At 38.7% G+C, this 288,358-nt stretch overlaps 2 protein-coding genes and 1 long non-coding RNA gene across 11 annotated transcripts; 2 read left to right on the forward strand and 1 right to left on the reverse strand.

Moving 5' to 3' along the window:
- Window positions 1–14,754: 14,754 nt before the first annotated feature.
- On the forward strand, window positions 14,755–32,269 carry SERINC1 (serine incorporator 1). Its single transcript, XM_066547073.1, has 10 exons — window positions 14,755–14,885; window positions 20,510–20,671; window positions 22,153–22,346; window positions 25,154–25,233; window positions 25,421–25,558; window positions 26,817–26,986; window positions 27,095–27,185; window positions 28,491–28,632; window positions 28,739–28,969; window positions 30,723–32,269. Exons 1-10 carry the CDS (start codon window positions 14,847–14,849, stop codon window positions 30,859–30,861), a joined length of 1,386 nt encoding a protein of 461 aa, XP_066403170.1. The 5' UTR covers window positions 14,755–14,846; the 3' UTR covers window positions 30,862–32,269.
- Window positions 32,270–32,962: 693 nt separating this feature from the next.
- Window positions 32,963–47,986, reverse strand: HSF2 (heat shock transcription factor 2). 8 transcript variants are annotated; one of them, XM_066547069.1, is made up of 14 exons: window positions 47,765–47,986; window positions 44,439–44,547; window positions 44,107–44,234; window positions 42,583–42,707; window positions 40,557–40,632; window positions 39,342–39,403; window positions 39,143–39,227; window positions 38,148–38,317; window positions 36,746–36,858; window positions 36,580–36,655; window positions 35,881–35,986; window positions 34,937–34,996; window positions 34,254–34,338; window positions 32,963–33,898 (listed from the first exon to the last, which is right to left on the reverse strand). In XM_066547069.1, exons 1-14 carry the CDS (start codon window positions 47,924–47,926, stop codon window positions 33,609–33,611), a joined length of 1,647 nt encoding a protein of 548 aa, XP_066403166.1. In that variant the 5' UTR covers window positions 47,927–47,986; the 3' UTR covers window positions 32,963–33,608. The 8 variants fall into 8 exon arrangements, with proteins under 8 accessions (XP_066403166.1, XP_066403163.1, XP_066403162.1 ...); XM_066547066.1 differs by having other exon boundaries at window positions 34,272–34,338; window positions 36,580–36,858; XM_066547065.1 differs by having other exon boundaries at window positions 36,580–36,858.
- Window positions 47,987–53,633: 5,647 nt separating this feature from the next.
- Window positions 53,634–183,221, forward strand: LOC136553996 (uncharacterized). Of its 2 annotated transcripts, XR_010783265.1 has the most exons (5): window positions 53,634–53,742; window positions 67,207–67,313; window positions 117,411–117,500; window positions 179,577–179,752; window positions 183,043–183,221. It is a non-coding gene; the product is annotated as an uncharacterized lncRNA (long non-coding RNA). The 2 variants fall into 2 exon arrangements; XR_010783264.1 differs by lacking the exon at window positions 117,411–117,500.
- Window positions 183,222–288,358: the final 105,137 nt, after the last annotated feature.

Below are 288,358 nucleotides of genomic sequence, written 5' to 3' on the forward strand. Positions count from 1 at the left end.
GGTGTGAAGCATGGCCACGTTCAGGAGATGCATTTGAGAGGGGCTGTAAAACACCTGCCATTCGGAATCTGCGTTTACAAAGTCAGACATAACTTTGGTGAATCTGATGCCTGGGGGGATTAATGGGCAAGACATGCAGCTCTGCATGCTGCAGCAGCTGCCATGAAATCACGATACTGCTGTTCGATGTTAGCTTCTAAAAATTACAGAAGCACTTGTAACAAATACAGTTGTTCATAAATCCCTGGAATAGCCTGCTGGGTGAAAAGTTCATTAAAAGTCACATTCAATTAACAAATGACTGTCACAGCCAGATGTGTATATCCTGAGGTACAGTTTAATATATGTCAGACACAGGCAAAATGACAGGCTAAATGATGATTAATGCTTAACTGACAATTTCACAAAGCATCACACTAAGTAAAGAAATGCCTCTGAAATCAACAGCCTAATTTACACAGCGTCAGCTAACTCGGGTGAAAGCATGAAATAAGGAAAAATAGATTATATCCAAAAAAAGAAGGAGAAATGCAATGTGCTTGCAGTCATTCCCCAGTCTATCTTTCTGTTTCACCCAGCTGGGGATGAAACATTTCCCTTTCAGGTCAATAATTAGACAAAGATTTTGTTTAAAGTAATGAATCAAAGCAACAGAGCTGTAAGTACATTTCCCAAAAGACAAAAAAGGCAAGGTAGGGTGTCAAATGTTACTGGACTTCTGAAGAGAAGCAGCATCACACAGAGGCTCAGAAGACCCAAAGTGGATATGTTCATGAGCCTTTCCAGAGCTTTGTGAAACATCCTCCAGGCCTGACACATATTATTGTGATGTTACAACAGAAAGACAGGCAGCTGAGACTGTGCTTTCATTATCTGAATGTGCTGGTAACAACACCGAGTTAAGGATTTCTTCTGCCTACTTCACAGATGGTCACTTTTAGCTCCATGAAAAGGTGCATCACTTCCCACAAATGGCTGTGGGCTCATGCTGGATCCAGGAGCAGCAAATGGAGCATATAGGGTGGGCCACAGGCATTAGTGAATATTGCCAGAGGGTTATCAGGAAAGCATGGTCTCCATTTAAGCTTTGCAACCATCAACATCAACATGTGCTTAATTGTGTGGGTCAAGACCTGGGCTGATTTGGCAGAGCTGTGTGTCACCAGCTAGAGTGTGTTCACACGTGGTTCTGCTGGGGTGGTGTCTAGTTTATGCATCATCATTTAGAGAGAAGACACTGACTCCTTTTGTCACACAGATCCAAGTTCCTAGTGCAACTGAAGCAGTGTAGAAAGGTTGCCAGGCCATTACCTATGCCCTAATAGCTTAGCAGCATGAGGCACAGAAAAGGCACAATGCAGGCACTAGAAAATTGCTGTCTGTTAGCTTTATAGCAGTGAGAAAAACAATCAAAATTGTTCTTGTTTTGTGAAATAGTTTCCTAACCATCTCTAGTGTTCACGATTTTGTCTTGTCTATTCAGTGACCCCTGAACTTCTGGTGACAGAAATTACATAGCAAGTTAGTTCAGTTGGAAGATTCACACAGTTCCTGATCTCTGGGGTTAGAAGACATTTACTTGTGTGGCTGTCTGGAAGGTGTTTCTTTACAACTAAGGTCAGTTCTGTCTTTCAGAGCTGCTAACACTGGCTGCTGCAGTAATGTCAGAAACTGTATGAATTCCTGGGCTGAATTTTTCACTTTTTCTGAGCTATCTGTCCTCTGCACACCATAGCAGATAGACAAAAGGATCATATGGGATGGGGATATGAACCAGTCCCAGGTAGAAATGTTGGGAAATTTTCCTACCAGGAGCAGTTTTCTCAGATGCCCAGAATAAGCTGTAGTTACTGGGAGAAAGTGCTAAAAAGGCAGTAAACTGAGAAAAAAAAATAAGAGAAAGAAAAATAGTTGCATATGAAGACTAATTTTCAGTTTTCACAGTCTACAAGGTTCCTCTTGTTCATTTGTTTATGTCATAGATATACAGGCTGCAGTGACATCTCTGAGGTCTTCTCATGCTATTTTTAATCTACTTGATACTTCTGTAAGTGTTTTACAATATTATTGTCTCAGATTTTTTGGGGTTTTTTTAAGTAAAACAAATAATAAATTCTCTTTCAGCTATAAATGCCCAGCTCTGGGAATTGGCTTAGGAGAACTGCTTCTTTCAGATGGCAGTCCCAGCTAAACATGTGGCGTGTTAAGGTACTCAGCTTACCTTGGTTGTCTGGACAAAGCCAGGCTGATCCTCAGATTTCTGTTAAGTAGTGAGCAGTGTGTAAAGGATCTGGAGCTTTTAAAGGGACAGGAACAGGACTCTCAGTGGTTGCAACAGCTGGAAGAGCCAACAAGCACCGAGATGCATCAGTGACAAATGAAACACGAATCAGTAGACAGACAAAAGACAAAAGAAACAGCATTGGGGAAAATTAAGAGCATGTCATCACAAGGTGATTGGAAAACTGATATTACAGGCTTCTAAGCCCATCACTAGCCATTAATTTGGTGTTAGCTGTCATTTAAATTTAGTATCTGAGTAATCTGGACTAAAAAGTTCCAGTTATAGAAGACACTAAATGCAAGTAATTTGGACTAAAATAAATCAGACAATAGAGTGGACTTGAATCTGAGTTTCCACTTCAGATGTAAGGATCATTATGTTAAGAATGATGTAAGCAGTAATAAGCTTGCTTTTTGTCTTCCTGGGAGGTACTGATTTCATGGCTGGTTGAGAGAAGTCTCCAGGGAGAGAACACGTGGATACTGAGATACTGAAAAGCAAAAAAATAAATTGCCAAGAGGGGTGAAAGGACTTTTTGTCTTAGAAAAAAAAAAAGAAAAAAAAAAAAGGACAAGAGAAGATGTTTCATGAAAGAACCTCTCAGAATGAATCAGCTCCTTGGAGTGCATCAAGTTAGCTTTACAAAACAGACTGTTTCTATGTATTCAGCATTCAGGAACCTTCAGTGATTCAGTGAATTAATTTCTTTCAGGAAGTTTCTCAGAAGTGCCTCACCAACATTACTGGAGAATTAATCTTTATAATTCAGTTGTCAAGCAGTGTGACTGATCACCTGTAGTCTAATTCTTGCTCCCTCATTAAATGGTCTGTGTTTCAAAAATACATTTTCCCGTAAAAAAGTCATGACCTAGTCACAAAATTAATCTCAACTTTAAGCAGTCTTGAAGATCAAAGTTCTTAACTTTGTGTTTATTAGTCTCAGGAAGTGAACATGTCTAGGGCATAGACAATGGATTTGAAGATACAGGCTGACCCTCTAAAATAACCTTGTATAAGATTATCCAGGGTCTTGTAAGATGGGAGTATTAATAAACCAGAAAATATTTAAGATTTTTAAGAGAATGATGGATTTGGAGGTCCAAAATATCATACCAGGTAATGAGGCTGTAGGGAAAGAGATTAAGGATGAAAATACCTGAGATTTGATCAGTTCTGAGGTAGGCAGTTTGAGCTAGAATCTATCCAACAGAAAAACCATCAGTGGAGGGTTGGGGAGAGATAAGAAGTTTTAGAAATCAGAACAGAGATATGTCTCCCTTGGTGGTAATTAAAATGGGAACCTTTCCAACCAAAACTACCAAAACAGTTACAAGAAGAAATCATATTCATTGCCCTTATGCAGAGCCACTAAACAGGCCTATCTCCAATTTATTCATACATTATTGGGCTGCCAGAGCAGCACCTCCATTCACAGACTCTCCAGGATGGTGAGAACAGCTGCAGTGATTCACACAAAAGTTTGATGACTACAGAAATCGTGCATGCGGTCTTTCCGTAACTCAGACTTACAATGAAGTTCCTTCCTGCCACAATAATTTAGCAACAGTAAAGGGCTTGGTTTCTGTAGAATGCTAAATTTTCAAATCATCACTATATAGGGGACACACAGCCTGAGGGTTTTTTCCACTTTCATAATCCCTGAAAGACACATTTCCTCTAATTGTCCACTAGAAAATATTATTTCCTTTTCAGATTTGTAGACATACCATGGGACAGTTTACAATGTGCAGAGATGGCTGGAGCTCTACATTAAGTAACCATATTATTTGAGGGGCTGTCACTAAAAAGTTCATTTGCTATATTGTCTAGAGTTTATGCAATGTTTACTCACTTGAATGTGCTTTTAAATTTAATAGAGCTGCTACTATAATTAAGTCTTCACATAGAGGACAGACAATGTGGTTCTTGCTACATGAGAAATGCTAAATATAGACTTCTATATTTTTTCTGGTTTGGTTTCATGCAAGAGAACCGAGAATTTCCTCTGCTGCACTACAGATGTGAAATATGCAGCAAAAAGATGTTTCCCAATCAGAAAAACAGACACTTTTTTTCAGTGTGTGTGTTTTGTGGGGTGTTTTGGGTTTTTTTTTAGTTTAGTTAATTTAGAACAATACAACTTGATCATGACAGAATAATGTCTGGAATCAGAATGTGAAACTAACAAAAGGAAAAAATGCTTTTCATTGAAACACTGAAACGGAGTGAAAAAAAAATAATTTCCAAACTTTAGTCTTAATTAGCACCTATGAAAGTACAGCCCCACATCCAAAGCAAAAGTATGACAACATCTTATTCCGAAAAACCTAAATGGCAAGATATAACTTCCACAGGGGTTTTCACCATTTTAAGGATCTTCTAAGGATGCTTAAATGCACATGAACCTCTTAATTATTTTGCTCTTAAGCATTAACTGGGTAACCAGGTAATGTCATAGATATCAGGAGCAAAAAGGAAAAAATATGGTACCAAACATAAACAGTTTGAAGGTGAAACTACCTTAGACGTGGTTGTTCCAATGCACATTTTTATTGTAGACAGTTCTCCTTCAAATTCATTATATTCTTATTTCATCTAGGTTTTCTTTCTCTCCTAGATCACACAGTGCAAATTGAGGAGGCGTTGCTGCCTTAAGACTCCCTTCCACAAAATCCCCATGAGATGGTCACAGATGTGCCAGTGTAGGAGTACAATGGATCTATAGTTAACTCCCTTTTTTTCACTCCCTGGAGCATGAAAGTTTCTGGGCCTGATCTTTTCCCTTTCCTGCAGTCACCTTTAAAAGCCCCACTTGTTCTGCTAATGGCACATCTAGTCTTGACATGAGAATGACAGAGTGATCCACAAAATGGTGCCAGCCTTCCCAGCTCTTTTGCACTTTCTATCTCTTGTGCTTTCTTTAGGAAATGTGCATAAAGACTTGTATAAACATGAGTTCCAGCATTTATACTGTTGCATATGAAAATACCTGCTACTACATGGAATGCTAGGAATGTTACCTGGTGATCAGGATAGCATCTGTCACTAGCAAAGCTGACAAGGATAAAAACATAACACTGTAAATTCAATTTATAGGCATGGTATAATGGAAAATATTCATTATGGGTTTTACATATTCCTTTTGCACTAATGTCTGTGTTTTATATGCAAAGATATATGCTGCATATTTATAGGCCCAAACTACATCACACATATTTGGACACCAGACTGTGCCTGCTCAGATGTGCAAATCCAGATTCATCCCATCCCCATCCCTGAAAGTGTTCAATGCTAGGCCAGATGGAGCTCTGAGCAATCGGGTCTACTGAAAGGTATCCCTGTCCATGGCAAGGAGGTCAGGACTAGAGGATATTTACGGTCTCTTCCAGCTCAAAGCGTTCCATGATTCACTCCAATTCACTGATCGTGGCCTTGTAGGCCGCTCTCCACTTTCATTCTCTATCATCTGTGTTAGGATATACAGACAGGAAAGAGATTGTCTGCCTCCTGAAACATGTCTCCAGTCCTGAAACTTGGGGTCCCGTCACCAATAGCCCAAAGCCCTCTGCCCCAAGTCTCCATCTTTAAATCAATAAGAAAAACACTGGTGGGTTAACCACCATCTGCTCACTGACCATGTAGGGTGGGGGAGCTTGGGGAACCAGATGTTTATCTCAGGCACATAATTTAAGAAAGCACTGGGAAAGCTTTAGAGTTGCCTTCTATTTGGTATATTGCAAGAGATAGATGAGGTCATCCCTGGGCTTGTAATTTACCCAAGATGATGGACACTGGATAGTGTCCTTTAATCCAGCACCACCTTGACCACTACTCTTGGACCTTTCTCTTTCACCATCCTCACTGTCCTAAAACTGTACCTGACCTCCTTCAGGCCTGTTATATCATCTGCCTCACTTGCCACAATGCTGTCACAGGTTTTACCACTTCAGAAAGAAGACAAATTCTATTTTATTCTTTTTCTTGGAGCACTGAAATTTAAGTCTGCCTCTGTTGTTGGGTAGCTTGGAGCTGGCTCTTCTAACCTCAATTTCAAGTGGGTAGGCAAGAACATTTTTATCCTCAAGCTCTGGTTCACTGCTCAGAGCTGGCAGAAAATCTCACTGCCTTTTTTACTGGATCTTGCATGCCCACCTGAAATAGGTTTGTTGCAAGGAGATAGGCCGTTTCTGTCTTGGCTAAAGTCCTAGAGTCAAAATTAGGAGTTAATCTAGTTCAGCATTTGGATGGTTCATGTCAGGATAGGTGTGAAAACAGTATGGCTGCTTGTGGCAAGACAAAAGAGAGTGCAAAGAGGAACTGGCAGAGAGTCTCTATTTAAAGAAGAAAATTACTGAGAGTCCTGTGTTTCTCATTACAAACTTCCACATGCTGTGTACTGAACCAGATGTGTGCAACAAAACCTTGCTGTGCTTGGGTAATCTCACAGACACAGAGAGGAAATCAGTGCTGAGCATATTCCAAAGCAGTCTCAGAAATACCAATGCTTCTGAATGCTTCCTCTAGCCAATGGCTTTTCCATCATTGCTACAAAGTGACTGCTCCAATACCACTACTCCAGTGCAGAACACCACAAATTATGAAATTCAGATTTAGCTGATTTAAACACTGTTCCAGAAACCAACCTGTCAAGCCAGAGAAGAAAAATGGCAGAAGTATGTTTTTGTTGACCAGTGTGTGTTTTTTTTCTTTCATGGTATTAAATCAGTTTAACTTTGATTTCTGCAAAATAACTAAGTTGTCCATCATCACAAATAAGCAAGTGTTGAAAGAGAATTTTGGATCTAAACATTCTCTCAAGGGTTTTTTTTATCTTTGAATTAGGGACTCCAAATTAGGCATGATTGGCCAGAGTGATCTGCTAGCAGGAGGTCCAGAGAACCAGACAGTTCAGCTGAAGTTAACAGGACTGCAGAGGAATTTTTAACATATTAATTTATATTACTGAAAACATTGATTCTTCTTCTCCCTGTTTAAAAACTGATTCCATATGAAGTCGAAGTATTCTGAAAATAAACTCTGATTTACTTCCTTGAATGTTCCTTGATCAATATATCCATGGTGTGTTTTACTATTAGGCTATATTTGCACACAGGCAATTTGTTCCACTCCAAAAAATAGCAGCAAACTGTTGTTGCTGCCAAGAGATCATAGCGACAGCTTAACAGATTGAGAGAGCAATTTGCCCATTTGGTACACAGACATAAATCTTTACACCTAACAGCTTTGTTTTAGGGCCAAGACTGCTTGCTCCTACACCTGAACCTGCCACCAACACATGTATGGTTGCGCTGGGAGAGAAGCGGCAGTGAGGGAGAACGCTTGGATTTACAAATATTGACTTGAAGAGTGTTGCTTTCTCTTAAGTGAGTTTACACAGATGCAGAGCTCATGCTGTCATCCAAACGTTTTATATTCAGTCCTCCAGTGCTTGTGGCTGTGTGAGCTATACATGTCCAAATTCCAGCTTCGCCTTCCCCACACAAGTGCAGCTCTTTGGTTGAAGGATTATGGTCAACTTGTGCCCTTGACTGGTCTCTCAGGATTCTGCAGAGAAGGGATCTTGGTACAACTTAGCAAACTGCAGGTACCATGTTCCTTTCTCCAAAATCTTCTAAAAACAAGAGCAATGACAGATTTCAGCACTGCCCCCCCACAATATGCTCAGAGGGCTGGAGCACCTCTCCTAAAGACAGGCTGAGAGAGCTGGGCTTGCTCAGCCCAGAGAAGAGAAAGCATCAAGGAGACCTAATGAGGTCTTTCAGTACTTAAAGGAAGCTTATAAAAAGAAGGGAGAGGGACTTTTTATATGGGCAGATAATGACAGGACAAAGGGCAATGGTTTTAAATGGAAAGGCAGCAGTTTTAGGTTAGATGTTAGGAAGAAATTCTTTACTCAGAAGGTGGTGTGGCACCTAAACAGGCTGCCCAGAGAAGCTGTGGATGCCCATTCCCTGGAAGTTTTCAAGGCCAGGTTGGATGGGGCTTTGAGCAATCTGTCTAGTGGAAGCTGTCACTCCCCATGGTAGGGGGCTTGGAACTAGATGATCTTTAAGGTCCCTTCCAACCCCGACCTTCCTATGATTCTATGTGAAAATTATTGCTCTATTTTTGACTAAAATTATTAAGTTACAAAAGGAAGAGTCCTTTTATCATTAAAAAAAAACCTACAACTTGGTGCACAGTAAGACACTTAGCTAAGAGTTCAGTACTAGGTCAGGGTAAGTATCCTCTTGCCCAGCATTATGTCCCTGAATAAGACCAATAGCAAATGCTTCAGGAAAGAGTGTAGCTGAAGGACAAGCAGGTGGTGACAGCCTTGCCATCCCAGTTCCAGCAATTACCATTTTAAGGATTTTCTGAATAGAGATTGGAGCTGGACAATTATGCTTAATAGCCCTCAATGGATCTTGCTAGTAGCTATTAATCGTAAAGGGAGCCTCTTTTGTCATTTTGTGACTGATTAGTTGCTTTTAAAGCCCTTAGTGAGGACCTTGTGTAAGGCTTTTTTAGAAATCTAGGTAACTGCAGAAGCCAAATCACCCTTATTCATACATTCACTAACTTTTTGAAATAATGCTATTAGGTTTCTGCAGCATGTGTTCCCAAGGGTCTAAGCCGTGCAGGTGCCTCCAGAGCCTTTGTGGCACTACATTTGTTGCTCCCTGTTTTCTGGGACAACTCCCACAGCCAGTTAAATAACAGCTAGTGGTTCCACATGCTCACATTTTAATTTGTTCAAAATAGCTGGTAAGCTGCATCTGATCCCACCAATGTTATTAATATCTTCAAAATCAGCCACAGTGCCCAAAGTATCAGTCCTAACAGCAGAATGATCCCTAAGTTCCTGCTTTCTTGTTCCAGCTAAATGCTTTTATGGAGCAAATACTAAAATCCTATGTCTTTAGTTCCTCATGATTACCTTTTAAGAAGATCAGAATCTCTGTATTGCCGCTCCTGACTGGCAAACTTTATTCTTAGCCAAAACTTGTAATTGAGGGTAATGTCTTCACTGCCTCTAAGAATGAAAGAAAGGTCATTGATAAAACACACCACTAACAGCTGGTGTGAATCAATGTAGCTTCAATAATATCCCTGCAGATATATAAAAATAAATAAAAATATTATCTTCTCTTTAAATACATAAATGTTCCCCAGTGGTTCTGCTGGCTGACTGGCTGGTTGGACAGACGAATGGATGTATTTTAAGGGTTATTAAAAAAAAAAAAAACTTATATCAGTAATCAACTGGCTTCAGATCTTGGCCACCTGGGCACACACTGGCTCATGCTCAGCTGACTGTCAACCAGCATCCCCAGGTCCTTTTCCACCAGGCAGTTTTCCAGCCACTCTTCCCCCAAGCTGTAGCGCCATTTGGGGTTGTGACCCAGGTGTGGAACCCAACACTTTGTTTTATTGAACCTCATCCCATTGGATGTGGCCCATCGATCCAGCCTGTCCAGATCCCTCTGCAGAGCCCTCCTGCCCTGCACCAGATCAAGATTCCCACCCAGCTGTGTCACCTGCAAACTAAGTGAGGGACTACTCAATCCCCTCATCCCTATCGTTGATGAAGGTATTAAACAGGACTGGCCTGTTATAGATGGATAATGAGATGATTGGCTCTTGCAATTAAAAGATAACTATTGTATGAATATTAAGAAAAGCTTTAGTGATGTATAGTTATGTTATTGTAGTTTAGATGTCCTCTGTTCTCCCCATAGTTCCCTCTCCCCTCCCTGTATTGTTGTCTAGGTCACATATAAAGAAGGTGTGCACGTGTGTCCCTTACCTGGGGCAGTTGGGAATGGAAAAGCTTGTTGCTTAGGGGGTGTGTGGCATGGCAACACCTGATCTCCAATCAAGAAAGCAGTCTCCACAGATAAATGGCAAAGAAGAGCTGACTGACAGACTTTGGGAAGGGCCAGAGCTGGCTGATACAACCCCTAGGGGTATAAAAGACTGAGCATCCATCTTGAAGATGAACTGGCTGTGTGGTATGTACAAGGGGCAGCTCCCAGCTGCCTTATGTAGTCCTTTGTTGTATTTTTGTTAAGATTTAATAAGCCTTTTTCAATTTTTAAAGTGAGCAGTTGTTTCTTACAGGCTCCAGCCATGAGCTGGGGGGACACCACTCGTGGCCAGCCTCCCTCCAAGCTCGTGCTGAAGGCTGCCTGCAGCACAGCCACTGTGAGGATTCTCTCTGGAGACTGGAACCTGCCTAATGCCCTGCCAGCCAGGCATCCTCAGGTACTCTCAGGCAGCTCACCTGCCTGAACCTCCCAATACAGAAGGCAGGGTGATTCTGAAGAATACAGATGGATTCTAAATTCTTGCTGGCTGATGAAAAATAAGGGTAATAAATCATTCCTTGATGAATTCTATTTGTTTCTTTAGACTTATGCCCAGGATAAGCAATGCAAACACAAAGCTTCTCATGGCTGGACCAGTAAGGAAGGTGGAATTAGACTGAAAGTTGTCAGTATTGGGTTTTAAAGGCATCCATCACACTCTGTTACAATGCTAGCAGCAGTCTCCAAAATGCCAATTATTTAGAAACCCTGAACCATGCTATTCTATACAAATTGAATGGGGCTGATTTTATTACAAATATTTCTGTCTTTTCCAATTAAGAATGTAGCATTATATAGTGATGTGAGACTGTCTTGTTAATTTACCCTCGGAGTGCATTTATTCCAGTCACACAATAACAGTAACAGAGTAGAAATTAGTTTTCCTCTCTCACTTGCAATGATTGTGATGGGCCTTAACAGGAACGTTAAGAACAATCTTGACCCAAGCTGCATCTAATCTTCTGCTGCTATAAATGGAGTGACAGCAGTTTGCACAATCTGATGATATTTTGTTCTTTGCTTCATGGCAGTAGCTGTATAAAACAATTTCAGATTATCCACTCTTTTCTAAAGAAGGATTAAATCCATACATATTTACAAAAAAAAAAAAAAGTTGTTACTCAATTTCTACTCAGTAATGTATTTTTCAGGATGATAAAACATCATTTTAGAAGCATACCTGATAATGCTTTACCATTTAAATCCATTTCATTGTTTGATTTTGATCTACATAAACAGGTTTTAGAAGAAAAAAATTACAAAATCCACAACGTTGTAAGAGGGAGATAAAGAGGAACATTTATTCTATACTCCTATCTATTTGAATCTATTAGATTTATATCTAGGTCAGTCCTTGAATAATATAGCCTCTGAATTCCATTAACTTTCTGATAGCTGTATTACAAGTCTTTGCACAGTCTATCAGAAATAAGAATTTTATTCTTTCGTGTTCCACTTCTCTCTCACAATAGAGATCAAAACCTGGGTATTACAATCTGTTGTCACAGACATTATTTCAATATTACTTTTCATTTAGAGGACAAAGAGGGGAAAAAAAGGGAGGGTTTTGTAGATTTCCCTTAAAAATTACATAAATTAAGTGAAATGTAGAATCGTACTGCGTACACAGATTCATTCCAGAAAATACACCCCCGTAGAGTATTTTTCTGTGAACATTGTTGAGATAAAAACACATCTTCACATTGCCGATTTCCATTTGAACGCTGCCAGGAGAGATTTCAATTCTTTAAGTTGCACTGCCCTCTAGGGGAAAGGATCTTCAGCTGTCGCTCCGCGATAACAAAACCACCCTGGCCTTTCTCCTTCAGTTTTCAAGGCTGAACACTTTGCTTCCTCCAAATGCTACGCTGATGCTTGGTATGAACTCGGCATGAGTAGCACAAAGATGAGCTTTGTACAGTACAGCCATGTTTTATTTGCATTTTTATTCCCTTACATGTTCTATTTGTGTGTGTGATGCCTTGCCCGAAGCATAAACCTGTTTAAGTAGTGAATCTTGCCCTGTCGAGCTCACCCTTCCTCTCAGTGGTCTGGGGACACAGACTCGGGGGGACAAAATGGTTACCAGGGTATTTCTGCTGGAGGTTAAATCTTGTGTGGCCATGTTTGGGATGCTCCACAAGGCAGCTCTGGGCTCTCTGCAGATCTGGTGTGCACTGAAGGAGCTGATCACGGTTGCTTGTGCAGACCATGAAACTGAAAGGTGGTCTCTAGTTTGGAAAAACTATCATATTCCAACAAACAGCTGACAAACAGGCAGGTTTTAGTAAGAAGCTCCCAAATACAAACAAGGAAAAAAAAACCCTTTTCTGCTATTTGAGTCCTGGTATTTTCTAAAAAAGAAATAATCAGACAGATAGCCAAATAATGGACAACTATGATTATCATATTCAAATTCAAAAGGGTCACAGGGAATCGAAATATCACACTGGGGAAGCCATCTAGGACATACATCTGGGTATAATGAATTCCATCCCCCTTCCAATGAAGTAAAACATGGAACCAACATTATGTTGGTATTTCACAATATAATTTAATGCTGTCAGGCAACTGTATGGCTTGAAAATGGAATACAATTCCAGAAGAGAAATTCCTATAGCAGATCTTTTCTCTTTTACAATTTCTTAGAAAAGATGTGTATTGAAGGAGGAGCAGGATGTAGTTCAGTGAAGCGTACATAATGCTTCAGTATCTTTCCATAGTGGATACTCCAAATAAGATAGCAGAAGTAATGACTGAATCAGAGAACAATGATTGGATTTAGTATTTGGAAAAAAAAATAGATCAGTTTGGTATAGAGAGAAATAGGCTGCCATGGCTATCAGAAATTCTTGTAAGGAAAAAGAGCACACTGTGAAAATTGTGGGAATACTGAAGCAGAAAAAAATCAGTAACTAATGACAACTCATCTTTGAAGAAGATTAAAGGTTCCACAAAGGAGAGGGAAAGGACATTATGCATTCATCACATGAAGCAAGCTGCAATGTTAGCTGTGAGCTGATGCTGTGCCTCCAGCACCTTGTGGCTACCGCGGTGGTGTTATGTGGGAGATGAACACAGCACACTTCACTGGCTCAAATCAGTGCACAAACAAAAGTGAACATTAAGAATTACTGTTCTGGATCTACTGGCTGAAGTAAAGATAGTCCAAAATTTGTCAATGTCCACTTATTCTGTGTACTTACCTTTCAAACAAATAGCTATAACAATTTTATTAATTATTCCCACTTTTTCCTCACTAGACAATTGCAGCCTTAAACCTTCAGCCTGCAAAAATTCCTTCTCAGCCTTTTCATGTTTGATTTTGAAAATAGGATTGCCTTTAAAATCAATTAAAAGTGACAGATTTAGCAACATCCACAGATAAATCAAATCTGAGCTCAGCATATAGTAGTGTAATAAATGCACATTAGTAAGAAGGGAAAATTGTAAGAGACAAAAATGTTCTTAACTTGTAAAGCAATGTATACTTCTAAAAATTTAAAAATCCAATTTCTTTAGGTATCCTTCTTAAGTGTCTAGTTTTGGATCTTAAGATTTTTTACAAATGAAAGAGTTGTACTGAGATGGTATCCTTGGTATTATAATACCCTTATTATTAAATATTCTTAATAAATATAAGTATATATTATAATGTTTGTATTATTAAATATATAAGTAAATTTTCTGGTCCTCTGCTGATTGTTTTTAAAAGATTTTTAGGCCCTACTTTTTCTTTCAGGACTATTTTCTTTTTTTGTGGGCCTTTTCCCTCTTTTGGGGCTGTGCTCATCTAGTGTGATTAGTTGGTAATTTCCATACAGTCTACATAACCCCAGCTAACATCTGTGCACACAGAGGGTGAGGGTCTGCACCTGGCAAGGGGTCTTTGTGACCTGTGGGACTATTAGTATTGTAATGGATATAGTTCAGCTATAGGACGCATGGACATTAAATATTTTGCCAAGTTAATAATGTATCCATAGACGTGCATCAACACCTTGATTTATTACATCCTCAAAGTTTGTTAGCTCCTAGGTGTCCTTGGCTATCTGTTTTACTGACATACAACATTTTGCTTTACTACATCCAGTTCGCTGTACCTTGATTTGCTACATCCACAGCTGACAACTAACAAGCTTTAGGCTTTAACTCCCTTGACTGAAGGATGCTGGCTGCTGCTGTTCCCCTGGCTGGATCTCCTTTCCTTATTACTGACAGAACAAGAGGACACAGTCTCTCTCTCAAAGCTACATCAGGGAAGGTATAGGTCGGATATTAGGAAGCAAGTTTTCACCGAAAGAAGAATTAAGTACTGGAATGCTCTTCCCAGGGAAGTGGTAGAATCACCATCTCTGGATGTGTTTAAAAAAAGACTGGACATGGCACTAGGTACTATAGTCTGGTTGAGGTGTTAGGGCATAGGTTGGACTTGATGATCTTAGAGGTCTCTTCCAACCTCATTATTCTGTGATTCTGTGATTCTGTGATTATTAGGCCTGAGGCGTACAGAGCCCCGATCCCCAAGAACACCCCGGCCCCACAGACTCCCGGCGCATTCCCGTGCCAGGCCGGCAGTGACGTGCCCGCGCCGTCAGGCGGCCGGAAGCGCCGCTGGCAGCAGTAAACAACGGCGTCGGGAGCCGCCGCTTCCATCTTGGAGGAGCCCGAGCCCGAGCCCACCGGGGACCATGGGGAGCGTCCTGGGCCTCTGCTCCATGGCGAGCTGGGTAAGGTGAACGCGGACGGCGCGGGGGTCCCTCCTTGCCTTTCCCTGCCCGCCGCAGGCTCGGAGCCGGCGGCCGGTCCTTTCCCCCCCCCTCCTTCCTTCCCTCCCTCCGCACCCGGGCCTCGTCCGCCGCCTCCCCACGCCTGTGCCACCCAGGGCGGCTGCGGCGCTGCTTTCCCTCCTGCTCCCGCGGCACGGGGAGGCTGGCGGGCCCCTGCCCGGCCCCATCCGAGCTCTGTCCGCCCCAGTGGCCGCGGCCCCGCTCCGCCGGGCAGGGCTCTCTCCCCGCCGCGCTGGAGGGGGCGGGCCCCGCCGTGGTCCCTCTCGGGCTGCTCCCGGGATCCCCAGGGATCCGTCGGAGCCGTTTGGCCGGTGCTGTGGGGAGCTTCGTCCTTAACCCAGACAGGCCGGCCTGTCGAGCTGCTGGGCGCCGCTTAATCCGCGTTGCTGTGCGGGAGGTGCCGCGGTGTCCGCTGAAATCACCTCTCCCCGAATCTCTAAAGAGACCGGTCAAATGCTTTGAACTCAGCGTTTCTTTCGGGAAAAACAAAACCCGCACGTTTCCCCGATTCTAATATTTGTATTTAATGCCTCTTTCTTACGGCTTTGTCTGTAGCAGCTCCACCCTTTGTAGCATCTTTGTCTCGCCGAGCCATCCTTTCCTGGCGGCACAGTAATCCGTGGTAATGTGTCACCACGTCAGTCAGGTGATTTTTGTTCATGGGAAGCAGTAGATTGAGATGGCATTAAGACTCTTGGCACGATGCAGGAAAGCGAAGAAGTTGGTAAAGAGTTCAGCTGAGACACTGCTTTTTTATCAATAAGGGATATCAATAAGGGATATCAATAAGGCATATGTCTTTCCAAGTCTAGTCCCTGTCTATATTGACACAGTCAAGTGGTTTGTGAGTTTTTAGATGTTTGCAGTAAGAATGTCACTGGGATTGTGAAAATCTGAATTTTTAATACCAAAAATAATTGTACCATGCATGAATCAAATTAAATTACTTATTATTAGAGCATTCGTGCACACACTTCTAGTGATATAACAAGACCTCATATTTATCCAGGCTCCTACATCTGAATGTATTGGTTTGGGCTCTTCTAGTACAGAGTGACCTTTAATTAAGAGAGATGATCCATAATCCCCTAATCTCATGTACAAATTATATGAAATTATCATAGAATTGGAAAATCTGCATAAATTAACCTCCAGGCTGATATGCCTGTAAATAATCAACTAGAACACTGATAATATCCTTTTAACTAATTACTGTCAGGGTTCATTTTGCTCTCATTAACATTTTAAATACTACTTAATGGTTTAGCCAGTTAGGCTTGAATTACTAACTGGATATAGTTAACAGTATTATTTTTAATTATTGTTAAATACTTCATGACATTGTGACTATAGACTTTATTTCAAATACTTGAGTTAATATATACTGCATTTTCAAGTTCATAAACAGCCTTTCTGACAACTGGGTGGTGTTTGTATTGTTTGAAGAACCCCTATCTACTTGTTCTTGATTGTTTTTCTGCAGAGAAATTCAGCCTGTTAGATAAAATGATTTCCATGAGATCATAATCTTAAATCAGATTTACTGTGACTAGTTAACCCCTGTCCCTTCCTTTAAAGTGCCCAAACAAATCAGGGTGAGTAGATTTTGTTGGTATTATTTTTTGCTTTCCCCTGGTGCCTTTATAGGGGTCATTTTCTTTCCACATTTAAAACCACAGCTAATCAGCACTTGAAGCTTGTACAGCAGTTCTGAGCAGGAGAATCTGTCCACGCTGCTCTCTAGGGATATGTCAGTACAAACTCAGTTTGTGGCTCTGAGAAGGAAGCACCCAGTGAGGGTGAGGGAGCCGCAGGACCAGATGCAGTGGGGTTGGTGTGGTGCGGGCTGTGGCACGGCCGGCAAAGCTGCCCTGCCCCTGGGGACGCTGCTGTCACTGCTGCTCCTCCGCAGGGCCGCGTGTTGTGCTGTGCAGAGCCGCTCTGCTCAGGCCTCCTGCCGTGCTTGTGTCTCCTGTGCTTTTGTGCTGTGCTGCTGCTGTGTGTGACTGCTCTGTGCTCCCCTGTGCTGATGAGGGAGTGCTTCACGTTAGCATTTTTAAGAGCAAGGGGAGCCTGTCAGAGATGAGGTTGAGGCCAAAGCCATAAGAGCAGAGCCATCTCAGCAAAAGTCTTCTGCTCCTGACAGCCTAGGTTGGTAAGGCAGCACTGTTTTCCCTCTGCTGTGTCTTGCCTCTATTGTTCTTTCTCTGAAACAGCTGAGCTGCTGTTTTGCTCTTTTAATATTCTCTGTCAAGGCAAAGATCTTGATTAATTCAGTGTCTATAAGCTTAAGAGTAGGGATGATGTAGCTAAACCTTGACTAGGCACATCAAGGGCTTAGTGTTTTTACAAATAATTAATTCAATATATAATCAATTAGTCTTTACTCCAGTAGGAAGATTATGGTTAATATTAAAAACTTGTTCTGTGTGCATCAAGGGCAGTAAAGTTTGTCCTTCCATGATTTTGTGGGGTTTTTTGTCTCCTCTCTCCTTCAGTATACATCTTGTTAACGTGTTCCTCATGCAGTTTCCACTGCCCTGGGGAATGAAATGACTCGTTGCTCAGGCATGAATTAACTTGTATGCCCTGCTGGCTGATCCCAGAATAGGTGTGTGGGTTTGTCTTTTCTTATTTTGCCTTAGTAAACACCATTGAGCTGCTTATTTTTCCTCAAAAATGTAAAGGGATATGAGTTGGTAGGTAAGTAAAGTTTCTGGAAGGCAATAGATTTTATTCAGTTGTGTCTGAGTAACTTTTGTCTAAGCTTCCTTATGGAAACAAATGAAAAAAATACTTGTGGAGTAACTTTTTGTCTGCATCTGTGACTAAGCTGAGTCACACTGGGGAGTTGAGCTTTGATCTCCATGGTAGTATCTTGCTGTGTGTACTACTGAAATTTTTGTGGGAAGCGTGCTTTAAATTTAGGAAGAAAGTGGCAGGAACTCACCTTGTCTCCTCTGCTGATAAGCTGAATTCCATGGGCTGAATGTTCCTTGGTTCCTGTTCTTTGTGAAGTCTGTAACAAGTAGTTTTGCTGTTAGTATACTGCTATTTTGTTGGAATGGTATGTATCTTATTCTCTTTTGCCAAAGGAAGAGAGAATTGGACTGTAATATGATTCCTTGTGTAAGGAGCCAGCTTGTATGAATAGTGTCATGTATCAACAGGTGTCTCTTGTTCAGAGGTGGATGTGCATGAGCTGTTTAGGGGCAAAACGTTTTAAAAGCTGGTCTTGGAGCTCAGACACTCCAGTGAGGTGTATGGCCTCTCTTGAGGCACATTGTTTCCCAGTGAGGTGGAGACAATCATCTTCATTTCAACTACTGCAAGTCTCTCCTGTCTGTAGAAGCATTCATGCTTGTGCTTCCACTGAGGCAAAGAGCAAGTTGCTTGAATTATTTAGGTATGTAGCAAACATTGGGATTCCTTACAGAAGTGAATTTTTGTAACCAGTGCTTCTGTTCCCATGTTTTCTGCAGCAGATGAGCTTAATTATATATTCTATTCTGCCAAACTCAACCATTTATTCAAAAGTATGTTTAGAAATATTAATGCAGACAGAATTAGTTCAAGAAAGTAGTTTTTTGAACAGAGAAGTGAGATATTTTTCACTGGAAAGGTTATTTGTGTTTGTAGGAAATAGTGTAAGGACAGTAGTACTGTAAAATTCTGATGCATTTGAAGACTATTTGCCATACATTTCCTGCTTACGAAGCGTAGATGTAGTGTAGTTGCTTGCAGTCGTAGAGCAGCCTCAAAGGTCCACCTACTCCATCTTTTATGAAGAGGAGGGCCTGAGTGGGAGGATGTGCTACCCTGTCCAGTTGCATCTTGAACACCTCCAGTGATGGAGACTCTACCATATCCTCAGGGAGGTTGTTGCAGGGACTGGTTGCTCTCAGTCTAAAAAATTTCTTTATTACATTGAAATGATACCTCCTATAATCAATGCTTTCAAATTATTTGTGCTGCACTGAGTGGAGGAGAAGGTAAAAAGGGGCAATATAATAACTATTACATCCCAAAATACTTACAATGAGAATCTGCCTAGTTTCAGTGGTTTAGCAGACAAATGTAATGGTGAAGTTTGCCAATTTAAAGATGATTCTGTAGCGTAGTGGAGTGAAGATTGTTGGCTCCTTGGGAAGGAACATGTACCAAAAAGAATACAGGGAAGTTATTTAAAAGACAAAGTTTGTGGGTTCGGTGTGTGAGTCTGGTTGAAACTGTAGGAATGATAATCGGCCTTGTCCAGAGGGCTTCTCTGGAGTGTTGTGGCAGTCTGTCTGCTTTTCCCGGCAACCCCTGGGGCTCTTCCGGTAGCAGTGGACTGCTGGCATTTTTGGTTGTCATATGATTAAACTGCTGAGAACTCCTTCTGACACATGCCTGTCATACTGGGTGACTGGAATGTCCTGGTCATGTGGCCCTCTAACTACTGCTGTCCTTCGGTGACTGAGTGTCTCTCATACAGTGGTGGACACCTGTGGCTTTTGTCCCATGGTGGAGTTGTCCCTGGATGTGTGCTGGGGGAGAAGCTGGGTTTTAACCCTGTTCTGTATCTTTCTGTGTCATGGTTTGTTGTAGCTCAGAGAAGCCAGTCATCACACATTCTGATTGTAACTTTCCTCCTTTGGCTAATGTTTACTTGTGGGACCTTGCCTTTCTTTTACATCCCAAATTGTCACACTGCACGTGGCAGAGAATTGTTCCCTGCTTCCCAGCCTTTTCCTGGTGAAACAGCTCCCTTTTTTTCTTCCCACAATTTTCTATGTGAGAATTAAACACAGGTAAATTTTGTCTGTTTGGTTTTCCCCCCTTGTAGTATTACAACTGTACCGCATTCCCCATGATACTGGTATCAGTATCATACAGTATTGATATCAAATATCAACTTTTGCTGTTGATATTTGGTATCAATAAGACATGTTCTGCATATTTGCTCTGTTCTTACTGTTTGTAACTTTTACATTTCATAAGTTAATTTTGCAGACTAACAGAATCATGTGATCTGTGAGTAACTGCTAATATGAAATAGTTTGCAACCTAAGATTTAATCTCTATCACCTGTTTTTTTGTGTTTTGGAAATATTTGTGGCCCCAATGAGGATTTTATCCCAGCTGTGCCAGGTGCTGAGAGTGTACCTACATAACAGTTGTGTTGTATCTTTTTCCTGTGGTGTGTTTGTTTAGTCTCTGCAGCTGTGGAAGGGAGGATGTAGTTGCTAACAAAAGCATTCCTTGCATGTCATTTGGCTGAAATGAAATAAAACTCAAGAGAACAAATGAGCCTGAATCCAGTCTTTATTTCTTCTGAATGGCTAAATGATTACTTCTAATCATTGAAAAGTATTAGAAATCACTAATTTCACCATGCAGCGGCGCATTGGGAAGCGCTGTTGTTTGGTGGCTGTGTAGCACGTAACTTAGTCTGCACCAATGGTGGGGTGCACAGGATGAGTAATTTTCCATCATATCTGATGATCTGCGCAGCCTGATTAAATATTGAAATCTAGTAATCCAAAGCTTCTTAAATAATTCATGTTCTGTCTTTTTGTCAGATACCATGCTTGTGTGGAAGTGCCCCGTGCCTGCTTTGCCGATGCTGCCCCAGTGGAAACAACTCCACCATAACTCGGCTGATTTATGCCTTCTTTCTGCTTCTTGGCGTGAGCGTCGCCTGTGTGATGCTAATACCAGGCATGGAAGAGCAGCTGAAGAAGGTCAGGTTATTTATTGCTAGCATTTTTGGGAGAACAAATGTCACAAATAATAGTAATTGACATCTTGAAAAGCGTGGGTTTTATTTGGAAATATGTCATTTTACTACCAGCTGTGCTTCACAGTCACTATTAATTTGTTTGTGAGTCAAAGAAGTTGTGGGAAGATCCCTCTATAAATGAAAAGCACTCTTTTGAAGTAAAGCCTCTTCTTTAAGTGCTCAGAGCAGAAAAAATAAAATTTTGCATCAAACAAGAAAATTTATATATGTGTAGTTCCAAATTAAGTATTATTGAGATGCTTGTATTTATGGCACTTAATTGATTTTTATTGTGGTTGTGGTTAAAAAAAATAACTGCACCCTAAGATCCTTCTAGTTTTGTCATGCTGTACTAGTTAAAATTCTGTTTTAAAGTCTGCAGTGTGTAACAAAAATATTTTTCACTCATCATAGTAGCCTGTTTTCCACCCAGGGAATTAGGAAGACTTTGTAGGATCTTACAGTTTATTAGCTATATGAAGATGCAATATAAAACTGGAGAATGGTAATGTGAGTTCAGTAGAGCTTACAGGTTCCCTGAACTTGGGTTGCATGTACTTCAGTTCTGTTTTGCAGTCTTAAGTTTTTTTCAGTAGATAGTAGCTTTGGTTAGGCATGATTTTCATGGTTTTCCTCCCAAATTATTCATCTGTAAATGTGTATTGTAGGTTTGTATAGTTACCACTTTAGAGCTTCAGTGAGAGCCATGTTAGTCACCTAGGAAAGAAAATTACAGCCTTCTGGAGTATGATTTGACTTCTGAAAGATATTGCTCATATCCTGGTAGTGACTGGAGAGAATGTTCTCGGCTGTTTCATGTGGAAATTACAGATACACCTAATTGATAGGGAGGGTACTTTCTTTGGGAAAGGCTGTGTCTGTTTTAAAGAGATGTAAGCAGGCTGCCACTTCCTAGCTATGTCATAAGCCTGATAGTAACTGTCAAGTCAAATCTACAAGTTCACAGATCTTTAATTATCTCTTGATTCAGATCAGCAAGGGAAAACTGCATTTCTTTGAGAAGTTCTGAAATTACTAATAACATAAAAAACCTGTTAATAAGATCCCTGTCCCACTCATGGAAACATTCAAGGTCAGGTGGGATGGGGCCTCAAGCAACTTGATGTAGTTGAAGATGTCCTGCCCATGGCAGAGGGGTTAGTCTAGGTGAGCTTTAAAGGTCTTCTCCAACTCAAACTATTTTATAGAAAGATTTATTTTATTTTATCCTGCCTATGCAGGTTTTTTTTTTTCCTTGCATGTGTTTGATATTCTAGTTGGACTGCAGCTAATGATGCAATCCTTCAATATCATATTTTCTAACAGTGTTAATAGTTACATAATGTTACAATATTAATAAATTGATTATTGGAAATGTATTAATATTCATTTACTGACAGGAAGTCATTTAATGATGACTGATGTGTCTTGTATTTATCACAGATTCCTGGATTTTGTGATGGAGGGTTGGGAACAAGTATTCCTGGTGTGCAGGGCCATGTGAACTGTGATGTGCTGGTTGGCTACAAGGCTGTGTACCGCGTGTGCTTTGGCATGGCCATGTTCTTCCTTCTCTTCTCCTTGCTGATGATCAAAGTGAAGAGCAGCAATGACCCCAGAGCAGCAGTGCACAATGGGTAAGATGCAGAAATGAGTGCTGAGATGAGTTAGTGATTAATTTTTGTTTCATTCCACAGAGATTTTTTCAAGAAATAAAAATATTTAGGAGCCTCATCTGAATTATATTCCTCTTAACTTTGAAGTTTGTAAGAACTTTTTTTCTTTTCTGAACAGTTTTGTTTTAAAGGTTATAGCAGTTACACATATATATCGATATAGATGTATAAAACATATCTTTTCTCTTTCTGCTATCTTCTCAGTTGCCCCTCTGCAAAAAGAAATGAATTATGTATCTAGTTTCTGAGCTTCCCAGTGAATTTTTATTTGTATTTCATTTTAGTTAAGATTATCAGATGGAAAAATATAGTGGAAATTCAGCTTATGTATTGACACAAGCGGTAGTTTTCATCCAAGTTCTGCCCATGTGTAATGTAGCTCCTTGAACCAGGAAAATGTAAATATTTGTGAGAGGACATGATGCAGAAAAGCCTAAAACCATTTGTGGTGCCTAATCTTGGTGGTCACAGTGATTGCTTAGACTACTGCTTTTTAGAGGTGACCGTATTTAACAGAACCTATGAACAGCTAAGCCAAAAATTATATTTTATATTCAGTATAGTAAGATTAAACATGTCTAACATAAAAAGAGGAAAAGCTTCAAATTATTTCTGTAGGGGAAAATAATTAAGACTGAGAAGAATATTGCTTTGTTTACTTCTGGGTTTTTTTGGAAAAGAAAGAGTACATATTAAGATACATTAGCAAGAGTAACTCAGTTCAGCCTTTCCCTCCACCCTGCTTTGTTCAGGAGAACATGCTTGTTGCAAGCAAAAAGAAAGTGGTTCAGCTACATTTGGTATCAGAGCTCTGTTGTTTTTTGGTTCTTTTTCAGAAAAAGGCACATGGTGATTTTTCATAATGAGGAATGTTCTTTTACCTAAATTTTTTCTAAAGTGTTTGGGATCTTCTTGATAACCTTATTTGGAGTTGTGCTCTCCAATACAAATTTAGGTACTGTTTATGCAACCCACAGCAGTATGCTCTTCTTAGCCAATCTAACATCAGCACTAGGATAAAAGGAAAAATTTAACTGTTGCTGGTAAAATATTTAATAACGTTACTGTCAATACTTCTGTAATAACTCGTTGCTTCAATAATATGCATTACAGTGAGCTTTATGAAAAGCATTATGGCTTTTAATTTTTGAAATTGTCTGTATGTTCAGTAATATTTTGAGATGTAATCTTTTTGTCAGTAAATTGAAATATTCAGAATATTAAGTTTTTGCATATATGTGTACTAACTTTTTCATGCTTGCATGCAAGTTAAGCTCAATAATACAATTTGGTGCCAATGTTCACCTTCTCTGCTTTATTAATGCAAGTCAGAATGGTTTCTTGCCTCAGGTTTGTGATGACAATAGAAAAAAATCAATTATATCTACAAGATAATTGCTAGCTTGTACAGAATGCACAGCAGCTTTAGGTATTATTTCAGATGACTATTGTTTTCAATTGTAGAACGGGGTAGAGCAGTAAGATCCATCAAAAAAGTCTAGAATTAGAGATTAAATATATATGAACTTGAACACATTTCTATTTCTATTATTGAGAATGACATTGATTAAAATACTGGATTCTAAAACTACTTTTAGTGGGGTTTGTATTGCACTGTAAATGTTACAACTTAATTCAACTTTCAGACTGGATTTTGTCACCTCTTTATATCCCAGGGAGTTAGTCCATTTTGTTCTGTATTCTACACTCCTGTCATCTCACATAGTTCCTCTCCACACAACTGGAATTTGTTCTTCTGGTATCCATCACTTGATTGTAACAGCCAGCAGGAGAGATTAAACTTGCTTAAAGTATGGGAATAAATGGGAAGGGATAGAAAACTTGAAAAACTGACAAGTGGTTGACATTGTGGGGGTGTGGTACATATCTTTGTGGTGTTATATTCAGTTTTGAAGTGCATGTAGATGGCATCATGCCTGTTTTTGGAGCTGCCTGTCACTGGGATCAGAAAAAATAGTCTTTACCTCTTTACAGTTTTGTTGGCATAACAGTTTGAAGTTCTCTATGCAGGGTATATTTATACAGTTAGTGTTTGGGGTGAGTTTGTTGTATCTTTGGTGAAGGATATTCCCATGTATGCTTTCTGAAAACATCTGATCTCTTTTGATGGTCTGTGAGTTCATGTCTTTTACTGGAAGAAAAATTCCAATGACACTGCCCTGAAGCAGGGACTTGGAACTTGCTTGTGTCTTTTCTGTGCAGGATAAATGATTTGCTTTTGTTTTTGTGGTAAATCCTCATCAGCTCAGTAGGCCTAAAGAATCTGAAGTTGGATGGGAAGAATCTAGACTTTTGTATATTTCTCTCACGTAGGAAGTGAGCCAAGACTGGTAGGGAGCTCCAGCATAATATTTTATGTCATTGTAGGCATCAATGCGATCTTTGATATTAAAAGTACAAAGAGATTTTTTAACCCATTTTTCTGATATGCAGACAAACCAACAGTCTCACTGCTCTGGTTTAAAACATTCTTAGGAAGAAAAAAAGCAGCTCACAGTTGGCCTAATTTGGAATTCACAAGTGAGAGGATACCTCTGGAAAATGTGTCAAACTCTGTGTCAGTCTAGCACAGGTTAAGCATAATTTTTTAGAGAGCAAAAATTTTGGGCAGATAAAATTTTTATCCTGCTTCAATTGAGGCAAGTTAAGAATGAGCAAATTAAAAAAAAAAACAACTCTTAAAGATGTGTATTTTATATATGAATTAGACCAGACTTAACAGTTGCCTTATTTTTATTTCCCTTTAGATTCTGGTTCTTTAAATTTGCGACAGCGCTTGCAATTAGTGTTGGAGCTTTCTTCATCCCAGAGGGACCATTTACAACTGGTGAGGGAATGTTGTCTTCCTCTGTATCATGGTGCAATCATACTTAGTTTTAAATAAAGTAAGTGCATGCTGATGTCATACAGTTTTAATTGTAGCTGTGTAACTGTAGTGCTTCTATGTGTTTAGGGACACTGTGATGGGGGTAAACCTATGGTTCTTAAATGATTTTGTTTTACTTCTCTTCTAGTGTGGTTTTATGTAGGTATGGCTGGAGCATTCTGCTTTATTCTTATTCAGCTGGTCTTGCTTATTGACTTTGCCCATTCCTGGAATGAATCTTGGGTTGAGAAAATGGAGGAAGGAAACTCAAGATGCTGGTATGCAGGTATGGAGGGACTATACTACAGTCAAGTTTTAACTTTAATTTAATGTGCATTGTGTTAAATAAGTTACTCACTGAATAGTTCATTTCACCAATGCAGAAAGGGCTGCTTCATGCAGGAGTGTCATTTTCTCAGGTGTGTAGTTCAGCTCCATTGATGTCCTTTTGTTGTCAAGTTAAATAAGGGGAAGCAGGGAGAGATGCAGCAGCCTCTGAGTAATAAGATCTGTTCCCTGGGTGCAAGGCATGAGTTTCAGAGAATCACAGAATGGGTGAGGTTGGAAGGGACCACAGCAGCTCATCTGATGCAGCCTCCCAGCTCAAGCAGGGTCATCCTGGAGCACACATGGCACAGGATTGTGTCCAGATGGTTCTTGAATATCTCCAGTGAGGGAGACTCTTCAGCCTCTCTGGGCAATCTATTCCAGGGTGCAGTCATACAAAGTAAAGAAGTTCTTCCTCATGTTCAGGTGGAGCTTTCTGTGCATCATAGTATCAGAAAAGTGGCAACTGCAGCTTTTTGGGTTTTTCTTGTTTTGTTTTTTGGGTCGGTTTGGGGTTTTTTTTTGTTGGGGTTCTTTGGTTTTGGGTTTTTTGTTTGTTTGTTTTGGGATGTTTGGTTTTTTTTTTTAGTCATAGCTTTTGCTAGCCCTTCAGTGCTGATTAAAACCAAAGTAACTTGCTATTGCATCATGTTGAGTAGAATCATCTCAAACAATTGTTTTTTCTGGTTGCCAGTTAATCATTCTTTGAAGGTATATGCTGAGTGAAAGGTCAAGGTAGTGAAGGAGGGTAAAGTCATCTCACTGGAGAAATGTTATTTTAATAAAGTGTTTCAGATTTTATAATTTAGGTGTTTCAGAAGACAGTATGGCCTGTCTTAATTCAGTGGCTGCTTCTCTATTTAGTGTTTTTTCTAAGATGTAATTTGGCAATGAGATTTTGTGTTAGCCTCTGAAGCTGAAGTATTTCTTCAGTTTCTTTTTTTAAGCTGTTAGCCAAAGTGTGTCCAGTACAGCTATCTATGTTCCTTTATCCTCCTTGCTCTTCCTGGTTGCTGTTAGGGCACTGGAGAATCAAGCATGGACTCAGGATTCCCATGTATTGTTTCTTCACAGGCTATTTGAGAACTTCTTTTACATTTCAGTGCCCAGAATTCTCATTGTATATTGTATCCCACACTTGATAATCATGCAGTATTATTCCAATCATAGTAGTCTCTGTTATTAACCAGTTTAACTATGGTTTTGTTTCTTCACAGCTCTCCTCTCAGCTACAGCTGTCAACTATCTGCTGTCTCTGGTAGCTATTGTCTTGTTTTATGTTTATTACACTCATCCAGAAGGTTGTTCTGAAAACAAGACATTCATCAGTGTTAATATGCTCCTGTGCATTGGTGCTTCTGTAATGTCAATTCTGCCAAGAATTCAGGTACGATTTTGATTCTGTTACCTCCTGTATTATCACAATAATCACAATATCATTGTGCCTGCAACTTTTGATTGCCTAACTTCCCTGTTCTGTGACTCCTTTGTCTAGGAATCTCAGCCAAGATCTGGTTTGCTGCAGTCTTCAGTGATCACAATTTACACAATGTATTTGACTTGGTCAGCCATGACCAATGAGCCAGGTAAGTGTAGTAACAATGTAGAGCATTTTGGGTAACCGGTTCAGCAGCAAATTGTACTTCACTTCTTGCAGGGCAGCATTAGAGCAGGGTAACAGAATGTGCATATGGAAGGGCTCAGCTACATGTACTGCTAGGAGCCCACTCTCCTGAGGGATAGGAAGGGATGGGCAGCAGGGAGGGAGGGCAGGGTCTGTGTGGCGGGTCTGGGCAAGCTCCCTTGAGGGGGAGAGGGAAGCAGAGTGCCACTTCTTCCTTCTTCTGGGAGGTGCTCACCTTTTCCTCCCCCCAAAAGCCACGCTCCCAGCAACAATGTGGGATGTATAAAATAGCAGCATGGCCTTGCCCACACATCTCTGAGTTCCCCCCCCCCCTCTGCAACCAGCATGCTAAAATCATGTCTTTTCCCCCTGCTTGTATGGCATGTAATTTCTGCTCTTTACTGGCAGAACTGCAGTATTCTAAAGCTTAGATTTTGCAAATCAGTGCAACTCCCCTGAGGACTCTAAGAGTTTCGTCTCTCTACCAAGTTTCATGTTTCTTAGGTGACCAAGATGCTACTAATTATATTTTTCCAAACTGAGGATTTATAAACAAGTATTAATAAATGTTGTCAATGTTTATTGTGACTGGAAACAGTTGAATGTCTCTAAAAATAAACAAGTGCAGAAATTATGATGATTAAAATAAATCACCAGATATTGATTTTAGTGGTTTTAATTGGATCTCTGACCCTTTTGTCTTAGCTGTGGACAATCTTCTGTGCTTCTGTGTCATGGAATACATGAGTCATCTAATTCAGGCAGTGATTATGGGAAAATAAGATTGTCTACTACTTTCAGCTGTTTCATCAGTGTTACCTGTGGATGCTGTGGGTTGGGAACCACTCATAATAAAAAACTGACTTACTGGCGTTGTTTTCCATTTCTGGGATGGCTTGGGTACCCCATCTGTAGAATATGTTTGTTAAACCTGTTTTCTAGCAGTAGAGTTTCTGAAGCTTATTATACAGAAATTTCTGTTTTGTTGCATCTAATGATGTCAGATGGAATAGTAAAGCAGTTGATGCATATCTTACATAAGTTCAGAATCCTTTTATCTGCTCAAAGACATAGATTTTTATGCCATATACTGTCATTTCCCTGCTCTAGAGAGATTCAGTAGGCTAAAATTAAATTCAAATTTCACTTAAAGACTGTCACAGTCACGACGTTCCTTTCTATTTCTGTGCATTCAGCATGGAAATGTGCTATTAAATACTTGTCCTGTTCTTGTTTTATATAAGCTCTAATGCAATTTCCCTCACAGACAGGCGCTGTAACCCCAGTCTGCTGAGCATCATTGGTTACAACAGCACCACCATTCCGACCCAAGGTCAGGTAGTGCAGTGGTGGGACGCGCAAGGGATTGTAGGATTGGTTTTGTTTCTGCTGTGTGTTCTCTATTCAAGGTAAGAGTCCTTCAAAAAATACATTAATTTGTATCACTTCTTATTGTTGGATACGAAATTGTATTTATTTGGGTATCTGTACTATATCCTTTCCTGTCATATCCAGCATCCGGACATCCAACAACAGCCAAGTTAACAAGCTGATGCTGACCAGTGATGAATCAACACTGATAGAGGATGGAATGCCCAGGAGTGATGGCTCCCTTGATGATGGAGATGATGTTCACCGAGCTATAGATAATGAGAGGGATGGAGTTACTTACAGTTACTCCTTCTTCCACTTCATGCTTTTCCTGGCATCACTGTATATCATGATGACACTTACCAACTGGTACAGGTATTTATGTTTGATTAGATGTGCTGATAATGAGCATACAAGAGGCCGTCTCTTGCTGGACAAGGAGGCACAAGTTGCATGCTCTGGAATGTAGGTGTTGAGTGAGACTTCTCAAGGGAAGTGTATCTGAAAACTAGCCAACCTTGTTCACAAGTGCCTGCCATATTTTCTAGGATGATTCTTGTTATTCACTGGACTGCTGAAATACATCCTGCTAAAGTGAACAGGATAAAGTCCTAAATTATATAACAATTAAAAATTAGTAAACACTTGGCCCATGTCTAGTACAGAGAGCTAGAAAAAGGACATGTTATATCAACAGGTCAAGGGGAAGATGTTTCTTCCCATCTCCTCAAGTTCTGGAGCTTCCCAATATGAGAGAGACATGGGCATATACTAGAGAGAGTCCACGAAGGGCCACAAAGATGATTAAGGGACTGGAGCATATGTGATATGAGGAGAAGCTGAGAGAGCTGGGACTGTTCAGCTTGGAGGAGGCCCAAGGGGTGTCTCACCAATGTGTATAAAACACCTGAAGGAGGTGTGCGAAGAGGATGGAGACAGGACTTCTGAGTGGTGCCCAGTGACACGGCCAGAGGCAAAAGGCACAAACTGAGACACATGTGGTTCCCTGTGAACATCAGGAAACATTTTTCCATTGCTAGGGTGACTGAGCACTGGTGCAGGTTGCCAGGGGAAGTTGTGGAGTTTCCATTCTTGGAGGCACTCCAAAGCTGTCTGAGGCAGCTGGATTTAGGTGTCCCCGCTGGAACAGTGGAGCTGGACTTGAGAACTTTCAGTGGTCTCGTCCAACCACAGCCATTCTCTGACAGGGCTTAGTGGAAGGAAATGATGTCTGATCCTTGGAAAAAATCCTAACAACAAAATAGTCCTCCTGTGTGTGAACTGTTGCTAACAGCTAGATCAGATGTTCTTCAGAATTAAAAAATACAGCTTAAGGTCTCTTGTTGCATGGCAAAGAACAATTTGTATCGAAAAAGCAACACTAAAAGGTACTTCCTTCAGAAATAACTCTTAATAGATGGTCCTGCTGTGAAATTGATTTGTGGCCCTACTTGGGTCCAATATGACATTAAGATGATCAGTTTCTCTAGGTGGTATGTTGCCCTGTTCTTCTAAAGTTCTTCTAAGCCTTCTGATGTTTACATTTTTGTAATGGAGTTTCTCACACGCTTTTCTTGTAAATAATGATTGTTTTGCATTCCTTTCTGGAGGGAGGAGAGAATTGATGGACTGTTGGTTTGACCAGTATGGTTGGAGAGGTGGCAGTTTCATCCTCCAATCCATGGTCACTTTTGGAATTCTATAAATAACAAGGTCGGGGAAATAAATGCTCTGTTTTTTGCCTTGGACATCTCAGCATGTGAGTGTCGTTCGTGTCATGTTGTGACCGTGGTGTCCTTTGGCAAGACAAAATACATTTTTTTTGTCTCTAAGTGCTATCCATTTACTGCCTTTCTGCAGATTTGTTAGAGATTCCTTGTAATTCTGCTTTTTGGCAGCTTCTCATACTGAGTATTTTTTGTGCTGTTGTTTTTCCACCTCCTGTGACATCTACATACAAGTGGTGTTCTTGTACAGACTGGTGTGAACTGCCTGGGAGAAGGGTCCTTTGATGTGTGAATTGAGAATGATCTCCTGTGAAAACAGTGTTGAAGGGTGGCTTAGAACACAAGTATGTTATATTGAAAAAAACTGCAAATGATCCTTTTTTCTTTTCCTTGGTTCACAGTCCGGATTCTTCCTATGAGACAATGACCAGCAAGTGGCCGTCGGTGTGGGTGAAGATCTCTTCCAGCTGGATTGGCATCGTGCTGTATGTGTGGACTCTGGTGGCTCCGCTGGTTCTCACCAACCGCGACTTTGACTGAGCTGTGCTGCTCTGGAGGGAGGCTGTGCTAGCGCCACGCGTCTCTGAAACAAACAGTATTCCGGGTAGTAGTGCGGGTGTAAATACATGTGTGTGTGCTGTCCAGGTAGTATTCCCTGCTTTGTCCTGCATGATCACCTTGAATCATGTCTTGTCATTTCAGTAAATGACTTTTTCTAGCTGAGCTCAGTGGTAATTGCTGTAACGATGGTTTTCAGAGGATTACTCCTACTTTGAGTGCTTTGGGAGCACAAGATGTAAGATTGAGAGCTTTTGGAAGTATGTTTTTTTCCCCTCAATTGCATTAAATGGTTGTAGGAAAAGAAGTGCAAGTGTTAATTAGGGTAATTAAACAGTGCTAGGTCAGGCTTTGCAAGTGAAGAAGGATCTGCCTTTGATGATCCCTGTTGCCTTGATTCCAAAGTAAGCCTTGAGAAGTGTTGTTAGACTCAAAGGAGCACGTGTGGGTTCACTGGATGTCTTGCAGCACTTAAGACACTACCAGCCTGACTTTTCCCATGCCGAGGGCAGCAGTACCTTCAGCACAGATGTGAGGGGGAAAACTTGCACCTGGAGCTGCAGAGGAGCCAGTCCAGTGTGTCCCATTGCACACAGGACAGGCACCCTGGGGAGAATACCCTGGTATCAGAAGCATGTTTTTAAGGCACCTGTTTACAATGTGCATCTACATAGTATTACTGGTTTTTTAAGTAGTTCAAGTAGCATAGCTGTGCTGTAATTTATTGCTGTTTTGTGTGCCACTTTCTTGGCTAAGCTACAATCATGAAGTTTGCAAGGAGCTGAGTGGTAAAAGCTGTGTAAGCCCTTTGGAGGAATTGAGTATTGTGATTAAAAACAAAAAAAAGTGGAGAAAAAGAAGCACCGAAGTTACAATAACTAAAGGAGGAGGTTTGCATTTACTGAGGCTTCAACTGAAGGGTTTCCTAAAATATTTGGGGCTCTGAATCTTGAAATCTTTTACTGTATTAGGTATTTTGCTTGTTGTCCATTGCCAGAGATGGACTTGAGCCTAGAAAGTCTAAATCTAGGCATAGTTCCTGTGCAGTTATGAAATCTTAAAATGCTTTTGTGCTTGCTGCTTTGTAACTGAAGTACATAAGCTGCATAATTTCTCTGTTACTTGCTACAACTTGAGCCTAGAGCAGCCTGACTGGGAGTGACCCTGGAGCCTGCAGCAGTCATGCTCATCCCTTTCTGTGGTGTTTGTAACTGTGACTTCCTGTTGCTATTCTCTAAGCTTTTATTTTAATTCTGCACCTGAACACTGACATTTACTGCAAAAAATCTGACATGTCAAGTCAAACTTGAGACAGTAATGGAAAGATTAGTAAAGGCTTGTAATAATTTGGAATATGTTGTTACCTTATTAATAAATAAATTTGGATGAAGATGTCCCATGACTTTTGATGTCTCATGCTGCTGCCAGATGTGGCTATTGCAAGGGTTTGTGTAACCTTCTCATCCTCTCTTCTGTTCTGAGAACAACCAACAGTGCTGCAGAGCACACCTGTGAGTCCCTGGCTCTTCTTTTAGGAGGTCACGTGTAACCGCCCGGGTGAAGTTCTCTGACAGTCCTATGCCCTTGGCAGCCATGTCCCAGTAAACACTTTGTAAACACTAACATGCTTTGCACCTGGAACTGCATTCTTGCTTTATCAACTGCTGCCACCTCACTGGATTACACCTGTTTAAATTCGGGTAAAACATGTGAACACTGCTTCTACTGAGTCCTGTAACAAAGTTCCTGAGCCCTGTAGCAAAGAACAAATCGCTGAATTCAGAAAATTAGCAGACTGCTCTGTCTATGGATTCAGCTCCTTGTACAAGTGGCCAGATTACTCCCTTGGAAAAAAACCTTGGATCCACTGCCAGAGCTGGGGAATGTGGTTTTTGTGTTGTATGTATGAAGTTAATGAAACCCAGTTTTCTTTCTTCTTTTGGAGGCTTATCAATAAACCTGTCAAGCTACTTTCCAGGAACTGCACAGCAGACCTTGCACAGCTACTATGATAGGAAAACAAGGTACTGTTAAATCCACAACCACCTGGCACACAGAATAAGAGACAAACTTTTGACAAGTATCACACTTAAGTAACATTTATTTTGTCAGCATAGATGGTCCAAGTTAAAAGTACTCATGCAGTCATGGGGCCTGGCAGCTGTCAACAACTTTTCCCCAGTTTGTGCTATATGTGAGCACTTCCACTGAAGTGAAAGTAAGGCAGAACCAAGATTTAGCAAGGTACAGGCACTTTGTTCCCAGTTGAAGCAGGGAAAAAAAAAGCCTACATCAGGTCCTGGTCCCCCCACCCCAAAAAAGCCTCATGTGTGTTAAACAAAATGTAAAAAATGAAAACCCCAAAATACAGAAAAACTCAGTGTTCCCTAACCATACACTACTAGTTTATGTCATCATATGTAAGACAAGTATAAGAAACCATAAACCAAAGCTCACTATTGACAAGTGTTGGTTACTTGCAGTACGCGCAATGTGGGCAACACCAAGTGTTCACAGCAGTGCAGCAGGAGCCGGGCTCAGCAGTGCCAGCTGTGCCTGGTGGCTTGTCTAACTCCATAGCTAAACAACTGCTTGTATAAGACAGGAAAGGTACTTCAGATTCCACATATCTGGTTACATAAAACAGTGATGTACAAAAAACTCTCATACCAAACAATATTCTAAATAAATAGTTCATCTTCATGACTATATACAGAGCCTCCCTCACATCAGTTATCCAAGAAGGACATATCTGTGTCCATGGGTGCTGGGGCAAGTTCGCACAGGTAGAACAGCGTGGCCTCGCTCGCCTCTGCCTCCGTCAGTGGCTCCAGACGCACCAGTTTGCTCTGGGTGGGCTGCGGATCCAGGCTGCTCTCCAGGAGCTCATCCCCTTCCAGGGATTTTTCAACAGTGGAAAGAGTTTCAGCTGTGAAGCCCCCACTCTCAACAGCAGAGCCTGGGTTCCCATCGAGGAATGCAAGGAGTGGAAAAGCAGTGTAGTGTATCAGCTGCTTATCTGTGGGGAAAAAAAATTCCCAGAATATCAATTCATGTGCCTTTCTACATGCAGAAGGAAAAAAAAATCCAACCCACAGTATTTTTTTAAAGAATAATTATAAAAAAAGATAGGTGTTTGTGTTTTGAAAGAATTGTTACGTTCATGCATAACATTATTAGTGCAGATTCACCTGCAAAACATCAGTTTCTCTGCATCTAGTGCAGAGACAAAAATCTAAAAAGCAAATATACTAAGTATTGTGTTTTGGTTATTTATCAGCATAACATAAAATCAGATAAGGAGCAAATAACTGAGATGGCTTTTAGAGTAATGTTCAACTGTGGAAATGTTCCAATAGATGACTACAACTAACCTGATCTGGGCTTAGTACCTTGCGTTTCCTGTGAAGCTGCTGGACCAGCATTATTCTTGTTAGCTTCTTTTCCCTTTGTCTCCACCTGGGAACAAAAGCAAACTTTTAAAATACACTTTTCAACTTGTTCCAATGCCACTGGAGAACAGCTGAACGACTATGACAAATATTATTTCTTTATTTGTAATAAGATGCAGTGGCATAATCAGTATTACCCACACTAACATACCTTGGCTGAAAAAACATGAAATGGAAACACAGGCTACACAAAGCAAGAACCAAAACTAATGCTTTAAATGAACTGGACAAATTCAAAGCGCTACATCTTTGCTTCACTGCTTATTACTGGTTTCTCTTCCCACCAGAAATACAGATGAAACCATTCTGATAGAAGTGCATACCATGTTTGCAAATAAAAAAATCTCGGAGATACAAAAGTCAAGAGACTGGTATAATGTACAGGTAATGCAAGTTTTAAAGGGCACTGCTAATTAATTCAGGTGCTTTTTACTTTGCTGTTTAAAGCCCAACAGGATGAACTCAGCTGCAGTCTTCCTATTCTCATGCAAGTCTTAAAAGCCAGAGCACAAAGTGCCATGATTCCAGTAAAGAGAACAGCAAAAGATGAGTGAATTTTGCATCTCTCACTAGTGCATATGTTGAGCAATGGATTTAAGACTTACTTTGGTATTAGTGATATGATCATGATCTGTGGGATTCATCTGCACAGAACTTGTAAAAAGCTGAATAAGACAAAAGACATCCAAGTTTTAGGTATCTCAGTGTTGCTATTAAAAATACAAGACCATTGCTTCTGTATGTGTGAGAAAAACCCCTGTACTTAGTCCACCCTCTATGAGGACTGAAGACTATGTGGAATTCCATGAACCCTGATCACAAAAGAAACAACTGTATGGCATCTAACATGGTTTGCTGCAGTCTTAAAACACCAATTTCTACTGACACTGCTGCATGGATAATTCTGTCTGCAAGATGGATGAAATTGCAAGTGACACCAAGCTGGAAGGAGCCATCAGTAAATGGAGAGCAGAGGTGCTTTTAAGAGGGATCTCAGTGAAGTGGGAGAGGGGCCAAGAGCACTCCAGCAGGTTCAGCAGCCACATGTCACCAGGACCCAGTAACCTCATGCACTGGGGCTCAGGTTAGGCTTAAGGAACAAATGGACAGGGAGCAGCACTTCAGAGGGGACATGTGAGTCATGGCAGACAACACCCTGCTACCAGCCAGCAACGTGGTCTTGCAACAGGGAGGAAGGTTCTTTTTAACCCCAGTTCATTGAGAAGACCAAAGATAATGTGCTGGGTTATTTCCGAGCAAGAGTATTAATTAATTGACTTGACATCCAAGTTCACATCACAACAAATATCAGCATTATTTCATTAAGAAAGCCACTGTTCAGTAAGAAACTTAAGCATTCACTTGAGCAGTGGTGTAGCTTTAAGACTTATACCAGTGCTCCAGAAACTCATAAAAATTTATAACTTTGCTTTGTAAAGGGAAGGAAAAAAAGATCATTTGTGATTTAAATCCATATTAAACAGTAACAATACACACAAATGTTTCCTATAGCCTATTATGAAAATACTTAATTTTAAGTCAAAATTACATCAACCAGGAGATCTGGATCTATGCTGAACTGTCGTCCTGACAACATAGCCTGGAAGTCCTCTAAACTGCAGTCGATACTGTCCAGATAATCCAGAAGTTCAACTCTAGAAAGCAAACAGTATTTTATTGCTGTATCCCTTAATAAAGTAAGAGAAATCCTTAAGTAAGCTTTACACAGATGTACTACATGCATCTAAAAATCTTTACCAGACCTAGAATGAACTAAGTCTTTCACAAGAAATGACCTCTGGAAAAATGAAGACTTTTAGCCTCTTTAGAAGAGAACCCAAGTCAGCAGACAGGTGCTCTGGAATAGGTATCACAGAAATCATGTCAACATAACATGACATATTAGCAGAGATGTCAACATATTACATGACATTAGCAGAGATGCAATTGTTGCATAGCCCTAATGGGTCTAATCCACCTGCAGGAATGACAAAAATAAATCCTGATGATTTCAACAATCTCCACAACATTACACTGCCAGATTAAACATCTCAACTCACTCACTTAACAATTAAAATCAGAGGTCGCATCTTAAAATACTTAAAATAGAAGAATCTTCAGAAACTGGCTGGAATATCAGTAGCCTGTAAGTCTAAAGTTCTCAGTAGAAACTGCTTTTCAGTTCTTTTTACTTCAGTCAAATAATCAGTTCTAATACTAGAAAAAAACAAAAGACCAGACTACTTACTTTCCAAGAAGATTTATATTCTGTGAAATTACTCCATTTTCATTGAGTATGGAATCCATCACAGAGACTGGGTCTTCTGCAGTTAAAGTTGACTGGTTATTCAGCTGTACAGCACTTGACATGAGTGGGCTTGTGCTGTCACTGACATGGCTGGCTGGATCATTACCTGGGACAGCAACTGATTCAGTGTTTTTATCCCCTTGAATTACAGGGGCATATTCATCTTCATTATCATCTTCCACAATTACAATATCAGGAGAATGGTAGCTACAGCTACAGCTGTAATGTGAGATAAATTAATTACAGCATTTCATACACATTTAAATGGGTATTATTCCACAGGTTTAGTTACCTCTCACTTTAGTCAAGCTACTATCCGGAAATAAATTTTTCTACTGCTTTTTAATACTAAACACAAGATAGATGAAATAGATGAAATATCTGTCTTCCATTGATACAGTTCTGTAATGATCAATACAATTAATGCAGCTCAGTTAGCAGACACTCTTGTGCCACACTACAGTAACCAACTGCTAAAGAGCTATAGGAACACTGACACTTTTGTCATTAGAACCACTATAAGCTTGCATATAAATGTGAAGTATGTACCAAATCATACAAGGCCACCAAGACAGACAAGACAGTATATATTTTGCCTATTTCCTGTTGAACAGCATCAACTCTGGAGCACCCACAACAAAGCATCCCAGTCAACAGGTTTGTAGTTAACCTTATTATGCATACCAGGAACAAAACCTGAAAACCAAGAGCGAGCCTCAAATGATTTGCTTTCATGCCTATTCTGGTTCTTAACCCTTAAGAAGCTGTTAGTTATGCTGCCTCTCTATCACAGCCTTTTTTCATGAAGCTTTTCTATCAGAGAATGCATTCTCAGGCGTCAGCTGAGCAAGAACAATAGTGCCAATTCAAGTATAAGCTACAAATATTAGGGTTTTTTCCTTGAGGCATAATACAGGCCCTATCAGTCCAATGCTACTCAAGAAGAGAGTTGCATCTAAATCCTTGAACAGAGTTTCAATTTGCTTGTGGCTGAAAGAAGGAGAACTTCTGTAGCACTGGAGTACAGACAGGAAGGAACACAATTACAAAAAACAACTGGACTGTAAAAAACCCAGAACCCTGAAATTAACTGGCTTAATGCAAGGACCACACCAAAACCTGACATACACCACATGTAAATTTTTCTCCACAAAAACCTGGAAAAACAAGGGAAGTCATTCCTATCTGTATACACAACCAAAAAGTAAAGAAGACTTCTCTTACTCTGGCTTTAGTATATTTAACAATTATGCAATAATACAGATTGCTTTCACCAGTTTCTATCCTCCTGATATTAAAACTCCAACAGCCAATTAACTATTTTAGAACAAATCCAGAGGTCAATAAGTCAAAAGCTAGTGTGAATTCACAGATGAAGTTTCTGTATGTGCAGGAGTGCTGAATAATTCTAACCACTTCACTAAAAAAAAATCTAAGACATCTGAATTAGTGCATGTTATACAACACTGAAAGTCATTTATCAACACAAACATGTTGAGACTTCTTACTTGGAAGAATCTGAAGTGGTATCTTCACTTGTTTCTGGTGTAACAGGAAGATTTTCTTCATCAGCCATGGGATGTTCTTCCTCACCCACATCCTCAGTGACATCATAAATCACAATGTCATCTGAAATCTGTTCCCTTTGTTTTAAGCCCTCATTTCTGTTGAGAGGTACCTGAGAATTATTTTTAAAATAGTCAGGGCAGAGGAACAATGAGCTTCAGCATTTTGACAGTTATCACTGTATATTAAAATGCTTCACATCTAATGAAGTCTAAGAGCTTTTCTACACCTTGGAGATTACAAGCTGTTTGTATAGATCTATGTTTAATAGAAAAAGCTATACAAGTAAATAAACATGCTGGAGAATAACAGCTACAGGAAAAAGAATTGGTAAATACTACAGGAGTAGAAATAAAATTATACTAGCAGTGTCAGATATTAGAACTAAAAATATTAAAACAGTGACTGCTGTTTAAACAGTACTTTGTTATAAAGCTAATTCTAGTGCCACCCTACAGAACTTGTTTTAACAATTTCCTCACCAATTACTATTTGGACAGCTGAAAACAACTTTCAGTGGTGTGACTCATTCAAATGTAACAGGAACATGACATGATTTTGCTGGGCTGGATACTGCCTTGCAGAGCAGCACACTGGGCCCTTGTCCCTGTATGGGGCCAGGGATGCCACATTCCCTAGATAACAATGCAACATTATACGTGCTATTTCTAATAGCACCACTCTTAAAAGCAAACTGCTTTCAGCACCATCATGTATTTAATACAGAGATAACTGGTTTATACATGCTTATGTTGGAAAGTGAATGGTGATTATCAACCCCTTCAGATTCTGAAAGTAAACAACAAGGCCTATCACCTGTACAAGGTGACAGCTCTCAGTACACAGCTGTGTTATAGTCTCCATATGACAATGAATTTGATCCATGTGCCCACCTGCATTCCATCCAAACAGAGAGTACCCATAATAGAAAACTTACATGGTGGCTACTGTCAGCTGGTTCTTTCACAATTTTCTGAAATACATTCGACTTTGTAGGTCCATTAGTGTTCAGAAGTAGAGGCCTACATCAGAAAGAGCAAAGTAAGACGACCATTTCAAACCCACCTCTTTGGTAATTAGTCAACAAGGCTTGTCAGTTTATCAAGTGGACAGAAAGTGTCCAAGACCATATTTACCTTTTACGTTTTAGGCTCACTAGTTGGTTGTTCTGCACCAAGGTAACAATGAATTGTACAATCTGTAAGGGAGAGAACACTACTGTTGGTTGCTTTACTTTGTAACCGTTTGTCATAAGTACCAAGGCATCTTATAGCAAAAGACACCAGTAATAAAACCTATACATAAACAGCAAAACACTTTGTTTGCATAATAACTTTTATACAAAGCTGTTCAGAAAACCTAAAAATCAAGGTATAAACCAGTGCTGATAATCCCTAAATAGTTACTCAATTGTTAAAGACTTTTCACATAGCAGGTGATAACAGCCAGCTTTTATACAACATCATACAAGACACAGAAAGACATGCAGCAACTCAAATGATTAAAAGAATTCTAATTAGCAATGACAAAAGGCATATAGGGATGTGGACCATATACATGACCTGAATCTGTAAATACTGGTTCTGGTGAAAGATGTTTTTGACAGATTCAGAAAAAAAAATTACATGTACAATTAACAGTATTCATCAGCTGTCATTCCTTCTGAATGTTAGCCTTCCTTCTCTTATGCTTTAAATCTAAGGCTTTAAAGTATGTATCTGGCTTGAAGAAACTGGGAAAAAAGTCACTAAGTCTCTGCTACAAGGCTACTTGCAGTGATGCCGTGATATGTTAAAAAAATAGATCTATAAGCTCTACACATTTATATCAGTTTTAGCTGATCATAAATCTAACTGTTAAATAATCTAAGTTAACATATTATCAATAGGTTCCATTCAATTATTTATTCCTCTGGTAACTAGGAATATACAGTCAACAGGTCAGTTAAGTGGGGCAGTAGTGAACTTCCAATACAAAATCTTGAAATTCTTGCAGTGAGCAAGTTACTCCCAAGCAGCTGACAGAGAATTAGACATCTGATTCCCAAAGTAATAAAAAAATGGATGGACCATATTAAGGTTAATGTAATAACAGATGTAGGATGTTCTTGAGCCTCTTTCTTTGAAAATGTTCACAAGACTTTGGCCTTATTTTCTGTTTATGCAATAAAATACCCTGAATGTTTTTATTAGTAGGGTTTGTTCATCAGATCCCACCCTGCTGTTTTTTCTATTAAAGAGAGATCTGACATTATAAAAAGCTGAGTGAGGGCAAAGCCAGATAACATGGCAAAGCATTCCTGCTTCAGAAGCACTCACTCAAGCACACACAACACTTGAATGAAGCCTTACCTTTCGAATAACTTGCTGCTGTTGCAAGTGTTTTGTTCTCAGTTCTGACACTTCCCTCCAAAGGGATTCATTCTCTCTGTTTAAAAATGATGATTTAAAAGTCACACTAAAACTAGTATTTAATTATTGTTAAAGATCAGTTGGCTTCATTAAAACACTTTCAAATGTGTTTCTAGATTGGGGGTTGGAGTGGGAGTGTCACACAGGCACCAAGCAGCCTTGGAAAGTAACTGTGAAACAAAGACCCAAACACAACAAATTCTGCTTTAAAGGAAAAAAAACCCCAAAATTCCCAAATTTGGCAATAATCATTGCCCATACATTCAGCATTTAAATATTAACCATCAGCATTTAACAGTTACCTCCATTAGCTGCAGTAAACAGGCATGTTAGGTGATCAAAATAACAGGAGCATGTCAGAGGTAGCAGTTTTCACAAACCACTGCTTTGAGAAACCTTGGTTCTTCCAGTACTCACAGGACTCCAATTACTGAGACAGTGTAAAAACTGTCCTTTTTGCTTCCACAGTGTTAAGAGGTAGATAATGAGTACCAAAAGCTTCAGTGAATATGGGTAGACGACATACCACCCTCCTCTCTTTTGTAGTTTAATTTTCAACACAAAGAAGCAAACTGCACTGGTATATGGGGTTTTAGGAAACCTTAAACTAAGTTTTCAGAAACAGCAGCTCATATGCAGTGTGATGAAGGGTACTACTCCCTCCTCAAAGTGCTCATATGTCCAACATACAATTTAAGAGTACAGTTCCATCACAAAATTAACAGCAGAAGTGAGGGACTCTGAACTTTCTCAGCTTTTTCACTAGCTTTCTCAACATGTTTTGTAGGACCAGGTCTTCTGATTTAGCTCCAGTTTCTACTTCATTCACTTTAAACTGATGAGATGACAATATGGATGTCAAAGATCAACCCCTATGTTCTCATCTCTACTAACTGTCAGTTAATTAGCAGCTGGCTGTCATTTCGGTCAAAGCCAGCCCAGCTCTGGGCAGCAGTTTGGACCTGATGGCTTTCTGAGGTTCCTTTCAACCCAAATTCATCCAGGATTTCAAAAGGGCAAATATAATTTTTACTCTAGACTGGCCAGATTCTAACAAAGACTATGCCCTAAGCAAAAGAAGTTTGCTGCTAAATATTCTACCACTCAAGTCACTAGAACTGAAGTCTAGAAATGAGAGAATTTACTTCTTAAAACCTGAACTAATTGGTGATCTCTGCCACAGAGGTACACCGTCATGAAACCATCTTCTAGAAGAAGAAATAGAAACTACTCTGAGTTTCTACTGAGATGATGAGACTTACAGTGCATGACCTCATGCTTATGTATCTAGTCTGTATCTACATATTCTAAAGGATTAAGTAATTTGTGACACATATCTCACTGTTGAGAATAAATCATAATTTCTAAGCAGGCAGTAATGAAATTCTACAAGAACTCTATTTACATTTGGATTTTCAATTCTGTTTCTTTGTCAATAAGCTAACTAATGAATTTCCAAATTAGATTTTCTAAACACTTTTTCATGGGTATTAACACTTCCACAATTTTTAACAGTGAGGCATAAGGACAAAAACAACAGGAAAATAAAAACAATGAGCATAGACATCAATTGTCCTACAAAAGTATTATATGCAAGCTGCACAAACCAAACTCTGCCTCAAAACAAATACAGTAGCCATTTCAAACTTGAAGACAAAAACCGCATACTTTATACTAAGAACTGATTTAAATATTCAGATTCAGCATCTATATGGAACTATTATTAAAGGTGTTATCTAATTGCCTACTACTTGACAGGTCTGCAAACACCAACATTGCCTGTAACTTTTAATAATATCAAAAAGTTCAATTTTAAAGCAATTTTTCTATGGAAGTTTATGTTCCTAAAGCAATAACTGAAATGAGGCAACCAGAAATCAAGAGACACCTAGAAATATGTCTTCGTCCAATATCTAGTATCACAATTACTCAGCATCAAGGATCAGATACTGATGAAGCAACTTACCTCTTCAAAAGAGACAACTGAGATTCAATAGTCGTTTGCTTAATTTGCACCTTTTGAGCACTGCATATTATTTTAGAGAGATCTTCCTGACGGATCTTGTTTTCTTCAGGTCTCGAAGAAGAAACCTTTAAAAGATTAGAATCCAGAAACAACACTTCCCTTAACTCATGCTAAATTATTATTCTCTTTTGGTGATGAAGTATATTTTCTTACTAATGTTAACAAAATATACACTTAATTTAATAATAAACCAAGCATCCAAAAAAAAAACCCCAAACCAGAAACACAGCTGTTACCACATTAGCTTTAGTTGTTACAAATATTTGTGTACACTCCTGACTCTTCAGGCATTTTCCCAAGTGCTCTACTTCATCATAACTGCATCACAATAACCTGGTGATAACCAGTACATCAATCACCCTGTGCTGGTTTTGGCTGGCATGGGGTAATTTTCTTCATAGCAGCAAACACGGGGCTCTGTTTTGGACTTGTGCAGTTGTGCTGCAGTGCTGGCAATACAGAGATGTTTTTGTTACTGCTGAGCTATGCTTATACATGGAGTCAAGGGCTCTTCTGCTTCTCACCTCACTCCACCAGCCAGTTGGCTGGGGCTGCACAAAAAATTGAGAGGGCACACACACAGCTGGGAGAGTTATCCCCACCTCACCAAAGGAGCATTCCCTACCATATGGTGTCATGCTTAGCACCTAAAACTGAGGAAAAGAAGAAGGAAGTGGAAGGGATGTTCAGAATGATGGCATTTGTCTTCCCAAGTCACCATTACATGCGATGGGGCCCTGCTTTCCTGGGGATGGCTGAACACCTGCCTGCCCATGGGGAGTAGTAAATGAATTCCCAGTTTGGCTTTGCTTGTGTGTGTGTAGTTTTTGCTTTATTTATTAAACTGCCTTCATCTCCACCCATGAGTCTTCTCACTTTTACTCTCCCAATTCACTTCCACATCCTGACATGGGGGTAGTGAGCAAGTAGCTGTGTGGGGCTGAGCTGTTGTCTGGAGTTAACCATGACATCCAGTTTCATTTGCCATATTTCTATTTGCTATCTATAGGCACTTGACTCAGTAACAGCAGAGCACATTTCAGAAGCATAATGAATGTGTTTATATGTTTGCCCCATTCTCTTGGGTGTACAAGTCTAATGCTTACAGTAGCTTTATTCTGAAACAAGCTACATAAACAAGTAGTTTCTTACATTGATGATGGTAAAGTCAAAGTACGCTCTGCACTTCTAATACTCATTTGCAAATTGTCATATTACATAACTCACACTTTTTTGCCACCTGTTAAAACTTTACTACAATGACAGCAAAGTAGATAAAAAGAGCCTTGTCAAATCCCCCAAAATATCTTTACAAGCTCAAGATATAAATGAAAGCAGGGAAGTTTGTTTCCATAAAGTCTGAACTTATTTGCACTCACAATCCTGCATTAAAATTTGACATGAACTTGGCTATTTATCAATACTGAACAGTACAGGTTTTCCACACACTGGATTTTCACTAACCTTCCTTTTAATGTGTTCCAGCAAGTCCTCCCGGCCCTGCCTAAAATATGCATGCCGAAACTCTACTGGACCGTCTCGCTCCAGTTTGACAATTCCAGAATCAACATGGACAACTTTACGGAAGCCATCTTTAAAAAAAAACAAAAGAAAAATCTCAAAACCCACATTAAGAAATTCAAAATATGCTGTCCCCACTATCTTGTTATCAATTTTGAGAATAAGCAGTATCCTAGTTGTAGAGAACATAAAGCACCTGCTCAAAGGAAATGATAATTTAACTTTTGTGTACAGGATTTAGAACTGTGCTAGAATGCAAAAATCCAGGAACTTACACATGTTTAACTGTCTGACAAAGCTTGCCATGTTGTTATGCTTGAAGTACTTGGGAAGAATCTCTTTTGCAAATCTCTGTTCATCCAACACCAAGAAACTCTTTCCATTCTAAAATGAGAGAGACACATTAAGCCACTTAAAAACCATAGCAGAAAACACACTGGGCTTTTAGAATTAATCACCAGATTGGAATGTTTCCTTTGTGCACGCAGTACATTACTGATCTGCTTGCCTACAATTTTCCAAAACAAAAAGGGTACAAACCTTGCAGTTGCAAAGCAACTGAGTACTATCAATTTACATCATTACCTGTATCTGAAGGCAAACATCTCTACTGTTACACACTGCTTGAAGATATGAAATAATCGTTTACCAGCAATGATCACAGTTTCACTACAGGACAATACTCTCAATTTTGAATGCAGTTTTGAAGCCCTGGTAAGGAATCTTAACAAAGAACCTGAGCAAGGAAAAAATACCAACAACCAGCTGACAGTCCCATCTGCTTTTCAGTGTAAAACCATGATTGGTTTGATAGGATCTGTAGAGCAGATGAAGCTGTCAAAGAGGTGAGGGTGTCCACTGGGTTATGGAGTTACCAAAAAGGTAGTCACCTAAAGCAAGATTCCCCTTCTGGAATGCCAGTTGTGAGGGAAGACTGATCTTTTATTTAATCCACAGGCTTTAACTAAAATAGAAGGATCAGATCTTTGTTCTTCAATGACTGCACTCCATTTAAACTACAGGACAAGTAAATGGCAGAATGCAAATTACCTACTTCAAAATGGTCTAGGTTTTGTCTACACATCCACAATACTCTCACTCTGTAGTTAATAAAAAGTCTTATCTTTAACAAATGTCAACACTTTTCCTGCATCTTCTTAAGAGGCCTTTTTAGTTTAGTGAGTCACTTCTATTATCCTCAAATGCCAGCAGCTCTGTGATCCCAAGAAGCTTAAAGAACCAGATGTAAGACCATATGAAGGTCCTTGTCCTTGTTTCAGCTAGGATAGAATTAATTTTTTTCTTAGTAGCTGGTAGAGTGCTGAGTTTTGGATTCAGTGAGAGAATAATGTTGATAGTACGGTGAAGTTTTAGTTGTTGCTGAGTAGCGCTTACCCTAAGTCAAGGTCTTTTCAGCTTCCCAAGCACTGCCAGCAAGCAGGCACACATGAAGCTGGGAGGGTGCATGGCCAGGGCAGCTGACCCAAACTAGGCAAAGGGATATTCCATACCAGAGAACATCATGCCCAATATATAAACTGGGGAGTTATCCAGCAGGAGGGCCAACTCCTGTTCTCGGATGGGCTGGGTACTGGCCTGCAGGTGGTCAGCAACTGTATTGGGCATTTGTTTCTCTTGTGTTTTCTTTCTGTTGTATTACTGTTATCACATACTTTACTTTATTTCAGTGTTAAATGGTTATCTCAACCCACGAGTTTTACTTTCTCTACCAGGGGGTGGGGAAGTGAGCAAGTGGCTGAGCTGTACTTAGTTACCAGTGGGGTTAAACCCCAACAGCTTGTTCCAGCAAATCAGCAGGGAGCATCAGAAACAGGATGTTACAAATGGCTCTCCACTGGATGACTTAGGCCTTAACACTGAGAGGAAGGTAGGGAGATTAAAACTTCCCCTAATGCCTACCTACCTCCTGCTGAGAACCAATCAGTGGAAGAAAAAGGGGAAGCAAAAGAAATGCAAGAACAGACTATTTTAGCCAATGCTGTGTGTTAAATTCATAAACTGAAGGTGCTGAACCAAGTGGCACTACCGTGACCTGTGACACCAAGAGACAACTTCCATGTGATGCCTCACTTTATCAGCACCTTGACATTGTCCAGGCCTAGCACATGAAAAATGTGGGAAACACATCCACAAGCTCTTGTTGCCCTGACAGTCATTTACAGCAAAGCTGCACAGACATTAAGCCTGTAAGCTTCACTACACAGCTAAATACGATTATTCCAAGTGCTTCATTCGGTACTCCTCACCCATATCACAAGCAATCCCAATACCTCCTCACACAGGAACTGCTGGTTGTTAACAGTATCAACTGTGATGGGTGAACCTTCCCCTCTAGAAAACAGCTTTGCAGAATCTCAATTATTTTTACTGTTTTTAATTTAAAAAATAACACAAGGATACCTACACATGTATTGGTACATTTACTTTAAATAAACATTAAAATAGATTTGAAAATACTCCATTAAAAGCATAAGGCAGCAAAACCAGCATTTTTTAATGTAGACAATATCAATCTTCATAAAGCCTTTAGTATCTTTCTTCCAAAAAAAAAAAGAAACCCCAAAAATCACAAAAAAATCCCATCCTAAAACAAAACAAAATGAAAAAAAAAAAAAAAAGAAAGAAAAGCTGCCATAATCTCCTGAGGCCTCCTGCTTCACTCCTTGGGAAGTCTTGGCTGAAGGTATTGGTAAATCATTTTCGGTAATATCTAGATCATTTAAAATAAGAAGCTCTCTATTGAGTTTAACTCAATACCACTTGAAGATATTGATACGATTTGAGAACAAGATTTTATTGAAAACAGCATATAGGGAAAAAATGAAGCAGTTACTATTAAAATATGTGCTTAGAACTGTCAATGATGCTCACAGGATCAACTTGCCAGCCCTTCATTGCCCTGTGAGAAAACTGGCGCCCAATTCGACTTCCCCCGTGGCCCATCCCCTTCCCGCCACCCCAGCAGGTGGACACCGAGCCCGGGAAGCCCCCGGCCATACCACACGTGGCCGCCCCCCAGAGCCCCTGCGGGATCCGGCCCCGCGGGCAGCACACAGGAAACAGCACCGGGCCTGAGCACGCCGCTCTTCCCATCCTCCGGAGCTCTGCCGCAGCCCCGGCTAACAGAGGGCGAGCCCCGTTCCCGCGGTGGGAAATTTCGCAGATCCACGTTCCCCGCACGCCGGCTCCTTAACCGCACGGCAAAATCCTCCGGCTCCCGGGCCCCTTCCCACCCCCACGGGCGCCCGAACCTGCTCAGTCAGAGCCGCCAGACAGACACCCCCACCCTCCGCAGCTGTGCTGGGGACGCGCCCCCAGGGCGGGCACCGCAGCTCCTACTCCACAGTTAAAAAACAAGGGAGAGGCTGAGGGCTGAGGCGAGCCGGCCTCTGCCGAGCAGCTCAGGCCAGCTCAGCCCGGCCCGAGCTCAACCAAGCCATGTGGCCGTGCCCTGATTTTCCGTCCTCCCCACGGGCACACCGAGGCCCCAGCAGGCCCCGATGCCCGGCGGAGCGAAGCGCAGGGTGATGGCGGGGGCTCCGCCACACGCGGACGGGTGGGGGGGGGTGGGGCGGCCGACCTGGCTCCAGGTGATGAGCTGGTTGCTGGGGGTCTCGCCCAGCAGGGCCCACAGCTTGCTGAGGAAGGCCGGGACCCCCGGGCTGGCGAAGGGAGGCGACGGCTGCTGGGGAGGCTGCGGGGGCGGCGGTGCCGGCGGCTGCTGCTGCTGTTGCTGCTTCATTGTCGCTCGGGAGCCTCCGGGGCCTCGGTCCGGCAGGGAGCACAAGCAGACCGGCCTAGCCCCGCCCCTCGCCCCCACCCCGCATGCGCGGCGGCCCCGCAGCTCGCGCGCGTGCCGGCCCCGCCCCTTCCCCCTGCGCCTTACATAACGTCCCCACGTGTGCCGCCCTCACGTGTCACAACAGCGCCGGCACGGGGGGAACGGGGCCAATAGCGGCGCGCCTCGCAGCGGGGGGGCGGGGCGGCGGCGCGCGGGCGCACGTTCCCGGCGGGGCAGCGGCGCGTGGCGAGGGGCGGGCGGCTGAGGAGGCGGGCGGTGAGTGGCAGCGGTCCCGGTCCGGCTCCCGGGGAACGGCGGGCGAGTGCCCCAAGCGGGCCTTGTACGGCCTTATCCCAGCCTGGCGTTTCCGAACCGCCTGGGAGAAAGGTGAAGAGTAGCTAGTCAGCTCTAAAACATGAGTACACAGGCCTATGCACAACAGGAACGTGCAAACCAACTCTCCCCAAAAGCATCTCAGGCAGGCCCTAAGCAGACCCCTCTGCAAGGCAACTTGTGTTTAGACTTCAGACTTATCAGCTGCTGAAACTGAGAAAAGAAACTGGGTATCTTCAAGGAAAACAGACTAATGAATGGTGAAATACACTAATTTTTTTTTTTTTTATACACTACCAAGTATTTTGCAAAACTTAATCACATATTAACTGTAGATAGTTTTTAAGAAGTTGTTCTATTGAACTAAAATTAGTATTTTCACAACAAACCTTCATTGACTGGTAGTATTACTAATATTTTTGTGGAAATTTCTCAAAAAATTCTCAGAGAATCTCGGTGAGTTTTATCTGCTTCAGCTTACAAAGAAAACGAAGCACAATGGCAAAGGGAAGATAACAGAACCTTTAGCAGGGTAGGTGGCAAGAAAATGAAGTTCAATATTTCTGTTTCAAGCTGTGTATCACACAGCTTCCGTTTTGTCATCATTAACAGCCTTCCACAGCCTGTAACAAACCCTTTGACTGACATTCACTAGCTCATTCCTGAAAGAAGTCACAGTTGCTAACTTTATGGCTCAGCTTTTCAGGGACAGTATTTGGAATGAGAAAAGTTAATGCCTTTTGAATTTAAACACAAATTTACAGTAATTTTCCAAGTAATTTTTCATCCTGACCTGCATGTGCAGCAAGCTCTCACCAGATTCCATTTATCCAGATACAAATGCTAGATAAGCAGAGAGAAGAAAATGGTTGTGACTTAATCTGGACTCAGTATTGCTCTGCATCTTATATTTCTTGTTTACAACTTCCATCTGAAAAGAGAAGTTGATTTGCAGAATTGTTGGACAGTATTTCAAAAGGTAAACCCCTATATTGAGGTCTTTGGCTGAGACAGAAGTGGAACCACGCACTTAATTTTTTTTCATTTCCCTAGTAGATTGAACATCACCATGGTGAAAAAGACTGCTGTGTAACTTGATTTCCAGTGTCTTACAGTTGAGGCAAGTCTTTAAAACTTTCTTTCTAAACCTCAGTTTAGGAAAAAAGTTTTCTTCTGAAGCCTCAAGGCTTGAGAACTGGAAGTTATTTATTAATACTTAACATAAAATGTTAGCAATGTACAACTCAAGTAAGGCTTCCATTAGGTTTTTATTTTACTGTCTTATGAAGTCTGAACACTAGGTACTTGTTTGTCCCTGTTCATAAAGCTTTTGGTCACATTATCTTACAATCCAGCCATTTTAAAACTCACTAGTCTTTAATCTGGGGCTAGTTGACTTCCCAGTATCTTCATAAGCAGTCTGTAATCTTTTTCCACACTGCAGTAAATTTTTCCTCCAGCTAGCTTGCAGAAATCTGGTAATTATCAGCTCTGAGACAGGTCAAGCTATTTAAATCTTCCATGATGCAGTTCTCACCCTCCCCTCGCCAGAAAAACATTGCACTTTAAAACCTCTCAGGTACTGTGAAATGTTGGGAATTCAGATCTCTTCCCATATCTCTGAACTAACCCCTCAAGCTCCAGCAGATTCTGTTCCTCCTGAGCCTCATTCCCTCCTCCCCTGGGCCCAGAGATCCCCCAAATGTCAGAGTTCCAACTAAGACCTAGTGCTCAGGGACTAAGGGAACACTGCCAACAGGAAGCATCTGATTTCCAGCGCTTTTTTTTCCACAGCTTTCATGGAGAGGCTACATAGTTAGCAGCACCTCAAATCTGGGCAGGAGGCCAAAGAATAAAGTTAGATAGCTGTTCCTATCACTGTTTGTTTTGACATCCCAGATGCCTAAAAATCACATCCATCACTGGTTTCTTCCTCTCATGCTCGAGCAGCAGGCAGCCCCACAGCACTCCCATACTCTTATAGGAACTTTGACCACTAATAGTCCAGTTTTGATGTGCTTTAAGAAAAATAATTTGGGATGGGGACTCTGTTCCACAGCACATTTACAAGTAGGGGTCGCAAGGCAGCCCTCATGTAACAATACTTTTCTGATATGAACTTAATCTATCTTCTCTGACTTCCTATTTTATTCCCCTACAATGGGATATGCAGCAGGGGTCAACAGCCCTGCTTGTGCTGTTGGTCTGGCTCTTCTAAGTCTGAAGTGCAGTCTCTGTGAACTCCAGTTACAACAGACCCTGACTAAAGCCTGAGTCAGCTCCCCAAGGGATACCAGTCTGCAGATTTTCCTTAAGACAAACAGCATGATGCAAAACAAGAAACTTAAAATGACAGAGGAGAGACAAAGGCAGGGGGACAGATTTCAAGGCAATACTCTCCTGTTTTTGCTACCACTGTTTGTCCTGCCTGAATGGCCAGCATTTGAAGGTTATCTTTATTGATTCACTGTATTGATCCCTATGAAAGCGAGGGACAAATCAAGACACTGAGCTTGCACAAATGTTACCCCTGGAACAAGCACAGGCAGCCAGCCACAAGTAGGCCATCCTGGATCAAACACTGCAGAGCACCTCATAGCCAAATTTTATGCAAGCCTTCCACCTTTAAAAATTATTACACTACTTAAATAACTAAAAGTGTTCCTGGAAGTCCCAGCTCTACACCTACTAGGATCTCCTTGAATCAAAAGGAGATTCAAGGCCCTAAGAGGCCTAACTTTAAATTAATCCTCCTTGAACCAAGGATGGTCTGAGATATCTGTATTTGTAATGAAACCAGCTAGAGTAGGCAAGCTAGATGACATTTCAGAGAGCATCTATAGAGATTAATGTCATGGTTTAGGGCAAATTTAGGAGGAAACCTCCAAATGAGGTACCTCCAGAAAGCAAACCCAAGCAGGCTCTCCCCCAAGTGGTTGGGAAAAAAATTTCCTTGCAGAAAAGTGGAAAAAACTTTTTATTTAACAAGAAAAGTATGCACAAGCATAAAAATTAATAATATTAAAAAATAAAACCTCTCTTTGTTCTGAAGAGATGAGAAATTCAGCAAGTCGTTGTCGTAGGCTGTAGCTCAGCTTGCTCAGTCTCTCATCAGTCCCTCCTGCACTGGAAAAAGCCACGTCCCAGGCCCCAGTGGGCCACAAGTGTGAGCTGCTGGTGCTCCTATGGGTTTTCAGTCCAGAGCAGGTTTGAACAGTTCCAAGAAAAAGAAAAAACATAGTCCAGGGAACTTCACTGCCTCAGCTAGCTAAAAAACACTAACTGAAAAACAAAGGAGAGCTTTCTCCTGCTGTCCATCCATGCTGCAGACAACACAGTCCAGGAGAGAAAAATGCTGAAGCTCTCTATGTTTTGAAAACAACTGCCTCAGACATTCCACTGCTTCTCCTTCTCCCCCCACTTCACTCTCAGATCTAGTTTTAAAGGTGCAAAACTTATTTCTGGGCTAAACAGAAGAATGGGCATACAAGTCAGTATCATAAAGTCACCCTAAGACAATTATTCTTCCAAAGTAATATCTATTCAGTTAGCGATATGCCATCCTTGTGCATCTGATTCAAGTGACACTCAGTGTTTTGGATGGCTGAGTGATTAATTTTCCTTCTTAGGCCCTGCAGGAAGAACAGATGGCACAGTCAGCACACCAGACATTTAACAGACAGTGATAAAACAAAGGCTGGCATCAAGTTTCAAAATTAGGTTTTGATAACTGATCCCCACAGTATATTTAAAATTAAGCTATGATAACTGAAACCATCTTCCATTCATGATCAATGGCTTTTCTTTCTTGAAAGGAAAATTCAGACCTACATTCATATTGACTACAAACTGTTAAAGACAGCTTGCTTTGCAAAAAGCACAGAAATGGTATCCATTTCTTATTTGCTTATGTATGAGGAATACTTGAAAGAGACTTTTCCAATTAGACAAGATCTTCCATACACCTTGAAAATGCTTGGTGTTTGGTAAAGACTGTTTTCTCATAATATGAGGAAAAGTTACAAACTTGGAAAAGGTATATTTTAAACAAGCTATAGCATTGTTTAGTTGAAATAGCATTCAATTAAACTTACTATTCTTTAAAAAATTCCAGATTTAAAATGCCTGAAGCCATAAAAAACCTATCTTAAAAAAAGGAGGCAAAAAATATCTGAGTTGAAACCCATTTCTTAACCTGCTAACAATGAGTTCAGGCCAGATTAACTTTGTAGAAGATGCTGAAAATCAGGTAATCTTTATATTGAAGCTTTCAAAAATATGGTAGATTTGTAAAAAAGAGGGAAGGGGGTTTCATGGGCTGTACACCTGGGAGAAAACTTCATTGAAGTTTTAGAGCAGCTTGCTGGGACCACGTCTTAGTAATTATGGAAGTTCAATGGTAAGAAAAAAACCCAAAGTATTTGTGTTCATTTGGTCATCGAAATGTAACAGTTTTACTCTAAAATGAAAAGTAGATACAAAAACCTATTAGCACAATTTTCTGTGCTTCAAAGAAGATTTTGTTACATAGAAGTTCAGAACATTGTGACAATGAAGGCTCATAAATCAGAGCAAAGCATGAAAAGAAACTTTCATCTCGCCGGAAGCTAGTTTAAAACCACATACTACATGCACGATTTACTTATTCTAAGGCCTCTATTTCACGCAATTTCACATTCCAAACATTAGGACCTCCATATAATAACTGTTCTATCAGCTCAATTCCAGAGCATGGCAAAGCTTTCTTCAAAGCAGAATTGCATTGTTTTGCAGGTCCCTTGCATTGGTTTATTCTTATCAAAAGCACAGTGTAAATTCTTTGCAAAGTACCAGTGAGCAACCCTAACCATATATTTGACACAGAAAAGTAACAATGTTCTCATTAAGCTTTAAAATTAACATTATTTTCAATATTAAATTAGATTAGTCTGCTCTCAAAGCCATTCACAGATATGATTTGAATGGATAAAAAACACCTGCTCTGTGGGTGTGGAGTCTGTCATATCATGTCTCCCCATGCTAATCTCCATTTAAAAACTCTCTTCAGCCTGTTTAAACCCTAAAACACCGAGACTGAAAACAAAACAAACCAAACTGGCTAATTTCAGTGTAATTTACCTGAATCTGAATAGGTGGAACTGTAATATCCTATGTCTGTACCTGATCTACTGTTCTCATTGTTTGTTCAGGCTCCCATAAGTTTTTATGAAGAGAAAAAAATTACTTGATTTCCAGAAACATGCCCAAATTTACTAGTTTTCCTGTATTGTCAGAGATACTAGAAAAAAGCAATGATTTACTGAAGTTTCCACAGGATTTTGCTATTTCCTTTCCAGCTGGGTTAAAAGTACTGCTGAAGCAGCCACGCACCAGAGTTGAGTGGACAGCTGGTGACTGAAAGGCTATCTATGCTGTAACTGCAATTGCAGCTGTCATCACCTTTGGTAAGTTAGTCAAATGTAAGCCCTTATTGAATGTGCCTCAATGTTGTCTGCTGTGCTAGGCCGCTTATTCTTCCCCACACAAATTGACCATTAAGTTGAGAACCTCCTGCAACTGGTAGTTTTCTGTATTATGCAGACGTAAGAGCTCAACACAGAGCATCTTGACTTCACGGTTCTGGCAGATTCTGGCTGTGGTTTACACATATTTGGTGCCTTATCCTGGAATTTTAATGTAGTCTCAACACTGTCTCTTTCTCCTCTCCCCTGCTCTAGATAAGAGCTACAGTCATAGCACATCTATGGGTATGGGCTAATACATCTTTTGGGGACATAACAAATAAATTAATATTCATTTGACTTCACTCTTCATCATTAGGGTCTGTCCTTCAGTGCTGGGGTACAAGTGTCAGGTGTTCTTAGAGCACCTTATGATTGTAGTCATAATTTGCTGTATGAGCAAAGCACTTGAAAATTAGAAAACCATGGAATCATTTAGGTTGGAAAAGATCTGTAAGATCATCAGCTCCTGCCATCAACCTAACAGTGCCAAGTGCACCACTAAAACACGTCCCTAAGCACCATGCTACTTGTCTTTTAAAAATCTCCAGGGATGAGGACTCCACCACTTCCCTGGGCAGCCTGTTACAATGCTTGACCACCTTTTCAGTGAAGAAATTTTCCCTAATATCTGATCTAAACCTCCCCTGATGCAACTTGAGGTCATTTCCTCTTGTCCCTTTGCTTATTACTTGGGAAAAGAGACTGACCTCCACCTGGCTATACCATCCCTTCAGGCAGTTGTGGATAGTGATAAGATCTCCTCTGAGTCTCCTTTTCTCCAGGCTAAACAATCCCAGCTGCTCTTCATATGACTTGTCCAGACCCTTCACCAGCTCAATTTCCCTTCTCAGGACATGCTCCAGCACCTCAATATTTTCTTGTAGTGAGAGGCCCAAAACTGGACACAGGACTCAAGGTGTGTCCTTATCAGTCCCGAGTACAGAGGGGCAGTCACTGCTCTGGTCTTGCTGGCCACATTATTTCTTTCACAATCATGACATTACTGGCAAGTATTATGAACCAGAATCTGTACTCTGAAAGCTGTATCCTATGTTCTTCTTTTACCAAGCCAGTAACGCACAGTAGGACATTCCACTTGCACATTTACTAGTTACATTCAAATAATCTGTCTTTTAAAGAAACAAAGGTTTTTCTCCATGTTATTGTTAAGACACTGCTACTCTTAACTTCAACTAAGTGCCGCTCCTTCACAGAGAGAACACTGCAAGAATCCTAAGAACATGAAAGGCTCTACTTCAATAGCAATTTCTCCCTGCTCTGTCTTCCCTTACAATGCAGTGTAATTCAATGCTTTTCACTCCCTTACTGCTGTGCTACCTCCCACACTAGGTTGCAATAACTATTAGATCAAGGTAAATTGGATTAAAAAATACACACACAAAAATAATTCTTTAGACACCTGGGGGGAGTGAGCTTTTATCCTGTATCAGTTCTATAGTCCAGTTCAAGTAATTCAGATCCAAAAGCAGTTGCAGCATCCCAGCCAAAACAATGTCCTAGCACTGGAAGTGAAGAGCTAAGAAGCTTGAGTTAGGGCACACTATACCTTGGGATTCTCTCCACCCAGCAAAGGATTTATGAAGAGAGGCGAAGCACAATAAAAGCCAATTAAAGACAATTCTATTTTCAAGTACTTAAAGTACTTGGAAACAGATCCTGACTAAAGGAGATCTCAGGCTTAGTAACTTTATTATACAGACTAATGCCTTTTCACAACTATTCAGCAGACTACTCAAAATCCAGCTAGCTAAAAAAATAAGCAAAAACAGTTGAAAATTTTATTATTACTGCTGTAAAAGCTGCATTTTAAAGATAATAATGAAAATGCTAAAACTAAATTTCCTTTCCTGTGTGCATTTCTGTTGAAGCCTGTAGTAGATACTGTGGAAGTAAAATGAAAGCATTGTTTGTGTAATAGTCTTAACATTACCCTGAAAGCAAAACCAAAACACAAATCTACTCAAACATGCAGCCATAGTAACCATCAGCAAAATCTCAGGAAAGCATAGTTTCGTTATTCCTATAGACCTGAAATTTTGAATTAAATTTTAAAATAAATACAAATTTAAAAATTTCTGTTAGATCTGTGGAGTTTCTTTGAAACAGGGGAGAAAATATATGACCATAGCAGATTACAACTATGGCTGGTTGAAAAGAGTAAAATCACTTGTATATGCAGTTGCCAGGTGGTCATGAAGTGCAGAGCTCCCCTTTGGAAGGCTTCAAGACAGCAAAGGCCACAAATGCAACTTACTCTAACTACAGTTTGCAGAATGGCTTTCTATGAAGTATTTTCTTACTCTCGTTGTGAGGAAGGGTATTTCTACTTAACATCCACAGGACATCATACATCATGTGTATGAGATCAGTACCCCCTGCTCCTGACCCTACATTACATGGCTGGCATAACCAATGCCATTCTATAAGCCAAGCAGCTGCTCTCTGTAACCAAGCAGGTAATGTATTTGTTCACTTTCCCTCATTATCAGGCCCTGAAGGTCCTATGAACCAAGCAGACAAACCAAAGAGATTTCTTCTTCCCCTCCCAACCCGCCTCAAGGTTGCTGGGTGCCAGGATAATTACTCCCTTGCCTGCCAGCCCTGGAGGCCCCAGGCACCCAGCCAGGGAGGTGCTGTTGTTGACCCTGAGGGAAGCCTAACAGCACACAGAGCTGTAATTGTAAGTTAGGTTGTATTATAAATGCTGTATTAGGATACTTCTTAATTGGAGTACCTTCATTCTCCTTCTAGAAATCCAATGCCATTCTAGCAATAAATTCTTTGATATACTAATTTTAATAGTTTGCTAAGAAAATAAGCTTTAATTGCTACTACAGGTTATCATCATGATCATCCTTCTGCCTAAGATCCCTAAAAGAACCTGTCTGTCCCCTTAGCATTGGGTGACACGGGTATAAATATCTCAGGACTGAATACATGAATTCAGTCTGTGTGTATGTCATATATATATATATATATCTACCAAGCAGTGGGAATGCCCAGTTCTTAATGGAGTCTTCTCTGCCTGGACTAGACACCTTTCTTCAGACTCCAGGGGACCACAGACCAATCACATCCTGTACCACATACACTTTCTACAAGTTCAGCACCTTGCCCCAAATGCCAGCGTCGGAAGTGAACAAAGCGTTCCATACTATCAGTCTCAGAAGTTACCAAGGTCATTGTTTCTACTATAGCTCAGACAGCTCAGTTCCCCTGGAAAATACTGTTTTTACTACCAGTGTAGAATAAAACAAAGGACAACAAGACATTCCTCTCTTCTCTGAAAGATGAAGCAGCACTCTGGAAAAGCTGCTGTCACCTCAGTAATACACCAGTCCCCATCCTGCTCCAAGCTGCCAAATCAATTATGGCAACAGCTGAGCTTTCCACATTTAGGGCGTGTTAGTTGTAGTACTCCAGTTTCTGACTCATCCTCACTGACAGGACAGCTGGAGAGGTTAAAGACATCTGACAAAGGCATTTTGAGTCACCCCACTATCTAAAGGATAAAATCAGCATGATTTGAATCAAGAGTCTAACCCTTTAAATACTCATTTGAGATAACTCATGTAAGCCATCATTGCTATACTTATTAACTAGCACAAGGATTTGAAGAAAAGGCTGCATCATAGAAGAAAATAATATCAAATCAGTGAAGTAAGTGAACATGCTTTTTCAAAAAAGCTTGGCTAACCCACCAAGATTTGGATACTGACATGCCAGATATGACATATTATGCGCAGGTATTTAAGCCTCATTTTCCTGAGCATTCTTACAGGGAAGATCCAAATGTGGATGCAATGCTCATTTGAGTGTTGAAGGGTCCTAACACAGTATTTGCTGTGGTGATACAGATAAAGTAGCATCAGTTCTGCTGGTTCCTTCTTTCTTGATGTAATCTAGGTTTGTGCCAGTGACATGGTGCTCTGCTCATCCCTGAGTGGCTGTTGATGAGAACAATACCAGTGCAAAGCTGTTTATACTGACTTAAACACATATAGAATTCTCATTTCAAAACCTTTTCTACCATGAGGGAAAAGGAACTGTGTTAGAAGACACCAATACTAAATACCTAAGTATTATTACATTGAAGACTGTGGGTGTATGCAGCTCTATTTAGATACTGGTCTGGATCTGGTAAAGAATACAGAGATATTGCATTGAATCAATTACTCAAGACTTTTTTTAAAGCCATGCATAGGCATTGTCAGACACCACAAATTTAACTACAGTGTTACTGAATTAAGCATGTCATACACTGACAACAAAAGTTTGGGTTTTTTTCAAGGAAGAATAAAATGTTTTGTTGCTGCATAAACAAGTAAAGGACCAATTCTTAATTTATAGTTTAAAGGTTTATGGCAAGAGTCAGAGGCTGACATACACGGTATATGCCTGGCCAGTTCTGTGTACTATTTTATCTCTTTTCTAAAGGGAAAGCTTCCTAGGGCAAGCTGTCAAAGCATTGGTAAAAATGGAAAGAGCCATTACATCTAGCCCTACCACCTGTTTTCTTTTTCCACTGTGGGATCACAAGATCTATGACTTGCTTAAAAGTAGTTTAAGTTCAAGGCTCCACCAGTGGAAGCATTACTTGTGAAGTATGCTCAGAAATCCTTGGGAGCCCGCTGCAAAATCTGCAGTTTGTGAACTGCAGGCAGCTGTAAATTTGTTGGTATTTTTAGATCAATAATTACTGAGGTAAAGCAAGAAGTAGCAACCTCTGCTGCTTTGTAAATATACAATGCTTTATATCACGACATCCCAAAAGAACAGTGCTGTTTTGGATGAAGATTATCAAGTGAAAATCACCCACCTCTCAGAAAATATAACTTGCTAGCTGAACAGGAATATATCCTCTTTTAGGCTTCTTAATTTCTTAGTGTCTTGGAAAACACATTCAGATTCTCCCCAAGTCTGAGACATTTCACAGACATTATGCCTGCCCTAATCAGAAATAAACTTTTGCTCTTTGCTTTCCACAAACCACAAGTCATTTTAGCAGAAACAAAAATGTCCCCCACAGACATTATCAACAACTGTCACAAATGCTGATTTTAGATTAAAAGCTTCTAAATAAGATTTTTATTAAAAATAGAGGTTGGTTGATTTTGTAGTAGTAGTGGAATGTGTTTGGGCAAAATGAACCACAAAATTTTATGATTGATTTTTATTGTTAATGACTTCACACAACAGTATCTTAGCATCATCATTTGATGTAGTCTAAAAACATTTATAGGCAGATGAACTGTAAGGAATGTGACCAAGGAAAAAAAAGCCAGCTCATGCTGTAGGATGGAACAGATAGTTCTAGCATACTAAAAATAAAAAGAAAGCATTAACTCATCATGTGCTGTGCAACCCCAAATTATTTAGAAGTGTTCCAATAAAAGGTAACCATTATAAAAGTTTAGAACCTATTAAAAAAAAGCAACCAAAAGTGACTGAAGCCAGCCACATGTCTCCTTGCATAAAATAAGCAGAAGTTTTAACTAACAATTTAGTTTCTTTGATTTTATGCACACATTAGGATAACATTCATCCAGTTATGGAGTTTTTCTTGGTAACATGATTAGTAACCATGCCAGACAGGAGTTGAAATGCAAGTGATGAGCAAATTTTGGGTTGTACACAGCCCACAGCTGTGTTTTTCTTAAATGACTGACTTGTTTTGCACATCAGCTGTAGTAACTTCAATTTTAACCCCTGTGTTCATATTACTGTGCTGATGCACATTCTCTCTCAAACTGTATGAGCAAAGCTGTAAAAAAGGAGAGTTCTTCACTAAAGCAAAGGATCCTATCAGCAAGTCAAATTGTTTGATATCACAGAATCATGTCATTTCAACTATATGTTAATTTTCAGCATTTTTGGAAGTCACAAGCAACATGGGCGCCTCTGTGTGCATACACAGTAAACAGTCAACAAACAAATAATTTTCCCCTAACTTTACACTGAAAATAGGAACCAGATCTGGATTATTTCTTAGAATGTTTCAGCTAATGATCTTGCAATTGGAGGGAAGCCTAAGGAGACTTAGGAGAGGTAAATCTTTTAAACAACAGAAATGCTTCCAACCACAACAGAGTAGACAAATTCTGCTAACTCTAGCAGGGAAGTTGGTGAAATAATTTAATGACACCACAACCTTCTGCAAATCTTGATCTAGTTTTCACTTTGCTTATAAAGTGCTGGCTGTTTCACATACCCTGCAGCAGAGATGTGAAATCAGTTAGTTATACTCTGATTTCCTCAGAATTGGCAGCAAGCTTCTCAATCTCAGCCTTCGTGAAGTGCTCACTTGTACTATTTGGGTAAGCAGCTCCAAGAGCATACAGACTGCAAGCACTACATTTTCTTAAACTTTTGTTCTGTTCTCTTGGAGTCAAAACACAGTGGTTTGCCTATCAACTTATTTGGTCTTTTGATTCTAGCAAAGAAGTTAAAGCATGGCTACAAAATAGGACACATTTGCTCAACAACTTCTGAACACCAGCCCACCAGAAAGCATGGAGGAAAATTTATCCATGTAAAAAAAAAGCTTCATTAAATTACCATTCTACAAGATAACCTGACATCAGTAAAAACATATGCCAAAGATTAAAACACTCTTAAGCATATTCTAGACAGGCAGTTTTAAACCAAAAGACACCTGGTTCAAATTTGTCGGATTTTGCCTGGCACGTCTCAAGTATTACCTGAGCTGTCTGAAAGAACAGCAGTTGATTCAAAACAGCAAGAGCTTCATGTCTTTGTTTTGTTCAAGGAGGTGTATCTCATTAGCATGTCAGATGGTAGTTCCAGAGTCCACAATGTACGTTCATTCTAGCATACCCATATGCTGAATACTACTCAAATTCCCTTTTAAGAGCCTAACTAGAATACCTGTTCTTAACAGAGAAGTTGCACTAACAACTGGCACGTGCACTCCTTGGGTAGGGAGCCAAAAAAGCCCATTCCCACTTCAGACCAGCACTGAACCCAAGCTGCCATTCCGAGGCCTTTACTTTTGTACATGGCAGAACTCCACACTCAACAGCAAGAACTGAAATGCATCTGTCTCATGACTCACTTGGAGCAACTGTTTGACCACAACAACTTACAGTGACTGAACACACTGTCCTCATCACTGCCCATTTCTGCCTTAACTCCACTTACAACAAAAACAGAAAACCCAAGCAAACAAAAAACCCCAAAATTCACTTTTCAACTCATAACTTACCAAATAAAAACAAGTAATACCCTGAGAACCAGCAGGTCTGTAAGGAAAGAGTCTCCACAGAACCAGAAAAATGTTAGTGTTTCTCACCCTTGTTCTGTCGCCAGAAGGGACTCTTCCCAGCCTCCTTGTATCTTACTAAAACTTGCAAAAGCTCTATTTCTTGTTCTTATTCATGAATAAAAAGGACAGGTAGGGTTATGGAGCAGCACACTATTCTTAGCTATCTCATTACTCTTTTTCCACATTCAAACATATGTAATATCAACTGATCCTTCCCAACGCACCCTCCTGCCCCACAGAATACTCGTCCTTTCTCCTACTACTAATTTTCCCCTTTTTAGTGCAAAATCAGTTAACTCAAACCAGCTGTGATCACAAGCTCAAAAATGCTGAACTAGCTGTCATGAATCAGGGCAACTTCAGCCACAGCTGAAGGCAAACAGGATACAAGAAGGAAGGACATTAGTTGAGCTTGGTTACAGAAAAGCTCTCTCCTCCTTGTTACACAATGCTAAACTTCAAGATCAAGCTAAGCTTCCTTGCTTAGCTAGATCTCAAAATTCTGGAACTGTTTTCCTCCTAAAATTAAATACACTGCTCTTACTCTTTAGCTGTCCTTTTCTGTGTTTGAGATGTGTCTGCTCCAACTCTTCATTTATCAAGACCACCAACTCCAGCTTCAACTTTGGCTCTGCTTCCTGTCCCATGACATTAATTTTCCGAACTCTGAAAGGAAAAAAAAAGGCATCTCAGTGGTTGTTTTTAGGCAAAAACCCCCTCAAACAGAAACAAACAAAAAAATCCCAGCCCCAAACTTTTCCCTGTACAAGGCTGCATTTTTCTTTGAAACAATTAAATCTTTATTCTGTGTAAAGCAAAATAAAAATAAAATTTATAACTGTATGGCCCTATTTAATTTATGTTGCAAGGAATTATTGAAGTTTAGCTTAGATTATACAAGAAATGGGAGGAAGACACTGCTACAGTCACAAACAGAAATTACAATATTGAATAACCTCTAAAATGGCCTTGGTTCAGCACTGCTTAGGGACAACAGAGAGGGTAGATCTTCTTTGAATGACAGAATCAAGTAGGTTGGAAAAGACTTTGGATACCATCAAGTCCAGCCTATGACCTAATACCACCTTATCAACGAAACCATGGCACTAAGTGCCATATCCATTCTTTTCTTAAACAGCTTCAGGGACGGTGACTCTACCACCTCCCTGGCAGCTCATTCCAGTAGGAGGTTTGCTCTTAAGTGTAGGTATTACAGAGCATATGAGGGCTTTGAACTTCAGTCATTAATAACACAGATGAGTTGATCAACATCAACAAGGATCAAGAATGGGCTTCCTAACACTGTATTTCCAAATTCAGAAATTTGATTCATTGAATTTACCAAAATCCCTTTTTCAGAGAAAGGTAAATTTTCTGACATTTTCATCTTCATCTCTACATTTAACAATATAATTTTTGTCATCAGGGTTGTTTAGTGCTTTTACATGGTCCTCTCATGACTGCAGCTCTAATGCCACCAATTAATTTTTCTGCTCTTTCAGTAGGGCATACTATTTTTATACAGTCCCTCAAAAACCCTCTCCTCTCTGAAGACTCCAAACCCCATTTCTTTCAATATTTTAGTTGTATCAGGAGTTTAAAATAAATAAATCTTTTAAAATTGATTTTTTCTATTCCCAAAAAAGGATCTGGCACTTTAAAGTTCAGTAGGGAAATGAGTGTTCCCAAGTGAAAATCCAAAGGATTTAAAAAAAAAAAAGTACTCATTTAATTTAAAATTTTACCCGTGCTTGCTGAATTACAGCCCCTTACAACTAGCATGTAAAAGATTAAACTCAAGTTACATAACATTCTTGCTCAATAGTTCAGATATTAAGTAGCACAGCAAGACTTTATGTAGGATACCTTTCAGGAAGTGAATATTTTCCAGATGAGTCTAATAATAAAGATTACTCCTCAATTTCCAAATACTGAGATTACTGTGCTAACAGTATAGTGTGACTACTAAAACATTTTGTTAAACTTTGAGATTCTTTGTCTCAAGACTGAACAAATGCCAATTCAACACTTCATAATATTAACTTGAAGGTTTAAAAATAAACACATTTTCAAGAACAGCAAGTTAGAATGACCATGTGTAGGTAGTAAGAATTACTGTCATATGTGGCATATTTTCACAATGCCATGAAGAATATGCTTTTTTCAATCAGATATTTGACCCTGAAAAATATATAGCAGAACACATGAGAACTCTTCCAGTTAAGCACCTGGTTTTTCCTTTTAATTTAAACACCCACACCCCTTAACACTGAGACTACCCAAAAACTGCATTGGTACTATACAGAATGGAGTGAGAGCACTCTTACAGGGAGGTCACAAAAGTTACTTCATATTTTTCAGTGTATACACTCCTTGTTGTTTTCATATTATTTAGATCCCCATTGGCCATAAGAAAAACAAACACTGCAAAAACTCCATTAGCTGCATCAGTATTAAGTGATGATAGTTATTACTAACCCAAAAAGCTAATGAGAGTTAGAGCCTAGGGACAAATGAAAAACCTCTGAGAGGAAGAATTCCTTCCTCAACATCTTTAGGCAGGATCAAGTAGAACTGACTGTATGAATTAACTACTATGTTAATTGTAACATCTATCCATAAGCTGTGAATTCAAATGCAGACTGAGTGAGCTGGAGGCATGACAGCACAAATTTGTGTTGAACATCACCAGTTACTCTAAAGAGGAGCTGTAGGTTCTTGGGGTTTGTGATAGAACAGTTACTGGCTGAGAATACAGGGAAAACAAAGAAACAAACAAAACAAATTTTATGGGAATAGAGACCAGTAGTTTTCAACTTCTATCTCAAGGATACGGATTAATTACTTTTAAGGGACCTGCAAAAGACATCTGGTAAAAACCAAATCTAAATCTATTAATATTACAAGTGCTGTATGTGTATGTTCTTACCTACCACTTTCATGACCAGTGACACTAATTGAGAAAATGGCATGAATCTGTGTCAGGGGAGGTTTAGGCTGGATATCAGGAAAAGGTTTTTTACCCAGAGGCTGGTTGGGCACTTGAGGGCTCCCCAAAAAGGTGGTCACAGCATCAGGCTGACAGAGTTCAAGAAGTGTTTGGACAACACTCTTAGGCGTGTGGTTGACTCTTGGGGTTCCTGTGCAGGGCCAGGAGTTGGACTCAATGATCCTGATGGGTTCTTTCCAACTCCACATATTGTAAGATAACAAATTTTTCAGGAGTTCCTTTCAGAAATAGTCTTGAAACAGATTTAGACATAGAATTCAAACAAATGGTTTGGAAAAAAGTGTCTCTCATTTAAAAGCACTTGTGCAGAATTATAAAATTTAAGTCACTCAAATAGCTATGAAGCAAAAGGACTAAAACCCCGCTAGCCACACATTTAGATTACTTGACTATCAAGAGATGAAATTTCCTAAATTGGATCTGAAAAAACAGACTGAAATTTTAAGAGGAACCCATAGGAGATACTATAGTAGAGATACAGACAATGCAGAACACCTGGCCAAATGTTTTCAGAAAGTGAAAGTTTCACTATTGCTTTCATTTAACGGTTTTGTTTGTTTGTTTGGTTTTGTGTCAGGCCAAGAGTTGGACCATAAGATTGTAATGTGAGGGGTTTTTTTTGGAGGGGGCGGGGAGGAGGGAATGTGATCTGGAGAACAGACCACTTGCCACTCCAGTTAGTAAAAGTAATTTTTCCTATATCAGTTGAACTCCAGATGTTCATTCATAATGAAGCTAAGCAACATGTGAGTTATTGTTTTCAATAAGACAAAAACCTCAGAATCATGAGGTGGCATTAACTATATTAAATTCCTCTGTCCTAACATTAAGAATACTGTAACTTCCAAACCAACAAAAGAGGTATGAATCAGAAGAGTACTGATACCCAGGCAAGGATAGATAAGGTAAGGATAACCTACTAGCAACTGACCAAAATTCATTTAATATATAATTTTCAAGAGCCATAATAAAAGCCAAAATAAAAGCCTTGGAGAAGGCTACAGCTGGAGGTTTATATATTACTTATGAGAGTATTGTAATTTCAATAACATCGAAAACACAGAGATCTGACTTCAGATAATCATTAGAAGACTTGAGGAATGGTTGCACATTTTAATAGAAAAGTAAATGCACACAGTTTATGAAAATGTATATTTTTGGGCACTATGGCTACATTTTCCGCTCTTACAAAAATCAGTTTTCTCAATAACTAATTAGATCACAGTTAAAAAACCCCAAAAACTTACATAATGAACAGCCGTGTGCCTTAAATTGCCTGCAAAAAAAAAAAATACTGCTAATGAAGCAGAGGTACTACAGGGATTGTTGACAGTATGAAAACCACCAAAGCAAAGGTGTCTTGCTGGCTCCCTCCTCTTGATCATTTTAACTGCCCAGACAGGTATGTCATATTGATATATCTTATATACAAACACATTTATAAGATAAGGAAAGACATTAAATATTTAACCTGAAATACCTCAGAATAATCAGGTATAAGTAAAGAATTCTGAAGAGAAGCAATATTAACCTCCACAATATTTTACCTGTTTAAGCCAAAACTTGTCTTGGAAATCCATACAGCTGGCAAACACAGGTGGACACCAGTATGCTCCTCTGTGTCAGAAGTACTTAAGTAAGCTGAACATAATGACACAATTTTAAACCATAGGAAGTTTTATGTTTCAGCATCACTCTGGAGCTATGGTTACTCACTGCCTCAACAGAGCTATTGATGCCTCATTGTTTCTGCATTAAGATCAATAATTTCCTTTCAAAGGGCTCTTTTTCCCTTGAAAGTTCAAGGGAAATATTTCAGTGGATCTTAAAAAAAGCCTAGCATTTACAGAAGAAAAGATGAAGGGAGATTGGAATGTTGTAAGCAACATTAAACTCTTTAAAACAATCATGCTCCTGTAAAGCCTATTTACATGAAAACAGAGATCTGTGGAGATAAAACAGGGCAAGTAAAGAGACCATTACTGACACATTCTAACACTTCATTAGTTAAACTGCTTTTAAGTGTAATCGTTATCTCAAACAGGAAATAATCCTGCATAAAGTAGACCTTGTAAAGAAGTTTCTAATATCCCTCACTCAGTAACTGGAAGGCAACAATAAATGTTGTCCCATGAAGCATTGTACTGCTGATGCACACAAATTAGTTTTAAAGCAAACATGACATGGTGATAGATTACACCTGCTTATACCTGAAACATGGATGACCTTTAGGTTCCCAGAGTTATAAATCTGGGTTTCACTTACTAAAAACGTGCTCTAAATTGATGGTGAAACACGCCAGAGGCACTGCAAAGCAAAATTTTCCACTTTAATTTAGACACATTTTGTTTCCCAATTTAATTACAATTCACATTGATTAAAAAGAACTTTACATCTCAAGTATAAAACCCCCTAGACCTGAAAAGAAAGGTGCATATGGCAAACAAGAGAGGAGGGAAATGGTGTGATTACATAGAAAAGCATGCTGTTCAGACTTGATAATGGTTACCATGTTGCTGTACATTTAGACCGTGAAAGCTCCAAGTCAGGCAGTGTTTCTATGGAGAGGTAATTCCTTTTATTAGATTAACTAATGTAGCTGGAAAAAAACCCTGATGAACGTCTGGGCACATAAGCCTTCTGAGGTCACCATGTGACCAAAAGCTTGTGTGACAGCCTGTCCCATTATAAACCAGTGTAATAAAAGACAACTACCTCCCTCCACAAACCTCAGCTGATATATATCATTTTACCACACTTAGTCTCTGCAAAGAGATGATAGTGAAAAATCAGGATACTGGTTTAGCAAGATTCATGTACTTTCATAATGCAGAATCTCTCAAGACTGTTACAGCACTTCATCAAAATGTCATGCACAGCAAAAAATCTAGGCCAAAAAAAAAAGCCTTGATATATCAGAAAGCATTACATTTTTGGGAACTCCCTAGATTGAGAAAGCAGCACCCTTACACTCTTATGTTAATTTTGTACTGTGGAAAAAGGCAGCAGGAAGAAATAGAATCCCTGGGGACAGGGAAGAACTTCATTATTGTAATGGTGTTTAATAAAAGAAATTTTTGTATTACAGAAGCTGTTTCTCTTAGAAACCATGAAGATGCGTGGGAGAGGAAGTTGGCTAACAATCATCATGAACAGATGATTCACCTGAAGAAGCAGAAATTATGTACATCCAAGGTACTGACACTGACTGTCTCCTGAATTAGCTTTAAAGATCAACTCTTCAGGAAAGTGTTCAAAAGCTGTGAAAAGGTCTCAGTGAGGTACCAGCTCTCAGCTGGCTCCTTGGCTTTCACTACTAGGGGTTCTCCAAGAATAAAAGTTGTAGAAGAACATGCTATACAGTTTAGATTCCCTGATTTTTTTACAAGGTGTTAAAGTCTGCTTAAGAAATGTATTCTCATAAATCAGTTGCACATCAGACTTAACTGAGTAACTGCAACAGGCATAAGGCACTCCAGGCATGCTACATTTTAGCCACCTTCAGGCATCTCAAAAGATGACATCTAAGCTAATGAATCTGGATTCAGGGAGCCTTGAACATCTAAAAAGTAATTTATTGCATACTGGAAGAAGGTGACTTTAGAGATCTAATTTCAAGTTAGAGTTCTTTAGTTTAGTAGTTAGACTATTTCTTGTCTACCATGCTTGATATCTGGTCACAAAAAAAGTTATTACTAAGTTGGTTAGTATTGGGATCCTAGAGATGTTATTTAGGAACGTGGTTCAACATTGCTAAAAAAGGGCAGTGCTTTACATAAATTAGCTGCAGTGGCCCAGCCTATGAAATGCAGTACACAGTAAGCTGTTAGCTACCACATTTCATTAGCAAATCTGTCCAATCCCATTAAGCAGACCCCTGTGGCAATCAACAGTGGTGCAGTTTTATGGTGGGATCGTTTTCCAGAGAAAAATTGGAATTACTGTTTTCCAGCAGTACTCAAACATACAAGGATTTTGACTGTTGAGGATGATGGTAGAGAAAACAAGTAACCTCCCACCTATAAACCAAGAAAGAATGCACATGCTCAGCTCTGAGAAATACCTACTTTAGAAGGCTTTAACATACTGTTTTAATGATCAAACTCTGGAATCAATTACATTGTGCTTTCCTTGAACCTGATGAACTAACACCTTGTCAATCTCCTCTAGATCATGCCTACCATTTTCTATGCAGGATAAAAGTCCCTAAAACAACCAAAGTGGTTGTTCCCACTGAATAAAAGCAGTCCCTAAAACAACCAAAATGATAGTTCCCATTGATTAAAAATAGTGGGAAAGAGACTAAACAAATGCTTAACAACTTACTTTAGTCAGTATCTTGTATTGTATTGAGGACAGCTAAATGAAGTAACACATAGACTCCCAAGCCTCAGAAGGTAAAAAAGCCAAGTTTATTAAAAACCACACACTTTTTTAGACAATTATGATACAGGTGGGCCTGGTCTTCAGTCAATATCCCTCACACCACTGGCTAATTGGACACACCACCCTTTTGTAAACATCCTTATGAGAAAACACCACCAGCTGCAAAGATTAGGAATTGTTTTAATTCCTTCTCTGAAATTTCCCAAAGCTTCACAGAACAATGCTTGGGAAAGTTTATCTGACTTTCTTCTCTGTCCAGCTCTCAGCATCCACAACATCTCCCTCACTTTCTCAAATGGTTCATGGAAAGGAAAGCACGTATCTGTGGCCAGTGTCCCCCACTGTGATTAGCCTAACAGCATTTTGTAAGTCAAGCCACTGAAGCAGTCCAGCTGGAGGACGATGGTCCTTCTCGGGCGTCCTGGCCAGCTATCCAGCACCGCTAGCAGTACGGAGGCACTATCCCAAGCTCTGTGGTTTGGGACAGCACCTAAGGCAAACACTCTGTGCTATGACAGCAGCGTGACCTTGTGGTAGGACGTGGCTTGGCTTATGGCTACAGTCAGCAGAAACAAGAAGAAAGCGCTCGCCAGCTGTGGTGAACCCAGATTTATTGGGTCCCAGGTGAACCAACAGCCGAAGAGGGAGGGGTTGCAACAGCTTATAAGGAGGGAGGGACACAGGGGAGGAGTTAGTCCTTGGACAAATAGAGTTTTAGAGGGGAGTGGGATACAAAAGATTGACATAGGGAGAACACCAATGGAGATAACTTGAGGGTGGGGCCCTGGCCCCGGAGCTCTGCTGGAAGTTTCTAGAGAGTTCTAGAGAGAAGGGTGGGAGCATCGAGTGACGGACAGGGCACCAGGGAGGGATTTGAGAAAGGGTACATTGATCTCCAAAGCAACTGGGGAGGAGTTGGGATAACTGGCAGCACAAGGGAGGGAAGGGAGAACCAGGGCAGAACCATTACATGATAGGGGGAAACAGAACAGTCCAGCTTATAGAGACACAACACAACAAGCCACCATTCTCTGTGTCTGAACAGAGAATTCATTCCCTCCCCCCTCCCCCATTATCAGGTTCCAAAGGTCCAGTGAACCAAGCAGACAAAGCAAAGAGATTTCTTTTTGACCCTCCTGACCGTCTCAAGGTTGCTGAGCACCATGACAATTGCTGCCTCCCCTGCCAGCCCTGGAGGCCCCAGGCACCCAGCCAGGGATGTGCTGTTGTTGACTCTGAGGGAAGCCTAACAGCCCACAGAGCTGTCTGTAAAATCAGCAGATTCTAAGTGGAGAACTTGGACCCAAACTGCTGCTGGACTGAGAGACTCAACACCTCCCCATGACTAGAGGTTTGAGGGAGTCACTGTATTCTTGTATATGAATGTGAGTCTAGATTATGATTGTTATATTGATATAGCAAACCACATATTAAGACCTGACTTGACCTGCAGAGAGTCCAGGTGAATAGAAATTGTAAAATTAATTGCATTGCAAGTGTTGTATTATGGAGTTATAAATTGTACTACACTGATTCTGCTTCTAGAAATCCTGTGCCTTACTAACTGTAAATTCCATTCTATACTAATCCTAGTAGACTGTGAAGAAAATAAAGTTTTAATTGTAACTACAGGTTAGTGTTATCATTGTTATGCCCAGGATCCTTAGAAGAACCTGTCTGTCCCCTTTGTGTCATATGACAGAACAGAAATCAAATGAGCTTGAAGAACCAGAACAAACAAGTTTGTGCACTTCTAACATTCACATTAACTAAAATGAGGTCTTTAAATTCCAAAATAAGAACACTGTTTATACAGCTCTTTAGACACAGCAGTTAGATTTGCATGAACTGTCAGCATTTCAGGGTCAGACACAAATTGTGCCTTCCAAGACAGCAATTTGTGCCTTTGAGCCTTTACATTTTTAACTGAAGATAATGTGTTAGGTGGCTCACCATGAAAAGTTTTTTTGTACCACAGTGCCAACAGAGGACTACAGAGGCTGTAGCCACAGTGTGCAACCAGAAAATCTTCATAGTAGCAATACTGACACTCTCCAGCAACACCCATAAAGGCCTCTTATATCTTACAATATGAATATGACTGACCAAGAATCCAAGGCTAGAAGATATCTGTATCTGATCTGTGAGATCGGATGCTCTAAGACCAAGCAGATGTGTAATATTTCAAACCAAGGAACAAACTAAAGCTATTATTACCTAGAAGTAATAATAATAGTAATAATTGAAGTTACTTTTCTTTTTATTTTTCACAGCAAATTTTCCTGACCTTTATTGAAAAAGGTGTTGCTGCTTTCCAGAACCATATTGCTCTTGCTTAGCAAAGCCCCATATTGTATATGTACATATTGTATACAATATGTACTCATATTGTATAAATTGTTGAAAGTAATTTAAAAGTAATGAAAAACACAAAGTTTAAGGTAAATGGCATGTCTTTGTGTGCAAATAAAAAGGGAAAAAAGAAAACAGTTAAGACTTGCATCAGCCAGGAGAATAGTACATTCAGCTGCTGAAACTGGACACAGATGTGGCCAAAGTTTTGACCTTTTATGAAAAAGAAAAAAACAAAACAGACTGAAGTTTTTCTCCAGAATATGACTAGGAGGTAGGGAGAGAGAGAAGGAGAGAAAGAAATCTCCCTTTGGAATCTGAAGGTCCTTTTCAAATATTCTAAAGTTCTAAATGGCAATTGAGGTATCCACATTTTGACAAAGACCCAGAGTGAAAAAACCCAAACACCTCCCACTCACCACAAAAACCTGTCCCCACTAAAGCCTTTGGCCTATGTTCTTCACTTCTGTACAAAGATAGCACCTGGATTCTCAGTCCAAGTAAATTGCATTATGGATCCTGATACCCCTGAGGAACTACTTTAAACACAGTCTCTAATACATAAAAGTTCTTCAGCATAAGACTAAAAACTCAGTGCTTTGAAAAGAATGACACACCTTTACTCCAGCCAAGGACCCCAAACTGAACAACTGAAGAACTGAAAAGGACAGAGTTCACAGCAAAGAAAACTTACAGAATGTTATTTGGGAGCAGAAAACAGTTAGAGGAGAAAGTTAACAAAGGAACTGAAAGATGAACATATGACAATTGTACTCTGCCAAAATCAGAAGGGCTTCTGTTACATAATGTAAACATAAACATGTACATGCATTCTTTTTCCTCTCCCAGAATCTTATCTTTTAGTCAGTACAAAGTCCTTTTCAATTTATTTTAAACTTTTTATATCTGTTTCTGAATTCTGCTGCTGAATTACCAAGCATAACATATAAAATATTTTTTACCTGTTAAGCTAAGATAAATGCAAAAATTAAGGTCAGAAGTAGTCAAGTGACAAAACACCCAAGAAAAACCAGCAACAATGAAAAAAAACCCCAACATCAAAACCCAAAGACAAAAACTTTTTTGCTGTCTTAGGGTAAATAAAAGTATTTACAAAACTTGTCACAATATTTGGAACTGTTTTCTTGCATTAGGATGTGACAGACTGGTTGCTCAGACAATTTATGCAAAAAGAAAATAGAATCACAGCAGGTTCTTCAAATGTATCTATAAAATGTTAGTACAACATTTTTACTGTGTTGACTTGCAGCTTACATGTGTATGACATGCTCCTAAGTTTTACTGTAACCAACAAAGAGAAACTAGGTATGAAAACTAATGTGAAAGAACACTGTGAGAAGTTACCATAAAAAGATGTTTCAATCTTGTAAGAGGAGAACCAAAGTAGGAACAGATTCAGCAGATCAATAAGACCTCATTGAATACAAAGTAACCTGTAACACATGAATAAATTAGACAGTACACATGATGTCCTGTAAGTGGAAACGGTGCATTTTTCTGCAGAAAAAATAAAAGGAACAGTCTTTTTACTGACAGGTTAACAACACAAGCCTTTAGACCAAAGCAAGTACTTTTTGTCCCAAGGGTATGTAAGGCTTTAAGGCAAGCCTTTAAGTACTGGGCTTTGAAGCTGTAAAGATTAATCCTGCCTGTGCAGCTAATAATTGTCCTCTGTGCCTGGGCTCTGACATACTACATTGGACAAGACAATCAAGCAAATATACCTACAGTAAAGCTGATAGAAATGTGACTAAGACAAACCAATGTATTTATTATGGTAACAGTCTTTTATAAACTCCAAAATGCCAGATTTCAGCATGTAGGGGCTTAATCTTTGCGCAGGAAAATAATGAGACCCAACTCAGAGGAACAGAGGATGCAGAGTAATTAGTTCGGTAAAGGCTAACCTATATAGAAGATAGAACAGAAGATAGATTCTTAGTAACTCTTCATTACTAGCAATTATTTGAAATAACCAAAGTAATGTAACATTTTAAATAATAGTAATCAGTTTTTAAAATCGAGCTAATTTTGTGTTTTCATTCTTGCTCTGTACTTGTCAGAAAGCTTAGCATGTCTTTCAAAACCTTATATTGCCTTTCCTGCCAGTGGAATGGCTGAGCTAGTAAAACAAATGGCCAGAATGGCACACTGCTAATCTAACAATTTGGGCCTTATATTTGAGATCTGGTTTAATAAACATATTCTGTTTTCAGCCTTTTGAGTCGAAAGAACAGCTTTAGGTTTATACAGTTTAGTTTCTTAAAAAAAAGCCAACCCAGAAAAACAAAAACCCAAATCAAAAACCAAAAAACAACCATTCAATCCAGTATCTGTCCATACAATTGCATTCAATTTTTCATTCCTATCTCTTGCCTTAGAAGACAAAAGGCAAACTAATTCTCACCTTTTCAATGTGAAAGTTAAATTACTAGACTGTGCTTTCAGTCTTCTTGACATTATAATCCAATTCTGGATGATTACTTCCACCTTGATGTAGTACTCTGATTGAGAATGATAGTGTAGAAGCACTGAGTGCTTTGGCTACTATCTTTTCACCTAAGAACACACAGAGTCCTTAGCTATTTTAGAAAACGGTATGTTGTTTAAAAAGAATCATCAATGTGACATCATTACTCAAATGGACCGAAAGGTAATCAGTAGCCTCAAAAAGACTGTAATTTTCCCATATTAATGAATTTTGTTCTCTTAATACTGTTTCAAAAGCAGAATAAAATTGACAAGAAAAATTGGCATACATCTTTCCCAAAGTGTTTGTGAGACTCAGTCAGAATCACTAAGTCTTTACCAGGAGCACTCTGTGATGCCTTGAAGTCACTGACATGATATGAATCAAGAAAAAGACAGTAGGAAAAGTATATCTGAGCCTTAAGGAGGTGCTGATGGTGGCTGAGCTTACTTGAAAGACAGATCTGATCAACTGTGTTCAAAATTACGTATACTAAGACTGCAGTTTTAGTACAATTTGTTAATTTGTTTAAAACAGAACAATTTGTGGGGTTTGGCTGTCATTGCTGTGGAGAATTTTTCCATTCAAATTATATGAAAAGAAATCTGAGTTATTTTCTTTCTAGGTCTCTTTATTTCAAGGCAGAAGATAAAAGCAAACAAAAATTCCTCTTTTTGTGATTACAAATATCATGTTTGGTGAAGATGTTGGAGTACAATTTTATATATGAAATAGCCCCCAAAACAACTGGCCCAAGGGAGCCTCCTTAAACTAAAGAGATATGACATAAAGGCAGTTTCAAATGAAAGTCTTTTTGGTTAAGAGAAAGACGTATTCAGGTTAGTCTTTCTAAGACTAAAAGTAAGCGTGTTTTTTACGTGTGCCTCTAGGTGGTGCTAACGCTATTCCAGTGGTTAAAACCACAGTTTTGGGAAACATTTCAAGCACCAGCAAAAGACTTCTGCCCCCAGCTTTTGAGTAGAGGGAAGTGCATCAATACAAGAGAGCGCATATTGATGATTTGCAACTAAGGAGAATACCCACAATTAATTTCTGATAAATGTGTTTAAATAATTTAAAGTTCTTGTTAGAACCCGCAGAAGCTTATTGTTTCAGAAATGGAGTTAAAAGCCCTTCTTTCAGCAAATGTCAAAATAAAGAGCTGCAGCATGCTGGATATTAGTTTGCTTGCTATTTGGAGCAGCATCTTACACAAGCACTAATCTAATGACTGAGTTCATGTTTATACCATATTACAGCTTGCATTTTGGTTTTGCCTGAAAGTAGGATAGAGTAATTCTCATGTTGTAGGATCTGTGGCACTAGAGTCACAGCTCTGTCTACCAACATTTTTAAGGCCTTTGAGAAACCAAGCCCTTGTAAGCCTTTAAGTATTTCGGTGAAAAAGCAAAGTAAAACTTTCTTTTTCTTCTTTTTGGAAGAGATTTGTGCAGAGTATGCAGAAAATTAAGAAGCCTTTTATGCCTGCAGTAACACAGACTCTGTTCTTTCATACTAAATAAGACATGATTATTCATTCAGACATGTTTCCTTTGGACTGTACTGTAAAATTTCTACATAGTTCAGGATACTTTTTTGTCCTCCTGCCTCATTCACACATACTTCCCTTGGCAGCCTAGGATACTTGGCATTCTGATGCTTACTTAATGGCTTTTGGATACCAAAATTGGGAACTCGCTTCTGAGTCACTGTTGTTGACTGATAATTTTCTTTTTTAGCATTACAGTTTCCAGTTGAGGCGCATTACATTTTCCAGTTGAGGCAAGGTTCAGAGATAGGTTGTCCTGTAACTCACCTCCATGCTTTATTAAATTAAAAGGAAATCTATTCAAAGCAGTGTCTCATTTGTGAGATGTAGGTGGGCTGCACAGCCTGGTGAGAGAGGAGACAGCTGGGTGGCAGCGATGTGCCTTAAACTCACCCCAGTCCAGTGCCAGCCAGGAAATGCTTTGTGCTTGGGGCCGTGCCTGGTGGAGTGCAGCATGAACAGGCTGTGAACTCACTGCCTTCCTGCCACACATCTGTTTCAGGTCAGGTCACAAAATGACCTTATGGATTCACCAGGGAGCTTGGCAGTGCAGTGTTGTCAGGGGAAGTTTTGATTTCATTGTATACAATATAGTAAAATTCCACAAATTTCTCCAAATTTAATCAATAAGGTTTATTTAACCATGGGTAACCAACTCTGTTGACCTACAAATTGCATGTGTGTTTGTATGACTGAAAACAAAAGACATGAACCAAATAAAGTTCAGAGAAACTCTGTGAATGTGTTTCTGGGCAAAATAAGAAATTTCTCATTTTCCTGAAGCCCCAGGATGGGGTGGGTGCAGGCAGGGGATGTTGGCATGCTTATGGTCGGCAGCTGAGGCCACTCCAGGAGTAATGTTTGTCTAATTTCCTACAGCAGATGATTCCTGTGATTTCATGAATACTGAATAGACAATGAAGCAAAATTATTATAAGCAGAAGAACAAGTATTTAATTTTGCTGTGGTGGGGCTCATTCGCTGAAACTTGCCTTTCCTTTGCTTTTCTTGACTCCATTATTTTCAAAAGTACCTTGTCCTAGGGCATCCCATCCATTCCACCAAACATTTGTCATCCATTAGGAATCTCTTTTGGATTAGATGTTGTGCACTGTTGGAACAACAGTAGGACTCAAGAACAGACAGTGCCTTGAAGGGTTGATCCTTTAATTTGTAGTGCAACACAGACATGTGCAATCAGCATGGGTCTGAGTGTGGTGAGCTAACCACATAGGTAATAAAAATTACTCACTCCTTATGGGTAATTAACCTGCTAATTATTCACAAAACATTTTGCTCTGTGGCAGTCTTGTAGGTTGACAGGAATCACCCAAGCTGAAAGAAACCTTTAAAAAATTTTTTTACCATTGCCTCACTTCATGTCAAATCAAATCATCTCTCAGAAGAACATTTTTGTATATACAATGAGGTAATAGTGAAAAAAGAAACTCCCTCCTTCCACATGAATGCCAGTTGTCATTTCAAGTAACCAGAGATACCCATCTATGTGAGGAATAAAGGGATATAAAGAATGTGCCTTTGAAGACCCTTTACCTGTTTCTATTTCAGATTTTAGTATTTGGATAAATTTTAGATAAGGTCTCTTTTAGATAGGTCTCTTAGTTAATGTCTCTTTTAGAAACTTAATTGTGATTCTAACCTTTTATTCCTCAACATTTATTTTTTTCTGTTGTTAAATGAGTTTCTTAATGTTTGTATTTTCTCTAAACTTATTTTGCTCATAATATTCTACAAAGTGTAACCTGTATGCCTTCTATCAGTGCATTCTTAGTACAAAAATGATGATGAGTACCTGAATCTTCTATATAATAAACAAGGTAAGTATAGAGCTGCGCCAAATATTGTGAGCTACACCGTGTTCCTGGGTGTGGGATCTTTGAGGCTATTTGGGCAGTCAGGTCCTGTTTTCTCAGGACTTCAGACCATGGTGGAGACAGCTGCTTGCAGTGGCACTGGGCTTGCTGGGGCTTCATTTTATCCTTCATCTCAAGAGGAGAGAGACTTCTGTCCATCACAACCATCTCCTTTCTCCTCTCTGCTGGGATACAAACACTCCCAAAACCAAAGCTCCCTGGTAGCTTTCTTTTTTGAACTAAGGATACTCTAACCCACCAGACCTTTTCTGTTACTTTCCCAGAATTGCCATGTTTTCTCCCTACACTGCTGCAATATGTTGCACTTTCTCTAGTCCTGTTGCAGCATTTTAAAAGCAAGAAGGAGTGGTGATACTATGAGCTATTTTGAAACCCCCAACTTTAGGTTTATAAAGTAGATAGCATTATTATCTCAAATATGACAGTGTTTGACAAATAGCTGTGCTCTGAAAAACTCCATTCTTTCCCTTAAATGACAGATTGTGAATATCTCTGAAGGTTTCTAGACACTTAAATGGTGTATGCACTGTAGCTAAGCTATAAGGATAACACAAAGGCTCCTTTCCAAAAGGGCGGGTGGAAGACAAGGCAAAAGCCTTTTAAGATTTGTTAGTTCATACTAAACCATTTGTCCATCATTCTTTTGTTGCCTTTGAAAACAGCTATTGTTCTGATGTGCAGGAGTAGTGGCACTCATATCATAATGCCCTTGATCAGTTGTGAGTTGCAGTGAATTGTCAAGCACAGGGAGAAAAAACATCTTTCAAGACTCTGCTCTGTGCTCATTACATTTCTTGTGGCAGTGTAAAAAGCACTAAAATTAGACAAAGTATCCTGAATTCATTGGAAGTACGTGCCTGCCTTATAGTGTTTTGGTATATCAGGCAAGTGATGGGGATCGTATTAAATATGGGTTTGTTACAGTCATGCTGATTGAGTGGCAATTGCCTTTTATGAAAACATATTTTTTAAAGTGCTTTCCTTTATCCTAGATTTTTAATTGCTCTTCAATTAGTGATTGCCTTGAAAATTTCAGAATTATCACCTCTATGCTTTCTTCTTTTTGCCAAAAGAATTTCCATATATGAGATGGAACTGCATTTTAACTCTCATTTTGATCCTGTCATTCAGGTATTTTGTATATTTGTTTTTATGCTGTGCTTTGCTTTTTGTATTATGCATTCAGGTAGGAAAAGGATTTTGGATTACTGTTTTCATAAATAAATAGGGAAGGGGCTAATGAAATAACTGATGTTTACCATTCCCTACTGGGTTTCAGCATTAAGAATGTAGAGATTCACAATAGAAATGTTAAGACTGACAGGAATGAGAGTGTCTGTATATAAAAGTACCAGTAAAATTAATTTTAAAAAACCCCAAAAATCAAGAAGAAGGAATAAGAGAATGGCACATGTCGATGGCATCCAGATTAGCAACTGGTAAGTACATTTATTTCCATATTCTCAAGACATTGCAGGAAGGAAAATAAAGGACAGGGTGAGATAAAGGACATGCTACACGGAAATGGAATCCAAAGCATAAGGAGAAAATCATCAGTGTCACCTTATGACTTACAGGAGTGCTACTTGGTGGAAAAGGCAAAATACCAGCATTCCTGTCAAGCCCTAACAGGCACAAAAGGTAAATCAGGGAACAAGCACATGCTTGATTTGTGATATCACCTAAGACAGATGATATCACAAATAGCCAGTGTCCCTTGTCTTGTCACTGAAGTGTCCCTAGCCAGACTGTTTGAAATGAGAATGGGGGTGTGGGAGAATCCATGTGAGTGAAATCAAATTTGTTTCTGTTACCATTGGTTATTATAAAATTGTATGCTGAGCTTTTTGCGACAAGAGTATTGCAAAAAGCCTAACTATTTTGTGGCTGTGCTCAGATCTATAGATATCCAAGAGGTAAATGAAGAACAGAAAGTATTATGCACAGTTATTTTTTTGTTAATTTTCTCTACATACAATGTGAGCTTTGTAAACACTGGTGTAAACTTTTCAGCTACTTTCTGTGTTAGAAACAAGTTATCCCAGAATATTACATTACCTATAGGATGGTGCTAAAGCAAAATACAGGTTGGGATCCAAACGTATAAAAGATCTTTTTACTTCATATTTGGTAAGGGTTTTCAAGCCTAATCCATTCAGTTTCACTTAATTTCTTTGATTGTATCTTTGCTTATATTCGTGTCACAAAGATGATAAAAAATACGTAAATTGTATTTTCACCATTTAGCATGCCAGAAACTGAAGGTGAAGCTCAACAGCAGTTTATAAGTGAGTCTATCAAAGACTTCACAAGGAGTCAAAGAGCCAAGTCAGCTGATAGCTTATATATACCTGGACTAGTCTGTCATGCACTTCATCCTAGACATGCTTTTCACCCTGCTGCTAAAGGAGTGCAAAATTTTCTGGAAAACATTACCACAGTTCTGCTTGAGTAAATTGGGGTCATAGAAGATTTGTTTGTTGTATAGACTACTTTGAGAACTTTGAAGGAGTTGTTGCCAGTAGGAGTTTGCAATTGCCAAGTGTGCTGGGTGCTATTTTATTGAATTGCCAGATTATGAGAAAAAAGTCACACCAATGGTCTCACCATTCTTTCATTTATGCACTATTTGACACAGAGTAAATAGGCAGGATGGGAAAGCTGGAAATTAATTTCTGCAGAGAAGCAATGGTTTTGTTTTGTTGGTTTGTTTCCTTTTTGTTATTTTCTTCCCTCCTTCAAAACACAGATGAAACTAAAAGATACCAATTTGGAATGCTCTGGGTTATATCTTGCTAGGTGGATGGCCAATTACTGTGAATGAGTGTTTTCAGAGATGGAAAACATTTCATCTTTTATTGAGGCCAAAATGTGGTCTTCATTTGATCTTCTTAATGGCATCTGACAATGAAGTTTAAAACGCAATATAGAGATAAAATGCCAAGCACAACCGTATTACAGTGCATCTACTGCCTTCTCTGTTGAATTCATAACAGCTAAAATTTTCTTTCCTTTTGTTTGGAGGAGTGATATTACCTTCAGAGCAGTCATGCTGCTTTCATGATTTATGACTTCTGTACTGTGTAATGGTGATTCTTACCAGAGTTCAGGAAGTTTAGTGGAACTCTGCAGAAGAGTAGAAAACAGAAGAGGTTAAAAGAATAATCAAAGGATTTACTATCTGACCTTTTTAGCGTAGCTTGTAGTACTTCAGTTTTTATTTCTTGCATCATTACTTGTGATGGAGTGAAATATTGGATGACCTAGGAGTTAATATTTATTTGTACTATGGGGGAAACCAATGTTATATTACTGCTAATTTTTACAGCACATATATATACACCTGCCTTAGTTGCTCACCCCTTGCGGAGGATGGAGCCGAGTAAATACTTCGAGTGCAAGTCATCTGATTTATTTCAGATACAAGACTTTTGGAAGTAATGGGGTATAAGTAGAAGGCACACTGCTCAGTATTTACTCAGCCTTGAGGTTTGTTGCCCACAGCATAATCTCTATGGCAGTCATCTTCCCAAAGAAAAGGAGATTGCTGTCAGAGGTGCCCAATGACATTTCAAATGCCCGATGGAATCCCTGAAGGCTTTGCCCATGTGGAACAAATCCTACAGAATGCTGTCCTGTACAGGCAACTGAGGCCAAGTGGGATACATTAGGACCTGTAAAATGACCCTAGAGAATAAACTAATCATTTTCTGTTTATTTCAGTTTATTCTGCTTTTGAAAGATTTGCTATATTTTACCTCACCCTGTCTTCTAATTTTGTTAGCTTCCCTAACTAAGAGTGTTTTCTACTTCTCATTTTTCTTATTGCTCTGCTCTACACTTGTCTAGTTGTTCTTAATCTTCCTTGAATTTTGATCAACAGATACATTTTATAGAAAATCTCTTGATGTTGGATGGAACAGAAGGATCCCTTTGTAAATCTTGCAATCTGTAATCCTAAATAGAAATCTAATGTATCTTTTTTTTAAAATTTATTATAACAACAGCATGAAGTTATTAACTTGTGTTTCACTTGTTATCCTTTATAGCTTTCCAATCAGCTCCCACAGAACTGTGATGTTTTCAGCAGCTTATAATTCTGTTTCAAATAAATTATTTTATAAAATGTTTCATACCTGAATAACGCTTTCTTTTCTATGTATTTCTGTATTGGGAAACGCAGATGAGAAAGACAGATATTTACTTTTCCTGAACAAAATAGTTTTTTTGATCTAACATGATTTCAATCCCTTCTAGTTTAGTGTTGCCAGTGTTTTTATTTAGTGTACTCTGTATAATATCCCTGAGGTGGCTAATATGAATACTGAACATATTGCATGCCGGGAAGACCCTTACAGAACTTTAGAATTTATTTGGTAGGAACAAGTAGGCAATAGATGCTTTGCTAAAGTCAGTTATTACATTGCCCTAGAAGAAAGATAGAATGGTTTAAAGCAATGCATTCTTGAAAAATTCCCAGTCTCCTCTTTTTCTTCTGCATAGTAATTTTAATTTTCTTCATTTTTTTTTCTTTTTATTTTTTGTATCTGAAACAGAACAGAAGTTCTGTCAACTCAAACCGTTATCTTCTTTTAACGAGTGGCACAGTTTTTCATTTCTAAGGCCTCTGATGCCTCCCCCTTCTTTCAGGAGTTCTCAGGAATAAGTGCTGATATGGTGGCATCTTGGAAGCAACTCTACAAGGTCAAGCAGATTTGAAGACATCTAGCTTATGTGATCATAATTTCAAGGCTATTCTCCCCATCCCCTTTTCTTCCTTTTTCTTGTACTGGGAATTGCTGGCTTTGTTATTTCTCATCTTATATACCAGACCTGCTGATCTGTGGTGTCTTTGATCTGATGATGGACACTTCATTGGGAGTCAGTCTAAAGTGGTTTTACTAAACTTGATATTTTCTGCTTACAGTTGGAGTAAATAATATTACCTTTACATTCTTCTGTTTTCAGACCTTTTCTTTCTTTCTGTTACCTGGATAAGGAGACTCCCTTGCTAGTTGGGCAATGTTCAGCTCCCAAAACAGACAGTATTCATTCAATAAATCCTGATTCCTGGAAGGCAGAAAACTCTTTTCCTTCAGGCTCCTTATAGACAAACACAAATAAGAAGTTAGCCTGAAATGTTTAAGTTTTTAACTGGAGTTACTGAAGGACAATTGGGGAAATTTGTTTTACCTCAGAAATGCAGCCTGTTTATATGTGTGTAGAGTTGGCCTCAGCACTTGGCCAAGGAACCCCACAGCCATTCGCTGCTGGCAGCAGGACAGGGGGAAAACAAGAGTGAGAACACTGTTGGTCAAAATATAGGCAAGGAAATAATTTACAACTTAATCTAAGCATTTCTGTATTGGGAAACACAGATGAGAAAGACAGATAATTAAAACATCCTTTTTCAACACCCAGGCTAACAGACTCCTGAAAGGTCACAGCATCCATTTCATGTCATCATACTTGTTTGCGCTGTTCTGAAAAACTCTACATGGAATTTTTGGGAGACCAAAAACTTCTGTTTCTTCTCAGTTCTGAAGTGCTGTGATTGCCATCTCTTTAGGGGTGACAGCTGTGGCTGCACTGGTCAAAATTGAGAGAAGAAGTAACTCATAATGCAAAAAGTGATGATCACAATATTCAGGGAGAAAAGGGTGAGAGGAGAGGGTTATATTGCCTGTAAAGACAACAGACTGTTAAACATTAAAAAGGGGAAAACCTGTGTAAGATGATCACTAAAGTCTGTGGAGAAGCACAGATAGACTCATCCAGGAATAGAGAATGTGGTCTCTGACTGTCAGAGTCTGGAAGCTCTGGAATAACCTGCTAGGACTAGTAACACAGACCAAAACATAAACTGCTTCAGATGGAATTTCTGAAAAGAATGACATGGCAGGGTGTGATAGCAGATGTTTGGTTCCTAGGCTTCCTTTCCCAGCTTTGTCTTTTATTGGCTTAAAAAATGAGGAGTTAAACGAGCATTCCATGTTTTTTTTTTCCCCTCCACAAAATGGGGTTTTCATATTCATTAAATATAAGTAACTGTCTAGATAACTCCTTTCCAATGCAAGTTTCTTTTCTTGATTTTCAGTCCTGTCATCACAATCTTCCAGGTTTTCATAATGAGCAGCTGTTGCATTTTTGGCTGTAACTTTTGTGCAGAAAGTTTCTTCAAACTTAACGACTCTATGATGATTTTATCATAATGCAAGCTGCTGACCTCTGCTTGGCATTGGCAATGAATCCCTGAATGGCATTTAATGTAGGAAAAGTTTATTAAAAAAACCTGCTAGTTACTTGTTATACTGGCCATCACACTTCAAAAGGGATTGATATATCTGTAGTCAATCCTTTCAAGTAGACTGGACTAAACCTGGACATTGTAAATAATGGGGACTGTTTTTCTGCTGATGTTGAGAGGACAATTTCCAGTGGAGATTAGAAGCAAGAAAAAAATTAACATAGAAGTCTTTGAATAGCTATAGGTCATACATGAATAAATTGTATTTTGGTTGCTGTTGTCATAGCTGAAAAAGTGGAAAAAACCTAAAGTTCCTGCAGATTCGACCATTAATTTCTCAGACCCATAAAAGGTAAATTATACTATCCAGTTACCAGACACTGGGTATAGCTGCACTGAGGAAATGGCCAGCATGCTGATAAATTAATTATACTAATTTCTTGCACTACAGGTAGCTCAGATTGGAAAAATGCATTTGAATTTATCCCAAGTTCAACGTACATGTGTTTAGGGCAAAAGCAATGAGAACTTAAAGGCTGATAAATTAGGTTTCATATATCCCAGAGCAATATTGACCAACAGCAGCTACATTCCTAAGTGAATTTTTGTTATAAAGTTTAGTTTCAGTGTAGACCCTCAAAATAGAAACATTGTATGGATATTAAATTCATTCTGGACACACTTTTATGCTGCATAGTTTTGCTTTAAAGCACAGGCCATAATTCAGTTAATTTTGTAGTTATATGACCTTTCCATATCCCTTTTGTTTAGTTGCCTGCCTTCTTCCAGGCCAAATGGACTGCATTTCAGTGATGATTTTTTTTCTCATTTGAAAAAGAAAATAAGCCAAAAGAAACCAAAAGAAACCAAGCCCAAAACATTTTGGGTTCATTCATGCTGAGAAACATTGTAAATATGAAAGTGCTTTCATGACAGCTAGTTGGCTGTGACAAGAAGCTAAACAAAAACATTTGAATACAAAATATTGTCAGTGACATAATTTCCTCTCAGTATTTTTTTGAAAGATTTTGGAAAAAACCTAATTTTTGTGGTCAGTTATATGCTTTTATTTTAAGTCTAACTGGATACAGAATTGTGCAACAGAAGTCCTTCTGTCTGATTCTACCCAGACCTTGGCAGCAATAACCTTTCTGCTTACCAATTTTCAGTGGGACAGAATACCCAGTGAATTGAAAACTAAATAATGCACCTATCTACTAAGCACAATGGATTATCAATAAATAAAATAAAGTAAAACTCCTTCCTGGGAAAATTATGGAAAACATTGAGTGTGATTGGCATTTCTTCACCCCTGTCTGCTCACTGATTTCAATGGAGATGAGCAGAGCAGAATGTGCAGTAGCCTAACTTACGATGTGTCACTCCTTCATCCATGAAAATGTAATATACGGACTTCCTCCAATGGTGCCCTATATTGCTCCTTCCTTCTTTTCCTGACTGCTCTAATTATCCAATACATAGTGGTTTTCATCCTTCCCATGTTAGCACTAACCCATAATAAATTACATCCCTCAGAATAATGTGGATTCACAATGTTTTTTCAGTTGTCCTGGACCTTCCTCGGAGCTGTGTTGCAAACCTTTCTCCCAGAGTAACCTCCAAACACCATTCAATTTATAATCAAGAAAAACTAGCATAGCTTCTTCTCCCTGTGATCTTGATGCTCTGGTCTCTCCAGCATCCTCTCATAGAACTTCCTCTCCTCTTTCCAAAGGATTTCCAGCCATTTGGTTCTGGTCTCTGTATTCCTCCACATGACTATCACTCTTACCCTGGCTTATGGTTACCACTGTAGACAAAGACAACCTCCACCCCCTAAGTGTCGCTACTCAGAGCAAAGAGATAAAGAGATTGCTCTCCATTTTATATTCCTTGGCTGTGGGCAGCTGGGCTCAATGGGGCAAACAGAGCTCTGGGCATAGCTCTTGGTTCAATTTTGTCCTACCTCATAGAGGGATAAAAGCTGAAGGGAAGAAGCTGAGTGGACAATCAACCTGTTTATATCCTTCCCACAACAGGTTAAAACTGACAAATCTATCCCTTGGGTGATAGATACCGCTTTGAATAAAGCAGGCACACCTTGACTTTGGATCTTTTCCTGAGCCCTCTTTAGATCATTGCCAATTTAAATGTCATATGGAACAAAAGTCATATTTGGGACCATGGTGTGAAATCTTTTTTTTTCAAGATGACTTATTTTTGGGAGAAAGGTGTTGAGGATAATGATGGTAATGCTTATCTTTATGAATTAGTAGCTTCATTTTCAGAAAAACAAAATTAAGATCCCAGAGAGGCCCAGCACATTGCTGGATCTTGATTGCCAAGCCCACAACCCAACTCAAACATCACACCCAGCAAGTCTGGTCATTGGAGTGAAGAATTTCACTGGGAGAGGAACAGCATCTTCTTGCCTTTAACTTCCTCCACTGAGCTTCTGGGATGGCTTTCACTGTTTTTGAAGGGCCAGGTTTAGGACACCAGCCATAAATAGCCATAGAAAGAAAATGTGCTTGATCAATTTTTTTTTTTTTTTTACATGCGTTTTAGGTTTTTTTCTAAAACTAAAAGTGACAACCCAGACTCTCAGGGCAGTGAGCTGCTATGTAGCAGCAGCAGCAGGAGCAGCCATATTTTAAAGAACGTTAGGGAAAAACAGTAAGGCTGAGATTTCTTCCTATAGGCACTCTTGTTCCCTGTCACCTTCTGTTTCTTCTTATATAAGGATTGTCTGATCTTCATCCTGAAGTGTTCGTGCTTTTATTAAGGTTTTATGCTGGCAGATCTCAAGAGTTATTGGATAACTCAGCAAGACATATGTACAGTTAATTAGAAATGAATGTGATATTACATCAAAAGGCTTCAACTGTTAAGTTTTAAATGGTTATAATTAACTTGCTCTTTGATTCTGAGCTGGAATGACTAAAGAGACAATGAAGGTCAATTTCCGTTCACTTGAAAAAATAAAAAAATAGAATAGCCACTAATTTAAAAAGCCCAAGCCCTTCAATTGTGAAGCTGTTCATTTATGCTGTACTGCCTTGATGTGAAGGCAAGGCAATGAAAATCCTCTTAATAGGCACTCCTGTTATCCTTTATTATAAAAATACAGAGTCCAGTTCATTTGATATGGGAAAGAAAGACGAGAGTCTGGTCAATGTTACTTAGTCAGCTTTGTGCATATTTAGATTTGAATTTAGGTTTCCCAAGTTAAGCTGTTGCTCTTTAAGAAATCCTTTTTCAAATAAAGATCCGTAATAAACTTTCAGAATTTGCAAGTATATCTAGAGATAATGGATTAATTTTATTAAAATTATTGCTGTTCAGTACATAAAAACATGACTATTTTATTATCTAAATAAATATGTAAACTAGTTTTTAAGTATTTATGTAAGATTGGAACCCCTCCACCCTCAAAACCCTCTTCACCAGACCCTACATGCATAAAATTCAATTATTTCCATTAGGTAAAGCAGGATGCCAGGCCTTTCGAGTTTTTCTCTCCATCTCTTTTGGATATATTTATTCTCAGAGAAGTAGCTACCTTGGTTTGAGATTTGCTTACTGCTTTGTTGAATCCTGAGGGGATGCCATTAGTTCCTTTGGCATCACATGGAAAGGGCAAACACAATGCATAATCACATCATTAGGACAAATACAAACACAATTATCCCTCAACAGTGCAGCAGAAGGAAAGTACAGTGCAAACACAAAAGTCCTGACTGAGTGCTTATCAAAGTGAGTGGTTGGCTTTGGCTCTGGCAGAAGCAGCTTGGCTGTGCAACTTTCTTATTTACTCTTCTTCTCCCACTAGTGCAGCAGCAGAGTACCTCTGTGGGTGGCAGTCACACTGAAACCAGCAGCACAGGCTGATTGACTGCCTGTGCCACAAAATATTTTTAAGACTGTGTCCTTTAAAACAGCACTGATAAAATTTGTTTATTCTGCAACAGAAAATGTCTGCACTTGTGCCATTACTGTCAAAAGTAAAAATGAAGAGCATGGAGCCTGTAACTTCTGGCCTGTCCCAAACCCTACATCCCATGGTACAGATTTCCCTGTATATAGAGCTTCTTGCCAGCTAGGATCATGAGGTACTTGGAGAATTCTAGTTCCAGCCTTGTGTTGGATTTTGATGACCAGATTTCCCAGGGCTTGAGAGAGGGAGTTTTGGGAGAAAAACCACTGCAGCCCCAAACCCTTCCCAAGAGAGGAAACATCCAAGTATGGGTTTTTTTTGTCATGGCTTTTGGTATTGTGGAAAGGTGGCTCTGGATACAGAAGTTCATAAAAAGCTATGTTGGTATAACATTAAGATCTAGAAATATTTTTGAAAGTACATTATTAAAATTTGCTGCTAAAAAATGTTAAAGGACATGGAGTGAGACCATACAGCATCATAGGACAGTAAATAAACAGTGCTACTGTGAAGGAAACAAAGTTTTAGGAAAATGGAATACTGCGGTTTTCCAAACATCTGTGCAATGGGATATTTTATGACCACTAAGAAAAATTGCTTCAGTGCAATACTGTGTCCGTCGGGCAACACCAGGCCCTGGCTTGTACAGCATGTGTTTTGTTTATCTCAAATGTACGGAAAGAATGTTGCTGGTGATTTCAGTTATGTTTCCTGTGATGATCCCATTCCAGTTTTGAGATTAGACAAGGAAGAAATCTGACCTAATTCATCAAACCATAGGTTTTTATAACTTCTTTAGCTAGAATTCTCTCAATTCTTAAAACTGAGATCATTGCACCTACATTGCAATTAAGATGCCTTTATTTGGCTATTTTGTATATACAACCTGAGATTTATAGCTAGATCCTTATTTAGATATCCACTTTGTATCTCAGAATTCAGCAATGGGAAACTTGAATATTCAGTGCTGTTAATGCTGAACCTTTTCTGCATTCAGATCTGAGTCTGAGTGAGAACTCACTAACACCAGCCAAGTCTGACACCACAGAGCTGAAGCTGAAAAGATATGTTAAATATCTGAGCATTCCCTTGATTCTCACAGGAGTGTGACTTTTGAGAGCAGACGAGACTGAGGGCTCCCCAGCAGTGGATCTGGAGTAAAGCTTTGATTTTCAGCTATGTGGCATCAAATTCACTTTGCAGTTCTGGGTTTGTGGCACATGACTCAGTAGGAAACAAAGCTCTCTGACTGGATGGGCAGCAAGCCTGGAGTAACTCCTGAGAGAATATCTTGAGAAATAGGGAGCATTAATAGGCAAGTAGATTTACTCTGGGAATAAATGTTTGTCTTTTTTTTTTTTCCTTTTTACTCACTCCACAGAAGTTTATTTCTAGGAAAATGCTTTGCAGTACTTGGCAGGTGAGAATGGCCCTTAGGAAATCTATCATCTGATTGTGGTGGCCACAAGTGAGTTTACATGTTTTCCTAGGAGAATCAGGGCTGGAAGGGGAAGGCTTTAAGCAGCATATTTGCATGCTTAACAGAGGGATAAGGGAGAATATTTGCAAGAGTTTCTTTATCAGCCTCATCATATTATACTCTTTCTACTTCACTGAGGAAGTCTCTTCTCACACGGAAGCTGGGGTTTTAAAAAAGTTAAAAAACAAATTAAGTAAGGCCTGTATTTAGTTTATCAAGCAAAACAACTTAAGAAGCTGAGAATTGACTAAGTTAACATCTTAATTAAAAAAATTTAACTAGTTGAAGATTTTAACTTTGCACACCATTTCTCCCCCTTTTTGTAAAAAGGTCGAAGTTCATAGAGCATCCTTTTGAATTTTTGTCATGCTTTTTGTGTATATGGTGTTTGTGTGTGTTTATTAATTTTAAAATGTAAATATCTGTGAATATTGAAAGTGGTAAAGAACTGTTCATAATTTATATTTATTTAAAGTCACTTACTTTCTTTTTAGTTGAGTACATTGTAAAAGATTTTATTTCAAAATTTGTTTCAATACACTTAAATCTGAGGTAGCTGAAAATGATACAGTGGATTATATAGTGCCTAGTATATAGTCAGCTGGTGCTCTTTAGACAACACATATTTCAGAAGAATAAATGAAATAAACTGTTTGAACTTGTACCCCTGTTACAAAAAATAATTTGGATTGTAAACTGTGCTGTAATTTAAAAATCAAATTAATTTCTTAATATCTCTGCTTCTTGTGCACCTCTTTGCATTCATCACTGCATTTACTGGACAGTAATTGTAAAATGCATGGGTTTTTTCTAACTTTAGTCATAAATGTATAGCATACTAAATAGAAAAGGCTTTTTACATTTATTTTGTATAATGAAGGCTGTGGCTATAAAGTTCATATACAGAACTCACTATCTACAATAAAGTAGAGAACAAGGTAAGAGCTAAACTCTCTACCTTAAGATCAAATTCTCTTTAGGTTTATTTCTAAATGATATAAAACAAAGAGATAAGCCTTGTGTAAACTGAAATGAGATTTTGCATAACTTTTTTTTGGTATCAGTTTAAATGAAATGCAAACCTTAAATAAAAGCATATAACTTTCCATCTAGACAGCTTTTGGCTGACAGTTTGGCTGCCTAATATGCTAGTAGATATTTACTACTTTTGTCATTGCTGTCCTTAATTTGTAGCATACTGTGTAAATGAAATTTATATTTACATATCATATAAATAACATTTGTGGTCTAGCATGGCATATACAAAGCAATATGCATGCTAAAATAGATTACCCATGTGCAGGTAATTGCAAGAAGGTGCAACAGATATATCGTTGTGTGTCATTGTAATTAAAGATAGGATTGCAATGCAATAGTAAAAAAGAGTAAAGATATATATTCAACCTTGATTTTGTATTATGTATTCAGTTATGTCCTCTTAATACTCTCTAGGAACTGGAATCTGTTAAAGATAATTCATTTAAGCAAGTTGTTAATCTCATAAAATGCTGTGGGTACAATTTTTACAAGTCTTCTTTGCAAGCAAAAGCTTATTTTGAGGAAGATGATGGCTTAAAAAATTCTTTAACTACTGCAATTATATATCTCCACACCATGCCAGAACTCCATAGTTTCAGGTTGGGAATGATCATTCAGTGTTTCTGTGATTGTATTAATAAATAAATTTTACTTGTTCGTTTTTTTTATGTAGAATTAATTTTCTCTAGGTAGGACTTTACTCTTTTGCAGTGTTTTTATCTTGTTTCCCAAGCCAAGGATAGAAATCTTGAAAAAACGACAATGATAAAGTGGCTCTTTCCCTTAGAGATTATCAAGTACAGCACTATTTTTTCCTAAGGACTAGATTAATCTGCTTAACGCATAGAGAATTGCAGGTAGAATTATGAAATTAATTGGGATCAATTATCACACTAACATTGCAGCAGAAAGATTAAAGGACAAATGAACAGAATGTCTTGGCTGCCCTTTTTATATTTCTCTTAACAGTTTCATATTTTCTAGTAACCTGGAGTAAGAGGAAAAAAAAAAAAAAGGAAGAAAATCCTCCATCTTATTGTGAAATAGCTGTGATGATAGTTTCACTTGCTGCGATGCTTTTTAGCTGTTCACAGTTCATGACCTTTAGTAAATCTGAACTATAAGATAATGCAAAGATGAAAAATTGATTTAGTTTTCATTAGATGAAAAACATGGTGAGACAGATATAAGTTCTATAATATTGGTCACTTTCATTAAACATCCCTCTGTTAAAAAAAAAAAAAAAGGAGGAAATCAGTAAATCTTTTTTCTGCTCCTCTGAAAAATGTTTGGACAGCAAACTGTCTCTACGGTGGAGAGAGAGTTTTCTGTGGGAGTTTTGGCAGTCTGTGGTTTGTGTCACTCCTCTCAGCAGAGCCAAGTTTAGATGCTCTCTGAGCTGAAAAGTCCATTCTGGAGTTGTAGAGCATCATTCTGTTCTGAGAAGCTCCCCAGAACAGAAAAAGGGATGATATTCATTCACCCAGACCCAGTTGCTGTCCTACACCTATGCTGTCCTTGCATATCATTGCTTTCTTCCCATGGCTTCACTCATCCTTTGCATGCATGGGGAAGACCTGAAGAGAAAACAGGAGAGCCTGGTCTCTTCTAGGGGTGCATCTGGTGAAGGGAACATGAATATTTATAACACTGAACCTAAATAACTCATGATGAAGAAGCCCTAATGCATGTACAGCCTGCAGAACAATGCCAATAATGTCCCTCTTTGTTATTATCATTTTACCTTTGAGTAATCAGGTGTTTTTTTAATATTTAATTAGGTGTCCAGATGCTGTTAGATGTCTATTAATGCCATTTTCATTGTAATTTTGTGGTGTGTAGTTCAGCAAAGGAAAAATTGGCAGTTAATTTTACTATTGATGCAACCGCTAGAGTTGTCAATTACCCATCAGATAAAACTTTGTTGCCAGGAGAATTTTGCTAGACTAGATGTCAGTGACAGACAGGTGCTGTGTGTGCATGTGTAGAACGTACCATTGAAATATTTCAGCTACCAGGAGCTGCTGGTGCAGTTGGATGGCCAGAAGCTGGAACTTGAGCCAGAGCCTCATGGTGGGATTCCTGGGGGTAAATTATTTCAAACTCGGCAAAGACACATGTGATCTCAAAATACCTTCTCAGAGCTGTGAGTGTTATCAGTCAGTACCAGAAGGAGAACTCAGGAATTTTTACAAAGACAAGAAGCACAATCCTTATGAGCAGTGGGCCAAGATGACACACTTTTGGTGACCCAAGTAAAACAAGAACAAAGGCTCAGATCAAAACCCATGAACAAAGGAAACAAAAAGCTATACCCTACCCAGATATTCATTGTTAGGTCATAAAACTGCTGAGTAATAATGTTCTTAATGATTTTGAACAAGTATTTCCTCTTTAGCAGAAATTTTTTGGGGGAAGTAAAGGATTTTCCCAGTTGGTTCATTCAGCAAGAGAAGGGAAGTTATGGCTGTGTAGACGCACTGAGTAAATCTGCACAAGGACATTACCTGATTTAAATGCAAAATGGGAAAAAAAATTGTAGAGAAGACACAAGAAAAAAAACCAAACTGATTGGATTAGGCAAAAGCCTGATTAAAAAGAAGTGGAGCACAAAACTGACTGGGACAGGCTAAGAATTGAGGAGAAAGGGCAAGTAAGATCACAATTGAGGCATATTTTGGAAAAAGATTATGGAAAGATATCTGTAACTGGAAGTCTGAAGTCTGTCAAATGACGTTCAGACCAGAAGAATTTAGCAAAGGAGGGGGACTGGGAAAAGGCACATTTCTTGGAACAAGGTGACAGAACAAGGCTTAGAGCCAGAGAGGATGAGGCTCCCTTGTTGAAGAGACAGGGGTAAGGAGACCTGAGAAAACTGGAGCAGTAATGACAAGGATGCTCCAGATTATGCCTTGAGGAGCTGGTTAGTGGCAGATGTCTGTGTGGAAGAGCAAGAGGTTCCAACCCAGAAAAAGGCACATGTGGATCTGATTATGGGGCTGCACGCTGGAATTTGAGCTGGTTTCTTTTTGGGTTTTGTTTCTGGTGTGTTGTTTTTCTTTTCTTTTAATCTGGCACATTACATAAAAATAAACTGTCAAAAAGCATTATGGAAGTTGCAGTTTCCGCTAGCTCAGGGGTCTCTGGAGCATGAGTCTCTGTAACACGAGTCTCAGTGGCACAGTCCCTGTACCAAGGGACTGCTAAGGCTTTCCCAAGACAGCAGTTTGTGTCATTACTTGCTGCTGAATGGGTCCCAGGAACCAAGGAAAACCATGGCTATCACTTTTGCATGGATATACAGACACTGTACATGTATATACAGACATAGGTACACGTGCATATGTATATGTGTGTGTACATGTATATATGCAGAAAGGGGAAATGTGCGATGATACAGCTAACACAGTTTTTCAATTTCCCTCATATATAATGGCATAAAGATGTTTTCACTTGTTCAGATTAAGGACCTGTCTTTTGTATCAAGAAGCATCTGCTCTTTGACCGTGGCTGTAGCAGATGGCTATGGAAGAATAATCATCTCTACAGCCATTTTATTTTGTTATGTCTCCCTCCTTCACAGTTTTCAGTTTCCAGTGATCTATGGCTCAGAGATTTCCTGTGCCAGAGGTGATATCTTAGTGTTTAATAGCCCTTGATGGATTTTTCCTCCCACCCACAATATCCCCTGGCAATGAATTTCAGTTTTATATTGTGTGTGAGAAAAGATCTGCCTTTACTTGTTTGTACCAGCTGCTTGATATTTATTAGTTCCTGTCATATGAGGCACCCTGAAAAATTGTTCTCTGTTGACTATCTTGCTGCCACGCTTAAGGATTATTTAGATGCTTCTCATTTTTCTGTCTCCATCACCTCATTTACAGGATGAAAAGACCAAGTCAGTGACCTGCTTGGTATACTTTGATTGTGCTAGCCACACTTTTCTGGGAGATCCTATCATTTGACTCAGAAATAAAAAAATAATTACACTTGAATTAGATTAGGTAGCCTAAACCCACCAATAAATACTTTAAGTTCTGCCCCAAAATCCTTTTTTTGAGTATATACCATGATGATAGCAAAACATGATTGGAGTATTCAAAACAATTTGCAAACTTTTTACAAAGCTTATTCACTATGTCTTTGCTAGGGTGATTCTACATATAAAAATGTGAAGGTTATCATATGTCCTCCTCCTTCTTCCCTTCATAAACCTCAGAATAATTCAGTAATATTTGAAAATGTGACAGCTTACAGGTTAGATATAAGAAACTTTGTTGGTCCAACACAAAAAACTCCTGAATGTTTCTTTACAAGTGGGCTAAGCCTTTCTTAGCAAAAAGCTAATATTTTAAGTTATGGCTATATTGAGTACAGAAAAAAATACTGTCATTGTTATGGGAAAAATCTAGTATTTTTAGACTTTACTTACATGAAGGCATAGATTTCATAATGGAAAGAAAGGATAAAATATTCCTAGCACCAGTTTGATTATATTAATTCATTTTTTGATGTATTCATTTTGGTGTTCACACTGTCTTTGTTAAACTGTGTATTTGATTTTTCCAGCCACAATTTTACTTAATTGTACAGGGTTGGCTGGTAGTAGTCTCATAAACACTTGGAAAACTGGAAGACTTTATGGGTATGGATAATTTTGGAGATAAAGACATCAATAAAAGAAGGGGAGACTACTATGATTATATCCCAGGAAAATAATAATAATCCTGCAAATACTGTGTATCTGTGGCTTTCCCATAAGATTTAGCACTGGTAATGCTGCCAGGATTTAAAAAAAAGAAGTGTTTTCACTAACTTAGAATCACAACACCTTCCTTTAGCATGCCGGTCAAATACTTTCCTCCCTTTGCTTTGAGGCAGTCCACTATTCTCTAGAGAATGGCAAATCACAGCTATTACGTGTGATTTGAGCCTTGCCCCATGGACCTTGCTTTCATTGAAATATCACTGTGGTAATTTTAAAAAGTAACAGTAATGGTAAAAGGTCAGTGCATTAACTCTTGTAAAAAGTTGTCATTTGTCCTGTGTGTGTCAATTATAGTCTGCGGTAATTTTATTTTCAAATAGAAAGAAGGCAACGTGTCCTATGAAAGTGTTAAGTCACTGGTGCCCCTCTTCATTTTCCTGTCAATAGACAAGGGGATGAAGAAAAACAACTTCACTGGAGCAGTTTGTCACCAGCAAAGTGTCTTCCACAGCTTGGCTCTGAGGACATGCTCAGAGGAAGGGCCCAGCAGGCAGCAATCTGAGACATGCTGGGTTTAGAGAGAAGGTACTCAACACACTGAGCAGCCAAGCCTGGAAACAATCTGTGAAGGTTCTTGTACTGTTCCTTGAGCAGGTGTGTTGATAAACCCTACAATACCTCTAAACTGCCTGCAATCTAGTCCACTTTTAAAAGCACTGGAAATGCTTTAAAGTGGACTGCTGGAAATGCTTAAATGCTTAGTGCTCTAGACCAATCACAGCAAAAACACTAAAAATGTTTAAGAATTAATTCTGATAGGGAAACAAATCAAATTACGTTTTTCTTTATGTGTTCTGCCTACTGATCTGGTATTCTGAGCAGTTGTGTAACATTGAAAGAGGCTCTATAAATATTTCTAACTTACTTGATAACTAGATGATTTTTTTTTTTCCTGAGAAATTACTGCTTCATGTCTCTTTCTATATGTAAGTACACTTTCCAGCTAAGTGCTTGTCAGGTATTCTTGGTGATAGCACTTGTGGGATTAGACTGCTTTGTGGAAATTTCCTCTAGCTTAATTCCGATTTGCTTAGTCTCTGGCACATGAAACTAAAATAAGATACCTATATGCATACACCACTTATTTGGTTAAGTTATTTAATATTTTGGTTTCTATATGAATTAAAATCACATAGGATTTTTTCTATGTAGCAGGTAACAACTGCCAGCAAAATATGGTTTACTGTAAAGTACAGGGTGCTTTATGTTCTTTCTGCACTTATAGTACAGGCAGACAGAATTGAGTTATCATCCCACAGCAAAAAGGGGCATGCTTTCCCTAGGGTAAGTTTTACTACATCACAAGAAAACCACCCTTCTTCCTAGGCTGTTAATTCTTGTTGAAGCCTGGCATGCCATTACAAGATTAATTTATAATCATTCTGGGACATGCATAAGGCAAGATGCCAATATATAATTAGATGGATTTCATTCTCTGTCATCATGAGCTTTACTTGGTAAAAATGCCTGCTTCCAAGACAGATAAGGAACTCCTGACTAAGCAGAGTAGAGCACCACCTAATCCCACTTCCCATCCTTGGTGTACACTAGTCCATTTTCAGTGAGACGTGGACAAAGAGGATTGCAGCTCAGAAGTTGGTCTGTTACAAAGCTGAATGGTTTTGCTTAACTTGACTGTATTATCTCCTTATGACCTTCATTTGAAAAAACTCTGCAGTTTGGTTCATCTTCAATTAGCATCTGATAAAGGTTGCACCTCCCCAGAATGTGCTGATATACAAGAGCAGTAATTTTGTCTGCCTGAATGAAATCAAACCACTGTGTTTGTGTGACTCCAGATTTGGAGCTAAATGGGGCTGAAGGGCAAAGAGGATTAAGCATAGCAAAGGAGGAAATCTTAAAGGACAGGTCTAGCAGCCATGAAGCTTTGGGGAAAAGTTTGGTTTTGTGCTTAACAGAGAAGGTGAACCACAGGAAGAAGTGTGTTTGGGAGGCATGTCCAACATATGTAATTTTTTATTTTTTAATTTGTAGCGGGATAAGAGTGTCACTAATTCTGTTGTACTGTTTGCCTCTGTCTTAAGCAGAATAAGCTGTCCACAACACTGATTTGTTTGTATATGTTCATCTTGTGTGTGAGTTCCTGGGCAGGGTTAATTGGGAATAATTAGGCCACCTATCGTTCTGACTTCCCATACAATTTAATTAGGTTTTCTTTTTTCTTGTACGTCAGAAGCCCTTTATGGTCTAAGTCCTTTGATGCAAGAAAAAAAAAATCTGTGATTGCTAAGGCACACTTTGGAATTTCCTAGTCTGTTCCTTCCAGCAGTGCAATTTTATCCCATTTACTGACAAAGGGTCTTTAGCCTGGGTTTGAGCAGCTACACAGCACAGAGCTATATTTGTGTGTAGCCATTACTGTTCTCAAATCTTTTAGTGTTAGGTGTCAATAAATGGGTTTTAATCCTGGCACCATTCCTACCTTTGAGCCCAACAGACCAGAAATTTGGAGAAAAGTCTTTGCTTTAATTAACATTTCAGAGTCACCTGGTGTGTGTCCAGACTTTGTCTTGGTTATTTTTGTGATGTCTCAGAAGTGCAGAGGTTGAGGTCTGTGCAGACATCTGTGAGGTTGGTTATTGGCTACTCAGAGGAGGTCGAGGTACAGAGCATTATCAGGTACTGCACACCTGCAGCTTCTCTGGGAGGGCAGACTGGATGGAAAATGGGACAAAATGGGTTTTTTAGTACAGCAGACACGTCAGCTGTACTAGAAAACATCTGCAATGGTTCTTTGTTCAAGTGAAGAGCATTTACTACTCCTTGTGGGAGCTGATCATCAGGGAGGAAGTTCTTCATCATAAAGGGCACTCTGAAAAGATTCTTGAATATGCTGTAGTTGATTTTCAGGGTGGTTCTTAGAGGCCCATGTTAGCCTAATACTATTCTTCTGAAGTTTATAAAAAGCATATTCAGTGACTGGGCCAACATGATATATTGATTTTGTTCATGTGTTTCTGTTTATGTGACTGACGCCGGGATTGTGGTGATATAGTGCCAAAGACTGTTAATCTTCTGGTATCCTTTTTATTCTTGTTCCCTCATGTTAGATCCTAGCTGTAGATATAGCTGGAAAATGGCTGTCAGAATGGAATAGGATAGGGAGTTGCTGGAAAGGAGCCATTGATGTGCCTTGTTACAGATTCAGAACAAAAGCTTTCAAAGAGCATTCATCCAGCATTCCTGCAACCACAGTGTGTGGCACTCCTAATACTGTTTGGAAGAAGGCATCAGGCCCACCTACTTCACTTTTTAAACTGACTGTAAGGAAATGAAACAAGCGGAGGTTACTTTTAAGTTTTCCTGGATGGAATCAAAATAAAAAAGTACCTTTTGCAAAGTACTTTTTTGTAAGAGCAATTAAAACTCATTACGTCAAACAAAGCACAATGAGGAGTAAAAGATCTGTTAATTTTTCAGTGATTTGATTAATTTTTTGTACGAAACTGAAATAAAACTGAGAATTCACTTAGAAAGTCAAGGCATTTAATTGTTAAAAAAGTTAACCATTAAAACAATCATGAAATGCACATATCTGTGAAGGACTCTGATTCTAATTACTGTGTGTATAGCTCCAGCTCTGAGAGTGTGAGATAAATTCAGGTGAAAACAGTGGCTCTGACTGGAGTGTTTTGATCCAGGTGTAAAAAGGCATCTAGAGTTATCATCTGTATGTTTCCTTGCTGATGCCTCTCACAGGGATGAGACTGCTGTCTTAGAATGCTGTATGACTGCAGCCTCAGGTAAATTACAATTTAGTTACTAATTTTTTGGTTTGTTGATCAATGTCATTGATCTAGAACGTGCTTTCAGTAACTATTTATATTTACTGGGTTGGTAGACATATGCTCATATATGCACATATGACATATGTTCTGTTCAGCTAAGATAATATCAATCTGTAATTAATACACTGACTTATTTATTTATAAAAAATAAATCCTGTTCCTTTCAGTGTTAATATTCACTCTTTGCTCTGAAATTTCATGAGTAATTTCATAAATCTTATGTTAAAGTGTGCTCTCAGAAAGCAAACAGCAAGGAAAAATTTAAACTCTTTCCTAAATTATGCTCTTTAGATAATACTGTAGTTAAAATTTTTTTGTGGAATGACTGGATGATGTTGAAGGACTCACATGAAGGAAACACATACATGTTTCATACAGCAGTTTGGTTATTTCTGTTGTTTGGTTGTTTCATTACACATGTGGCAGAACGCAGCTCCAATCTCCTTCCAAAGTAATATATTTGGGACTTTGGAAAGCTCCTGGGAGTTGTGATTTCACTATGTGAATGGATACAGCTGGCTATGTGGCTGAAGGTCTGTTTTTTTCACACTTCATGAAATGATACATCTATAATGTACCCAAATTCTCAGTGTCACCTCTGCTCATGGTGGCCGTGGAGGCGCTGTTACCGACGGGAGACTGGAATATGCTTGTCACTACTTGTAACTCCTTTTAACTACTGCACCTAAAAACTGCTTCCGGCTTTTTACTGACAAGATCTTCAGGAGCTGTGGCCCTGGGGAAGGTGCTGTAATTGACGGCTTTTCTCCTTATATTTGGAATATTTCTATAAGCAAAATAAAAAATTACATCTCCAAGCTGAGTGAAGACACTTCTGCAGTGTCTGGTATGGCACATGCTGTTTCTAATACCTGCATTGTGACAGAATAGCCAGCTTGGAGTGAGTGGTTCTGAAATCTGTTTAAGAATCAATAAATATTCCTACATTCAGATTAATGGACTGGATCTTTTTTCCTTACTCTAAAACTGCTTTCATCTCCACAAGGAGTATTTTCCAATAAATAGGTTTGATGTATGAATACTATGGCAATATGGTGGAAAATGTGTCAGAATATATGACAACAAACTCAGATTCTGCAAACTGATAGGCTTTTATTATTGTTTACTTTAGGAAACTTCCCATAAAAAGACAGTCAATGCTTTGTTTTGTTTTGCTTTTACTGTAAGAATGGATAAGGGACAGAGGGCAGAGCTTGGCTTCCATGTAGTGGAGCTCTTTTTCTACCTCCTGTGTGAGAGAGAGGCAGGGCCAGTTCTAGATAGAGGTAAAGGAGTCATCACCTATGACAGCAAGCTCTTGACAAAATGGTTCTGGATCCCTAATTCAGCTTATCTGTGTTAGAGACAGGGAGGAACAAGTTTCCTGGTGTCAGACAGTGTGACAGAATGTGTCAAAAGGCAGGTACTTATGGAAACATCTATTATTCTCCAGCCAGGAACAGTAGGATCACAAGCTCAGTTTCCCAGAGTTCCCTGACAAACCTGTCTCACCTCTCACCTGCCAAGGCTGGAGGTACTATTCCAAGCAACTCAGTTTCAGCTGATAAGGTTCAGTTTTTGATAAGAAACTCTGAAAAGATAACTTTGGATGATCTTTGGCTTCTCAAGTTGGATGTGGTATGAGCATGAGCATATATCTCATAGGAGTAGAAAAAAATGGAAAGGTTCTGTTCATGAATAATTCTTATATATCTGCCTTATAAATGCAGGCAAAAGAAGTTCACTGGGTATGGGCAACATGAACTACTAGTCTACTGATAAAATACTTTTCACAATGCATTTTTTATAGCCAACATATCTGTATTCCATCCGTAGTCATCACAATGCATTAATTTCAAAAATCTATGTGTGTAAAGACATAAAAACTGCCGTCTGAAAGCTGCCTATAAAGTGACTAGAATGCATGGTTTTTCCGTCAGAATGTGTCCATTAAAATATTTTTTCCAGAAGAATTCTGCAGAAAATGAAATTTTAAAAATGGGTGTTGAGACTGTATTTCAAAAATTTTTCTTTTTTTTTTTGTTAAAAAAAGGAATCTCTGTCTTTCAAGTTGTTTATAGTAAAACTTCTAAAAGAATTTTCTAAGCACTGAAAAAGTTGACCCTAGACCCAAGTCTTTCCCTTTTCCACTTGCATGATTTTGAATGCAGCATGTTTCATACATAGTTCAGGTGCACATCCAGGACATCTCTGTTTTTACAAATGGAAGAAATATGTAAAGTCCTATTCAGCAAAGACTGTGGGGGCACTATGGGGATGTAGTGGCATTCCCAGCCTCCCAACCTAATCTGGCAGTTCCCTTTGGAACCATTACCCTGTCCCATTTGTGAGCTAGTCCAGGAGTTCCTTCTCTTCTCCACTTCAAAGGGTGTGGGATGTGTCTTGTGGCTCTCAGGTAGGCAAAGATTTTGTTATATGCTCACTCAGCTTTCTTTAAAATATTTTAGAGATAATGATAACAACTGAGCTGCACAGTTACTGGCCTTGGAGTAAAAGGGTTTTTTTGGTACATGGGTTGTTCTGAACCTCACTTTACATATGAAATAAGCTTTGTTGAATCCTAATGCACACATTTGGTTGAGACAGCTCAAGATATTAGCAGAAATGCTGAACTGAGAAACTCAAGACTCACAATTTTTGCTTTGTTTTTCTTCAGACAGGGAGAGAAAACTGCAGAAGCCATCCTCTTTCCTTCAGCTGACAGCAAAATGCATATTTCTTGATTGTGTGGAAAGGATATATATTGGTATGGTTGACGAATAATTTTATCTTCACTTGAGAGGGGATTCATACTCACACAGATTTCTTCTTGTTATGTAATTATGGAAATGAGCCCAAAGGATGCTTAATAAATTACTAAATACCAGGGCTGAAATTGTGGTAATAAGAGCACAATATTCCTACTAAGTGCGCACAGTCAGAGTGAAGTGCTCATATTCATCAGTTATAAACACGTGCTCTAGAGCACGACATCGCTGCACATTTTTGCATTTGGAGAAAGCAATTCCTTCATGTCCAAAATCAAAGATATAACAGAAGGAACTGTTCCTAAACTGCACACCTGGCATTACATGGCTTCATTTTTTGGAAATCATTGCAATAACTTGCTAATTATTTCCTGCGGCGAGAAGGGTGTCAGTCCATTTATTTACAATGGAGATAGAAGTTTTAGTTTTCACAAAAAATCTTTTGTACATTACCCACCCTTATAGCCTTGTCTGCAAGTTTCCAGTCCATAGTTATGAATTTATTTCAGTCTACATCTGCTTATATATTTGTAAAAAGGTTATGTTGAAGGATTTTTTATTAGGAAATTACTTAAGAAAATAAGGCTTAATAAGGATTTCCAGATCCTAAAGATGTCTAGGTGCTATCAGATATTTAAGCTTTATGCCCGCATTGAGTAAATTCTGTAAAAGACCTAGAACTAATGAAGAGGTAGCTTCCAAAATGATCCAGTAAATATTTAGAGATCATTCCCATGTTTTGTACTGAGCCTCCTCTGCTGCAAATACACTGCCAGCAGTGTTGCAGCAAGCAAGTTCAAAATTAGCCTCTGTCCATAAATATGGGCAGGATGTATTCTTGAGTGGAAATCTCCCCAAAGACTGATCATAAACTATGTTAAGGATACTTAGAAGTAAAATTCCCACTTCTGTCCCAGCAAGTGAGTAGAAGGTTTAGATGATGGAATTTGCTTCCTATATTCTGTTACACAAGAATAATGTGATTACATCTTAGTAGAAATTGTGAGTGCCATGGGAACTATTTTAAATCAGATTTTACATGTTGAGGTTACTGAATGGAAAGCTATTTTATGCTATCTAAAGCCGAACAGTGATCCTTCCTAATTTTGTGTTCAGTCATTTTGCTAGGTACAATTATGTGCTGGTGAGCTACCACAGTTTTAAATGAAATGCCTTGATACTTTTATAGAATTTCCCAGATTATCAAAAGTTAATGGTAAGTGAACAATTTAGGCATTTGCAATTGTTCACTGTTAAACTGACTTCTGGCCTAGACACAGAAACTAAAATTACTCAGATTTACTCAGGTTTAACACCCTATATTATGCCTGCAGGAAATGATAAGCTACTGTGGAATTATTCAAGATGTGGGGTAATCTTTAAGCAAAAATACAGGAACAGGTTGGTTTTTTTTTTTTAAAGCTTAGTTCAAAGAGTATGCAGGCATATAATTTGGGGATGCAATGCAATTACCAGAAATAATTTAAAATGGGTTACTTCACTTGACTATGACTCTTTGAAGAATAAATAGTAATTGTTTTAAGTGCATAATTACTTTAATATTGGCTCCTTTCAGCAAGTTGCAGACTTCTAGGTTAAGCTCTAAGTCCTGTGCATCTGTCCACTCAAATTCTGTTTATTCTTCAGGCTGTCATAGTTCCATTATTAAACCCCTTGAAGCCCTTTGAAGTGTTTCTGCACATAAAAAGACTGGTGCAGACTCCCATGCAGCCTGATCTTTGCCATGCTAACTTTTTTCAGCATAACTGAAGTTTGAGAACAAATTAAAGTCATCATTAAGAAACCTTGCTAACAAGAAATACTGCCTTCTATAAATGTATTTGTGTCCATGTAAAAATGGGGTTTTTTGCAAGGCTTTTCTCATGCAGCTGCAGGTATATTTCTGATTTTCAGAAGGAAAACCAGTATTGGAACTTGGCTGTGTTTCTTTGGAAGGCAGAGGCTGTGCTGAGCCACACAACAGTGTGCTTTGATCTTACAGCTAAGTACCATGCTGTGACCCTGCAGGAAAACAGTGCTTGGGATTGAGGCAGCAGGTCCTTTTTGGGCAGTGCTGTGAGTACCATCTTGTGGACTCTGAGCTCCTGACCGCCTGTGACATCATCTGAGCTCATCTAAACCACTGATGACTTCATTTTTGCCTGATTTGTGCAGGTTGACAGCCATACTTTCTGCTGCCCTCAACCTCAAGAGAGACTTGTCTGGGCTAATATACCAGAGGGTATACAGAAATCCCACCTCTGTGCAAATACTTAGCAAAGTAAATATAGTCAGAGGCTTCCTTCAGTTTGCTGTATGCCCTCTCTACTTTTCAGAATCTCATCTTAAGATGGCTCTGTAAGCCTCTTTTGAGTGATAAGCTGTTGAGGTCCTAACTCCAGTGGAGTCACATTGACACGGAGCTGGCAGAGAAGGGCAGTGAAATCTCAAAGCTGAGAGAAAAGGCATTCTCATGAGTATTTCCAAGTTTCTTCTGGATCCCTAAAAACCATACAAATACCAGAGGATTTTAGGTAGTTCCTCTGAGGTGAGGGGAAAAAGAAAAGACAGCTTTTCCCATAGTTTATTTGGGAGAAAATTCCCTTTACATTTTTCTTCTCCTTGATCACGCTCATGTAATTTATATCCATTAAGAAATCCATGCTGGTTTTCTAATGAGCATTAAAACATGTTGAGCTCCATGTGTTAGCCCAAATCTGACCTGAACAACTAATTTCTAGTTTCCTGCAATTCTCCTGCTCATTTCTATTGTCTTTTACTTCAACAGAAAGTGGCAATACACAGAACCTACATGTGCTTTTTCTAAAACATTTTCTAAGCCTTTATTTCTAAGAAAAGAGCATTTTGAGGGATAACTACTAGTAAATAACTACAACTAAAGTAGTAGTTATTAAGCTTTCGAGGAAGCATGGTCACCATTTACTCTGCTCTTTTCCTTACAACTCAAGGGTGAATGTTGAAAGTAAATAAGTATTATTAGCACGTCATCAACACCTCTATTGTTTCTTGCCTTTTCCTTGCCTGCCCGTTTCTCGGAGCGAGTTTTCCTCTAACTCTCCGTTTGGTCCGAAGGTGGCAGCATCTTACTTCCGTAGAAAGTTTCAGGCTCGTTTGACTGCGCCGTGGCTTGATCCTGATGCTGTGTAGTTTCTGAACATCAGACACACCTTTTAGCAAAGCAAATGAAGACATTTTCTGTGCTTGCTTTCTGAAGAAAAAAGCTTTCAGTGTGAGATACAGTGTCCCCAGAAAGACTGCTAGTTGTCCACAGATAACTGGCAATGTATGGCAGTAAAAGTAGAGTCACTGAATATTTTGCTATTTGCATTTTAATGCTGTGGCAATGCTGTTCCAGAAGCCCTCTAAGAGCAGCTGTCACTCGTCCCTGGCAGTGTTGTGGCATGCCTGCTGTGAAAAACCCTGGGGGTGGGATGGTCTTTTGGGGTCTACTTTCAGCTGCACCATACCCCCCAAAGCTCTCTGAGTTTGGCTGCTCAGCCTGGGGGTCTCTATGTGCCCCCATTGCCCTGGAAAAAGCAGCCTAGACCAGTTACCTAGGCCAGTCATCCTTGGGTAAAGAGCTATCAATTTTGGGAGCTTCTGTTTGAAGATGGTTTTGTGGTCGTACTGGGGACTGAGACAACACTGGCTCCCAGCCCTGTCATAAACTTTCCTTGTGAATCCAGCTGCTTCCTTCAGGTCTGGGTGCCCCACTTGCCCACTTTGGAGGAGAGATAACAGCAGGGTGACTCCACACCTTTTTTCTGCCCTACCATCTTAGGCTGGAGACTCTGGGGAGAGGAAGCATCTTCCTGTCATTTGGCCAGAGGCTAGCACTGGGACAGGAGCAAGGTTCCCCATCCGGACAGAGAAGGGCTGTCATTATCACTGAAACATAAATAATGATGCAACATCCACTTATCACCAGTACAGCCCTGACTGCAGCTTTCCACTAAGTAGGAGGCAGGGAGGAGGGAGGGGAAGTTTGCACAGCTGTGTGGTGCATGCAGGCTGTGCACCGGGGAGAAGCTAGGTTGCTAATGGTTTCTCAACCACTCTGGTAATTCTGTGTCTGTAACAGTCCAACAGTAAATGAAATAGTTTCTCTAGCTGCAATACGTGTTCCTGCTTTTTCTGATCTTTAAAAAAAAGTCTCTGCTTCCCATCCCCTCCCCCATCAAAATGGCACCATTGAAGACCTTTGCAATGGTTGAATATATCTAAACAATATCTGCACTGGTCATGCCAGCTCAACAAGGTTGAAGCACACACAGCTTATGCTTCAAGCTCTGAGTGCAGAAGGAGAGAAAGTGGAGAATGTTTTGTGCCTCTGACCTCTCAAGTGTCATCTTCTTAGCAGCTCAGATCACTCTTCGAAATTATTCTATTACTCATCTGGCTCCTTGACATCTGCTTTATCATTTCCTGTCCAGGCAGTAATCCAAGTAACCAAAATAAATATTTTTTTTTGAAGCAGAACACCTTTTCTGTAAGCTTGCAGAGATGACAAACCACAGTAAATATTCCTGATTGTGTGAAGCTCCATCTTTGCAACTCGAAAATCCAGCTGAGGGAAGGGAGTGTTTATAAGAAACAGTTCTTTGCTGAGCTAAGAGTTTGTGTCATACCACGTGTATTCCTAGCAGTGACATCAGTGGCAATGTCACTGATAGGAATATGCCACTGATTCCCACTCACCATTCTAAATTTGGATTGCACCTTTCGGATCAATAAAGACAAGTATGAGAGGATCCATAGTTTATCTTGATCATCTAAATTACTTGGGTGGTAAAGAATTGAAGCACACTGTCATTGTAACTCAAACTACAGACAGTCAGAACATAAACTACACTGGTAATTTTTACAATGCTGTGACAATAACACTAGCTGAGGTCTGCTCTGTTGAGAGAGGGCCTATTGCTGATCTCATTTGCTGGGACAAGTATAAATTCATTACTTCACTGGAGTTACTTGGAATATCAGTGAGCTCAGAATTTGGCTGGCTATCCATTGCTGATTTCTGAAGCATGGTTTTACAGCATTAGCTTCTTATTCTAAAAATCTAGGACTGTGGCTAAGCTCTCCACCCCCACTTTGCACTACCTTTTAGTAACATGACCCACAGATTACCTGTTGAAACTACTAGAAAAGATTATATTTCTTCAGCAGCGTGAGGAAGTCCCAGAAGTGCTTTGAGTCACAGAAATTATCCATTGCAATCACGAGTGACCATACAATGGGCCTTTTGCTTGTGCAGAGCAGTCCTGGAGACATACAGCCTTTCCTTTTGTAGACCTTCAAACACTTTATGAAGGCAGTTAAGCATTATAACTACACATCCAAGACCTATTTAAATACCAATAGGTCACAGTAAATTGAGATTATGAAGTATAGTAACACATACTACTGGTGGCTGAATGCAAGACTGCTCATGATACACCTGATGGATATGCCAGTAAGTCTCACTACAATTTGACAGCTTATAGCTGTAAAAGCACACAGCAAATTAGATTCAGCCACAGTCATGGGTGTGGAAATTGCAGTCAATATTATCTGTTACAACCGTGGCATATCTTCTAATGGGGATCCAGCAGGCATTGAGTGTTTAAATTTAACACAGTGTAGTGTTAGTCTTGATGATAATTAACCTTTTTAATTTTTTTAATGTGAGTTCAGATATAGGTTAGCACAGGAAAAAAAGGTCTTTGATAAACTGGAAGAAATTTCTGGAGATTTCCCTGGCAACATGCAATTGACAGTGCCTTGTGCCCGCTATTTTACGTGAACAGTTCAAGAGGGGAAGGCCATTTAGGCTTTTTATTGGAAGGATGAAAACTGATTCTGTTTGTTCCCTGTGCTTTTATAGTATGTGGCTTCAGCTTGCCCCCAAATAAAGGGGTTAGTTTTTCAGACGGGCAACTATTTACAGAGTAATCATGGCACATGTGAAAATGATGACAGACAAACCACAGGCAATCAGGGACTGATCTGGCTCACTTAATAATGAAAAAAGTTTTGATGATTCTGTAAACCTCCAAGATATATGGCACATTTTGAGGTTTTTATTCCTGACCCTCAGCACCAACTCTCTTCCTGCTAGCTACAGAAATCCACTGTTCTCAGTGCGTGAATGCAGCTTCTCTTGCTCACAGACTCATGGGATAGCTCTGTGGTCCAGTGCTCCCAGCCAGCAGCAGTCAGCAGAAATGGTTAATGTGGTTGCATTGCTCAGCACTACATTTCAGCAGAGCTTGTTTGTTGTGTTAAGTGTGGCTGCAGTGGTGCTCATGTTACATGGCACATGGTAGCCTTGGTTTGTGTGACTAACTTGGTCTTGTTTTTTATGTTCAGCTCAGGACAATAGACGCAATCAGTGGGAGGGTGCCCAGTGAGACATGCTTAGTGGAGACAGAGAATAATTTAACTAATGTTGAATTAAAAACTAGATATATTTCTATCTAAATGTGTATCTAAGTTTATGTGCATATGTATTGAAGGTAGTTTTACAAGGGGAAGAAAAGTTCAGTCTTTTTTTTTTGATACCTCTGATTTTGGTAGATTCTACTTTGGTTGATCATATTAATTGCATGTCTAAAGGATCCATGGTTGTAGCTGTCCATTTGACATTGAAGCAAGAATATTTGTACAGGCAATTTTACTCAATCTTCCTAAAAAATGGTGAGATGAAAAAATATTACTTAAAATACCTGAACAGACTGTACTGCTTTGCTCTATTACATTTTTCACCTTCTTCCAGCATGTCCCTGAGAAGAAAAGAAACTTTATATGAAGTATAGTAGTGAGATGAGGGTGCTGGAATGGAAACTTCGGGCTTTAATTTCCACATGTCACCATTTCATTGCCTGACCTTTGATCAGTCCCACAACACCTGTGCAATTCAATTTTCTGTCCAATGGCCTTGCCATTCACCTTTATTAGTTCCTGAAAGACCATTAATACTTTAGAATCATTGAAAGATTTTAAGAAACATGTACCATTGTAGTATGGAATAATAATGGTAATAAATATCTAGTTCATGCTTTTATATTTGTTTTTGATTTCTTGGTTTCTTTCTGAACCTAAACCAAACCACTTTAATATTTTCCCCTCTTCTATTTTCCTTTCTTCTCAAGCTCTGTCTCACTGCCTATCATCCAAAATGCCACTATCTCTATTGCTCATAGAAGTAAAGCATGCATTCCACTTTTATTTTACAATTTCTCTCATACTCCTATATGGAATTTACCTGGTACCTAGATGCATTTGATAATCAGTGTGCAGGATTGTGGTTTGTCACAAAAAAGTTACTATCCATCTGGGGGCAATCAACGTGTTTCTGTACATTTGTTTGCTGATATTGTTTATATAGATTTCTCTGCTTATATCCATGTACTCTTTTACATATATCATAGCTTTGCAATTATCTGAAGCAGAATATGGCAGTGGAAGTACCCTTGAAATTTTATTAGAGTACAAGAATTTATTTCCTTGTTGAGTCCTGCTCACGAATAAAAATTCCCTCTTTCAGTACTCATATAAAACTGGAATTGGAAAGAACTGCTCTGTGTTCCCTGTTGCAAAGCTGATGTTTCCTGATATTACTCTTTCTGTGGCTGTAGTTCTGGCATCCAGGGTAGCAGAAACCCTGGGAGGAGTCCAATAAAATCATGATTTCTGTCCTCAATGTGTTTTCAAAGAATTTTTTCTCTTGGTAATTCAATTCCTAATTATTTAATGGTTTTTATAACAACTTTAAAACAGTTTACCTGTGAGTGGAAAAATCTATAAATTCCAGGGAACTGTTGTAAAGTAGTTTTGCTCATAACCGAACAAAGGACTGGACCACATTAAGCTAATCAGGTGAAATTAATGTCATTTGTTCCCTTTTTAAAGAAGAAAGAATTTTTTTTTAATCTACTTTGTAAATTTATTTGTAAGCAATGCTAGAGACTGTATGTGTCCTCTGTGTAATACAAAGGTTTGTAATACAAACAGATAATATCATATCAATACATACAGATGCTATCCATCTTTATGAAAACCAACAAGCATCTTGGAAGTCTTTACAGTGATCTAAGACATGGAGTGGGTTTTCCAAAAATATCAATAAATTGCTCTCTGAAATCAAATTTAACCATAATTACATTTTTCCAGATACTTGTCTATAAAGTCTTTGCCTGCACACACACAAGAGCTTAACCACCCAAACATGATGGTCGCCTCTCTAATAATGTAAAACTCATGCTGTGCTTCTGGAGAATTTTGTACAAATATATTTGGCTTTTTGTATAGAAGTGTGAGAAGTGGTGCAAGTGGTTCACAGATTGCACTTGCCTTTTTAAGATAGTAGGGAAGAGGCCATTATGTAAAAGCTATTACATATTCTCACAAAAATCCAGATGAATGCATTATTTTTGTATATATGGCTATCAGAATATGACAGAAGTCTTGTCTTTTTGTCACCGCTGAACTGGTGCATTCACAATGCTGTTTTCTTTAGTGAAACAGGTTTTAGATGTAAAAGGGACTTGTCTCTTCACTCTCTTTTTTCAAACCACTCATCTGTCATAGCAAATTTTGCATTAATTTTTACTGTTACATAACTATTACCTTTGTAAATGCCACCTGTGAGCTGTTGGCTTGCCTAGTTGTACACTGAATTGTGGCTGAATCCTGCATATAGTCAGGAAACAATAAATGAAAAGGCCACAAGCACAAGCAGAAACACATTTCTCATTTTCTGATTTTTTTTTACAAGAAGTAGCATAAGAATATTTCTCAATAGTATAGGAAGAGAAAACTGTGAGCAAAAAGAAAGAAAAAAAAGCAAATTAAGTGTAAAATATGACTCTAATGAAAAATTGCTTTCTTTAGATGTACATTTGCTTTGAAATCCATGCTGGGTCTCCTAGTACCTGCTGAGCTTAGCTTTAAGCCCTGAAGCTGTGATTTAAAATAATATATATTTGCTCTTTCATCTCTGTGCTCCATTATATCAATTTCCATGAAAACACCTGGAAGGATTCTTCGAGCTCCTCATGAACTCTGACTCTAGAGATTTTCATCTTTAGGTCCTGCTGTGAACTGATACTACACATGCCACAATCTGTCTGTGGTTTCTTTCTAATCTTTGGAAAAAAAGGAAACATATATCACAGGAACCAGTACAAACACATTCACCTGGCTAGCAGCCTTCTAGAAATTTGTTTCTTTTTGAGATTGCAATCTGAGCTCATTTTTAGTTAGAAAACTGATATAAGATGCTGATCTCCAAAGACATGGAATTTCTAAATCCAGAAACTTTAGGCATGTTGATCCATCCAAAGTTGAGCACCTAATTTCCAAAAGTATTAAAGCTTTAAAGTATCTTTCACTTTTTCTTCCTGCTTTTCCTTACTTTTTTTAATGGTCATCACAGGGGCCTTTTCTGCCAATGCTGGTAACAAGGACCTGAGGCCCCTCTCTTTATCAGGTTTTTCCAATTTCAAGGCCTTCATTGACTGAAAACCCACAAAACCCTTACAGACTCATTTGTAAGTGAACGAGTATTGATTTCACTCAAATTAGATTAGCCACTAATCTTCTACTGTTATTTAAGGGGCAAAGATAAAAACATCCTTTAGGTAGTTCTGTGGATTACATTATGATGATTATGTACAGGGCCCTCAGTAAAAATAAAGCATCCTCAGATGGTATACAATGATAATAGCAGGCAAAGGTTTGCAATATAATCCTGAATTTTAGAAGGGTGTTTAAATGCAATTTCTTTTCCAGAAGTGTTGAGAGATAGAAAAATTATGCAACATTTCCAATTCATCAGCTGGGTCCAACAAAGAGCAAGCACTCTTTAAGACTTCCGTGAGGAAGATTGTTTCCATAATTATTATTAATTTTTCTCATGTAACTTCCAATCTTTTTCTGTTCTTCAGATTTTTTAAAAAAAGAATTGCACAAAGGCATTCTGAATTGAAACTGAGCTGTAGGTTGACATTACTGGGGCAGTGATGCTATCAGCCATATGACTCACCAGTAAAGTAAATTCAAGTTGTTAATTTTGCAGAGTGAGAATTGTCCTTTGAACACAAAAGATGCCCTGGCTTTGTGAAATTCAGGCTCTTGACTGCAATCTTTTGTTAGATATATTGACAAGACATGTACTGAAATGTGCAGGAAGAATCTGGAGGAGTTTTGAACAATGATGTGCACATCGGTTTTTCTCTGTATTTGAAGATAAGGCCCCTTGGCATTTCCTCCCTTACCCTTCATTAGGAGGAGTGCCACTGGCTGGTCAAAGAGGTGATCCTTCCCCTCTACCCAATGCTGCTGAGATACATCTGAAGTGCTGGGTCCATTTCTGGGCTCCCCCATCAAGGGCAGAAAGGTATGTACTGCAGAGACCCCAGAAAAGGCTCAAAGAGACGATGAGGGGACTGATACACTTGTCATTTGAGGAGAGACTGAGAACTGGGATTCAGCACGGAGAAGAGAAGGCTCAGTGTGATTGCATCAATGCATATTAATAAATACCTGAAGGGAGGATGTAAAAAGGATGGGGACAGGCTCTTTTCAGGGATGCCTGGTGACAGGACCAGAAGCAATGGGTACAAATGAAAACTCAGGATTCCCTCTGAATATCAAGAAACACTTTTTCACCGAGAGGTTGACCAAGCATTCACACCAGTTTCCAGAGAGGCTGTGGAATCTTTGTCCCTGGAAGCCATCTGGACATGGTGTTGGACAAACAGCTGTGTGTACTAGTGCTTTGGACTAAATGATTCCCAAAGGTCCTTTCCAACCTCAGCCATTCTGTGATTCTATGACTCAGATCCAAATTTTGGACTAGAAATGGCACTGGGAGCTGAGCATGAAGGACTGTGTCAGAAAGTCAGTAAGGCATTTGGTCTCTGCTCTTCAAGGCAGGGAGGGGCTGAGCTGGCCTTGCTTCCTTCCCAGGTGGCAGTCCTCCTGAGGCTGCAAACCCAGCAAGCTTCTACTGTTACCCATTTTCTGCCCCAACAAACGTCACCCAAGCCATACTGAACCCAAAAGCTTCTCAGCTTTCAAAAATATGAAAGGATCCTTAGCATAGTTTAACAATTTCATCAGTTCCTTTATAACTGGCTTCCAAAAAACACTATGATTAGCCATCTTCCAGGAAACAGAGCCTCTCCTTCCCAACTACAGCTATTTCCATAGCTGAATGTCAGGAGGAGAGCAGGAAAAGATCCTAAAGGCCTTCTCTATTACCAGATCTATCAAATATTAAGGTGCCCTGTCTGGGCAGCCACTTCTGGGTCCATCCTTTACTCACAGGAGGAGCCCACAGTGGCTGTCTGTGTGGGATTTTTCTCAGAAAGTAACAAGCCAGGGCCCAGCTTTTAAATCTGTTTCAGTAGGAGATTTGTGTCTTCTGTCTTCTCACACTTCTTGGTCAGAAGTACCAATGTGGCCACATTCACTTGCATTGTAATGACCTGTGAAATACCAGTATTATCTAAGCTGGTTTTTGGGGGCAATTTTTTTCTCTAGACCTTCCTAAACCCAGAATCACAGAATCACACAGAATCACAGTATCACTTGGTTGGAAGAGACCTTCAAGCTCATTGAGTCCAACCTATGCCCTCACACCTCAACTAGACTGTGGCACTGAGTGTCATATTCAATCTTTTTTTAAACACATCCAGGGATGGTGACTCCACCACCTTCCCAGGCAGACCATTCCACTACTTTATCACCCTTTCTGTAAAAAACTTTTTCCTAATATCCAACCTATATTTCTTTTGGCACAGCTCAAGACTGTTTCCTCTAGTTCTGTCAGTTGCTGCTTGGAGAAAGAGACCAACCCCCACTGACCACAGCCACCTTTCAGGGAGTTGTAGAGAGCGATAAGGTCACCCCTGAGTGTCCTTTTCTCCAGGCTAAACACCCCCTCAGAGGGGGTGTCAGTCATTCCTCACAGCCCTTGTGTCCCAAGCTCCTCACCAGCCTCGTTGCCTCCTCTGGATGTGCTCCAGCATCTCAACATCCTTCCCAAACCGAGAGGCCAGAACTGGACATAGCACTCAAGGTGTGGCCTCACCAGTGCCAAGTACAGGGGAAGGATGACCTCCCTGCTCCTGCTGACCACACTATTCCTGATACAGGCCAGGAGCCATTGGCCTTCTTGGCCCCCAGAGCACACTGCTGGCTCATGTTCAGCCAGCTGTAACCAGAACCCCCAGGTCCCTTTCTGCCTGGGCACTGTCCCTAGCCTGGGCACAACATTCAACAAGGTAGACATGGCAAATTTGAGGCTGAACTTCTTTTGTGGGACTTAAAATTAACGTGGTCCCTACAAAAGGCCATGTGAGTTGGTTACTTAAAACCTTTTTCCAAATGTTTGCTTTAATCCTGGCAAAACCTTAGACTATCTTTTATATAGCCTCACAGAGAGTGTTTAGTCAAAACTGAGCATAGTGGCATTATGACTATTACCAGAATGTGGGGAGTGGGGGTTGCTATGTAGTTTAGAGATTTGAGTCTCATTCAGCCACTTGTCACCATCCCCATAGCCACAAATTCTCAGATCTGCTTGTAGAAACAGTGAGTCTCCAGTGAGTTTTGTGGTAATGCAAAGGATATTGTGATATTGCTTTACACAATAATTAAGTACAAACTGAAGAAGAGAAACCTCTCTTTGTTCTGTGAGTGTTCAGATCAATTGTGGAGAGTGATCATCTCCTGTCTTTGTATCACATAGTCTTTGTTAACAGTCCAACTTCCCTACAATGGAGTTTATGAACTGTAAACAGGTTTGTCAAACAGGTAAACACTTTACAGTGTCTATTCTAGAGAAAAAGAGATACCCCAGCTTCTTCAAATGACTTACAGGGCACTGGAAATGCATATGCAGTGCTAGTTGAATAATTTCAGTATCTTCAAGCACACTTTCTGATATCTGAAGACAGAGTGCCTGGAAAAAGGAAAAAGCACAGAAGTCTATTGTCATTGGGACTGACTTAGTGTCTTTAGAGAGATAGTGAGTTAAATAGAAGAGTCAATTCTCATTTTTAGGAGTCAAGCAACATAAAGATACGACCTCTACATAAAAATTTAAAAGCTGGGGATCTCCCAGGCTATTCCTGCAAATGGCTGTTAGCAGCTGTAGCAAATGACTTAATTCTGGGAACTGCAAGTTACTGTTTAGTGACATGAAGCCCAAGCAGCTGCAGAGAGCTACCTTGCCTGGAAGTGAGATGCTTCTTCAGAGAATGTAGTAGAATAGGGATTTTTTGCTGTTGCAGTTCTGGAAGCCTCCTGGTCCTGTTCTGAGAAGATGTCTTGAGCCCCACCTCCATCAGAACAGTGTTTGCTAAGAGTAAAAGCCATTTGTTAAGTTTTCTAGATGTTACTGGCTTGACTTCCTATTAATGGCAGATGCAACAGTCATCTGTGATGTGACATGTTTTCCAGATATATCTTTGCTCTGCATACTGATGTACTTGGAAAGCCTTTATTTTTATAATCTTTTAAAAGAAAATAATTATTTAAAACATGAAGTTAACCACTGGGGAAATAGTGAATTTATTTCAAAGCCTTCAGATCTGTTTATCATTTGGGAAAATATGCTCAAACTGAAACACAGCAAATGCTTTAATCACACACAAGTTACTGGCCTCACAAAATGGTTGAAATTTGCTGGTGAAAGGGAGGCACGATGAGTTGACCCTGAACTTCTTCCTGAACTTCCACTGGTTCATCCTGACTTCTCATTCTGCTAATAAATTCTGCTAATTCTGCTAATTAATTTGCTAGTAACATCTGTAGCATTACAAGAGTCTTCAGAGATTTACGATGCCCAGACTATTTGTTGTGCTAGTTCAGTAGTGTCCCAGGCTGGAAAAAAAAAGAAGTTCAGTTCACTTGATGTCCTCCAAGTACGGTAATTGCCTAATGTCTCTTGGATTAGTTCAACCCATGTAGTGATTAAAAGAACTTATGTGAAGCTCAAAGTTGTTTTTCCTTCAGTCTAGCAACCAGAAATCACACTAGTGGGCCTAATTCTCTGCTCTGTTATGTCGCAACCCTGCTGGTTTCAATAGAGTCATGCTGGTGTCGAAATGATTTAAAGGACCAGTGAGTGAAACATAGCAGCGGAAACATATCAACTATTTGAAAACCTTACGAAATCTGGGAAACTGATTGGCAGCTTCATTTTTATTTTTTAATTTTAATTTTATTTTTTTTTTATTCCAAGTAATGAATGCTCATGTTTTGGGTGTTGCCATAAAAGTTAACAAAAACTGAGGTCTGGACTTTTTTTCTCTTGGGCATCTGTTTATCTTCGTTTCAGTTCATGATTGTTCCTTCCTCTGAGGGAATTCTTTGGTGCTTTGTTCCGCACAAGGAGGCTCCTGCCATTTCCTCTGAGCAATGTGAACTTGTCTGGATTTACAAATGAGCAAAGAGAGTAATTTTCCTATTTTTATTTCACTTTGTATTGATTTTTCTCATTTGAATGTTTTTCCATATATTGTTTTTCATCTTCTCACACCCCAGCAAGATATTATCATTTATGATAATACAATCTGTTATGAAATACTTAGGGCTTGCCAGAAATTTTTATTTGACACTTTAATAATGTCTTTAAGAGAGAAGTGGGAATTGCAAAGAACAAAGAATCTCCAGATGTCCTAAAAATGTATGACATAGGATTTGCAGAATATTTTTCTACTTGAGAGATCACTAATTTTCATTTGAAACAGTACAATCGTTCATTACCTTTTCCTGAATTAATATGAATACAATTTCGTTTACAGATTGTCTCTTAGATTAACCCTGTATCCTGGATGTGTCTGGTTTGTTACTGAAACTGCACTCCTTGCTACTTCTTCTATTCTCTGTGGGTTTGCAAACCCACTTTAATAAAAATGCAACATATAAACACAATACTTCTTGCAGACAAGGAAAAGAATGTCAAGAAATTAACTATGAGGTTTTGGCATGTGTCTTCTGAATGGCAAGCTAGCTCTCAGTGTCAGTGTTTTGTGCTGTTTGAATTGTGCTGTACAGAGTCACGTGCTTTAAACTAAGTGCTACCGTGCAAGACTTCTAGGAAATAGAAATGTGAAGTTCCTGTGGCCAATTTTTTTTTTCCTGGGGGTTGAGCTGAGCCTAAAATAGAAAACTTCCTTCTCTACTTTGGTTTTCATCCTTAATTTCTTGTCATTTTTATCATCTTGTTTTTAAATCACCAGTAAGATATATATGAATCTAGTGGGTTCCTAGTGGGTTCCATTGTGTCTTCTCAGGGGTCAATCAGTAGAAGGACCACGCTTGACCAGATACTGTAGAGCATAGAGGAATAGCAATAAACAGACTATTTCAAGGAAACATTTTATAATTCCAACATTTTGTTAAAACTCATTAATGTAAGCATTGCTTCTCACATGTCACCAACTCTTTGGAGAGGTGATGGCTGTTGTTCTGGATGATTCTTGTAAGTAGAGTTCCACTGCTGGATTTATAGGATAATGAGAAAAAATGAAGAGAGGTAACAGATTTTTTCTCTTATTCCTTCTTAAAGGCTTTTCAAGACAGGTTTGTCTTACTTTCCTTTGCTGAACCCCTGCAACTTATTTTCCTCACTTACATTTTGATTTTTGATAAAGCTGTTATTCACAATCAGTTCACATCTTTATCTCTTTTAATGTCAATTACATTCTTTCAGTTGTGGGCAAACAATCCTGTAACTCATCAAGTTAAACTTAAAGAGTGGGAAGGATTTCTAAGGTATATTCTTCAGTTTTAAAAGATGTACATGTACTTAAACCTTCTAATAATATTTGTGGTAGTTTATTATATTTCTGAACTATGTTCTGTAGGGACATTCTTTATAAATAGTTTCCGTCATAATTTTTATCTTATTTATGTAGCTGTTAGGCTGCGATTTGACAGTGAGACATAAGGCTTTCTCTACTGCAATCACAGATTATGGCAGTCACAACAGTTTAAATTTCTGTTGTTCTAATTAATGATATTATAACTTTCTAGTTAACCCATAAGCTTATGGTCATTCATCTTCACTGTTGCTTGTAGGTGTTTTAAATAACAAGACTGCAGTCAGGAACCTAGCACTCAGTGTTATAAACCAGGATGCTGTTAGGAGGGGTAATTTTTTAAAGCTGCTTTCTGGAAGGTGCCCATCCCCAGTATATGTATGCACTGTTGAGAGGTTAGTCCCATCAACCTAGAACCAAACTCCTTGCTTTCCTGAAAAAGAAAAAGAAGGGGGAATTTCAGAACAGAGCAGTCTACTCAGATGAAATCAATATGAGTCAGGATGACTTCTTCCTTGGAAAATTGCTGTTGTTTTTAAAAAATTCAGAAAGTAGACTGCCTTTTGCTAAAAATGCCAGTTTAATCTATATTTAGGAGAGAAAGTAGGTAATTTTTAACTTATAGGAGCTTACTGAGGTTAATAGAAATTGTTTTGCATCTAAATCTCTCTGCTGGTAGCTGGCTATATACACAGAGTTTTCCTTGTTAGTGTTGTGTGTTTTACATCTACAGAAATGTCTTTCAACCTGAAGGACCCTGCTGTGCTTATGAATACTGGGATTCATTGCTGGCATGAATTGTCTCTTCAGAATACAGCGGGAGGTAAGTCTAACCAAAGTCAAAGTGGTAAGTCTGGAATTATCGCAGACAAGAAAACAATGGTTTTTTTTTCTTTCCTCATAGAAATGGAATTTCACTATTATGTTTGTTAAAAAGAACTTTGATGTACTGTTCTTCATGGGACTTGGTATGAATCGATTTTATTTGTGGCTCTGTGCTGATTAGAATGAAAGTTTCTGTGGGAGAGGGAAAGTGCAGCTACAAAAGGCAGCCACAAAAAAAAGCCTTCTAGAAGCTCAACTCTTGCTTAACTCATAATTAGTGGTAATTTTGTGAGTTAGTGAGTAAGGCTGGTAACGTGTGGGTTATGCAGGTGATATAATAATATTTTCTGGGCTTGTAAGGCATCACTTCTGTCTGCTCTTTTACTTTTCATGAGGTATACAACTCTGTTGAAGATAATTCCGTAGAGTTGTTTTAATATCCAGATGGAGATCAAGGAATGCTATGTAAGTTTAAAGTAGGAACAGCTGTAAAGAAACATCAGGGAAGAGAGTACAAGCTTGTTAAAATCTTGGGTATGTGAGGTGCCCACACCCTGGAGACATGGAAATCTGAAGGTGGACATGGTGAAGGGTAGTGTGAGGAGGCTGAAGAAAGTCCAGGAAAGATGGGGAATATGGGGCTGTTTAAGCTGCAACATATTTTAGAGGTGAAAGAGATGCAGAAAAGTGCCTTTGAGCAGCTAACAACTTCTGAAGGAAGCTTAATGTTGCAAGGAGGTCAGGACTCCTCGAATTCCACTAACTCAGAAGATAAGTGGTATGGACAGTCTCCTTCCTTAGGAAGGAAGAAGTTTAAAGATACTGAAAGAGGAAATTAGAACAAACCTTATTGTTTCCTGGGAAAAACCTTACTGCCTCAGGTGTGAGGTCTCCTATGTTTTCCATGTCTTGATCAGGCTGTTCACACCTTGCTGGGGAAATATTGCTTTATGGTAGCATAGCTCCTGCGCTGTAGGGCTTCCATATACTAAACCTGTAGTTTAGAGAGCTAAGTCAGTGTTGTCCTTGAGACATCTCAGCTGAGATGACCATGATCATCACAAAAAACAGTGTTCTGTCCTTCTGTCCATTCATATGGGAAGTGCTGTCAGTTTTGTAAAATTCCCAAGCACAAAATACAGATCATTCCAGGTAAAAAAGGCCATTAATCCAGCAGTAATGGAAACTTCTGAAAACACTGGTTTGAAAAACACTATATCTTCAAAAGAATTTAAGAACAATTTCAACAATTACTAGCTTCTAAAAGATATTTCTTATGGTTTTCAGATAATCTTTCCCCCTTGGCCCTTATTTATTACTGTTGCATGAACATAGTCTTTATTGCTTTGAATGTGTATAGAGAAATTTACTGCCCTACTTGCAGCCTTTAGGCTATTACAGATATTGTAAAGGTTTACCATTTTTCAATAAGCAAATACTGCCCCCAGGGTGCTTAGTATAACTTTATTAATCATTAGATGGGTAGAAGGCTGAAATATTGGTGCTGCTTGAAACAAATATTCTAATAGGAGCCAGTGATCTCTGGAAAGAGGCAAGCAGGCCGGAAATATCTGCTGTAGTTCTTGGTTAGTGTCTTTGATCATGCTCTCTTCTGGAGGATCTTTTTCTTTTGGGATGAGAAAGGAAACCATTTCAGAGTGGTACAGCTATGGCAGCAGTGTCCCAGCTATTCTGCTCCTGCTTCTGCAAAGGCTTTTTCCTGATGGATACTGGCCCCCAGAACCCTTAGTAACTAGCAGAGATGAACAAAAATTCCAAGCACAGTTTTTTAATTTCTAGAAAACTTCACTGTACCAAGTTTTTCATATCTAGGCCTTCATATAGGTGTTAAATTTCCTCATTATAAGCATGCAGTGGTCCAGGTAGAAGTAACTGAAGGCCTGACTTAGCAATTTAATAAAATATATGTATGTTCATGCTAATGACTGTCTCTCTTACTACTCATTGATCATTGATATGCTTTTTCTTGGGCTAATGAGTGTTTAGATGGTTGAAAGTCTGAGGGGGTGTCCTTCATAGTATCACCATTCATAGTGAGCATTTCAAAATCAAGAGAAGGATTGTAGGTGGACCTGACACAACAGGCCAAAATCAAGAGAATCTGTGTAGGTAGACCTGACGCAACAAAAACTTTTTTTAAGTCTTAAGAAATCCTAGAAAATGTTTTCTGCAGTAAAACTGCACAAGTATCCTGGGGTCTTCTGAGGAAGCCTGGGGCATCAGCGCATATGTTCAAAGTCTGCAAACCAGTCTGTGTGTTGGGCCAGTGTAGCACAAAAATTGCTTTTGCCAAACTTCAAACTTACTTTGAAGTTATTAATGTTATATGAGGAGATTTCTGTATCTCACAAAAATCAGTGGAGCTCTATAAGTTCACTTAAAGAATGATGACAGTGACATTCCATTTGTACAAAAACTGGGGACAGGAAAAGTACATGTTCTTTTGCAGAACTCTAATGCACTCTGTATAACATAACTTATTTCATGTAAATAGATATCAGAGGATAATGGGCTTGAGGGGCACTTTGGTTTTTTGAGGAAGGATCCTGAGTAAATTTTTTGCAGTATATTCAGTGACAAAAAGAAAATTATAGGGAAAACCAAAGAAAGAATTCAAGATCTTTTTTCTCCATGGAAATCCTGAAGATTAAAAGCAAAACTACAAAGCTTTTCATGAAAATGTTCAGGGTTTAGATGTGAGGGATTTATCACAGGAGAAGAAATCATATTTTTGCATGAAACATTGCATCTGGCTTAAAATTGTAATGAATGATATGGACAAACCACTTGATTCATTAGGTACATAATTCACTTAGAAAACCATCCTGTTCCTGTGTTGCTGACATCCATGAAAACACTGTCTTTCATGTCAGCAGGCCTGGACTGAACTGTAAACCACAGAAATAATCTATTTATTTAGGAACTGTTAAATCTTCAAAATACTGAAAAGTTATGTGATATGCTGAGTACCATTGTTTCCCAGTGGCTTACAGAATTAGGAAAAACTGACTTTTATTTCACTCCTCCATTTAGGAATTGTTGATACTATTCTTTGTTGCTTATCAGTGGAATTTTTTTTCCTCAAATGCTTTTGTGCTTTGTTTCACCACCCCTCATGCACTGGAGGACTTGTGCACAAGCTGGGGCAAAACTAGAAGGGATGTGCGGAGACGTATTTGGAGCTCCTGGGAGCAAAATTTACATATGGAACAAAGAAAAGATTTTGGAAGGCATCCTATTGTCCCATTCTCTAAATTAGGGTTGCAATTCCATCTGCTGGTGCAGCATTATGCTTTCAATGACCCTCAGAAACTTACCCAGCTTCATCCTAGCAGTACTCTGGGTTAGGTCCTGCCAACATGGTTGCAGAATCTGCCCGCTGTGCTGGCTGGAGAATCTCTGCTGGCCTGCAGCTTGTCCTGTTTTCACATTCACCCATAATCTACTGCTGTCTGGTTGAATAGTTATCTTCTCCTTTATGTCTGTCCTCATAAGAATGTACATTTCAGGCAGCATGCATAGTCCCTCTAAAGTTTGTCTCTGCTCACCTAAACAAGCTAAAATAATTTAGTCCTTTTCTTGTAAACAGAACTGTATCAGTACTCTAGATAAAGCTTCACCACTGTTATGCACAACAGCTTTAATGCTTCCATATCTTATCTAAAAGTATCTGTTTAGAATAATTTTAAGGACCACGTTAGCATTTTTACAAGCACATTGCTTCAGCGATGCTGTTCTCCTTAAAAGGGAACTGCAGCCTTCATTGTAGCCAGGGATGATACACTTCTAACAGAATTGAGGTTTCAGCCACTGCCTTTACATTAATTTTCATGGTAATGTCATTTTACAGCTTCTGTTACATGTTTTGACATTCCTTAATGGACTTCTGACACAGTCACTTATGTGCTCTTTAATTCAAGAACCACCTTTTTCTTGAGGCCCTTCAGTACTACTGTGGCACTATGCAAACCCCCAAACAGTTCAGGAAGTAAATATAGAAAGAGTAACACAGCTCTTTGCTGCTGTTGTTTTTTCAACAGTGTCAGAAACAGAGGACTGTTTTTTTGCTAGAATTGGTCTTTGCTAGACTGGTCTGTGCTAGAATTCAGAAAGCAAAAGAAAGAACTCCACAATTTATACATTCTGGAACCTAAACATCACCTGAATTTGCTTTAAAACACATAAAAATGCTGCTTAGTGAGGGTGAGAAGTCAGTTTTCAGAATAAGGAAAAAATGTCAGAGACCACAGCTAAGTAAATACATGGAGAGAAAGACTAGACACTAAAGGAATGGACATAAAAATGTGGAGGTACCTCAAAGGAAACCATAATCAATGAACACAAAGACAGACATTTCTGGAAAAACTTTGCAGTTCCACGAAATCTTAATAAGCAAAGCCACAAGTCTATAGTTGTAGGAGCTGCTAACTTCACAGCAATGAAAGACATGGCTCTTGAACATATGCCAATAAAATACAAAAGTCAAGTGTGTATCTACTCTAATAATTTTTTTTTTTTTAAGAGCAATACTTTACTCACTGTGAAAAGGTACAAGGGAGAAATGACTTACCTATTTAGGCTCTGGGCACTCAGAGCACACTGGCAGAATGTGCTTTGTAACTCCTACTGCATAGTGTTATTTTACTAATGAAGTGAATCACAATGACACTTTTTAATTGATTGCTTCAGCTAATTTAGGATGCATAATGGTTCAGAAAATTTTAATTCAAGGAGGCTACAGACCAGCAAAAACCACACCTACCTGCTGTGTGCTTATTCAAGACATTGTTCCAGTAGGTCTTACTATGACAGAGGAGAAGGTTTCTCACTTAAATTTTCTTACGAGTTGGGGATAAATAGAATTTTAATAGTTCTTCGCTTTTTTGATAAGGTAACTACTCCAGTGGACAGATGTTTTGCATATGTCTGTAGTAGCAACTGAGACCAGCATTAAGATCAGTTTCTAACTCACTCTTTCCTCTCTTGCACTGGAACATTTAAACCCTTAAAGATGCACTAATAACAATTCCATCATGACTCTTTCCTGACTTCTGTTCCTTCTGCACTCTGCATTTACTGCCTACTCTCCATAAAAGAGTAAGAAAGTTGAAAACTGGTTCTTAAAAGAGCTTGTCAAGCTGATAGAAATGGCCTCTAAAAGATTGATGGAAGCTTCCTGCTAAGATGCTCACAGTGAAAGCGTCTCTCACCAGTTGATGATGACTGGTCAGGGTGGAACCTCAGTGTCTGTGGAAACTTAACTTGAATTGCTTAGTCAAAAGTCTATGTCTTGTAGTAGTGTTTTGTGGCCATTGTGGCATTTTTTGGATGCACAGTAATGCTAAATATTGTAGATTCGGTCTGTGTTCGTTCATTTCTATGCCAAGATGCAACAAAAATCATCAGTTTTCAGGAGGTGATCACTTTAACCTTAAAGTGAAAGTCTGAAAATTGTGAAAATAAATGCTGCAGTACAAATGGCATCAAGTATATCAAAGTCAGTTCTGCTGTTCAACAAAAGCAACATGCACAGGCTCTTTCATCATCTGACTGCTTAAAAAGGCCATGCTCTGTGGCTGAAAACTAGTAACATATTGAAGCTCTTGAAGCTGATGATATGAGGTAAACAAATTAAGTCTAGAAACAATACCCAACTATTTTCAGTTAATATTATTTCCTATAACACTTCAAAGACTGAATCCCAAACTGAAAATCAGCATATATAGCAAGGCCATCTTTGCAGAATTTCTCATTTCTGTTGGAGAAAGCACAACTGACTGAAGAGACACACATTCTCTTCTGGACTACTTGCCACCAGATTTTGCTATTTGAGAATTTTGCAGGGATGTTGGTTGTCTGACTGATGTTTTTATTGTGTTTATGGCACATTGCTTTGAGGGTTCCCTCCTCCCCTGCTGTGCTGCTCTTTGAGGAAGCAATGTGACTCCAGGGCAGGCCCTTTGGGCATCTCCTTGGAGCAGCTGGTGACAGCAGCATCACCTCTGTGGAGATTCCTGGGTTTTCACTAAGCTTGCAGAAGGGTCTCTAGCCATTGCTGTACCAGTGGCAACTGCAGTGACAGCAGCATCTCCAATGCCCTGGTGGTCTGCAAAACAAATATAAGCTTTTGCATCTGGGGACAGATGTTGTATAAGTTTGGAGGATATATATGTACATGTGGTCCAGAGGGGGAGAGTGGAACCACAGCAGGTATAGAAATATGATCAGACCTGTTTCAGATCTCCAACCGGTCTTTGTATTTCTGAGCTCCTGAAGCTTTGAGTCAATCATTCTGGTTTTGATCAGGGTCAGCTTAACTAGTTTCTTTATAGAGCACATATGGACCTGTCACTGGACTATTTAACTGACACATTTACAGTAATCACTTATCTGGCATGCAGCCATTAACATATAAAAAGCTAGGTCTGCAAAGTTAACTTTAATAACAATATATTAAAAATGTCCAGCAGACTTCCCCACCTTTTTCCAGAGAAGCAGTCTGTGGGGTAACACATTTGCTCATAATTGGGCACAACAAATGAGCAGCCGTCTAAAGACACTCTGTAATCTGCTGGAGAGGAATGTTTCTCTCTTTATTGATAGGGGCACCTATTTAGCCCTTGTTGTTTCATGGAGTGGTGAATTGGACTGGCCAAACTTCACACCTACATTAGTTTAATTTCTGTGTATGCCACATGTGACTGATCATAACTAAAACACAATTACATTCCTTGTTCCAAGGCTCACGCTGGCACAAAGCTTTTGCAGTTCTGTGTAGGCTTAACTTAAAGATATGCTGTTTCCCTTCCAGATGCATTACCTGAATAGTTCTGCAGTGTTTGGCAACTTCCAGGGGTGCAATGCTGCATTTTTCCTGTGGTGTTTAATGGCTGCTGGAGAGGTCTCCTCCTGTTAACATTGTCATATGGGTTTCCCATGTTTCAGCAGAACTGTCATTATTTAGCACAGCAGAGAGATGCTCAATTTCCATTTCTTTCTTATACACTCAAGTAATCAGAAACTCTGTGGAGCAAGAAGAATGCAAAGTACCATACATATAGTTGAATTGCATATTGAATGCAGCTCAGTTGTACATCATCAAATGTTTTGATTTTAAAAGCTTCCAGTAGTACCAAATTGTGCTTAAGGTACAATAATGTAGGTAATTTAAAAAAGCTTTTACATGCACTTATTTTGGCAAGCCTTTATGTGCAGAAACTAATAATAAAATTTCAGTGGCCTTAATCAACCCAATATATGATGTAATGGTGAAAAATAGCATGGGGAAAAGTGTTCATACAGAAATGAATTAGGCATGACCAGGAAAATTTTCTTAAAATAAAATAAATCTGATGTCAGAGAAATGTCAATTTTTTTTTTAGAAGTGTGCTGAAGCAAACTCACTTCAAACCGCAATCCTGTGCTCATTTCTCAAAACTTTGCCTAACTGGAGAAAGATTAGACATAAAAGAAAAACTTATTAGTCAATTATTTTAGTCTTGAATCCTTGTTCAGAAAAAAATATTGTATCCCTTTTGCAGTACTACTTGGTAGCCACTTAATTAGTCTGTAACTGAAGATCTGCTAAAAGAGATAATCATTCAAATGCAGTAAGTAACTATTTCTGTATGAGCTGTTTTTGCATTTCTTCTATGCTCTGGTGACCAATGGAACTGTTGACATTTTAAGTGTCCTTGCTGCCATCAGGTCTAGTATAAGCAGAAGTAAAACTCTTTCACACTTGGGCTTGTCATTTCTTGTTCCCTACAAATTCAGACAGGCTGTAGGCTACATTTTTGAGGCTTTCTTTGTAAACATAACAGCTGTACACTGACTTGTTGAAAACAAGCACCCTTCTCCTCCTAAAGTAAAACAAAATGCAGCTAGCTGAAACTGTGGAGAATAATTAAGTTGTCTGAGAGTTAAATTTGCATGTAACTAAAAAGCTTTCTGACAAAAGATTGCTTATTTCTAATAGTGATTTTTTCTAATGCCTGGATGTTTTTACATTTTAAAGATAAGCATGAAATCACACTGCAGAACAATCTGTAGTGGTCTGGGGTCCCATCATGTAACATTGAAAGAGGTTATCTGGTACATGAAAAAAGTCTAACTTAATTAGGGCCTATTTTGTAATTAAGCTCTGTGGGGACAAAACAGGACAAGATGGTAAGATGCTGCCCAAAAGGACTACTGGGTTACCATAAATAACCCCTGGAAAAATTAGAATTTGGCAAAAAACATACCCAACTAAAAGATATGTCTGTGAAGAATATTAATTCTCTGTCCATATGAAATTTTAAATTTCATATGAACGTGGTAAAGTCTGGTAGATGTGTGTGTGTGCTCTTTTGGCCGTAGGTCTAGGCATAAGCCTGTGTCACCTTGATCACAAAGTCCTGTTCAGGCTCGGGGTGCAGCCAAGGGAAGTGCCATAGCTGCTGCTCAAACAAAACCCAATGGGTAAAAAACTGAGGCTGTGAGCACAGATGGTTTGGACCCTGTTTTGCCACCTTTATTCCCAATTTGAGGGAAAAGCAGTTGAAGGCACAATTAGTGTTTGACAAGGTGAGCATGATGCCTTGTGAAGGCTGACCTAGAATAGAGACTGGACACAGCTTAAGAATAAGGTAGGTATTTATTAGGAGGCTTCAATAGATACACCTCGGGCAGCACAAGAGCCCAGCCAGGGCTACACCCAAGATGAGCCCAAAATGGTCACAAAAAATGGATGACCAGTCATGGGGTCTCACACTTTTTAAAGTTCTGGTCCATTAGCATATTGGAGTTAATTGTCCAATTCTAGCTTTAGCCCATGAAGTCCCATCCTTCTTGTTTTTCTCTCTTCAGTCATAAACTGTTTATGCTCTTGGGCCTGAGATTTGGATTGCTTGTCCTCGGTCCCCAGCTAGAGAAGGAATTGTTTTGTCTACCTACTCTGTGAAGAGAGCTTACTATCCTTTAATATGAAGCTCAGAACTCTGCACTAAAGCAGCACAGAATCTGAAAAATAGAAAAGCTAAAACCTGAGGCATCAAGCAGGAAAAGGTATTTAGAAGGAAAAATGAGGGGGAAACAAAAATCTGAGAAGGTCCAGAGATATTTCCTGTTGACCTCAGTGAACAGTAACATTGAGAGAATGTTAAAGCGCGGTCAGAGATATTAAAAATACAGGTGAATTTGATCCAAAACCATCATATTAACCTTTAAAAACCTCTGTTCTCTTGGAGCAAGTATGCATAGCTTTGTTTTGTTAGCTGGAAAAATGTGAGTTGCAGTTCTAAACTATTTTGCTCCACTGGTCTCAACTAATCTAGCCATGCTGGATTGTACATATTAAATGATTTTTGTGAATTTTAGAGTGCCTAAGGTGGCAGACACTGAAAATAGGGTATAGATACATGGGCAAGTTTGCAGTCAAGTGTGAATAAAAGTTAATTCTCGGGGAAAAAAAAAAGTAAAACTAACCCACCAATTTACTATCTGTTAAATCATTATCTGACCATTATCTGACGCATCTTATAAAATTTCACAATAGCAACACTGAGATTTGATCTATCAACTGTTATTAACTGTCAGATTGAATGAAAGCAATCAAACACTAAAGGTGTGAAACTCTGAACAACTTAGCAAAGAACAGGGCTGGCAGCACTGCCCTAACATGGCTGTATTATTTCTGAAAGAGACTGGTTAGTTTATATGTGTATCTCTGCATGACATGGTTTTTGGCCAGAAAAATAACCTTTGCTTAGAAATTACGGTAACTCTGGTTTGAGCAAGAGGGGCAAACAAGAAAAATAGTTCATTAAATAGATGCTTATTTTTTTTGAAGAATACAAGTTTTTACTTCATGAGTAATGCCAAGAGGCTTATTTCAAAGAGCAGGACAAGAAAAGTACAGAAAATACACCAAGTGTGTCAACACAGCAGGTCCCTCCAGCATTTTGTGCAGTGCTCAAAATACAAAGAAAACACAAAGCAATGAAGAAATAGGGTCTGACTGTCCAGCTTGTCATTCCTGAATTTAAAACAATAACCTGGGGCAAAGATGAGCAAAGAAGGTCAGCTGGAGGGTTGGAGACATCTCTCTTTCCCAAAAGCAGCTGAATAAATTCTGGTGTGCCTCTGACCGAGCAGCAGGGATTTGAGTGGGGTCTCTGAGTGCTGCTGAAGCAGTGCTGACTTTTCAAGCCAACAGAATGCTCATAAGCTTGATCACATTTGTGAAAGGGGAGGTGAGGTGGCGTGATCACTGCTGGAGAGCAAGGGAGAGCAGAAGGGAGGAGGGGGAAGGATGCTGGGGTCTTCTGCATGGGGGTGTCGAGGGCAAGGGATGAGGGCGCTGAGTCAGCACTATATGGCTTAGTCTCTCACTCCATAAAGGTGACACGTATTCTAGACAAATTGGTATTTGGCTAACACATCCTTCCTTACAGATATTATTCTAGAAAAAAATTGAAAACTTGAAAATTTTTATTATACTTTTTTTTTTTTTTTTTTTTTGCAACTGTGGCAAGTGCTGACAGATCAGAGGAGCAATTTTTCTAACACTGAAATACTTTTGGCAGAGTACAGTGTGGACAGTATGCCTATTCTTAGAAATTATTATCCTACTAATCATTGTTAAGTACTTTAAAACAATGTATTATGTGCTAAATACAGGCAGGGAGCTCAGTGGTGCCCAGAAAGGGAGGAATATACAGATTGTGTCCTGGAGTTTACAGCCTAAAACATTATTGTTGCAAGATGCAAAGAAAATGGAAAGATTAAAGGATTGAAGGCTTCACTCCACAAAATCAAATTACTGCAGCTCAAATCAGCACTGCAGCCCATTAAAACCAGTAGGAGTCTTTCTGCTCAGTCCATGTTCCTGGGATGGGACCCAGGGAATGGCTGGAGGGATGGGAGCTTTTGAGGTCACTGCTCACCTGGGTGGCCACCTGCCTCCTTGCTTGGCTCCTTGCTCCTCACAGTTCCAGCTCTGTGACGGTGGTGCAGAGAACCAGGCCAGCTCTGCCCAGTGCTGGTGAGGCTTTGGGAATTTTGCTGTCTAGGGAAAGAATGTTGTTATGTCTGATGTTTAATGCAGTGCTGGCACCGGGAGGTTGCAGGCAGATTTGTTTACTTGACAGGCTCTGCTAGCTTGACTTTCTAAGGGTAAAAAAACCTACATTCCTACATGGAAAGACTTCCATAGGAGCAGATCAACTGATTGCATCAGTCCGTGGTTGCTCGGAGCCAGCAGGGCCGCTCAGGTGTGCCTGGTAGGGTTCTCTGCTTCAGCTTAACAACAGCACAGCACAGGACTGACACAACAGCTCGTTTTCATCTCTTCCTGCAAGGGACTCTCAAGGGCACATTTTTCTGCATTAGGACTGGTTTCTGTCTTTCAGAATTCTGTTGCTGAGGTTTGAACCTTCATGGAATCAAAAATGCAGTAGCCTTCATGATTAGCTTTCATATTATATTACATGAAGGCAAGTTCTTGTTTCTTCTTGTGGTGTGGTAATGGTTAAATTATGTCTTAAAGTGAAGAAATGTTTGCAGAGATTGTTGATGACTCAGATGGTTTCTAGGACAAACCATTGTTTTAAGAGCAGCATGTGCTTGTTCAGTAGACACCCTCAATGCCATCAAACATAACTAAGAGCAGTGACCAAAAAAGGTATTTGTCTTGAATTTGAGAAAGCATAAATATTTAAATCAAAGCAAAAACATAGCTGCTGCCTCAAAAGGCCAGTGGAAAAATAGCAAGAGCCCTCATATCTGGAATTGGGACTTTATAAAACATTTTTAAGGCAATAAATATCCATCCTATTTGTTGAAACGAACTACATGTGCTGTATCTCTACTAAGGCCAGCAAGGAGAGCTGTTATGAATGGTTATTTCCATGTAATAAAATTGTGTTCAGCTCTGTATATTTTTAGATATATGAAAATATTTTGCATGTAAGCACATACACAAATATTAACACTACAGAAAAGGTCCTGTGAAAAACATAATGTGTTTTATACTGTATGTATTTGTTCTACATGAAATATTTTCAGTTGTATTTTTGATCCCTATGCTTAAATGAAAAAAATTATATTGAAGAATTTTAACAGTTGGTCTCAGATTTGTCTCCTCAAATTTCCTGAAACATATAAAATTGCAACTGTAATCTCATGATTCCTATGCTAAATTTATTTTTGACCACAAGCAAATGGAAATAAAGTTAATTTAAGTCAAAGATTGTGAGGATTTTGTCATATCTAAACAGTATGAAGGGGTTGAAGTCTCAAGAATTTAGTCTGAGACAGCATGTAACTATTTGTTCCTATTATGTTATTGGCACCCCTCTCATTAAAAGCAAATAATTTTATTAGTTTGTTTAAGAATTTCAAGCTGCTAAGTCTTTCAAAATGAAACTTGCTACTAACAGCTTGTCCCAGAAAGTCAATAAAGTAAAACAAACTTTGTAGTTTTTCATATCTGATTCTACTGAAGATCAGACATGTAATGTGATTCATGCACAAACTACAGTAGATGCTGAACTCCCAGATCCCTTAAAAATTAATTAAAACTTCAGTATGCCTTTGAGAAGATTTGTAACTCCCATCTATCATTTGACTCTTATTCCTTCCTTTCAAGAATAAAAGTAGCAGCTTTGCTGCTTGCTTGTCATTTTAAGTGACCTGACTCTAAAGTGCTGCTGTTTTCTCCTTTTACACAGGACACAATCTCTAAGCTTTTCCTGTCCCTTTTATTGATTAGCTATCAGATTTATTGCAAAGTTTTATCTGTCCCATGTTTTTGTGGCGTTTCCTGTTAGGTGAATTTTTCTGTGTGGGAGCAGGCTGTGCAGAACAACACAGCTCAAGAGACAGATAAAGTGGTGATTGGGTTCATTAGATCCTCTGGGCATGGGCACTTTCAAAAAATGCTCCATTTTTTTTTTAGTAGGATAATATTGGCTTAAGAGCTTTAGTATTTGCTTAGATTTAAATCAAAGATTTCCCTAACATGGTCCAAGGTCCATGTTCAATTCAGCAAAATCTTTTGATGTCAAGGAGTCCTGAGTTAATTTTAATAAAGCATATAGTGAGAATTTGCTAATTTTTCCCCCCAAAGACATGAAAAGTTATACCAAGATAAAAAAGATAATACTCTAAGTTGTGATGTCAAAAGCACCTATTTTTGGTGTAGTTATGTCCTATCAAACTTGCAATAGTACATTGCAATTGTTGATCCTCATTGCAATCCAGAGTAAAATTAAACCCCTTTTTGGATGGAGATACAGAAGAATACCATGCAGCCTGGAATTTGGACATTTGTTTAGACTAGCATTTGTGCTTATCACAGGTACCAGTTAGTATCTAGTTCCTTTGCTTCATGATTAACTTTTTGGATTGAGCTTTTGACCTAGAAATCATAATTCCACTTTTTATGGTCTGCATCTCAGCACCTGAAGTTTGAGGTACATAATTCACAATACTCATAAGCAAATAGTAAAAACATTGTTTGAATACTCTTGGCTATCTCATACCAAATTTCCATTAAGAGTCACACAATGCTGTCGAGCTCACACAGAACTGAATGCAGGGTAATGCATGGGTTTAACAATAATAAGGCAGCAGTTGTGAAAAAGGCATAAAAATTAAAAAGCTAAGGTCCCAGCTGAAGGTAATTTTTTTCTTTAAAAAGCATATATTCCTGTTATGTTTTATGGCTGACATACTGAGTTTTTCAGGATCCAATGTCCAAGTCAGTAGCTGGAATGGAGACTGAGTCCACACCAGGAAGTGATGCTAGGAGGGTGGCTCTGCCTGCTTACAAAGCCACAGATGCCTTGAGGTAATAAGGGATGACTGGAAATTGTACAGGCACACAACAATTCATTTCTGTTCCTTAGTGTTTATTATAGAAATGTTCAAGCTGGAGACTTGGCACACTCCATGTTAACGATATAACAGCTTCCACTATTGTTTTACAACAATAAATACTTCTGATAGTAAAGACACATATTTTACCAAGAGATTCCATGCAGTATGACCCCATGCACTGCAATATTTCTTGAGAGAAACATCACTCACAATATCCTGGAAGTTGCTGCAACAATCGTTCATCTCCATGAAAAACGTCAAGGTCAGGTGAGGGAGTGAGAAACCTCCTGGCTTTTTAGAAGGGCTCTGCCATATGGTTAATTTTGATTCAAGGAACAAAACTAGAAACCATGATTCCTCTCATTTTATTAACAATCTGGTTTCTGACACTATAATAAAATTAGTTATGCCATTCTAGGTCAAGAAAATTGATTTCCTTCTTCTGGGTGCATTCTGATGTTGGACTTGCCATCTCAGTTGTAGGACAGAAGACATTATTTAACACCTTCTCAGAGAATGCAGTAAATGTGGGTAAAAAAGAGGGAAGAGGTGGAAAAGCAAAAGGGAGGGTAAACAAACACTATTTTACTAAATACTTTCCAAAAGGTTCTGTGATACAGATGTGGGTTAAATTGAAACTGGTTTTCATTTAACATGTGGTTGAGGTTGAAAGTGGATTTTCATACATGGTGCTGTGTTTTTGTCTGTCATCATATTAGTATTTATTGATTTTAATTTACTTCTTTCCAGGGCTAGTGGAGCTTTCCAGAGTTTTCCCTTGCCTGATTGCCTATATATGCATGACCTGCTTCTTCCTTTTGTTTTACAAAGTGCTCTTAGAAAAGAGTGAATAAATGCAGTTCTGCACATGTTTTCTTATCTTCCTTCCAGAAATAAATATGTCCAAAAGCTTGGCAACAGTAGTCCAAGGATAAATCACCCTGTTTGACAGGACTTTGCAGCAGTAGCTGCCTTCTAATGGACAGCTTGATTGAAGCATTAATAGGCAAATCCCAGATGCTACCAAGAATTCAGGAAAACTTTTTCATCAGAAATGGTGCAGACTGCATTTTACTGAAAAATATCTTTGTCTTTAATGAAACAAGGGCAATATTGCAAAAAATAGGTGTTCCAATCTCTAGTAAAATATTGTCTTGGGTATCAAAATCAGAGATAAATATGTAGGTATTTGTATTAATCAGCCTCTTGCAGGACAACAGAGTTGCCACAAACAACATCAAACTCAGTATATCCAGGGAACCTGTGTCAAGAAAATTATAACTCTATTCTAAAATAGCAGATATCACATCTTCATCACTGAAATGTCAAAATATTTGAACTAAGAAAATGTAAACATTAACGGATTAAACTAACCTGCCAAGTCGCAGTTGGAGAGTGTTCCAAGTAGGAAGATGGTGAGTTTCACCAAAGAGAAAAGGCCTGAATTAAGGACATTTTTTTTTAAAATTAATTTAATTTGCTTGTTCAAAATTAAAGTTTTGTGCTGTGTATGATCAATTTCTGATTGTATTTCATTGCACTAAAGTGCTAGGAAAATTTCTGTCAGCATTAAGATTATGCTGTAGAATTTATACACATAGAAATTTATTCTTAAATAACTACTTTTGATTAATTGTTTTCAATTAGCTTCCTAGGTAGGTGCTGCTATAGGAAATATATGTCTAATTTTGAATGTGGTAGCTATTACACACATTTTACATGTCTTACCCCAGTACAGATGAACTTTCTGTGTTGACAAAAACATACTTTCTATTTTATATCATTTAAAAGTAAACTTAATGTCTGAATCACAATGCTCAAAGGGGGTAGTAATACCCACCACAAGAGATGGAGTTGGAAGAAACAGAAAATATTTGATGTGCATGTGCTCTTCTTCAGATCTCACGTGCCTGAAAACTCCTAAACTTGCTTTCCCTACAAACTGTATAATGTTTTTTGCCTTAAAATGACAGGCACAAGACCACTGCTGTATATAAACTCATTTATTTTCTTCTCTTCATAGTGAAAAAAATAACCTCGTGTTAGAAGACAATGGTGTTCATTAAATTGCATTTGTCTTATTTTGCTTGTAAGTTGTATTTAATTCCTATGCAACAACCTTATATCATTTTATAGGCTAAGAAAACTGATTGTGCTTAAAAATATGCTTTTTTATGGTTTGAAGACTCTGATGCTTAGCCTTTGAAAGTTTCTGAATGTCTTACCTACCATTGTCAGTTATTTTTTCCTTTTACTGTATCTTGCAAGAGCCATTACAAAGTAATGATTCAGAGCAGGGGATATAAACCAGATTTAAATACTCAGCATTTTACTTCAGGCATCTGGCTCATCCCGTCATATTTAAATATAATCAAGAAATTCTTGAAATACTTTAAAGTTTATATTTCAGGGAAAAGGCAAATAAAAATTCCTTTGAAAATAAAACCAAACCAACTTTGCCCATATCTGGATGCTATGTCTCCTCCCTGCTTCTTCTTGCTTTTCCTGCTATAGAAAGAAATTTGTTTGGGGTCATCTTAGAATGGTTCCTGTCCTTTCAGCATGACATTGGCCCACAGATCAGCATACTATTGTGAATTTTACTTGTATTTCTGTGGGCATTAAGTAGATCTGTCAGAAAGTTCAGCAGCAAATTTTATATATCACAACATTCACAATTCAATAACTCAATTTTACTGAATAGAGACAAGTAAAACTTCTAGGACATAACTCCTTTCTGTGGTTATTTAGACAATTTAATAAAATTTTGTTCTGCTGTTTTGTTTTTTTTTTAATTTTTATTTTTATTTTTAACTACCAAGCAGATGTTAGTATTCATGAGATGTAATTGTAAAAATTCAGTGTAGAAAAATAAGAGAATAGGTGTTGAGTAATAGTAGCACTTCAGGTGTCCTGCTGAGAGTCACCAGTGTAATGATCTGTGATCTGGCAGCGCACCTGTTGTCATGGCCCCAGGACTATGCAGCATCCATCTGCCCTTGGGCAGAGTTCCACTGGAAAGTGGGGGCTTTCGAGGGGGGTGGAGTGAGATAGAATATCTGACTGACTGCAGGTGCCAATGCTCAAACATTGTTCCTAAGTGGGTAGCGCTTAAAAAGTGATCTGAATAAATAGTTATGTTCCATCCAAGTGAGAAGTCAGTTGATGGACATCATGATTCTTCTGAGAAACCACTGTGTGACCCCAGTCGACACAGAAAGTGATGATTTTCTTGTCTCATTTGGTGGACAGCTGGCCACACACCACTTTGCTGGGAATCTGTTCCTTTGGAAGCAGCAATGAGTATTAAATGATTTGGGGTTTAAAGAAGTGGAAAGGAAAATACTCTGCAGGTCATAGAGGCTTATACTCCATCACTGCATCTTGGATCTGGATCAGTTGCCTACAGTCAGTTTCTGATTGGAAGAAAAACATTAGAACTGGAAGGTATCTCTCTGCTGCAGAGAACAAGGTTTGGTTGCAAAACAAATATTTATTTCACTTTCAGATTTGTGATTTTAAATGCCCTGGAAATAACGCTCTTAAAACTCTGTCCTGTCCTGGACAGAAGAAACACAGAACAGGAGCCTCTTGGGAGTACTGATCTGCCAAGGGTATAAATGGATTTATGCAGCAGTATTTAACAGCTACTGCCCGGAATATTGTTAGGAGCCATAGATCATGGTTGCAACACTAAGAACTCTGGAATGGAAACAAAATTTCAGTTTTGTTTTCCTCCTGTCTCCAATTGCTTTATTCCGTCGGTGCTGTTTTTTGACAAGTCTGTGTAAGCAATAGAAATATTTTGCCTGCGGAGCTCAGACGCATCATATTATGTTCAAGCTTTATCTGGGACACAGCTTTTAGAGATAAGCCTTCCTCCTCCCTCCCTGTCTCCATTACTGGAAGCTTTTTACCCCCCCAATAGCTTTGTACCTTATTAATATTAGAACTGAAAAGGAGTCACTCCACCCACCAAAACATGACAAAGACAGGATATGTCTTTAGTACATCTAGATAATTCAGTTCTGTTTTAAATAGTCAAATGAAAAGGATTCTTGTATATGCCGAGAGAGACTATTTCCCAGTTTAACAAGACTGTTTTATTCTGATTGCAATTCTGCATTTTCCACATTTGGAAATGAGCACAAATGACCATTGTGATCTTCTAATCATATTTTTACCCTAATACAGTCCTCAGAACTTTCTGAATTAATCTCTGTTTTAGTCAAACTGCTTTCAAGAAATGGACACCCAACTGCTAATTTGGTGAAGCATTCCATTTTATTGTTTTTTCTTTTAAATGTAAGTTTAGCTTCACTTTCTAGCTACATTGCACTACTAGTAACAGATGTCCATATTTTTTTTCTGTTTTGTTCCACATTCTTTGCTTCCTTATAAAAGAAATTACAAATTAGCCACTATACTTATCATACTTGAATTACTGATTTTTGGGTGTGTAAATCTTTGCAACCTATACCCACAATGCCTGCTCTTTTGAAGTTTTAAAAGTAGTTTATTTCTGCCTTTCTACTCCTATCACTGGACTAACTCCTCTGAGCTGTAATGATGGCAGGCAGATGTAAATCTCTGAAGAAACTTAAACTCATGGAGTTGTCATGTCAAAGCAGGTTATTGTTGGACCAGGTTCCAGGCTCACCTAGTACAGAGGAATGATTTTTACTTCCTATGTAATGAAATTTTGGAGGTCTACTATGAATTAATTTTAAAATTATTTTTAGTTTTTTTCATACCTCGTGGTATGGAGGAAAATGAGGATTAAGTGGCATGTTCAGACTAATGTTAAACTGACTGGCAAGAGGAATCCAAGAATTAAATACCTATCCAGCTGCAAATAGACGAAGTTTTGCCATTCATTCATTCATTCATTCATTCATTCATTCATTCATTCATTCATTCATTCCCAGTATCTTTCTGAGCAAGAGATTTCCATAGGTTCTTCTGTTAGAAATTTCCTTCTTATTTTTAGAAATCTCCAAAACTCTCCACTGAAATTAAAAGTAAGTTCCTGAGGGTATGAAGAGATTGTTGGAACATGGTGACAGGTTCCCCACAGAAACTGTGGAGTCTCCTCCACCTTTGCAGATGTTGAAAACTTGACCAGAGATGGTTTTGAGCAACCTTCTGTAGCTTTGAAGCTGGCCCTACTTTGTGTGTGATGTTTAATCAGATGATCTCCAGACCTCACTTCTGATGCCTTAGGATTCTGCAATTCTGCTTTTCATTTTTTATCAGTGATTTCTAGAACCAAATCTTCTAAGTTTCTAGTTTCATTGTCCTTAGATACCGCAGTCACACAGTACTGGCAACCTGGAGACCCGAATCATGTGAACTACCTACATTGTCTCATCAGATTTCTGCATCAAGTGTGGGAGATTGAACACAATGTTTTCCTGGAAACTCTTGGTTCTGGGTAAAATCTTCAGTAAGCACAACCTTTAGGTTTTTTCTTGGCATATGATGGTAGAATGACTTAAACTCAGGAATGAACGAAAGGCTATAATATGCTGCTATATCTTATTCCCAGACTGAAGAGAGAGAGTCTGGTGCGTGTCTTCGGTGATCTGTTACCATGGTTAATGGGGATGTCAAAAAAACAGTGAGAGGTCTCACTGACATTTTTATGTTCTCATAGTTCTAGGAGGAAAGAGAGCTCAGGACCTCCCAAAAACACCCAATTAGGCAGTAAAAAAATTTGGAAAGTGACTGTTAGAAGACAAAATCACTGTGTTGTGTTTCCACACCTCCAACACCCACCATTCTGAGTTTTCTATGCTTTATATTTAAATTTTGCAAAGTTGCAAAAACCTTTTTTTTTTTTTCCCATTGGATCTTCCCATTTGTTCAGTCTCTTCAGCTGCTTTGGTGGCCTTCATGAAACTCCAAAGCTCCTTCTAAAGCAAATGGATTAATTATTAACCAAAAACTGCTACAAAAATCTGCTTGGTATTTATACCTAAAAGAAGATATATATATATAATGAAGTGTATGAAAGAAAATAATCCATGCCAACAAAACTGTCTGATGGTGGACTCTGCATTTCTTTTCAGACTTCCATAAGGGTATTCAGGATCCTAGGTACTAGAAATCAAATTTCAGAACATTAACTTGCTTAGTAGTTGTTTTGTGATAGTGTACCAATATTTATTTATTGAATGGGACTGGAATTAGAGGTAAGATTTCCATTTCTTAACCTGATATGGAACATCTTGAAAAGACAGAAGAAAAATATCTCTCCTATCATAACAGGAAAATAAAGTTGAAGTTGTACTCCTTACTGTTAGTCTTTTTAAAATAGGAATTTCTTTTAAACCCCCCTTTAGACCTTCACTAGTCCTGGGAGAGAGAGAGAAATTACTTCCCAGTAGAAGTAATTGCATAGGAAATAGATCCTCGAGAAAAGGTTGTTTGCTCAGCTTTAAAATAAATTTTTGGTTTTGTTTCACTGAGGAATGGCTGAATTGTTCCTTCCTCCTCCCACAGGGACATAACTTGTGCTGGATTGTAGCAAATATTTTTCATTTGTAAAGGTAGTGAAGGTCTCTGGAGGATGAAAGCAGAGCTACTAATTCAGATTTCTGTGGGATGACTACTGTACTTTCTGAGGATCATTGATGAAATCAATAGGGATTTTCACGTATTTCTGCACTTCTGCAGAAATATCAACCACTGCATAGGGAGTATGTACCACAGGGGTATCTACAGCTGCATGCATATAAACATGAATTAAAAGCTTATAGGTTTAAGTTTATGCATATAATGTAGTAATGGAAAGTAACCTCCTCTGTGAGGGAACAGATGACCATTGGGATCAAGACAGAAAGGTAAAAATCAATATACTTCTTGTCTAAGAATAATGCAAACATTGATTTTTTCAATCTATTACTAAATTATCAGTATAATTTAACTAAATTTTGTTAATTTTGTGGCTGCCTGTACTTGACAAATTCTTGCTTTTGAGGTTAGTAGAACATCCTACATGAGATAAGGAACATAGGACACAGTTTGCTATGGGAAAAGCCCCCATTGGCTTTACCCATTTGACGACAGATTCTTAAGAGTAATGTTAATTACTCTATATCTGCTGCTCCCTAAAAATCGACCTATTTTGTCTTAGAGCATGGGTTCAGGTCTGCAATTGAACCCCATTTGTTTCAGTCACCAATACTGGACAAACCTGTATGCTGGAAGCTGACTTTTTATAGAGGCTGCTGCACACCCAAACCAGCACCTCCCAGTTCTTCTGACAAACATCCCCAGATGCTGCTATTCAACACCTGGCAGTTACCTTGGCCAGGCTCCTTCCCAGCTTGGGAAGGGTCCGTGGGTCCTTCCTATGGTCTGAGATGTCATTAAGGGTGGCCAGATGTAGGACAAACATTCTCCTGCTGACAAACTGGATGTAGAAAGATTCTTAAGGCAGAGCCAATGCGGTCTTTGGGTGTTTTCTGACTTCCCATCATTCATTTGCCACCCCACTGTGAGTTCAGGCACATTTCAGTTTGCTGTCCTCATTCCTGACCCCTCAGGTTGTTACTTTTACCAATGACTGCTGCAGTTCTTATCGCCCATCATTAGGCTGAAATTCTACAGTCAGCAACTGGGTTTTAATCAGTGGTGCTGAAAGTATTACAGTTTTAAAAAGGAAATATAGCCTATTATATATATATATGCATCAGATGTATATCCTAGGTGTTCCTTCAACATGCAAAGAATATTTGTTTTATATATATAAAATTGCTAACCTTTAAATTAACTTCAGTATCACTACACTTATGAACTAGACTACTTATTTTGATTTCTTCTGCTTAATCTGGGAGTGTGTCCTTTAATAATAAGGCTTCACCCTTAATGACTGCAGTCATCCTGAGCTGATGCCAGAAAAAACATTGTACTATAGTGTTCTATCATGTGTTACATTCATTATCTGGCCAAAAGGCTGCACTCCTCCACACAATTACACTGAGTTTGGGCACAAAAACGTGTAAATGTGTGTACTTGTAATAGGAATGTGCTTTGACGATTAGATATCTTTAAACAAAGACAGGCATTATCTCATTTATTTTGCCTAATCTCGATCTCTTCTTAAAACAGGTCAACATCTAGCAGAAAATATCCATGGCAGCTATCATAATAAATTCTCTCCTAAAACAGTGAGGCAGACTTCAAGATCTGCTCTGAATCTGGATAAAAGCAGGAGACAAGAACAGCCAACAATTGTAAAGTATAAGACAAACAAATTAAAACTATGCAGTATAGGAAGTCATAATATCACAAATGAACTACAAATGTTCAGCAAATTTTATTTTTTTAAATATAGAAAATAAATCAGAAAAGCACATTTTGGCTTGTTTTTCTATCCTGAACATTTGCAGCTGATTTCTGTGTGTTGAGGGTTTTTTGTTTTTTTAAATTTAGTTGAATAGGATCTGTGTTCTCCTAGGGATGTCCAATGTCTTGGCAAGGACACAAAGGTCTGTAGGGCAAGAAGGCTGAGGAGCTGGGACTGTGAGCTGATATATGCACACTTATGCTGAAAAATGCAGTGACTGGAGACCATCTGTGCAGTGGGATGCCTTGGTGTTGTACAGATGCAGCAAAGACGTTTCTCTAAGCTCTGCACCACGTAAATGTGTTTTGGGCTCCAAGTTCAAGGGAGTCAGCAATAATGGAGTCAGAGAGCAGTTAGTGAATCCAAATGCATATTTCTCTCACTGTCTGAACTTGGTAGCTCTGTGCAAAGCTGAATGAATGTGTTTTTCATGTTTGCAATTGCCCTGAGTATTCAATTTCCAGTCTGCAGGTTTGCAAAGCAGCTGCAATCAAATCCTTCAACCCTCTCATCAGAAGCCAGCTATGTTCATAGCTGAAACTGAATAAGCTCTGTCTAAGTTCTACCCTGACTGATATCATGGGTGTCACTGAAGTTTCTTACAATGCACATTCAATGGAGGGGTTCAATCCATCTGCCACAAAATAGGTTTGTGCTAGTAAGTTGCACAGTGCCAAGGAGTATTTCTGTTTATTGAAACTAGCTCTGCTTTTGGCATAGGAGGGTTTGCTCACATGGATCAGGGGTCTGCTGTGATGGTTGGCTGAGATGCCAAAAAAAGGTCCAAGGAATATTTGATTCACTAGTGTCAACAGAGCAATATGCTCCAATTAAAAATATAAAAAAAAAAAATTACCTTTCCATTGAGGACAAGCCAGTTCTCATTCTGAGCAGAATGAGTCAGTCAGCATTCTGATGGTAGAATTCATCCTGATACACAACCCAGGATTGGTTTGCATGTATTTCATTATCTTTCACAGTTTAGTAAGTATTCCCACAGTACATTTATCAGTAAAATATGGAATCCTATCACAAGTTGCAAATATGTGCTCAGCATGCCCACAGTCTTTTGGAGGACGAACAATTGTCTGACACCTCACAAAACCCAGCAGCAGACAGCATTTGGGGTTTCTGGGCATCCCCAGCAATACAGATCCATGGAGGAATAGGTTCCTGCTGCAGTTTCACTCTTTGCACACCCCAAACAACAAAAGGTTGTAATTTTAGGGTTGAGTGGGAGTTATGTGACTTAGATGAGAGCTGCCCAGTTGTTGTGAATTTGTGGAAGTGTGCTTCAAGACATGTTGGCATGTCGAGCTCTTAAATGAGAAGTGTGTTTTACTGCATGCTCTGGGGGAGCCTTAGAGAAGAGCAGTCAATCTCAATTAATGCGAAAAGAATCTGGTCACATGTGTATTGAAAAAGGTTTGCTTTCTGCCATCAAAGTTCTTCCCAGCTGGATGCTGTTAATAAATAATTGTCTGGTTCCACTTACTGCCTTAAAGTTCAAAATCTTCACGCTTTATGGGTAGTCAAACAAAGTAAAGAGCAGAAAGATTGGAAGATCTGAGTTACCATTCCTGGATATTGTGAGACATTTCATATAACCTGATGATATGGGAGATAATTGCTACAGTCATGCACAAAAAGTTTAAGTTCTGCAACTGCTGCCTTTCTTTAAAATTTTTTTCTAAGGGCAATTTTGGAAGTTTACACTTGTATCTTTATTAAATATTTATTGTTGTCTCTTTTTCTAAAATTATCTCATAACTATCATTCATGCAAACAAACATTTCACTTCGGTGCATTTTATTTAGTTGAAAGCTAATGGTACATGGTACACCTAATCTGTGTTTCCTTCAACCAGAATAAAATCCAATCAGGAAAAGGGAAGTAATGCAATTAGCATTGGTCTGCTTCATTACATTTTACACATACAAATATACATTGCATTTATTTTAGAACACCTGTTTGTTGTGAAAAATGTTTTCATCACAGTTAGGATATCCAAAGATGCCTAAAGGACTTGGATGCTCAAATCCTGTTTGCTTTTCTCCATTTGCTTCTGCTCACTGGAGAAGTTTTCCAGTGGAGAAATGTCTGGGAAGCATTTAACAGAGATCTCACCTCAGAAATGTTATGCTAATTTTAGTCTGCTCTGAGACTCCAGGAGTTCAGGATATGGAATGAATTTGCACATGTTTAATATTTCCATGGTTTTATTCTGGAAGTCTTGAGCAATTCCTCCTTAGTATGCTTGGACTTTCCTTTTGGGAAGCTGGCTTCCTAAAAGGATATTTAAGAGGAGTTCTAAGAGTCATCCTGAATCCACATTTCCACCTCAGTATGGTATACTAAGATGGTAATTAAAAGTCAAAGCCCAGTTTTATCAGCTGAAATCAGAGCTCCAAATGGTTTTCATTTGAGGTCAGAATTCATTTAAATCAAGTCCAGCCCTGGGCATTTGTGTTATAAACACTTCTTCATTTGCAACATGACTGATCTTCTGAGCAGATGAAAAAGCCTTAGGAAAGACAGGCCTCAGCTTAGCTAAATGGTCAAGCAAAATGCCTGCCTTTAAGGTGGCTTCATCTGCACTGTCATAGCTAAGGCTTTTGTGCCAACATGACATGACAAAAATCACCTTCTGTATTCTACACAGCTACAGACTGGTTAGCATGCTTGCCTCAATAAGATGTTTTAGGAACCTTCCAGTAAAAGAGGAATGAGAGGATGGTAAGAATAACATTAAACAGCAGCAATTTCCCCCAACCCTGTCCATCACTCCCCTCCCCTGCAAATCCTTTTGATGTTTTAAAAACACGTGATGTAATTTCTGATGAAATATTGGGGTTTTTTCTATAGCCTGTAGGTGTAGGTCTTTCCACAGAGTTGTCTAGCCTGATGTAGACAATACATTTGAAGGCAGTGAGATGTAAGTACCTGAATGCTGAAGGAGAGGGCCCTGCAAATAGGGTTCTGAGGACATAGGTGTCAGCAAAAAATGTGTCAAGGAATGGCAAGTAATGATATGAGGCTTAATTTATTCAAAATAATGTACAGGTTTTATGATCTCACTTATCACTGCATACAGTGATACACTACATACAGCAGGTTGTTCCTCACCAGCAGGGACACATTGGAGATTAAAGATCTTCTTGTGGTAGGACTGCAGCTCAGACAGAGCTGCACTGCCCACCCTGAATATTCTTTAACAATGAGATTCATTACAGGCAGCAAACAGCTTAAGCTAATTAATAGGGATGTGTTCCTGGGTGTGCCTAAGTAATGACTTGTGTTAGGGACTCATTTCCTGAGTGGAATGAGAGGGTTCATAGAATCATAGAACAGCCCAGCTTGTGAGGAACTGCAAAAGATCACCTGGTTCCACTTCTTGTAGGAAAGGAAGCCTAGATAAGGTTATGTAGCACCTTGTCCAGCTTCATTTGAAAACCTTTGGTGATGGTACCTCCAAGAAGTCACTGCAGCAGTTGTTCCTGTTGACTCATCTCTTTGGAGATGGAAACTGCACACAGATAAAGAGGGGAGACTTGATCTTGTTACCACTTTTATCGTGGTACTCCAATGGTCAAGGCATTTAGCTAAGACATCAGAAATTCAGGCCAAATGATTTTCATGAAAGCACAGCAGCCTTGGAATAGGAGATGTGACTAATCACATCATTGTACAAAATCACAGAATGAGATGATTTGGAAGGCACACGCAAGGATCAGTGAGTCCAGCTTCTGGCCCTGCACTGCACTATCCCCAAAAGCCTCTCATGCCTCTGCAGACCTCCCTGGGCAAGAAGGCGTTGTTGTTTACCTACATAGACCAAGGCACTATTTTCTTGCCTAATTTAAATTTTAGATTCCAATGTCCCATTTTATATCAGGCACACAGAATATAATAATCCACTAAAAGAGATAGCATGCCTAGTTTAAAATACACAGATAGTAAATTAATACCTTCTTTGAAAAAAGTGAAACATTTCCTTCCTATATATGCTCATACAACATATATTTAAGCTGTACATGTAAAATATGCATTCACTGAACTTGGTCTGCAATCATTTATACCCTTCTGGTAACAAAGTGTTATTGCTTGATGAGATTACTCTGCCTGATAGCCAAATATGAAGATGAAGAATTAATTTGAGGAATTTATCTATTATTTTGGATGAAAAGTTCTGGCAGTTCAAGGCAGTAAAATTCCTGTCTTGCAGAAAAGAACACAGTCCAACCTCTGTCAAGAAGCAAAATTTCATAGCTGATTTCAGCAATGAGATCCCAAATTTTTTAAAAGAGACTTAGTTTTACTAAATATTTATCTCAGAAATATGCAGCTAAAGACCAATTGCTTCTCTGCAGCAAACAGGAAGTTTTATCTGGTTCCTGGTTTTGTTTTTCTTCTCCCTAAATTTTCTTACCACAAACATTTGCTGCATTAAATGAAGTCTGACTTATTTGTGTTCATTCTGACTAATTTCAATAGCTTTATAATTGATCTTTATAAAAAAAAATAGGAATTCATAGAGCTGGGAGCAAAATGAAGGGATCTTTGTGGTTTAGTATATGAAATGAGCTGATGTTTTCAACTCAGTTCCTTAAGAAAAAGTGCTGTCTTTGAAAACAAGTAAAAAACCTGGCATCTTTTACAAAAAAGCATATTTAATTCTGGAATCAGGGAATGAAAGAAAAATGATGTTTGAATATGCTCATTTAGTTATTCTCCTACATCACTCTCAGTTTTTAACAACCACGTTCAGTAGAACATTTGACAATTTTGAACATATTCATTACTGATTGTTGCAAATTTTAATAGTTGTTTCCAGTTTATTCGCAGCCCTTTTGCTGATAAAAAATGGGAAACAGAAGTACATGATGTATGATCCTGAATTTAACAGTGCACATTTTGAATGGAGGTCAGTCACCTCAGTATTAGCAAATCAGACCAATCTAGAAGGATAAGACATTTATAAAACAACTACAAAGCAGATGATTGATTCATCAGAGTTGTGGGTAACTGATTAATATCAATATGTTTATTTTAACTGTTAATAAAAAATGATAAACATTACACAGACAGTAATGGAAATGAATCTATCTGGAAGAAATTCCTAAGTAACAGTTCATGGTAAGGCAATGGTTTTTTTACACGACAGGGAACAAAGCTGTTGTCTGATTTACAGACTTGATGTGGTTGAACAGTGAAAAATGTTTTCTCCTCAGGATAATGTACTGAATTTATGTCAATAATAATTCCAAATATAACTAGTCTGCCTCTAGGTAATTTAGTTTGGTCAAATATCCTGCTCAATCTGATCTTGCCCATTTTCATCTTCCCCGGACACGTATCTAACAACATGCACCTGTTAAAATGTTTGTAACATCTGCACTTATTAAGTCAATATATACACTGTCACCTCATGTTAGTACACTGCTCCAGCCAGGTTTAGTTTATAGAAATGAATGGCTTTGTACTGTTACCAAATGTGTGTTACCCCAAACCAGTACCTGTTCCTATGGTTTAATCAGTAGCTCCCCCCGCCCCCTCTTTATATTTTGAACAAGACAATTTTCCTTTGAGGAGGACACACTGAAAATAGTGGTAAATCCTTCAACACACTGTATGATTTTGTGCATTTATTCCTTGATCCTGTCCTTGAAAGGCTTCTAAGTCAGTTATAGGCCAAATGGGCTATGTTAAACAGCTGGGTTTGAAGGGTTACAGATAACAGAGTAAATCCAATCTCTTTTTCTTTATAATAACTAACTATTGAATGCACCTTTTCATTTTTTGATCAAACGAGGATCTTAGTGTGTTACTTTGTTGTTTTTAAAGAAATTTGCTCTATCAGGGCTTATTTTTTTTCTTCTCAAAGCAACCATGCCCCTTTTTTTGTGTCCTGAGGCATTTCTTGGGCTACTTCTGTGTTTCTAAGTGATGGATAGAATTGGACTCACCACTGACAGGGATCCCAGCAGTCATGTGTCCCTTTTCTTGTCTCCAGTTCTCTTCTCGTAGAAATGGATGCAGTTCAGGGTGTGGTACTTTATTTTCCCTTTTGTGCCTCTTGACCACTGCCTGGGCCTTTAACTCACACTGCTCACCAGCTGCTCTACTTGTGCTTCTTTCCTCACAAACCACTGCCCAGCTGGGGAGAGGTAACAGCTGTGGTTTGGGCAGAACTGTAAGGGGCAGCTCTGGATGTGTGCTGACCTGTGGCTCCATCCTAGTGCCAGCTCATGGAGTGGTGGAGAACACCAGTGGGACACCAGTGGGATACCAGCTGTGGAGATTTCTATTACACAACAGACAAAGATGGAACTAACCCCTCAAACCAGTAGTTGGTACCGCTATCCTTCCCACTATGTATGGCAGAAATGGCAGCAGTGTCTGTCTTTCAGACTGTATTGCCAGCTACACAGCCCACACTTGTTCCTTCTCTCCTTTCAAAGTGCAAGAGTAGGCAGCCTTTGGTCCTCACCTGTGGAAGGCAAAAATACAATCGTAAGAAATCTTGAATCCAAAGTTGTGACTAACTGCAAAGCAGCCCTCAGGACAGCTAAATAGTAGCTGACAGGATAGTCCTGGATCAGCCTTCCTAAAGAATGTGTTTTTTTCACTCAGTACCAGCTAAAAGAAAATGTTATACTTGATTAATCATGGTTAATGTTCCACTAAAGCACACAACATATTTCTCAAAGCTACTTTTCTCAGTTTCTTTGCTGTATCCATATGCAGAAGCCATGGCATACAGGTACAGTTTTCCTATAAGCTTCTTAAGCCTTATCAAATAGCACTAAATTGAGCCATAGCATATTCCAAATGCTACATGAGTAAGAGGGGGCCCACTTGCAAGCAGAATGTTACACGAGTATTGCAGAACCTGGTAAGTAGGGAATGTTTAGCAAGGAAAGACATTGCAGTGGCAGGCCTTGCTGGAGTTGAGCAAGGGATTCCATGTTGGATTTTATCTGACTTGCAGGTATATAGGTTTGCAGCATGATTTTTAGACATTTTGAATTAGAAAGCATGGTCTAAACAGGAGAAAACCTGTAGATCTGTGAAAGAATTATGTGTTAAGGGTGGTTAAAATGTATTTCTACAAGTTTACCCACCCAAAGTATGGAGATTAACCACTCCATTTGGAACAGTCTCACCTGTTAGTGCATAACACCGTTAAAACCTTTGTCCCTGTGTTACTCAGTGGAATATATCCCTGAGCCTTTTCTATGTGTGTTGCCAGAGGGTGCAGATACCACCCTTACTGCCCCATATTCTGCAAACATCACTGGGGCACCTCAGGACTGCCCAGGGCAAGATCTCATTCCTTTGTCCCCAAGGCTAGATGGCCTCTGTTCCCTGAGATTTCCCTGAACATTACTGATCCCTTATGATCTCAGAAAAACCTCTGGTCTCTGAATCAAATTTTATCATCTCAAAGATGAAGATGAAATAGGGTAAGTTTTGTCAACACTGAAGACAGACTGTGAGTCGTAAAGCACTCTTGGCCTTACGTGGGAGCTGACTGCTCAATTCACAGGGAAGCACAAGTTCCAGGAGGAAAACATAAATGTGTAAAAAAGGGGATATGAAACAAAATCATGTTCTGTGTAGAGACAGAACAAAAAGTTTGGCTTAATCTCTGAAACACAGGTATGCTTTGCTATTTCCTCTGAACCAGTAAAGTTTATGTGTGCCTGTGATGAAGATAGTAATTTAGATATTTTCTCTCTTGGCCAACTGCAGGGAGCAGAACTACTTCTTGAGAAACTGGTTGTGCTTGCGGCACTCAAATGTTCCTCTCCTTCCCCCAAAACAACTTTTATGTGAAGACTGGGATTTTGAAAACCATGCAGAGCTGGCCTGACTTTCCTCCTAAATGTCACAGGAAATGCTGGAATCCACTTCTTCTGTGGTTAGCCGGCGACACATACAGGCTTTGGAAACTGTGTAACGGCATGGATTTCCCCATGAATCAAAACCAAATGCAGTTGTCCTGAGAAGAGTCTCAAATGTTGGAGGGACCTTGTATGTGAGAGCTGAGCATCACTTAGGGTAGGTATAAGGTGGTACAGGCCCTCTCTTCTTCCCAGGAGCACAGAAGACGTGGCAGTCTCTTTTATACATTGTGCATTGAATCATGACCACACTGACGCTAATGGGAGTCGTGCTACTGGCTGAGATCTAGCCAGGATCTTACCCTCTGTGTCTGTGTGCCATCCAAAATTGGAGATACTCTGAAGAGTCTCTCCGGTTTATTGCCCAGACTTCCATGTAAAGACTTTCTTCTGCTCCATTCTCAGCACATATTTCCCATCTGCATTTTTCTATGGCTTTTAATATCTCCTAAAATTGCATCACTTTCTGTCTGTATCTGTATCATCTGTATATGTGTTTGTGTTTTCATAGTCTATTCTGTCAGTTTCTGGAAAGGATTTTGTAAATTAATATGAGAATTACAAACAGGAAAAAAATTTAGGAAATTGAGGAGAAATATGCTGTTGAAGGATATTTTCATTTTTTGGTTGTGGTTCATCTGAAAATCACTCATTCTGAGAAGATCACCCAACATGAATGGAAACAAAAGTCTAGAAGGGACTCCTTATTCATCAGGTAGAGAGTCTTGGGCACAAGAGATGATCAATGCCTTTCTCCTACACAGATTTCAGTCATAATGGCAAACAAATCAAGGAAAAGTCTTATTGTATTTCAGGCTTCTTTCCTGATTTAGGAGGTATGTGAAATTATTTAGGTCACCTCTACATCAAAAGACTATAGAAAAATTGTGACAGGTAATATACCATCCAATAGTTTCAGTCTTCTCAGCCATCACGGTTTTCTTACTTATATTTTTAATAATGTGTGACCAAAGACTTGCAGGTGAAAATATAGTGAGATAATACAACTTGTAATTCACCAAGGATCTGAGCAAGTTAATTAAGTGCAGAAATGATTTAGAAATTTTTGTCAATATTACGCCAAGGTAAAATAATATTTGAAAGGAAGTAATGAAAAGTGTCTCAATGCTCTTTATATGTATTTTTAAAAGGGTCCTAATTGAAAATTAATTTTCAGAATGAAGATGAGAAAAAATGATGAAATATGTTGGCTGAATATCCTCAATGAGAATAATCCTCATGTTCCTTATTTTCTTCTTATTGATCCCACTTGCTGCAAGATGTAAGCTGATGGTGTCAATGGGGTCCCTCAAGCACTTCCTTTCCAGTTGCCATTTTTGGATCCTGGAATTTGAAGCATTAATGACTGTTTAAAGCACCCTGAAGAAAGTTACATTTAGACTCTAGATCAAGTCACATAACTCTGAAATGCATTAAATCAGTTGCTCTTTTGCTTTAGCTAAAAAGACAGAATTCCTCATTTGGAAAAATTATGGTGCACTTGAGAATTTTAAATTATAAGCACTAATTTAGTGAGGGAAATGACTTGTTCTGCTGCAATTAGGTTATATGTATCAACTTCCCTTTTCCTACAAAACCCCCTCCAAACTGGCCACTAATCTTTTCAGGGATTCTCACTCTCTTCTTTTTTTTTTTTTTTTCCCCAGTGTCCCTAGAAATGGCTACTGAGCTGCTGAGGAAAAATAGTGGTGGATCATGGTGTCAGTGTGCGTGAAGAGGGGTGCCAGAGTGCAATATTGCTGGCAGCTGCTTCTAACTGGGAGACAGGGGAATGCAGGAGCCATAGAAGTGTGATTATGCCTTTCTCCCTTTCTTCTTCTCCTCTCCCATCACTAAACCTCTCCATCTCAGTATCTGCTGCTTTTTTTCTTGGTTTCCCTCTCTCATGTCTTTATTCTGCTCTTCTCCAGTTGGCCTCAGAGTCCTTTGCCTGCTTTTCCTATTCTGGTTTTGTTTAGCTTCATTTTGTTCATCCTGGCCCAAGCAGCTACCCAGTTATGACTGTGCAGACTTTATGTACCACAAAGAAAAGTTTAATAATGATCACACTAAGACTTTTTTGTTTACTACATCTCCCAAAGATTTGCTAGATATGTGGGAAGACATTGAGGATTCTTCTAATTCAATGGCAAAAAGGAACCATTTTTTGGAAAAGGAACCAGGAATTTGATATAAGGTGTTCTTACAATAGACATGCACAAAGACTTAATTTTTTGCATTGGTGGACAGCCTGTGTGTTCCTCTTTAATTTCCTGTGCATTGCTTTAGAGCGACATACTGAGGATTCTCATCAGACCATAACCTAGTAAAGAAACTATGAGTTGGATGACACCATCAAGGATCCTTAAAAAAATTAGGTATTTTTAAGGAATGTCAAAAAGTCCACTTGCATGTTAAGAGAGCATGATGAGGTATCTTTTTCCATAGAAAGCAGTGAAATCTCAGGATCCCACATCCTTTACTGTGTCAAGTCACAGCTGGTCTCTGGACTACTTGCACAGCTCGGAAGAAGTGAATCAAACCACTTTAGCACATCCTTGCCTTCTGTGTCACAGATGACAGTGACACTATTTTAAAACTTGTGCAATTAGATAAAAAAGGAACTGAAAATAAACTTGTGACCAGGCTGGTTAAATTGATCCTTGCCAAGAATTTCAAGATGTGCAGAGAACAATTTTAGAAATGCTATAGATGTAAGTTGTGCTTAAAATCCTTTGCAAGCCTAAAAGGATGTTTGGAGTTACAATTTAAAAACAGTGGGATTTAGTGCAGCAGGTTTTGGCAAATGGATCACTGCAGTTCCTACAGCCGACAAATTAATGCAGACCCGACAGACTAACATGTACCATGTGTTTACTTTGGCAGCAAATATGGAAAAATCATTTGGAGGAAATTTGTATTATTCAACAGATTTCTATTTTTGTTTTGTTTTGTGTTTTTGCCTTCCTTTAATTGAAATCACAAAGGTAAGGTTCAGAAAAACTTTCTGATTGGTACCATATTTATCATGGTATGTGAAACTAATGATGCCATTGCATGATTTTTTATGTATGAGACTATATGATCACAGTAATTATCTCAACTACTAAAATGAAACAAGATCCCCCACAACCCAGCTTGTAGGTAAATGGAGCAGGTAGATGTCAGACCAGAAGATGCACTGCAATGTTTCATGGTTTAACATTCATTTGCAATGTGAAGCTTCTGAACATCTGATTTATGAAAATCCAGACATATCTGTTTTTAAGATAGTTTATGAAAGAATAATCCTGTTTTTCACTGAAGTATTATCAAACTCTTTAAGTTAGTGTTATGGAGAGTAAAATACTCTAATCACAAATTTTTTATTGTAAGTCATAGGTTTAAAAATTTCATTCTACTCAGCTGCACAAGTTATGGTCCTGCATGACTTAAAGGATGAAAAGGACAAAAAACCAATACCATGCCTATATGGAATTTGCATGTTCACTGTGTCTTTTTCAAACCTTGTAAACCCTTGTTACACACTGATTTTTGTACTCAGAAAATGCTGAAAAAACTGTCTTTTTTCATTGGCATTGGACTGGTTTTTTTTTTCCCCTGTTTGACTCATTTTCCTTCCTTTTTTTTTTTTCCTCTTTTTTCCTCCCTCCCTCCCTCCCTCCCTCCCTGTCTCTCTTCTTCCATTCACCCATTATAACAAATTAAGTGAGATGCAAATGTAATATCCCTAGCACATCAGTTCTCTCTTTTCTACAGTTTGGGGTAGAGCAGTACTTTGTACTTCTCCAAAACGCCTCAATTCTTTTGTGACCGTGTCTGCATACCACAGAAGCTACAAGGCTATTCTTGTACACATGAGTGTTTAAATTAAACTGGATGTGTTTCAGGAAAAAAATAAAAATTTTCCAACCCAATTGTGAGAATGAGGTAATTTTATGGATGGCATTCTATGAATTTGAACCAGTTCTGTTAGGCAGGAAGTAGACTTCATGTCATTAATATTTTTCAACCCTAAGATTTCTGACAGATAGCATCTTGTTAGGTTACCCTACCCTGCTGGGCTTTTTTTTTTTTTCTTTTTTCCTTTTTTTTTTCCTTTTTCTTCTTTTTTTTTTTTTTTTTTTGAAAGTTCTGATTACACACAGTGAATAAATAACTAGTCTTTTCCATCTTCATGGAATTTAAAATTAGATTTCATTAGTGGTTGGGAAAATATGCTGTGGAAACTTGGGGAGGAGTGGAGGAGAGTGACCTTCAGTGACCATCAGCCCTGAATTCTTGTTGTTGTGTCTTCTTTCCTCTAAGCCCTTCAGCTCACAACATCTCCAGAGGCACTGTCATACCATCATTTGTTTGGATTCCTACATCTGTGCCCTTCTCTTTCCACCCTCAAAGATGGAGAGGGTTTCTAGTGTCTCTCCTTTTCCTGGGAATACCTTATGGAATGAAGGGCCAGTAGTGGACGCTTAGGGAAAGATTCTGAAAAATTAGCTAAGTGGAAAGCAGGCTTTCAAATCACCACCACTCTTAGATCAGGATGTTCATCACAATCTCTACTTGCTTTTGTAATATCCTTTTTGTTTTATGTCTTTCTTGACTTGAGTCTCATGATGGTAGAAGTAAGTTGTCAGGTACAATGAAACACTGACCTGACTGTGACACCATGGTTAGAACGACCAAATCCATGAAGAGCAAGACCAGTTAAGTCATGGTGACATCCAATATTTTATTTGCATTGAGTTTGAAGCAGAGAGCCATGACAGAAACGCTGATCAGTATCCATGAGTGCCTCTGGTTACCAAAGAAATAGCCTCTCCTGAACATCATGGTGGCTGCTTGAGAGCTATCCCTGTGCCAGGAGATGTCTGAAGACATTAATTTCGGAAGGCTGGTTTCAGTCAAACCTTTCACAGCCTTGTAACAATCTTGCTTAATTTAATTTCCTTTTGTGTAATATAATTTCCCCTCCCTTAATTTAATTTCCAATGTTGTGTTTTAATAGAAGATGAAATGTAAAAATTGAAACAAAATATCAAGAACAGGGATGAAAGGAAGACATATCCAAACATATATCCATGCCCTTAAGATTTAGGTAAGCTATAATTGACATATTTGATAAGACTATGGATAAAAAAATGCCATTTTTTACATCTCTATTTCTGTGTCTCTGGCTATGGATTTAGATAGCTCAATGAGAAGCTCTGTGCTTGATGGACATATGAAAGAAATGCAATTGTCTTGTCCTGTAAATCACTATATCTTTATCTCTGACTAATGAATCAATGTCATGGACACATCCCAGATGGAAAAAATGATCTTGCTAAGTTTGTGCCTAACTCATTGTCTTGGCTGCAGTGACGGGTGTTGGGACAGTGCTGGTCACAAAGAAGTGAGGGGTTTCTATGTGTCCCTTTCAGTAGTGCTCTGAGTGGGAAAACCATACCAAAGACAGCCAAAGAATATTCTAATTTGCTAATGCAATAAGAAAACAGTTATAAAGACAAAACCAAACCAAACAAAAAAATCCCTCTCACTTCACTATTTCCTATAGGTATTAGAAAATGTTTAGACTTCATCAGAAAGATAAGCACAGTAAGATAATTTTGACATTTAAAGATCTGATTTTAGAAAGGATCTTGCATTCCTCAGGATCCAACAGATTGGCAATACTAAAAAGTGAAAAATTATTTCTGGTTATTAATTGGTTTTCAGCTGGTAATTTTCCCATCCCCTTTGGCTTGTTTAGCCCATGCATTGGTACGTAATTAAAATACTCTTAAATGTCAATTAACAGCTGTCTGTAGTGAAGGCTTGAAACATTACAAGTATCAGGGGCTGTTTCTAAGACATTATTGCCTGTGACCATAAGGCTTATGGGAGTGCTTAGAGAAATTTCTGCCTTTAATTTTTATTTTGTAGCCTGGCCACAACACTGGCCAATTAATTGAGGCTCATAAAAATTAAGACCTCTTTAAGGTCTTGGTTAGAATTATTTGGGGAAATCTCATTAAAACCACTCTTCTGCTGAAATGAAACCTGCTGCACCAACTTAGATCAGTTTTTTCCTTAGGAAGTAGTTAATCTAAAAAATATATTCTTACTCCCTGGCTTAAGTATTTTTCAAACAGTTTGGAGAGAGGAAATATAATGTTGTGAAAAAAAAATGGCAACAATAAATATCTGTGCTCTTATATTCAGGAAATTATTCTTGTCTCTGAAAAGGAGGATGACAATTTGGAATGCAGTTGGAAGGGTATAGATGATTCAATAATTAAAAGGACTGTGATACCAAAAGCTACTCATACTGCCATTTGTGACAAAAGTAACTGGCTGAGGAAAAGTATGTCTTGGCATTAGAGAGCTCTTTGTAATATATATGAATTTTTTTCTAGGAATTCAGCATAACTGACTGTACAAATAAAGGTTCAAAGTCTGAAATGAGTGGAAAATATAAGGAATTATTGAGATAACTTCTGAGCATATGTCTGTGCATGTTCCTCCTGATAATACTTTCATGCTGTTACAGATGGAGAGGAGCATCTGCTAAGCACACAAGAAGCAAAAAAGGTCTGGTGTTGACAAGTTCACCCAAGACAATTAAGGATAAGTTATTGCTTTAACAACATAGCCCCAAATGAGGGGCAGGGCAGAATTACATCACCTAAAGAGGAGCATCTGCAAAATTTCTCAAAGCACAGCTCCTGAGGGCATTTCTCCCTGGATAGGAAGACTGGAACAAGAGTTTCTCTTGTGACTTGGTGGTCTAACGTCCCTGGCACATATAAGTCTGGGTGAGTCATGTCCCAAGAAAGTGAAGATGATGTTTTTCTGAATGGCTCTTGTGAAAATGTGTGAGGTGAATGACAGCAGCTGGTTTGCCCAGGCACAGCAGGTCCATAACTAGCTGAAGATTATTTGACAATTTGACTGCCTACTCATAACCTTTTATGTGTACAAACATTGTAGAGGGCCAGATTCTCAGCTGATATCAGTCTACACATTAATATGTCTCCATTCATTATCTTAGTCTTGCATTCAGTGTAGATTGCCTTGATATTTTTGTTTTCATTTCCAGGGTTTAGTACATTGTTTGTAACCAGATCTGATGTGTCCTTCCAGTTTTTCCTCTTTTACTACCTTACCTTTCAGTTGGTTTTTCAGCTGAAGAATATGCTGCAACAAGCAGACCTCAGTTGCAACTGGGTTTGAGCAGCCTGGAAAGGTCAATAGCATCTGGCCTGCAATTAAGGAGTGTCTGAGCTTGTCTGTGGACATGAAGCCTTACTTTTCTAACTCAGGCTGGTTGCCACATGACCCACACAAAAGTGACTTAAAAAAGAAGAAATAAGAAGGGCTAAATGAAATATTTTCTTGAAAATCTTTAGGAACAGTAGTGAAGTAAAATGTCTGCCAAGAAAGCTTTATTAAATAGCCATTAAAATTTAAAAAGAAAGTTCTTTTAAGAGTCTTGGCCCCAGTCAACTTTGTGGACTTGGCATACATTCTAGAAATTCTGGGTTTCTTTTAGTTCTTTAATTTTGCTCTGTAACCACTCTTTGACTTCAGTGCCAAAGGCCTATCTGCTTGTTCAAGAATAAGTAGCTCCAACTTCTATCTGAAGAGTCACCAAAAGATTTGTCTAAGTTTTTGCAATTTTATGCCCTTTGGTAAATGCCAAAAAATGAAATTTTTCTCTACCATGTCTTCAGCATAAAATTGATGAAATCTGGCATCTTATTTGGTGATATTGACTGCTGCCTCAGTAATGTTACCAGTAGGACTCTGTGCAACATTGAGGTGATCCCTCACTGTAAATGATTATTTCTTGCTGTAAATAATAAAACGACTTTAATAGTCAAATATTTCTGAGTACAGCATCCATAGCCTATAGAAGGGCTAAAGGTTTTCTGTGCAATCTCTGCTTTATTCTGATTTCTTTTTTTTATTTTATTAAGGATGAACTCAAAGATCCAATTTGTCATCACAAAATCTAATGGTAGGCAGCTCAAATGAAACCTGTTTCCATTGCTATGATTGAAACATTTAGAAAAATATGTTTTGAAAGCCCTTCACTTGGGAAGCTAACAGATCAGCTTGGGTAACCTTACTCTGGAAGGTTTTTATCGTGTTTCTGCCTCCAGCTGTCCACCTCATGCTTATGCCAAAAACTATTAAATGATGCATCTTTTTTTGGCTGAACAGATTGATGCCACTTCATGTTTTTCCTACTCCTTATTTGACAGTAGGATGATAAATTCTGGTAGGGTGGCAGAGCAAACAGCTAGGGGCTTTATCATCTTAAATTGTTAGAGTGTATAAAATTCTCCAGACTTGCAAATACTACATTTCTCTCACAAATCCTCCCTCATCTGCTGCAGAAAGAGGGTGCTATCTACCTAGTCAGTTAAATGGCATTTACTTTTCAGAAATTCCTTGAATAATGAAATTTTTAGCTTGAAGCAAACTTCTGGGTTTTTTTTTGTTTGTTTTGACTTATGAAAAGGAGAAATCAGCAAAGTACTAGACCTGCCTGAATAGCAACAGTACTTGCTAGTGTGACACAAATGTTCACATCAGGGTCCTGCACATGTTAAACAGTAGAAGCAGGAAATCCTTCCTAAAACACATCTGATGGATTTCTGGTGGCTGAATGAAACCAGCTCTCAGTGTAAGCTAATCTTTCCAAACTCTGTGAATTGCTATGAAACTGAATTCCAAAAAATGTACTGCAATTACACATGGGCATGACTCCACAGGAAGCCTTTTTTTTATTCCTTCTCCATTAAGAATTCTGATCCAGAAGCACAAACTGGCTTAATTTGGCACCAAGTTTTTCCTGCCACTATTCTCTCTATTCTGTCATCCTATGATCTCAGCTTCCCAGGAAGACAGGGCATGGTGCAATTTGTCAGAACAAAACAACATGGAGTTCACTTTTCCAGGCTGAAATTCATTGCAGTTCAGTAGTTCCTATGTGAGACGTGATTGAAGAAGAGGTGGGCAAGGCATTACATAGCATTAGAGAACAGCAAAAATCCTAATATAAGCTGCTCCCTGACTTGCATGGGAGCACAAGTAAACACAGTGCTAAGTATTGAAATTTTGGCACCTTAATTCTGTTTTGATGCTCCACGGGCTTTGATTGGCTCAGTGCAGAAAAGCAAATTTGCACTGGTTTTGTATACCTAGACTTACCTTATTCTTTGTTTACACAGTGAAACAAAGACATGATTGCAACATGGACTAGAGCATAAGCCCTCTGGGCACCAAGGGCACCACATATCATCAGTGTTCACATCTAGCCTAGGATGTCTTCATTGCTATCATTACCTCTGGGAGTTTAGTTTTGATTGGTTTTGCTCCATAATAGAGTTGCCAAGAATGGCAAAACAAAGGCATTTTGTTGCTCAGACCTGTCCTAAGGAAATTTAATCTAGTCCTGACAGCATCATTGTGTGGGATTCATCTCACCTAATTTTAGCTATTTAGTATTTAGGCAGCAAGTTGAACTAGTTAACAGTCACTGGAGGGGTATGGCTGTGTCCAGAGAGTGGTTTGTCCTGGCCTGTGTCTGCAGTGAGTCATTTTCTGTAGGCAGCCATCTCTTCCTGTTGACTGCTGAGGAGTCTAGATGACCAGCTGAGATGATGACTGTAACTTTCTGGTAGCAGAAGTTGGGTAAGAGGAAACCCTCCAAATAATTTTTATCAAGGCAAGGCAAGATTCCCATCTCAAGGTACACTGTACATAGCCAATGCTTGACGTGCAATGTCTACAGAAATAGCTGCAGGAGCTGTGAACACAAGAAGTGTGATACTCTCTTCAAGCCTGGCCAGAGAACAGAGTGTGTCTTATGTTTTCATTCTCCTTGTTTGTTATAATTAACCTTGAGCTGCCTTTTCCCAGTGGGTCATTATAAAGCACACACAAAAGGGAATTATATCACTGCTCTTCATTTATGCTTACACAGAGCTTTGCAAGCCACAGAGAGCTAAATACCCGTTTAGACCATCAAGAATTACAGTTCTGGGCCTTGTGCATCTTGTCATTCTAGCTCTAAATAAGAAAAGGGCAGTTCTTGCTTCAGGGAATGAAAGCAATTTGACAAGAGATGTCCAAAATATTCTGGAGGTGACCAAGCTATGAAATGGACCAGTGGTATTGAGCAGATTCATAAAAGGCCTAAATTTAATGTTAGGTGTCTAATGCTAGGCTGGCTCAATTATGGTGATCCACAATGTTTTCTTGTAACACATAAAGATAGAACCAGCCAAATGTTTGGAGAAGCCTGATTTCTCCAGACTTGTTAGACATGTAGTTTATTTCTGTTCTGAGGAGATGAGGGAAAAAGACCCCTGCTAACAACCCCCTACCCTTGCCTATAATGGTTTTGTTCAGCCACAACCAATAACCTCTCCGTTGCATCAGTGATCTTTTGTCATGCTTTCTTTTCCCCATCCAGCTAACTCAGATACTAAACAGGGGAAAGTTGAATTCTTTGTTGGCTTTAAGTAGTTTTTCATGAAAACTTTCTAATACATGAAAGGAATTAGTTTGAAAACACCATTATTTTTAAGCAGCTAACAAAGATGTCTTTTTTCTCTACTTTTTTTTTTTTAATTGCTTCTTAGGGAAAAGAATCACAGAAGGGGGTTAATTTTTTAAATAAAACCTTCTAATTGTAAGAGACCTTTACATGCTTAAAAATTGAAAGAAATATTGAAACTTTTGATACACTGACTATTCCTTCACATGAACTTCATTGTATATCACTGAAATGCTGTGTAGTCTTTGTGCTGTGATAATCTACTGCATGAAACTAAGCATTCACAAAAGTAACCATTTACACAAAAGGTTGCTATTTCATCTGGCAATACAGTTGTTATAATAACAGCATGAGAGACTTTAAGAAAAGTGTAGACAAAAAGAACTTTAAATCAGCCAGTGTCTGTTTCCATTAAGCTACTAAATCACCTCTTATTTCAGACCAAGGTATATGTTTCAGTTTCCATCCAAATTCTAATCCAGCGGCTTTTAGCTAAGCTAGTATCTGCGGCTGAACTGGGTCTGCTTTTGGATGAAGGTTCCAGCAGTGCTTTTTTCTTAATTGTGCCAAGCCACTTGGCGAACTGTGTGCATACAGAGGCAAGGCACAGAACTCTCTCTTCTGCTTCAGGTTAATATATGTTTTTATCTTTCTCCTTGTGCTTGTGACACAACATCTGTGGATGAAATAATCTGTTTTAGAGAATGCATTATCATTGTAACACTGTAGTGTGTCATATTAGTAGAACAATGGCACACTTTGAAATGACTCCTACATAAGTACACAGTTGAGCACTGTGCCAAGTACACACCCAAAGGGTTGATATTCACTATTCCTAACAGGCACTTTTTCTTGGGCCTTCAGCTCAATGCTTGCTCCCTCTGCATAGTGAAGCACGAGAGACATTTCCAAAGGTTAATTTTAGGTGAAGCAAATGGATTTCTAGAGGTGTGTCCATCAGTGATAAGAACAGTCTGTATTGTTGCAGGCCTTAACCAGGATGAGTCTAATTTAAAAGGCATTTTCAGCTCACTCTTTGCAAAACATGAACCCTCTCTGAAAGGAAACAGGAACCCGATTGCCCAGGATTTGAAGAATTCTGAGGTGCTTAATCATATTTTTCTTCATTTTTCCCCAGCACATGCTCCAGTCACACTGCCCAAGTCACAGCAACAAAGACAGGGACTGGGAGAATGAAGAACTATCCACAGTAGGAGAAAATCAGGTTCAAGAACATATAAGGAACCTGAACATGCACAAGTCCATGGGCTCTGATGAGATGCATCCGTGGGTTCTGAAGGACCTGGCAAATGAAGTGGTTAAGCCACTATCTATCATGTTTGAAAACTCATGGGAGTACAGTGAAGTTCCACTGAAAAGGGAAAACAACCTCCATTTTTAAAAAGGGGAATAAGGAAAACCCAAAAAACTACAGGCTTGTCAGTCTCAACTTGGTGCCTGGCAAAACCATGGAGTAGCTCCTCCTCGAAATGTGGCCAGCAATTGAAGGAGGTGATTCTCCCCCTCTACTCCATTCTTGTGAGACTCCCACCTGTGCTGCATCCAGCTCTGGGACATCCAGCATAAGAAGGATGTGGACAGTTGGAGTGTTGGGGTTGTTCAGTTTGGAGACGACTCCAGGGAGATCATGTAGCAGCCTGCCAGTGTGTAAAGGGGGCCTGCAAGAGAATTGGAGAGGAACTTTTTATAAGGGCATGTAGGGGTAGGGCAAGGGGTCTATTTAATGGCTCCAAAATGAGAGTAGATTTACATTAGATATAATGAAGATGTTCTTTCCTGTGAGGGTGATGAGACACTGGAAAAGGCTACCTAGAGAAGTTGTGGATGCCCCATCCCTGGCAGTGTCGTTCAAGGCCAGGCTGGATGGAGCTTTGTGAAACCTGATCTAGTAGAAAGTTCCGCTGCTGTGGTAGAAAATTTGGAACTAGATAATCTTTAAGATTCCTTCCAGCACAAATGTCTATGTTTCTGTGATTGCATTAGTATCTGATTATCTGTATGAGAACAAAATCTTACAGTGCAGTGCAATCAATGACTGTCTCTAGAAACAAGTGAGGTGACTGAAGTAGTAGATCTGAGGACTTAGATGCAAGCATTATTTCTGCTCTATGGAAGATTCAGGGGCTTTGTTTTGGTCCTGTACCTTTCAAGAATTTTGCTGATATTGAATACATAATATTTGATGAAATTGTTCTCCAGGGACTGAAAACACTTTATATCAATGTGTACCTTTACCATCCATCTGTAAAAGAGGAACTTTCTAAATTAGGAAGGTTCTACCAAACTACTTTAGAGTCAAGACCTTTTATTCTTAGGAGCATTAGCTTCCCCACCTGGTGGGAAGAAAAGAAAGCTTGTATAGCTTGTAACATCTTTGAAGTATAAACCTAGACAAATAAGGACTTGTTCTTTCAGGCTATGTACATGCAAACAGAAACAGTGGCAGATAGATGATAACATTGCCATGGATGGATGATTACAATTCCATTGTATTTGTACGTTGTGATTATAAATAGGATCAAACTTATAAAGTGTTATTAAATGCAGAATCTCCCTATTGAGCAATAGATTTCCCTGACCCCCCTCTAACTCTATTTTGAAGCAAATAAACTAGTTATAAAAATTTCAGGACAAAATCTTTTGATCTATAATTCTCTTTGCCTTCATGGTGGCACAGAGAAGATCTATACAGTCAGGATAATGTATCTCTCGGGGGTTTGATCAAGCCACTATAAAACTGCTGCCAATAAATCCATTTATAAACTGCTGCCAATAAATCATTTATGTAACTCAAAACATTCTGCCATGCTTAAAAAAAAAGTTGACTGCAGAGCACCAGGATTTCTAAAACATTTTGATACATTGTATCATGGATTTTCCTGTGTCACTTATTTTACCATTTAAATACAATACCATATGTCCCTGAACAATTTTGTAATGTGGCCCATATGTTTGCTTTTCTTGATGAAAACCAAGAAGGTAGCAAATTATCTGCAGCACTGACACACAAACTGTATTTTTTTTTACTTCTGAGTTTAGATTATTCTTTAATTTTTCATTTTGCTGGTTAATTGCTCTCCATTGAATGTCCATACTGCATGAAAAATTTTGAACTACACTTTGCTGATGGAACATTCTTGAATGTTCCTAAATAAGAAGTGTCACAATATTTAATTTTTAAGCTAGAGATGGTATTTATGAAAAATGTAATCTAAATATAGTGTTCTGAAAAACAAGATCTAATTCTTCCTGGTGAGCAGAATTATGTCAGAAGTTAATTTGGCCAAAATAGAAATCTGGGTCTCAGCTGTAAACATGGAAATGAATTTAAATGTTTTCTGATGAAACTCTTACCAGGCTTAAGATGAGCAGGAAAAACTGAATGCAATGAGAAATGGCTAAAAGGGACCCAAATCATGACCCTTTCCACCTCCTGGAGTGTAAGCCTGTGCTTTTGTGGTTTCATGTGAAAATAACTATGTAGCTTTGGTCTTTGGACTTTTGGTAGCATAATGTTTTAATTTTGATGTAGTCCAACTAAGCTACATCAAAATTAAGCATATAAGCTATGTTTCTGCTCTATATGTATCTACATATAGAGCAGAAACATAGCTGTGACATTTTTTTAAAGCAGTAAAGTTTGATTAAAGATGCAGATGGTCTGCTTAAGTCCTCTGCTGTGTATGTTTTATTGACCATTCCAGTTTTCACAGGGTTTTTTCATTGCTTATGCTTATTGTTTAAACTTCTACTAAAATTCTTGATAATTACAAATTATGGTACAGATCCTCTATTTAGGGACATTTGGAAAAAACTAACATAAGCAAGTTAAATATGTGAATTCAAACCATATTACAAGACTGTGTGGACACTTGATCTGGTAATTAAGATATCCTTCATTCAATTTAACTTGAGTCCATTCCAAGCCAAATACAAAAAATCATGTTAAAGTCACAAGTTCAGCAGAAGGATATCCACAAGGAGATTAAGGCAGAGCAGCAAGCCCACATAGAAAAACCTATTCAGCACAATTTGTGTGATGCCTGGAATTTACAGTTACAACAACTACAAATATAATCCCAGCTGATCTAAATATTTCTGTTTCCTTACTCTGAAAACCAGGTAAAAGAAAAGTTAGTGTAAAAATTTTAATTTATCTACTAACTTTTTAATGCTTTTGAATGTTTTTAGTATGCAAATTCCAAGCATTGTAGCCTGTTTCCTACCCCAAGAACTGCAGAGAGAAGATGGAATTAAAATTTAATTTTCAGAACACTTAAAGAGTTAATGCAGACTGTAAATGCTGTTTAACAGAGTTAGTTTGTGGTTTTTTGCAGGTTTTGGTGGTTTTTTGGTGGGTTTTTTTGTGGGTTTTTTTTTTTTTTTGTGTGTGGGTTTTTTTTTGTTTTTTTTTTTTTTTAACGTTTGAGAAGATAATGAACCCTTCCAGGCTGGTTAAGCCCATTGTGTAATTTAGCAGGATGTATGGATGCTGCAGTGTGGACTTCTCCTGAGGCCCATTACTTCCTGATGTCCGCTATCAGATCAGATCAGATTTATGATATGCCTAAAGAGGAATTTGGGTCCATTTAAGGTTTACTGCTTATTGACCTCTAAAACTGCTAAACTGATTTCTAGCAGCAGAGAACATTATACTGGAGGATTTTGCAGGGCCTTTTTATCTCAGGAAGTGTTGATCTTTCCTAGGGCCTATCAGTTTCTGGTTCTCTCTGGGGCAGAGCAAAGACCATCCCTGTCTCCAACAGGACTTTCTAGTTGGAGCTCATACCTAAGACACTAAAAATGCATAAAACAGTTTACTAAGCCAAGTTAATCCTAAAGTAAAAGAAATCAAAAGATTCAGCTGAATTCTTTCTGCTTTAAATTCAGCAGTTCTTAGAGGCTGCCTGTCAGGCTCAATGGAGACAAGGCTGATGGACATACTGGAGTTACAGCACAACTCTGTGTGTTTGTTTCATACTTTCTTCAAAAGGGCACAGTGTCCACTTTTTCTTAGTCCAGAAGTAGGAAATTTCATTTTCTGGTCTAGTAAAGGAGAACTTTTTTCTGCTCTCATTTGTTTGTTTTTAGCTTCATCTTCTTTCGCGAGTTTAGTTTCACTAATCTTTCACAGATTTATGTTTTTAATATTGTTGTGACATTTTGGTATCACATCCATGCACGCTCTATACTGAATTCAGGGTTGAAAACAAAAATCTTGAAAATTATTTCATGTTTCTGCACTGACAGAGCTCTACTTTCCCAACATTACTATTATGAAATTAACTCTGAATACATAGTATATTTTGGATAGTCTTCCATTTAACTACTTCTTCATGGCATATATCAAAACCTTGGGTTGGGGAAGTGCTTTAGAGTCAGATGAGCACCAAAATAACTAAATGCTTTGAGTTTTCAAAACTGGGCTGAAAAACAAGCTTTCCAGTCTATTTCTGCTTTAGTTTGGCCTGGGAATACTGCATCTTCAGCACTGGAGCAGTATTCATTTCTCCATCTCGTCAATGAGTGGGCACTTCTTGCCGAAACTAGCCCCGGCCAGGCCTAGATAATTCTGCAGGACTGTAAAGGGAAGTAAAGAGAATGTACTCTAAAAGTAATAAAAAAGTGAGGAAAGCCCTCTGAAGATGGAAACATGAATGCATTTTTAGTGTCAGTGGGAAACATTTCCAAATGCAGTCAAACACCTTCACAATGTAGTCAAGGTGATTTTGAAAAAAGTTACCCAGCACCAGAAAAGTTACAGTCTTTTTGCTTCTAAGTTCTGAGTATTGTGCTATTTGCATTCTGCTCCAGAAAGCATAAAACAATTAGTAGAAAGCTAAACATCAATTAAAACTAAAAATTATTCTCTCAGGTTAAGTTCTAGTGTTTGGAAATTATTCAGTCTACTGAAAACAAGACACCTGCTCTTATTTAAAAATTGGCTAACATTATCATTAGAGGTAAAAAAATATGGCAAAAATGGGTGAATGGCTCAAAAATCAGCTCATTCCCACTTGAATCAGGTTTCCTCTGGTATTGCATGAGCTAATACCATGGCTAATTTTTTCACTCAACCAGTTTGGGATGGTTGGTTTCACCAGCAAGAGATTCTAATTCTGGATGAATATGTTTTAATGAGATCTACACCAAGAGTTTTCCTATTGGGCATACTAGCAAGAGTCAAAATCTGTCCCCTCAAAAGACTGGCTCATGAAAATAAGTTCCTTGGTTATAATATTTAGTCTTCCACTAGTTTATACTCTGCCATATAAAGTGAATTCAAAATTAGCACTGGTTTTACTGAAGCTGTGATGGTTCAGATGCTGTTTCACAGGTATTTCAGCTGTCAGGCAAGCTATGGTAGAGAGGCTGAACATGGATGTATATAACCAGAGACTGGCTCTTTTCTATCCATATTTAATCCATGTTAGACATTATACCCAGGAAGCTTGTTTCCTGCTATCCTCTGACATCCTGATGGCTTGGCTACAAGAAGATGTTTGGGGATTCCTTTATATTTGAGTTGTTTGGGAAACAACTCAATAGATAGAGTTGTTTGGGAAAGCAACTTTCCAAATACTGTCCTTAGAGGGGGCATCCTGTTGGCCTGAAGGAGTCCTTTTGTTGGCATCCTCAAAGACATTTATCTATACTAGCAGAAAGATTTCTTGCTGGAATGGTAACCATAGTTTACCAGTTTTTTTGATGACACAGATATATTATGTAGGACTGACTTTTTAACATTTGTAGCTGCTTCATTTATACTTAACAAATGTTTCACACCTGTTGATTCACCAAAATCTTACTTTCTTATATTTTTAATCATTCCTTTTCTTGAACTCTGGAGGAGAAACTACATCCCTGTGCCAGATACCACGGTGGGAGTAAAGAGCACAAGACTTTGCAAATGCCAGTAACACAAGTAAAGATTCATGAAGATAATCATAGCATCTCAGTGCTTGAGGGAAATACCACTTATGTAGCACAAACCCATTCTTGTCTTTTCCCTCTTTTATGGTAAGACTGATATGTGTATTATGATACACACTATAATTATGTAAGAATTTAGAGGTTTTTCATCTTTCTACTTCTATTTGGGCATGAATCTATCCCAGAGCACCAAATCCTGTAAGTAATCATAAAGGACCTGAGATAGAGGGTTGTTCTGCCATCTGAAAACAAATAATAGTCTCACAGCATAGTTTTTAACCAGTTTCCTTTGAAGAAGCAGAGATCCTACAATGATGCAAATCTAGTTAATCTGCTGACCAAAAACAATGGGATAATTAATGGAATTCTTCAGCTTTGAAATGGAATTCTTATGATCTAAGAATTATGAGTTGGATGGTAATCACTCTTTAAACTGTTTGAAGGATTTGGACATAATTTTCACCCCATAAGTCATGGAGCATGTCATTACTGACTTGTCACATAACTACAGAGAGTTTGCTCAGGGATAAATGTTTCATAAAACTGAAAATATTTATTTTCATTTTATTATGTATCTTTATTGTTTGGAATTTTCTTCATCAGAGTGTTTGGATGTTCTTAGGCAGAGTTTAAGTGCACTTGAAAAGTATATTTCTTTTCAGGTTACGTGAAAAAGCACTTAAAGCAATGGCTTTACTTTTTTCTGGACAAGGTAAAGGAAAAGCACATGATAAGGTGTAAGAGTTTTGGTTTTTTTGGTATGTGCAAATGCCTCCACATTCTGCAATTATCATCTCTTGCAACAAAGTAAAAACAGCGACTATTTCTCATTAAAACTTCAGGGTTTTTCCACTACTTGGTGCAGGGAAAATGCTTAAAAGAAAATGCAAATGTAGTGGTTGATGTAACTTAGATTCCCTTCAAGAGGTCTGCGCACAACCAGGTTGATACAAATCAAACAGGGTTAATGAGCTTCAGATAAGGCACGTAGACAAAAATTTCAATACTTATCACTATCTTAATAGTATATTCATTTTGATAATACACACCTCACTCCAGGGGTGTGGTAACTAAGGCTGAGTTTATTCTTGGATTGTTTATTCTTGGATTACTTGTAAGCTGATGGATATGTAAAGCTTTCCTCATATGGGTGCAGTTAGCCTGGCATTGTTCTACCATAGACACACACCCTTCCCTAAAAAGAGGACAGTTTGATGCTATAACTGTCTGAAGATTAGGAATTTCTGTCAGCATAGCTATGCCATCCAGGAATCAATCCAATACATGAGTGTCAGAAGTCTGAAGGGGGAGGGCAGACCTTAGGAATGGCGCAATATGGTCCCTGTGCTGAGAATGATGGATATCACTAATTGCCTGGGAAGAGGCTTGAAGTATATGCATATTACTTCAGATTACTGCCTGTTCTATTTCCATATCCAGTGCCCCTACCAAATGACTCGCTCGGTGTAATAAAAAAAATGTATTATATTTTATCTGATGCTTTCTCTACTGTTCTCAACCACCTCCCTATCTTGTATTCTTTCATCTGTATTACTCATCTTCTTTCCTTTAAAACAGAAAGCATGTCAGGGCATTCAGGATATAGTAGAGAAGGTAAGAACCTGGTGAATTTGTTTGATCTCTTTTCCAGGCATTCTGTTGGATTAAAAAAAAAAAAAGAAAAAAAAAAGCAAATCCTCAAGTGGAATATGAATGGACATGTTTGGAATATCAAGAAAATTAGGTTCACAATTCCATTATTCATTTTCTAGTGGGATTTCAGATACATTTACTGCATTTGGTTATGAAAATTTGGATTGATGCAATATCCTACCCAGGAACCTCAGTCACAGTTCAGAGGACACTGTGAAGCTCATAGAAGCAAACAGAAAAGTCTTTTATGTCCTAAGGAGTTTACAATCTGAATGGAAAATCAGATAGCATACAGATAGAGTCAGATAGAGGAGAATACAAGGTAACTGGTAATCAGGTTTTTTGCAATGTCCAAACAGATATAGGGAAACCTGTTTTGTGAGAGAGACGAAAGTGAAACGAGCTACACTTATTTTGTCTATCAAAGTCAAGGTTGAATGTAGTATACAAAGATACATTTTGGAGATAGGAAAATATCAGGGAAAGTGAAGAGTTATTGAAATATAAGGATGGTTCAAAGCAGAATGCACAGTTTCTTTCTGAATGCAGTTAGCTAGATCTGTATCTCTTAGAAGCACAGAAATGGCCTTCCGACATGTGAAGTGAAAGGAAAGAAATGCAATTGCTTTTAGATAGAGAATAAGGCTTTTACAGCAAGACAGGGAGGATCCTGAATTTAGATCTACAAGTTGGCTGTTCAACTTGCTGATATCTGCAAGAGAGGATGGATGAAAACTTGTTTGATGATCCCGTCTATTTGAAATTAATTGAAATTAATACATTGAAATTAATTAGCTCTGTTCTTCAAAGTTTCTGCCAGGTAGGTGAAAAAACAAGGAAGAATGTTCTTTTTTCCACTCTTCAGTGCAAAATATTGCTTCTGAGAAAGATGGAGTTTTGCTTCCCTTTCATATGTCAGTGGCCAGTGAGAAGTCCATGTGGTACTTTTTTGGCTCATGTGCTTTGATCATGTCCTCAAGGCTAAACCCAGTCATTATATTTCAGGATATGTACTCTTTTTTCTATAAAACCACTAATGGACTGGTATTTGGATTTTAATGGGGAAATTGCCTTCTTCTCTTTTATTTTCATCTAACAAACTCCTTGCTTATGACATGGACCTCAGATACTGCATTTCTCCCTCTTTTCCCTGGTTGGTTCCTTTGAGAGGGCTAGATTTTGGCACTTTTGTATGTGAAGCTTCTAATAATGCTCTAAAGATTTCAGGGTGGGTTTTTGGTGTTTTTTTTTTTTGTTTGTTTGTTTGTTTGTTTTTTTTTGTGTGTGTGTGGTTTCTGATCTATGGGATCATGTAGTATAGAGCTCTCTGGCTCTATTTGAAATGTGAAATACTTCACTGCCTTCAATTACAAAGGATTTAGCCTTTTAGTTTTGGAGGAAAGAGGGTGAGGTAACTCTGTGGATGCTTCTTTTGTATATAGGGAAAGGGAAGACAGGAGAAGGGCATGAAAATGCTTGTCTAAAATACCTGTACATGAATGCTGTAGGCTGACTTCCCAGGGGCTAAGTTTTGGTAATTAGAGAGCTTATATCCTTGTCTTTCCAGGGCAGTAAATCTGCAAGTACAAGGGAAACAGCTTTTGTGAGGTGGAGGTCTCTAGTGAAGGAGAGGGAATGATTGGGGAAAAGGGTGTGGAGCATTGTATCTTCAAAGAGCATGCCATGGGGCAAGGCATGAAGCCATACTCAGAGAGATTTGCTGTGAGAAGGAGAATAAAGCAGGCATAGGGAAAACCTGGATTTTTGCTCCCAGAGCTCAGAAGACCCAAGGCACCTGTGTCTGATCACCAGAGGAGTTCAGACCGGTTGCTGCTGCTGGCACTGGCAGCAGAGAAGTTAAATTAGCAGCAGTTTCTTAAATTCATATATGGAATCTGCATGAAGTTCCCTTGAAGTGATTTTACTCTATTTAATAATCACAGGAGAGACTGTTAAATATTTCTGTAGCAAAATCCACATGACACCTACATGACTCTTTATTAATTGAGGGATTTACCTGATGAACAAATGAATGTAGATTGAGAAGTGTTCAAGAATTCATGGGCCCAGTAAACTGAGACTAACAGGCTGCAATGGAAGGGCATAAAATCTTCTTTGCTCTTGGCACTATTTTTACTATGCCATTCAGTCAAATGTTTTACAGTACTGATAAAAGTCAGTCAGGAAATAAAAAATAGCAAAAAAAAAAAAAAAAAAACAAACAAAGAGCAATTCAGAGCATATAATTCCAAATTCCACTATAACTTTAGGTTTTAGAAAAACTGTTTTGCTTTGGAGATGCCTATATTTTATTTAAAAATTTTACAATATATCTACTTTTGACATCTTTTACTTGAGGCCAAGCAAATGCAGGCTGCTGGCCTACCACTGAACAGAGAAGTCATTTTCAGACTCTGGCATTCAGGTAGGGGCTCCCCAGATGCATCTCAGGGATTCAACAGCTGTTTTTCAACAGAAGCTCTTCTAAATAAATCAATCTGTCTGAATATACCATCACTTTTGGATAATGTATTACCTCATGTAAGCCTTCCCATCTAGATCTTACTCCAGCACTGGTTCAGAAGAGCAGGCTGGTGTCTGATGCAGACTTAATCAAATTCCCAAAAGCAATTAGGAAATAAACTGCTGAAAATTTCTTATCAAGGAGGAAATGAAATTTAGGCCCCTTAGTGGAATGACTACCTTTTGTTTCAATTTTAAATTGTTGTAGTGTTATCTAACTGCTGAAAGTCTCATTTTCCGAATAAGAGTCACTTTCCCATCTGAATTCTGCTAAGTTCTTTGCCTCAGATAAACCTCATGATACTGAATAAAACAGATTAACTTAGTGTATAAAAGAGATTGCATGCAACTGCTGCCTTCTATCAGCCTTAAATCAGTGCCTTTCACATTCCTTCCTCTTCTTTTCTGGTGAGAGAAATTGAAAATATATTGACTTTGCCATTCATTGCCTGATATTATCTCCAAGATTTCAAATAAATTTGTTGATATACACAACATTAGATCCTGATATGTGGATGTGAATCCATTATTTGTGTGAGAAATAAGGCATTTATTTTACATTTTTTAAAACCATGCTTAAAAATACCTCTTACAGGAAGGGAAAGGAAGATGCAGAAAACTGTGGTGTGGTCACAGTCCTGAAACAATACTTTTACTGTAAGTTCTGATGACAAATATAAGACTTCTGTGTATGAAGAGCATTCAGAACTGGAAACTGCATTCTGCAGAAGTAATAATAGGTAATCATAGGGAATAATAGGGAATTCTGACAGCCATTAGAAATCAATCACTCATGAGGATTTAACAGCTGATTTCATTGTTGATCTTAAACCATAATTAAAAAGCATGAAAGCCAAGGATCTGCAGTTTCTATCCAAAGAGTAAGATTAATACTTTATAATGGAAGCAGAGACTTTTTTTTTTCAGTGACTCTACATGATCACAATAGCATATTAATATTGAATCATGCCCTTACTAAGCCTTTCTCAAAACCTCACAATTTACTCTTGAACTTTTTTCATTTGTATTTGACACTCTGATGTTTCCCTCTTTTATGTTATAGAGGGGGAAATAAACCATCCCTCTTGAGAAGTGTTTCTCATCTGGTTTCCATCAGATACCAAAAATTCTTGTTTGTAAGGTTGGATTTTAATTGTAAATGCAAACCCACCATTTTGGAAACTTTATGAATTTGAAAATAGATGTTGAGTAAATTTTCAGTGCTTGGAAACGGAACACTTTTTTTAGCAGCAGCTGACACTTGGTTCTACATATGTATAAACTTAAACATTTAGCTTCATGCTGAGAATATAACCCAGCAACCTGCTAGCTTTCAAGCTATCATTGTTACAGCCTTGATTGTCTCCACACTGTTTGGCTAAGGGAAGGAGACTTGAAACTTCTTGAAAGTCACTCCAGGGAATTCTTCCATCCCCTCTTCACCAAAGAGCTGGGTATTGATGTGGTTTGATACTGTACAGTCATGCACTGCATTGCAAAACATTTCACTTACATGAAATTAAGCCAAATTACAGAAAAGCAAATCACATAGCATCAGTAAGCACAACCCTGATAGAAAAGTCTCTCTCTCCCCAGACTAGCAATATTGTTGCAAGCATGTGGCTATATACAATGTTTTGGGAGAAACAAGGTCCCGCCACAGACTTCCTATATAATTTGGGCAAGTCAGTGTTTAATGTCTCTCTCAGTTTCCCATCTTTAAGGGGTGGACCACAATACTTTGATTGTCTTGCCTGTGAGGCAGTTTGTGAGGGTGTTTGTGGTGCAGACTGTCTCTAGTTTAAAAGCACAGCACTTAGTACAGTGGAGCTATGACCAAAATATGTTTCCCTAGGGACTTTTGCAATAAGTATGGCATGTATTTGTCTTCATCATGGCAGAGCACATCTTTTTTAGCCACACAGGCAGAGTCTGGAGCTTTAGAGATCCATAGTACTGGTATGATAGAGATTTTTTCTCACCCTCTCTGTAGAGAGCAGACTGACAGCAGTTTATAAGTTTATTTTGCTGTCTTGATTGCCCTTGTGCAGGGGTCAGAAGGTCCTCTAAGTCTAAAGGCTCTTTGAGCAGGCAAAGGTCAGAGGCTAATAACAGGATACTGAGGTCCCTGCTGTGACCTGCAGAGACCTTCAGATGGAATAATCTTAATGAACTTCACGTGTTTGTAGTGTTGACATTTACTTGAGAGATAATTTCCTTGACTCCTTTTATAGTCATTGCAGCCAAACAGCCACTTCCAAGATGGGATTCATTTGCCCTAGTTAAAGTTACTATTTTAGGGTGACATAAATCATCCCCTGCAGTTTCCCTTTTCTCTTCATTGACTACAAAGAGAGCCCAAACAATTACCTCATGTGCAAACTTCTACTCTGTAGATCTGGACTTCAGCTTGTGGTGCTCATACAACATCTATGGGGTCACCATCCTTTCTCAACAAAGGCAGTTGGGAAGTCCATTTTCTTTTTTCTCTGTGGGGAAACTGAGGAGCAGTGATATGATCATGGTGCAAGGCCACCAAGGAGTCTGATATTGAGCTTGTTACACAGAGTAACAGTGCAGACCCAGAATTTCTATTTTGTAAATCTTTGCACCACTTGGTTGAGACACTCTAGGTTGAAACTGCTGGATGCTTGGATCTAAAGATCTTAGATAAATCTGCCTTCAACTAGAAACACAAGTTGGGCCTCATAACTGATGCTTATAATTAGTACAATGAATTATAAATTTTAAGAAAAAGAAATCACCAAAGACACAATAGCAGCTACAAACTGCTATGCCACCTGAACTATTTCCTCAGACATGTGAAACCTTATGTAGAGTGAGACCCCTTCTGAATCGTTTCAAAACCAAATAAAGAGCACGCTATGTCTGCAATAGCTGAGTACCATAGCTCTTAAGATAGAAAATTCTCATGGTTTCAACTCATTTTGAATTTCATGGGGACAACCAGAAGGAGTAGTAAAAGTGGTGTCATGCAGTATGTGTTAAATAAAAATGAGTGGAATAATTGTTAATAACTAATTCACAAGTTCATCAGCAGCATGCTATCTAGCTGCTGAATAATCAACTGCTTAAAGCACAGTGTCCATTCCTTGGGACAAGGCAGAGCAGATCAGCCTGTGGGAGAGGCGTTGTCAAGTGGTTTCTCTGAAATACTGGAACTGATGTGGCTAGTTTCACCCTTTGGTAAAGTCTGTCCAGGAGAGGAGATTAAGCATGCATAATCTTTGCCACCTATTACACAGCTGTGTCAGAGCATGTTTTAGTCACTGGCAGAATGAGTCCCTTTGTGCAGACTGCTAATGACAAGTGCCAGCATCATGCAAGGCTCAGGTATGTAAAATCCATTTGAACTCTTCTCAGATTTCTGGAGGCCAAATAATGAACCCTACTGGTTCTGCAGACGTGCTCCACTGTGAGTGCTGTTGCCCACAATCCAGTGCTCAGTTGTGACATAGTGATTTACACCCTGAGCTCAGAAAGGGCCACTGAAAACACAGAGAGGTCTTCAGGGAACACAGCATCTTTAAGGAGAAGGCTGCAACCAGTTTAGGGACAGTTACTGCCCTCCAAGATCCCTGCCTTGCTCCTGGTGCTTCACTCTACCATGCTTCTCCTTTCTGGCAGGCCCTACTTTCTTGCTTTTTTCCATCACCATTGTCACCTTACCTCTCATGCAGCAACCTCTTCTTACTCGCTGCCAGCTTTCTGAGCATGATTTTAAAGCATTCCTGGACTAATTCTAGTAAGAATAGATAGTCCTGTAAGGTTAGTATCACAGATAAGCCAATGTAGGGGTTTAGAGTGGAGGCATATTGAAGTTTTTTCCAAGTTTCTTTCATCTTTTCATATTGTCTGAACTTGTCTATGTCAAACTCCCTAACTGTCCATAATAAAGTCAAATAAGTACACCTAAGGAGTAGATCACAAAAGTTTCTTGGCACTAGGATGGCTGAGAAAGGAGACTTGCTCAGAGACCATCATCTGAAGAAAAACTTAAATGTAAGCTCAGATCATTAGAGTAGAAAAAACAGAAGCTGTTATATAACCAAATTGAAATTTTAAATTTTAAAAGACAATCAAACATCAAACATAAATCTATAGGAATCTATAGGCTGGTTCTCAGCCTTTTGGCTAAGATCACGTGTAGTGTAGTGTAGAAATTGTTAGTATCAAAGAAGCACTTGTTCACATCTTCAGCAAGGGAAGGAACAAAAAAGGGAGGGAAGAGGAAGAGGAAGAGGAAGAGGAAGAGGAAGAGAAGAGAAGAGAAGAGAAGAGAAGAGAAGAGAAGAGAAGAGAAGAGAAGAGAAGAGAAGAGAAGAGAAGAGAAGAGAAGAGAAGAGAAGAGAAGATTTGGTATATGAGGCAGAGTAGTATCAAAAGGCACTCTGGAGGCATGATGCCTATTATGTAAATGAATTTCACTTTTTGTCTGACTTGATTGATTAAATGCACTATGTAAAATCAATTAAGGACATTGCTTTCTGTAGCTGTTTAAAAAGCTAATTTGTAATGATGTAATCAAATATGAGATTCCGTATTAGAACCACAGCATGTTAGTATAGGGAAAGGACAGGGGCACAGAAAGGGATTCACAGAAGTTCCATTTCAATATAAGTTAAGAACTTTGCTGTGTGGGTGACTGCACCCTGGAACAGATTGCCCTGAGAGGCTGTGGGATCTCCTTCACTGGAGATACTCAAGAGCTCTCTGCCTGGATACAATCCTGTGTTCTCTAGGGTGATCCTACTTGAGAAAGGAGGTTGGACCAGATGATCCACTGCAGTTCCTTCCAAACTGACCCACCCAATCCGACCCATTGTGATACTGTGAGGGAATTAAACTTCTATACAGGTTTTAGTTTTGTTTCAAGGACTGACCTTGCCAGCACAATATTTTAAATGGGTATTATCCTAATCACGTAATGTTGCCTTGCCATAGAGACAAGAAAAGCTGATAGCCTATAGCTGATGTCCATCTGGGATTCAATTAAGACAGTTAAGCCAATATTTCTTTATGACCCATTTTGTCAATTACTTTCTCCCAGCTCTTCCATGCAGCTGCTACATCCATGTACATGCACTTCAAGTTAACTCTTAAGTAATAATATAAATACAATACCTTTTGTAAAGTTGATTTTTGAAGAGTTAAGGTAAGGCTGGACATCAGGAAGAATTTCTTCACTGGAAGAGTGATTAAGAATTGGAATGGGCTGCCCAGGGCAGCAATGGAGTCACCAACTCAGCTAGTGTTCAAGAAACTACTTGGATATTCAAGAATCCAAGAAGGATGTGGTGCTTAGTGCCATGGTTTAGTTGGCATGGTCATGTTCAGTCAAAGGGCTGGACTCAATGATTTTAGAGGTCTTTTCAAACCTTAATGATTCTATGAATTAACAACATATTTTGTGTGGTTTTAATTAATTCCCAAGATGTATGATGACACTAATTATTCCGAGCAGCTTTGGCTCAGTTCTTATACTTGCTTATTTATGCTGACTACTCATGCTTTTATTCTATTCTAATTAGTTTATGCATTTATAGTTCTTTAAAAATCTGATTAACAACATACTTGTCAGATTTTCATGTGGATTCCTCTCTTTTTCTCATCTTTACTTGAAAATATTCCCAGATTTCAAATACAATGTTAATATTTATGGTGGATTGACCTTGGCTGGCTGCCAGGTGCCCACCGAGCCTCTGTGCCACTCCTTGCCTCAGCTGGACAGGGGAAAGAAAATATAACTAAAATCTTGTGAGTCAACAGAAGGACAGGGAGATCACTCCAGTAATTACCATCATGGGCAAAACAAAATTGACTTGGGGAAATTAATCTTATTTATAGATAAAGCAGAGTAATAGCAAATAGGAATGAACCTAAAAATATCTTCCCCTCATTCCTCCCTTCTTCCCAGGCTCATCTGTACTCCCAACTTTTCAACCGCCTCCCCCAAGTGGTGCAGAAAGGATGGGGAATGGGTCTTGCAGTTAACTCATAACACTTTACATTTGCTGCACCTTCCTCACTTCCTGTGCTTCAGTGTGGGGAAAAGCTGCTCCAGCATGGGTTCTCCACAGGCTGCAGCTTCCTTCAGGGCACATCCACCTGCTCCAGTGGGTGATCCTCCAAGAGCCACAAGGTGGATCTCTGCTCCACTCTTGATCTCCATGTGCTGCAGCGGCACACTTTCCTCATCATGCTCTTCACCACAGGCTACAGGGAAATCTCTGCTCTGGTTCCCAGACCATGTCCTCCCCCTCCTTCTCTGCTGATGTTGGTGTCTGCAGAGCTGTTACTCACATGTTCTCCTTCATCTATCCTGTGTGATGCAGCACAGCTTTGCACAGCTTTTTTTTTTTTTTTGCATTTTGTAAATGTGCTGTCCCAGAAGTGCTACCAACACTGCTGATGGGATTTACTTTGGTCTGTCTTTGAGCTATCTAGGCCTGGCTCTGTTTGGCATTGGAGCAACTTCTGGTGTTTCTTCTCAGATACCATCCCTGCAGCCCCCTGACTACCAAAACCTTGTCATGCAAACCCAAGCAAGTTTTCCTTTGTTTTCTCCCGATGTCTTAATTTTCTGTCCCCAAACTATTCTTCTATGGTAGTTCTTCATTCAAACTTGGTTGGTGGACTCCTTCACTCCACTCTCACCTGTGCTCTCCACTATATATTGTTTTATCTGTTCCCACTGCCGTTATGTGGGCTCATCAACTTATTTCCCTCATCTTCATAATGTCATTACAAGCAACTCTAATTTTTCAAATTGGCCAACTCTCTCCTAGATGTAAGCTGGATGCCAGCAGAAAATCACTGCAAGACCAAGAGAGTCTGGCATTCTGTTTTCACCCTGCATCAGGGGAGCTAACAGCCCTTCATGAACCTTCAAGCCCTTCATGTTGTTCAAATAGTTTTTAGTTTTTCTGGGTTGATGCTTTCTTTTTTCTTTAGTGTGGTCAGCAGGAGAATTAATGGGAGACTTAAGCATGGTTGGGCAGATTTTTGTAAAGACATGAATTATGCCTTCCCAGTCAGAGGGACCACCCCACTGACTAGGACTTACAGTTTCAAATCACGGATGAGTTAAAGAGTTACAAAATGAAGATGTCAAGAGCTGGAACAAACTGTCTCTTCCCCAGTAACTTATCTTTTGGAAAATGTTGTTTGGAAAACAAATTTATAGCAGCCTGAGGCAAGCCCAATGCTTACCATTGGTTCATCAAGGAGTCTGGAATAAGAAATGAGAGGCAGATGGAGGGAACCAAGGCAATGCTCCATCTGAGAACTGGAAAAGAGAAATGGTAGCAGATTGCCATGAGGATACCTGCTGTGGAAGGATGGGCTCTGAGCTCAGATGAACTGGCTGAAGTCTGACAGACTTGCGAGCAACAAAATTGTTGGTCCCTCTGTGAGATGATTGTGTCAGGGGTCTGATGTCAGGGTGAGGACACTGAAGGTCTGAGGAGAGCATATCACTGCTGGCAATGTGCTGGAAGGCAGTATTTTGCACACTCATCTATGCTTCCTGTTGGTGGACACCTGGTGACCAAACCCTCCTCTCAAATGCTTCTTTCTGTGGAAGGATTTGTGTATTCCCCTCTCACCTACAGACCTTGAACAAAGTGGGACCTGCACAAAACTGCTAGAACAGATAAAACCTCTAGCAGGACACAATTCCAGCAACCCCCTCAGTTTCAACTGGCTGTATCATGTTATCGACTCCCACACAAAATTGATATATTTTTGAAATTTTTATATGAGTCATTGATAGATCTCTTATTAAACTTAAGGTTTAATTCATGTTCAAATGCTACAAGCAAATGAAGGAAAAGATGTGTTGTTCATCAATATCATTTTCTTCACGGTCCTGTGACGTTTTTACATCTGAGTATATAGTTGTGTCTTTTTGGTTTTTCAGTGGGCATAAGGGTCAAGCGTAAACTGTATCTTTCCTTAAATCAGTGTCCTTTGAAATTTAATGGCAGAACAACTGTCTCTTAGAAGCCTGTTCTACTGAATCATGTCCATTCAGGCAGATTTAAGTGTAGGTAACCTCAGATGAAATGAGAGCAGTTTCCACAAGCACAGTTGTTAAGCAAGAAGAGACAACATGCAAACTAACAAAACGTGTAGGGAAAAGTCACAATCTAGTCTGGGAAGGAAGCCTGCTGGTGTTTGTTTTGGGTGTGGGAATTCCCTGGAGACTCTGCAACAGAAAAGTGTTGCACAGACAAGGAAAATTGTGAGTCAAGCTCCAACAAGTTCCCAGCAGGAAAGCCTTGCTCAGCCCAGCCATGGGGCAGCAGCTGCCCAGCACGGCGCACCAGCTGCAGCCAGGTGTGGGGTGAACTCCTTTGCCTGTTCCCCCCTCACCTTGGTGCTTGTCCCACCACTGCCGGGCACAGGAGCTCAGACTGCCATGCAGCAACTCCTGTGAGTGCCGTGGGGCTCATCAGCAGTGCTTCCCATGTGCTGGGATGGTGCCGTTCACCTCAGCCTCTATTCAGCTTTTCTGACTTCCAGGGACGAGCACAGATGGGGTATTCAACATCTGCAGAATCTAATTAAAGATAAGGGATACCGAGGGATGTGCCTGTTTTGAGAAGTGATGTGCTGAACAGATGTGCTAAAATTGAGCTGTATCCCCAGAAGGCTTTTCATGTTGATTTGTTTATTTTTTGGACAATATCAGTCTGGCTGAATTGAGCTATTTGGACTTTATGTTCCTGGGAATCAGTTTCATTCACAAGAGCTAATGCCAAAAATTAAAAATTATCTAAAACTAAAGGTGAATTCTAGAAACCAGAAAGATCAGATGTCCATAGGTCTACCTCCTCTTCTGAGAATAGAAGAAAGAGCCTGAGACTGTAGAAAAATTGGCTCTACTTCAGAACTCATTCACTGGAAACTCTTTAACTAGCCTTGGATAATATCACAGTAACTCAGAAAGATGGAAAGTCAGGCTTCTTGTTGTGATAACTTGCTACAGGAGCCATGAGATGATCATTTTGCAGGACTTAAAAAAATTCCTCTGACTTGTGGGCTGATAGTCTCAGAAATGAAATTAAATATGTAGTCCTAATTAATTTAACAGAGACAATGGGAAAAAGAGCACCAAGAATGCTGAACATTACACATTTCTTGTGGAAGTTCATTCAGTAGGAAAGTGGCCAAAAGGCAAAATTGGAACATTGGAGACATCCAAGTGATGAAGCCTGCAAATCAACTGCATCACACACCATAATCTGTTTAACTGCAACACATATCCTAAAAAATTGAATTGTGACCAGAAGACCTACTTAGCTCTTTGCTTTTCTAGTCATCCAAATCTCTGCTTATGTGAGTATTTTGATCCTTTCTCCAATAGTATTTTACTCAACCTTGACCAGGCTTCAGAAAAAACATTGTTTTTAGGGTTTTTTTTTTTGTTTGTTTGTTTGTTTTTTTTTTGGTGTGATAACAGTAATTTGATTTTTTCATAAATATGAAAAAATCCTTTTTTATATACCTTATATACCTTTATATACCATTAATCAGAAGTATTTGCTGAGGTAACAGGTTTGGTAGAAGGATATGTAAGTCTTCTGTATGTTGGCTGAGACACTTTGCATGGCACTGCATGACATATTAGAAATGAGAAAATATTTAATAATTGACACAGGCTGCTGTCAGTTTTACAAAAGAGTAAAAATCTTGAATATGGAAAGTTATTTACTTCTTCCGGACTGGAAGAATCACTTTTTCTTATAGACTTTTCTTTCTTGAATTTATGAGTAGGACTTGCTGGGATTTTATCATAATTCCCTCTTTTATGTGCTGTACAGTGCTGTCTTTGTTCACTGAGGTTAGCGGGATGATGTGGGATAAACAGGTTCTGACCGAGTTGTTTAGCTTGCATAGCACCTTCAGCTCACTTTGAAGGAACAGCACTACATTTATTGTATATATTACATAGACAGTTCCCTTCTCACATATCCCTTTTCTGAGGTGTAAATCTGCTGGCTTTTTCTAGAAAATGTATAAATTACAAGTCTAAACTGCAAACGTGAATTTCAAGTATAACTAATACAGACATCAGTATATGAATATAGGAAAGTAAATATTATAACCTCGGTAACCTGAATATTTTGAATAGATGTCAACTTTGCAAATGAAGGAAAGGAATGGTGTTGAATTTTGCATCTGATCAAAGTCTTTTGATTATCTCTTCTATGTACTTTGTTTCAGACCAAAGAACAAGATCAGAACACTCCTGAAGAATTTGACAGCCCAAGACTCCAACAAACACCTCCTACAGAAACTTTCATCATGTGATTTCTTGCATTTGGCTCTTCAAAGTTGAACTGGTAGTCCTCCAAAAGCTGAAGTGACTACATTTGATTGAAGTCTAATTCGCTACATGTGTAAGCATGTTTTACAAGTCTCCATCCATAAGCAAATAAATGATCATCAAATATTTTGATTCTACAGAATACTTTTAGAGGGAGTGATTTTTCCCTTCCCAGCACTTGCAACATAGCTTTTTGTGATGCAGTAGCTCAATAGCTAGGAATTTCATTGCTCACCTGTACTGATTTTGGCTGAAACAGAGTTATTTTCTTTATAGGGGCTGGTACAGGGCTGTGGTTTTTGATTTATGCTGGAAACAGTGTTGGTAATAGAGGGATGTATTAGCTACCTCTGAGTAGTGCTGGCAGAGAGCTGCCTGTTCTGCCTCTTCACCTGCCCCACCAGCCAGGAGGCTGGGTGTGCACAAGGAGCTGGGGTGGAGCACAGCTGGGAAAGCGGAGCCCAACTGACCACAGGAACATCCCATAACATTTGGTATCATGCTCAGCATATAAAGCTGGGGAAAGATGGAGGAGGTGATGTTTGGAGTTTGCCTTCCCAGGTATCCATTACCCATGAAAATGCCCTGCTTCCCTGGAAACTGAGCGGCTGTGTGGGGCTGAGCTGCCCACAAGGGTTAACCAACATCATTCAGCATCTCTGCTGTGGAAGACGAGTTACTCTACATATTGAAGTATGATTTTCATAAACTTATTTTGATGGAATTATTCTTTAATTTTCCATTAGTTCACTGTTTGGGACATGACTACACCCTTCTGTTTGGTCAGCTCAACTGAATGAAACTGGTTGATGGTATTTCTTCAGAACAGGAAGAGTTTTCTGGTGCTTGCTGTGGGTAGAGCTGAACAATTGTTGGTGTACAAACTGAACATTTTGTAACAAAAGTAACAAGAAGGACACATGCTCCTTGAAATATCTCCTTGTCCAGAAAGTGTAGTAATTAGAAATATTTTTTCCTTTTGAATATTAAATAATTATTTTTTTTTGTGTTTGCACTGCCATGTACAGACACCCTGTATGCTGTATTTTTTTTCAGTCTTAAAAGGAAGTGATACTGCAAATTTTGTCTTTAAAGCTGAGTTTCCTGGATAGCTTTTATTGATTTTGGGCCCAGACAGAGACAGTAAGTTTTTGATCCCTTATAAGTTCTTGATTCAGAGATCACTGACAGTGATTCTCCTACATAATCTGATACTAGACTGCATATTATAGACCCCAGATATTTATTGGGGAAAGCCTTGGAGCTTATGGTCCCAATACTCAAAGACCCACACATCTAGAGTTTCTGAACTCACACTATCAATATGCAATTAAAAAACCCAACAAAAAGCAAAAAAAGTATAAAGTCAGATTTTCCAATTATTCAGAATTTTCTATGCATTTAGCTGGTTTTGGTGTGTGATTTTTGGAGTAGTAGTTTGAGATAGTCTTGAGTAGTTTGAAAGGAGTCTTTATTCATGGGAAAAGATGTTCAAAGCTATTTGAGGAACAAGCTTCCTTTGTGCTGTGTCCAGAAAAACAGTATTGAAGCTTGAAATTCTTGATGGATTGCTTTAGGTAAGTCTTGCATTTGCCAAAAAGGAATAGAAAAATTAAGAAAATCCATTCCTAGAACTTTCCATCTTTTTTTTAAGTTGAAAAAGATCTCTCATTCCCAGTTCTTAAAAGTCCTTTTGGATTAACTGTGGTGCAAATGAGTTTAAACCAGGTTTTTCTATCTATAATAATTATACAGAGCTGCCTACAAGATAAATTGAAGAATTCAGTAACCTGAGAGAAGCCTGAGAACCTACAAAATCCTGAGGTGAACCTTACTGTAGGTGGCAAAGTTGAAAAATATCTCCATGCCTAGAAAGTCTACCAGCAAAGGGACAGTCTCTTTAAAAAATGCCCGTCAAGGATAATGCTGTGCCTTTTTCTCCTCTGACTTGAATGACCAGCTTGTAAAAATCAAAAATACAAAGGAAAAAACACGGGTGCAGAATCAAGTTGTAGATCAGGATTAACCCCACCCACCAAGTCACAAGCAATGAAGCACATGTGTCACACTGCCCAAGGGTAGATGTTCTCTAAGTGCTTAGCACATGTCCTGAAAGGGTTCAGAATGCCCTGCCAGACATAAGTTTTCCTATAAACTGAAACAGTGCTGGGGTGTAACAGCTGCTCTGACATCTCTTGAGACCAGTTCTTCTTGCACTGTGTTGAATGTTACACTTGCAGTGTACTGGACGTCCTGTCAGAACATTCCAGTAATTTGGTGGCACAGCCAAAATCGGTAGAGAAAAGAAATTGTACAGGCAACAATATGAACTTGTTAGTTAACTTATGGCTCAGGATGTTTCTAGACAGGAATGCTGGCATCAGTTCCCTAAAAACTAGTGTAGCTTTGCCAACACTCTGGAAGTGGTGCATGAAATTTTAGTATGAGGGCTGTTCAAAGTAAGCTTTTTATTCAGGATTAGGAGCAGTGAATGCTAAACCATGGAACACCCCTGCAGTGTGCCCTACTCCACACTCAGAAATACACTCCAGTCAAATAGAAGTCTGGGTGAAAAAACCATGGCTTACATGATTTCATCTCTTTCTGAGATGATCTTGATTCTCTGAGACAAGGGTGAATGTGTCTTTTCTCAGTGACACACTCTACCTATCTCTGTCCTCCTATTGCCAAAGGAGACTGGGCTGCTCTGAGTTTCAATGCAGACTGAAAGAAAGAGCAGCAAGTAAAGTATTATGGCTTCAGGACACAGCTCCTCATGTGGCAGATCCCAGGAAAAGAATCTCAGCCTATTTAAAGCAAGACCTTATGTCCAGAGTCTGATTAATTTCAGCAAATTTCATGTCATGATTTGGTGCTCTCTCCTTGCCTTATCACCATTTGATTAGGAAAACTGTAGTCGGGTATGCAGTGACTTAGGATGCTGACAAAATATTGCCCTGGAGATAAAATCCAAGAATATCCTTTTTTTTCTTTTATTTCCCAATTCAAAGCACATGTCAAAGTTGTTCTGGCTCTTTCTGTGAAGGAGGTTAACACAGATTTTCTGTGCGAAGGCTGTTTTAGTTTTACAGGCACAATGAAGATTTCTTCACTTCTGGGTGGAAAAAGGAAGCATTCCAAAATGTTTACCAAAGAATAGCTGTTTACAAAACTAGCATCTTGCTTTTTGTCTTGGGTAACTTAGCATCCATAAATGGCAAGAAGATTGTTCTAGTACTCCAAGTCCCCCTGCATTATTCATTAGAGAAGCTCAAGCTGAATAATTTTCTCTGGGACAAAGCTGTTGCTAAGCTTAAAGTTTGGGAGATCTAGTAATGCAACTTTGCTTATCCTTCTTCCCAGGAAACTCTTCCACTCACACGATGTGAGGATATCGTGACTTGGCAAAATCCTGCTTTGTGCTACTTCCTGGATACTGGACAACAGGACAACTGTGTGAACTGAAGAGAAGATTTATTAACCCTGATACTTCAGCAATCAGTTGAAATGAAAGGAAGAGAGGGCAGAGAGAGTGAATGAAAGGGTGGATAAAACTAGTTCTTCATGGAAAATATGGTATGACATAGTTTTTCCCAAAATGATCAAGAAGAGAAAGCCATAGGCATATTTACATTTTGTAATATATATCCTAATTTCCATAATAAATGTAACTTCACCTCTGCCAATTAAAGTTCCACCTTCTATTTGTCTTATTACAGTGTGGGACACAATATTCAAGATGTTCATTGCTTTTTTTTCAGTCACTTATATGCAGACTGATGGAGTGCACTATTTCCTCTGCTGCAATTTCACTTTAAGGAAATAGGGACTTCATTTTTAGATAGCCAAAGAAAACTTCACTCCAGTGGAAAGGGCTGAGGTTCAGAGCTGAATGACAGCTTTTGCTGATGCTTAGCTTCTGGTCACAGTGTTAGCAGTGTGATCATGGGAGCACAGTCTCTGGGCAGAGAGACTTTGGCAAAGAATGAAGGGTGAACTCAGCTGGGGAGGCTCACAAGAAACGTGAAAGGAAAATAAAATCTGGAAACTGATTTGCAAGTAAGACATGTTACAGAGACTTAAAGCATTTCTTCAAGATTATAAAAAGTAGAACAAGGCTGTCTTTCTCTGTGCATCAGTCCTTCAAGAAATGACTCAACTTTTATAAAAGTAGTAGAAGAAACAGTCTGGAATTATGTCCAGCAGCACTGTATTGAAAGAAAGCACAGAAAACAGTGAGTTAATTTGGCTGCAGTGTTATGGAACATTTGCCAAAGTACTACTCTGGTGCATTTTTCTTAGCTCTGACTCCCTAAGGGTGTTCTATCCCCCTTCCATCTTACACTGCAACTCTGAGAAATTGTTTCAAAAATTCTATTCAAAGATTAAAGGCTCTTAGAAATATACTTATTCCAGCACTCTCTGCAGAAAAATCATTGGCTGAGTGAGCACAAAGACAACCTGTTGATACCTAGAAATGGTTCCTTCATGCCTGTGTGGAGATACCCTGGTGGACTGTTTGGAAGAAAGCTAGCACCACTTTCTTCTTCACCAGGCTACTTCTGCAGATAATCATATCAATCATATCATACCATATCATATCATCATATCATCTGCTTTCACTTTTGTCTGGAATGGGACTAAGGTGTGAGTAATGTCTTTGAGATCAGGGGAAATCACACTCCTAATGCTACTCAGATATACCTTTTATTATACTTATATTTATTATACTTTAAAACCCCAAATATTAAAAAAAAGGCAAACCAAACCCTTGGTTGTCTGATTTTCATAGCATGGCATATATTCTTGTTTTTATTTTTATGTGCTTTTTAGAACTCACTGTTAATTTTCACATGGATCTTGTGGGTAACAGCTTATGAGGTTCTGATAGGGGATGAAATTGGACTTTTTCAGTCAGATATCTTCCAGTAGCTACATTTTTTGGCATGAATTAACCGAGATTTAACATATATGTTAAAAAAGTAATTTAATAGTTAAATTTATTTTTGGGCTCTGCTCTGTTCACTATAGGCTGAAATCTTTTCTGATAGGAGTTTGATTCCATAGTTGCAGTTACCTATCTTAGAGTGGGTATGAAAATATTTCTTATTTCAGCTTTATTGAACATAGAAGATGTTAAAATTCGCTGTCAATGATTAGTATAATTATTATTATTGCATTTTGAATGTAAACATTAATAAAATAGTGAGAAATTAACAAACAAACCTAAGCAGCAGGTAACTGAATCCTTTGTTACTTTATCTCTGTTTAAAGCCAGAGAGTTTCTTTGCAGAACAATTATTGACACACTGTGATTTTTATATTCACTTGTCATACAAGTTGCCTGCAGTATGTTCCCATTTATCTTAAATATCCACATGTTCTTAACACATAATCATATGCTGAGTGCCCACAGGGATACTTGCATAAAATGGGTATGTTGCAGGAGCACAGTGTTCATTCAGGTATCTTTATTTTGGAAAGTGTATTTTGTATTCAGACCTGCACAGTGTGCTTTGCAGCTCAGTAGCTGCAGTTCATTGGCACTTATTTAAAATGCTGATTTTTAAATAATCCGTCCACAGGCATTTGCTTCATTGATTATAAGTGATTGTAAGTTATTGCTAGGACTGCACAGCCAGTGGAATGCACATGTATCAGCTCAGAAGAACTTCTAAACACGTTTTTGTCTTCAAGGCTCACAGTGACCTAAGAAGACTGGTCATGAAGTGAACTCAAGGATCAAAGTGACAGCACCGAAAACCCAGCACTGGGATGAAAATTGGGTGACTCACGTCCAGTCCAGCTGGGACAATTATTCTAGCATAACTTAGCTTTACAGCCATCACCAAAGGGCCCAAAGTCAGAATTTGTGTGTTTGGCCTCCCCTGACCCCACGCAAAAGATGATGTCACTCAGGAATGAGGGAAAAAATTGTTTGTGTAGGTCTGCTTTTAAACAGAATTCTTTTCAAACTTTTCCATGCAGCATCAGCTGTTTTTCAATGATAATATTTTTATTTATCACTAATCCAGTCAAGACAAGACATAACATTCTTGTTCTGTTACTTTACTGGAATTCTTTTTTGTTCTTATTTTCCATCATTTATTTTGATGTCCCCACATCACTTCTTTAATCCAATTTCAATCTGACCGGCAGTGCAGCAACTAGTTTATAGTCATGAAAGCGGCTTGTGCCAAATTAGAAAAAACACATTGTTGTTATTTTTGCAAAGTTGAACTTGTTAGGCAAACTACAAGGATAATGCTATGACAAAATCAACTGCTGAACCATCATTCTCCTAAGTCCAATACTAAGGCACTTTATATGGGCACTCAAGGTCTAAAAACTGTTTAAAAACCTCACTGAGAAGGAGCCAAGGGAAATATTAACAGAGACTAACAAAAGGCTCTGAAGAGTGAGTGTGTTTTCATGTGTCCTTTATAGGAAATTTCTTTGGTAGGTTTTTGAAGCTTACCACAGAAAAGGAGTAGAGATATTTCAACATCCAGGGCTTCAGCAGTGGCAGTTGTCCCTGTCCCTCAGTTTATTCTGGTTTCTCAGTAACCCCTTAGTTGTCTTTCAGAAGGTTTGAATCATTCTAATCCAAAAAGAGCAAGGTACTTTATTACATAGTTTCTTTGGAGAGTAGAGATTACATTTGAGCATTCATAAGGTGTGTTGGGGAGAATGAACATCATGAGAAGGGAATTTAGACTCTTACAGTGAGATATGGAGCATACTGTGAATCTTGGACATACCTGTGCTTTCATTGATCTTAATTTCTGGTGGGATGGCGATTTCCTCAAATAGATTGAATTCCAGGGGAAAAAAAAAGACAAACAAACCAGATGCAGAAGTATGTCTGTAGAAAAGAGTCTAGAAATCTGGAAAAAATTATAGTGAACAAAGAATTATGATGTCAGAATGGATTTCTTTTTAATTTTCTTTTTTTGCAAAAAAAAAATAAATTTCTCATTTGAATAATGAATTGACATAAAAATGAATTTACATTATTACTTAATGCATATAAATTATTATCTATAGCTGTGTTATTCTACTGTTCACAGAAGGAGTTTGCATATCTGAAATGTGTGTAAAAATGTGTAATCCTTCTTGACAAACATGACATTTGTGTGTGTGAAAATGTGTGTGTGTAAAAAATGTGTGTGTGTAAAAATGTGTAATCCCTCTTGACAAACATGACATTTGTGTGTGTGAAAATGTGTGTGTGTAAAAAATGTGTGTGTGTAAAAATGTGTAATCCCTCTTGACAAACATGACATTTTAAGCTGCTTTTGGAAAAATGAGATCTTATATTTTTATGTGGATATCGTCCTCCCTGATTTGAGATACCATGAGTTCTGAGATAAGTGATTTATACCAATGTGAAGCAGAAGTAGCAAGACTAGGACATAACATGATTTGAAAAGGAAGATGTTTATGTTTGATATTGTAGTAAAGGAGAGCAGAGACAGTCAAAAAATACAGCAAGTGAAAGGATTCATTAGATGTGCAAGTAAAAACTGCCTTCATTTAAAGCAGAAAAAGAGATACTGTGCTAGCCAAGGCACAACATGAACCAAAATGCTTCCAAGAGGTCATAAAGGAATTCTCACTATGGCTATCCCTACATCAAGCTCTGGTCATGGATGCAATTGAAGCTTGTGCATGATGACATGCCAAAATGAAAGACTAAATGGGGATATTTTACATAGAAACTTAGAAAAGGAACATTGTGAAGAATGTTATGTGCTCTCTTTTAATAATGACAGCTAGACAATGGAGCTGACAGCTAGACATTCCTCAGAAAATGTCAGAGGCTAAAATTTGTGTTTGCATGGGATCAAAGAAGTTCAAGTAAAAAATATAGTTTTGTGATATATTCATTTGAGATGTTACCTGAATTTGTTTTGGTGGAAGAGATTACCAGAGAGCAGAAGAGGAGGTGATGAAGGGCAGGAGAAGACATAGACAGCAAAGGAAGAGTGAGAAGATGAGTAACACCAAGGAATGTAATGAAAAACTGGGAGTAGAAGGGCAGCTAAACAAGAAAGGAGAATGAAATCCAAGAAAGAAATGGAGCTAGGAAAGAAGAACTGCTGATGTTAGTAACAATATTGGTGGGTCAGGAAGAGAGAACTATGCATTCTTTGTTTTTTAAGTGAATTTTGGTAGCAAAATTTTGAGAAACTACCAGACTGGGAAGTATCTAGGATTGAAGAAATCCAGACATTGAGATGAAGCTTGAAAGGTAAAAGATGGAGGTTAAAGCTGATGATCTAAGTTGTGTTATATATGATATTTTTAAGATACAACAAGAGTAATGGTCTACTGCTACATGATAAAGAAAAGGAGGGAGACTCAAGGGTTAAAGGGAAGAATATGGAACTGTTGGAAAATATCTACTACTTTACTTGTCTGATGTTTAATGCAAGATATATATCACAAATAAATAATAAAAAATAGACCTGTAAAAAATTGGGTAATTCTATACAAGAGAAAGATCATAGTTTCACAATACAGCTGTTTACCAGTAGCATATAGCTGATTTCCTTTATTTTTCGTGTTCTCTTTTACTGCTTTCCCCCTCTTAGACCTGACCACATGTTATACACCTTATTTTCCTTAAAAACTTATTACTGGAAGCCCAGTGGTTTATCTGCAATGTTAAATGCTGATGCCATCCTCAAGCTAACATGTAAACATATAGATAGACTGCTCTCACCAGGACCTGCAAACTTGACTTTGGCTCCTTAGCATCTCTGGAAATCAAGTCAGTTTTTCCAGTGGCTAAATGTTGATTTATCTTTCTAACTGTGGACTTAAAATTCTAGCAGCAATTTTAAGTAGGCTGAAGAATAACTTTTAAAAAACAGTTTTTAGAAAACTAAAGGAAAGATTAGATTAAATTTGCATATTTGATTTCAATGTGGCTACCCTCTCCCTATCTAAACTGTGCAGTTGGGTGTCTGAGAGCTTTATATATACTTGGATGGAATTAGCTCATCTGTCCACGAACTTAGCATCTAGATGCATATTTTCTGCCTTTGCATACTTTGTTGTTTAGAAATCTGCTAAGGATCCAAGGATTTCAGGCCAGAGTTGGATTCAGTGGTTGTGAATGCCTTCTTACAGAAGCAGGGTCAAAGAGGAAAGATTGGTGGCAGAGCTGCTGTTCTTCATTCTGCTGCAAATAAAAACACTAGGAAAGAGTTGCAGGCTCCCTGAATTTTTAAGGCCATTTACTTTAGACAGGCACTGGACAAGGCCCAGAAATGATTCAGAGCACCAGGATTCCCTATTCCCAGCAGTATGCTCTTAACACCATGCTCCCTGTTGTTTACTGTTGTTCTGGCCTCATGGCTCCCTTAGTCCCAGATACTCTTGGCCACATTTGAAAGAAACAGTTGATTTTTGCTTTCACCATTAAAATATTACCTAGCTTTGCTGTTTCACAGGTGTTGTCTATTTGTTACTTCACTGAAAACTTTTTAAAAAACCTTATGCACCTCCCCTCTTCTCTTTTCAAACTCTAAATTTGGGCTGCTAAATTCACATACTTTATGCAGCAGGATTTATAGAGGATTAAGAGCCTGAAAGCCTTCAACCTATTCCTGGGGAAGAGGAGAGGTTAAGAAGCTTTGGAAACCACACTGGAGCTAGATTTAGTTTATGTGCATTGAGATTTAGTTTAGTTTATTTTGTTTAGTTTATTCAACTTCCTGCTCCTGCTTTTTCCTTCTAGCCAGATATGTAGCCAAAATGTGTACAAAGCACAAGTAATTATGCAGTAATTAAAAAGAATTAGGAGCTCCTCTTCCATTCCTCATTAGAAAGCTTTAAAATGAAAGCTCAGGTGTTGTTCCCAGGAGCTTCAAACCTGAATGTGTTCAGCCGAATAGGATCCATTTAATTCTGAGCTGTTTTTTACTTATCAGATACAAGGGTCTTCTCGTGGGTTTGTTCATATACAGGTTTTATTAGCAAATAATTCTCTGTCTCAGTTGTTTACATTCCTATGTGGCCTGTTTTGTCAGAAAATAGGCAAACTTTGCCAAATGTACTTCCTGGAATTTCATAATTTTACTCTGATTTGTTTCCTCTCATATTTTGAAGTATTTTTTCTTCAATTTAAAAAACAGAAAGCAAAGAGCTAAGTTAAACATGAGCTAAATTAGAAAGGGCCTGTTGGTATCAACATCTACACATTTTGGGGTTATCATGAAACTGAAACTACATGAGATTAGGTGGAGTTGGTTGCATTCTTGACCACTATATTTAGACAAAAGTGAAGGAAGTGTCTCTCCTCAGCATTGTGTGGACTTCACCTGCAGAATCCATTACCGCAGGAAATAGTTCCAGTCAAATATTATGGCTAAAGTTTAAAAAGGATGTGTATAAGTATTGTCTAAAAATAACATCTGTTGTGACAAATTTTAAAAGAAGAGTACTTCAGTAGACTGATCTCATTAAAAAAAACCCCCAACATTGCAAACAACACTTTTGCAGCCCAGGAGGGCTGTGAGTTTGTTTTGCTTGCTGGCTTTTGCAGTGAAGGACTGTCCAGCCTTGGGGAAGTGTTCAGAATCAGAGGACAGTTGAGGAGGAAAGGCCCCTTGGCAGTTATCCAGTCCAAATCCCTGCTTGTCCAGAGCAGGCTGCCACAGACTGTATACAGCTGGGTTTTGAACATCTCTGAGACTGGCGTCTCTATGACTTCTCTGGGTGACCTACGGCAATGCTTGGCCACCCTCACTAAAAAAAGGAGTTTCTTATTTTGAATGGAATTTCCTGTGTTTCTGTTTGCACCCATTGTTTCTTGGCTTGTCAGTGGATACTACAGAGAAGGGCCTGGCCCCAACTCCTTTAGATGCCCACCAGGTATCCAAAAACATCGACAAGGTACTGCTGTGCAGGCCCCCTGCTGTCATTCCTGATCATGGGAATGACAACTCTTGAACATACAGGAAGTGATTATTGAAATTATTAATTGGTCTATGTGATTCTTCCAAGCAGATCCCTAAAAAGGCTAAGATCTGCTCTCCTGGACTCCAGGGTGGTGATCCTGCTTTTTTATTTGCAGTTACCTTTCAGGATGCTGAATTCTGCTATCTCATGGTCATTGCAGCCAAGGCTGCCTCAACCTTGACATTCCCAAAAAGTTCTTTCTTGTTTGTATGAAGACCAGCAGAACAGCTCTCCTCACCAAGTCCTCCAGCACTTGGTTAGAATGTTGTCATCAACGCACTCCAGAAACTTCCTGGATTCTTTGTGTCCATTGTGCTGACCTTTCAACAGGCCCTCCTTGCAGGATCTGTGAGTGGGAGACTGCTTCCATTTGTCCGAAGAAGGCCTCATCTAGTTTCTTCCTGATCAGGTTGTAGTAGATGCCCACCATGACCTCACTGGTGCACCAGTCCTGACCCAGAAGCTGTCATCTGGCTCATTACCCAGCCCTAGGCAGAGCCCCACGCATTTCTCCTTTCATGTAAACAGCAACTCCGTCCCCCACCCACTCCCCATCCTTTCCTGAACTCCCTGTATGACCCTGGGCAGTGGTCCAGCCATGTAAGCTACCTCCCTATTTGTTCCTGATAGGATTGCAGCCATGTGACCATTCACAAATCTCAAATTCCTCCTATTTGTTCCCTTTCTGTATGAGTTAATGTATAGAGACTTCAGAGAAGCACTCAAAAGTGCTGATTTTGAAGAAAAAGTGCGAGAGCTTCCCCAGCTCTATCAGCAGTTCTTTATTTGTTCTGTTGACACTTGGGATGGGGTCCCTTTCTGCTGCTTTTTTTTTTGATTATGAGATGTCTTCTGGCCATATTGGCTGGCATCATTTTTTTGCCAGCCCTGTCCACCATTTCCTCACCTGACTGAGGGTTATCATCTTCATCCTCTTATTCCTAACGTCTCATCAGTTTGGCCAGCTTGTTGGCAAAAATGCTTTGCCTCCCTTGGTCAGGTGGATCCTGTCTTTTCCTCAGCCTTCAAAGAGCTGACTATTCCATTTCATAAAAATGGAATAGTCATAAAAATGGAATCCCTGTTGCCAACAATAACTATGAAGTGAGTTACTGTTCCACAGGATCTATTTATTGCTCCTAAATTTTTTCCTCCTCATTGGTAGTATGAAGGAGACTTCGTAGACCATTTTCACGATTCTTGGGTATTTTTTAAAAAATGAAAAACTTTTCCAGGAAAACAACATACCATACCAGGTATGAAGAATTTAAAGTATTTGAAGGATTGAAGGTTTGAAGGATTCCCACTGGAATATGAGGAAAAATAGGTCAAGTACTTTGAAAGAAACTGGATTATTACAGATCTTCAGGCCCCAATGCTGGTAGCTCCTGGCAGACAGGGACCAAGAGGGACAGCACAGACAAAAGGTACAGAATATGTAGGAAGAGTGTCTTTGGAATAAGCTCCTACAAGCACTGTACCTGTGGTCTTGTTGGATCACCAGCTAATTTTCCATGTTGCAATTTTGGAAACACAGGAAGGTAGTAAATGATTTTTAATATCATGCCTCTGTGTGATCCTAGTCTTTTGTCTTCAACAATCCCGGCTGGAAACAATGACTCTGAGGTTCCTTGAAAAGGGTCAATGGAGGACACAGAGGAAAGGGAAACATGAAAGGAATAGATAGCCAAAGACATGATCGCATTCAAAGAGGCTTAATAAGCAGTGTGGATGGAGCCATAGAAAATAATTTCATTGACTTTATGCCTACAGAATAGGCTTTTCAGGGTTTCCTTAGTCTAAATTTGCTCAACCCATTTGCATTTTTGATAAGAAGCAGAAAATAGTTATGTTTTAAAAACACTTTAAAGTGTAGGATTTTTTAGCCCATCAGAAAGATTTTGCATTTCACATTGTAATTCCTGAACATAAAGGGAGTTTTTGTTAAAAACACTTGGTTTATTTGAACAAAAAGTTGTTTAAAAATTTGACATGAAAATTACCTTACAGATCCCTGTTTACTAGTAAAGCTTTTCTTTTGTTTCTAAAGTGTATTTTTTGAAAGTCCCAACTTTCTGTATCCTACAGTGTCCTGTGTGCTCAAAACACAGTCTTCTGTTGACTTCTGCCGTCAGACCTGGTGATAATCTTAAAAATTATGTGCAGAAAATAGATACTCTTAACTGTTATGAAAATTTTCACTTTTTGCACTTTTGTATGAAGTCCAGGTGTTATTTATAATGTGGCATTCTTCCAAAGGCAGCCTGGGGAAAGCAATGCGTTCCCTGTTAACCCTCAACCGGCTTGCTTGGGACCTTCCTTATTTCCTTCTTTCTTGGGAAATTATTTAAAGCCAGAATAAGGGTAAATTTATCATTAGTAACAATGAACTTGCATTCTCTGAGATTATGAAACCATGGAGAGACTGTTGAACAAGAAACAGAATCCTCATCCTGCAGTAATTGTATGTGGTTTTGACTACTTCTTCTCAGGCCCTTTTTTTGTTTTTACAAAAACAATGTCCGGCCCCAAATAAGAGCTTGCATGAGCCAAAGATGCTTTGTAGATAGACAAATACCACATAGTAATAAAGTAAAATAATTGGATACAATAATTTTGAAAAAGAGTCTAGGTATCAGATTGATGTAAATCCAAGCTGGGGTAATCCAGTAAAAATTACGTTCACATAAATACAAAATTGCTTTTCGGGCCCATTCCTAGGTCAGAGGAATGCTTAGCCTGCTGATTTAGCCAGTTGTGGAGCAGCCTGGTCAAGACTGACATATCAGAATACAGCTGGAGAAAACACCTAGGCTTGACTTTGTATTTTCTGACATTCTGAGGCAAGGTAGAGCTAGTGTTAGTCCAGGACATCAAGAGCAGATTTACTCAACAAGAACAAAACACTGGAGTGAATCTCTTTGGATCAGTTTAAGTGCTCAGACAGAGATGCTAGACCATCCTAGAAACTTCAAGAATCTTTCCTGGTCTCTGCTACCCCAGAAGGTTTTCTGCAGGTCATATGTCTATGCTGGTCGCGTGAGGATGTCTCAGATAAGTCTAGCATGTCAACGATGGCATTTACTACTTGTGGCAGGGCAACTGAATTCCTCCCTTTAGGGCATGACATCCAGCTGAAGCTGCTGTCAGACATAATTCCATTCCTAAGCATCCTCAGACTCATCTAAAACTATCTAGCTTTTCTGACTGTTCTAGAGATTATTCTGTGGTCCTGGTGGCTCATATAATGGAAGGGAACATACACTTAAATTATCCTTATGAACTTGGACTAGTTTCCACCCCAAAAATTCTTTTCTTTTTTTTTTTAATCTTGAAAGAAAAAAAGCTTTCAGGTCAATTAATATTTGACTGCTACCATGAACAACTCAATTTTCAACCAGATGTTTACATCCTTCTCAATGTGACCAGAAATATAGTCAAGAAGGTGAGCTTTTTACATACCAATTACATTAACCCCAATTTTACATTACCGATTTATATTTACCCCAATTCACTTAGAGTGCATTAGCCTTTTCAACAGTTTTCAGAGCCAATTTTTGTTTTCTGTTTTCTCTAGCACTAAAGGTTCAAGTGGTGCATATTACTGACAGAGTAAGAAGTGGGTTAGTTCTTTACAAAAACTGCAGGAGGAGTAATCTGAGACATAAAAAATCAGTACTTATGAAGCCTTTCCTAACTAATATTAGAAGTGTTAAATGAAACTATTTGGAGGCTTAGCACAGTGAATTTAATGATATTCAGAAGATATTTCTTTTTAAAACAATAATATTTATTGTGGTAATAAATATAATTAAGCCCTTCCTCAAAGTTCCTTTTAATGGCTGGCCTGTGGTACTCCAAGAAATAGTTTAATTCATTTTATATAATATATAACAGTTAAGTTAAGATTGAATATATATACATATATATATTATATATATGCATGTGTGTGTGTGTGTGTGTGTGTGTGTGTGTGTGTGTGTGTATAAATTGAAATTATATAACACTTAACATTTAAGGGTTTTTTAGGCTATTATAGCAGTCTTCTGGGAACTTTTGGTCTACCTACCTCATTGGAAAGACAACTGAGATGGCATTTGTATATTTAGGTTTTACATGGCTCAGGAACACTGTATAGTCAATGGCTGGCCACAGTAATTGATATAGTCCTGTACTGGACTATATTTTTGAACAGCTTTGGAACTTGCTATGAATTTTTGACAAAAAATTTGCTTCTGCCTACATTGAACTTCAAGTGGCTTTTTGGTGTGAATATAAACATTACTCATTCAGAAGTAGCTCTCTGGCTTTGAAGAGAAGCCTTAGCTATTTTTATAATTGTTAAACTTGTGTTTGTAAACAGATATTGATATTTTGTCATGCAGATACTCTGCATTGCTGAAATGCCAGTCCCACTTGTACAGTGTGCTCACAGCTATTCCAGCACTTACCCATGGGATTTATAGGCATTGCTGTCTGACATATGAGCTTTCGAGGGGATAATAATATTGCAAATTGCCCAGTTCTATAATCTTGCTAAGACCCAGACTGAGAGAGTTTATTGACCCTTAAATGTATAACAGATTAAAAAGTCTGGAAGTGGCCATAAAACTGATAAAGTATCATAAAATATCATCTTGCGCCATAAAAAATATGTCAGAGAGCAAATTAAAGCCTATTTAAAATCATGTACTTAGTCACCTGTAAGAAATTTTCCTGAACCTGTGATTTTTATGTATGTCTTTTGGTGAACTTGATAGGACAAGGGAATAAATATATCCAAAATTTTGATCGAGAGATAAACCAATGAAGGTATTCATGCTATGTATGTTCAAGCAGATGTTATATTCTGTCTTGTTTTTTATATTTCCTTGTTTTGTATGTGAACTGTGTGCTTGTAGCAGGGTAAGTCAGTCTTATCCAACACTCCTCAGGTGTCCCCAAATGGAGACTTGCAGTAGTAGTGTTTATCTGGCCTAAGAAATATGCTTCCATATTTCCATATTTCAAATTTTGTTGCCAAAAGCACTAGGGCACTTCAAGCCAGCCTTTTTTTTTTTTTTGGGCATTCTCTGGCCTTGCTAGTAAGTGTACCTCTTTTACCACTATAAACCTTTTTACTGAGCGTGAAGATCCCTTTTGACAATATTAACTGCATGTTAAAAAACGTCAGTTGGTGGAGAAAGATATGCTAGAATTTGCTGTACATTAGGGATCAGTCCTTGTGCAGTACTGGACTCCTATGAGACTTGAAAATTTTGACTAAAGTAAAATTATTTAGATCTCAGTATGTGATAATTGGAGGGATGCAATTTCTGTGGTTTGAAGGCTACATTTCCCGACTGCCTTCTGTTTTAACCTGCAGATATCAAGCATTCAAACAGCAATCTATGTACTGCCCAACTTAACAAAATGTATTATTCTATCTCACCTACAAAACCTCTGCAAGTTCTGTATTTTCGTGTACTTTCTTTTTAGTTTAAAAAATGTTTTTCCTAGACCACACAGCTACAGTGTATACATAAACAAAGCCTTTAAAAATGCAGTGGTCTTCATCAGCCTGAGATAGTGATTTGATATATTGGTTACATAGTTTTATACCAATGTTGCAAATGTCACATCTATTTTTTCTGTAAAACTAGTCTCAGTAGTGAATATAGAGACAAACATAGAAGGAAAATCTGTGACTATAGTGGTTCACAATGCTCTTGGGAAGAAAAAAACACAGAGAGAAAAAAAGAGGAAAAACAGAGAAAAGAACAAAATAAGGGTGAGAGGAGAGGGAGACAGAGGCACTCTCCGGGCAAACTACTTGTACTCAAGCACAACCTGTCCCCCATTGTTAGGTAACAACTGCAGCACAAATAATAAATAATTGGCATCTAAGTCATACAAAATCTGCCTTTAGTCTGTCCAAACATCCCAGTTACATCAGTGGGACATTTATTGTAAGCTTAGGCAAGTCTATAGGTCAAAATTTATATTCCAGCTCACGGAATGCAGTTCTTTCCCTGAGTCATTTTGATATACCCACTGTGGTAAGAAACATGGAAGGCTGTATTTAGATTGGTTAAAAATTCACAGCTTCTCTCTTGGCCAGTCTTTGAGTATTGTGAAAATTTTCATCTACTCCAAATCCAGGCTGTAATGTACTTATGTTAGCTTCAAAATAGAAGGATAATGAGTGCAAATTGTACATTTGCCCATAGCAAGTAGCTTGCGTTATGTTTTTTCACGTGTTCAAATTTAAATCTCACATAATCTGAATGAGCAGCCAGTGATACATCTGACTGTTGTACCTTTATTGAAAAAAATACAAAATCACTGTATAACTATGAGGGACTGGACTAATTATGGGAATATTTTTAGACTTCCTATTATGTACCATTTTCTTATGGTATATAGCTCTACAGATACAGGCTGACTACTCTTGATAGAATGATGAAGGCAGCAGAAATTATAATTTCCTAAAAATAAAAGGTAATTAATAGCCAAAGAAAAATTAGGATGTATACCTGTCATTAGCAACAGGTATGCAAGGCATCAGAATTTACTGAAGAGAAAGACATCTCAAATAGTCTAGATTAAATTTACATGAAGATACCCTCTTCAAAATAAGTGCTAGGCTAAGTGTTACATTTGCCTTGTCTTGTCTTGAAATTTTCTTCTGCAATTTCCATCTTCCTCCAACAGCCTGAAATGAATTTTATTCAGGAAGAAATAATTACTGCCAATCTGCATTAATACTTTATCAATAAAAAGAGATAGTCTCATATTCTGTCCTTCAGTCTCATATTCTTTCTTTCTCCCTTTCCCCCAGAAGTCAGAGACTAAAGTAAAACAAGACAAAGTTAAGCAAGGAAAAGAAAGGTTTAAGTTTCATACTTAAAGTTTCATACAAAATGGATTTTCTCCTTAAAAATTTCCTAAATCAGTCCAAAAATAAAGTATTTTCCCCATTTCTTCTGTCAAAGTATTTTTTAAAGTCAACCAATGCAGGTTATAAATCTATCACAGTAAAAGGTTGAATATAGAAATGTATTCAGCCTAATGATGCAAAGATAAAACTATGACAATCAACAAATGATAGCATCAAGATGAAGAAGCAATTATTGTGTGCAAGCTGAAATTCCCATTCAACATGAAAAGGTGTACAAATGAAGCATAATAATTGCAGCGTGAGTTGCAGTGATCCCAGATGCTACAAATGCATCTGTGTGGGTGGCTATCAAAAATAATATTGTATTATTCCCAATTTCTAAAATTGCTTGTCTGGCAGGTGTTCAGCTTTTCAGACCTCAGCTGGTGCTGAGTATGATGTAATGGTTCTGTGTATTCTTCCATGTGAAGATCTATCTCCCTGATATTAATATCCCCTTACACAGATGAGGAAGTGCCATCTTACACAAGTAAACTTCTAACACTAGAGTTATACCTGGAAAACCAGCATCTTACCAGGTTTTGGAGGTAATAAAGTAAAGAAACACTGCTGTGTGACCATATTTTGACTCTGAACAATCTGTGCCATATTTAATTGCTATAAAGACTATTGACTTTAATTGCTATAAAGACTATTGACTAAGTACAAGATTTTAGCTACTCCCTCCTTTATCAGACCATTTTTCTTATTACTAAATTATTTTTCAGATTTATCAGATATTGCAGATCTAGAGATATGTGACATCAGCACTCTAATGGTTTTCAGGCTTCTGAGAGGACTCCAGCCATAACTCTCAGGCTTTTGTGCAAAGGTGCATTTATATTTTTGAAATTTTTGAAGGCTCAGCCTCTAGGCTTAAAATCCCCTTAAGATATCAAAATTTTTCTCCCATATGGAAATAATTTAAGCTTGCCCACCTCCTTTACTGCACTGGCTTAATCCACTCAGCTATAGAAAGCTGCCAAGTCCAGTTATGAATCTTTGCCTGTACACGTTCTTCTTGCCAAGTATCAGCAGAAGACAAACCACACAGTGTGCCATGACCATTTGCTAAAGATGTCTGAATGCATCAGATAACCCAGGACATATTCCACCTCACATGCACTTTAAGTCCCAGTACCTTTTGCAAAATTAATATTATTCTCATTAGCTGCTGACTTCTCCATTAATACAGTTAGTCACAAGAAAAAGGATTACATTTTCAAAAGAAAACTTTAAAATTAACTGCCATCCACTTTTTTCCTATTCTCTTTCTCTGCCCTAAAATACTAAGCTCCTGCCTGGTGTGTTTTGAAGTCCTTGAACGAATGCCCAATTTCAGGAACATAAGGGCAGAAGTGCTATTTAAAGGAAAAGATGATACAGGAATGATTAGGATATTACTAAGTTTAGGTTAATACAGAGAGATAACAATCTCAATGGCAGGCAGAGAGTCAGGTAGAAGAGAGGAAAATGGATCCAAAATTTATCTTGATGAGCCAAAGATGCTGAGAAAGAATAACTAAAGATGAAAGGAAAATAAAGCCAAAATTATTTAGTAGCAAAGACTGGGATAATGTCTTGAACAAGTAGCTGTTATTATGTAGGGCTTTTTCAGTAGCAGGTTTGTATTGGTTTGAGTTTTTTTTGTTTTTTTTTTTTTTTTTTTTAATATGAGATTTGATTTTTCATTCAATACAGATGTAAGTTTACCTCCCAACACAGATGTAAGAAAAAATAGTGAATTTCTGCTGAGAAGAAGCCAATAAAGAATTTTAAACAGAAGGTGGAGAATACTGGAGTATAATACAAAAGGGTGTCTACTAAAGCCTTCTAAGGGAAGACTTTAATAAGCATTCTATGAATCACATCAGACTTGCTGACAATGACTGGCTTATTATGTAGTTGCTGAAAGAAATGCAGCTTTGTGCAGAAGACAAAGGAAGACACGGATAGGGAGTGATTTTGGAAAACACGAATGATTTTTCAGACAGCAGGGATACTGTATAAAGTAATGAAATAGTATCCATGATATGCTGCTGGAGAAGAGGTTGATGCAGCAAAAAGAAACAAATAATAAGAACTAGAATATGCTCAAGCAGAGAGGAGAAAGACGTGGACATGGACAAGCACAAAGTGTAAAGATGCTGAGGAGAGGAAACAGGGAGAGAACATAAAAATGTCACTGAAACTGTAAAATGACGTGGACTAGGGGAGGAGGTTCATTGCCAGGAAACAGAAGAAGACTGGTTGGGAAGGAATTTAGTTTTCATAGTACTGTATTTGAAACAGAGATAGGTAGGTCTGAGGATGTAAGCAAAGAAATATACAAAGATTTGTCTGACTGCAGAAACACATACAGGACATTTGGACAAAGGATAAAAGTGTAGAGGAAAAAGGGGAAAATACTAGACACAACATTTTGCAATGCTGAAGAATATGAAGCTTTTTCAGAGTGTTTAATAGACACAGGTCAAAGCCTAATGGAATGTGTGAAGCCTAACAAACGGAGATAAATTATCTTGTGCTGGATACCATGCTGCCGCAGATGGATCCTTATTAATATAAGATGTAGGTACATTTTTGGTTTTTGTTACAGATCAGTGACATATGCAAAGTGTAGGAGGAAAGAAGAGATAAAGTTGTGAGAATGCAACAAATGAGTTATAAGTCGAATATCTATATATTAGGTTGTGCTACTGAAGGTTAATCATATTGAGCACAGAAAAACAATGATGGGTGGTGGAACCCCCATTATCTATCCTGTTCAAACAGAGTCCCACTTAATCTGGCCACTCCCAGGGTTCTTTAAAAAGGATCAGACCATGGCCTTCAGGAGGAAATCCATGAAAAACACTGCACAAACTGGCCAGGATTACTGCCCTCGGGGGCACATGGCTTGTTGTGGGATCAGGGAATAGACAGTTGTGGGACTGAGTAAAACTTGCTATTAGACCTTTTAATGGGATTGTGGGAAGGTGCAAACCTTACTTATAGATATTTAAGGGAAGGACCAAAGGAAAAGGGAATGATCAGAATGGATTCAGGAAGAACAAGCATCTATCCTATCCTTTTACTTAAATCCCACTTCTAAGTGTATTCCACATGGATGTGCTTTCTTGCCTCAGAAATATTCTGTATGTGATGTACACATACAGCTATATCCACCACAGATGGTGGACAGGTAGATATAGCTATATAGATATATATTTTATATGCATGTATATTTTAATATTCACATTTATGTTTACATTTATGTTTATATATTCTCTTCATCTGGATCCTGAATGTTCATTTGAAAGCCATTTTGCTTCTTTCAATTTGTAAATGGTGCCTTGGCATCATTCTTGGAGACTCTCTAATTGTAAATAACTTTGTGTAGAGAAGAAGATGTTAGCAAACGACTGGTTTGTTTTCCTGGCATATCTCCAAAAATCAGTGATTTAGAGTCAGTGCTAGAAGAGCTGGCCTGAAGAGAAGCTGATGGGATACAATAGAGTTCTGAACTTCTATTCATTTTTATGAAATGATGTTTTCAACATCTGGAACAATTCTAAACTCTCAGTCGCATTATAATGCTCAAAGCATTTAAACATCATAAAATTACCCCTTAACACTTTAATTAATTGCTGCTTGTCTTGAATCTGCCTCCACCAGAGTAAGTATAACTGGTTTTAAGTGTTAAGAAAGCCACTGGTTTTGTTTAATAGTTGTGTTTCTTTAACTGTGTGTCCCCATGGAATACCTATACTTAAAGGGACTGTTAAATGTCTATTTGTGCGGTATTGGAAAAGAACACTTGAAATATTTTTTATATGTCAGGGGTTGGAATGGATTGATACTTGTATATTTTTTTAGTTTCAAGGATGTGTCAGAATAAGATAATATTACACCCTGCTGTTTTACTAAAATGACTGAACTAAATCCTGTCAAATTTGACAGGGTTCCTTGAAGATTGTGCAGAATGTGCTTGAATTGAATAACAATGAATTTAGTCGTGCTGCTCACCAGCAAGCCCAGTGTATCATATAACCCTCACTGCAGCATGTCACAAATGTCCATAGTGATAAAGTTTCTTATTTACAAACCCTGCCTTACTCAGATATACTCAGATATTGCATAGCATTTTAGGTAAGGTTTTCTGTCACCCCTTCTAATCTTTGTAGGAAACAATGGTAAAAAAAACCTATAACTAAGTTAGGTTGGTATATTCTGAATGCCTCAAATTAGTTGATTATAATGGCACCCTAATTATGGAAGCTGGAATTTTCCATATTTGCTTTTCCTTTCAGGCTAAATTTCTTTGCAAACCTAGAAAATTCACTTTTGCCAGTTTTGATAGGATGAATAAGGGAGCACAGCAGAGTCTTTTAATACCATTTAAAATAATTTTCAATTTTTTCTGGAAAGGGCTTATGCTGTTGGATTCTGCAGAAAGGGAAGTTTGGACAATTCAGCTCAGGATTCACTCTCTCTTTGGTTTTTAATAAATCTGTGAACATCAAAGGGTTCATAACTGAGGGAAATCTTAGAACATTTAATTAAGGACATCAGGAAGTATGAGTCAGATATTTGCTAAAGGATATAATTAAGCAAATTCCAAAAAGCTGTCTGGAAGACTCAGAAATAGGGGGAGCCAACTTCTTCGTCAGCATGGACAGACAGTTCATGTTTTCAATGGTAGAAAATAATAACTTTGTTTCAAGAAGAGTTACTTTGGTATGAAACTTAAATCATGAATTTTCAAGCTGTCTTTTATATGTATTTATATGAAAAATGACCATGTCAGAAAAAATTCTCAGCTATTGCAATAATCTTTCCATAGTCCATAGAAAAAACAAGTATTGGAACCTTAAAAAAGCTGTGAGATCTTCCAGCCTGGGAAATAATATTTATCTAGAAATTCCTTCAGAAAAAAATAGTAAATGTACTATTTTAAAAGTACTGAACATACTACTACCACTCTACACTTTAAACAAATAATTATGAGTAAAACATTATGCAGACACTTTCAAAATCCTTCACACAATTCCTAGAGATCTTTTTCACTTAACATGAGTGTTTTCATACTTTAACCGAGGAAGATTTATAGAATATTGCATCTTAAATCCCTTAACCTGAAGGAGAAGGCCATATTATTATAACGTATTCATCAGTGTATATGTTTATGGTCGAATCTATACACCATCTGTATTTGTTGTAAATAAAAGCTGGTGGTGAGAAGACTTGTGAAGTATTTGCTGATCTTATCTCCTGTGTAAGTATAGCATAAGGGCTCTCATGCCCTACCAAACAGGTTGATGATGCTCACCTAGCATCCATTAGTCATAATCCACACAGTAGTAGAGCAAGAGGAACCTGACATTTAGAGGAGGGATACCTTTGGTGGAGCTGCATAGGAAATGCAGCTGATTCCTTGCTAAGCCTAAGTTCAGTTTTTGAAGTTGGTGTGGAAATTCCAGCACTATTGTTTGGAGAATGTCGGTTTATATTCTGAAAAATGGCTAAAAATTTCTTTTCTTATTTAGGTACTTTTCCTTAATTTCACATTCTGATTTTTCCTGAAATGCTAGTACCGGTAAAATTCAAGCATACACGTAATTTTCTGTGTCAGGGTCTGATGCATCTTACAATTATCCTGTAGAATACTAATTAGTTTGCTGATCCAGCTCATGATGGAGCCACTGGAAAGCAGAATCAAGGCAAGAAATGCAGCGGGAATGAGACCACCCCCTTTTGGCAACAGCTGCTTCTTACGTCAGTGTAGAGTGATCACTGACCTATAACCAGAGCGAGCCAAGGATTTTATTTCACCCACCCAGTCTGTCAATGGCAGAATGACAAATTAATGCAGACAGTTGCAATAACTTCTATGCGACACTGCATGAGCCCCTGACAGTATTTATTGTTGCTCTAAAAATATTCCTCTTTGAATCAAATATTTGCAGGTAGCAACATTTAAATTCTGCTCTAGTTTTCACAGTGATAAACAAAAGGTTGAGAGGGCAACCCACACACATTTTAAATCTGGAGGAACACACAGGTTAGTTTAAAACCAAGCTCATGATATTGATTTTTAAGACCACCTGGTAATGGCTGAATGGTTGAAAGAGGCATTATTGTGAAGAACAGGGGAGACTTGGAGTCATCAAGAACACAGCAGGAAGAAAATTGTTCTTTACAAGGCTGAACAGGGCCTTATTTGATTTGCAGGACTGCTGGTACTGCTGTTGATGGATGAGAAGGAATGAACTCAGACGTGAGGGCCAGGGTCCAGCCTATGATGACAAAGGTGATAATTAGAAAAACAAAACCGTATTTTTGCTTGTGTAGAAAGTACACTTGCTTCTTGAGAGACAGTAAATATAGGGCGCTTGTGGTGACATTTATTGTCTGAGCTTATAAGACCTTGCAGACTGGCATCTCTGGATGTTTGGAATTGGTACAGTAACTTTGGAACTCCACATTTAGCCACTTCTGTGGAATGTTCTTGTTTCAAAGGGCTGAAACCTAGAGGTTTGGGTGGAAATCAGAATGTTAAAGAATGAAAAGGGAGACATGCAGAGTCCCTGGCATTTGGTTAGTTGACAGAGCAGCTCTTTAATTGTCTATAGACGAAAGTCCTAGTCTCAGAAGACTACTATCACATTCCAGTAAAACAATATCCCTTGTTTTAGCTGTTCACTGTGGTTTTTCAACTATACAGTTGAAGAGAAAGAAAAGTCATAGAAAATACAATTATGAATGGTAGATGGAGAGGAGATCTCTCAGAGAGCTCAGAAGAAGGGATATGGGGGAGCTCTAAGCAGAGTGTAGGCTCTGGAAGAGGGTACTGAGGAGGGGAGAGCAAGTGGGAAGGTTTAGGATTGGATCTAGAGAGAACAGGGACCAGGGATGAGAGGGGAGAGTGAGCACTGGGGGAAAGCAGGGCTGGGGAATTAAACGCTGTGGTCTGGGCATGGGTGTAGCTGCAGAACAGGGAAGAGAAACAGGCTTTGGCCTTACAGAAAGAACACACACAGAGATCACAGTGTCACAGAATGGGTAAGGTTTGAAGGCAACACAGTGGCTCCTAACTCCCTGCTCAAGCAAGATTATTCTAGAACAAACTCCCTGCTCAAGTAAGATCATTCTAGAGCACATTGCACAGAATCATAAACAGGTTAACCTTGTGCCACAGCATAGTATCAGATATGTTGTGGCAATGAGCAACGCAGGGACCCCAGGCAGGTACAAAGGAGTGCTCCTTATTGCCAAAAACCTGGCCTTTTGAAGCAGTTAGCCACTTACCAGTTTACACAGTTTTAAGGCACAGCAAGCCCAAGTCAACCAACCACCATACACCACAATGCAGACAGGATGTGGACATGTGGCAGTCACACAGCACGTCTCACATCTCTCACTTATCATCTCTCACATTTCTCTAACCTTATTCCAGCTGAATCACCCTCCCATAGTTCCCTTCTACATAGCCTAAGTAACGGGCTGGAGCCATGTTCCAAGACCTTCCCTTTATAAAGCCTTACCTATGGGTAACAGAGATACACCAAGAAAAGGAAGAAATGCTTAAAAAAAAGGGTACTGGTAAAAAAAATCTTGAGCGACTACGAACAACAAAATGGACTTACACAAATAATGGCATTGGATGGTAGAAACAGCACTTCCACAACAGCAGGAGCTTCACCATACAAGAGAAAATTGTCTGTATTTCTGCTTATTTCGTACTATCCTGTTATTTCACTGTTTAAGGCCTGATCGGAAATCCATTTGGCATTTGACTGGTATAGATGCACACTGGATAAAGGCTTCAAAGATGAAGAAATTTGGCCTAGTTTGTTCCTTATTGTTTATAGCAAAGAAGGTAAGAAAAAAATATACATCAGTTTTCAACATTAGAATTACCTCTGCTTCAGCACATAAATCACTGCTTGACTTTATTGCATTTCTGTTCTGGAAAACTTCTTAGTACCAGAGAGCTAAACTACAGAGAAAAAGAGAACCACAAGAAAACATCCAGAATATATAAATGCCACTTCCAATATTATAGGACTAAGCAATTTCCTTTAAAGATCCCAGCTTGTCAAACACTGATATGAATTACGTCCTATTGCATTAGGAACTTAAAGCAGCAACGGGCACACTCTATCCTTGGCTTCCACATTCATTCAGATGTAAATCTGAATTAAAGTGATAGCAGCAGAATTTTCTATGGAAGTAATTCAGGCAGAAGCCCTCACAATTTCTCACTCAATCTGGCTGGACGTGATCCCATGCAGTTCACACTGAATGGACAAATAGTCACTCAAGGCCTGTGCCAGGGTTCCTAGTACTTCCAGACAGTATTGGAATTAGATTAGAAATTCTGAATTTTATTTAAAACAAGGAATAAACCTCAAGTGCTTATGTTTTGGAAGACAAGTTTGAAAAGTTTGAGTACCTGGCTTAGATTCACTCAGCACCTAATTTCAGACAACCTTGTTCCTTCATAGTAGAGGAATGCTGACTTTAAGATCTACACTTTGCAGGGCAGAATGAAAAAACTTTTTAAGTCAGAAGGCTCTACAAATTCTGGTCCCCTGTAAAGGTGTTTTACATAAGTAAATTATCAAGCCCACCTCCAGTGATCCTCCTGTTCCCCATAGGAATAGAAAGTTAATGGCAACATACTTCCTGGTTACGTGATGGTAGTGCTGTCTCTTGGGGCATAAGGAATCTCAGAGATGTAAGGTTGGATAACAGAGAGGGGTCACTGGGGTAGGATTAAGCTCCTAAATTTGTGTTCCAAAAAGAAACCACAGTCCGATGATACTTTCATGGAGAATGTTGACAAGAACTCTGATAACTTAATGGCCTAAGAAGGACTGCATGGGCATCTAACCAAAAAGAGAAGGCTCAGATCATTTGCCCTAACTCTCTGGGACAAATGAGAAGCTCTGACCCCTGGCAAAGCCCAATGTCATCCATGCAGTCCCCAGTGTCTTAGTTATGTGACATTGCAGTTCCTTTGATGAAGCATACATTATTTTAAGGCAGAGGTAGAGATGAGATGCTGACAGATCTCATTCTTTTGGGATGAAACGGCACATGGCTTGTGAGATATTCAGCCCCTGAGAGAGGTGCTTCAGCCCAGTCTTCAGGAGTCTTCTGTCTCTGGCCTAGACAGAGTCTTCTCTTTTACCATTCTACAAGGAACAAAAATATCAACCTCAATAATATTGAGGTTTTTTTTCCAACAAAATCTCTGTGGGCTAGAATTTGAAAATTTCTTATTTCTATAACATAGCATAATTAAAAAAAACAAACATTGAAATGTTTGCAGAAACAGAACTAAAGATAATTTAAGTTTTCCCAATAATGTTTTTTGATTTGTTTCTTCTTATAATCAAAATAGGAAAGGAAAACATCCCTGACAGAAGTATATTTGTCCTTGTTAAAGTAAATGCTCCTCAACAAAACAGTTTATCTTTCTCTGTCTGGAAGTCCATTATAATAGTCATTCTGTGGCACATAAAAGTAGTGAACATCCAGTGGGCATGCCACACTGCAGAGACATAAGGAATTTATAATAACTGAATCCCAAATAATTAGTGTAAGAAATCATGAAGTGTACGTAGGAAAAAGATAGCCTGAAATGTATTGCAAACAACAGGGGGCCAGGACATTAACAGACTGCTGTTCCCTCAGGGGTTTTCTACAGATGGAGTTGAAAAGAAAAATTTCTTTTAAAATTTTGTCATTATGTCGTTTGAGTTTTAATTCTTACATCTGTAGTCTTCAAGGGCTAGGCAATTAGTTTGTTATTTTTACCACTACCTCATTTTGCAAAAGCTCAGCCTCTTAAAGCTCAGCTTTCACTTTAGAGAAACATCATTTTGTTACTGGGCCACAGCAACACCCACACACAGAAAATTTAAAGATAATGACAGCTGGAGCAAGAATTAAAGAGATAAGCAAAGGATAGCAATAATTGAATATACAGAGCCCTAGTATTTCCAAATAAGCTGATGTACGCCTCAACATGGGGCACTGCAGAGAAAGCTAAATATCTGTTTGGAACTCCTCTATATTGTATCCCAGAACAGCTTTTATTATCCGAATTTTTTATGTGATACAAAGTTTAATGTTTCCAAAGGATTTTTAATATTCACTCTTAAGGTAATAGCAAACTGCTGCATCAAGTAAAGGTCTTAGGAAAGAATTACCTATAACAAAAATGAAAGAGCTGTCCAATGTTCTTTGAGATCAGTTGATTTACTTATTTTTCTACCAAGGGTACATTATAAAAAATTCTTGCTGGACAAAAAGCTGTTCTGAATTTCTGGCAAAGCTCAAGCCCCATTTACTGCTGTGAAGTCAATCCTTCCTGTGGAGCACATGGTTTTCCAGATTAGTACTGCAGTTACTGGCCCTTGAAGTCAGGCTTGGACAAGCTAACACTATTATTCATCCCATGTGGTGCTGATATGAAAAGAAATAAAGGTGAAATGTTTATGAGGGTGAATTTTTAAATTGGCCAGTAAATGAATTTAAGACACAAAAGTTGATAACATTTACTGGACCACAGAAAGGCAAAATAAAGCTATGAAGCATTAATAGACCACCCTTAAAACTTTCCTTTCTAGTTCTCTTAAGGGCTGAAAAAAGAAACATCATTAAAAGACCAGTGAAATCTGAGCATGGTAGACTCATAAGAGAAAACATTGATGACGCCATACCTCTACACATTCACATTCTCACAGGAAAACATTTCAGAGAAAGAGTAATTTAGCAACTTGAATCCTTGGGCTTTTTTGTCCAAAACTCACCCAAACCCTTTGAAAATGCGTGAATATTTCTTTTTAAGTGATGGTCATTCTACATGACTTATGAAAGTCATTCTTATGACTTTACCTAGCAATATTCTTGTTAGGACTCCATAGGGGAGCAAGTTCCTTGTTAAGGCCTGTAAACTACTAGGTCAAATTTTCCCTCTGGCATTTGTTGGGGTCCTGATTTAAAACCAGTGAACTTGAGGCAAAACCTCCTTTTGGCATCATAAGCCAAGTTCACTGAGTCAAGCATATGAGAGACTTTCTAACCTGGAAGAATAATTTCCTCTTTAAACAAGCTCCCTTTTCAGGAAATATCACTTATTTTCAGGGAATGTTTGGAGGCAATTACAGCTGATATGTGATTAACTAGCACCATCTGCCAAGGTTGAGATTTCTCTATCAAAATATATATGTCTGTCTGTCCTGCAAGGAGTATGGGGCAACTAGGAGGCATCAGACCTTTTGTTCCTGTATTGAAAGAGAGCCACATATGTCTTATATGCCAAGAGTCAGGTATGAAGCCTGTCATGCAGTTTGCCTGTGGAAGAAATACCTTTTCTGCTGTGTTGATGAAAAGTTAAACATGCTCATTGATGCAGCAAGTACTGTTCATTGAAAAAAGACAGGCAGAAAAATATAACTAAGCTACCTTCAAACTGCAAGCAGAATAGATGATCCAATTCCAACAGTATTATGTTTACTGCACAGTGCTACTCCTGAAAGACTTGCTATTCTGGTTTGTTCTTTTCTTGATGCATAAGAAAGAAATTTTGGTCAAATCCTTCTAAAGATAAGTACAGTAAAAATTTCATTTTAGATGGTAGGTATATCAAAAATAGAACCCTGAAGTCTTTGTTTCAATTTGATATTTGGACAGTGATGCAAAGTTCTAGAAATTCTTTGCTGGAATAAAGACTTTTTTTTTTAAATTGTCTTATTTTTAAAACCGATGAAATTAACTTTTTAGTGTAATTCCAGGATGCAGTCATGTAGGAAATTAATGCTCTGATGACATGGTAAATGCCTCTGAACTGTATCAGATGTACTTGAGCTAAGACAATAAAGAGTTTTAAAATAAATCAATATAGGTAATTTTATTTAGCTAGGGATGATTCTTCATATAGCAGCATCTCTTTAGCATGGCAAAGCATGAGTTATTGTTTGCAAGACAATTTTTTCTTTTGTTCCAAGTTCTAAACCAAGAGCCTTCCTGCCTCTCCTGCCAGCTTAGTACTGTTTACCTGCAGGTGAGTTCAAGCACTTAAAGAGAAGATGGTTAAAAAAACGTGTAGCTTTTCACCATTTCGGTGGAGAAGATTTGTGTCCTGTCATCCTTCAACACAAACAGTCATGACTTGCCTGTGCAGTGTGCTATAAAGAGTAAAAGAGAGTCTGAGGGTCTGAGGGAAGACAGAAATATGCCGTAAATTGTAAAAAAAAGAAATCACAAAACCAGAAGAAATACCATGGCAGATGTGACAATATGTTTTGCCTTATTTCACTTCTTTGAGGTTGCTCTTATAACTTGACAGTGAGGAACTCTCCAGAGCTGCTCACATGCTGTGAAAAGTGTGGGAAGACAAAGAAACAGAGAAGCAAGATGTGGGAATGCAGCTTTATTTTTGAGTACATGGAGAAGCAGTTTTTCTGAATATCAGCCCTTATACATCAGAATTGCATTTCCAGAGAGTATAAATGAGGAAATTTTGGACATATCATAATTTCTTCATATTTTCATGTGTTCTCCTCAGGGCAAGAATGTTTTCACTGTTATATTTTGACAGCCAAAACAGATTTTCTGTAAAAGAATAGTTTATAGACTTTTCCATTTTAATTGAGATAAAGCCAAAACCAAAACCTATGTCATGTCCTTTTGTCTTCAGAAATACAATTCTGGGGACTGGTGTGAAATACAATTTTGGTGGACTGGTTTAATACTAGATTCCCACATGAACTCCAAAATCAGCATCAGATTAAGAGATTTCATCTCTTAATTGAAAAACAGGCATCAGATTATGAGATTTCATCTCCAATATTCCTACAGATTGGTGGATTCTTTTTCTTTCTTGGAAAATAACAGGAAACAAGGAGGAAAAAAAAAAAAAGAGGAGCAAGGAAAAGTGCACAAAGCTGCTGACACTGCACTGAGATGCTGCCCTTCTTTAAATGTGGCTTTGAGTTTTGAAGGGCCTGGGCATCTACTCGAATGCCAGGCCCAGAAATATTGTTCTTCTAGACTCATTCAGTCTCAGTTTTGAAGCTAATTCAGAGCTTTTATGATATCTTGGATCATATACTCTATAATATATTCCAATTCTAATTTGACAAGCAGCTCCATCTAAGCACAGACAAGAAGAAATTATTTTTGTGGCTATAAGAATATGATCAAGATCACAGCCATAATGAAGACCTCAGAGATCATCTCCCTGTACAAAGACATTTCTTTTCACACTATTTTTAATTTAACATTAAACCTATAATGCTGTTTCTTCAGCAAAACTTAACATGCTAAGCAGAAATACATATGTTTTCCCTTGTGTCCTTAACTCAGCTGGTTCTGTGATGAGATTCCTGGACTATTCTGAAATTCTTGGATGTACTGCAGATCACTAGGATGCATGCTGAAAAGTTTGTTTGTATGAAAATGCATTCTCAATGGATTTTTTTTTAATAAGAGAAAAAGATTTTGGGAAAGAATGGGGAGAGAGAAAATGTTAAACAATAACTCTGAAAAAGTTATGATTTGATATGAAGTGCAGATTAAAGCCCCTCCCTTATCATTTCACAATGTGACTGGATTTCTTTTGCAATTAGAGACACTGTTAAAATTTAGTAAATAAATAGAATGCAGAGAAACAACCTCATTACATCTTTTGTCACAGAGGAGGGAATTGGGGCCTATGTTAATTATTCCTTGTCCAATCCAAGTAACAGAAGAAACACATCAAATATTAAATTATTTTGAACTTTGGCACTTTTTTTCACATAGATAATTTTTTAATTGCTGAGCAATAAAGTGTATAACAAAAATGTTGGCAACATCAAAGTTTTTGTGACTTAAACCTCTGAAGTTTAAAAATTAAGTGTGAAATTCCTTGATGATGCTTTAACTTGCATAGCTCAATAGGAGAACAATGTGCAAAAGGGAGTCAACAAAAAAAAGTTGCTTGTTTCCATGTGAAATTAATGGGGAACAGCAGGCTACTCATTAATTGCTCATCTCATGATGACATAATGACTACTCCATGCTTCAGCATGGGAATGGGCTAGCAGATAAGTTGCTCTCTACTGAGCAGGCTCTTTAGGAGATGCACAAGTGTACTCATATTCCACACCAAAGGCTCTGGAATCACCCCTAAAAATGCCTAAGGAAGACAGATAATTCAAATGCTACATAGACAAGAGGTTGAAAGACATATAAAAATTATCAGCCAGAGAAAATGGCCCAGATCATCACTTCTGAATATACCAGAATATACCAGAAGCAGAGACAGATTCCTGCTGAGAAAGGTGTGTTGGTCTATTGGGACACAAACTCAGACCAAGATATGTCATAAAAGATAACTGTGATTCTTCTCACCATCATCAGTCAAAAACTTGGATTTACAAGTGGAAAATATAATTTTATCGGAACAGAATCTCCAGTTATTGGATTATATGACATGATAGCTTATTTATGCCTTGCTTTCCTGATATATATTTCCCCTGGACAGATTCCAACCAGGAGTTCAGAGAAGCCTCAACCTATGAAAGAGCATTAGGTTGGAAGGAAAGAAAGGTCTGGAGCATTTGTTTTTACATCTCTGAAAGAAGCTGTCCTATGTCTGACCACAGATGAGAGTTGTAGTAAGTTATGATCACTAACCAGAAACTGCTTTGCTCTGATCTCTTAGAGGTGCCAAATGCTACACACCCTTTGCTGCATAGCTGGTGCTGATAATACATGCAGCTATGTCATACAGATAAAATGGTCCAGCAACTGCATTTTAGTTCTTCTTAGAGCACGAAGGTTTGTCCCTCAGCTTTGTCCATACACGTGCAAATTGCACCAGTAAAGATGCTTCTGCACATTTGACACTCTGCAGAAGAACAAAGGATTGAGCTACCCACTCTGCTTGGTTGCTAAAATCATCATCAACAATTGTATGGTAGACACAAGCTCATTGAACTGGGGTCTTGGCAAATAATGCAGTTCTTTGATTCATTTTTAACTGGATAACTGATGCAGAACATCTCCTATTATAAATTCAGTCAAGTTTCACGCTACAAAACAGAAACAGTTTTTCAGGATGGATGGGTCATTTCTTACAGACAATGAGTACACTGAGAGTAAATTAAGCATATCTAATTGGAGAAGCAAATCTCTCACAGTTTCAGAAGACTTTGGTCTCACTAAATAAGCAGCCCTCCCCATGCCAGAACTAGCAGTATCACGACGAAAGGCTTCTTATGCTTTATATAAGCCAAATGCCATCAGTCCCAGTATAATCACTACACCTGTTTTTATCTAGAATAGATGAATAAAACCCCTTTATATGAATTCCTTTTCCAGTGCTTGTAGCTGTGGCTGATGCTTATACACTAATTAGTCCTTTAGTAAACAGTCTTTTGTAGCTATGCAATTCTTTTAGATGCACAGCATAATTTGTCTTTTAAAGTATGGGCAGCAGCAGTGACATGATCCATTGGAGAGCCAATAATTATTGGCTAAACACAAGGATGGCAAAGAATCAGAAGGTGGTAATGAGACAATGCATATCCATGCCTAATGCTTCCATACAGCTTAATGACCTGAAAGAACCACATTCATCAGAATTCCAGTTCCATTACTTTTAAGAAAAACTTTTGCAATCCTCCTTACACATTGCTATGTGTGAAGAGGATTCATCCTTACACCAGCTCCACATAAAAGGGCTTTTAGGCTTTAGTTTCTCATTAAAGCAGAACAATTTCCATACCTCACTAAGCAGATGCTTAAAAAATTATGGTTTTAAACTCTTAGATTCACTCAGCTGTTCAATGATACTCCATTCTTGCATAATTTTGACACAGTTCTTTACTACAATTGTTTTGCTTTTTTCTAAAAACGAGCTGAAGAGAAAAAAAAAGTGATCAAATTCAAACTGAAGAGTCAGGGGTAGGAGATGTAATAATTCAGGTTCTCAAAACCATCTTAATCCAGTTCTACTCTGGTACCCTGCTCTGAGAGAATCATGTCCAGTGTGACTGAAGATAGGTAAGGCAGAGAAAGTCTGGGCTTTCATCAGTTCCCATCCAATATTTTTAATAAAGCATATCAGCAAATGTCTTGAAAACATAAAAACCATGCCCTGTTTGTTTGCTACACGCATTTTTTCTTCAATGAGGCAAGGAATTTGTGACATAAGTGTTCCATGATTGTGGAATTAAATCTTTCACTGTAAAATGAAGACGATGATTTAAGATTGCATGGGTAACCCACAAGCTGGCTTTTCCTAACTTGATGTTTTTCCCAGTATTGTACAAAAGATGTCTAATAATTAAAACAATAATAAAAAACAAGAAACTCCCCTGAACCCAAATCCAAAAAAGTCCCCAGCCCCCAGGCAGTACAGTTGCACTGGGTCTCATTGTAAAGTAAAACCTTGCCTAGAGCAAACTTACTTAGGACAATTACTGTCTTTTCTCAGAGGTAATTCTTGGCAAATATGTTGACTATACAAAGCACATATTGTAAACATAAGTTGTGGACTGTATTTAAGCACAGATATGAGAATTTTTTTATGTCCTCTTCCTTTTTCAGCACTTGAGATATAAAGGCAGATGTGAGGAGATCCATGCAGTTAGTTAGTTTGCCTTTTTTGATGCCCTAAGTTGCCTTGCATGGTCTTCAGAATCTAGCCCAGAATGGCACTGGCCTCCCATGCATCCTGGTTCTTTGTTACCCCACTGTAGATGTCATGGATAACCTATGGCACCAGACATATCATGGCAGAACTTTGTCATGCTCTATGGGTCTGGATATACACAGTAACTTGTTTTCATTTCAGTGAAATATTCACTGAAGTTTCCATGACAAATCATTATTATTCCATTTGTGATTTCCTGTATCTTTTTATAGAATGGCAAAATTCACAAAGCAGTGAGAAAGAATGTTCAGACTGGTGAAGGCATTGGTATTTGAGCTGAGAGAGGCATCCAAAGTATTTATCTTCAATTCATTGTCTGTGTGACAAAGTCCAAACTGCTTTTCAACTGTGAGCTTCATTTCCCCTTTCATTTAATGAAAATGTTAAACAGCTTTTTTCAGAAATGCTTTGAACGTAAGCCATTAGGGCATATAAAACCCTTATAGAAAGTAGTCCACACATAGTAAAATGTGAAAATATAGCAAATCAAAAAGTTGACCCATTTTTTCTTTACAAGCATTGACAGGTTTTGCTCCAGGTAGCTGCAGTAGGTGGAGGAGAAAGAGGTCCCAGCATGCTAACTGAGGGTTTGGCAAGTTTTACTTTCCTTCTTTTTGAAAGAAATGTGAGGGATGGAAATGGGTTGAGCAGAAATTGTTTGCCAGAAGCCAGCAGTAAATGAAGCTCTGGCTACAGGCAGCTGTAAAGATTTTTTCTGTTCTATAAAACAGTGAGTTTGGACTCTAGGCTGCCATTCTGATTGTCCTTATGAGGGTGAACTGAGCCAACAGCTTCTTGTTTTAAAATATTTTTTCCAAAACTAATGAAAATCTGCATCATTTCTCTAGAATTGCTGCTGCAGACTGATATTAGTGGTGTTGCTTTGAAGTCAGAAAACATGGAAAACTTCTGTCAGAGCCAGCTTGACAATGTGTTTGTGCTTTTTGCACTGCTGTTCTGCTTAAGATGTTTCTCTCTGGACTGGCCACAATTGGCAGTGCTGCTGAAATTGCAGATTCAGGTATGTCTTTCAAAGATCACTCCTACTTGAAGTAATTTTGTTTGGGAAATAGTGCAATATACTTAGTGTAGCATGGAGGCCTCTATGTGGTTCTGAAATCTTCCACCAGGATGTATTCAGTAAGTCAGGTTTAGGACCAGCTCTGATTGATTTGAGCAGCAGAGATCAGTAATAGGCAATAAGAATTTGTTTCCTTCTTCCTTGTCCAAGAGAAGCTGATTTTCATGATCATTTTTCCAGAAATTGGTGATGTCTAGTATAGTAGTGAGAATTACTAGACCCCAGAAGGGATGCCAAAGAACAGAGAATGTAGAATTTCTGTGTGATTACAATTCTGCATACCTCTCAGTAACAGGCAGGAGTTTTTCAATCCACAAGGATGGTAAATTAAACCAGAGCTACAATTTCATGAGGCCAAATCAATTGACTCAGCATCCTATACTTCCCAATCCCTTCTGCTTCTTTTCTTGCTCCCTGCTTTGAGCTCTCTGCCTTTTATGCATCAGCTGCAACACTGACAGTCCACCAAACAGCCTATGATGAAAGGCTTAGGGAAGATACATGTTCCATACATTCCATGTATTCTTTCCTGTAAATGGGGTTTGCCCCCTGTCACAACATTGAGCCCACAGGCTCTGGTAAATGGGAATCACTTCTGTACTGTAATTTAACTCCGTGTTGCAACTGATGTATTGTGTTTGTATTGTGATTTCAGTACCACTGTGCTGAATCAAAATCCCATGCCATATCAAGCACATGCAAATATATAAATTTGTATTAAAAATTAAACTCTCTTCATGTGGAATATATAACAGAGCTTAGTCAGAATGATTTGAACCCTGATGTACACACATGGCATCCCACCACAAGCAGATTTAGCTCACTAACATTGCAAAAAAGATCCCAAATGAACACAACTTTTTATAAAATAGATGAATGGTTTTCTCTCAACTCAGTGGTGTTTTCTTGGAGTTCTATGACAGTCATGAGACAATAGAAATATGGGAGAAAGACAAAGGCAAAAAGATGGTAAGACAAGTCCCCGTAGCTTTAGTGATTAATTTAAACTGATTTAGTTGCTCGTGTAATCATAGCCTAAAGTTTTGGGTTTTTGCTAAGACTATGCACCCAGGTGTTTACTGTTGATATGTGGTAACTTGTGATAACTGGACCCCTAAACCTTGAGCCCTGAAATAAGATCTGCAGCAAGTAAAGAAAGGAAAATATGTCAGAAAGTATTGGACAAGATTTTGCAGGCCACCTCCAGTCCTTTCACAGCTGAACCTTGTGAAAATAGAGTATTTGTGGGGGCAGTTAAAATCATATCTGCTCCTTGACAGGCAGATGATGTTTACTCCAGGAGTTAAAATATGGACATTCTAAGTACAGCCATGTGAGAAATCACAGTGATGCTCCCAGCTCTCTCTTGAGACTGGTCATTCTGGCAGAGTCAGGCCCCTAGGCTCACATTTGTAAGTGTAGAATCAATAATTCTATTGTTCATAATCAAGTCCAGACAAGCCTTAAAGAATGAGAAATAAAATAAATTGATGAAGGGAACACTCACTCTAGCAGATTTTACATTCAAATGTATTCAGTAATAATCAGCCAACATCTTGATCGTGTTTTTATTTATAACATTTCCTGCTCAACACAGGTCTGGCTCTGGTCTACATTACAGAACAATCCTGGCAGTCTTTGTTGCAAAGACACAGTTCTTAACTGCACTGAGGACTATGGACCCACTGAAAAAAAATGCAAGCACATATTAGCTACTGGACAAATATTGTGCTTAACACATGTAAGATTGCTTCTTAAATATCTGAACAGAAGAGCAGATGTGAGGCATACTTAGTAGCAATGTGGTTGTCACCCTTGACGCAAATTCTTTGCAATTTGTTTTGCTTTTCCTTTTTTCCTCTTTCTAGATCTGTGCTGCTGAATTCAGAAGGCTTTCTGTGTGCATTACATTTGACACAAGATTAAGCAATCATAAGACACTAACCTCACGATTACATTGTTGTTCCTGATGTTGCTGCATTACATTCTTCATTCCATGATGATTTTTCTTCATCTTTTATATGCAACTCCCTGAATCAGTTTGAGAGCTCCATTTTCTTTTCCCTTCTCCTAAATAAGTGACTCAAGATTTGTTTTTTACAAACAAGCTAACTCTTACATCCATTATTAGCCCCAAACCAGAAGTAGACAGGACTAATTCTTCCTCAGGCCAAGACAGATGAACTTATAGGATCCATGTACATGTTCTTAATTTTCAGGGGTGAGGAATAGAGACCGAAATGTCTTAAAAGCACATAAAAGAATTTCTACATTGAATGATAGCCATACCATGATTATAGTCCTATTCTAAGTGAATGCTCCAACTACAAGCTTGAAACTCCTTTCCTCCCTGCATTTTTTTAATTGTGAAAAAATCATGGAATGCACAAAAAAAAATCCTTAAATCACTCAGTGCTAACTACTTCATAATCAATAGCATACTGACTAGAAAACATATAAGGCACATAAAATATTATTGAAAAAGGAAGTTCTGGGAAGTTTTGGGAAGTTTTAGGAAGTTTGGGGAAGTTTTGGGAAGTTTTGGGAAGGGAAGGGAAGGGAAGGGAAGGACTAAATATCCTTCAGTATTTTTTTCATAATGTAATGGATGTTTAGTCACAACACGCATTAATATTTTTTCTTACCATCTTAGCTGATATTGTTCCCCTGAATTATCTGTAAAAGCTGATTAAAAACAGAAAATAATTTATTCAAGTATTTCTGGATTAAATGAAAGAAAATGAATTCTCTTCTTTATAACTGTTTAGCTTTATATCTATAATAAAAAAGGCTTTTAAAAAATTCTGATTGCTAATTTAAATTCTAAATACCTCTGTCTACTCCTGTTACTGACAATATCTTATTAAGGTTAATAATGTCATAACACAGTAGATATATTTTACTAATTGCAGTGGCATGGGAAAGATGGGAAAATATTATGTGACCTTTAATAGACAATAGATTCCTATGATAGTGAATAAGGATTCATTAAAATCCCCTCCTTGTTTCCTGGGTATGAAGGAAGCTCAAATTAGCTTCCAGATGTAAGGTTTGTAGTTCATTCTATTTCCTCAGGAGAACAAATATGACTCTTGGCACAGATAAACCATAACTCCAGTTTCTGATCCAACAATGTGTGAAAGCATATGCTTAATTTCAATCTTCTGAATAATCCCATAGATCCTATAGTTCACAGACTAAATGTGAAGCATGGCTTTGTGGGTCAAGTGTATTCCAAGCTGAATAATCAAATCCATAATCTACTCTTCTTCATAGATGAACTATTCAAAATGTATACTATAATAGATTCACATAGAGAAGCTGAAAATCTGCCACAAGATGCCAAACAAAATTATAGTAACAGATAAAAATATATCTGTGAATGAAATGAGTAGAGGAATTCACACAAAGAATTATGTAAGGGGTGGTTCACCTCACCTATGTGCCTGGTGTCATAGGACTACAGTCTTCCTTAAGACAGTAACATTTCCAAGTAGATATGTTTTGGCAAGAGTCTAGAGTGAAGTCCTCTGAGAGGAGACAGTGCAGCCTGAGAATTTTGATTCCCCGTCTGCTTTGGAGGCCTCCTTGCATTCCTTCTTTTCTACTGAGAAGAAGATCTGAAAGTTGCTGAGGCAGTTTATGGCAGTCCCTCTGTGTGAGAAGGAGGAAGTGTGTGCTCGATTGCCAGAACACTGGAGTCAAGAAAACCACTTGACTTCAACAGTCTCAATAGATTTAACTTGTCCACCTCAAATTAATAATTTATCCACTCTAATACCTTCTGCCTGAAAGTGAGAGAGGATCCTAATACTTAGCTGAAATAGTTGTAGAAAAGCACTTTGTACATCCCCCACTTCCAGTGAACTTAGTGGAATACTGCTTCCAAAACAAATCCATGGTACCTTGGTTGCATCAGTGCATAGCTGAAATTCCTTCAAGGAAAATTTGATTTTGTAAAATAGGGCAATTTAAAATCCTAAATGTGTAAAAAACCCAACTTTTAAAAAAGATTCTAAGTGTAATTAATTGAACTGCTCCTGTGTTTTGTGTTGAAGCCTTAGCAATTCTGCAGTTCAGGTGATACCAGAAGTGGACAACATTTGAAATACAGCAAGGGAAGGGTGCTTGTATGAGACTTTTAGAGCAGTGCTGTGGATCCAATGGATTGATATCCAAAATTTCAAATGTGTATCTGAACAAATCTGTTAGGACAGAGATCTACTACTTTTCAAGTACAAGTTTCCCTTTTCTTTCTTCATCTGTTTATGAACTATTGAGAAAAGAACATCTGTTTTAAATTAGTAACCGGACCATTGTTCTGAAGCCAGACCATATAATTCCCTTTCTTATTGTTTTTTCCCCTATTCTCTAAAATTTGTCTTCCAGTTTATAACAGCAAGATATTCTGTGAGAACCAAAGTTAATGAAGTTCAGTTTCCTGTGAACTGTCTTTTGTCCTGTGGACACTTCAGTGGTCAGAGACAGCATGTGAAACTATTCATATGTGGTATGGCTCCTGGCAAATGTGTACAGTCTCTGACCATGAAACTGTATCTGAATAAAACTAATTCTGACTGCCTTTTCTTGGTAGAGACATGGAAGTTTGGATCTTTCTCCCTAACATCACATTTAGTTTGCAGAATTTTTGAGTCTTACATGCCTCCTTTAAATAAATTTTTCAAAATGTTGATAACACATTTGAAAATAGGGTTTGCTGGCAGATATCAGATAAACAATTACTGTCATGTCTTTTGGAACAAGGCCTCTGCCTTCTTCCTCCCCAATCCTCCTGCCCCCCAAAAAAAACCCAAAAAAACCCAAACCACAACACTGGTACTGCATTCAATAGATTACACAGGTACATTCGTCTTAGAGGGTTACTGACAACAGACAAACCAATTTAAAAGGCAATTCCTGGAAGTTATTTATTCTTCCTTCCTTCCTTCCTTCCTTCCTTCCTTCCTTCCTTCCTTCCTTCCTTCCTTCCTTCCTTCCTTCCTTCCTTCCTTCCTTCCTTCCTTCCTTCCTTCCTTCCTTCCTTCCTTCCTTCCTTCCTTCCTTCCTTCCTTCCTTCCTTCCTTCCTTCCTTCCTTCCTTCCTTCCTTCCTTCCTTCCTTCCTTCCTTCCTTCCTTCCTTCCTTCCTTCCTTCCTTCCTTCCTTCCTTCCTTCCTCCCTCCCTCCCTCCCTCCCTCCCTCCCTCTCTCTCTCTCTTTCTCTTTCCCTCTCTCTTTCTCTCTTTCCTTCCTTCCTCGGATATGAAGGATGTCATAAAGGAGGATGAAGAAATCTTTATTTTTCCTTCTGTCCTTGTCAAATCTAGAATCTTGAAGGAATTTAGTACAGTCTGCACCAGTTTTGTTAATCTGGAAAATCAGTCTAAACCTGATGTATTTCTGCAGTTGAACTAGGCTGTTAGAGTCTACTTATAAAGACTGGTGTAAAGATGGAGCAAACACTTGGCAGCTCATTTGTTTCAGAAAATATCTGTTCACCTACTTTAGACCTGTACTTCAGAGTGGACTCTGTTAGGTCCACAGGTGATCTTTAAACAGAGATACTTTAGAAGTATGCTTCAGTATGCTGTGGCAGCTAAAAAGCTTCTCCATCAATTCCAGATGTGGAGATTTCATCTCTTGAGTCATCTGCCAGCAAAAGGTTGATGTGCTTAAGACTCAAGGCTTCCCAAGAAAAACCAACCCTTTTTTTGCAGACTACTGTCTGTATTTAAAGTTACCTCAGAAAGAACAACTCCATTTCTTATTTTCTGATTGAATCCAACTTTGAGTACTGGAAGAATTGTTATTAATAAAGCAGGAAACTAAATTTAGTTTCATGTACATTTCACTTCTAACCTTCATGGCTTTCAGTGACTCTTTTCACTGCAGTGAAGTCTATCTCTAAGCTTCCTAATCAAACTCTGAACATGGCTGGTCTCACTTTACTGGAGGGCATAGTGCCAGTCAGAGTTGCTGCGCCAACTGAGTAAGGTGGTCAAGCACTTTCTCAGCAGAGATAGTACAACACTGACAGCTCTTTTGCTTTCACTACCTGAACAGTACCTGAATTTTACTTATCCATTACACTGCCAACTATGGCTTAAGTGTTAATAACATTTCCAAATTGTTAATTCTGGTTCAGGATTGTTTACAGGTATTGAACATCATAAACTAAAGGTACAGGAAGCACAGCTAAGCAGTCACAGATACTTTTTTATCTCCTGAGGTTTTTTCCTTCTTTTTTTGTTTTGCTTTATTTTTTTTTATCCCTAGGCAAAAGAATGAATTCAGTGACTATAGCAAGGAAAATGGGCTTCAGCAGAGCAAAGGTATGTATCAGCTGAAAATACTGGCTTCTGGAAATGAGTTATTTTATAAGGTTAAGTCAGACTTTCCATCTACGCAACCATATTTTTGTCAGTAAATCATAAATACTTTCCAATTGATGCTACTCTACAATTTGTTTGGAATTTACTCAGCAAATAATAGAAAGTCAGAAGAGAATGACTGAGCCTTACTTCATTTCATCCTATTTCTGTTTTTCCACATTTCTGAACTGTTTTCAGTTTCAGCTTATTATTTGGGACATAATTCAAGCATAACTTCTGATAAACAGCAGCACTGGACCATAGACTTTCTATGCCTTTACTCTAATACCATTAGGTTTATACTAAAGCAATGACATTTCTGTGCAGGGTATAAAAACACCCTGATTATATAATTTTCACTTGTGTATCAGCACGAGGGAAGAATTTTCAGTTCAGTGGAAACAAGCAATTCTGCCTGAGATGGAGTGGGTTCCAGCTCACACGGCCTTACTACTGACATTTTTGGGGGTGTAAACCAATCTCCGGCCTGTCTTCATTACCCCCATATGCCTTGATACACAGATTGTGACTCTGGTAATGCTGTGAGTCTTTTTTGTAAATGAAAAAAATCTTATGAACATAGGATTGAAGGGTTCTGACTAAAATCCTATAGTAGCACTTGACATTTGTGCAAGAGGAAGTGCTTTTTTTAGAGAAATCACTGCTGTGTATAATATTGGGGTACACATGTGGAAATAAGGCAAAGTAAAGACCATCTAAATAATGGAGCAGTTTATAAGACGTGAGCAGTGGGAAAAGAGAAATAAAATGGCATCTTTTCATGAACCATAACTGAACATTCAGAGGACAAAATAGAAGAATTATTGTTTGCAGATGTGATTGTGGCAATAAAGGGACATAATAAACTGACAAACAAACCAACCACTCTTATTGAAAATTGTTACAGAATTCCTCAATTATCATCCCCAACACTGCACTGTACAATTGTCATATCACAGAACCATAGAATGGTTTGGGTTGGATGAGATGTTAGAGATCATGTTCCAACCCCTCTGCCATGGACACCTTACACTTGGCCAAATTGCTCAGAGCCCCATCCAATCTGGCCTTCCACACTCGCAGGCATGTGGCATCCAGAGCTTCTCTGGAAAATTACCCTGTATTGATAGGGTAGTTACAATAACTCTGGTAGTAAAACCTTTTGAACAACTATGCTTTTAGAATGTTATTGCAGAAAGTTTTAGACTGTGATTTCACAGGGAATGAATGAGACTAAAGTGGAATGGCTAGTCTGGGAAAGCAAATCAGTGCAATAAAAACAAATGCAAAAATTTTGGAAGACAGTAATGGAGAAAAAGATGGCTGTAGACATTCAATTAAACTGCACTATGCTGTAGGAAGTTAAATCATTACAATGAAGGAAAATGAAGGTACCCTGTGCTATTGTACTTTGGTTAACCTAAACTATGCCTGCAGAGCAGCCCTTAGATGGTAGCTGTATAGACGTGGCAGTGTCAGCTCTGGAATATGGTAGCAGCCAGCCTATGAGCTCTCTAGGAGGATCTAGGCCAGTGGCATAGGTAGTTTCAGATCCTAGCTCCATGGAATGTTGTCTTCTCTATCTGTTCTTACCTGGCCAAGGTTTGGCTTGCTAAGGCAGGCATCTGCCACTGTCATGCATCGTTTCTGGGCAAGCATCGTTTCAGCTTCTTACCCGTGCATAACTCTCTGAAGGCTGAGCACATAAACAAGTACTTTAGGTTCCCTCTTTAGTCAATGGCGAGGATGTGTCTTCCAGAGAATGATTTATTTAATCCCAGAACAATTGTACTGCTGGGGAAATGATCCAGATTCCTAAATATAGGAGCTTAGTAGCCTTTGAGGTGCCCCAGATTATCCAAAACATCATCATGGGGCTGGCAGGCATCACACAGGACTTATGAGAAACCTTGGCCTTCTGGGCATTCAGTAGCTGGAAGCTGGGTTCCTGTGGTGTCTGAAGCAGCACTGGATGCCTATGTTTAGGCAACGGAAGCAGACCTGGAGCGTAGCTTTTCTTCAGCCAAGAACCAGTTACCAGGAAGATCTGTGCCAACAGTGCGGCACAGTCTTTGAAGCTGTTTGCTGTTCATTTTCTGCAGAGGGAGGGTAAAGAGGTTTTTATGGTGCTAGTTTTCTGATTTTATTTCCAGAGAATTAAAAAAGAAAAAAGTTCGAAACAGAAGCCTGTCCTGAACTACACTTTGTCCTGCTGTGTTTCGGGTGAGAAAGAGACTACAGAAATAGAATTGTTATGGGGAAAAAAGTGTTGTTGTAAAATAAATTAAATTAGATGGGAGAAGAGAGAGAAGAAAAGAGAGTGTTTGACAGAGTGAGAAGAAATCCTTACCCAAAAGAAAGAAGTTAGGTGCCGCAGTTGAGAGAGGTTTCCATAAAGATTATGTTACTATTGTAACACTGGAAAACTCAGACTCTTGGACAGGAAAGACTCACAATAAGACCATAAAAGGGAGAGAAACCTTGAAGTGGTAGAGTGACCTATAAACTGAACTGGCAGGTTAGCAACTCAAATGGAAACAAGACATCAAAAAGCAAAATTAAATTAATTAGAAGGATTAAAGACTCTTGGAGGTAAGCCCATCTTGGTCAGATCAGGTTTTGACAAGGTGCTTGAATTCTACAATATAGTATTTAGGGTAGAATAGGGACAATGACAATGCAAATGACTATAATATACTCTTATGATGGCCATAAAAGCCCCGCATTCATTCTTGATTGTGAAATGCAGAAAAAACCTCCGCATCTCCAAATTTAGCATTACTGTTAAGATCAACAGGTGAGATAGCTGACATGGTATGAGCATGCTGCTGTAGAGTATGAAGGTTAATGCCACTTCATCTTGAGGTTCACTGTCCACTGGCATCTTCAGATTCTCCATTATGCAATTCTACTTTACTCACATCACCTAGGTGCTGTGATATGATTATTATTCTTATTAATAACATTTTGTCCCAAATTCTTAAACGCCAATGTGGGCCACAACAAGGTCTGGCTGGAACAGCCATGTTTTGGTTGTTTTGCAATGGCAATCCAAGTGTGTGGGTAGGAAGGTTCACTTTCCATGATTTTTGGTAAGGAGTCAGTACAGGCTTACCAAAACAGCTTAACCAAATGGGAGCTCAGGGTCTGGAGTCGAAACCATAATGAGCGCTGCTAATCCCACATGATTTCATAAAATATTCCTGTAATCTTAAAAGTACTCTGACCACCTAGAAGGTCATAGGACTCCGGGCAGAGATGAAGGCCTTAATTAGCTACATTTGCAAAAAATTCAGCGTGAAAGTAAAAACATATGAAAGAGGAGAAAGTTCCTCTTAGGAAAAAAGGGCAGATAATATCTGCAGTTTTTTAGGGGAAATGAGAATACATTGCCCACCTCCCTAAGGGGTAACCAAGGACAACTTTTTTGTTACAAATAATTTAGAAAATATAGTATCAGTATGGAAAGGCTTAAGTTTCCCAAAACCTGAAAAACACAGAGTAGAGCAGAATTCCTGGTGAACCTCAGGAGAAAGCAACTTCAGAACTCCAGCTGCTGGGGAAAACTGGGTGTACTTAACAGAGATAATTTTGAAAGAGAATATTCCCTGGTAAGTAGTAGTTGGTAACTCTCCAGCAGGGCCTAAGTGCAATGCCACAGATGCAAGGGACTCACTATTCCTTAAGCCACCTACATCAGAAACCAGACAAGAATATCCAAGGCCTCTACACTCCAGTGGACATCTGGGATATGAAAAATCAATAGGGCTATTCTCTGAGCCACTAAATGATGAGTTTAAATCCACTGGTGAAACTAAGAGCAGAATCTAGTGCTGCATTTTAATTACATCTTTAACTACTGTGACCTATACAGCAATTATATATGTGACAACATTTCAGATAATAATGCCTAATTCACTATTGCAAATTGTTTGAGACCTCAGTACCAAAATGAAGAGAAAAACCTCAGATAAAAATCCAAAAGGAGTGTGCAGTGTGACAGGCAGGCCAGAGCTTAGTTCTGTGTGTACCTTCTGTTTATGACAACCTAATTGAAGATGACTAAAGAAGCCGTTTTTATTATAATATCTAATAGAATTATTAGCTTTGTAAATAGACCAATCTCAAAGTAATTAGGACAGATAGGTCAGAAAGAGGAAGCCTACATACTCTGCAAGCAAATACCTTTTTAAAAGCTTGGTTTTAATTGACTCAGTGACTTTTTGAGTCTCAACAAGTACCCTCTCTGACCAGGAAAAAAAGCAGGGAAGACCCAGCCAGATCCTAAAGCAGATGGAAATGATGCTCTTTGGGCCACTGAGGGGGGGCCACTGAGAATGATATTTAATTAGTCTGATTATCAGGTTTGTTACTTTATTTCTCTCCTGTTCCAATATTGCCTTATAGTCCTAGTACCTTAAGCACTATGCAGACATCTGGTGAGGCTATACTCATACCCTAAGGATTTATAAAGAAATTTATGTGGCTACCAATCATGGAAGTTATCACCTAAGGAGGCGTGGTCTTCTAACCTGAGGACATAAGTTAGATATACCCCAAGGAACACAGAGCCCTAATGGCTTTTTGCATCCCTCCCACCATCAGGAGCAGGGGCTGAGAGCGAGGAGGTGGCTGCAACAAAATAGTTGTGTGGTGGGTTGGGAAGATGTGTCAGCAGAGACATGTCTCTGTATGCAGCCACAAGATGCCTACAAAACTTGTTTTGTTTTAATATATATGATCATGTCTCAGTCCCCTGGATACTCCTCCTGTTACAGGAGAATCTTATTCCTATTTCATAAAGCAAAAGGATTTGTTATTCTGCCAAGTGCTATACATGAAGTGTAATGGTGGAGCCGGAAAATGAAGGCACAACTTGTGAATTGCCATGTGAATTGCCCAAAGAGAATACTATACATTTTTTTTGTGAAGGTAGAGAGCAAATCAATGAATTAAACAAACTTTATATACCACTAGGGTACCTTCACTCCAATATTAAGAATTTTAAAAGTGTGCCTTAAAATATAAAAGAATTTAGGCAAAACCATACTTTGACATATAAAACCAATTCCATATACATGCAGTGTATAGATGTATATATGTGTGTGTGTGGTAGAACACATTATTTTAACTGGAAGGAAGCTCATAAAAAGAAAAGCTTTTGGGGTTGGCTCAAACGTTGAGTGCACTTTAACATGCTGGTTGTACTTTATGAAGAAATCTCAAATGTATCCCATATGTTACAAATGTTTAAGAATGGGCTCAGGATGAGCTTTTGTCTGCCTGAGACATACAACTATTTAAAAAATATCTTTCTTCAGGAGCACCAATATTTATTTTTGTGTGCAAGTTTTGCAGTTTGAATGCTGGATTTGAGTTTCCACATAGCAATCAAAAAGTGAAAAAACCAAAACCTTTAATAAAGCTAACAACAGAATTTGGTTTCAAGACTATTTCCCATGACTCAAACTTTTTTTTTTCAGAATCATTTTTCTTAGAACAGTTGATATATCATTATTGTTTTCCTTGTTTTAGAATATTGGCTTCCCAAAACTGTCCAATCCATCCTTGAACTAAAAACCCCCCATGTCTTCAGAAGTCTGGCTTCTTTTTTAGTAACCATAATGTTCTTTTCCCTTTTCCACCACCACTATTGTGTTGAGTGACTGCAGGCTTCTGGGATGGGAATAGAAATGGAATGAAAATAGAGAAAAATTCTGCCATAACTACCTGATTGTTCCTCAGCTGTGTGAGAACAATACCACTAGGTGCAACTTAAGTGGTGAACTCCCTTATTATCCTCAGTGGTCCAATTCCATGCTTTGAATTCTACTCAGTTTTTTGAAACTGATTTCTTTTGCTGGATCTTTTTTGTGTCATCTTGTCTTCATTTTCTTATCTGCCTTCTCTGTCATATTCTGAGAATATTTTTATTGATGACTACAGTGTCATATCCCATCATGAGTTAGTCTTTCTTAAGTGACTTTAAAAAATGCTTTCATGACATGACATATGGCCCCTTGTTATCAACAGGATTTCAAGAGTGACATATTTTTGCTCAAAACTCAAAAATGGACTGAGGAGTTTAGATACTGCTTTTCTGTTTAAGTGCTGCTTTCTCAAATGGAAATTAAAAAAAAAAACAAAACCAAAACCAAACACTAAAACAAAACCAAACAACCAAACAGAAGAAGCAGTCCTATCCTACAAGCAGCTGCTTCTCCTGAGCAAAGAAACATATTAAATAAAACCCCAAACAACCTCTAAACAATAAATAAGTCAACAAACTATGAAAAGTTTAATACTTCTACTTCACTTTTTCTAAATTTGGTAACTAAAGAAGTGACAGGGAGGGCTCACTGCACACTTTTTAATGTTTTAGCAGCAGATGGTTGATGTTTTGTTGACAAGAAGCCCAATTGTGCACATCTTAACTTTTCAATAGCTCCACAGAGGTACATAATCATTGTCTTTAAATGAATTAGGGCTGAAAAACAACAAGTATCTGTGAAACACCAGGTCAGAATCTATGCTTTTGGTGGAAGTTAGGGACATGAACTGCATTTTTAAAAGTTTTTAACCGAATTCTCAAATACTTCTTCAGAACATCTGTGAAGCAGCTCATATGAGAAATTCAGTATTGAAGTAACAGATAGAAGCCCTCCAAACTACAGACATTTCACTGTGATTAAGAAGAAATTCCCATGGCAAAGGATTATGAACACAGAAAGAGAAAGATCACTTGGGAGTACAATGTGAGCTAATGGTCAAATTGCAAGGAATAAATATCAACATTTTTAAGTCTCCCTTTTCAGGGATTCCATAGTTCACAATCTTTCTATGATGCTTCCTGCTCTTTTGGAAAATAATTAAAGCTTTATGATGAATAGTTCAAGGAGTGCAAGTGAAAAACTGTGGTAAAGCATCCATTTTGCCTACTTATGGGAGCTGCTGCAGGTGCAGGGTCACCCATCTGGGGGTCTCCATTATTTTATATAGGGAATATAAGTATTTACATTAGAAATGCCTTGGTAGGTCTTTAAAATCTGAGTGCATACCAGGTGCCTAAGTCAGAATTTATTTCATGAGCTCAGCTCAAGACCATGTGTGTGCTGTCCTCTCCCACTCTATCACAGGTTTTCCCCACACTGCTGGCAGTGGTACCACACTGGCTTACAGCAGTCCCTGCTCTACTGCTGGAGGTCTCTTTGGACAGGCTGACATTGGGGATAAAGGCTGGCATCCCATATTGACTATTAGAATATAGAGTTCATCTTACACATGCCTGGTATGCCTGAAACAGAGACTTTGGTTACTGAGTTTTCACACTGGATTTCTATATCTCTCCTTACATTTCCAGGACTTCGATTCTTCTTATGGACTATGGGAGCTAAGCTGTATTCCTGACAATAGCAGTATCTGTCATTCCTATATTTTCATTTTCAGACCTTACTGTGCTGTGTGTTCTTGTTTAATCGACCATTCCACAGTGTAACATGATTTTTTAAAATTAGCTTGACATTTTATGTGCTTTTTTTACAGCTCATCTCAGTTGTTAATGAGCCCTTTGCCAAGTATCTTCTGTACAGATCATTATAGACCTTTACTACTGTCATTTGAAAGATAATACCAATGAACAGAAAAATTACTCAGCAGAAGGAACGTAAGTGTTCTATGTTCCCAATTTTTAGTTTGCAAAGGTTAGGCACTATTCAGTAAAAGGAAGCTTTTTTATTTTTTAAATGTAACAGTAACCAATTAATGTTATTTGTTCAAATGGGCATAATGAGTTGTCCAGATGCCAAGCCTGTATCATTCCAGCCCTGAAAGACCTGTGCAGATACAGCTGTGGGCTAGTCCTCTCTCTGTCACAAGCAGGTATCTTTTGATGTCCTAGAGATCACATAAATCCTGTCAACTGAAGGGTATCATAAGGAAGAGGAGAGCCAGGCCATGGCAAAGATTTGAGGCTACCCGGGCACATGCTGAGATCAGAGAACGTCAGAATAAGCTGAGTTGGAAGGCACCCACAAGAATCATAACTCCACCTCCTGGCCCTGCACAGGCCACCCAAAAGAGTCACACCATGTGCCAGAGAGCATTGTCTAAATACTTTAACTCTGTCAGGTTTGGTGCTGTTACCACTTTTCTGGGGAGCCTGTTCCAGTGCCTGTTCATTTCTTGGAGTGAAGAACCATTTCCTGATATCCAACCTGAACCTCCCCAACACAATTTCAGGCCATTCCCTCAAGTTCTGTCACTAGTCACCACAGAGGAGAGATCAGTTCTTGTCCCTCCTCTTCCCCTCACCAGGAAGTTGTACATGCTATGAGGTCTCCCCTCAGTCTCCTCTTCTCCAAACTGAACAGGTCAAGTGACCTCAGCTGCTCTTCATATAGGTTCCCCTCCAGACCCTTCATCATCCTCATTGCCCTCCTTTGGACACTCTTATGGCTTAATGTCTTTTTTATTGTGGCACCAAAACTGCCCCCAGCACTTGAGGTGAAGCTGCCCCAGGGCAGAGCAGAGCAGGACAATCCCCTCCCTTGCCTGGCTGGCCATGCTGTGCCTGATGCCCCCCAGGACACACTTGGCCCTCCTGGCTGCCAGGGCACTGCTGACTCATGTTCCACTTGCCACTGACCAGGACCCCCAGGACCTTTTCCATGAGGCTGCTCTGCAGCCTCTCATTCCCCAGTCTATAAACACAACCAGGGCTGCCCCTTCCCAGGTGCTGAATTAAGCACTTTCCTTTGTTGAACTTCAAATCATTGGTGATTTCCCAGTCTTCTAATTTATTAGGGGTCTCTCTGAAGGGCCTCCCTGCCTTTGAGGGAGTTGACAGCTCCTCCCAGTTTAACAAATCTGACCTTACTAACAAATTCTGCTTCTGAGAGTAGGAAAAAAAATTGAGTTTCTTTTAGGACTTTTTTTTTGTTTGTTTGTTTTGTTTTAATTTTAAAGTTTTTGGATTACTTTTTCCTAGATAGTCATAAAGCTTGGATAACAGTAGATGTAAATAAACAAAGCCCTGTCTGCTTTTTCCTACTCTAATAGCATCCTTATATGGGCACACACCAAAGACAAAAGTGATTGAGCTGCTAAGTCTGTAAGGGATGATTCACAATTTCAGGAGAAATGGATGTTAAATGTTGACAGCTTATGCAAGGTCATAAGTGCAAATGACCAGGCCAGTGTCAATTTGCCTGTAATAACTAGAGCTCCAAGGCTCTAAACATACATTTGATGCCCCTTTTGAATGCTGGTAAGAACAAGTTCTAAAATGCCCTTTAGTATGCAAGGAGGCAGGAGCTTAACTTGAAAAAAATGTAACACTGCAGGGTGCTGGAAAGTCGCTTGTGAAAGACTGGGAACTGTGGTGGGATGGTTCTCCATTGGTAAAAAGATAGCCAAACTGTAGGATGGATGCATTAAATTGCACACTGACCATAAGGCAGACACCCAAAGACTAACACAACTTTGACTATGAGAAATGCTGACTTGTGAGGGTACAAGAATAAACAGACTGGCTATTCTGTAGAAAAGCAAAGGATGTCAGTGTTGTAGATGAGAAGCCACAGAACATGGATGTGTAAAATGTGCCTTGTGTGAAGCAGCAGTCAAAACATTTTTTTTCACATATAGATGAATTATCAAAAATAGCGAAATCATAGCCACCTATAGGTCATGACTATGTCTAAATCAGCATAATTCTCTGTGCAACACTAAGAGCTGTTATTAAGTTAAAATAAAGAGATTAAAAGTCTCACAATGTTAAAAATGGTGGTTAAGAAAAGAATCACGGCAAGCAGTCCCAGCTGACTGTTGTGGTAGAGCACCAGAACTCAAATGCAAGGTTTTCTCCTACATTATCCTTGAAATAAAGTTTCAGAGGAGGTCACCTGATATTGTCAAGGCCTGAATGATGTTTAAATAAAACAATCCCTGGAGTAGTACACAATGCATAACTTTAAGAAAACAGGGTTGTTCTTTTTTTACCTCGGAAAGCTGAAAAGACAATAAGTAAAAGTCACAGCTTTTCAATAAATGAAATAATGCTACATGGAGTTACAGAAAATTCTGGTTAAAGGCATACTGGCCTGGTTTTAAATTATTAGATGCTCCCATCTGAAAACATGTTCTTGGGAACAATAGTATTGGCTCATCTGCCACTGATTTTAATAGTGTTAGTTATCCCTATTAAGTAGAATAGCTGGTTCTATTGGCTTCAACAGTCCTGGGAACATAACCAACCATTCAAACCTTTAATGACCCAACAGAATTAGAATTGTTATGTTTGGTAGGTATGTGCACAGCTAATGGTAAAACTGATGGGATAATGAATGCCCTGATGCCAACAGCAACAGCCACCAAACACCCCCTTTATATGAGTTCTGCACAACATTAAATAAAGAATGGTCTTAAAGAAGACAAGAAAAAATGCCTAATATACAAGTAAATTTGCACCATCTCCATCATAAACAACTCATTAAGATGATGTAATCATGCCACTTAGCAATCCCATTATTGTAATTTTCATTGTTACATGAAACTTGTTAGCATATATTAAGATTGCAGCTCTCATACAATTTCATAGATGTAGAGATTTTAAAGAAATATCACTAAATATTCTTAAGGACAGAAAAATAAAAAAGGCCTAGAATTGTAAAGTCCTTTACAGGTAGAGAGTCAAATTAAAAGGATATTATAATCGTTCTCAAGCATTAAAATTCCAGGAAATTCAGACATAAGTCTATATAAAAAAAAAATCATTGAGCATTTAACAGAATGAAAATGCAGATTTAGTTTTTCTGCACAAAATTGTCTTTGTCCCAAAGTGAACCATGGTGGATGAAAATGAGAGAATAAACCAAATGCTCCTTCAAAAGAAGCAGCTAGTATGCTGTTAAAAATTAGCTTAATTTAAACTTAATTATTGTGAGGAGTTTCACTGCACTGAATTAATGACATAATTTACTTTCTGGAAAACATTACAGGTCCTTAGTTCTGTAGCTCAAACAACTATTGAGCTTGTTTTCAGTTCTGTAATAAAAAGTTTTGCTTGAATGTGGATTGTAGGATTTGATATTATTGTTCCCCTGACAGAAGCTTTTAACAGAAAGACAAGTGAAAAAGTGCTGGTTTGTGAAAGAGTATGATACATGCAGTCAGATCCTCACCAGGAGCAAACTGAACCAGCTCCCTTGGTTTCAATGGGTCTACAACAGCTGATGATACAGAAATGTCTCATACTCTGAAGGATTTCTGCAAAACATAAATTGCCTTTTACTTGTGCTCGGGGATTTTCAAGAGAAGAAGAAGCAAACTGGTGAAACTGAGGCTGTGGTTCTACAATACAGTAAATCATGCTCGATGTCTTCATGAACCAGATTAAAACAGGTGTAACTATAAGAAAGAAATGGATGAATCAATATAAACTCAATTTACTGGTTCTATTTTGTTCCAAATGTTGTGAGGGACCATCCTACTATAAGTAGCTTCTGTGCTGGATCATATATCATCTGTTTGAAATACTATGCCCCTTCTGGTATTAGCTCTATCATGCTGAGCAAGAAAAAAGTTTAACTACAGCATGATCTCTGTATCAGATACCCTGGGCTAATTCAACAGCAAAGCAGTGATGTACCCAAGATGGATCCTTACCACATTTCTATTGCTGAATGCACAGACATAGTTTAAGGATAACAAACCCATTGCTCAAAACCCTGAAAACTGGAGGTGAGATGGGAATTCCTCAGGATGTCAAGTGGGAAGTGTAGCAGTCACCTGATCTAGTAAATACTCATGTGGCAAAGTTTCTGCACTGCTAACAGAGTCAGGATCAGGAGAGCCATGCTGTGCTTGAAAGTGTTTGTCAGGAGGCTCTGATCCCTGTCTGCTCTGAGGCAGAATCAGAAGTGAGTCTGCATTGTATTTACTAGTGTTCCTCATGCAAAATATGCCAGGCCATGGCTGCTTGCTGCCAGCAGCCTTGCTGAAAGGAAATGTTGAAGAGGATCCTGCAGATAATGCTGCAACTCATGTTTGGTCCACAGTCAAAAAATGAAGACACAATAGAAACCAGAACCTTTGAACACGAGAATTAAATGCAACATGGGTCTAAGGCAATAATCCAATACATAATTAATAGCAACTTGCCAAGTGGTGTTTTCAATTATGATCATTTTATTCTGTGTTAAAGTAGCACCAGACGTCAAATGATGCAGTCAGTTCTGATGCTCTTTCCTTTGTGTTAGACAATATAGAACATTTCTGGGTGCATTTTCTAGCTAAGATGAAATATAAAAGCAGTCTAAAAGGAATATAGCTATTCCAGTGCTTAAGTCCACAGCTCTGCAGAGTTTTCTGTGTTGAATTGCACTCCACTGACAGGAAATGTCTTCCAAGTGCAGCTGAACCAAGCTGATTGATATCTCTGGAATATATTCTTAGTGCTCATGCATTATTTCTTTACTCAGATTTCAGAGGAGTGTTTGACCTTTACTGTGAAACCATAAATCACTACCATTTTTGGCATCTCTGATGTTTTCCTCAGTTAAACACAATGGGTTTCCTCCAAGGGAAGAAGGAACAGTGCAAACAGTATTCAAAATGTGTTACTAATTTATTGGAGGGTCCTGTTGGATATAATTAATTCAAATGTTTTAGTATATTCCAACAGAACACATACATCTTTTGGTAATACATGTACTTTGAGACCCCTGCACATTATGCATGTATTTTAGACCAAATATTCTTACTAGAGATGGCAGATATATTTTAGCTGTAGCGGTTGTGAAAAATGGCCCAGAGTTTTGTTGTCCTTGTTCATTAGTCTGTTAGGAACTATTTGTTATTGTAGTGAAAACTAAGAGCTTTGCTCACCCTTTTCTTTCACTGCAAATGTATGTAAAAGAAAAATATAACAAAGAAACATTTACAAGGAAAAGTAGTATTTGTAGTGACATAAATTGCCTTGGCAGACTTTTTTTGGCGGCAATTATATAGAAAAAATGTCTATGCAGACTTTTTGTATTACTGCCTGTAAATATTGCAGTTTTCTATTAATGTGCATTAGGAGAGCTACTAGTTTTGACAGCTCTTTGGCACACTTTGGGGACAACTGCTTTAAGAAAAAAAACACTTCTTGCTTCTATCTGACCAGCATCAAAAAAGCATCATCTACACTGTTCACTGAGTTGTGGCAGACTGACTTTTCCTGACAGTGGTTGTTCTGCAGCCTCTTCTCCATGCTACTACTTGTTATCTCTTGGTGTGTGCTATTCCAGAGGACAACTTCAATTTTTAGCTTTGTCTTAAGTGCCAAGCAGACTGATGATTTTCTGCAAGTACTTTATCAATTCAGCATTGATTTTAGAGAAGCCTGTAACTAGAGCTATGGAATGTGACTACCATTCTGCTGTAAATTTGAGTGTGATTTTCTACTTCCTCCAGAGAGAAAAAAAGGGATGAGGAATTCTCCTTACTTTGTTTATCTCAAGGTTAATGAAAGGATACACTTGTAAAATGTTTTCACTAGTACATTTAGGACCATACTATATCCTGGTGTAGTAGCAGTCCCTTTTTAGTTGGCAGGTTTTGAAACATTTGTGAAAGCCAACAAGTGATGGATTAATACAAAAGCAACTTATGCACAATTTTTCTATCATAATAAATATGCTAAAGGAAACTAAGATTTAATGGCATCCTTATTTCATTCCATTTAGCAATGATGGAAAGGGAAATGGTAATGGTTAAGGTCATCCAGGATCTTTGATTTGGGCTGCCATGTGTTTCATCAGACATGGCTACTTCTCTGACCTTAACATTTGAGACAGATGGATTTTTGGCATATGCAACTCATGATTTTAAATCTCTACTGGAGAAGGAGCCAGGATTATTTTCCCTTTGAAAGAAACCCAACATAAAAACCTCAGGTGGGTCTTCCAGCTCCGCCAGCTGCAAATGGTCTACAGAGGATCTGTGGTGGTTATCAGCCAGCAGTCAAGCAGTCAAGGTGTGGAAAGAAGAGTGAGAAAGGACTCTCAGGCACACTATGAGCATGTATAGACAGAGGGAGTGGAATATAAACAAAGTGAATTTCAAGATTTTTTGGGAGAATTAGGCAACCTGGAATTTCTCAGAAGGAGATGAGACACTTCTGGACACAAGCAACTCTAGGTTCTGAGGAGTCAGCTTGCTGTATGGGCAGACCGTCCTCTTTTTGTTGTGCTGCCATGAACAGGACTGCCATGTTCTCTCTTCAAACTCATATCCTTGCTTTTCTGCCACATCCCACAGTGTCCTCCCACACTTCTACTCTACACCTCTCTTTCCTGTTGGAAATGCTATGAACTATTTTTTACTGCTTATATTCCTAACAAGGCTGAATGGAAAAAGTATTTTAACATGGCTGAGTGATGTATTCATATGCAATTGTCTCATAGGAACATTTTGAGGATCACAGGACATATGTTAAGTGATTTTGAACCACTTGATGAAAGATATTTTTCTAAGCATTATTATTATTTTTATGTAAATGCATCATGTATTTAATGTATAATTAATGTTAGAAATGCTCATTCTTCATAGTTCCTCATTGTGTAATTTTTATTTTAAAATATATAAATATTCTATCTAGTATTTGTACTTACACATATATTACATTTAAAAGCTGTTGATTTTCTATGAGCCAAAAAAGGATTAAAACAAAACTTTGGAAAAAGTTGAGATGTTGCTTTTGCTGAATAATGTTCATATACTTTAGGAAAAAAATGATGGAATCTCTACTCTGAATCCTCAAATATGCTTAAGGTAATCCTTTATTGTCAGAAAGAGGGAAGTGGTTCAGAATAAAACCAATTAAACTTCACCCAGAAAACTTTGAAGATACAGTCTCATGATCAAGGTGTTGTAAAGCATTGCATTCAGAACAAATCTGGCCTGTGCTTCAGGGAATTTGCCATTAGCATCTTTTGCACAGTTGTTCCTTGAACCATTAAAGATGTGAGGCTTAACCCTGATGTTAAAGAACCATTTGAGGTCAGTATTCTGATGTGAAAGTTTGGTTTTGTATATCTATTAAAAATCAAATAGTTTTACAGCATAGCGTATGAAGGCTTGAGATGCTCTACAAGTTTTCTGACATGTAGTAAACCACAAAACATCCATTTAATTTGTGAACATTGATGATGTGGTGGAAAATGGCATTGCTTCTTTGATGTTCGTGGAGTCGCGCCAATTTACACCAGTTCAAGAATTTGCTCTATTGTTCCTGCAAACATCCTATGACATTTTAAATTATCAAGATGATCATCTTGCAAAGACAAGCAAAGTATTAGAATAACAGTTCCCTGGCAAATACTCCTGGGAGATTTAAGTTATTAGAAAAATAAATTACATGTGTTCTTTTTATATGAATTAAAACTTCTTTCATAAGAACGCGTGACTTACTAGGAGATTGAAGATGTGATTTCCTAGCTGTGGATGCAACTTGGTGAATCAGAAAGGCTGACATCTCAGTGAAGCAACTGATGTTTGCTCAGACTTGTAGGGCATAAAGATTTAATGTCCTCAAATAAAGGCATCCTGGAGCTAATCTCCTGTTTTTCAGTTTCTTTTTTGGGGTTTCTCCCTGTTGTTTCCATCTTGTCTTTGTCATGAAGAGTGCATGTAAAAACACATATGAGAAGAAAGGCAGCAAATATTTCGTCTTGCCTTTTTTATCTCTATCTTTATAGAATTAACAGCTTTTTACCCCAATGTGGTGTTTGATCCTGGAGCTGATTTCAAGCAAACCAACTGAAAATGGGCACTTCATTTAGAGGAGTGGGAAAGATATCAGAAGGTACAGCTATATTCTACAGAATGTCATGCAGATACCCACAGACATTTCTGTGTTAATCTGCAAGGGTCTACAGGATGTGTCAGTAAAATTTTCTGTGGCCAGTATTAGTTGGAACCTTTCAGAAAGGAGAGAGAAAGGACGAAAGAAATGCTCAGAGCTAGAGCTGTGCCCCCTCTCTAAGAAAAAGAGGTTAGGTTGGTGGCAGAACTCAGTAGCACTAAGAATTCCACCTGAGATGATTTCATGCTCCCCAAGGGAGAACACATGGATATGGATTAATGGGGCTTCAAAAAAATCTAAAGCAATCTGAAGATGTTTCTAACTCTGTCACAAGGCTCACAGATGTAGTTTGGTGAAATTTTTTTGCCAAGACATCTTTTATGGTAAGAAAAGGAAAACATCAGCCTGGTTTTTCTAATAACGAGACTCCTCAAAAGGAAAGAAAAAGCAGTCAAAAAAAAGAGCTAAAAGATTCATGGAGCTTTTTCTACATAACTATACCTGGAGATACAATTTTATGTTTTAGGTATTGCTATGTCAAAATGGTAAAATTCATGACAGGCTCGAGTAGTCCAGCTTGGAAAACCCTTTTTGCATGAGAATATTAATATACTTCTGAATAAATTTACCCTAAAAATGAATACACACTGACTGCTTCACTGTTTGGATAAACTTCAGCTGGCAGGAAATATAATTTAGGTGAATTCACTCATGTTTTTACTTTCATATTTCAGTAGTAAAAAAAGAGTACTTTGCACAACACCAGAGATGAACATTTTTAGGAACCAAGCTGGAAAACATCATGCTGGAAAAAAAGGAACAATTAGACAAAGAATATTTATGGGAAATAGGTACTTTGCTAGAAATTGGTGGAAGTGTTCATCCCATGTCATGGAGAATTTTTGCTATTTTGAGAATAGATTTGATCTCAGTATGGAGTGAAAAGCAGCAGTTTAGACATTCTCAGGTTTGGGGAATGGAAAACTGTATGTTCTGATCTGAATAAATTATTTTCCTTTTAAATATGCAATGTTGAAGACTTTGCCTCTCAAATCCAGGTGCATTTTATTTATTTAGTCTGAAGTTACTGAAACAACATTGGGAATTGAAAGGATACATTTGAACTGACTCTGAGAAAGCCTGACACTTTGAGGGAGACACACATTAAAAAATTAGGGGAATTCCCAGCGGAACAGTTATTTTTTTATAAAAGCTATAGTAAAAATATATGAAAATGAGCTCAAACTGAACAGATACAAGCAGCAATATTGAGAAAAGTAGACTGCTCACCAGATTGATATTCTGTTACTTAAGGTTTATGTAGCCCTATGTGCTGCTTGGAAAAACTGGATTTCTGGTTGAACCAAGATGACTGAGTGCTGGATTTGGACATGCTTTGTCCTGCAGTATCTCTAGAGCACTAGAGACACTGTGTCAAATGGTCTCTGTTTTAGGACACCTCAGAAATCATGTATATGTTTGGTTTCATTTTTTCTTTATAAGAGAAGGAAAACAGCAAGTGAACTGTACCTGAATTTGGACGAAAGTTCTTTACATCACTTAATATTTAAAAGGAGATTTTATTTGACGCAGCTCTTTATTTGACTTTCCTCTTCTTGCCGTGTTTGCTAAAATCTGTTGGCTTTCTTATTTTAGAGGAAAATGACATTGAAGTTTGTAATGGAGTTGTGGAGATTTAACAGTAAACAGCTGAGAGTGTTGTATTATCAATTACTAGGTGTAAGTATATGGTTTCATGGGTTGTATCTAAAGGAATACAAAGGTATTATTTTAGATTTGTGTACAAATACCATTTCTTTATCCTAACATGCCAAATAAGTTTATATGTTGATCCAGTATATACTTGGCAGATCACAGAAGTGAGCTTGAATAGGACAAGGAGAAACTCTTTCTGGCACCTTGTAATGATATTCTAACTCTGGGAAGAGGCCTGAATAGGCCAGTTGTGGCAGGAAAACTGGAGTCATAGGAAACAACTGAAGTTTTATTTTGAAGCCTGAGGTGCCTGCCAGGTGCAACTTCTTAAAGCATAAAGCTGCAATAGTTATTTTAGGTTTAAAATTTTATTTAGCTGACTGACTATGAGGCCATTCAGCAAATACTTCATGTTGGGGTGTGATTTTCACCCTGTTGGACTATAAAGTCAATAAGGCATCATTTCTCACCCTGTGACTATGTTTTCCTTGTTCTTATGCACCACTACTGACTGTACAGCACAGAAAATAATGCAATGATTTCAGATGAGGTTAATCAATTTATTATGATGCACTACCTTCTGTTGCCAAACAAGAGAAAGTTTTAGCTTCAACCAGTTAAACCATGGTATTTAATCTTATTCACAGATATTTATATAGTGTTAATACAAATGTTGTAACTTTATTGTGAATCTGGGATTCTCCCAAAGTCATAGCTACACTTACAACTTGTGTAAACTTCCTTTGGCTATGTTGCATTCACTTATTCTCATACAGACATAAACCAAACAGTGCAGTAACCCAGTTTCCATTATAAGACTAATTGTGGTTGGCTACCTGTATAGTGATGAAGACTGATATTGCAAGTCTTAAAACTAAGGGAGAGATTTGTGAACTATTTCTGATGAAAAAAACATGTTTAAAAAGGAGTAATTCTTAATAAGCAAAACTCTGCAGTAATGGTCTTAGTGATATTTTTCTTTGAAAAAGGAAATATATGACAGTTATAAAAATATCTAAGTGTCAGTTTCTGGATTCCATACAGAAATTAACTTGTAATATTTGAACATCCATGTTCTTGGTGTGATTAAATGTATATTGGTGACAGAAACACATTCTCTGCCCCCTTCTCACTTGTCACTGCTGTGTCAATATTGTGACATATAGGATTACAGAGTCACAGAAGCTTTTATATCATGAAGGACTCCTGTAGATCATTTGGTACAAGCCCTTGCACTCAAATCAGGGATTACTCCAAAATGGGTTTTTAACATGCTGGTTTGAGAGATATTGGCACTCCCTGTGCTGCATGAAAGAACTCTGCTATGCAGCCAGTGACTGCATGCAGTAGCCAAAGCTGTCTTTGAAAACAAGTCTGATTCAGTGGTCTCTCCTTTAGCAGGGCTTATAATGAGAAAACAATCAATGCAAACCAAAGCATTCTTGGCATAGATTATGTTGAATCAAGTTTAGAGGAAAACTGGATTGGGAGATGTGAAGGGAGTCAGGAAAAGTAATAATCCCTGCTTTAAGTCCTTCTGGAAATTCTTGGAGAGAGTATGTTCTAAATGTCTGTCTGTAGGTCAGTAATGGCAATTATATACACTTTAGGGAACTGGTGATGTATGTGACTACTTTCTGTTGAAAACTCTGCTGCCCCAAGGGGCTCCTGCAGCAAGCAGCCTAGCTCTCAGAGAGAGACTGGAAGCATAAATTGCTAACCTTGAGTGAACAGCACACCATCCAGGCAATAAAATCCAGCCATAAACACGGGGAAAGGCCACATCTTTGATAGCTTCCTGAAATGACTGCAAGTTTCTTTTTTAAGCCTTCCTCTCAGTTATGCTTTTCAGAAAGCTAAGGTGCAGGTTACTGTGGCTTCCACTTTTAACATGCTTACCCCTGTCACTCTTATTTTGCTGTGGCTATTTATTCACTTTTCTCCCTTCCACTCTTCACGTGCTTATTCCCTTCTTCATCCGCTTAGTTATATGAGCCCCACTATCCACTCAAAATGGGAATCAACCATGAAACCCATATGATTTTTAATTTCAGTCTAATTTCTTCTTCATGGACTCAAGGAATTATTATGCAAGATCTCAGTTTTATTCACAGAAAGATTATTATTTTCTTGTTTATTTTGCATTCTTTGCCTTCTCTCGTCTATTCACATATTTCACCTCTCCTAATTATTTTTTTTAATCTGAAAAGATTTGGCTATAGTAGGTCGTTTATGCCTTTTCTGGATGTGTCTATATCAGATCATTTGTTAAAGGAAAAATGTTTGGCTAAATAAGAATAATGTTGTAATAAGGGTGGAGTACATTTCTTGTTTTTAAAAGTTCCTTCCAAGATTTTCATCTTCATTTTTTTCTGCAAATGTTTGGCCAAAGAAACAAAATAAACAGAAAGTCACAGAGAGTAAAATTGGTGTAAAACACCACTAATTTTTTTCCTTTGCTAGATACTGACTGACTCTTAACTGAATTTAAAAAACAGGCCTCTTCATGTCTACTATTTATAAACCTTTCTTGTTTTTCTCTTTTTTCATTAAGACTTAAGACCAAAGTGCAATCAGAAAACAAATCCAAAGAAGGCCAGATCCTTCAGGATGTTGTGTTGTCTGCATGCCACTTTCTCTGTGTCCACACCAGTAGTTAAACATGATCTTAAGGTCACCTTAAAGACTGAATTTACTTAAAAACTGTAAGGCAAAACCTATATAACCTTCCTCAGCAGTCCACTCTATAGAGATCTGCAGGCTTTCTGGCGACCAGGCAGCAATCCTGTACAAGCATGGAGCACCACAAGCCCATGCACAGCAAATCTACCTCTGCTGTTAGATAAGGCTAGACAGATTGGAAACCCACAAATGGTATCCTAGGAGGTCTGAGTGAGGGAATTTTGGAGATGTCTTATTACTGTGGTCTAAAGGGAATCAGGATGTTGTTGACCTTGGTGAAACTTGGTGATTTATCAGCGAAAGGAAGTAATTTGATTGGGCTAATTACCCTGGGTCCAGCCTTGTTGCTAGTTCTCAGCAGCAAAAAACCCCTGGGCTTTACTTGAATGTTCAGAGAAGACTTTGCTGCAGAGGCAAAGCTTTCAATGGTCCACAATCAATGTGCCATCTTTTCTTCCATCTGCTGTGTATCAAAGAAAAGGAGAATGAATTAGTCAAACAGGGACTCTGATGCAGTCACCTCTGAAATATGCTAGTTTGTGACTTTAATTATTGGCCTCTTGGGGCCATTGCTAGTTGGGGAGCTTTTTTCAGGAATGTTTACGGAGAGAGCACATTTTAAAATGACAGGGAGGAATACTTGCCAAGTGGAAGCATTCTTACCCATATCTTGTGACTAATGCATCCAATCAAAGCAGTTCTGTTTCCCAGCCTAGGAAAATTAAACCAGATGCTCTTGAATAAACTACAGAACATTGCAAAACAATTTTCCTGTTTAATTAAAATGATAAACATTTTCTCTTAATACAAAATTCAACAACAAGAAAAGACTTGGGATTTGGCTGCTGAATTATTTGCTGTGGAACATTTGCTGTATTTCATACTGCAAGGTGGTCATTTGTGATACTGCCACATTATTTTAGAACCAACAAAAAAGGTTTAATGAACATAAGAGCTAATAAAATAAAGGAACATCTGTCTTACCTACCTACCTGTCAATTTGTCTGCTAGACCTAGATAATCAATTAGATCCACAATGTTGAAATTATTTTTTGAACGCAAAAGGGTAAACCTGAAAGGTCTTTAAATTTAAGACCAAGGAGAAATGTTGAGACAATTTTTGAGGGATAACTATTGGCCGTATTTTGCATAGCAATTATATAAATATATATAAGAAGATCAGATTACCTAAATCTTTTCTAAAGTCATAATCTGGCCCTAGCAGAATATGCAATAATCAGAAATTAAAGCTAAGTTTCTTCTAAGTCCATTGGTATAGTTAAACAAAAAACTTGCACAATCTTGGGGATTGTGCAAGTAAATCTTGGGGATTTACTTATTTATAGTATATGGTATATTGATAAACAAAAATAATGTGGTTGGTTCTTTTTTCCACTGTCAGGTGCAGAGGATTTAATTTCCATTAAATACAATGCAGCAGAAGAAGGAAAATGTGCAATATCCCATGCTCTTCTAACTGGCCATATTTGATTTTCTGTTGATTATTTTGATCAGTAAAAAGATAATAAATTGAATTAATCAATCTTTTTTGCTGCTTATTGCCAAAATGTAAAAATTTTCAAATTATGTATACATTTGTATGCTTATTCTTTTACATGTTTTGCTTTTATACAGTAGCTTGGTCACTTTAGCAGATAATATTGTAAGTATGTGGTGTAGTTAGATGTGCTAAATAGGTTAATTATGTGATATTGTTTCAGTTTCTTGGCTAAATAACTGTATCTTCTAGTTAGGCAGTCTTGAGAAAATTGATTAAATTCAAAAAAAGTTGAAGGTATGGCAGTACCTTACTTGAAGATGATTCCAAAAGAATATGCATATGTTGACATGTATCCATCTTGTTCCATCAATTCTTAATCCCTCTAGAGTATTTTCTTACACTTTTAATTTCCCTCTGCCATATGTGCTCCATTGTCTGGCTGGCAATGCATTTGATCCAAATTGTCTGGACCCAGTGTTCTCATTCTTCGAAATCATTGCAAACTGAGCATGAGCAAAATCGTGTCCAACATTTTTGCAAAGTCTCCTACCTGTTTTATGCCACAGTTTTCCTGAATCTGCACAAATATTTCTCCCCCACTTCATGCCTCTCTAAGGACCTTTATATTTCATTAGTTGCTTCACTGCAAATCTGGTTTGAGAGCACCTTCCAGAAAAATAAGCGGTGCTCCTTCCCATGATATTCAAGCAGTTACCCTGCCACATTCTTATGACTTTTGGCCTGACATTGTCCCTTTTGGCAAGGGAAGGAGGATGAACATGTAACATCCAGGCCTTACAGGACTGAGGTGCTTCTAGCTGGGAAAGAGGAGAGGTAAAGTTTAAATCCTAATGCATACCTAAAAGTTAAGGCGAAATTTTTGAGTCACAGATTTTGACTTACATGTGGATATCCTGCCAAAGTCCAGCTTTGAGATGGAATAGGGTTTATTAGATAAGGCAGGCAATGAAAAAGGATTGTCTATTTAATTTTGAGTATGTTCTTGACACATTGCTGTTAATAAACATCAGACATGTAAGTGCAATTAGCCCCTAGATATTCATGTAACATCACTATCCTCCTAGTGGTATGGGAATGTGAGTCAAAGATGTGAGGGTAGAGAAATGTTTAAATAGATTCAGAGGTCAAGGATTTTTTACCTTGAGAGAAATTTAGAATTGTGAAGAAGAAATAAAGTAGTGACTGCTGGTCCCTGGTCCCATTTCCACACAGCAGTGGACAGCTGTCTTCAGATGCACATGAATATGGAGACAAACAACTATTTCATTTTTAATAGTTGCCAGAAGTTGCCTGAATCTAGATATGTCTGGTACAAGTGTGTGAAAAAAAAATTGCTATGGGAAACCCTCTTATTCATTTAAGTTTGAAATCACGCTGTTTATAGCATTCATAATCTCTAAACAGTTGATTTACTTCAAATTAAGATGGAAGATGACTGTGCAAGTTTGTTTTTCATATAAAACAGTTATCTGCCTCATGAGCTGTCCCACTTTAGAGTTCAACAAGCAGAAGATATGTAATCTTACTCCCTGTCATTGAGTGGTAGTGCTTTTTCCCCCACTTCCATTCCAGTCATGCCATACTTAAGTTAGGTAGACATTTCCAGACTGAAATATCCTGGTAAAGAATTAACAACATTGCTGACAAGGAATAATAAAAAATCATTAGAATTTATAAGGAATTCAGTGCAACCAGTGAAAATTGCAATTTTATTTTAAAATGTAGGTGCTAATTTCTTGTGACAGATGTGGTGGACAGAAGCAGCAAATGGCTCCCTCAGGGCTACTTATCTGCAAAGTCCCTGTCCACTTACAGAATTTCTTAGAGATGAGAAGGACTTTTGAAGATTTGTAAAACTTAACAGAAAGCTATGTACCATTTCCATGTAGCTATTGGAAAATGATTCACATTTCAGACTTGTATAGTGATGCAAAAGGAATCTATAACTGTGAATGCAACAAAGCTTATGTAGCTTTTCTGAAAATGCCTTTAATGATATACTCTAGGACAGATTGCTTTTTATGAATAATGGCAGCTTTCAAAGTTCAGGCAGAAGTGAATTTGACATTACTGTAAGTAATGGAGTTAGTATTAGGGATAGAAGGAGAACTGAGGAATTCTGAAAAACTTGTGCTTAGGACTGAGGGGAAAACAAACTGCCCCAGTAACAAAATATAAGGCATGCTGGAAGAGTCTCAAACTCACAAAGGATTTTTCTGTTTTGTAAGAGCTACCTCACTCTAGATGAGTATGTATACTGTAAGTGGCCTCTTGCAAGAAACACCTCAAGATTAGGCATTAAGCCAGAAAATGCAGTGCAATCCATCAATCATCTTCTCAAATTAATGATATGGGCATCAAAAGACAGTAGGAAAAGGAAGAAGTAAAGAACTTTCTTATTGTGCAGAATGAAATATATGCCCGAAAGGAAAGAAAGTAGAGCCTTGCCAACTAGTGACATACATAAATAATTGTATACTCAAAATGTGAAGAGAAAGACTTCCATTTCACATTTGTTTATCAGTTAATAGGGGTGTATGTATCAGCTGTACATAGCACAGCTGATCCTGCTCACAACTGTAATATTGACAAAAAAACCCAAATTAAAGAAATGCTAAAACATGCTTTAAAATAGATAATAAGATAAAATTTTGAAGAATATCTAGAGCAGAGAATTTTTCAGTCCTTTTTGTGTTCAAGGGACCAATGTTAATTTCTTGAGCAGAAAATTGCATGTAAGAAATTAAATGGAAATTGGGGCAAACCTCTAAATGAGAATCTACCAGACACTGAAGACTGACATAATGATGTTGTTGAAAGAGGTTAATGAGTTGTGAAGACCAAGATTTGTATCTAGACCAAAACATATGAATACAAAGTGAGTTCCTAAGATCCTCAGAGAAAAACCTGAGGTTAAATTAGAGAGTCTAGATGACAGGCCAACAACATTTCACCGTTGTAATATTATGAATGAACCTCCTCTTTCATTAAACCAGACAAAATTATCCACATCTGAAGAGGCTATATAAAAGCTAGTGACTAATGTCTAAATCTTAGATAATTTATGTGTACAGAGAGAGAGCTAGCCAATGGAGTTGGAAGACGGTTGTAAGAAATATATATTTTAGACATTCAAAAATGTTTGTTTATGTTGATGTAGTAATTGTTAAAGTGAACTTTAATCATCTTTCAGAATTTCTAGAGAGATGATTTAGCAAGTGCTGTTTACAGCCTCACCTCTAGCAGAGGTAACACTGATAAGCCAACAAAGGCACTTCAAACAAAACATCACAGGCCTTCTGTAAAAGAAAGCACATGCTTAAACTACAGATAGGGATTTTGATGGTGGCAGAATAGAGGGTGTCCATCTTGCATAAAACATTGGATGAACAGTGAAAGGAGTCAGATTTTCTGAACATAACCTCTAAAAGCCCGTGTACCTTCATTTACCTTTTAACAACATTATTTCTCTTTGCTCTTTAGCAGTTTCAAATTATTTACATAGTTTGTTAAGAATAAGCACTGTGTCTGGTACTGAGAGAGAGAACCAAATATTTTAGAGTTACCCTGGCCCTCCATTCTGCTTACTTCTTTTGAGCAAGAATTTATCTGTAATGGAAGAGAAGGGATTATTCTGATCCATACTGTGACAGTCTCTGGAGAATGGTCAAATGACACAATAGATTTACTGCCAGTTGGAGACAGAAAGTCTAACTTTTATCATTGGACTTTCATGTGCTTTCATAATTGCATGGGAAACCTCTTTACCATTTGGACAGATCACAAACCACTTGTGGGTTTTGCTAGTGAAACTCAATGCCAGCTGTAGCAACTCTCTGGCTGCAGCGTTGGGCTTTGACCAAAGCCTTCAAAAGTTTTGTTGGAGTGCCATCAACCACTGCTGTTATCACAATATGGAAAATTTAGAGTGTCTATGTTATTTATGAAATACCTGAGGTAGTTGCTAAGGAAATTTTTCCAAATAAGGGAGTCTTCCTGAAGAAACCTTGATGATAGCTACTCTTTCTGAGAGAAAATAATTTTATCTCCTGGGTTGAGGTAAGTAATTTAAAAACACTTCAAGTGGATTGAGTTTGGGAGATTTAGTAGCAAAGGATGAGAAAAATTGCTGGTAGTGTATATATAGTTTAGCACAAATATCACTGTGTCTGTCAAGAAAGAAATAAAACCCTGGCAGCATTATCAGAAGCTCAGCCTGTTAATCCTTGCATAAATCCTTGGCTTGGGTCAGCTTTTAGTGCTGAAGAGAGATGGTACTACATGGCCAGAAATGGACACTGAGGTGTCACCACGGCTATTGGTGAAGAGACAGATGGCAACTATATGCAAGTTTGCTGAAGGATGCCAAGTCTTGAGTAAAAATTTATTTATTTTCACCTGTATTTTCCAACTGCAGCTGAGCTGACCTCTATTAGAACCTGTGAAGAAGACAGACATAAAGTATACAATTAATGGGAGGTTAGGATATTTGGTCAAAACTTTTCTGAAATGCAGAAGAGGGGAGAAAAATACTCATTTTTACTTAATTCGGACAGCATGGAATAACATTAGAGAACTTTGATTCCAGCAAGCACTGCAAAACCCAAAGCTGAAAGTGTCATTCCAAAGAGAGGACTGGACTCAAGAACTTGTTTATACCATCATTTCCAGTGTCTAGCATCAGATTTCAGCTTTCATCCTAAAACCACTGCAAATTTAGTTATTTAGAAGTATACATTGGTAATGTACACAAAAAGTGGCTGGATAACTTTAGGTGCTCAAAATGGTGTTCCCTGGGTGATTCTGAGTATTTTTAGTACAGACATTTTTCATCTCTTCCTTTTAACTCATTTACTGTGTAGGAAATATTCTCCCCATATCTGTCTGAAATAAAGTCACCAAGTCCAACATGAAATGTTGTGAATAGACAAACACTCTTAATTTTCCAGCCCTGTTTTCTTGAAGTTGAGAGATCTGATTTGCTCAATTATGACCTGGATGAACAGGAAGTCCCAGCTGGTTCTAAACAAACTTTTAAGCTACTTGAGATTTTGTACATCATTAAGTACACATCATTTTCCATTTATAAAGTATTACTTGATCTGCTTATCTCTACTGTGTGGGTGATTAAGAAGCAAACATGTTTGTATGTGTGCCCATGCACATTATTTTCTTGCCTTTTCCTGCATGTAGAAGAGCTAGACTGGAAGTTCTTGAGGACTCTGTTGGACACTGCATGACTCACATGAATATCCAAGAGCCTGTTTAAATTCTATCTTTTCAGAACTGTTAGATGGAACTACATAGACAGCCACTGGATTGCAATAGTTTTTTGTTTTGGAGATTTTTTTTTTTGTTGTTATCCCATTTTTTTGTTATCTCAGGCCTGCAAATGCAGTAGAAAGTAATTAAGGATAAAAAGCTTCATAGAAGACAGGTGTGTGTGTGTTCAACTTTTGAAAAGAGAGAAGTGTAGAAGAGATAACAATTTTGCAAATTAATAATGGTCTGGACCTTTAAAAATTTTTAAAGATATAAGCCTTTTTAGTATTGAGGTTGCTTTTTTTCTCTTCATTAAAAAGACCACAGAGCACTATGACTTGTTGATTACATGATTCTGCTAAGCTTTCTGTTTTATTTTGCGTCCCCAGGCCTTGAGCTTTTAATAGAGTCCCCATCAGCAGGAATTGCATAAGGTAACATTATTGTAAAAACAGTGAAGTTCTGCACGGAGAGGGATGTTTTCCTAAGCCATGGATTTTGTATCTACTACATAGCAGAGCTGTTAGAAGGCAATTTGGCTCAAAAGTCTGCGTGTGCATGTGGTGTATGTGCAAGAATGAGCCACTGCTCTGCAGCCACCCCCTCCTATGGCTGGCAGGCTGACAGTAATGTCACTCCTTGCCTTCCTCCCACGCTCATTTGGCTGTGGAGAGTGACCCTGAGCCACCTCTGCTCACACGCAGGATGTGCGTGGCAGCTGCAGGATACTGAGCTGTCACCTTCCAGCCTGAGGTCTGGCAGCAGCAGCAGCAGCAGCAGCAGCAGCAGCAGCAGCAGCAGCAGCAGCAGCAGCAGCACACGGGCTTGCTGCTGGGTCTCTCGCTGGCCTCTCAGGCTGGCACACAGCCTGTAGATCAATGAGAGTTTTCTGCAGCTGCCTAGTGCAGGCTCAGACTGCAGAGGCCTCTCCTGTTCCTGGGTGATGAGCTCCTTTGATTCACTTTGGACTGGAAGAAATCTTCATCCCCAATTTCTGTTGTTAACATAAAAGAACATACAGAACATACAGTGCAAACCACTGTGAGAGAAGGGGCTGTTTTCCCATGTGCTCATTTATTTAGGTGCTGATTGACATTGGTAAAGCTACCTACCACTGTGTCATTGACTCTGATCATCACTTAATGGCTAAGGTTTTTTCTATCAATTACAAAGCCTTTTCTTAGCGGTTTTACTTATTTATTTATTTAGCTCTTAAACACATAGTGCCAAGTCCTTGCTGTATCTAACTGGCCTCAATTTTTTTTATGCTGATGGTCCAGCCAAATAAAGCTTCCATCACTCTCACAGTGCAATCACATTATTCTTAAAGGCATGACTATATGAAATTGAAAGTACTGGAGAAGATCAGATTGACCCAGTGTCCATTTAAGTCAACAGAAATCATTAAACCAAGTCCATTTTGGATCAAGCCTCAAATGCAAGGGATTGGACTCCTACTCCTTGAGATTCCCACTTAGAGGACTTTAACATCTGGCTCACCTGATATCAGTATGATAAGCCACAAAGATTATTAGCTTCCTTGTCCAAGAGTCTCTGTGGTTAACTTTTGAAGATTCTAGAAACAACAGCATTGCTTTTTTTTAGCTGCTTACTGTTTAGGGATGGCTCAAAAAACTCAAAAATCAGCAGTCATGAAAAACTTTTATTTCCCTGTTTGAGTACATTCAGACTTTTTTCTTAAAAAATGTCTTGGTTATAAAAGCCAAAGTAAACAAAAGCTCCAAAGCAAAGTTTCTTATTATTACATTGTCCCATTAAGTCATTTATTAATTACATTTTCACCAGGAATAATCATTAAGAAATGCCTTGTCTCCTAGTTTTGCTACAAACATGTCAGATAACAGTGTAGGCTTTCATTAGAAGAAAGCTGCCCTTTCACTTCATTGTTCTCTTGTTTTTTTGCTGCGTACTAAAACCTGTTTGCAAGACACCCACTCAGACTAGGAAAAAAGTATCCTTTGTAGGCAGGTGGTCTTTCCTTGAGCATTTTCTGATTAGAAACACATGTCCATGAGTGTGAGGAGGCTTCTGTAAAGGGACAGTGAAACAGAAGCCAAGGAACTGGTGGTGCTGCACAGGCAATGCAGTTGAAGCAGATAATTCATATTTGATTTCATCTGTTGCAGTTTTCTGCTACATACTGCAAGTTATATTGATAGTTGAGAGTTTTTGAACTCACCCTGAAAACCCTGGATACAAGGATACTGTTTCAGGGGTTCATGGAAACTCCTGTGGTGTGCGTGGGCAAGGTGGAACGATGCTCCAGAAGCCAATGCTTTTTTGCTTTCTTTCCCTAAATCTCAGTGGCCACATCAATGTGGCTGACCAATGGCCACATACTTTCTTAAGCAGAAAACACATTTGTCTGAGAATAAGAAAATTTCCCCATAGTGACAAATGAGTAACAAGAGAAACACAAAATTGTGCCTCAGTCAATGGGCCAACCTCTGCAAAGCTGAGATTGTCTCCAAGCACCCGGTCACAGGGGAGCTCTCAGGACCCAAGTGAGCAGGGTCATGCACAAGCAGAACATGAGGAAGGGAATAGGAGCCTGTGCTTGTTCCTGCATTGGTGCTGCTGTGCCTGCTGCTCTTTATCACCTTCCCACTCAGAACTGCCCTGAGCCATCATCACCATCACATCATTTACTAGCACTTAGAGTGTTTAGAAGGAGATATAAGTCATGGGAAGAGAAGACACTGCTGCTGTAAGTGGCTGGAGGTAGCCAGTGCTTTCCAGTGCTGGAAAAGCACTCATGGGCTGAAAGATGTTGAATGGAAGTAGGTACCAATGAGGAGCGCATCACACAGGGACTGTGGCTTGCAGCTCTGTGTCTAAGGTCTTCAGTGAAACAATATGAGTTATTGGCATTCCTTCCTCTTCAAACTTCTTGCTCCAACACCTGGGCGAACATATTTGCCTATCTCCAGTCCTCAAGTGCTCCCTCTCTCTGTGTGCCAGAGACAGAGAAGGTTTTCTGTTTTCATCAGGAAAAGATCAGAAAATGTCCTCTCTCCTTGTTGCATGAAAAGTCAAGGGATGTTCCCTGAGAAGTCAGAAAGACTCATCTGTATAAAGATTACAGAGATTATTCAAAAGGTATTTTCTATTAATACGGTGAAGAATTGATATCCTGGTGTTCAAAGTCAGGAGCCAACAACCCAGCCTAAGAGAGATAATATCACGGATTACAAGACAGATAACATCTTTCTGTTTCTGCAGTGGTGACTCTGAGATGTGCAGACACTGCTCTATAATGGCTGGCACTTCTCATAGCCATTTAAAAGCTAAAAATCAGTGGAACCACCTTGATTTTGGCTTTTTAACATCATGTCCTGGGTTTGATGTTTGCAAGGCATACGAATCAGCTATTTTTCTCTTCACTGGGGAACCCTCTTTGGCAGATGAATTCTTAGCTGTCCCTAATGTGCCAATATCTTTCCATTTCTCTTACTGTGGCTGCACAGAGTACTTAGTTCAGAGGAGAAACTGTATCCCAATGTCTAACATGTAAGTTTCAAATGACCAAAATTCAAATATGAGTAGACCAAATAGTCATCATAAAACATGTTGCATACTAATCATGGAAATGACACATTTATTAAGTTCACACAAGGACAAGATACTTGGTTGTAGTCAGTAGAAAAGCTCCCCTTGTCTTCAGTAGGAACAGTGCAAAACTCCTTGCATGCACCATCAGGCAATTACTGCCATTTATTAGTAAAGATCTGGTGCAGCTGGATGATGACACATTTTTGTTGCATTGCCTGGATAAAGTAAAAATAAGCTAAGTCGTTAGAAAAATCTACTTTGTAGAAAAATTGTTAGAAAAATCTACATTTTATTCTCAAATAAGATGGGGTTTTCATTTAATTTTGTTATATGTCTGCAGGGTGTGCTCACTGATTAAGAGGATGGTTTCCATTCTGTCAGAGCAAATACATTGAAGATTGATAGACTCTTGGTGGGTCATGAGTTTTCAGTGGAGCTGACCAACATGTTCCTCATAAAACAGCACAAGCTTTAATGGCACGTGTTAAAGCTAGACTTACTGCTACAAAAACATTCCAATGGAACATACTTAGAAACATGCTAGAATTTTCATGGCCGATTTCATGCTGAAAAAAAGACTTAGCATCTTTTTGCAGAACAATCTCTTTGTTGATTTAAGGCCAGTCTGGAGAATGTGTTTAGGCAACCAAAAATGCAAATAGATGCTCTTGTGAGATTTTGTTGTGTCCAGCTATCCTAACTGAGGACATCAAGACCTCTTCAAAGTTTGGAGATTGAGTTTTCTTGGCTTTCTGGGTATCTTTGTCAATTTTGAGGCCAAATGACCTTTCCAAGCCAAATAGTGTCTTATGTGGAAAGCTAATAACCACCTCAGTGCTGGAAAGTGTTTGCTGACATAAACAGTGACTTGGAGATGTTTTCTGTGAATGAAAAAGTCGATATGTCAGCTTGACATTCACATGATACATCCAGAGTACATAACATATTTACTTATTCATAAAACTGATTTTCTTGTATGTACAGTTGTTCCAGTTATTCCTCAATGAAGATACACAGATCATAAACATTTATACAAGACTTGAAAAGATTGAAATGTTTGCAAAGTTTTCATTGCAAAGGTGCAATTAATTACTTCAACATAGGAATTCAACTGAAATGGGAAAATGCAGTCTGCATTTGCAGGCATTTTCTGTAATTATGTAATTATTTTGCATCTCTTGCAAAGAGTCAAGCAACAGCCTGTGCAACTTCGTTAGATGTCACAGGCTCTTTCAAAACTAGGTATTAAATTGTACTAAAAAACCAGGTGTTTAATATGCAAATACTTAACAGATGGTTTATATGTTTATAAACACAAACAGACCTCCTGCAAGAGATGTGCAGAAATTGTCGTTTGGTTCGTATATATCCCATAATTTATGCGCTTGCAGCAAGGAAGACATAAACAGGATCTTTTCCCAGCTTGATCAACATCCCTGCCAGATACAGGCAGTTTTGGACGATGTTTCTGGATAATCTTTGAATTCCATCTGCCTGCAGGAGGACTTCCTGACCTGAAGGGTGAATTTTATTAACACTGAGTTCTTACAAAAGCAACAGCCCAAACCAACCCAACCCAAAGCAAAACAGAAATGCTTCCCTGTCTGCAAGACAGGTGGAATTGGAAATCTCTGAGACTTTAGCATAATGAAGGCATTTAAATGTTCTTAACAACTGAGAAACAATCCTTTCTCCTAACAATCCTGCTCCTACAGGTGGGAACTGAACATCATTTTCCCATTTCCTGCCTTGCTGAAGGCATTACTATGATAGTATCGTAATTAACAGCAATTAATAAAACAACAACGATGATGGCAGTAAACAATTAATGTTCATGAGAGCCTTCTGAAGCAAATTGATGAGTATTTAATGAGAGAACTTATCTGGAGAGAAAGGGTTCTCCCTCCCTCCCCATCCATCAGGCATCACATATTGCACAATGCATGAACAGGGATCATTGTTCTTTTATATAACCCTATTCCTCATCCTCAATAAGGTTGCATTTAGCACCTACTATTATCTTAGAGATTAAAAATGGATGTTTTCTCTTGCGTGAGACTTTCAGAATCAGAACTGAGACAAGTGGACACTGAAAAAGTTCACTGAAGTAAATATAAAGCTTCTTCCTGGTTATGATAAACCTTGAATTGGGCCCCACACCAGTTTAAGAATGAGCTTATTCAGTGGCAGAGATATGAATATAACAAAGTCTTTGACTCCCATGTCTTGTTCATTGGACTGCCTGGGAGATCTCAATTTATATCCGATTATATTCCAGACAAAAAACATTGGGGCTGGAAATGAACTTTGACAATTACCCACTGTAGTAAAATCTGAGCAATATCAATAGTTAATTTAGCCAATGTAAAACTATTATGAGAACTGATTGAAATACTCTCTGACCTGATGAAGAATATAAATAGCTCCACCCAGTATTTTGTCATTTCAATTCATATTTTGCTTGTGTTTAAACATGCTTAAAACAAATTAGCATGCAAATAGTATACAAAGTTAATTAGGAATGATATTACTTCTTAACAAATGATCCCCTCTATTTCCTGTACCTACTTAAAATACTAAAAAACATTGAAATCTCATTACACTGGGATTTGGTAATAACATAATGAGAAAAATGTTAACTACATGGCAGAAAAAGGAAGCACCTGCATTGTTTGCTACCATGACAGTGAACAACAGAATCATCCAATAATCTATTCTGTCTGCAGGGGCTGTCTGGAGGGCATCTGGTCCCAGCTCCCACTCAGAACAGGGTCAACTTTGCAGCTGTGTTGGCTTGCTCAGGGTGTTGGCCAGCTGAGCTGTAAACACTCCTGAGGATGAAGACTCCACAGTGTCTCTGGGCACCTGTTTCACTGATACATATGTACATACACACTGTAAATACAGCTCAGGAGTGAATGTAATTTCAATGAAAACATTTCCAAAAATAATACAAAGGTCAGAAATAAAGTTAACAGCCCTCATGGTGCAGTGATTTCTTGCAGCCCTGGAAAAGTCTTTAAGCAACACTAGCAGTGCTATGACTCAGTAACACAGGATAAGGTCCCATAGCCAGGATTTTCCTGCTGATGTGACCAGAGGTTTTTGCAGCTGGAAAATCAACCATTTGCTTCCTCCTTCCCTGACTCTCTTAGAAAGTACAATGACTGGAACTTAGGAATGGTTGGCAGTTTGTCAGGTCTTTCAAAATAAGGATGGAGTCAATTTTTTAACTCAGACTGCCTATGGCGTTTACCATAAATGGCCCAATTTGTAAAAATTTGAGTACTCACCAATATTCATGATGTAGGAGTGGCTAATATTCAGTGGATATGAAAGTCAGGCTGTATTTCTAGCTGGATAACTTTTCTGGATTCATAGAGTTAGCCTCAAAATACTCCAGAGAGAAATCAGGAGACAAAGGCATGGGATTTTTTCAACCAGTAGTGGAAAAAAATTTTGAAAAGGTATTTTTGAGTGTAAAAGTCCAAAGGATCCATCTTAGTGCAAAAATACATCACTAATGTGGTGGTTTTTCAGATCAGGAGAATGAAAGAGTAAATCTTCTGATGTCAGGGTGCCAGCATGCAGATATTTTCTTCATTCTACCAGTTCATGGTTAACAGCATGTAGTGCTGTAACATTGCAGCAAATGATTTTTCAGGAGTCTGTAGACAATTTTTTAAAGGCTTTTATCAGATCAATGCATATCAAGAAATGTATGGTCTATACAAAGATGTAAGAATACTGTTATATTTTTCATACTTATTGTAGCATAGGCTATGTGTGTTTCTAAGACAGTGAGGTGAAATTCAATTTACATCTTTTCTGAAATCACTCATCATAAGAATGAAGGCACACATTCCGCTTAATTCTACCTGCTTCACTATAGTAAATGGCAAAGTATATTTCTGGGGAATATTTATTTCAGATAGTTTTGAAAATTTATGAAAATAATAAAAATAAATAGGGGAAAGGTTCATTTTTAGTCTGAATTAGTGCAACTGCACTTCTTTAGACTGACATTGACCTTGAGATATGCATAAGAACATGAAAGTGCTTGGAGACACAATGATAAAGATTTTAAAAACAAGTCCAAGTCACAACTAACCAATGCAAATACAGTAAAACTTTGTCATGCTTATTATTTGCAGATGAAAATATATTTGCCATCTTATTTTTTTATTTTATTTACTCCTATAGGGAAACAAATGAACACATTTGCAGTAATGGTAGGCCACAGAAGAATCACAATCAGAATTATATTTACCTTGAAAGCTCCTTGGTGGCCGCTTGGTAACATAATGCTGTTCATGGAGTGGAAAAGAAAAACAACAACATAGGTTTGTGGGTATAAAGAATTTTTAAATGATTTTAAAAAGAGGATAATTTCCCTCAATCCCAATTTTATCACTATTTTAAAAGTATTCCAGATTTTTTTTTGAGCTCATGTCCTGCAGCAAAACTGTGAGAAGCTGATGACTAAGATGTGTAAAATAGGACAACTTTTAACCTCATGCTCTGAAACTCTACACGTTGTTACTAGCTTTTGCTAGGCTTTGTGCTTGTCTCTTTAAAAAAAAAATCACACATTTAAAATCTCCTTCTAGTTGTGTAAACTCTTTCTGGGGGTGAGAACAGAGGGCAAGTGAAGATTTCAAACAACTTAATAAGAAGAAAAATATTTACAGAATGTGAATCCTTGTGGCTGCTTCACTGTAAATAAGGTGTGAGACTTTCAAATGTCAAACTCTACAAAAAAATTTTTGTAAATTTGCACTAAATAATGAACTGGTATCCTCTAATTAGTGTGAATCATAACTTTATATCTATTTTCTATAGTACAGCCATAGTACTGAAATGCAAGAGTTCTGCTTTTGTTCTTGAACACTGTTGTATTCATGTTCATGAATTTCAAAAGAACAGTCTTATTTGACATGGACGTTCCTGCTAAATGGGAGTGCGGTGTTTACAATCGTTTCTGCATACTCTCTGCTACACACCAGTGGTGGGTGTACCAGCCTTTATTTTTTAGAAAGCAATTAATAATCTAAGGATCTTCAGAATTAAAATTATGAGATTGTCACGTTTCCTGGTTGGGATTCAGCTAACTTGAGGTTAGCTCAAGAAGGATGGGAAGGCATGCAGATGATGGTTCCTCTTGTCTCTTTAGGCAGCTCTATCATCCATGTTTCCCTGGAGAGAGCAGTTTCATCTCAGTGCTTCCAGAGACATCCTAAACTCCAAGCAACATGGAACAGCTGTGAGGTCCTTAATGCCAGGTGGCAGTTATCCTGTCCAAAGTCCTACCCAAATCCTATCAGCTCATCCAGCTGAGGGTACAGTAAGTAGTAAGGGGAGTTGGTGCTGGGCTGTGTTTTCCTGGCAAGCCAAGGTCTGTGGCTGGGAATCCTGAAAGATCCTTTGGCCAGCAGTAAATGCAACAGTTTACTGCTGTACACTCACCCTTCCAACCCCCACTCTCCCCAGCACTTTTTTTTCCTTAAGTGGCATCTGTCCTGGCACTCTTGTGAGAAATAAAAAAGAGATATTTTTTTAGGGAGTTAGGGAGGGCTGAGCTCTTTGCCTCTGCTTGACATCAGGGAAGTTTTGGGTGTCCTGTCCTGAGAAACATTCAAGGCCAGATTGGATGGAATTTTTTGGAGACCAGAAATCTGGTCTTGGGGACCATGTCCTTGCCCATGGCAGGAGGATTGAAACTAGAAGATTTTTAAGGTCCCTTCCAGCCCAAGCCCTTCCAGCTTTGGGTGCCTGTGCCCCTTAGCAGCTCTGCAAGGCTGTCAGTGCTGCCCTCTGTGTGCATCCTGCTTGAGGAGGCTCCTCTTCCTGATCCAGAATTACTGCTTTCCTGGCCTGACTCAAGCACACCAGTGCTGCCCCTGATGGGTTGGCCACTGTGATGGGGCCACACGCCAGCTCAGCAGAGTTCAGTTTCCTCCATTGCTGTGAAAGCTGGAGCAGGCAGCATTTCTGAGCACTCCTGGCCAAGTGAGGGCAAGCTGTTCACTCCAAGGGGACTTTGATATATTTTTTTATCACCCTTTTGCATCCTGGCATTTCAGGGAGGCACAGAATGGGCCTTTATATCTTTTTTGCCTCACACATCTTACAAGCATTCTCTGGATTGATTTTGCAGTCACAGGCTGAGAGGAAAAGCATCCACTGAGGGTGGGTATGGGGACACTGATATTTCCAACTTTGCCAGTGTAATGTCCATGCAAAGCAGCTATTTTCCCCATAACTCGCTTTCTAGAGCTGTGAGAAGAAAAAAATCCTAGGAAAAGAAAGTTGGAGGATTTTTTTCCCCACAAGGAAGGAGGACAGAGGGAACTCAAAAGAGAGAAATCCCCAAGAAGATGCCTTTGAACCACACATGTCCCATCTTGCTCTCTGGATGATGTTCAGTGCCTGCTTTCTGCTCACCTAAAACTCTGATCTGTAACGTGTTATAATCTCCTCATTATCAAGCAGAAGAGAGTGTTCTATTTCAGTTTTACACCTGCATGCCTCATTTGGAATAGCAATAATGTGGTGATTAGTCTAAGTGAAGTGTATTTTAAAGTGGCTGATATGTTCTCTAATGACAGGCCAAGCACCTACTTTTTATCACTTATATCTGTCTATCTGCAGCTCATTTAAATTGCCATACACAATGCTCTCTGTCATAGGAAATATATTATTATCTCATTTAACTCTGTGCAAATATCTTCACTTTGTGCCAAGTCATTTCTAATGACTCAAAGAAAAACTTTACCTCACCTACACTGTCGTAAGTCTTCCTTTCTAACAACATGAAAAAAAATACTGAATTTGATGTCAAATTTATATTAGCAGGGATAGTTTGCAAGGCAGAGCGAGTTACAAAGCGCTCTATACTTTAAGCTTATAAATTAATCTTGACTCCAGCTGTGTTTTCACTGTTTCAGACTCATTGTTACTATTTCCATTCCAATAGGTGGTGCTGTGTTGAAACCTAAATGAATTCCGAAATTTATGTTAATCTGAATGCCTTCCTTGAAATTATTATCAGATTCGTGAAATTTCTAATGTACAGTCTGAAGAAGATGTTCCTGTTTTGAGCAATAAAAATAGCTATTTCTAGAGGACAATTCTTGCTGCTCAGTGAATTTTAGACTTCTTTGCAAAGGTTTTTTTGTTGTTGTTGTTCATTTTTTGGGGTTCATTACTGGTTTTGGTTTTGATTTTGTGTTTGTTTTGGTATTTTTTCCCTAGCACTTGCTGTAATTGTGTTTTTAAAACCAAGCAACTCAATCTCCCAGGAAAGGAACATTCTGTGCTGGTGAGACCCATTCCTTTATGTTACTTGTAGCTCTGTGATGCAATCCTTACACAAATTTATAACTGATCGAAAAACAACTTGTTCCAAAAACCTAGTTCAGGAAGGATAAGTAATCTCATCTCCATCCTAAATTTATTAACAGCTTGTTTTTGTCTCAGCAGTGTCTATTAAAAAATGGCATTTTCTTTCCAGGCCTTAGATTTGCTTAACATGACAATGCAAAACTCTTTTAATCACCTTTTTTATTTTCAGCAGTCTTTCATTATTCCTTCAGTATGTTGGTTCCAATTCAAAATCATTCTTCTCAGAGGACTGAATGCTTTATTTCACACTGTGTAGTCTTCTACAAGGGAATCGTGTAAGGTAATATCCTTGTATGTCTCAATATCACATCTCTTATTATGGAAGCATCTCTCTGTAAGTTCATTGTTACACTGACACCAACTTGAAGACCCAGACCTTTTCATCTCAGTGCTTGTTTCTGATGAACGCGTCAATTATGGGATAAGTTCATGATGGCAGCTCCCACAATTCCCTCTGCCAAACTTCATTCTGTTGCAATGTCATGTCCACAAGTTCTTCTGGTTTGTCTCCCTGGTCTTTCCCAAATTAGTGAGCTCAGCAGGTTTAAACAGAAATTTTCATCTCCACGCTTCTTTCTATTCCGTCTGAGACAAAAATGGATTAAGGCGTGTGTCTGTGTTTGTGCATGTGTGTGTGTTTGTGTTCCCAATAAACCCAAGATGATGTCAAAAGTGTTTATTGCAAAATAATCCTTCTTTCAGCTGAAGGTCTTAATCCATATCTTTTGTTGTTGTTGCTCTTTTAGCAATTACTCAGTTACCACTCTTCTTCAAAACTAAAATCTATGTGAGTTAGTTGATTTATCTCTCAAAGGAGTAGAGACATTGAAATACCCAAAGCTCCCAGTGGACTACATCTTTCAGGTTTTGAAAAATGTGTTTTGTGTTGGTTTTGTTGGATTTTTAAGTAAAAAACTCGTTACCTCACTGTAGACTTGAACTGTTTTTCCTGAAATTTGATGAAGTTTTTGTCATTGATTTCAATTGTACTTTCGGATTTGATGCTGTCTCCAAGGAAATAAAAAACAATGCCCAAATAAGTAATGCTTAATGAGATTTTCTATGCAGTTATGAAGACAAAAAACATTAGATACTTGATTTCTCTTGTTCTAAATTAAAAAACTCAATTGCTATCTATTTGCATCTTAGAGACAAATAGATATCCCCTCTCTCCACCATGTTTTGAAAAACAGACCTGAAGAACTATCCTTTGCAATTAGGTAACCAAATTAATCTCTGAAGTTTGTAGGAGGCTTATGTACAAGATCATATCTGTGTTGTTTTTTTTTGTTCCATGTTGCGACAGCCTGTGCCGTTTCCAGTGATCTCAACATTTCCAAACCCAACTGCTTTGGCTTAAAACCTATGTCTCCTTTTATTCATTAAATTTTGGATTAATAGGATGCAATGACTTTTAAAGTAATTTATTAACTTTTGAATGCATTAAATAAAAGTAATTAATAAACTTTTGAATAAATGAAATTAATTAGTTGATTTGTGCTTCTATCTCTGAATACCATATTCTTCATTTTACATGTAAAAATGACCAGCAGTTTTAGAAGCTTAAAAAGGCTGGATAACCCAAAACATACTTGATTTCTAAATTATTGAATAAGGGTCTTTTAAAAAGCAGGTACCAATAAAAAGAACAACCAAGTTGCTCTGGAACACCCTAATACATACAACTTACAGTTCCAAAAATTTGCTTTCAAGATTCTGCCTCACTATGTATCATTTTTTATCATCATTCAGTGCACTTGACCTAGTTCAGTACCTTTATGCATGAAACAGCTGCTTCTCTGTTTTGTCTTCGCTCCTGCAAAGACATAACATTTTCTCTTCCACAAGGTATGGGAAAGTTACTATGTTGTTAGCATAATTTGGACTCTCCTGAATGTTTCAAGGATAGAAAGAAAAAATTATGCCTGTAATTGCAACAAGAAAAGAAGAGGGTTTCAAATTTCTTTACAAAATGAGTATATTCCAATGACAACTTAATGCAAAAATAGTAATTGTGGGTATGTGAATACTGAAGGCATGATAAAAAAATTGTGTATTATGCCTGACCGATGTAGGGATGGGAAACCAAAGAGGCTTAGAGGAGGATTTCAGCCTTATTTCTGTCCATTCACAGTGAATTATCCAAAGATCTTTCCCCTTTGTGCATGCTGAATAGGCTGATTGATGCAGTGTTGAGTGAAGTGTCACAGTTACCCCAGAGAAGGAATTCAGGAGCATTTGCCTTCCCTGTAACAGAAGGGGAAAGAGGCCAAAAGCATTGCTGGGAATGGGGTTGCAACTATGGGTGGTTCCTCATTTGGTTCTAGAGACTTTCCACGCTCAAAGACTTTAACTGCTTAAATAATTGGAAATTACTAGCTCAAACAACTTTAGCTATTGAAATATTATCTTTGGGAACTCCTGCTCAATTTGAGGACATTCCTGTATGTATTCTTCCCGATAGTTAGCACTGAAAATACCACAGTGGAATTCTTTCACCTACTACCCCCAACACCTGGTTCCTCAGTTTCAAGGACAAAACCTGGCTAAATAACAGGGGGTTTGTGTGAAGGGAAAACATAGATTTTTTGATTGTTGTTAATTTGGTTTTTATCTGAGCTCACTAAAAGTTACCCTGAAAAAACAAAAGAGTTCTCACAGCTAGCTGATTTTCATAGATCAAAAACAAGAATCTCCCAAGGGTCCACAAGTTGAGGCAGAAAGGTTTCTCACCCACTTGTGGATGTTATCATTTGCAATGCACATTAGGTTTCCAGCATGTGACTCTGCCTTGTCCTACCCTGATTGCATCATTGCTGGTGTGTGGAATGGGAAGAAAACTTCACAAGCTACCATTCCAGAAGAAAGTTGTCAACATTCCCAAAACACATTTATGAGCCTTAATAGGACTAACTTTAATAAAGTTAATTCTAGCCAGAATTGTGTGAGTAAAAGGGTGAGGCTTTGAGAGATCCTGGTAGTCAGATGAATCAGAAGTGGGTTCCACCTGGCCTTTTTACTTCCATAAACATGAAAGATATGGCTATGTAATTATTCTCTCACTGTCCTTTGGACTAGTTGCATTCTGTGTCCTAAAAACTCTCACATCAGGGGTGAGTTCTGATGGATGCCCATATGGAGGAATAAAGCACTCCTAGATAAGTCTGTGCATAAGCAGACAAAGTCATTATGACCTTACTCCTGTGCCTCAAATATCCACACTGCTTTGTATTCTTTCTCACAGTTTCTGCAACCCATCAAGGGTGGTATGAACTAGCTGGAATAACTGGAATGGATAAATACCATCCAGCTTGCTAGGACAAGTAAAAATGTCATGCCTTCCAAGAAGGGCTGCAGGGAGTTGGAATGCAGAGCTTCCTTTCAGATCTGAAAAGAGCATTTCCAGAGACAATATCCACACAGAGCCTTACTTATTAATACGTAACACATTTAAGATAATTGTGGTCAGATTTTTTGATTTCAATTTAACAAATGGTCTGTTTTATCTACTCAGAGGAAAGAAAGTAATGATAATGAAAAGATGATCTGAACTTTATTTTTGTTTGAAATTTCTTTATACTTCTTGTATATGGCATAGTTCCCAGATAATACTTTTAATGCTTTGTTGTAGTAAGGCATTGGTTAAGGGCATTAATGATAATTTTCATGTTTTTCTAATTTAACATGCCTACACGCATGTTTGCACTGCTGCACATTCATTCTGGTTTTTCTTGGTTGTTCAGTGGTCGAATTACAACAGTTTTTTTAACCAGGTCCATGTGTATAATTCTCATATATTTTGTATTCATCTTCAGCTTTAATTAAGGTCACTTGAATGTGGGAAGGAACTGACTGCTGGCAGATCAAGTAGCTCCACTCAAATTGACCTACCATGTCAAGGCATGGCAGGCAAAAAGTAAAATCTCCCCTGACACTGTTCCTTTATCAGCTGAAACTAAGACACAGACATGAGAGAAATATGCATATCTGAAACTCTAAAATTATGGGATATGTAATGTACTTGGTAATGTACTTTTTTTTCCCACTGAGTGTGAATTTTGTTTGCATAAAAAAGAAGAAAAACAGCATACTGATGTATTTACTGTTGTTATTACTGGTGTAATAACGATGTGCTGGCAAAGCTGGCAAATGTTTGTGGTTTACAAAGCCTCCTTTTTCAGTGTAATCATAACTGCATCCCCCTGGAATAAAGCACAGCACACAGAGAGCACTCTTTTCAATTCTGAAGACTCACATAAGGAAAAATAATTGAGAAAAAAACCCCAAAAACTAGTTTATTTCTATCAATGCCATGTGTAGCATTTGTATTTTTGCATCTTTGTGATATATCAGTTTTGAAGAACAGTAAATAGGCAGACAAATATGGATATAAATCTTAAAGTGATACTGACAACGGTAAAGTTACTTTCATTTAATAATATAATCATCACGCTTCTGTCATAGGGTCACTATGACATGAAGTAAACAAAAGAGCCAAACCCCAATCTTTAAAATTCTTGAGGGAAAAGGTACGATCTTCTGTTTTATGAAGGAATTTATCTTAGGATCTCTAAACCCCCCTGTTTTATTCTTTTCCCCTTGAAAAAATAATCAAGAGATAAAATAAAAATTTAAAAAATAATTCCAAACATGTCTATTATTCCAAAAGGGACAATTGCTAATGTAGACTAAAAAAATTTGACCATTTGAATAAATGGGATTTTAAATGTCACAGTGTGTAAACCTTCATTTCAAAGAGGGGAACTAGATGGATATTTTTTAAAACACAGGTTTATTGGTAGAAGCAGAATGCTTTTGTTTGGGAAAGAATTAATTATACAGAAAATATAGTGACTTCATTCCCCCATAGGCCCCCTATAGGAATTTATGTCAACATCACTACAGTTTTTTATAATACTGCTATAATTCTCCTGGTCTACCAGCATATGTAGGCAAGTGATAAGAAAGAGTTAGACACCTAAACTGCCTTAAAATCAATTCAAAGGTGAATGACTTTCCATTAATATGTGGTGGTTCTGAACTATAGCACATAGTACACTAAATTAGCAAGCCCTGGGCCTGAAATTGGATGAAATTTTAAAATATCCTACTCCTGGATCATAACATGTCTGTTTCTTTGGTTTCCTGATAGCTCCTGAGTGGATGTGTGGGTTTATTTCAAATACTGTCTCTTTGAATCATCTGTCAAAGGACTTGTTGCACATCACATCAGACCCTCTTGCCATCATCAGCTCTCCAAATATTAAGCATGTCCAGTAAAATAGTGTTTAAGTAGCTCATGGTTTATTTAAAACTGGAATTTACCAGAAAAAGGAGAGCTTGCAATTTAATTAAAAGATGAAAATAAAAGAAAGAAGAACAAAACCCCCAATCACAAAACCCAGAAGTGCTGGACAAAGAATATCTCTTCCTGTCCTGAGAACAGACCCATCACAGTTGACATCCTTGCCCTCGGTGACCCCCTTCTTCCCAGATGTGGGGTAGGATATGTACAGTCAGACTGTGGGATTTGTCACCAAGCCACACAGGCCTGCTAATGCTGGCACGGGACACAAGACTTGGTACCACATTGGTGCAGCTGGCCCTCCTTCACTGTCCCAAAGCCAGGGCCGGTGACAGGGTGAACTGGAAAGGAAAGGTAGGATCAGTTTTTTGGCTGCCTGCTGGTGACATGGTAAGAGAAGCTGTGATCCTAGTCAATCTCCTTAATGAAATCTTTTTTTCTCTAACAGGACTGTAGCAGGGAAAGGCAAGATTGGTCTCCTCAGCCTTTGGTGACCTACTCTGGGGAGAATGGTGGCAAATTGGATGTGGGGGAAGACTGGCAAACTCCCAGGAATCAGAACAGCTGAATGGGAACTTCCTGAAATGAAATGCTTCTCTTGCACCTCCAACAGCTAGAAGACAGGGTAGAAAATTGAGATCTTCTCTAAGTATGAAAAGGGCATCGAACTACATGAAGTATCTGCCCTGGCTGCAGCTCTGCACCCAGGACACAGGGGGACAAGGCATCAGAAAATGGCTGTGCCCCTCATGCCTCCCAAGCCAGCAGCTCCTATCTGTGCTGAGCCTTGGAGCTCTCTCCCTTCTGTTTCAGGGCTAAGCTCATGGTGAAAGCAAGGTACAACTTCTCAGATGAAACAGTCTTTGTATCTCTTCTCTACAAATAGAGACCAGTATGTGTTGTGCAGATTATTAAGCAACCATTAGATTTATACCATGGTGGTGACAGGAATTAATTCCCAGAGACCTCAAGGAGAGCAAAGAGAACACATTTTGTAACTGTCAAGTATCAAGCAATCTTTTTCCTATAAATGTAACTTTTTTCACTTTTCTGTCAGTTTCAGAAAAAAAATCAGATTATTTGCATAAGAAGTTCAAAATGTTAGTGCCACTATGTCTTAAAGGGTTTGAATAGCTCTAATGAGGAGAAAAGTCATTCCAGTACTTCTGAGCAGAGCACAATGAAAGGATATTGAGAGCAAATGCATTTCTCAAGCTAGTTTTGCATACTCATAAATGTGACTAATGCAAGATACAGTAAATGGAATTAATATTGAGAAATCAATTGAAAAGCGTATACAAAGCTCTACAGCTTTCAAATGCTGCAGCTGAAATAAAGATCAACATGCAAAGATTGCATAAATGATTTTTAAAGTAATTTTTACAGCTGAGTGCTTTCAATATGCCATTGCTATGGAGCTAATCTCCATCTAAACATGTTGGATATTCCAGTACTGCATATCAGTTAATAAATAATTGCAGTAAGCACTGCAGCTATAGGAGTAGGGTACTCTTTTTTTCCTGTGGAGGGTCAGATGAATCATAGGAGCAATAGCTTCATTGTTTGTGGTTTGAACTTTTAGAGTCAAATCCTCTACCACTGAGATCAGAAGAAGCTTTGTCTATGTCTTTGGGAGAACTAAATGTCAAAAAGATTAAAATAAAAAAAAATCTTCAATTCTTATTTTATGTCTGGTGTTTTATAGATTTTTGGTTTTTTGTTTGATTGAGGTTATGATGCTGTCAAAAAAAAAAAAAGAAAGGCAGTCAGCATATAGAAATACATTTCTATTATTCTTAGGCATCTTTCCTGCGGATTGCAAAAATTTGCTTTTGTTTTCTCTACGTGCCTCGGCAGTTCTGGTTCCATCTGGAAGTGGAGATCAAAGCGCTGCAGTCCCACAAGCAAGCGAGCATTTGTCTCTTGAACTGCACAAGGAAGCCCTGGAAGGCTGACAAGGAATCACGCTGCTGCAGGGCTGGGGCCAGAGCGCCACAGAGATGCATTGCCCCAAATTGATCCAAGGGACACCAGATCACGTTTTGGAAGGCAGATGTTTAGGTGAGCTGCACAAACCTACCTGGACGGCTTATGGACTGGCTTTTTACTTCATCATAATACATATGTTTTAGAAGGAGGTGCCTCTTTTTAAGCGATTTATTGTAGTAATCAGACAGAAAACAGAGGAGAAGCTCATTCAAGTTAACTGGCAACATGCTGTGCACATTATGAGACCTCACTTTCAGTAGACTCATAAATTCCAAAGTATTTTGAATGGGACTGTGTTGAAGAACAAAGCAAAATGTGCTGTATTTAAGCACGATTCTATTCCTGTTCTTCCCTTTTCAGAAGGTTGGTAACTTCTGAATTAGAATAATTACTATGGCTTCTGGTTTGCTGCAGTTAGTCTCTGTCCTGCTTTCACAACCACAGTGTTGAAAAGGTTGGGTCAGATAGACCCACTCCACATTTGTAACTGTCCACATAACCCTCTCTTTGTACATGCACGTCGAACTATAGATGTGAATTTGTCTTTACAGAAGGGACCAAATATAAATATCCCTTCAATTTTTTTTTCAGGAATTCTTTAGGAAATGTTTAAACCTGTACTTAGCAGAACTTGCCCATTAGTTTGTGCTTAAAATACAAACTACATACAGCTAGCACTGCTGTTGTTGATCCCTTTTTAAAGGTATAAAGAAACATGAACTATAAAATGTGAGTACCAAATTATATTTTAAGAGTCAATCAATAATTTAACTAATCTGATAATTTCAATTCCCATGCTACAGATGCAAAGATAAAACACAAAGTTTCATCTGGTAGGGAAAGAGAGAACTGTATGAAAACCAGCTTTTTCAGTTCACTTAGGGTTTGTACTAAAGTTACCACTGTGAGCTGAACTAGCAGCTTGCAGCTGCCAAAAGGGGGAAGTCTTGCTCTCTGCACTTTCCTGCCTGAGCCTTTCATTGCTTAGCCACCAGTCAGCCAACCCTGCAGACAGTGCTGGCATCCCTCTGACCAGGAGAGGAGCTAGCTTCATCCCTGCCAAAAAAAAAAATTCTTGTTTTTCTTTGGGAACGGGAGGCCACTGCATTTTTTACCCTTTCTTTTTTTCTTTTTTTTTTTTTTTTCTTGGCCCTTTTAGTGAGTCAAATGAGCTTCCTCGGCAGGCAGAGAACTGCTAAAGCTGGCAGCTGGGTAGAGGGGACCTGAGAAGATGGGGATGAACAGAGTAGATGGATAACAGGGAAGCAGGGTTTCCTCCCCTGCTGTGGTGCAGAACCATGAATTCTACTTTGGGTGTTTAGAGAAATCATAACCTTACAGCACAAAGCAATCAGAACAAACAGTTTCATTTTGGCTCATCCAAACCCCAGTTTTTGCTTATATGTGGCTTTTGGAACAAGACAAATTATTGAAGTCAGATCTCTCAAAATCTTTCTTTTACATGAGAAAGACATATTTTTTTCTGAAATGATTTTTAAGTTTTTATTTTTGAATTAAATGAACTCAGAGTTTCAGACAAAATATGATCTAGAAATTTAATGTTTGAGTTCAGATGCATCATCTGGTACGTGTACATGTGAGATTGCAAAGAAATTTTAGAGTGATGCAGGGGCTTTCAAGATCTTTGTAACGTTTACTTTCCTCTCCTCTGCTGTTCTCTTTCAAGTGATTCATTTGAATATGATACTGGGTCCTGGATGGAGGCTAGCTTATGAAGTCCAGCTAAGAGCTAGTCTCTTTCCAGATAAAACAGATCATAACTATCTGCTGGTCTTGACTGACTGTATAAATCCAAAATGACTCCAATGAAATTGGTCAGCTGAAAGATCTGGCTTTTCTGATGCTTCTATGTAGTATAGTAACTTGGACAAAGCCCTCAGGACCAATCCCTCTCTGTACTGGATGCGATACAAGTATGTTATGATGGGTACAAAACTCATGACTGCATTTCTGTGAATTTTGGCTGCTTGCAGTGAATGTCTACACTCAAAAAAATTGGATTAAAAAAAAAGTTAATCCAATCTCCAGACTTACCTGTAGTCTAATGCAAAAAGAGCAAAACTGATCGGTCTGAAGAGATTCTCAGTGCGGCGTGTTGTATTAAATTCAAATTGGTGTTGGCTGAGACCTTCTGGCCCTGAGCTCTGGCACAGAAAAGCTGTACCCTGCCACCAGACAGGGTCTCTGTAAAGGGGTGGGGAAAGGAAGCAAGTGAAGACGTGGGACTAAAAACATTTTTACATTGTTTTGAAACTGAAGTGAGGTGATTATTAAGTTTCCATGAGTCATTTGGCTTTGCTAACACAAAATTTTATATAGCACTTTACTCTTTCATTTACCCTTTCTTACTCTTCCATACCAAATTTTCTGTTCTCAAGCAAGGTGGGTTATTTTGCTCATAAACAGATACTACCAGTGGATTGACATTCTAAGCCTGGCAGCTCTTCCTCTTAGAAGGTTGGCTGAGATTGCATGCTATGAGAACAAGGATTAGAGCTTCCCCTCCAAAGCCATGTCACAGCTCAGGATTCACAAAGGCAGGGAACACAAGGAGCTGCCTGTAACAGAGCAAACCTTCACCACTGCTGATGCTGGTGGCTCCTGCCAGCTCTGCTGTGCCAGTGACAGTAGCCAGCAGAAGCAGCACAGGTACCGCCACTTATTCTTCACTTATTCTCCACTGTTACTGTTGAAGAGCCTTTTGGCTCAGTACTGAGCCACTTTAGCTCAGTGGTTCAGTATGGACATACTATTTTCCCTAACTTAAATACCTACAGGATCTCTCCCTTTTCTCTTTCTCAGAACATCTCTCTCTCTCTCAGTGCTGGCTGTTTGGATGCTGCAGCACTGCTGGTATCTGTCTTCCAAGTATGCAATCTCCCTTGTAAGGAAAGGGTTTTATCAAGGCTCCCATGAGTGAGGCCATGTCCTTTTCCTGCTTCCAGGCTGTGAATATCTCTTTCTTTCCCAATTTCCAACCAGACCTTTAAAGTTAATGAGCTGGGCATGGGCAGCCCCAGCCTCTACTCTCCCAGATGCAGAGCCTCACTGGACAGGAACCACACTGGACAGGAGCCTCACTGGACTGAAGCCTCCAGTACTTGCTCCAGAATAGGTTTCTGGCTTCTTCCTAACCCTAGCCTTGTAAGGATAATGCCCAATGTCCCCAGTTGCCATCTCCTTTATAGTCTTAGATCTCACACCTAGGAAAGTGATGGGAGAATATTGTGAACATGATAAGACAGGGAATTTCATTCAGTCCAAATACATCCAGATGAGGCTGTGCAGAGCTTGCATGGCAGCAGGACCTATAGTCCAGTCTGTCACTTCATGGATGATAGGGAAAGAAACAGTGATTTTTAAATTTTTGTGGCCTAAGTATATAAGAGAGAATTTAAGATGTGCAGAAAAGTTCTTACTCTGTTTTAGAGCAACAGATATAATTTGAAAGGACAAACTTTTCTGGATCATCTTTGGGTGGTATAAGTCCTCTTGAAGGAAGGAGATTGTGCATTACTTTGGGTAACCAAACTACTGTCACCATATGAGCTGGTGTACTGGGTGGAGCTGGGAGAGTTAATTTTCTTCACAGCAGTCTGTATGATGCTATGTTTTTGATTTGTGACTCAAGGAACATTTTTAACACACATTTTCTGTTGTTAATGAGCAGTGCTTGAACAGTGCCAAGGTCTTCTCTGTTTCTCCTGCAGTAGGAGAGTAGGCTAGAGGTGGGCAAGAGACTGGGGGAAGACACAGTCAGACAGGGAATATTCTCTGCTATGTAACACTGTGCTCAGAAACAAAACTGGGAGAGAGTTTATCAATGGCTGCCATTTGAGTGAGGTGGTGAATTGTTGCTTTTTTCATCCCTCGGTTTTCCTTTTAATTTTTTTTTAACATATTAAAATGTCATTATCTCAATCCATGTGTTTTCACACTTTTACCTTTCTGATAAAGGTAAAGGCTGCCAAGGTTCACACACAACAGCTGGGTAATGAGTTCTTGAATACATAACTACCTGTGAATGTCTATGCCTGTGTTCCTTGAAGACTAGACTGTGACCTGGCTCCAACAAAGGCAGGGATGTGCTGGTGGGACAATACCTGATGCCTGTGGAAAATGTTCAAAAGGGTTTAAGTCATCCAAAATGGTTTTAATACATTCACTCTTTTCACTGTATAAACAGAACTGGAGCCACCAGGATAAAAAGGAAGTTCTGATGGGGGAAAAGGCAACAGAGGAAAGGCAGGTATATGAGAGAAAGGCAAAGAAAAGTAATGCAGAGTTTCTCTGGGGAGCTATAGGTCGGCCCATAAATTTCTGAATGATGATTTCAGAGTTAAAGGTAACAAGGGAGTCCCTAGTGCTTCATTGCCTGGAGAAAGAAATTCTGATACCTCCTTCATTGCACAACGGAGACCAAATAAATCTGTATGTTTCATGCAGGACAACAGGCCACTAAGAAAAAGCAAAAATCAAAGTATTTCCTTGTAAAGACACTGACTGTGACATGGAGCTGTGGTAGGTCGTCTTTCCTGCTCTACACAGCCATTTGCTAAGAAATGGATGCTGGGAGGTGATTGCAGGCTCTTCATGCTTTAGATGTATCCAGACTCACCAATTAACTTCCCCAGCAGTTTGCTATCACAACTGAGCTTGGAAAATGAAGCATTTGCTCATTTAAGCAATGCTTAGGGAGCACTCTCTGCTGATGATTCCACCTGCCAGGGAGTGACATCTGTATGTTGGCAGAAGAATAGAGTTCACAGAAATTTTGCAGCTTCTGTCAAAGCTGTTTTTCTCTTTTCTGACAAGCTGCTTTTCTTCCCATCCACATTCTTTGCACAGTTGCTTCTCAGAACCAGGCCCCCAACAAGGTATTGTTTGAAAGGGATAAACATAGCAAGGCTGGATTGTTAAACATTTGTCAAGTGTTTGTGATATTTCACAGCTGGCATATAAAATACCTTGTGGAAGGACCAGGCTTAAACCTTATTAGCGGTTCTCTGTGGAGTGAAAAAACACTTTTTGTTCTGAATTTGGCTTCCTCTTTTTGGTCACAGGAAGATAAAATCACAGACACTCAGGGAAGGTAATTTTTCATTCTTCTCCTCCTTCATCCACACTCTTTTTAAAAATTTGACCTCTTCCCACAATGCACAACTCATTCTTCAGCATCTTTCCCATCCACTCCTGCTCTCACTCTGCTCCAGGAAAGGGCTCAGATCCCAGTAAGGCACTCTGAAGGAGAAATCCAAGTGTGGTCAAGAGAAATGAAGGTCTCCAGCTGCTCTCAGCTGTTCTCCTCAGTTTTGGCACTGCACCACTGTTGACTTTGAATTATAGATAAGGTTTTATTTCCTTTTGATCTGTCCCTATTTCTTCAATGTCAGCACTGGCAGATGCATGCTGTGCTTAGTCCCCCCTCTTGTCACCATATTCGCTCATATGGATTGTACCTAACAGTTCACAGTACATCCCTCCATCAGAGGATAGATGCTGCTACTGGCTTTGTCCCTCTCCTACCCCTTTTTCTGCATGGAGAGTGATAAAATTCCTGATAAATTGAGCAGCCCATCTCTTCCTGTCCTCAGTGGCTGTAGTGTCAGCTCCAAGTGCACTTTGCAAGGTGGCAGGTATTCCAAGAGCTTTTACTCCTTTGCAAGAACTGTGTTTACTGATCAGACAAAATCCCTGCTTTTACTCTCCCACTGTTTTTTGTGGGCCAAGAACAGTCTGACCCTAAGTCCTCTCCCTTGCTTACAATTTGATAAAATAGAATATTAGATGGTCAAAAAAAGCAGTTTCCAATGTGCTTATATTTCCAAATAGCTGGCACATGGTGAGTCCTCTGCCAAAGTGTGCCTACTAACCTGTTAACAATATGAATCATGAATATGAGTGACTTGAGAATCAAATATTTATGGTGGAGCTGAAACAAGAATGTCCAGGCCTACTGCCATGCAGAAAAAAAACTGTAAAGCCATTTTTGTTGTTTTGTTTTGTTTTGTTTTTTTAAGTTTTCATGACTGGAAGCCCAACAACACACAGCAATTTAATGTTTGGGATTTGGCACGAGATCATGAACACCATGAAGGTTTCTTCATAGTTTCATTAGCAGCAGTAGCAGTAGGAATGCTGCAGAGTGAGTGGTTTCCTTCTTCTCAGCATGCCTGCTATTAATACCCATAAAAATCTATGAAAAAACTGCAAGGAGATAAACCTAAGACACAATTTTACTTCCTCCTACCCTTCTATTTTTCAGCCTGGGCAGGAATCTTGTGGTGTTTTTAGTGGAAATACTGAGAGACGAGTGCTTTCAGAGGGATTTCCATCAGCCTCACAAGGACAGGAACATTGCTCTGGCTATTTATCAACAGAGAAAATAAATCCTAATATCTTTGCCAGTCAAAGTACTTGGCGTGGGGCTGCATTAATCCAAGAATCTGTGTTTGAGGGGGATGGAACTGACACCAGATGGATTTGCTCACTACTAGCACTTGTTTGCTATTCTTGACAGCACAGAGAAGGCAGGGGTTATGTACATAAGAAGTCTAAATTGCTGCTCATTTGGACTACATGATCTTGTCTCTTTCATTCAGTGAAACTGGCTTTCTTTTGCTGTTTCTCTGCTCACTGGCAGAGCATCAGGGACCCTGATAGGCCTTGGCCATGTACAGAGGCACTGAAGGCTGTGTGGACTGTGCCCTTCCTCCCACCTCAGGCAGGCTGGGAATCCTGCAGCATCACAGACTTTCCCATTACAGCAGAAAACAAAAGAGAAGACTCATTCTTCTGCCCACTCTGTGTCTCACGCAGGAGACTGGTGGCAGTAGAAGCATACCTTTGGGCATAAAGCTGTCAGCTGGAAACAGAAAAGTGGGACAACTGGAAAATGTTCTACCACAATGAAGAAATCTGGGAATTGTTTACTGTTGTCTTTTGCTGGACTATTCTGTGGAAAGCTTGGAGAGATATGAAACAAACAGAAGCTTGTCTTCTCGCCTCCTTTGGAAGGTTGCTTAAAATGAATGTTCTCATTCTGCCTGTGGCTCCCAGGGCTAGGAAAGGCATTTGCAAATGGCTTTTATAATTTTAACAGGTGACTTACTCTCCATGAGATTTACTTAGAGGAAAGCCTAAAGAAATACAGCCTTTGAATAGGATAATAGTAGAGGAAAATCTACTTCCTACAAAGAATTTATAGCTTTCCAAATAGCCTCAATTTAAAAGAAATGAAAAGGGAATATGGTCTATTGGTTACAGCATGAAATTAATGCCAAGAAAATCCTTTCAATAAGGGTCTATATATCTTTCAGTTAGCTTGGGCTTAGCTTTCTGTTGATACTGTCCATTGGCTGTCATCCTGTGAAGATTACAAGATCTATAACATGGAAAACTTGTAGGAAATTTTGGAGTAAGAGTACATGCTTGTCACCTTTGCCTGTCAGTGCATCTAGTCTGAGAGCCTGTGTGTTTTACTTTGCAATAGGCTTTCTGGTGTCTAATAAGGTAACAGCTTAAAGTAAAACCTTTCCAGCTGTTGAAGTGCTCTGACTGTCTGCTACCATCTGTGGATTTTCTGGTGTTCAAAAGCAGATGGATTGTTACAGTATAATTTACTTCAGTGGAAGTGCTAATAGTTTTGGGGGCTTGGCTTTTGGTTTTGTTTTGGTTTTGTTTTAGCTTTATTTTTCCTGATGGACTTCAAGCTTTTAGGACCCTCACTGAAATATTTTGACTTTGAAACCTCTATTGTTCTCCTGATTCACTCCAGAAAATAAAAAAACTATTGAAGAATAAAGACATGTGATTTATAAGTACACAATCACACAATCATATAAGCCTCATTTTCTTAAGAAACAAGACTCAAATGTGTCATATTTGTACTTGGTGTTCCATAGTTGGCAATACACTTTCAGCTTCCTGTTGTAATGACAATATTAATACATTTTAAATTTTGTTGAAGACTTCTTCCATCTGTTGTCCATTCCCAGCTATTTTGTATTATTTCCTTTCATCCAAAAAACACCTCCACCACTAATCAATTCAATACCCACATAGATACTTTTTTCAAAGCTCTGCTTAGGGAAAAAAAAAAATTTTCTTCAAAAATCCACTGTTAAGAAGAAATTATCCTAGGCATAAGCCATGCAAAAAAAAAAAAAAAAAAGTGAAATATACCTTCTCATCCAGAAAATATCCAGAATATGTTAATTCCACCAGGAGTAACATAGTCATATGACACTTGGATGGACATTTCAGAGACTGGAGATCTAGCAAATATAAATGCATATGCTTTCCATGGATGAACTCATCTGCATGACAGTAGTTCTTGTTCTCCTGGGTCAGTCCCCAGAGACAGTAGACTGCAACATTCTTTATTCTGTTTTGTAAGAACATTGTGTGAAATTAACTTTGTAAAATTAAAGAAGTCTTAATCCTTCCAACCATAGATACATGAAGATGGTATGCACAGGTACAAAATTCCTTTGGGCTTTTGTTAGCTGCTGTTTTGGTTGCCAGCACCTATTGCTGTAAAACAGCAGCAGTAGGCTTGCAGGCCTGGAAACAGATGCTCTTACAGATCTCTCCTTCCCAGGAGAGGCAGCAACTTTAGTCTGTTCCTGCTGGTAAGGTCAGAAAGCAGCAGAGAGGGGATGCCACTGTACTGTGAGGGGCAAAGGCCTAGTTCAGCAGAGAGGGAAGCTGCTGGTGATGAAGAGGTCAGCTATTACTGCTCAGGTGATGAGAAATACTCTGCCTGTGTGAGGCACAGGCATCGACGTGAGCTGAGCTTTGGTTCTTCTCCCACTGTGCTCTGTAAGAACAGGTAGCTGGGAACGTGACTCACACATGTAACAGGAAAAGTCCTGTCTGTTACTGGAAGTTCAATTATTTCTAGGCTGCAGTATAGAAACTATTTAACAGAGAGAAGATGCAAAGTAGACTGTTGTGAATGGAGCTACAGTAACTTTATAAGAGCTGAAATTTTACTCCTTAAAAAAACTGAAGTGGTGCAAAACCATAATTCCAGCTGCTGGAAAAGGAAGAGACAGAGGCACATTGTCTGTTCTTCTTCCACAGAAGTCCCTGACGCAGACTTACAGCATTTCTTGGGGGTGAGTGAAGTAACTCGGCAGTTCTGGATGGATTAGTCAGTGGTTTAAAAATCCAACAGAAGAGCTCACCATTTGTTTGTTAATTCTTGAATTCACTAGATTTTCACACAGAAGTTCTGAGTAGCACACTCAAAGCAGTGAGGGAATAACATGGTTCTTACCAGGACTCTAAATTTGGAGACTAAAATTTGTTTTAAATGGTATTTTGTATTAGCAAGGGAAAAAAGTTTTCTGGTCTGAAATTTTATATGGCAACTTTCACCTCAAGGTAATGAAAACAAGCTGCGCTATAAACTTTTCAAAACTGGGGTTTATGGAAAAGCTGACAAATCCTTTACTGGAGTGATGTGGCTGGGAGGACGTTAAAAGATTCCCATGGAGCATTATTGATCATGATCACACACTCCCGAGCACTCACACTGGAGACTGCAGGCAGAAGTCGTGCTGTTTTCAATTACTGTGCCGGCGCGTCCGGCCGATGGGGCTGTATGTCAGAGCCTGGTCATCTGCTGGGTGGGGGCTCCAGAGCAGCCCGAGGCTGGTGTGCTTCCCGCCCTGCTCTCCGGACACGTCATGTCCCAGGTATCCTGGCTGGAGCAGCAGCCCTGAGCCCCGTCATTTCTAGCAAAGTCTCTTTACACTGCCCTCGAGGAGAAGGAGGTTTATTTCAGGAGAATGAGAGGGAGGGGGAAAAGAAAAACACACAAGTTATGGGTTTCTTCCTCTTTTCCCTGGAATTAAACATCATGCAGAGATCATGTAAAAGGAAAGGGCTTTTAGTGGGAGAATATGGCTTCACTTCTCAGCCTCTTTCCTTCGGGTTTGAAAGTGAAGCCATGTGATGATGACGGAAGCACCAGCAAAATCTGGTGATTGGACCTCAGGAAATTCACAGTGGTGTTTTGTGCTTCTAAATGAGCAACACTGCTGCTTGTAAAGAACTGAGGTAAAATACTGGCCCCACTGAAGTCCTTGGCAAGCCTCCTACCGCCTTCAGTGGGGCCAAGATTTTACCCTGAGTCCTGTAAGCCATTAGGCTTTTGAGTTTTTAATGGGTCCACTCCTGCACAGACAGACTGCTCTTGTAAGCAAGGGTTAGCTAGATTGGCTCGGATACTACACAATTTAAAACTTAAAGGAAAGCAATTTTGTAGTGAAATTAAGGGACTGTAAAAGGAATTTGGCTTTAGACAACTTGCTTCTGTTTGGATTTGGATTAGGCCGCAATCTCTTGTCTGTTTTTAGAGCACGTGTTCCTGCCAGCATCAATAATCTATTTTCCTTAGTGCAAGTGAAAGGCTCTGATGGCTCAGAGGTGTAGTCTGGTATCCAGTACTGCTCTGGATTTCTTCTTTGGTTTAGGAATCAGGCTACAAATAGTCAGAGACTGCAAGCTTCTCCTTAACATTTATGTGCTGCCAACAGCCGATTCATTGACATGTGGGCCATTAACACACTCCTTCTTTCCCGTTGCTCTTCTTACAGTCATTCCTATATTTTTTCCTGATCCCCTGAGTTAATTCAAAAGCCTTTATTTGACCATGCAGACCATCCCAGCCCAATATAAGCATTCATTTGCACTTGGCCTGATTGTGTTTTCATTGGCAATATTAATTTTATCCTGTCCAGCAGCATATTAATCAAGAGCTTTCTTGAACTTTTCAGGTTGCTTCAAATACCTCTATTTCCCCCACGTACTCCAAAGTAAATAAATCAGGACTTTAGATAATGAACATCACATATAACATTTCACCTCAGGTCACCATATCATGTGCAGGTTAAGCTTATAAAGGGTAGAGGTTGAAGGTGGAGACTACAGAGAAAGTTGTGGAGGAGGACTGTGTGGGGGTAGCAATCACTCCAGAGAAGTCCATAAAAGATCCAGCAGTAACATTAGGAGGGACTCTGTATGGGGAGGCCCAGCTCTTGCTGCCGTACGCTGCTGCCCTGGGGAAATGTGTGCTGCAGCCTGCCAAAGCATGGCTCAGCTTGTACTCTCCAAGCACACTCTGAAGCTCAGCTTCTTTCCTCTGAAGGTATCTTCTCTGCTGTCCTGTCAAAAATGTTTCCTTTTCCCTTTTCTTTTCCCCTCTCTCAGCATGTGAGAGCCTACATTTTCCTCTTACAGAAACTCTACTTCTCCTTGGCTTATATCCCAAGTGGTAAAGCCGTAAGGCATTCCTGGACTTCTCTGAGCCTATGTATGTGCAAAGTCTGAGGTAGGTCTAGCAGGCACTTGTCTGACATGGCATTAAGGATGCAGGGCTGCTTGGGGGCTGCCTTGCAGAAGACACCTCGCAGCAGAACCCCGCAGCCTGTGACAATCAAAGATCCTGATGGTGTCACACAGAGTGTGACAGAGCAGCTCCTCACAGAGTGCTGCCAACTGTTTTCTGCTTGATTTAAACAGTGATTTTTTAGTGGAAAGAGGATCTCTAGAGAGTGGTCTCTGATATGAAATTTTTGTTCAAAAGTGGGGTGAAATGAATGTTTTCTTGGCAAAATTAATGGATTATAGAAAATAGAGCCTACTGTAATGGGAAAGGACCATCAGCTACTCCCTTCATGTTAAATATACATAAATTAGGGATTTCATTTGGAATATCCCAGAAGTTGCATCTATTTCAATGCAGGTAAACCTAAATATTTAATTTAGCCTTATCTGAAAAGCCATCTGTCTTCTTTAACATTCTTTAGCAATGTTAACTAAAGTGGCTAATGATTGTGCTGAAGTAGGACACAAACTTCCCCTCTATGCCTGTGTTGGAAGAGTGGGTTGGGAGAGAGAAAGCTACAAAATGTGCTTCTGACAGGGCAGCTAAGTATGGTGGAAAAGGTGAGGACCTTAATCCATGGAATTCTTGATGTGTTCAAAAGCTGAGACTTAATCAGCACGCCATGGATTTTGTATGAGCGTAAGCTCCTACTCTAACACCCTAGTGGTCATACACCTTTGTAACTTTGCTGTCATGGAGCGTGACTCAGTCAAACATTAGCAGCGATTTTACAGAGCTGACTTAGTGTAAATGTCAGGTGCTTTATCTCTGCTAGGATTTTGCAACATAATAATTATTGCATGCTAATTTAAACCCTCCCACATTTTGGCAGTGAAAAAATGTATGGGAAAAAGTATAAAACCAAATGGAGTGATTGCCCTAACATGTACTGCAAAATCCAGACTGGAATCCACCTACTGAACATGCAATATAAACACAGCCATTTAAGTGCAAAGAAAGTTTACCTTTTGTGAATGCATCTATGTTTGTCATGCAAGGAAGAATATTTGAGTCAAGCTCCAGCAGTGATCATCAGTATCAGAGAGTGCCTGGCCTTTTGTAAGGAAGCTTAAAAAACATCTGAAGGTTTCTGGAGACAAAAAAATGTAAAATGTACCACTATATCAGTCACAGCTTCTTCAAGGTTAATTTCAAAATCCTTAGCACTCTGTTCTCCAAACCCTAACTCTCTTCCCAAAGAGCCCAGAGCACCTGACATCCAATAAGTTCTCACCCAATGGACCTTTGCACCCTGGCAAACTGAGAAAAAGTGCCTCAGAATTTGTAGCCTGCACTGTCAGGGAGTAGTGCATGAAGACTGAGGAGAATTAGGAGGAGTTCACTCCAGCATTTAAAAGAGAACGGAAAGAATGTTGCAAGAAATTTGATCCACTCTAATATGTGCAAAAATTTCATTGGTCTTTAGAAAAAAAAAAAAAAGATTAATACAATTTGGAATGTGTTCACTATGAACCTTATCTTAATACATTTCCTCATGATGACAATATTTTTCCTTACACTTTCAAATGCAAGGGACGGCTTTGGGAGCTCAGAGAATGTTGCTGCCATCAATAGACAGGGCACCAGGAAGAAATGCAATTGTCACAAGCTTCCTCCTTCTCCCCACTTAGTCAAGAACTTTCCATGCCTGCTGTGATTCCCAGCCTCACCACGACAAGCAGGGAGAGTGACTGGTGAAATGATGCATGTCCTAGCTTACTCCACGGCTGACTGCTCCGTTTCCCTCGCATTTCCCACTTGCACCGACTGCTGTACTGCAGCCATATAGATTGTATGACAAGTCAAGTTTGGGTTGAATAGAGTGCTGCCATCTCTTGGTTATTTTGGGCAGATCAACTCACATATTTTTTTCATTTTCCTGCCACTCAAGAATGGTAGGAAGGAAGTAACACAGAAAAACAACTATTCTGGATGAAAAAGCTTAGGCACTTAGGAAGCATAATTGTGGTTTTTATATATTTAAGCATGTAGAACAGAGTACATTTGCTGGTGTATTGGACCTCTGTGTAACTTCTATTAAGCGTTTTAAACAAAACTATAAACCATGAACAGTTGGAAAAGTTTATACATTATGTGAACACCACAAAGAATGGAAAGTGATGTAGTTTTATAGATAACTGTTGGCAAGAAAGACATTAAAATGAATGCATTAAAGAGTACTGGATTAGTAAGAAATGCCTATCTTATACTATGTCATTTCACAGTCATGAGAGTTTAATTATTTATACTCAAGACTTGTCAAATAATTTACTTGAAAATGCTTTTGCAATTACAAATGCTTTTCCTTCCTTTTTCTTTCTGACTGTGACTTGAGCCAAAAGACTTACTTTAAGTACTTTTGTGGTTGGAACCAGGGCCATCTTCTTCCTGGGCTTCTCCAAGGCTGGAGACAAGTGTATGACTGTTTTCTTCAGTAATAGCAGGAGCCAGATGTTTGTTTGTTTGTGTTTTTTAATTAAAATATGAAAGTCTAATTGAATTCACAATAAAAGACAAACACCAGAAATGTTTGCTGCCACAACCTCCCTAACCCAACTCCCCACCACAATGCAAAGGAGACAATATATGACAAGGATTTTGAAATAATTAATAATGGAACAGATTATACAAATAAGCAGGGACATGTCTTCTATGAGTAAATGCTAATATTATAAGAACAGGGGATTGAATTTATGATTACTGCTGCTATATTCTGGATCAGGATGATGATTCATTGGGGTCATCCTACAGCTTCCTTGGGGAAGAGCTATCAGCCACTGCCTGCCTCCCTGCTTCTGGCACTGAAGCTACAGGGCACTTCAGAAAACCAGAGGTCCCACGTTTTTTGATTAATGCTGGGGATGGAATTTAAAAACCATCAGCTTTTTCAGTACTCAACCACCACCACTGCATCTGTACCGAGTCATCTCACTTCATATAAGGGCACAAATCCAGTAGCAAATGCTCAACAGATCATTACCTCAGTGCTGCCATGTGTAGGACAGAAAAACATTGACTCTCGTGCAAGCACAGAGCATTCTGTGTCTGAGACCTGGAAAGGCCTCCTGGCAAGGATGCATGTTCCTGGATGAGCCAATGTCATCTGCTCTTGCTCCTGCTCCTTCCTCTGCTGCAGCCTCTGCTGGCTTCCTTACAGTCCTTTGTAAGGAGCACACGAGTTCTCAGTAACATCAGGAACTTGAATTACTTTTGTTCTCATGTTTGTGCTTTCTGAGAGAAGAACCTGTCCCAGCTGCCTTTAGAGAGTGCTCTCCAACAAATCTAAATAAAATGGAGGAAATCCCACTTTGTTTTGTCCAAACTTTGAAATTCTCATCTGAGCAATAAAATATTAGTTATCTGTATCAGATATTTTCCAGTTTGCATCTTTGTTGTGCCCCCCTCTGTCCTTCATAGACAGGGAGAGCAGAAGGTGCTGCTTGTTCCCTACCCTTCCCACTCCCTTGGGAGCACTGAGGCATCAATTTTTCTTTAGATATAAAAGGTGCAAAGACCTCTGTTTAAGTGGACATGTCACTGGTTCTCTGAGGAGCCTAAGAGGATCAAGTTTCTCATTGAAGAGTGGAAGCAGGAACATAAATCTGACTGCTCAGAAGCTGCTCAGCATAGAGGTCATGTCTATGGTATTGCTACAGCTCCCTGAGACATCTTCCACCCTTATCAGTAACATGATCTGCACAGCTGGTGCATGAAGTTGGCATGTTTCATGGCAATTTTCCTAATTCTTCTACCTAAAACTTCATCTCTGAGCCAGCCTAACTTAAGTTTAGCTCCAAAAGCACGTGTGGTACACATTGGCTCCTGCATGGACTCCTTAACCTCCTGGATTCCCCCCTTTCTCATCAGGCTGAAAATTCTGTGTTTGAAAGTTTATTCTTCTGTTTTCTTCCTTTTTTTTTTTTTCCCCTGTTTGAAAGCAATCACTTCTGTCTTTAGCCAAGATTTCTAGCAATGTGTGCAGTGCAGCCAATGACTGAGTGGTTTGATAACTATCTCTTGCTAAAGGAAGATTCCCTAGAAGGTTTGTGACTGCAATGTGTTTACAATGTTTGGATACACCACCGTACATCGTACATCATACATTCTCTGGAAAAGTAAACTTTTCTTCTAGTAATCATAGAAAAAATAACAACTAATTACTGAGCTGAATTCTAGGGTCACCTCTCATCCACTTGCTTTTCAAAAAGCCACTTCCTAAGAAGTTTTATAGATAAATATATTGAGAAGTGAATTACAGGGAAAGGCCTCAGTGTCTCACATAGTAAAACTCATTGCAAAGTGGTTCCTGTAACATCAGGCTGACTTCATGAGACAGCTGCAGAAATCCTAGTCAGGCTATTACATGGTGTTACCTCTTCTACTTTCTCTTGAAATAAATTTTCACTTCTGCAGGTTATTTTTTTCACTCTGGGAAGTGCTGTGTGCATTCGTACACACACATCAACTGTACATGAGCAAAGAAGGATTGTGTATAATGCCAGAAACTTTGACAAAGATGAGATGGCAGATCACAAGCTGGCTTAAGGCATCCATTACTGACTGTGGAAAGAGTAGTTCAAGGCATTAGGTCTGAATAAACTTTTATCTCCTTTTTGGTGGTGCTGACTGCAAACACTACTATGGAAATCTCTGGGTGGCAATTTCCTGGACAGCCCTGAAGAAGTTGGGCTGCACTTGCATCAGAACTTGAGTGTGGGTGGCAGGGTGGAGGAGGGAATGGAGTTACGTGGCATAGCTGCACTTATCTTCATGGCTATTCATCCACCAAGGCAGTGACAGCGTATAAAAGTGGCAAAGTGATTTCACAGTTCTAATCGGGTTTATCATAATTTTTTCCAAGCACTGCCTCAAAGCAGGCAAGGAAACGGAATACACATTACTGCTTTGTTCTGGTTCATGACTAACCATGTTCAAAATGTGCTGTATTTTCCAGAAGTGAAGGTTTTATGACTTATTATCTTTTCCATAGCAGTACAATATTATCTACAGCTGATATAAAGAGAACTTCTTTGTTGGTTCATGGTTTTTTTTTCTTTAATAATGAAGATGCGCCTAGTCACAGGAAGAAGTGATTCAGACACACAAAAATACACACAAAAGTTCTGTCTTCCTGTACAGGAAGTTTACCTTTAGTTATGAAATTCACATTTCTTTCTAAAGCCACAGATAGTTAGAAAAGAAAACTCATTTAATAGGGCAGGGTTGGAATAACATATTCCCGTGTGGCTGCATTTGATCTGCACTGTGTAGTCTAGCACAGATAAGTTAGGAGGTATACTAAGGTAGGTATGAGTTTTGGCTGAAAACTGGTGCTTATTCAGGATGGAATTTGTTGAGAAATGTTCAGATCTACAGCTTCAGAGACAGATAAAATTTATTTATCCTGCAGCTTAACATGCTGGTGCTCAGCTTGGCAGCAGTCTTCTTCCTGACAAAGACAAATGTATGAAAATCAGGAAGTGTGTGCTTTCATGAATCAACTGCATTAAAGAGCTGTCAAGCTGATATTTATGGCTGGCTCAATCAAATTGGTATAAGTAGAGTTATCTATTCTCTTATCCAGGCTCATCTTTTGACCCTCTAACTTTCATCAAAGATAAATTAACTATTGTAGCATTGGAATAACGATACAATGGATAAAAATGGGTTTTCCTGAAGACAAAAAATATAAATAAAGCCAAGCCATGCTTGGCAGTGATCTGGAATAGGACATAACCAGTAATCTTTAGAGGTAGGTGTTAGCAGAACAACTCCAATGTTATTTCAGGGTTAGGATGTTGACATCAAGAAGAGACATTTCTAAATTAGCTCTAGAGAGCTTTCAATCTCCTCTGTATACTTGGCATGATGCTACCTCACAAATGCTTATTAGCTGTTTGTGTCTTAGCCACTTGGAAGTGTTAATAACCCACTAAACAACTTAATCAGTTTATTTTTGAATAATGACAATTATGTTTGAAGAGTTAAGTATAGAAAAGTGAGACTTCATCTGAGCAGGATCCCAAAATGCTTGCCCAGGAATCCTGTCTGTGATAGTAAAGGACTCCTTATCAGATAAAAGTGTAGGAAAGTCTGTGTTTAGGGGTTGAAATGAAAACAATTTAACTAGAAATAAGGCACAGTTTTTGAAAAGTGAATAAATTTAACTTTCTGAACTAGTTACTTAAAGTCAGAGTGAATCACGCAGCTCCTTGACAAGTTGAAATTGAGATAAGTGTCAAAAATATATGCTGTATTTCTGCCGCAGACTACTGGATTTGATGTAAAGTACCAAGGTAAATTATTCTATGACCTGTGTTATGTGAGAGGTCAGACAAGAGCACCCATATGGTCCCCCTGGATTTTTAGAAGTATGAGGGTGCAAAGCATTTGTGAACACTATTATCTTCACAGAAAGTGACATTACTCTGGCATCCAAGATAGTGGATGAAAGTGCAGTGCAGCTTCTCAACACTGATGCTACATTCAAAGGTGAAGAAAAAGGATTCATGTGGTGATCCTTCATTTTATGTTCGCTATAGTCCTGATCAGAGCAATACAGGACACCTGAAGGCACCAGCCGCTGATCACAGATTTGACTGAGTTTAGAGGGTATCTATGATGTATCAGCTTTGAACAACTCAGTGTTTTGATTGGGATGTGGGCTTTTAGGATTTGTAGGTTTCATCTTACTCTAATTTATTCAGCTACTAATATTTTTGAAAATATCCCTCTAGTATTGCAACCAGAAAGAAATACTCATGGTGCTTTGTGACTTTTGTTCATACCAATGAACACATAAACCTCAAGCAAGTGCAGATCAATCAGAGCTCTTGGACAGTGAAGCAGTAGAAATGAATGAGCAGTGACAGTGGCCTCACTGCTGAGCAGATCCTTATTTATTGCTTCACTTAAGTGTATTCAAAACTCAATTAATATATTATACTAAATTTAGGAACAATGCCAAAAATTTTGGTATAGCTAATCTCTCTTTTCATACCTTTTCCAAAGTTCACAGCCATGCACTTACTTTCTTTAATTTTCATTATTCTAGCTAGCACTGACTTCAATCTGGCTTGTATTGCTAGGCTGAGAAAAAATTATAAATAAGTAATAAAGAATGAAACTGCAGAGTGTTAAGAGTTCCCTCTATACCCTGACTGAAGATCTCATCTGTCTCTCAAGGACTGCCATAGGTACAAATGTTATTAACACAAGACAGGAGATGGTTTTCAGTACCATCAAGAAGAAATTATGAAAAACTTTGCCTAGACATGAATTTTGTAAAAATGGCTGCAATTCAACTATGCACACAATTATGGATTGTTTGTATGATCTCAGATTCAGAGGTAGACACTGAAGGCTTTCATAAGAGGGTATTGTGCTGGTTTTAAGCTAGGATTCAGAAGGTAAGGTGGAAAGAATTGTGAACCTCAAAGAAGTACAGAAACACATATACCAACACTCAGCTACATTTACCATGATGTTACACCACTAAATGTAAGTGCAAAGCTAAGAGGGAAGCTGAAGCTCATTATCCACCTACCCACATCCATAATTTCACAAAGGCTGGTACACTGATGCCTCTGATGATCTTTTCTCCAGTTGTCTTGTGTCCAGTGTCTGTATTCTGCCTGGAATTCTGCCAAATACAAACACATATAGGCTCTCACCCAATCTGTGTGACAGTCAAACTGGCAATCACAGCAATTTTTGAATTGTTTTACTCACTTTGGAGTGACTCCAGATATACCACTTTGTAGTGTTTCCCTGAGTGATGAAAATGTAATTCCAGTGCCAAAAGCCTTAAATCTAAGGAGTGTCCTGACCCCAGCATGGGTCTGGAAAGGTGAGAAAGGCTGGCAAATGCTGAATAACTATTAGTCAATAAAGCCATGACATCTCAAGCAGCAGAGAACAAGTCTAACAAAATGCTTTGAGGGGAAATGTGCAAGTAAAGCAGACAGGAAGGTTTGTCACTTTAAGAATTGAGTATAATTTAGAGAAATACAGAGTCTAACAGACAGCAGAGACAGCATGTGCAGGCATGAGATTAGCCTGCAGTGATGGATAGGAGGGAAACTCACTTCCATTAGTGTCTTTTCTTCTGCACTATCACTAGCAGAAGAGGAAAGGTGTAAAGAGTAGGTGTCCTTAACACTGCATCCTTGGATGCAGCATTTGGATTTATAATCATCCCTTACATGGCTTATTTGAGGGGACAAGAAAGACAACACCTTTGGCCCATATGGAGTAAGGCTATGAGAAAGTTTTGTACTTTGTTTAAAATAATTAACTCACTCTATTAATTTCTCCAAGAAGTTTAATCGAAAAGAATTATTACATGGCAGTCTGAGTCAGCAGAAAAACCAGGATGATAGGATATCTAGTTAGTAGCCCATGAGAAATACATGACAAATGCTGTTTAATATATGCATGGAAAAATCTCTTCAATCTTTGACTTGGGAAAAAAAAATCTTCTTTAATCACTTAGATGTTTGAAGCTCTATCTTTGCCAGTTACAGCTACTGCATTCAACACACAGCTAATCACTGATGTTGTTTTCATCTTTGCTGAAGGTCTTGGCTTTTTAAAAGTCAAATATTTCTTCCTTTTCTTAAACAGCCACTCCAAACATCTTTTATGCGGGAATGTTTTTAAGAAAAATAAACATTTTGTACCTGCTAACATTTCACTAAACAATTTCCCCTTACCTTTAATGACATGTAAGACATTTGAATGATTCACTGAGGAGAAAATCAAGATAATGCAGGTCATTTTGTAAACCCAAAAATAAGGAAGCTTTTCAACCTCAGTAACAGACAGTGTTTAAGCAGTGCTCACTGTCAGTCCTGTAAGAGTTCAGAAGTGTTTCTAATTTTCCCATATAAAAGGCCTATTTCCACTGATGTGTAATTTCTGCCAAAATACTGCTCTGAACTGTTAAAAATTAGAAGGAGGTATTAAGCCAGAAACAGTCACTTGAAATTCAGTTTAAATAACCTTGCTTCAGCTGACTTTAGGACACAGGAGGTGAAATTGCTTGCAGATTTACAAACACCTTTGGTTTGTTTAACTTCAAAATAGCTTTGAGGATGCATTTCCCACATTTGGCAAGCACAGACTGGGAAGGCAAGACATCAGTGCAATTGCAGAAATTTTTTAAACAATACCTCCCATTTTCAAAAATTGTTATTTTCCAGGGTTTTTCTTTCCATTCTGAAAATTTCCCTTTATTTCTCTGCGTGCTGCTGGGGAAACACAATGATTTTTTAATTTATTTTTTAATAAACATGCCTTTAGCATGTCAGTATATAACTGGTGGCAGCATACGCCTCTTCCTGGCAATAACCTGTAAGTTTACAGCTGCAGCCAGTGCTCACTAAAGATACTGAAGGGATTACTACCCACTTCAGTGGACTTTTGCTCAGCCTTGATGTGTCTTTGACATTTGGCATAGAGGACAAGGCACTGATGAAACAGTCCAGACCAAACCACACTTCAGAGAAGGTGCGGTTAAGAGGAGAGAGCTACGTAGTCCTTTTATATTTGTGTCTATGGGAGTGTTTGTCCTTTTCTTAAAAGCAACTGTTTCTAACATGTACAAGCAAAATATAAAGGGGAAAATACAAATTCCTGCCAGCCTGAGTCTCAGCCATAATTGTAACATTTGGAGATTGGATTCCTCCTCAAGCTAGTGCAAAGCATTTGTGTTTGACCAATTCCTAAAGGTTCACGTGGAAAATCAGCCATGCACAGGCCTTTCAAACTTGCTCTGAAGGATCATCATTTCTGTGGAAGAACCTTTGATTTGCATACTTGTCTCTTACACAGCATTTTGATTCTTTTAATGTCTTTTACTTGTTGCATACATGATTATTTTAGACAATATTACCATGTTAAACACTCTGCCTGGTGCAGA

The sequence above is a fragment of the Molothrus aeneus genome, chromosome 3, assembly GCF_037042795.1.
Source record: "Molothrus aeneus isolate 106 chromosome 3, BPBGC_Maene_1.0, whole genome shotgun sequence".
In the NCBI taxonomy this organism is placed as follows: domain Eukaryota; kingdom Metazoa; phylum Chordata; class Aves; order Passeriformes; family Icteridae; genus Molothrus; species Molothrus aeneus.

What these genes read in the sequence shown, in the direction of transcription:
- SERINC1 (XM_066547073.1), top strand. Translation starts at nt 14,847, where the DNA reads ATGGGGAGCGTCCTGGGCCTCTGCTCCATGGCGAGCTGG. An exon ending in AGAGGGACCATTTACAACTG is followed by an intron (nt 25,234 to 25,420) that starts GTGAGGGAATGT and finishes CTTCTCTTCTAG; the next exon opens with TGTGGTTTTATGTAGGTATG. An exon ending in ACACTTACCAACTGGTACAG is followed by an intron (nt 28,970 to 30,722) that starts GTATTTATGTTT and finishes CTTGGTTCACAG; the next exon opens with TCCGGATTCTTCCTATGAGA.
- HSF2 (XM_066547065.1), bottom strand. Translation starts at nt 47,926, where the DNA reads ATGAAGCAGCAACAGCAGCAGCAGCCGCCGGCACCGCCGCCCCCGCAG. An exon ending in GTGAGCCTAAAACGTAAAAG is followed by an intron (nt 39,228 to 39,341) that starts GTAAATATGGTC and finishes TTTCTGATGTAG; the next exon opens with GCCTCTACTTCTGAACACTA. An exon ending in AATATAAATCTTCTTGGAAA is followed by an intron (nt 35,987 to 36,579) that starts GTAAGTAGTCTG and finishes TTTGCTTTCTAG; the next exon opens with AGTTGAACTTCTGGATTATC.